This window comes from Chiloscyllium plagiosum, unplaced genomic scaffold, assembly GCF_037043375.1.
Source record: "Chiloscyllium plagiosum isolate Xiang-an unplaced genomic scaffold, Cpla_swu_hap1 HiC_scaffold_15, whole genome shotgun sequence".
NCBI classification, from domain to species: Eukaryota; Metazoa; Chordata; class Chondrichthyes; order Orectolobiformes; family Hemiscylliidae; genus Chiloscyllium; species Chiloscyllium plagiosum.
The window spans coordinates 66,495,210-66,746,782 of NW_028270153.1; the positions used below are offsets into that span (position 1 = coordinate 66,495,210).

Sequence of the window (251,573 nt, forward strand, 5' to 3'; positions counted from 1 at the left end):
GTGGGAGGAAACCGGAGCACCCGGAGGAAACCCACGCAGACACGGGGAGAATGTGCAAACTCCACACAGTCAGTCGCCTGAGGCGGGAATTGAACCCGGGTCTCTGACGCTGTGAGGCAGCAGTGCTAACCACTGTGCCACCGTGCCGCCCACAATTGTTATTCCAATTGTTAGGGCAGCACGGTGGCTCAGTGGCTAGCACTGCTGCCTTACAGCACCAGGGTCCCAGGTATGATTCCAGCCTTGGGCGACTGTCTGTGGGAGTTTGTACATTCTGCGTGGGTTTCCTCCGGGTGCTCTGGCTTCCTTCCACAATCCAAAGGTTGTGCATGTCAGGTGAATTGGCCATTCTAAATTGCCCATAATGTTAGGTGCACTAGTCAGAGGGAAATGGGTCTGGGTGGGTTACTCTTCGTAGGGTCGGTGTGGACTGGTTGGGCTGAAGGGCTTGTCTCCACACTGTAGGGAATTCAAATCTTGTTACATCTGATTCCAGCTTCTACCTCTCAAACTGCAGGGTGAATTCTATCATTGTATGGTCATTGCCCCCTAGGGATTCCTCAAGTTAAGGTCCCTGATCAAGTCTGCCTAATTATAGATCACCAAATCGAGAATTGCCTATTCTCTAGTGGGCTCTACTGCAAGCTGCTCCAAAAAAAAACTCATAGACATTCTGTGAATTCTATTTCTTGGGATTCTCTACCAACTTGAATTTCACAGTCCACGTGTGTACATTGAAGTAGCCCACGTTTCAGTGTCTAAGTCCCTTCCTGACATGTCTTTTCTACTTCCTGATTTGTTTTCTTTTCCGCAAACAAGTACGGCTGGGAGGCCTGGACAGAATTCCCACTAGGGTCCCCCACAAGGCAACCCCACCCCCTCTGCCAAGTGCCAATCCTTTCAAAAGGACACTTGTCTTTGATCCACATGCAGCCACATCTGTGATACGTACAGCATCATACCGGGCTATTTTAATCTGTGCTGCAAGCTCATTTACCTATATACCGCGTGCATTTAAATACAACACCCTCAGTTCTGTGTTGACTGCCCCATTTCTCCTCGTGGTCCCCCTATCTGCTGCGCGTGAAGTTCGATTCCTGACCTTTTCCATACACTTTGTCCTATTATTTGTTCTGGAAACTTTCGACATCCCCATCCTCCGCTCAGTATAAGGATCTATCCACAGCCTGAGTCACATGATTCACCAGGATTCTGGTCCCAGCATCATTCAATTGGAGCGCATCCCATTGGAACAGTTCCCTCCCTCCCCAGTACTGACGCCAATGTCCCATGAATTTGAATTCAAGTCCAGTTTCTCCCATACCAGTGTTTGAGCCACGCGTTTACTTCTTTAGTCTTGTTGACCGTATGTCAATTATCTCTTGGCTCAGGTAATGACCCAGGGGTTACCTTTTTGGTTTTGCTATGTAATTTAGCCCCCAGCTGCTCATATTCCTGCAGCAGAACCTCCTTCCTCTTTCTATCGATATCATTGGTACCTGCATGGACCACAACAACTGGATCTTTCCCCTTCCGCCCCAAGTTCTTCTGCAGCCCCAATGAGATATCTTGAACCCAGGCAGGCAGCACAGTCTCTCAATCCTGGTCACAGAGAGCTGTGTCTATTCCCCTGACTATACTATCCCCGAATACAACTACATTTCTCTTTTCTCCTCCATCTTGAATGGCTCCCTGTGCCACATTGCTGTAGTCATCCTCCCGACAGCCCCTACTCTCATCTACACAGGGAGCAAGAACCTTTTAGACAAGCTCAAGGGCTGAAGCTCCTTCAGTACAATGATAGCATTCAGGGAACTGCAGTGAACCAAAACCCACAGCAGCACTGCTGGTGCCTCAGCTGCACAGACAGTGGAGAAAATGGAACTTAGGACTATAATGATAGGAGAGCAAATCATTGGGGACACAGTGAGGCACTTCTGCAGTTGGTTCCAACCACATAGGTAAGAAGAAGGTCTAGGTCCTGAAGACTGAATTTAGGAAGGTAGGATCCATATTGGAAGCCACCACATTAAAGATCGATTACCATCTGTGCCTAATGCTAGTGAGGCTAGGATTTGGCAGATTAGACAGTTTCTGATGTGGAGAGGACTGTGGCATAGGAGGTAGGGCTTTAGAATAACTGGGACGGTCTCTTGGCGAAGGTGAGACCTGTTCATGAGGGATGGTCTCCACCCAAGCAGTGAGGGGACTAATATTCTTGTGGGTGGTTTTGCTTGCACTGTTGGGTGGACTTTAAACTAGTTTGGTTGGGTGGTAGGAACCTAAGGGGAGGCTCTGAGTTAGCTCGAGTGGGTGACAGCTTAAGGTGGAGGTGTTAGGATTCAAAAAGAAGGAATAAAAACTAGCATTTTACCTGACTGCTCGCAGCATTCGAAACAAGGTAAATGAGTTGATGGTACAAATCAATGCAAATAGGTCTGATTTAGTGGCCGTTACAGAGACATGGTTGCAGGGTGGTCATGACTGGGAGTTAAATATCCAGCGGTATCAAACTATTCAGAAGGACAAACAGGAAGGAAAGGGATATTTAAGGATAACATCAGTGTGGTGGTGTTAGAAAGGGGAAAAGGTCGAACTCCTCTGATGATTAACCAGGAATACCAGCCCCAATCTGTTATGGCAGGAGTAGAGGTTCCCTTCTAATAATTAAACCCAAAACACCCAGAGAAGCTCTCCTTGCCCCTCTGATAAAAGAATGGTTAAATGAAGGGAATCTCTGATACTCACTTTATAAGCAACAAGTAACAATTTATTTATCTAAATTTAATGGTGAACGAGATCACAGAATTACTAACGAACTGAACAATTCCCCCTCTAGCCACTAACTGTTTCCTAACTGAACTGCTATGCTGTTCCAATAAACACAAGTCCCACTTATATAAACCCAAGTAATAAAAAGACCCTCAAAAGTCCATACAGGATGTGTCTTCCAGAATGTTCTACGTTTTTCACTGTCACTCCAGTCATGATCCTTCTGTAATGGAAGTTCGCTCTGTGAATTCTTTGGTTAGGACTCTTAGCTAGAAATGCTGTGGTACATTTTATGGATAGATAATACTTTCTTAGAGAGCTTAGAGATTTCTGTAAGAGCTAGATGTGTATTCCTCAGGTGGCAGTTTCTTCTCACCACTCTGTCCAATTGCCCCTTCTTCATACCTGTGATGATATAACAATTTTCTTACAATAATGTTGGTTCAAAGTTGTCAAAACCATCAGATTTAAATTCAATTGGCTTTTACATAAGTGCCTGGTTTAAATTAATTGGCTGATACAAGTCAGTTGCCTTAACATCAAAACAAGCCTAAAGTTTCCAATCACAGCCAATTGATACATGTTTCAATTTTAGAACTGGCTGTACGTCTACAACTGCTTGCATACATTTTCTGGTTTAAATCTCCAAACTTAGAAAAGCCCCGAACCTCTTAAAGGAGCCACGCATTCTTCCCCCTATCATTTTTACAAACAAATTCTAGCTTCCTGCCATCCACTTCATGATTACTCTACACAACTCAGTAACAGTCGGGAGGGATGACATAGATTCTGTGGAGAAAACGGTTGAATCAATGTGAGTAGAAATTAGAAACAGTGAGGGGGAAAAGTCATCGATAGGTGCGGTCTATAGGTCACAAAATAACTACATCACAGTGGGTCGGGCAATAAACAAAGAAATAAATGATGCATGTAGAAATGGAACAGCAGTTATCATAGGAGATTTTAAACTACATATTAATTGGTCAAACCAAGTTGGTCAACGCAGCCTAGAGGGGGAGTTCATTGAACGTATCCGTGATAGTTTCTAAACAAAGGAGACTACAATGGGATGAGGGAGGAGTTGTCTAAGGTAGATTGGGAGATAAGACTGCATGGTAGGACAGTGGAGGACATTCAAAGCGATTTTTCACAGTGCTCAGCAAAAGTATATACCAGTGAAAAGGAAGGACTGTTGGAAAAGGGATAATCAGCCATGGATAACTAAGGAAATAAAAGAGGAATCAAATTGAAAGGTAATGCATACAAAGTGGCAAAGAATAGTGGGAAACTCGTGGATTGGGAAAGCTTTAAAGATTGACATAAAGCCATGAGAAAAAGCTAGTAAGGTAAAATAGATTATGACAATAAACTAGCTCAGAATATAAAAACAGACAGCAAAAGTTTCTACAAACATATAAAATGAAAAAGAGTGGCTAAGGTAAATAAAAGCAGGAAGAACTGCAGATACTGTAAGTCAGGAGCATAAACAGAAGGTGCTGGAAAGGCTGAGCAGGTCTGGCAGCATCTGTGAAGAGAAATCAGAGTTAACGTTTTGGGTTCGTTGACCCTTCCTCAGAACCATCCCAAAAAAAGAGAGAAAAGCTGGCCAGGGACAAAAATGCTGTTAGGAAATGTTGATACATTTCTCACCACTAGGCCACATGATACTGGTCTGAGTACTCAACAGGATCCTAGTGCCCGATTGTAAAGTGCTGCTGAAAGCATCTTAAGATTTACAAAATTAGTAATAAAGAATTTACTTGCCCCAGGGTTATGACAATTGAAACCCCATTTGTTAAGCCCTGGACCCACACTGAAGTCTGCAGTTCAAGATGCCCCCAATCCGTTCAAGTGCCCGACATTAATTTTATTTGGCTAGTACAAATCTGCAGTAAGTATTGTTGCTTGCTCCAGGATGTCCAGACTTTAATGAATTTGGCATACGGGACATATGGGGCAACTATTAACTCCATTGTATTTCCCCTGGGTCATGGACTAATGCAGAGGCATGAATAACTTGCCTTGAAAATATTGTTAGAATTGCAAATGGAACGGCTGAGAGGTATTTAAATTTTGCACACTTGTTTAAGCAGCTATGTATCACAGCCATGATTTACGAGGCTAAACTCCCTAACTTTGACTGTCCTGAAATGTGAATGCCTCATTACCCTTGCAAGGTATAAACTAAAAGCTAAAAACTGAAAGAGGAAGAAAGTTGGAAAATATTCAGATGTATATGTGTGTGTGTGTGTTTGTGTGTGAGTGTGAATGAGACAGAGAGAGAGAGAGAGACTGAATCAGCACTGATGCACTGAAGCTTACAGAAAGGTTAACTCTTTGTGGTCTGATTTGAATGCACACTTGCTTGTTGGTGATTGAATGTTTGTGTTTTGTTCCCTGGAGCTCAAGATCCAGGAATGTTGTGAATTTGATTTACATTTTGGGAATTTAAGATGATTTCTTTAAGGGTTAGAGAACCATCAATGATTATGAAATGCAAATTCCAAAAAAAATCATATGAATGTTGGACTAATCAAAGAACTGACTAAAGGCAGTAAAAGCAGTAGCATTGTAAATCCTGGCATCAGTAGGTGTCTGCTCCTTTTTTTAAAATAATCCCAACCCAACATTGAGGAAAATTACCTCAGACTTTAACATCTGCTCATTGAGTTGAGGAATTGCATGAACTTTATAGAATTTAATTAAATATTGTAAAACTGAAAGTATAAAGATAGATCCAACATATCCCAAACCAACAACATTGTTTTCAGAAAATGAAACTAGCAGAATTAATTTGATTTTTTTTGTTTCGGACTTGTTTGTTTGCACTTAATTTTAATTCTGGATTAGAGTGGTGCTGGAAAAGCACAGCAGGTCAAGCAGCATCCGAGGAGCAGGAAAATCGACGTTTCAGGCAAAAGCCCTTCATCAGGAATACAGGCAGAGACCCTGAAGGGTGGAGAGAAAGTAGCATACAGTACAATAGGTGAGTGGGGTAGGGGATGAAGGTAATAGGCCAGGGAGGAGGGTGGAGTGGATAGGTGGATTTAATTAATTAAGAATTAATACAGCCATGCTTCAAATTAACCAGGAGGCAATGAGACAGGTCAATGGTTTTATACCATTATACATTGTCAATAGATCCTGCCAATCAATTTTCATGTTGTGATTCAGGGCGAATACAATTGGTTTTTCCGCCCTCCTCCCCGACCTATCACCTTCATCCCCTCCCCCACTCACCTATTGTACTCTATGCTACTTTCTCCCCACCCCCACCCTCCTCTCACTTATCTCTCCACCCTTCAGGCTCTCTGCCTGTATTCCTGATGAAGGGCTTTTGCCCGAAACGTCGATTTTCCTGCTCCTCGGATGCTGCTTGACCTGCTGTGCTTTTCCAGCACCACTCTAATCCAGAATTAAAATTAAGTGCAAACAAACAAGTCCGAAACAAAAAAAAATCAAATTAATTCTGCTAGTTTCATTTTCTGAAAACAATGTTGTTGGTTTGGGATATGTTGGATCTATCTTTATACTTTCAGTTTTACAATATTTAATTAAATTCTATAAAGTTCATGCAATTCCTCAACTCAATGAGCAGATGTTAAAGTCTGAGGTAATTTTCCTCAATGTTGGGTTGGGATTATTTTAAAAAAAGGAGCAGACACCTACTGATGCCAGGATTTACAATGCTACTGCTTTTACTGCCTTTAGTCAGTTCTTTGATTAGTCCAACATTCATATGATTTTTTTTGGAATTTGCATTTCATAATCATTGATGGTTCTCTAACCCTTAAAGAAATCATCTTAAATTCCCAAAATGTAAATCAAATTCACAACATTCCTGGATCTTGAGCTCCAGGGAACAAAACACAAACATTCAATCACCAACAAGCAAGTGTGCATTCAAATCAGACCACAAAGAGTTAACCTTTCTGTAAGCTTCAGTGCATCAGTGCTGATTCAGTCTCTCTCTCTCTCTCTGTCTCATTCACACTCACACACAAACACACACACACACATATACATCTGAATATTTTCCAACTTTCTTCCTCTTTCAGTTTTTAGCTTTTAGTTTATACCTTGCAAGGGTAATGAGGCATTCACATTTCAGGACAGTCAAAGTTAGGGAGTTTAGCCTCGTAAATCATGGCTGTGATACATAGCTGCTTAAACAAGTGTGCAAAATTTAAATACCTCTCAGCCGTTCCATTTGCAATTCTAACAATATTTTCAAGGCAAGTTATTCATGCCTCTGCATTAGTCCATGACCCAGGGGAAATACAATGGAGTTAATAGTTGCTCCATATGTCCCGTATGCCAAATTCATTAAAGTCTGGACATCCTGGAGCAAGCAACAATACTTACTGCAGATTTGTACTAGCCAAATAAAATTAATGTCGGGCACTTGAACGGATTGGGGGCATCTTGAACTGCAGACTTCAGTGTGGGTCCAGGGCTTAACAAATGGGGTTTCAATTGTCATAACCCTGGGGCAAGTAAATTCTTTATTACTAATTTTGTAAATCTTAAGATGCTTTCAGCAGCACTTTACAATCGGGCACTAGGATCCTGTTGAGTACTCAGACCAGTATCATGTGGCCTAGTGGTGAGAAATGTATCAACATTTCCTAACAGCATTTTTGTCCCTGGCCAGCTTTTCTCTCTTTTTTTGGGATGGTTCTGAGGAAGGGTCAACGAACCCAAAACGTTAACTCTGATTTCTCTTCACAGATGCTGCCAGACCTGCTCAGCCTTTCCAGCACCTTCTGTTTATGCTCCTGACTTACAGTATCTGCAGTTCTTCCTGCTTTTATTTACCTTAGCCACTCTTTTTCATTTTATATGTTTGTAGAAACTTTTGCTGTCTGTTTTTATATTCTGAGCTAGTTTATTGTCATAATCTATTTTACCTTACTAGCTTTTTCTCATGGCTTTATGTTAATCTTTAAAGCTTTCCCAATCCACGAGTTTCCCACTATTCTTTGCCACTTTGTATGCATTACCTTTCAATTTGATTCCTCTTTTATTTCCTTAGTTATCCATGGCTGATTATCCCTTTTCCAACAGTCCTTCCTTTTCACTGGTATATACTTTTGCTGAGCACTGTGAAAAATCGCTTTGAATGTCCTCCACTGTCCTACCATGCAGTCTTATCTCCCAATCTACCTTAGACAACTCCTCTCTCATCCCATTGTAGTCTCCTTTGTTTAGAAACTATCACGGATACATTCAATGAACTCCCCCTCTAGGCTGCGTTGACCAACTTGGTTTGACCAATTAATATGTAGTTTAAAATCTCCTATGATAACTGCCGTTCCATTTCTACATGCATCATTTATTTCTTTGTTTATTGCCCGACCCACTGTGATGTAGTTATTTTGTGACCTATAGACCGCACCTATCGATGACCTTTCCCCCTCACCGTTTCTAATTTCCACTCACATTGATTCAACCGTTTTCTCCACAGAATCTATGTCATCCCTCCCGACTGTTACTGAGTTGTGTAGAGTAATCATGAAGTGGATGGCAGGAAGCTAGAATTTGTTTGTAAAAATAATAGGGGGAAGAATGCGTGGCTCCTTTAAGAGGTTCGGGGCTTTTCTAAGTTTGGAGATTTAAACCAGAAAATGTATGCAAGCAGTTGTAGACGTACAGCCAGTTCTAAAATTGAAACATGTATCAATTGGCTGTGATTGGAAACTTTAGGCTTGTTTTGATGTTAAGGCAACTGACTTGTATCAGCCAATTAATTTAAACCAGGCACTTATGTAAAAGCCAATTGAATTTAAATCTGATGGTTTTGACAACTTTGAACCAACATTATTGTAAGAAAATTGTTATATCATCACAGGTATGAAGAAGGGGCAATTGGACAGAGTGGTGAGAAGAAACTGCCACCTGAGGAATACACATCTAGCTCTTACAGAAATCTCTAAGCTCTCTAAGAAAGTATTATCTATCCATAAAATGTACCACAGCATTTCTAGCTAAGAGTCCTAACCAAAGAATTCACAGAGCGAACTTCCATTACAGAAGGATCATTACTGGTGTGACAGTGAAAAACGTAGAACATTCTGGAAGACACATCCTGTATGGACTTTTGAGGGTCTTTTTATTACTTGGGTTTATATAAGTGGGACTTGTGTTTATTGGAACAGCATAGCAGTTCAGTTAGGAAACAGTTAGTGGCTAGAGGGGGAATTGTTCAGTTCGTTAGTAATTCTGTGATCTCGTTCACCATTAAATTTAGATAAATAAATTGTTACTTGTTGCTTATAAAGTGAGTATCAGAGATTCCCTTCATTTAACCATTCTTTTATCAGAGGGGCAAGGAGAGCTTCTCTGGGTGTTTTGGGTTTAATTATTAGAAGGGAACTTCTACTCCTGCCATAACAGATTGGGGCTGGTATTCCTGGTTAATCATCAGAGGAGTTCGACCTTTTCCCCTTTCTAACACCACCACACTGATGTTATCCTTAAATATCCCTTTCCTTCCTGTTTGTCCTTCTGAATAGTTTGATACCGCTGGATATTTAACTCCCAGTCATGACCACCCTGCAACCATGTCTCTGTAACGGCCACTAAATCAGACCCATTTGCATTGATTTGTACCATCAACTCATTTACCTTGTTTCGAATGCTGCGAGCAGTCAGGTAAAATGCTAGTTTTTATTCCTTCTTTTTGAATCCTAACACCTCCACCTTAAGCTGTCACCCACTCGAGCTAACTCAGAGCCTCCCCTTAGGTTCCTACCACCCAACCAAACTAGTTTAAAGTCCACCCAACAGTGCAAGCAAAACCACCCGCAAGAATATTAGTCCCCTCACTGCTTGGGTGGAGACCATCCCTCATGAACAGGTCTCACCTTCGCCAAGAGACCGTCCCAGTTATTCTAAAGCCCTACCTCCTATGCCACAGTCCTCTCCACATCAGAAACTGTCTAATCTGCCAATTCCTAGCCTCACTAGCATTAGGCACAGATGGTAATCGATCTTTAATGTGGTGGCTTCCAATATGGATCCTACCTTCCTAAATTCAGTCTTCAGGACCTAGTCCTTCTTCTTACCTATGTCGTTGGAACCAACTGCAGAAGTGCCTCACTGTGTCCCCAATGATTTGCTCTCCTATCATTATAGTCCTAAGTTCCATTTTCTCCACTGTCTGTGCAGCTGAGTCTTCAGGACCTAGTCCTTCTTCTTACCTATGCCTGAACTGCTGTGCTTTTCCAGCACCTCTAATCCAGAATCTGGTTTCCAGCATCTGCAGTCATTGTTTTTACCCTGCGCTTAATTTTAAGACTGCTGCATGTTACTGGTGATGATGGAGTGCCAGTCAGAGCTTTATTTTATATCAATTTCCCTTCCTCGCTGAAAATTAAAGTTTCAGTTCAACATTATGTTGTGAAAAATCAGTAACAAAATTAACATTCTATTGTTAACATCTGCGTCTTTGGATTCGGCCATTACTTGTGCATTAGAAGAATTTGTTACCATGTGAGTGGACAAGAGCTTTTAAGGCAGCTGCAGTCATTTCACAGGCAATAGCATTGTAAATGAGCAATGACTGGTCAGGACCGCTTAAGGAACCTAATCTGGGATTTAAATTAAGGGACTAGACCAGGTAATTATAATGGATTTCAGAGTTGGAAACTGTATACATTTTACATTGTAAAATTGGATTTTGAAGAAATGAATTTCCAGTTTATATTGACGACTTTTAAATTGCCTTAGTCACTTGTTCAGTTTCCACTTCTCAGTTATAGATAATGATTATATTAGTACTTTTTTAAAAAAAACCAATTGTATTAGCCCTGAATCACAACACCAGAATTGATTGGCAGGATCGATTTGGTTTTATACCATTATACATTGTCAGTGACCTGTCTCATTGCCTCCTGGTTAATTTGAAGCATGATTGTATTAATTCTTTATTAATTAAAGAATGGAAGGATAAAGCCGATAGTAAATGGACAGATACCTTACTGGCCACTTGGAGGAATTCTGCATGTGATTGGGGGATAGAGGTATGTACAGCAGATGTAACTCCCAAAAACTGGGAGAAGTTAAAAGCTGATTGTGAATGAGTAGATGGAAAACAAAGGGAACAGGAGAAACAGTGTTAGGTCACTCAGGCTGAGGAATATATTTGAAAAGCTTAAAGCAACAACACTAAAATAAAAATAACTTACATTCTACTGGGAATCCCGAGCCTATGTCTGGCATACGGACCTTTTTGAGGGAGGGAATGGGGATTTTCCCCTAACATCTCCTGATAGTCCCCAACACACCCCCTGATTATAAACCTTCCTTTGCTCTGAAGATGAAGGGTCCAGTATCGATATCCAGCTTCAGAGCTGACATCACTGGGGTGAGAGGCCTGAGCCATCCTAAACCAGGGGCCATCTCAGGAATCCGAGTATTGTTAATGACCCAAGCCCTGACCGCAAGGAGAAACCAGCCCAATCTGCTCAATATGTCCACAGGACACTACAGATGTTAAGGCAGCAAACTCCTGGGAGGGGCCTGAATACGAATGGCTTGTGTTATGAGACTGAAATATGTGACTAGCTCAAGATTAGAGTGGTGCTGGAAAAGGACGGCAGGTCAGGCAGCATCCAGAATCGATGTTTCGGGCAAAAGCCCTTATCAGGAACAAAACGTCGATTTTCCTGCTCCTCAGATGCTGCCTGACCTGCTGTGCCTTTCCAGCACCACTCTAATCTAGAATCTGATTTCCAGCATCTGCAGTCCTCACTTCTGCCATAAGTGGCCAGCTGTCTGACGAAATGGTTTCCAGCTCACAAATGAAAAATGATCACAGGACTCACTTTTGTTTAACCTGATGCTTTCGCCATGTATTCCATCTGGTGTTGCCGACATGATCCAGACAAACAATATGAACTAGTCCAAGAATTCCCAGTTGCTAATGAGGTGAGTGATGGTTTTCGACTGGGATGGCCAGAATAAGACTGAGCCACGACGCAAGCTATAGGTAAAGACTGAATATGTCCAGTGACCTCGCAATCCCTATAACCCATGTGGCCAACCCTGAAGAGGTTGATTGAGACTAGCATACCCACTTGGGGCAGAATCCATCTCAGATGCCCACCCAGCAACGGTTGCTGAACAACCCTTTCCTGAGGGGACCCTTGAAGTGGGGACAGGTAGGCCCCAGTGCTACACCTTTGGGACTGGGAACAAGACAGTGAAATCCCCCAGGGTAAAATGGCAGGTCCTTGCTTTAACTGTGGAAATATGGCCACTGGGGAGCGATGTGTCCATAACGTTACCTTGGAGCTAACGCGGGGGTCGGCATGCTTGCATCTGAGCAAGAGGAAAACCTGCAGCTATAACACTAACTCTTCTTTGTGCTTTTTGACATGGCCTGATTGAGTACGGAACCTTGTGGAAACATAGAGGATTTTTAACCCCCGCGGGGCGGCGTTATAGTAATGCTATTTTGTCCAATCAATCTGGCAGTTATCAAGATGTTCGGTTCACATTGAGACAACTGATACAGTTTCCACAGTAATGGGCAGCTGCCAAGCGGGCAGCCTTACACCCCAAACTTCTGGTCCCATTGGGCCCCCAGCCAAACCTGGTTAGAGACACTATAGGGCTGGGTATGCCAGGAATCACAGGGGAGGCCCTCTGCTAAAGAGCACAAACTATGGCCTCAAATGGGGTGCTCCCTCGATGCTCAAACCAAAATGTGGGTGACCCCTGCTGGACAAGTTCATGTTCCTTCTCTGCTGCTGCCTATTTCAGTTGATTATTTGCATAATTGTACACACTCGGGCAAGGAGAGAATGGTTAATACTCTTTTACAAACTTGGTGGCTCCCAGATTTTCATAAAACAGCTAAGAAAAAAAATTAAAGATTAATGCTGCGAAAGGGATGTTAACTCCTTCCTTGCCTGGTGTGCCCTTTTTTCCCTTGTCTACAGCTTTCTTTTATAGAATTGCCTTGTGTACATTGTTAAGAATATTGTCTAATAATAGTAAATGTATTTAGTAGGTGAATCAAAACCATCCCAATGACTGATACTGCTGTCACAAAAGTGGTGGACAAGTGGGAAATATTTTAACCAAACAGTTAACTAAAACTCTTCAAGGTTGACATTCACAGACAGCCAAGCCTCAGAATTAGGAACGGGGCAAATGAAAGGCCCGTTCTTAGTCCCGCTGGTCACCCGCACAACAGTCGAGGTCAAGGGCAGGTCGCATGGACGTGCACAACACAATGCAAAACACAATGCAAAACAACACCACCTCCTCCTGGAGGAACACCAGAATACCCTGTCTGAGAAACCTGTTCAGCCTCCAATGGGAATAGCTGAGCTTGATTGTTCTGCCTTTCGTTACACTCCTTCTTATCTTTCTGTCACTAACTATGTTTGACTGGGGCACAATGGATAACCTGATAACTCTAAACGGGAATTACAGTTCAATACTTTTCTTTATGCACAGAAGGTTAACCACTCCAGTTGCTGGGTATTTACCCATATCCCCAACCATCCCAAACTCGCACCAAGCAAGCCCTTATGGAATTTGAGTGACTTGCAGCTTTCTTTTCCTCTGCCTTTGGAGCTGCTGTACCAGAAATCAAAGTACCCCTGCAGACAATCCTGTGCTTGGTTCAGTTCACTGTTATGGCTCTCCTCCCCAGCAATCTCACAGATGCTGAAGGTTCCCTTCCTGATGAAATCCCCCCCCCCCCCCGATGCTGATTCCCAGTTCCTGGAGCCTTGTTCCCCTTTCCTTACTGAACCCAAGGGCTATCTGTCTGATTTCCAGCCACCATCAACTGACAACCTGCCTGGCTCTGGGTATATTCCCCCTTTAACCAACACCACAATCTGTTCTTTATTTTAAAAAGAGGAAAACTGTGATGAAGCCGTTTTGTCACAAAGCAATTTTTGCAGTAAGATTTCTAGCCTGTTAGCCCCAGTACTGTCTGAGACCTGGCTAAGGAATTCTGTTCTGACCTTGCAGCTGCAGGCTGTCTCTGCTCCTCAGTGCCATTAGTTCTGCTCCAGAGAATGATAGATTGTTTCTCTCTGTTCCTTATTGGTTATTCTAGCCAAGCTGAAACCTGCAATATAAGATAACATTCAGTTTTGTAGACATTAAGAAGTGTAGGTGTGGACAATGTATGGGAACCTTACAACTTGCATAATTATTGGGCAATGGGCTTGAATGTATTTCATTGGAATTGCGTCGGAGTTTGTTCTGAACGAAGGTGAATTCCCCATGGCCATGGAATAAAAGCTAGTTAATTGCTCAAGGGTTTCTCGCCTATTTTGTTTTAAACACTTCGGCACAAGATTTTATTTCCTTAATAATTCTATACTGCGCCCTCTTCAGGTGCTGTTTAGCTAACTCACCTGCCTGGTTTAATCTCTCCCTCACCTCCAATACATAGTCTAAGTGTGAGATCTCCAACTTTGGTCCTGTCAATTTTTCTTTAATTAATTTCAAAGGGCCTCTCACTTCATGCCAAATATTAGCTCAAAGGGAGTGAATGGAGTAGATTCATTTGGGGCATCTCTAATGGAAAACAATACAAATAAGATACCTTTATCCCAATCATTCGGGTAATCCTGACAGTATGCTCTCAACACGGACTTCAAGGTCAGATGTCACCTTTCTAAAGCTCCCTGGGATTCAGGATGATACGCACTGGATTTAAAGTGCTGTACACCTAAGCTATCCATAACTCCCTTCAACAGCCTCGCAGTAAGATTTGACCCTTGGTCCGACTGAATCTCTCTGGGTAGCCCATACCGTGTGAAGAAAGCTACTAACTCCTCTACCACCCTTTTTGCCTTGATACACCATAATGGAATTGCCTCCAGAAATCTGGTAGACACATCCGTTATGGTTAACAAGTGCTGGTTCCCACTTTTAGTTCTCGGGAGGGAACCTACACAATCAATTATAACTCGTGTGGAATGCGGGAATTGACAACAAAGGTGCTGGTTTTATTACCACCTGGGGTTTACCCACCATTTGGCATGTATGACACGTACAGCAAATATTAACCACATCCTGTGCATTCCAGGCCAATAAAAATGTTTTTGTATCTTAGCCTGAGTCTTTTTGTACTCCTAGGTGACCTCCTACAGGTAGTCCATGTGATACCCATAACACCTCCTGTCTTTATGCTACTGGCAACACAATCTGGTGCACTTCTGCCCATTTCTCCTCTGCACTAACCTGCCGTGGTCTCCATTTCCGTCTTAGGATTCCATCTTTCAGATAATAACCCTCCAGAATATTCCCTGCCTCCTTTTCGGAATACGCATCCACATATATATCTTCTATCATTTTGTCTTGCTGTTGCAAATCCTTTTACCTTTCAGGAGTAAACCCTTCTGTCTGACCCTCTGCTTGTTCAGGTTTTTCCTGCACCATTACGTCAAACAGGGTATCTGCTAACTGAACCTTAACTCCTTCATCTTTCTCTTTACTTTTCACTTTGTGCTGTGACTTATGATAGTGGGATCTGGTTACCACATAGTCTAGGAAAATATCAGGATAGTTCTGTTTTAACTCTTCCGTTTCTTGGTCTTCCTTGGGTTTCTCCACAACAAGGTGTCAGTCCCCCCTTGGATCCTGCCAAATCATTCCCAAAAACAAACTGAATTCCTGGAACTGACACTCTGTCAATCACTCCCACTGTTCCTTCCCCAGTCTTGAGTTGGCACTCCAACTTAATCTTACATAAGGGAACGTTAAATTTTTGCCCATCTATCCCACAAATTACCACACTCTCGGGCAACAGATCAGAAAGAGTGCATACTCGCTCAGCCCTCACTATCAGCAATTGGTTAGATCCTGTTTCTCTCAAAATTATAACTTCTTGCCCTTCTCCCCCTGTTCTTTCTGAGTAAACTTTACCCACAGAGGTCAATTCTTTGTAGACATCAGGTACTAACTCCATACCCAGCCCCTGCCAAGGCTGTGCACTCTCCTGCAGCTCCTTGGCTCTTCTTGGAGTTTCCTTTACCACCTTCACTCATGCCACTGGCTTAGCTTCGTTTACCACATCTTTTCCCTCAGTGCCTTTCTTTAACGACCGGCACTGTGACTTTACGTGTCCCACTTTACCACAGTGGAAACACCTGGGGCCTTTCACGTCCTGTCCACCCTCTTGGGCTTCTTTTTTAACCTGTGGTAAACTCTTACCAGTGCGCTCTACGCTTGGTTTCAGAGTGTAGGATCTCCCCTTCTCCCAACTTCTATCCCTCACAGAATGAAATTCTGGCCGGAAGCTTGTCTTATGCACCAATATGTATTCATCTGCTAATTCTGCTGCCCTTCTTACTTCCTCAACATTCTGTTCCTCCATATAAATTCTTAACCTCTCAGGGAGTGAGTTTTTAAACTCCTCCAACAGAGTCATCTCTCGTAGAGCCTCAAATGTCTTATCTATTTTTAAAACATGCACCCATCTATCAAAATGACAATGCTTACTTCTTTCGAACTCAACATAAGTCTGACCTGGTTCCTTCTTTGTGTTTCTGAACTGCTATACACGTCTGGTACCAATCATAAGCACTTCAAATAGTCTGTTTAACCTCTTCATAATCTCTTGACCCCTCATTTGATAGCACGGCAAATACCTCACTAACTCTGCCTACCAGTTTTGTCTGAACTCGCATTACTGATAAATCTTCGGACCACTCCATCTGCCTAGCCAATTTTTCAAATGAAAAAAAGACTTCAACATCTTTCTCACCAAAATGTGGCAGAGTTTTGACATATTTGAATATATTTCTTTTTTAATCTCCATCCTGTTAACTTCACTTTGCTGACAAAGTTGTAACTTCTCAAGTTCAAATTCTTTCTCTTTTTGTCTCTCCCTTTCTTCCCTCTCTCTTTCTCTCTCCCTTTCTTCCTCTCTCTCCTCCTTTCTTCTTTCTTTCTTTCCTCAGCTAAGAACCTTGTTTCTCTTTCCTCTCTCTTTGTTTATCTTCTAACTCCATTTTCCTCAGTTACAATTTAAATTTTTCTACCTCTACTGCACTTGTCTGTTTCTCTGACACACCAAAGTGTTTCAGTAACTCCTTTACAATTTCAGCTTCACTTTTGTCCTTGGTTAAACCCAAATTTAACTTATTTGCTAATTCTAAAAGTATGGCCTTTCTCTTTCCTTCTAAACTTTCTTGGCAAATTTGAGAATCATTTTCAAATCCTAGAACCTCTTTAGCAAATTTAAGAGCCATTTCTCTCACTTTTAATCAACCACAAGTCACCAAAATTAAACAAATTGTCTCACCTACATTTTATATAAAGATTTAGGACACTAACCTGCAAATGTTTAAATCTGCTGGGGGTTTTCGTAGCCCCAAATCTGTTCAAATCTGTCCAAACCAGTCCAAATCCCAACAACGAGCCCCCAAACAGTTACGACACTGGGTAAACTTCCCCTGCTAATTTAATCCAGCAACACAGAAAAGATTGACCTGTGTGGTAACCTGTGAAAATTCAAGAGGCTAAGAACTATCCCCAAAGTCACTAGTTAAAGTAAAAATAATTAACTAGCAACTATTTACAACTCCTTTCTCTAAATTTTACTTTCCCTTCCTCAATACTGGTCCGATAAAACCCCCGATTTAAGATTTACCAAAAAATTTAAATCTCAAACCCAGCCAGCTGACGAATCTTCTCTTTGTATCTTCCTCTGTCTTCTTTTCTTATTCTTAGGTTTTTGTTTCACAGAAAAATAAATAAGGGTATCTTTAAGAGAGCTATTCTGCAGGTAATCTGCATATGTTGGTGGCTTGGCAGTTCTCCTCCAACTGTTCAATTTTTCTTTTCAGTTTTATACCCCAAAGCATCAGATCATTTCAGGATGTTTCATTGTATTGTCAAAACACCACATTTAAACTTGATTGGAGTTTATGTATCTTGGGACATAATTTAAATTGATTGGCCGGATTTGAATTTGTTTTGTCTCATAGCAAACCCCAGGTACTGCTAGCTGCTGGACCAAATGTTACATTGTAAATTTTCCAGTATTCTGTGTGCTTGCCAAGTCTTTTAATTCTCCTAAAGGTACAGTACCCCTTACATCTTCATAACATTGTTTACAATTTACATTGGTGATTTAGAGTTGAGAACCAAGTGTCTGTCAGTGTTCGCAGAGGTGCATAGGACACTGAAAGTCTGCAGAGGGATTATAGATAGGTTGAGTGGGCAATGGTCTGGCAGATGGAGTACAATGTTACTTCGTGTGAGGTCATCCATTTTTGCAGGAATAACAGCAAAATTGGCTATTATTTAAGTGGTGAAAAATTGCAGCAGTCTGCTGTGTGGAGGCACCTAGGTGTCCTTGTGCATGGATCACAAAAAGGTTTGCAGGTGCAGTAGGTAATTATGAAGACAATTGGAATATTATCCTTCATTGCTAGAGGGGTGGAGTTTAAAAGCAGGGAAGTTCTGCTGCAGCTGTATAGGGTGCTGGTGAGGCCACACCTGGAGCACTGTGTACAGTTTTCATCTCCTTCCTTGAGAAAGGATTTACTGGCACTGGAGGGAGTGCAGAGGAGGTTCACTGGATTGAATCTGGAGAGGGTTGACTTATGGCGAAAGATTGAATGCACTGGCACCATACCCACTGGGATTTAGAAGAATGAGGGGGGATCTTAAAGAAACACATAAAATGATGAAGGGAATAGTTAAATACAAACAGGAAGGTTATTTCTGCTGGTGGGTGGAACTAGGACTATGGGGCATAGCCTCAAAAGAAGGGGGAGGAGATTTAGGACTGAGCTCATGAGGAACGTCTTCACCCAGAGGGTTGTGGATCTGTGGAATTCCCTGCCCAGTGAAGTAGTTGAGGTTTCCTCGTTGAATCTTAAGCAAAGGCAGATAAGGTTTTTGAACAGTGAATGAATTAAGAGTAATTGAGAGTGAGCAGGTAAGTGGGAGTCCACGAAAAGATCAGCCATGATCTTATTGAATGGCGGAGCAGGCTCCTGGGGTCAGATGGCCTACTCCTGCTCCTATTTCTTGTAAATGTTCACGACTTTCTGGAACCCTCTACCTGCCTCGGTCATATTCACACCCTGCTGTCCCTGACCACTGAACAAATTCAAGCTAGTCAGTCTAAGGGGTGTGACTGTCTCCTGAAATAACTTTCCCCCTCCCTGATGTGTCAGAGTGTTCAAAGGTCAGATTCCAGCTCATCAACTCAGCCACAATTCTTCAAGTTACCAACACTTACTACAGATGTGGTCATTATGAACCACAATGCAGTCCACCAGCTCCCACATCATGCAGGTATAACTCATTGTCTGACCCTAAATCTCTATTTATTTAGTTCTTAACTTTTAAAAGAAAATCTCCTACTGGTCATTTAGTTTGTGATCTGTAAATATTTCTCCCTATTTACTTTCAATCTGAAAGTAACTGAAAGGGATGACTCAGTGGTTAGCACTGCTGTCTCACAGCTCCAGGGACCCGAGTTCGATTCCCACCCCAGACGACTGTCTGTGTGGAGTTTGCACATTGTATGCGTGGGTTTCCTCTGGGTGCTCCAGTTTCCTCCCACAGTCCAAAGATGTGGCAGCTCAGGGTGAATTGGCCATGCTAAATCGCCCATAGTGTTAGGTGCATTAGTCAGAGGGATATATAGGTTAGGGGAATGGGTCTGGGTGGGTTACTCTTCCGAGGGCCAGTGTGGACTTGTTGGACTGAATGGCCTGTTTCCACACTCTAGGGATTCTAATCTTCTAATTTAACCTGTAATAGTCAAATTAGCCGCTATTATAACCAATAAACTTAGTTTTCCTGCGATGTCACTCTGCTGGGCCTTTGATATTGGGCTTTAAGTTATCTCATTCAAAAAGACCTTAAGAACTATGAACCCAAAAGACCAAGCAAAAAGCATCTCTTCCCATCTGTACCGAATTCTCACATTGCCAGAAAAGTCCCCTTACTCTATACTCACTCAGGTTTTTCCTTACTCTGGATGTGATCTCTCCTTCCTGTCCTCATTGTTCTCTGCTGCTGCACTCTTCATTGAACCAGAGTTCATCTCCTGGTTTGTTGGTAATGGTTGAGTGGAGGATATGTCAGGCCATGATATTGCAGATTGTGTTGACGTGCGATTCTGCTGCTGCTGATGGCCCACAGCGCCTCATGGATGCCTTGTCTCAAGATGGTGGATCATTTCAAAATCAATCCTATTTAGCACTATGGTAGTGCCACACAACGCGATGGAGGATACTCTCAATGTGAAGGCAGGACTTCATCTCCACCAAGGACTGTGTTCTTACCAGTATTGCCACGAACAGACACATCTGCACCTGGCAGATTGGTAAGGATGAGGTCAAGTATATTGTTTTCTCTTGTTGGTTCCCTCATCACCTGCCACAGACTCAGTCTATAGGGTATGTCCTTTCGGAACTACTCTTGGAGATAAAGATTGAATTTGCCACCCTCAGTGCTTCCTCCAAGTGGTGTTCAACATGGAGTACTGATTCATCAGCTGCGGGTAGTACGTAGCAATTAGGAGATTTCCTTGACTGTGTTTGACTTATGCCATGAGACTTAATGGTCAATGCTGAGGACTCCCAGGGAAACTTCCTCCCAACTATATACCACAGTGTCCCACCTCCATTGGGTCTGCCCTGCCAGTGGACAGGACATTTCCAAGGATGGTGACCATGGGGTCTAGGACATTGTAAGTTGTGATTCTGTGTATCCAGTTCAGACTGCTGTGCACCTTATGAGACAGCTGGCTCAATCTTTTCACGAATCCCCAGAAGTTACAGAATTAATCTTTGCAGGGTCAACAAAGAGGGGTGTACTGTTCTCACATTTGGTGCCTTGATTCATGTCAAGTTGTCCTTTCGATTTTATTTCTATTTGACTATTCTCCAGTAGTTTTATACAACTGGATGGTTCACAAGGCCATTTCAGAGGACAACTAGGATTCAACCACACTCCTGTTGGTCTGGAGTTACGTGTAGGCCACATTGGTGAGGACACAGGTTTGTTTCTCTAAAAGACATTAATCAACCCAAATTTGTTGCAACAATCTAGTTATTCCATGATCATAATTACAGGGACGAGCAGTTTTTATTCCTGAGTTAGTGATTAATTGAATTTAAATTGCACCGACTGCAATGTGAATTCACAGTATTAGTCAAGTCACATTATCCTTATCTCTGGGCCAAGAGGTCTGGGTTCAAGATCCAACTGCTCCAGAGTTAAAAACAATGACTGCAGATGCTGGAAACCAGATTCTAGATCAGTGGTGCTGGAAGAGCACAGCAATTCAGGCAGCATCCGAGGACAGGCAAAAATTGACGTTTCAGGCAAAAGCCCTTCATCAGGATAATCCAGAGTTGTGTAATAGCATCTTTGAACAAGTTGCTTACAAAAGGTCAAGTCCAGTAACATTACCTACATGCAGCTTTCCTATTTTATTCTGAATGAATTCTTGAACGCTGTGAATTGCCTGTACTAGTATCTCAATTTTGAAATTGAACATGAGAAGTTTTCAATGGCTTGAGAGTGAAATTAGAAGTGCAAATACTTTGTGCATCTGATAAGTCACACCCTCTGTCCCCAAATGAGAAATTTACTTTGTGCCATTCTCTTACAGTCATTTTCAGATAGGAGTATATTTATCTTTTGAACATCCCAATCAAACCATTCTCCACCACACTCTCAGGCAGTGCATTCCACCTGCTACCTTTGTTACCTCATGTTACCTTTGCTTCTTTTACCAAACATTTTAAATCTGTACCCTCATGTTTTTAATCTTACAGCCTATCTACACTGTCCAGACACCTCATGATTTTAAACAGCTCTTGCAATACTTCTCTCAACCTCTTTTCTCCAAATGAAACAGTCCTAACCACTTCAATCTTTTAGGTAACTGAAGTTCCACATCCCTAGAACCATTCTCAGGAATCTTTTCTATGCTTTCTTCAATGCCTTCACATCCTTCCTAAAGTCCAGCTGCCAGAACTGGGCACAGTACTCCAACTGATCTCTAACACGTCTCTTATTAAATTTATTGTATTCTATTCCCTTCCTCATAAAGCTTTGGATACTGCAGCCTTTATTAACCCCTCTCTCTCTATCCATCCTGCCACCTTTAATGATTTAGGTATATATACACCCAAGTCCATGTGATCCAACACTTCCGAGAAGTCTCCTTTATTCAATACAGAATCCTTGTGTTCATCAAACCAATATGTATCACCTCACACTATTCCACATTCAACTCCATCTGCCATTTGTCCAGCCATCCCTCAAACTTGTTGATGTCCTTTCAAGATTCAACACTGCTGTCACAGTTCAGAATACTTCCAAGTTTTGCATAATCTGCAAAGTTCTAAACTGTGCAATAACTGTGATAGGTGGGTCACTTCCGAGTAACTCTGTCCTTGGGCAGGAGCGTAAGACAAGGGGGCAGAAGCTTAGAGCCAGGACCTTCAGTGGTGATGTCAGAAAGGTGTCATCAAAGAGTGGTGGGAATCCAGAAAACACTCCACAAAAAAGCCGCTAAGTCTGGGAGTCAAGTGACATTCTAATAACGAAGATTGATAGATTTTTGTTAGTCAAAGGCTGAAGGATTAAGGAACCAAGGTGAATAAATGGTACAGAGTAGCCATGTTCTCACGGACCAGCATAATGGCTTTAGTGGCTGAGAGACCATCTCCTGTTCCTGTGCAGCTATTAATGCAGTAATTTATGTGCTTTCTCTGTGCTCTAATGAATTCCATAAGTAGTGTCACACAAGGGTCAGGGATTCATCATCTGTGACTGTGACCATAGAAGATCCTGTGGGCTCTGAAATTAGCTGAGGGTTTCCATTGAAATCATGGGATATCAGTTTTGACTAATTCTCACTGTAACGGAGTTTGGATTGTCTTTTGGGGAATCTTAATCCCCAGCACCTCTTGATGGTGAGGATTTTGTACAATGGCCTTAGTTAGAGTTCTGTCATTAACATCTGGTAGATATTTTCTAATCAACCTGTTTAGAAATGCTATTACACACCCATGGAGCAGGTGGGACTTATTTTTAATCCATTCACAGGATGAAGGTGTTGTTGGCTAGAGTATGGTGTTGGAAAAGCACAGCAGGTCAGGCAGCATCCGAGGAGCAGAATCGATGTTTTGGGCATAAGGCATTCATCAGGAATGGGGGAGGAGAGCTTCTTCAAGGTAGGCATCCTTGGTAGAGGCTTTGCAGTAAGGTTGAAATCAACTAGGGGAAACTGAGGACTGCAGATGCTGGAGATCAGAGTCGAGAGTGTGGTGCTGGAAAAGCACAGCAGGTCAGGCAGCATCTGAGGAGCAGCAGAATGAGAATGAGAATCCTGATGAAGGGTTTATGCCCAAAACATCGATTTTCCTGCTCCTTAGGCCAGCATTTATTGCCCATCCCTAATTGCCCAGAGAGTAGTTTAAGAGATACATTGCTGTGGGTTTGGAGTCACATGTAGGCCAGACCAGGTAAGAAAGGCAGTTTCCTTCCCTAAAGGACATTAGTGAATTTAAGCCTCCTGGCCTGGAGGAAGGGGCACCACCACTATGCCATAATGCTGTATAATGATTCCAAGGTGGAAGCTAAACTCAATATTTCAAGGTTTCTCCCCAGGTACTTCCGTGTTTGAATGAATCTTCCTCTCCAAAAGTGTCTGCAGAGCCTCACTGTGAAAACTATTTAGATGGGGATTCTATACAACTCCAAAAGCTTCCCATAGAGGATCAGATTGATTGTACAAATCTAACATCATTGGAGTTTTCGTCACTTACCATGGACCTACTGTTGCTAGCCACAGGCTGCGGGCATAGGAAACTGGTAAAATGTGAACTGTCAATCAGAGGCAAAATAATGCGAGACAACTGATCTTCAACACACAGTGACCCTGAGAACGGAACTCCAGTACAGAGTGGTTCTGGAAACTGGAGTAATTCTCAAAGATGAAACCCAGCACAGAGTGATTTCCAGAGTTGAACTCCAGCAGTTGAACTCCTGCAAACCGAATCTCAGCCTGAAGCAGGATTGCAACACAGAGTGGTCCTGGAGCTGGATTGCAACACAGAGTGGCCCTGGAGCTGGTTCAGCTCACAGCTGAACTGTCCATATTATCAGTGTTTCTCATACATTGGCAAACTATTTGGTTCCAGTGAGATGCGTTAATGGCCCTGAATTATTTTTGTCATTCTCTATTTCAAAGAAATAAGACAATTCTAATCTCAGTACATTTTTAATTCCGGTCTTGAAATTTTCCTTCCATAAGTAAAGAGCTTGAAACCAACATGGGAATCTGATCTGTATGTGTTACTTAGAAAAACTGGATCATTGGACATGACTTTACAAAGTAGATCAATTAGATGTGGGTTCACATGACATTCACTAGTGTTAATAGAAAACAAGAGGCCTGGTGTACTGCCAGGATTGCACTGTGTGACAATATTTCAGTATGATCCCAAATCTGACCACAAAGCACCATCAATCTATTTACCAGTTAGGCAGCACATATACTTAAATCTGTACTTCTTAAAATACAATTTAAAAAGAGTAACAAAATAAATACAAAAATAAACACTACAGGTAAAACAGGTGAGGAGAGGCCATGGTTGAACTGAGTCTTTCACTATCTGACCACTACAATCCCACACAGTCTGACCACATGCAATTAAGTTGGGATTCAGAAGCATAGAGTTAGTGTTGGGTATTACTGCTGTGATACTACCTCACTCCAGGACTGGGAGATCCTGAACACTCTGTAGACACTGCCTCACTCCTAGAGTGGATTTTCCTGGTCATTATCGAACTCCAGGGCTAGGGGATTCCCATCACTGCCTCACTCCAGGATTGGGACATTCCCAATCACTGTCTCACTCCAGGACTGGGAGATTCCCGTCACTGCTTCACTCCAGGACTGGGAGATTCCCAATCACTCCGTCACTCCAGGATTGGGAGATTCCCATCACTGCGTCACTCCAGGACTGGGAGACTCCCAATCACTGCCTAACTCCAGGACTGGGAGATTCCCATCACTGCGTCACTCCAGGACTGGGAGACTCCCAATCACTGTCTCACTCCAGGACTGGGAGATTCCCGTCACTGCTTCACTCCAGGAATGGGAGATTCCCAATCACTGTCTCACTCCAGGATTGGGAGATTCCCAATCACTGCCTCACTCCAGGAATGGGAGATTCCCAATCACTGTCTCACTCCAGGATTGGGAGATTCCCAATCACTGCCTGACTCCAGGATTGGGAGATCCCAATCACTGCTTCACTCCAGGACTGGGAGATCCCAATCACTGAGTCACTCCAGGATTGGGAGATCCCAATCACTGCGTCACTCCAGGATTGGGATTTCCCAATCACTGCCTCATTCCAGGATTGGGAGATCCCAATCATTGCCTCACTCCAGGACTGGGAGATCCCAATCACTGTCTCACTCCAGGACTGGGAGATTCCCATCACTGTCTCACTCCAGGATTGGGAGATTCCTAATCACTGTCTCACTCCAGGATTGGGAGATCCCAATCACTGTCTCACTCCAGGACTGGGAGATTCCAATCACTGTCTCACTCCAGGATTGGGAGATTCCCAATCACTGCCTGACTCCAGGATTGGGAGATCCCAATCACTGCTTCACTCCAGGACTGGGAGATCCCAATCACTGAGTCACTCCAGGATTGGGAGATTCCAATCACTGTCTCACTCCAGGATTGAGAGATTCCAATCACTGTCTCACTCCAGGACTGGGAGATTCCGATCACTGTCTCACTCCAGGATTGGGAGATTCCTAATCACTGTCTCACTCCAGGATTGGGAGATCCCAATCACTGTCTCACTCCAGGACTGGGAGATTCCAATCACTGTCTCACTCCAGGATTGGGAGATTCCAATCACTGTCTCACTCCAGGATTGGGAGATTCCAATCACTGTCTCACTCCAGGATTGGGAGATTCCAATCACTGTCTCACTCCAGGATTGGGAGATCCCAATCACTGCCTCACTCCAGGAATGGGAGATTCCCGTCACTGCTTCACTCCAGGACTGGGAGATCCCAATCACTGTCTCACTCCAGGATTGGGAGATCCCAATCACTGCCTCACTCCAGGAATGGGAGATTCCCGTCACTGCTTCACTCCAGGACTGGGAGATCCCAATCTCTGCTTCACTCCAGGACTGGGAGATCCCAATCACTGCCTCACTCCAGAATTTGGAGATCCTGATTATTCTGTACACACTACCACAGTGCAGGACTGCGCAATCCCAATCACCACGTCCAACCTCAGAGTTAGGCAAAACATGACTGCACAGGCTCAGTTCAGCCTCAGGTCTGCACTATCTCTATTTCGATGCGTGCTCAGTAATAAGTGTGATTCCGAGATATACAAAAACATTGAGATATATGCCGTCAGTGCAAGGTTGTAGCCATTACAACTTCAGAAATACTCTGGAGGCTGTATCCCTTTTGGAACTTCACATAAAACTTGAAAGAATTTGAAGACAAAACCCAACAGCATCTGCACACAGTGAAGATCTTGGTAAGCAGACAATGTCACTCATCAACAATCCAAGAAAGAATCTACAATTATCCAAACACCCTCACATCCTGAGCCAAACCAGTCAGGGGCAGAAGATAGAGAGAGTCAGGGATTGCTGACAAGATAAAGTTAGGTGGAAAAGTAAGCTGCAATGAGATAGACAGGTTGGATGATTGGATAAAAGCATGGCAGATGGAGTATAATGTGACATTGTCAAGTTTGGAAAGACAATTGAAAAATGCAGTCTTCACTGAATGATGAGATGCTGATAAAGTCTTGCATTCAGGTGAAGAAATGGACTTGTAGAGGTATCACAGAAAGTTAACAGTGAGCATAAAAAAGACCAGAAAAGACCAAAAACAGAGTCAGGAAACCAAAGAGAACACAGCAAGGCTGGGAGAGACTCTAAAACTGAGTAGTTGCAGAGGAAACTTCAGAACACAGTGACATTTCAGAACACAATGAAAGGAGACTGTGAGGAGCATTGAGAACTGAGAATGCAGTGACAGCATTAAGAACAGACTGACTCCAGTGAGAATTAGAACACAGTGAAAAGAGTGAAGCTTGAAGTTCAGGGACACTCTAGAAGCCAGTGAGAACAATGGAGACCCAAGAACAGTGAGAACAATAGAGACTCAGGAACAGTAAGAGTGTGAAGACTTAGTGACAGTGAGAGAGTGGAAACTCAGGACCACATTGGGAGCAGCAGAGACTCTCAAAAACAATAAGAATATTGGAGAGCTGAGAATAGTGAGAGCAGAAGAGACTCGAACATCATAGTGTGGAAGAAGACTTGAGAACAAGAGTAATAGTGAAAACACAGGATAAAAAGTGGAAACTCAAGGATACAGTGCGAGTTGTACTAAGAACACTTGAGAACATAGTAAGAGCAGTGGTAATTCAATAATACAGTGAGGGCAGCGGAGACTTGAAGCACAGTGAGAGCAGTTGTAAGAAAGCAGCAAGAAGAAGGCAGCCCTGAGAGCACAACAGAAATAGAAGACATAAAAACAGAATGAAAGCAGTGGAAACTAGCAAATACGAGAACAATGGAAACTCAAGACCACTGACAGCAGTGGAGACATGCGAACTCAGTGAGAACAGTAAAGACTCAAGAATACATTGATAGCAGTGGACTCAAGAACACAGGGGAAAGAGCAAAGACCTGAACTCAGTGAGAGAAGCAGGAACCTGAAAACATATGACGGATAAGTTACAAAGTGATATCACTGAACATAGACTGAGACGGGGCACATAACGATTACCTTTTCACTTAGTTTGGATAGAGAGGACCAGGACATGTTGGTATTTAGATGGACATATACATGAATTACTGAACATCAATAGGTAAACACAGCAAGAAATTTGGATTGTAAATGGTATGTTATCCCTTAATACAAATGAATTGGACTGTTAATGCGAAGAAGACTTACTGCAATTACACGAGACCACTGTGTACTTGGGGGTCTCCTTGGAGACAATGTAATCGTTACGATACTGATTCTGGAGTTGAGGTTTCCTATGAGGAAAGATTTATTGATAGGGACTTAATTCTGAGGAGTTTATCAGAAAAGATGATCACATTGAAACATAATTCTTAAAGAGCTTGAGAGGATAATTGCTGAAAGAAGGTTGCTCCTGTTTGGGGAGTCAAAAACGAGGGGCCACTGTTAGAGAATTAGTTGAGATGGAATTTATGGATGGATTTGGAATTTAAAATTATTGGAATTTCTGACGATGAAGTGGGTATCCTGGTGCAAGTTCAATAATGGAAACTCACATTTGAGGACACAGTGAGACCTAAGACATCAACCTATTGAGATATCAAAGGTAAGAGTTGGAATCTGTTAGAGACATGAGGAAGCAAACAAAGTGATTCAGCTGCTGTGATGTGTCAGTAACCAGAAGTGATCTGCAGGAAGACAATAATGGAGTGACTGCACACAAATCAGCAGGAAACTAGATAAAGACAAGATAGGTTTGAATGGTGAGTACAAGAAGCCCTTTGAACAGAACTCAATGCACTGGTTGTAGCATAAGTCACTGACATCACTGAAAGAGATAACTCTTAGAAAAAGATAAACAAACTTATGAGACAATAGATTGGAAAGAAAACTTTTAAAACATTAGAAAGAAAGCAAACAATGTGGTTCGAGAAGGTTTTCTGGGTTATAATGTGTGTGTTTAGATACATATATATATATATATATATATATATACACATACAGGTTGGGTTTTAAGGAAAGCTATGATTGCTGTAATGTTCTCAAACATTGGGACACATGTTAATTGGCTAATGGTGGAATAACCAGTGTGAGGGTGAGAATAGGGCCCTTATGCAGCTATTGGACACAATCAAACATCTCAACGGGCCCAAGGATTGGTGGAGACCCTGCATAAAGATTTCAGACAGGGGGGTGAGTGAGTGGGTAATTGGTGGGAAGGTACCTGCTGGGTTTAAGGAGGCCCTCCTCCTTTAGAGCTACTGTAGGGGAGTGTAAACTCCAGTCCATAGAGTCAGAAAGAGAACTATCTCTATCTTTGGGAATTTTCATCTTTACACTGAACAGGAAACATGAAACCATAGCCACTCCAGGCAGGGCACCAGCAGAATGAATGAAGATTGGGTCTCTGTTTAGACCGAGTGTAACTGTAGGGTACAAATGATTTTAAGGGTGTCCCACACTTCAGACCCTGACTGATGGAGTTTGTTATCAAAACCCTAAACTACGTTCTGAGGAATACATGGTTGTTATCTCATAAATACAAATTACAATAGAATACAAATTAACCAAAGTGTTTCTTTGTATGGTTATAGGACAGTGAATGAACTAATGGTTGATGGAACAAGAGCGATAGGGTGACAAGATAATCTCACGCAAAACAATGGCAATTCTACAATAAAGTTATAGTGAACCACAATTTACACTAACAGATTGGATGCGTGTTGGCATTGAAAATTATATTCCATAACTTAGTCATGAATGATACTATAAAGCCAACACAAAATACTGTGAATGCTGGATATGTGAAAAAAAAATGGCAAATAAGCAGCATCTATGGGGAAAGGAACAGAGTTAATATTTCAGGTATATGACCCTTCATTGGTTCATACATTTTCCAGTTCTGTCAAAGGGCTACAGACCTGAAACATTAACTCTACTTCTCTCTCAACAAATGCTGCCCGAACTGCTGAGCATTTCCAGCATTTTGTGTATATAGTATTCTTTTAAAGAATTTCATTGCAGCACAGTCAACTCCTCATCATCAAGTCTGACAATCCCTTTTGGCAGATACATTAACAAACATTAACTACAAGCACACTCAGATCTTCACTTTGCACAGTTGCTGTTTGAAAGCTTTGTAATAAGAAGCTGCTTATCAAACCTATGAGGTTCTGTGGACTCTGTAAGTTAGAAATAATCTCAACGTGATGTTGTGAATTGATAAAACGGTCAAGAAGTTGCTTGGATGACAGCCTTGCCCAGATAAGCCAGATCTCCATGTCTGACAGCAAGAGCTCGGTGCTCAGTCTGCAGCACAACACTGAACCATTACTCACAATTCTGAGCCCAGCTGACCCCATCAAGAGGTGCCTCCTGAACTGAGCACTGTGAGCAATCAGTGCTGCACGATCATTTTGACAACAGTTTCTCTTCGCAGTCTGTCGGCGTGGCAAAAATCAAAAACCCAAACTCCTGGAAATCAATCCTTGCAGGTGTAAGTACGCTCTCATTTCCTTTATCACAGGGCAACTTATTGAGCTATACTTCCCAAGTGAATCAACCATATATTTAACACTTTTCCGGCTGGCCTGGCTGAGAACAGTACTGAATCCTAGTTATTCTGTAATGATCACTGAAAGTTCATTGCTGGCAGAGGGATTTCATTTAGCCCACGCAAATGCTGCACAGTTTGCTGCACAGTTAACAGACCTTATTATTGAAATCATCAATGAAGCTAACCACATAGACAAGAATCTGGGTGCTGAACAAATCCCAAACCTGACTGAAGACAGCTCAGAAGGAGCCCATGCCCCCTATTCTCCACAGAGAGCTCATCTCTGTTATTCCATCTCCCTGTTCTTTTCCTGTAACATGCAATATTTCCTTTCAGGAGGTCATCTAACACCCTTGTGCCAGAGAAGGGTTAAATGCAAGGGCTGCACTGGATGCTGTACATTCAAATGTTCAGTGAGTGAAGCTCCTTTGAACAATTCGGAGATACAGTCTACACAGGTCAATAAGAAGCAACACTTCTTACACCAATCAATTCCTATCCATCAGTTTGTACACTTACACTTAATTCTTTGCATTGAAAAGAAATTCCTGTGTTAAAATGGAAAATGTCTGCAGCCACTATTCGCAAAGTTTAAAAAAATATTAGGCAGAATTGCATAATCTCAAAAAAATAAGAAAGCTGATAAAACTGACATGGTATTCTGTTACGAAATGTTTCCATAGAATATATTACAGACATATTCTGCTTCTCTCCCCTAAACACTTCAGTAAAAGAAAAACAACAAACAGAAACATTAAGAACCCAGAACTCTGAGTCTGTTTTGAAAGACACTGTACATTATATACATTTTCTTGCTGGTGACAACAATGGTTTGCAGCTTGTATCGAGTCCACCTGTTTAAAATCACACACAGTACTAACTGCTCTGTGCGACCTCTAACTTGCAAACACATTTAGTCTCAGTTCAGTGACGCACAGTGTTGCTGCTTTGGTCCCGACCCTGTTCCTGGTCTTTCTCACCAGTTGACAATGAGGATGACGAGGATGAGGAGGAGGATGAAGACGACTTTCCTGTCAATTTGAAGGCTGCCATCAGTTGCTGGACCCGATCAGGCATGGGCTCCCATTTTGTAAAGCCAGCATCATTCTGCAGGAAGATGAGAGCTGTAGAATGCACAGCTTTATAGTAGATATCCTCCCTACAAATGAACAAAATATGGTTTGAGCTCTCACCTCAAATCAGCTTCTTCATAATAAACAGCTTCCCATCTATAATTACCCCCTACCCATGACTTTCCCCCTCCCTGTCAGATGACACACCCTCCCAACCGGTGATACACGCTCCCACCCAGTGACTTCCCCAATCTGTGAAACACACCCTGTCACTATGACGCCACCCCCTCTGTAACTCCCCACCCTCAGCCCACAGAAGATTGATGCAGCTTATCAATCAGATATACATACATCAGTTAAGCCATGACCTGGTGATGCGGTAAGTCTTACTTTTTGCAGATGTGCTGTGACCCACTCCTGTACTCATGCTCATAGGCTGGCACTATGATTTGATGCCGTTTAAATTTGCTCCCCTCCATTCGGACCAGAGCTGGTGTTGGAGGATTCCTCCATTCAGGGATGAACACTATGAATGAAAGTGGCTCGCTTGAATTTCCCAATAGTTCCTGTGTGAAAACAAATCCATAAATCTAGGTTAACAGAGATCACTCAAAATCAGACAAGTTTAATAGTTTCTCAATGACTTCAACCTGTCAAACCCACCCTCACACCAGACCCATCTATCTCTCTTAACTACCTTCACAATAGATCCCACTACTTCTGGGTGAAATATTTTTCCTCATCACCCCGCCAATCTTTCTACCAACCTCTTTAAATTTATGCAGGCTAGTACTGAGCACACTGCTGACGTAAAATGCTCCTCCCACCACTTTATCCAAGCTCCTCAAAATTTTGTGCACTTCAATCAAATTACGTCTCAGTGTCCTCTGTTCCAAGGGGAACAATCCCAGTCAATGCAACTGTTCCTCGTAGCTGCATTTCTCCTGTCCTGGAAACCTGCTTGTAAATTTCCTCTGGACCCTGGAAATAGTAACAATTTACACAATTCCTACATTACCTCGCTATGTATTTATATTCTATACCTTGGCTAAGAAAGCAAAGAATTCTATGTGAATAAGCACAAAGCATCACAGATGCTGGAAATCTGAACCAAACTTACAAAGTGCTGGAGAAACTCAACAGGTCTGGCAGCAGAGAGAAAACAGAGTTAATCTTTCAATCCTGTGACCCTTTCTCAGACTGAGTTCTGACAAAGGACTACTGAACTTGAAACACTCACTGTTTTCTCTCTACAGATGCTGCCAGGCCTGCTATGTTTCTCTAGAACACTGTTTTTGTACAAGAATTCCATATACCTTCTTAACTGCTGTATCAACCTGACCAGCTACTTTCTATGACCTGTGAACACACACTCCAAGATCTCTCGGTATTCTCCCATTAATCAAGGATTAATTTGCCTTGTTGATGTCCACAAAGTCATCACCTCCAACTTCGTGGATCAAATTCCATTTCTAGCCACCAGACCAGTTTCACTGACATCTTCCTGCAGTCTACAACTATTCCTCTCAATATCAATAATACAGCTAATGTTTTGTGTAAACTGCAAGCTTCTTGATCATGCTCCATTGTTTAATCTATACCATTAATGAATACCACACAAAGCAGGAGACCAAGTATTGAGCCCTGCGGAATGCCACTAGAAGCAGTCTTCCAGTTGCAAGAACACTTGGCAACCATTACCCTGCCCTGCCACTGGGCCAATTTAATACATAGATACCTGCGGATCCCATGGGTATACTTTTTAAAATCCAGTCTGCCATTTGGGACCTTGGTACCCCATCTTCTCCCCGTTACCGTGCATATCAACCTTTTTCAGATAATAATCCAATTCCCTCTTGAATGCATCGATAGAACCTTGCCTCCACCATAATCTCAGGCAGTGAGTTCCAGATCTCAATCACTCAATACATGTACACGTTTCTCCTTGTGACTCCATTGCTACTTTTGCCAATTGGCTTAAATCAATGTCCTCTGATTCTTGATCCCTCCATCAATAGGAAGCTATTTCCTGAAAATTCTGCCTAGACCCCTCAGGATATATCAAATCTCCAGTCAACCTTCTATTCTCCAGGGATGACAGTCCCAACTTCTCCAATCTACCCATGTGGCTAAAGTTCCTCATCCCTGGAACAATTCTTGTCAACCTCTCCTGCATGCTCTCTCTTGCCTTCACATATTTCCTAAAGTGTTTTGGGGAACTGGGCACAGTATTTCAGATTAGACTGAGCTACTGTTTAAACATGGTTTTCATAATCTCTTTGTCCTTTACTCTTAACATCTATTAATAAAGGATACTATATGCTTTCTCTCTATTCATATTCTCCATCTATTCACATTCTCATCATATCCTCAACATCAGCTACTAATCTTCATCATCTATATGATCAGAAATCCCTCAAAATTAAGTCCATCACTCTACAGCCCACACAGTATAATGCAAAGCTAACAGCTACCATTTTATGAATGTTTTGTCACAGTAAACAATCGGAAATCTTCTAATATTTTTCCACCAAGTTACTTATTTCCCAAAGAAACAAGTTCAACCTTCAAAACCTCACTCCAATTCCTCATCTGAGAAAATATGCCTTTTCTTCAAACTGTGTCACGTATATTGTGCATGTGAGAGTGGTTTGGGGGTAATATCACTGGACAAGAAAACCAAGCCATAAGTGGCACTGGAATCCATGAAGTCTGCTAGCATTAACTCAAACATGGGCAAGGAAATTGATTAGCAACCACCCACAACTACTCCCCTGCCCACCCCTCTATTGATGATGCAGTACTCCTCCATTATGAACACCGTATAGGAGAAGCATGAGGGTTAAGCATTGTGGAAAGTGTATCTTCAACAAGAGGGAATCTTTACCCATGACATCTATGGGCATTACGATCACTGAATCCCCACTACATACATCCTTGGGGTTACCATTGACTAGAAACTGAACTAACAGCACTGCGCGTTTAACAACTTTTTTATTCATTCATGGGATGTTTGCATCACTGGCTGGATCTGCAATTACTGCTCATCCCTAATTGTTCAGAGAGCAGTCAACCATTGCTGTGGGTCTAGAGTCACATGTAGGCCAGACCAAGTAAGGATGACAGATACCTTCCCTAAAGGGCATATTTGAACCAGATGTTTTTTTTCCAACAATTGGCAACAGTTTCATAATCATCATTAGACTCTTGGGTTCAAATATCACCATCTGCCATGGCAGGGTTTGAACCCAGATTCCCAGAACATTACCTTGGTCTCTGGTTTAATAGTTTAGGCCATTGTCTCCCCTACAGCACATGAACTGAAGTGGTTCAAGGAAACAGCTTAGCACATTTCCTTCTCAAAAGGGAATTAAGAACAGGCAATAAGTGCTGGTCTAGCCAATGACACCTACATCCCGTGAATGAATAAATAAAAATTACCTACACTACAGTTGATCAACTTTCATTCTCTATTTATACCAAACCTATCCACATTGCAGATTTATTGACTGATTTTCCTGCAAGGTGTTTCAGCCAAATTATCTCTCAATTCAACTCAACATGAGGTTAAATCTGGAAAACACACAAGTTTCTATTGAATAATGAATGGATCAAAGAGAGCCTAATGGGTAATCTCACACGTTGGACGATGTGGTTATTTTGATTTCAGCTCATCCTGGACAAAGAGAGCCAGTGAAGGGGTCAGGAAATTGGACTTTAGCTCCCTGTTCAGTTAAGAAGGAAAACCATCTCGAACTTCTAGTAATCCGGAAATAGATGTCTGCTACAGTAAAGAGAGCTCTCTCTCTCTCTCTCTCTCCAAGTTTGGAATCAACTAATTTCAGCAGTAAACGGGGATCAAGTGGTATGTTTTATTATTTTAGATGTTCTGAGGAATTTTCAAAAATATACTGAAATTCAGTGTAAATATTATCCTATTTGTTCATGTTACATGTGAAATCAAACATCTTATTGGAATGAAGTCAGCATCCCAGAGGTTTTTAACAAACTTGAGTCCAAGATATTTCTTAGCTTTACCTCAAAACCGGTCTGCTTACCGCCCTTATCTCTGGTACAAGTCAGGATGTAATCAGAGGATGCTCGATTTCAAAGTGGACCAAGGTCAGCTGACATTAGCTGTGTTGCAAGCAAGAAAGGATCTTTGCGATGCATGGAAAAGAGGCCTTTCACCATCCAAAGAGACAAAGCAGGGATACAGATTGTAATCTTTCCTCCATTTGCATGAGTATGACACCCTGGTTGCTAGGTGACAGGGAAGAGATAGCAATTGCCAAATGAAGACAGTCACTCGTCATCTGCTCTATCTTCCGAATTATATATTCATGATGTATAAAGGTTGGTGAAAATCGCCAACATGGACTTCAGGATAAGTAGTAACAGGTAATGTTCAAAATAGATTAATCATAAAAATCTATAAATCAGTTCATAATCTAAGAGTGCAGTGTTTGATATGGGGCTTCCTCAGTAGGTGGGGTTGTACACTGGAGGTAGTATGTTCAATGGTAATATTGAATGGCACATAAGATTTTCCAATACACTTGTCTGAGACTAACTTCAGTCTTCTTCAGATTGATGACGGTACCTTAGGTAGCACATACACATTGATGATTTTTATGTCTCCAACTTTCACAGTGGCTACACAGATTTTGTTTGATGATCAGTGTGGTGACTGCATGTGCACAACTTTTCGTGTTCCATATCCATTACGGAAAAGGGCTGTTGCACTATAAATATGAACCATTCTAAGCATCTTCAAAAAGGTCTCCTTTAAATATACCCAAATTACACACCATCTCATTTCCTGTCGAAAACCTTCGGCTAGTGAGCCACATCTTGCTTCAGGCTGTCTAGCACAATCAGTGATTTTCTGCTGCCGGTTCCAAGTCACAAGCATGATGGCTGCTCACACCAGTTGAGATGGCACATTACTTCAGATTTGTCTTTCAGAAATCCTTTTATCTTTTGAATGGATTTTCACAAAAGCATTTACAGCCTTCACCGCCTTTGGTATTTCACATCATTTATTTGGACTCAGTGACCAGCCCATCATGGCTGTCAATTTACTATCACTGTCTCTGCTTGGCATTTATAATCTTACTCAATGTAATTCTGGACTGTGGTCTAATTTTCACTGCCTTTCTGGGGTGAAGATGACAGACTTTCTAAGTTTGGTGATTGCTTGTGCTCTAACTATCGCAAATATGTAGTAAGATACCAAATGATTGCCTCTAGACCTCAACTTCTTCTAACATTTTAATAGTCTTTTAATTGTGCTACCACACACGGAACCTTCCAATGACACTACCAGGTGTAATAAAAATCTATGCATCACTTCATAATCTAAGAATGCAGTGTGTGATATGGTGTTTCATCAGCAAATAGCCCTGTCAATTGCAGGTAGTATGTTCAATGGCAATATTGAAAGGCACATAAGGTTTCCAGCAACTTGCCTCAGATCTAACTTCTGTCTTCTTCAGATTCATGATGGTACCAAATTTCCTATGAACATCTAGAAAATACTTGAAGGTCCTCTTTTGTGTGTGTGCCCACTGCACAATCAATAGGTAAGAAGAACTCCTCAGCAATTCTTTTCAGAAGAAAGAGTTTTTGATCATAGATGGTGGAAATTGTACATATGCCATTCAATCTGAAACAATCACTCCTCTATTCAGTTTGCTCCTGGAATAAGCAAGCATGGAAACAAACCAAGTAGGATGGGAGCTCAAATGCAACTCTATTTAACTCCATTGCAGACAGGAAAGATTCTGGACATCAGGGAACTGTTGGGTCATCAGATTAACCCGTTCAAGTCAGCCAACACTGACCAGAAGTTTGCAGAGGCCCTCTCTGCTGACTGTGTCAAATATCTTTGTAAGATCAGCAAAGATATGGCAAAGGTCCAGTGATTTATTTGCAACCTTTCCTTGAAGTTGTCTCGCGGTGAAGACCTTATCAGTATTTTCTTTGCTTTTCCACAATCCACACTTGCTTGTCAGGCAATAATTTCTCAGCTAAATGCTTGATGTTTAAAAAGATCCTAGCAAAACTGTTCCCTGTGATGACAAGAAAGGAAATTTCTCTATGTTTTTTACAAAGATACCTATTGCTCCTGTGTATGAATAAATGATTTTTTAAAACTGCAAATGATCAAAGATTGAGTTGGTTGGTGACCTCCTGCTTGATATGTCTCCGCAATCACAGCATTTGAACCAGGTACTACTGATGAGTTTTATTGCTTTAATGATCTCAAGCAAAAAGAGCTTTTACAGCAACAGATATGACCAACAGACTAGATTTATGATTTATTTTCTTTGCAAGATGTCTGGTTAAGTAGGCTCTTAAAATGTCCAGCTACCCAAAATGTAGCTATGTCAGTTAATATGGTATGACCAACAACACTAATGAGAGACTGGTATCTTCAGTCAGGAGGCTACAGGTGGTTCGCAACATCTCATAGAGGCATTTCATATCATGTGTCAACAATCATCTGGATATCCTCTGCTTTCTTCAAGGTCATTATGTTTATTGTTCTACGCAGCTTTCTTTGCCTTTGATGACATATCTTCCAACTATGTTTGATGAAGGCTCTATGTTCCACAGAATAATTCATGGTCTCCTTGTTGCTCTGATCAAGTCAATCATGTTGTTTTCTGTGTTTTGGTTCTGACGCCTTAACTAGCTCCAAAGGTATCCCTGAAGTTTTTTCCAGTCCATTTCAAAATCATTAGAAGTTGTGTTGATAATGCTGACATGATTTTTCAGAGATCCATGGAAATGATCTCACCCTCCGGTATTTAATCTGGTAGTCAGTCGATTGTTTTCATCCTATAGTCTTCAAACAGCGCCATCTAGAGTGCAAGTACGAGCAAATAAGTCTGTAGATCATTTAAATCTTGACTCCCTTTATGAATCAAGCCATAATCTTAGACTACGTATTTGTCTACCAGAGAGATGAAATCAGGCATCAATATTAGAGTATTGAATTATTTTAATTTGATATATGATATGATTGCACTATGGCATTGGGAGATAACTTTACATTATCACAGAAAACCACATTATTAGTGAGAATGATTAATAACCTCTACCTTTTCACAGTGCAAATTAAAAAGTGCAAAGAACATCTTAACTATGTACAGCAACTCGAATGTTGTTATTCCGTCCAGTTTCTAATCCATAAATTAACACTATAACATTTTACAGTATTGGTGTATCATTTTGCAGTTATGTTACTGGCCTATGATTTAGAAATTATTGTGTTGGGACATCAAACAATTGTTCTATTTGCAATATCATTTCATGGTTTCTCCATCAGCATTTAGTTATATACCTTGAAATGTAACTTTGGTTATTGTTTCAATTTATGGATCTGGGATTGAGCTATAATGGGGTTCACGCAGTGATGTTGTGGGAGGTTTGGGGTGCTGTCTCAGGTGGCAACGTAGAAGTTCAGGTTGAGTGCTTTTTTTTATTCATTCATGGGATGAGGGGTCACTGGCTAGGCCAGCATTTATTGCCCATCCCTAATTACCCAGGGGCAGTTAAGAGTCAACCACATTGCTGTGGATCTTAAGTCACACGTAGGTCAGACCAGGTAAGGACGAAACATGATGCAGAGAAAACTGAGGACTTGAAAGAGGATTATTAGTTATATGGACTGTACTATTTAAAGATTTCAGACTTTCTGTACTTTGCTCCAAATTGTGTGTCTAAATCAGATCCTCACTTCTTGTTTCTTCCTATTAGATAGATGAATAAACAATGTAAATACCCAATGGGAGTGCATGTAGCTATTCCTCAAAGAGTTGAACAAGTTTGAAAATTGATTGAGTTACTAAAAATGAAACAGACATAGAAGAGACATTGAAAGTGTAAGTGCTTCTATGATCATAATGGTGCGAAGTAGGTTTGAATGTAAAACTAATGGCTTAAATAAATATTATATATTTGTTTTCTACGCTGAAATATGACAAGTGGAGTCAAATGTTAAGGAACACTATTTGGTCTTAGAGACAGTAAACTTCCCACACTCTGAACAAAGCAATAAGTGGAAAGCATCCAATGTCGCAATACACTGGAAAAAAAGCATCTGCCCTAATGGATGACATTAGTCATTATTTTCATTTTGGTTAAACAATTGTCAAACAATTTATTCAAAACTAAATTTCCAATGTTGATTTGGTAAGAGTGGATTTTTGTTTTAATCAGCCTGTTCATTGCTGTTATTATATGCCTCTAAAGCAGGTGGGACCTGTACCTTTTGGCTCAGAGATAGGGACACTATTACCACACCATGACAGCCCTTTTAAGCGTGTGTAGAAGGATGCACTCAAATGCATCTGAAAAATCTGAGTATGAAAACTACCCCTTACATGAAAAAGAGGCTATTCTGCTTAACTAAGAGTCTGCTAATTCTTGCGATGATCTAATTAATAAAAATGTCACCCTTGTGTTTTTCACAGGAAGTGAATATTGGGATCACACCTGTGTTGACACAGATTGGACTGTTTGCTAATAATGGCAGACAGGCAGCTAAGCTACAACACTGGACGCAGTAGGAGCTTTGACTTTTACATGCTTTGTGTGAGGAAGAAACTCTTAATTAGACAGCCTTGCACATTCCTGCCCCCTCCAACTAGATTGATGAACAATCCTGTCCATCACTTTTCACAGTAAAATGGGTAAACAAATCCGAGGTTTATTTTTTGTATCCATTCAGAGGACAATGGCATCGACGGCTAGATCAGCATTTATTGCCCACCCCTAACTGAGGTCAAGAGTCACCTATATTGGTTTGGAGTCACATGTAGGCCAGACCAAGTATTTCCTTCCCTAAAGGATATTAGTGAACCAGATGGGTTTTTCCAGACAATTGGCAATGGTTTCATGGTTATCATAAGACGAATAACAATGATCATTATCACTAGATTCTTAATTCCAGACTTTTATTGAATTCAAATTCCACCATCTGCTGTGACAGGATTCAACCATTAATTAGGTCTCTGGATTAACCAGAGGTCCACTGATATTTCCACAAGGCCCATCACCTTCCCTTTAAATTGAAGAATGTGCCATCATGGGAAATTGAAGTGAGCAATGATTAGATTAACTACATATATAGGTTAAAGTGCAAGGAGGAGACTGATATAAAACAGAAGGTGTTGGAGAAATTCAGTATGCCTGGAAATATCTGTGGAGGGAGACATAGCGTTACATTTGCAAGTCCAGTATGACTATTCTTTGGGAGGGAGCTGATCATGCAGTGATATGCAGCATCTTTGTGAACAAATCCCTGGTGGTCTAGCCCTTTCCTATCCCCATGATCTCCTCCAGTCCAACAACCCTCTAAGATTTCTGGATTTTTCTAATTGTGGCCTCTCACACATCTGTTTTCCCTCTGCGTCACTATCTATCTTGAAGCTGTTCCTCTGCTTTTGGCCATTTGTCTTAACGTGGTTTGCTGTTCAATGCTACTTAATAATGCTCCTACAAAGTACCTTTGGCTGTTTTACTTCCTTTACAGCGCTATCTAAATACTAAGAATGTTAATTTGAATACGATCTGAGGAAATTAACAGCAATCCTCATGCACCACCTCACTTTCCATTAAACGAAAGGGCAAGATTACAAAGCATTTTTCATGACCTCAGGACATCGCAAGGGATTCACTGCCAGCAAAATATTGTGAAATACAGTCACCGGTACTGTAGGAAATTATTTTCCAAAAGCAGAATACTGGGCAGGCTGAAGTATTACATTCTTTGCACAATGGTCAGCACTGGCAGCATTTGCTTCCACCATAGTAGCTGTGAAATAGCTAATCCACATCAAGGGGCATAACCTTCAAATTAAAGCTGGGTCATTCAAGCATGACATCAACAAGCACTTCTACACACAAAGGATAGTGGACATTTACAACACTCTTCCCGAAAACGCCATTGAGACGGAGATCAATTGAATGTTTTAAACTGATGGATTTTTGTTTGGATAAAGTATTAAGGATTGTGGAGCCAAATGGGTAGATAGAGATTAGACACAACTCAACTTCAAGGCAGAAACAGGCTAAAGGAGCTGAATGTTTTCAGCATTCGAAGAATTAAAAGGAATAGGTTGTTGTTAAAATTTGCCACTAAAATATAATTGCTAGGACAATAATAATAAAAATTAAACAGAGTTCTCTTTTTAATGACTTTAAATGAAGACAAGGTGATTTAATCTTTGATAGTTGCATGGACAATGATTTGGGTTCAGTTCCTCTGCCACTACCACCTTCCTAAATTACTTAACACTGTTGGTAGATTTCTTATTTAATATCCAGTCTCTGTCTGAAATAAGTAATTTTTTTGGACAGCAGAAATAATAATCTGCAACACCTGATACCTATGAGCCAGATTTCACTGTCCTGAAATGGGACCAAAAAGACACAGAGTAGCAAAGAACAGGCTGCCAGGAGGACACTGGAAATTCTGCTTCCATTTCCCCCTAATGCCATATTGCATGGCAGGAGAAAGAGCATGGGTTGAAACCACACCGACTCCTGATAATGACCTCCTTAACATCCTTGTGGGCTCCCTACCAGCCAAACCAGGCTAAGATCTTTCATTTTCACAAGGTGGCCAGAATATAGCAGCTGTGTGGTTTTATATCAATTGGAGGCAAGAAGAGTTTAAGATAAATGAAACTGTTTGCATGCTACTGCTAAATGCTGTAGCATGAGTTGTACCTATGTACACCATAGTGAGTTCTGACAGTGCAGCAGTTGGACAATGCAGCTTTCCATAAAACAACATTTTTGTCAGATTGTTACCAATAAGACCATTAGACAAAAGAGCAAAAATTAGGCCATTCAGCCCACTGAGTCTGTATTGCCATTCAATAATGGCGACTGATGAGTAGAAAAGTAAAAGACCAACATTATAAATGTGGAAAAGATTTCCAGTCAATTAAAAATGTTCATCAAATGGATGAAAAGGTAGGTTGTTTCACACTAATACGGAACAATGTATAAATGTTTTTATTTCCCTATAACTTTGACTCTTTTGCCTCAAGGATTTGCTCAGGATAGCAGTTCTGAGGTCAATTTATTTAATAGCGATATTTATGGACTCTTGGCTACAATCCAATTGTCTAAGTGTTGTAGAAGTGTTGTAGAAGTGGTTGACTCTATTTACACAGTTGACTGAAGAGTCTGTTTGCTTACTGAGGAGTTTTATGAACTCCAGGCTACAAGCCAACTTCCTCATCATTTTATAGATGCTGGAATCTTTTTCACAGTTTATTTATTTGGAAAGTTTTATGCACTAATTAACTCTTCAACCATTATGATAGTGCTTGCAAGCTCTGTTCACAAAACTGATGATGGTTGACAGATGAGGGTAGGGGAATGGACTCAGAGGTGTGAAGTAGTGAAGGTAAGTGAGGTGAGCATATGAGAGAGGCATTTCAATGTGACTTATTCTGACTTTCAGCAGAGTTCGGTGAATTGGGTAAACAAGGCAAGTCTTAATTTCTTCTTAAGAATCTAACTTTGTGTTTCACATTTAACTGTAATTTATTAGTTAATGCTAAATCTCATCCAATTTAAGTTGGGATATACATACTATCTGAGGGCACTTGAGAGTTATGTAATTAAGGAATCTAATTAAACTGCTTTTATGTACTGGGATGTAAGTAGAGGCATCTCAGTACGACTTACCACTATGACTTTGAGAAGAGTGCAGTGGGTTGGGAAAGTAAGTGCTCTTGGTTATTTTCTAACTTTTTCACCTGATGAGAATTGGTTCTCATCTTGCTATAAGGAAAGAAAGTGGCAGTTTGAGGAGTACCTTGCAATTGATTGAGGACGGTTCTGTTCCTAAGATTGAAAATAGGGTGAGGATTGATGGTAGGGTTAACAAAACACATAAAAAGGAAAGCACATTCTTAAATAAAATAATTAGGTAATTAATGAAAACGTATTAAATGTGGCAAGAGAAGTGATGTGACACAACTGCAGCATGAGGGAACTCCATTAGGCCAGTGGGATTCAGAGCAAATGTGTGTATAGTAAATGTCTGAGACTTGAGGAGCTTCAACTCAGAGTCACTGAGCTGGAGATCAAGCTACAGACATTTTGGCACATCAGGGAGGGTGCAAGTTACCCAGATATTTAGCACGAGGAGATGGTCACATCCCTTACAATAGGGTTTTCTGGTCTGATCAATTATTAGGTACAGACTTGTGTGACTGCAGCTGAGGCAGGAAAAAGAATCCAGAGGCAGAATTGCAGGAGCGTCAGCCTTTGGAACTGTCAAACATTTTAACATCCTTTCAGCCTATCTGGATGATAGAGCTGCAGGATTGAGCTGACTAACAATGGCACCATAGTACAGGAAGCCATTTAAGTAGGCAAACAAAAAGGGATATAGTCATCATAAGGTATAGTGGGTGGATTGACATAGTTCTCTGCATAGTCCAGTCAGCTGTGTTGCCTGTCCAGTGCAAAGGTTCAGGACATTTTCTAAAGGCTGGAATTAGCTAGCAAGTTCTGCACTGGCAATTTGAAGACTTAGGGATGAAATCAGAAAGTAGAATCTCAAAGGTAAAAATCTTGGAATTATTACTGAGCCATGTATAAACTGGCATGCAACAAATAAGATTACAGAAATGACTAGTGTTGTAGAAAGTGGGTTCAGGTTCACAGAGCACTGGCGCCAATTCTAGTGTACCATTGGGATGGTCTACATCTGAACTCACTTGGGCTGAGGCTCCACCAAGCTGCGTATCTAGTGAAGTAGAGAAAGTTTTAAACTAAATAGTAGGGCAAAGTATCAAGTTTTGGAAGATGTGATTCATCAAAACCTAGAGACAAAGCAGTAACAAAAGTATTAATATTGGAAATTATAAGCAGTCTGTGACAGAGATAGAAAATACAAAACTAAGAGTAAATCAACAAAACAGTTCAGTGGTTTCAGAAATTGTAAAAGGTTAAAATGAAAGGCTCTGTATCTGAATGCATGTGGCATTCAAATCAAAATAGATGAAATGATAGTGTAAATACAAATAAATAAGTATGTTCTGGTAACCATTACAGAGAGACAATTGCAGAGGAAATAGACCAGAGCTTTAATATAGAATGGTCCATGATTTTAAGAAGGATAAAGAGCTTTGAGCAGGTAGTGTGATGGCTCCATTACTTCATTATTAATGTATTAATCCAACAGAAAGTGATAACCTCAGTTCAGGAAACTGTGACGTAGCAGCGTTTTGAGTAGAGATGACAAACGATATAGACCAGAAGGCACAAATGGAATGGAGTACAGATCTCCTGACAGGTAGGATGTATATAAAAACAGAAAACAAAATAACCAGAGCTTGGCAGAAAGATATGATGATAATCCTGGGGGATTTACTATATATATATATATATATATATAACCTAGAAAAATCAGGTAGCAATGGTAGCCTACATGAGGAGTTCACAAAAAGTTTTTGGGATAGATAGTTTCTTAGAAGAATAAGTTTTGGGGACAACCAAAGAGCAGAATATACTAGACTTGATATTGTACAATTAGTTATGGAGCATACCGGTGCAGCTGTCATAATGTGACTGAATTCTACATTTAGTTTGAGGGAAAGAAGTGTGGGTCCAAGACAGGTATTTTAAGTTGAAATAAGAACAATTCAGCAGGCATGAAAGCGCAGCTGACTCAAGTGAGCCAGTAACTTAGGTTAAGGAATATATCAACAGAGATATAGTGGCAAACATTCAAGTGGATATTTTAGAAGACAACAGAATAGATAAATTCCAACAAAAAAATTAAAATTCCAAGAATGAACCCACCATCTGTGTCTGAAGAAGTTAAAGATAGTATCAAATCTCAAGAAAAAGTATATGATTATGCAAAGATGAGTGGCACATTATTGGACAGAATATTTTTTAAATGACTGAAAGATTAATAAGAAGTGAAAAAAATAGAAAAACGGAGAAATGGAGAAATATAAAAACAAATTGTAAGAACTTCTACAGATACTTTAAAAGAGTTAACAAAGTAAGCATTGATCCTGCAGTCAGAGAGTCTGTGGGATTAATAATGGAAAATAAGGAGGTGGCAGGCAGGTAAATTGAATAAGTATTTTGCATCAGTCTTACTATAGTGGATTCAAGTAATATCCTAGATATAGTTGTAAACTGAGAACAGGAAGGGAGTGAGGACCCAAGAAAAATACAAAAACCGAGGAAGTAATACTGAGTAAATCGTTGGAGCCGGATGCAAGTTCCTGGGTCCTGATAGGTTTCATCTTAGAGCAAATAAATATTTAGTGAGATAGCTGATGCCTTAGATTTTATTTTTAAAAATTCCTGGATTCAAAAAAAAATTGATTACATTGGAAAATAGTAAATGCAACTCTTTTATTCAAAAAGGGCAGGACACAGAAAAGAGGAAATCTCAGGCTAGTAGAAGCCATTACTAAAGATGTGATAGCAGGACACATGGAATAATTCAAGGCAATCATAGTTTTGTGAAAGGGAAATCATGCATAACCTACTTACTTGAGTTATTTGAGGAGGTAACATGTGGTGGATGTACTGCATCTAGATTACAAGGTATTTGATTAGTTACCATACGAAAGGTTATTGCAGAAAATAAAAACTCAAGCTGTACGGGGCTAACATATTGGCATGGATAGAAGATTGGCTGGCTAACTGGTGCAGGCAAAAATGGGACATTTTCTGGTTTGCAAGATGTAACGAGTGGTGTGTCACAGAGATCAATGCAGGATCCTCACCTTTTCACAATTTACATATATGAATATCGATAAAGGTATCAATAAGATTACTAATTTTATTGATGACATGAATGTTGACAGGAAAGTAAGTTTCTGAAGAGGACATAAGGAGCTATAAAGGGACATAGATAGGGTTGAAGATGAGCAACATGTGGAATAATGAGAAAAAAATCCATTTAGGCAGGAGGAATAAAGAATAAACATATTACCCAAATGGTGGGAGCACTGAGACGTAGAGGCATCTGGATGTCCTAGCACATTAATTGCAATTAGCTAACTTGTAGATACAGCAAGTAATTTCAAAAGCTGATAGATTATTATTCATTGTGAGAGGAACAGAACACAAAAGTAGGGAGGTTATGCTTCAGTTATATAACTAGAGTGAGATAACTAGAGTGCTGTGTAGATTATTGGGCTCTCCTTGTATATTGTATATGTATTGGAAGCAGTTCAGAGAAAGTTTACTAGACTCGGAATGCAAAGTTGTCTTATGAGAAAAGATTGGACAACCAGTGGAGTTTAGAAGATTAAGAGCGGGTTAAACAGGATAGACATGGAAAGGAAGCTTACTTTTGGGGGAGAGTTAAGATTAGGTCTCACAGAGACGAGGTGAAATCTTTTTCTCACAGGAGATCGTAGACGCTTCCTCAAAATGCAGTAGAAGCTAAATCCTTGAATATTTTTAAGGCAGAGGTGGATAGATTCTTGATAAGCAGAGGAGGTGAAAGGTTATTGGGAGTAAGCAGGAATGTGAAGTAAACACAGCAGTTATGATCTTATTGAATGACAGAGCAGGCTTGAGAGGTTAAGGAGTTCCTAATTTGTGTGCTCCTTTGTTTGCGTGAGGGATTGGGGATGAGATTGCAAATGAGTGGGGTAAGGCCGGTAGAGGTTGGGATTTATAGGTTCACTGAGTGAGGGTGAGGAAAGGAATGATGAGGACAGCTGTTTAAAATTGATCAGAAGACCTTCCGAGCATAGATCAAGCTTTGCCTCTGACTCCATTGGAAGTAATGGGTCCATGTTTTTTGGGAATGGAGCCAGGCCTTTTAAGCTGCTATTCTGGCCAGTCCGTGCTTGCTGCCTCCAGTGGTAATCCTATCTTCATACCTTTCAGGCTATGGCAGGTGGAAAGCCCTGTTTCCAGCCAGCCTGGTGACAGACGCATTCACTTCCTGATTTCCACTTCCGAGATGAAAATCGGGCCTGCATGCCCAGCATATCCAACTCCTCACAAGCTACTATCTCTAGTTTCTCCAGCCCTTGTGTGGACCTCTGAGATCCATGAAAGACAGCAGCTGGAGAAAGCGGATGTGTTGGGATGGCATCAGCATGCCAATTGGCAAGCGCAGACTCTCAGACCAGCTACTCAACCATGCTGCATACAGAGAACGATGCTCACAAGTCATATCAGTCATATCAAGCAATTCCAGGAGAGTGTGTGGCATGATAACCAATTATAGTCAGTGCAAACCCATGGTAATCCGATAGTTCATGATTTATACAGAAAAATTGATTGCATTTTCAAAATACTAAAAGCTGTAATTTTTAAAATGTTCTCACCTGAGAATGCTGAGTTGTCTCTTTCCAGAAAGTGCTCCAGTGTAGGTAAGTGTACAGTCATGTACACAAATTCAAAGATTTCATGTAGAATGGGTGGCTTAAGCTTAACATGGCAAGCAAGGGAGAAACACTTGGAATGGTCACTGAAAATGCACTGTTGAGTTGAGTCATAATGCCTATCCCCATCCCACTTCAACAGAACATCCTGACTCTTCACATGGCACAGAGACATGCAACAAAGAGGATCTTGGCCTAAGTACACCGAGTATACAATAGGCTTTATCCCTTGGGTTTCAGTTCACATTGAATCCTTCCGATTCAGTCTTCAATTATTTACAACATAGTCAGTTGGGTTGTTAGGACTGGGCAGAGCTTGGGACTATGCACTTAAGTTGAGGATAAAGGAGTTAAGTTAAATTTGAGAGCTTTATCTTTCTGCCTTTGTGGACTTCCTGGAATAGCATCCGAGAGGTGCTAATGAGGGCTTTTTCCTTTCAATGCGGCATTCAGCATATTACTGGCCAACAAGGTCAAAGCAGAGAATTCTGAGCTAAGAGTTTGGAACATCCTATAAGTTACCTAATTGCTTTACAGTGGATGGATAGGGATTTTCAACAGATTTTCTCAGTCCATCACCAACGAATTCCGTAATTGGGCCAACCATGATTGGTCCTGATGACCTCTCCTCATCCAAAATATATGGTTTTATTGTATGATAAAACCTATCTGCAGGCAAGATGTTACACTGAATATAGTAAACATACTCTCATCATGATATGACCTCCAAACAGGAATGATTATTTTTGTCCAGTGATGTCATCAGATATGGGGCTGTATAACTTGCTATTAAAGTTCTAGTTCCTTTTAAACAGAACACTTTCTCTGTGCAATACAGCCTTGTCCTGCATTGGTCTGTTTTGACAGTGCAGGTTAACACCTCAGACCCTCACCTCCATGTGTGTGACCATAGAGTCCATCAGCTCTTCACCAAACGGAGGGTTTGCTTCAAAGGAGCCGCTGACCGGTGAGAAAGTCAAGAATGAGCTGTAAAGGAGAAAACAAGCGGCAGCTTTCACACTGTTCAGCATCAGCTCTACAGCCAGGTGTACACAAAAGGCACAATACACAGAGGACATGGTGTCTCACACTGTGAAAAAAAGCAAAATATATTTACACAGACCACAGACAATCATCTTCAGAAATCAGTGTTATCACATTAGCAGCTCAAATACAGTGATCTGAACCTCACCCACAAATGAACTCAGGGATTTGGCCTCTTCCTATAATGTCTGAAGAGTATTTTACTGTTTATGAACATTTTCTCACAGTACAAAGTTATCCTTTATTCCTCACTTCCTGCAAACCACTGTAAGCAGAACTACATTGGCTCTTGGTCTGCCTGTGCACTAATATTACAATTTTTATCCTTGTACTCAAATCCTTCCAATGGCCTCAATCCACCCTCTGTTTATAATCTCATTCAGTACTACAATCTTCTGAGTATTCTGCAATCCTCCAATTCTGATCACGAGCGCAACCTCAACTTCTTTCACTCTTCCACTGGCAGCCATGTTTATAGGTGCAAGGGCTAAAACTCATTCCCAAAATCTCTGTTCCTTTCCGTCACTCAGAACAATTGCAAAGCAGGCAAATGTACCTGCAAGAATCTGTTCCTTCAATCAGAGGTCAATTCTCTCCAGCATTTGGTGATGATAAGTCACCAATGGGGTTCACCATTGAGCCTATCAGCACCAAACTTCGGAGAGAAAGCGTTTGACTGCAGAAGCAGCAAATGTGAAATGTTTGAACTCTGCCTGAGTCTGCTGGATAGGGAATGGAAGGGTGAAAGGAAGATACCGGCTTGTAGAGGAGGGGAATGAAAATCAGGAAGCCATCATGGGGTTGGGAGGGGGTTCAGATTCAGATGGGCTACAAATCTGGTGAAGTGTCAGCTAAACCATCAGGAAGGGGCAAATGAGAGCTGTTGGGGAGAGGAGACTGTTGGGAGTTATCAGGAGTGGGATGAGTGACTGTTAAACCATTGTCGGTTGGTTGTTGGGATGGGAGCAGGTGGTGGTGATGGGAATCGGGTGGGCCATCAGCAGCTGTGAGCGTAGGGTGGGCTTTTAAAGGGAGGATGAGTGTTAGACAAGCTGTCAGCATGGGACTGGTGAATATCTGAGGTGGGTGGTGGGAAATCGAATGGTGATAGACTGGGGATATGGGTGAGTGAGTGGATGAGTGAGGAATTGGCAGGCTGGGCAGATGAGTGAGTTACTGGCAGCATGGTTGTGTGAGGGAGGTACCGGCAGGATAGGTGAGAGAGGGCCTGGCAGGCTGCGTGGGTGGGTGAGTGAGGACTGGAAGGCTGTGTGGGTGAGGACTGGAGGGTGGGGTGAGTGGGTGGGTGAGGACTGGAAGGCTGTTTGAGTGGTAGGTGGGTGAGGACTGGAAGGCTGTGTGGGTGGGTGGGTGAGAGAGGGCCTGGCAGGCTGCGTGGGTGGGTGAGTGAGGACTGGAAGGCTGTGTGGGTGAGGACTGGAGGGTGGGATGAGTGGGTGGGTGAGGACTGGAAGGCTGTTTGAGTGGTAGGTGGGTGAGGACTGGAAGGCTGTGTGGGTGGGTGGGTGAGTGAGGGACTGGAAAGCTGTGTGGGTGGGTGAGTGAGGGACTGGAAAGCAGTGTGGGTGGGTGGGTGAATGAGGGACTGGAAGGCTCTGTGGGTGGGTGGGTGAATGAGGGACTGGAAAGCTGTGTGGGTGGGTGGGTGAGTGAGGGACTGGAAGGCTGGGTGGGTGAGTGAGGACTGGAAGGCTGTGTGTGTGGGTGAGTGGGTGAGTGAGGGACTGAAAGGCAGGGTAAGTGGATGAGTAAGGGACTGTCAGGCTGGGTGGGTGAGTGAGTGGGTTACAGCCCGAATCCCCAACTCTGCAAGCACAAAATAAACTATCTACAAAACAGGCTGGGATCACAGAAAATCCCGAGCAACCCCCAGCTGACTGAACTTTTCTATAAGTTCTCACGGAGGCCAACTCCGTGTGCACCTCATCACAGTTGAATGTAATATTGGAATTTCTTCAACTCAATCTCATAGTTCCAACCCTGTCACCTCCCCTTCCCTAGGTTTCAGGGCTTTGAGCCTAGTCCAACTCTCTCTCTCTCTCTTTGACCTTGTTTCTTAACAAAAAAGGCAAATAAAAAATGGTTTTATTAGTTAATTTGCTCCCCGGCCTGACACTTTTCAAAGGTCATAAGAAGATCATTTCAACCACTGTGCCCTTGTTGGGCCTCTTGAGTCACATTTTGTCACTCCTCTGTTGTCCCATCACATCCTTGCACATTCCTCCTTCTTTTCAGATTTGTTGAATAATTGGAACATGTAGTAAAACCTATGGTACAGAAGCAGACCACTTGGACCGTCATGCTTACACAAGCCAAGAAGGGAGCCACACAAGTAATCCCATTGCAAGCACTTGGTCCGTTTGGAGCTTAAGGAACCTGAGATGCACCTTCTTATAACATTTCACTGAGTTATGTTTCTGCCTCTAATACTCATTTAGCCAATGAACTCCAAACTCTCTTAAGCACTGGATGAAAATCTTTTGCTCAGTTCCCCTTTAATCCTTCCACCGTTCACATTAAATCTATGCTCCCTTGGTCACTGACTGCTCTGCTAACAGAAAGAACATTTAATCTATCCCAGTCCCTCCTAACCTGTGCGTCTTAATCAAATCTCTCCTCAGCTTTCTCTGTTCCAAGAAGTAAGCCTTCAGCCTATCCAACCTTTCCTCATGGCTGTGATTTTCCAGTCCTGTCAACAATAGTCTTCTCTGTACTCTGCCCAGTGCAATTAGTGACAAGGATAGCACACACACTCAAGTCATGGCCTAACTAGTGTTTCATATAGATTCAACAGAACCTCCCTGCTGTTAGGACCAAACAGACGAGCTTATGGCAGAAAGCTACAGAATTTTTTGAGTGTGCCCAGTCATTTTCCTAACACCAATGAGGAGCAGGCCAAATTGGAACAGTGCTCAAAAAGAATCTGATGCATCACAGAATCCCTACAGTATGGAAGAGGCCATTCAGCCCATCGAGTCCACAGCTGTCCTGCTAAAGGATCTGTGGGCATTCACTCCAAGGCCCCTCACCTCCTCTATACCTCTCAGTGTTATCCCATTAATTGTGTATTCCTTTGCCTTGTTTAACCTCCCCAAATGCAGGTCACATTTCTCTGGGTTGAATTCCATTTGTAGCTTTTTATTCCCCCAGCTGACCACTTCACTGATTTCTTCCTGCAGTCTGCAGTTCCCTGCCTCCCACAGTCAAACTCAAGAGCCAATATCTGTGTTGTCTGTTAACTTCTTCATCGTAACCTCTTACTTTTAAATTGAAACTATTAATACATACCACAAGAAACAGGGGTTCTCGTACTGATCCTCACCGACAGCACTGGAAACAGTCTTCCAGTTGCCAAAAAACGTCAGCCAATCTGTCTGCTGCCATCAAACTAATTCTGTCTCCAGCTTGCTACCTGCCTCTGGATCTACAGGATTTGTTAAAAGCCTTGCTAAAATCCATGTGGGTAGTGGATAAGAGATCATGTGGAAGACTAATAATAAATTAAATCAACAGTTCAAAAGTAACTAAGGAAAAAACAGAGGAAGATAACAGCCAAAAATTATGTTTTAGGCCGTACAAGTAAAGGGGAAACTGAAAGATGTAAAATGATTAAACCATGAGAGAGAGATAAGAAACATGTGAATAAAATATCACAGCTAAAGGAGAGCTTCTTAAGGACTCCTTAAACAAAAGTATGAAGTAATTAAGAAACCAAAAGAACAAGTGAACCACAGTGCCACCTGAAGGGTATGACATGTCATCCATTACTGACCCACAGCTGTAAGACAGTCAGGATTGGGAACTAAATCTAACAGGTCATAAGATATACATAAGATCATAAGGGGAAATGGTAGGGGGAGGAGCAACCTTAATGAGTAAGGATGAAGTCACTTCAATAAGGAGAGCTAACGGAAGGTAAACAGGCTGTGAAGACTTTGAGTAAAATGAAGAAACAGACAGGTATGTAGATTGCAATGAAACTTCAGTACAGGCCTTCAGGACAGTAGCAGCTGTGAAGTATTGGGCAACATGTGGCCAAGACTGAGCAATTTTAACAGGGAATTCTAACTTTCAAACAAGTTAGGACCAAACAGATGAGCTTATGGCAGAAAGCTACAGAATTTTTTGAGTGTGTCCAATCATTTTCCTAAAACCAATGAGGAGCAGGCCAAATTGAAACAGTGCTCAAAAAGAATCTGATGCATCATAGGATTCCTACAGTATGGAAGAGGCCATTCAGCCCACTGAGTCCACATTGATCCTCCAAAGAGCATCCCACCCAGACCCACCCCAACCTTGCCTTTTCCATGGCCAATCCACCTAACCTGCACATCTTTGAACTGTGGGGGGAAACCGGAGCACCCGGAGGAAACCCACACAGACATGAGGGGAATGTGCAAACTCCACACACACAGTCACCCGAGAGTGGAATCAAACCCAGGTCGCAGGCACTGTGAAGCAGCAATGATAACCACTGAGCCCAATGTAGTCAATTAAAATTAAGAAAAGCATTTAGGTTTGCAATAAAATTTCAACACGAGCCTCCTACACAAGCTGAGAAATAGTAGGCAAGCATGTGGCAAAGACAGAGTGATTCTAACAGGAAATTCTTGCTTTCAAACAAGTTAGGATCAGGAAGAGGATCAGATAGTTTATTTCCATCGCAGAGTTTTAAAGGAAGTACAGGAAAACAGTGTGGGTGATCTCACCATAACCCTCTAAAGGTCGTTGATGTGCAAACCATATCTTTAGATTGCAAAATCTGCACATACCACTCTGCTACTTAAGAAAGCCAAGACAGGAAGGTTATGGAATTATTGAACAGTAAGCATAACACCTGTTGTTGGAAAATTACTAGAAACTACAGTTGAGGATGGGGGCTGGTTAACTCAGTGGCTCGGCAGCTAATAAGTAGGTTTGATGTCCACTGCAACTGCCGAAGGCTAACTTTCCCATAACGGCAGAAGGGAACGATAAACCATGACTGACAAAAAACTTCCAAGAAGCACAGGATGAAACAGCAGTGAACAATCAGCCAAGGTCCTATTCTTAGGCAGAGCACTCATGAATGAAATAATTAAGGATGAATTGACTGAACGCCTTAAAAAGCTTTCCATGGATTGAGAGAGCTAACATGTCATTGTAAAGGTTAGGTCATACACGATGAATTGTGACTGAATTTTCTGAAGAGGTTGAAAAAATAGTATGTAGTAGATTGTTTACTTATAAATAAAACAAAGATCTGTAGATGCTGGAGATCTAAAACAAACAAAAATCAATAAATGCTGGAGAAATTCAGCATGTCTGGCAGCATCTGTGGAAAAAAAAGTTAATGTTTTGAGTCAAAACATTAATCGCTGTTTTCTCTCCACACAAGCTGCCAGACCTGTTGAGTTTCTCTACCAATTTCTGCTTTTGAGTGTCTACAGATGTTTGTTATATGAATTTCAAAGGGCATTTGATAAGAAACAGTCAGCTAAAGTAATTGAAGACAAATTACTGATCTAGTTAGGAAAACTAGCTGATTGGCAGGCAACAGAGTAGGATAATGGGTTGAATATGATTAGTAGGGTCTGTTTTAAGGCTTTAACCGTATGCATTAACAAATTAGATGATGGAATCGAATATACTGTCATGACAGAAAGAACAAGTGCACTGTAAGTAGTGTAAATTGAATTGAAAGGTTACAGCAAGGTATTGTTAGATTAAATGAACGAGCAAAACTGTAGCAAAATGATTTCAATGTACACAAACATGAAGTCATCCACGTTGAAGCAAAAACATCAGAGTAGGTATTTTCTTACATTAAAAGCTAGACACACAAAGTCCATAGAATACTGGTGGGGGGTGGGGTCTCTGTCCATTGTGACGACTGAAGTTCGGAGCTGTGGACAGTTTGTTAGCTGAAGATTCAAACATTTGGGGCACAAGACGTTGCAACGCTTGTTACATTTCATCCTGCTTAGTAATAAGGGAAGGACTCTCTTGAAGTGGTTTTATACAGTTACTCAGATCAGTTAAGGGTTACTTAATAACAGTTCAAACAGCATCAAAAGAAGGTGGCTCCATACAGTTAAAGTGCTAATGTTAGTTAGAGAGTCATAGAGTACTACAGCACGGTACAGGTCCTTTGGCCCAAACTGATCCACACTGACCAAAATGTCCATCCACACCAACCCCATTTCCCTGCACTTGGACCATATCCTTCTAATCTTTCCCTATCCATGCATTTGTCCAAATACCTTTTAAATGTTGTTAATGTACCCGTCTAAACCACTTCCACTGGCAGCTTATTCCATATGTGTACCACCCTGTGTATAAAAAAAGTTGCCCCTCAGCTTCCCTTTTATTCTTTCCCCTCTAATCTTAAACTGATGCCCCCTACTCCTTGATACCCTAACACTGGGAACAAGACTTAGTGCATTCATGCCTATCCATACCACTCATGATCTTATACACCTCTATAAGATACCCCCTCAGTCTCCTACTCTCTCATGAAAAATATCCTAGTTTGTCCAACCTCTCCCCATAACTCAGACCCCAAGTCCTGGAAACATCCTTGTAAATTTCTTCTGCACTTTTTCCAGTTTAATAACATCCTTCCTCCCGGTGACCAAAACTGAACACAATACTCCAAGTGTGGCCTCACCAACATCCTGTACAACTGAAACATAACTTCCCAACTTCTATACTCAGTGCACTGACTGATGAAGGCCAGTGTGTCAAAAGCCTTCTTCACTCCCCTGTCTACCTGTGACTCCACTTTCAAAGATCTGTGCACCTGAACTCGAAGGTGTCTATGTTCCACAACACCCCTTAAGGCTGTGCCATTCACCTTGGAACTCATGCTTTCATTTGACTTTCTAAAATGTAAGACCTCACACTTATCTATATTAAACCCCATTTGCCATTTCTCGGCCTACTTCCCCAGCTGATCAAGGTCCTGCTGCAATTTCTGATAACTTTCCTCACTGCCCACGATACCGCCTATTTTAGTGTCATCTGCAAACATACTAATCAGGCCTTGTACATTCTCATTCAAATCATTGATATAGATAACAAACAGCAATGGGCCCAGCACTGACCCCTGAGGCACTCCACTCGTCACAGGCCTCCAGTCCAAGAATCCTTCCACTATTACCCTCCGCTTCCTACCATCATGGCAATTGTGTATCTAATTTGCCAGCTCGTCCTGGATTCCATGCGATCTGACCTTCCAGAGCAGCCTACCATATGGAACTTTATCAAAAGCCTCACTGAAATCCATATACACTACATCTACCGCCCTGCCCTCGTCAACCTTTCTGGTCACTTCATCAAAGAACTCCAACAAATTTGTGAGGCATGATCTCTCACTCACAAAGCCATGCTGACTATTCCTAATCAAACCCTTTCTTTCCAAATGCATGTAAATCTTATCTCTCAGAATCTTCTCAAGTTACCTATCTACCACAGATGTTAGGCTTACTGGTCCAAAGTTTCCAGGCTTTTCTTTGCAGCCCTTCTTGAATAAGGGCACAGCATCCGCTACCCTCCAGTCTTCCAGGATCTCATCCATGGCTAACAATGATGCAGAAATATCAGCCAAAGCCCTCGCAATTTGTTCTCCAGTCTCGTGCAGAGTTCTTGGAAATATCTGATTAGGACCATGAGATTTATCTACTTTCATACATTATAATACATCCAACACCTCCTCTACATGATGTGGATGTCCCCAAGTTATCACCACTAACTTACCCAAGCTCCCAGGTCTTCATGTCTTTCTCTACAGTAAACACAGGAGAAATATTCATTGAGGACCTCACCCCTTGTTGTGGAAAAATCGCTCCATGTTCTATAAAAAATTACTAGGAGACACAGAAAATCCTTCACAAAATTAAAATTTAATCTTGCAAAATCAAAGCTGTGGGAGCCAGCAAAATGGCTTTCCTGGCTCCCCGCAATTTCTTTGTTCTCCTCCAGTTTATACAATTTGTTAGCCCTGCACTTATCGGATAACATTAACATAACCAATCATGCTGGCTTGCTTTATTTTTCTAAACTAATCATCGTCTGCCACACTGGTTCCTTCCATCACACTTAACCTATCTCATTACAACACCACCATCATCAGCATTAGCTCATCTCCCAGTGATTTAACTAACCTATCACAATGCACTACCATTATCTGTTACCGCAGCCCAAGCATACATTGCAACACTAAGTTAACTACATTACTGCCATAATAACTTCCATACTATCTCCTGCGGTTCTACACGTATATGTCTACTTTGGTCCTTGATGGGTCCTTTTGTCTCTCTAGTTGTTCATTTCCCTTTAATATACTTAAAGAACCTCTTTGGATTCACCCTAATCTTCTCAGCCAAGGCTATCTTGTGCCCCCTTTGTGCCCTCCTGATTTCCTTCTTCAGCAAACTCCTGTATCCCCTATATACCTCCAGGGATTCCCTTGATCCAACTTGCCTGTACATGAGACATACCTCCTATTTATTGGTCAATGCCTCAGTCTCTCTTGTCATTCAGAGGGTCCCTATTCCTGCCAACTTTGCCGTTCACCCTCTCAGGAACTTATAGACCTTGAACTCTAGTTATCTCACTTTTAAAGGCCTCCCACTTGCCAGAGGTCCCTTTGCCTGTAAACAAACCACTCCAATCAACCACTGCAAGCTCCTGTCTAATTCCATCAAAATTCGCCTTGCCCCAATTTAGAATCTGAACCTATAGACCAGTTTTGTCCCTCTCCATAATTATTTTTAAATGAATCGAACTATGGTTACTGGTCCCAGAGTACTCCCCCCACTATCACCTCAGTCACCTGTCCTGCCCTATTTCCCAAGAGTATGTCGAGTTTTGCCCTATCCCAAGTAGGACCCTCTATATACTGCTTCAGGAAACGTTCCCAAACGCATTTAACAAATTCCATCCCATCTAACGCATTGGCAGTCCGAGTCTATGTTAGGAAAATTAAAATCTCCTACTGTGACAACCCTATTGCTCCTGCAGGTCTCCCCGGTCTCCCTGCATACTCGTTCCTCTCATTCCCATTGACTATTTGGGAGCCTGTAGTACAATCCCAATAACGTTACTAACCCCTTCTTATTTCTTAGCTCCACCTACAAAGCCTCACTGGATGATTCTTCAGTTTTTTCATTTCTGATTGCTGCTGTGATACTCGCCTTAATCAAAAATGCAACTCCCTCTCCCCCTTTCGATTACTACTGTCTTGCCTAAACCCTGGCACATTGAGCTGCCAGTCCTGTCCCTCCCTTAATCATGTTTCTGTAATGGCTATAATATCCCAGTCCCACAAACCTATCCACACTCTAAGTTCAATGGCCTTACCTATCAGCTCTCTGCAGAGCTCTGCACAGTTAGGGTTAACAGAAGCCCTAGGAGCCACCAATGGTTAACGCAGCTAAAAGTGGAATGAAGGAAGGCCACAAGTCATATTTGTTTGGTGCAGTCGAGGATGACTGAATCTCAGAAAAACACAATAGCAGCAATCTAGCTGTTTGGTATCAGTTGAAATTGTAATGGTAGATGTGTGCACACTGTCTCAGGAATCTTGAGAAACTTCATCTAGGGAAGAGAGATTGAACCACTGGGAGACAAATAGTCATTCGGTCAGACCAGGTTAGAATGACAGTGAAGCATTTCTGAGGCTATGTCTTCAAAAGTGAAGAACTGGAGAATCTTGTGAAACTGGCAAAGTTTTAACAAGATTTGGTGACTCACAATGTCAATTACATCTGGTTAGATTGCTGAGAAATTCATGAGACCTTTCTTGACTGGATTTGCTATTTGATGTGCTCTAAAAGTTTAAATTAGCTTAGATTACTTACAGTGTGGAAACAGGCCCTTTGGCCCAAAATGTCCACACCGACCCGCCAAAGCGCAACCCACCCAGACTCATTCCCCTACATTTACCCCTTCACCTAACACTACGGGCAATTTAGCAGGGGCAATTCACCTGACCTGCACACTTTTGGATTGTGGGAGGAAACCAGAGCACCTAGAGGAAAACCCACGCAGACACGGGGAGAATGTGCAAACTCCAAACAGAGATGGGAATTGAACCTGGGTCTCTGGCGTTGTGAGGCAGCAGTCCTAACCACTGTGCCACCGTGCCGCCCATAAGTTTGTTTGTTAACACATATTTACCTTTTGTTAATTTTAGATATTTGAGTAGTATAAGTTGTACATATACTGCAGATTTTTTCACTATTCTAACTTTGCATATAAAGCTTATTTTGTTTGTTCAAAACTGAGGAATCTGGGCAGTGAAAATCTTAGTAAATAGCTGGGATTTCAAACTACTTTTAACAAAAATGTTACTGGTCCCTAACTAGATTATAACATAAACTTGGCAGTCTAGTCTGTGATTGTAACAACATCAACCATTAAAATATCACAAACAGACGCAGCAAATAATTTGAAAGCCTCATTGAAGACAAAGAGTTGGGGCTAAGTGAAGCCCTGGGATCACTGAGACTTCAATGCAGTTAAAAGTGGAACAAAGGAAGCTCATAAGTCAAACCAGAGTACAATGGGGTAAAAGATAAGCTTCAGATATACAAATCCCATGTTAGACCACATCGAATATTGTGAGCAGTTCAGACTATCAAGAAGGATATATTCGATTTGAAGGGACTACCAAATTGATTTAACAGAATGACTGAACTCAAAACAGTTAAATTACAAGGAGAGGTTACACAAACTGGGATTGAATTTCCTGAAATTTAGAGGTGATTTGATTGAATTTTTCATGATGCTAAGTGGTACCGATAGGGTAAATAAAGATAATCTACTTTTGCTAGTTGAAGAAGCTAGGGCAAGGTGAGGGGAGGGAACTGTTGAAAGGTTAGAGCCAAATATTTCAGGAGTGAAATTAGAAAACACTTGTACACACAACACATGGCAGACGTTTGAAATTTTCTCCAGTAAATAGTGAATGAAGCTCAATCAATTGCACATTTTATATTTGAGACTGAAAATGTTATTTAAAGGCATTAGAAGATATGGATAAAGGCATGGAACTTAGCAGCAAATTAGCCATGACATCACTGCAGAATACTTTATGTACCACTTTCACCAAGCAATTAGCGACCCATCCTAAAATTACCTCATCTTAACTTCATGTCTTTTTTTCTGATTATATGTCCAGCACACACCTTGAAGGTAAGCTGTCTTTGTAAATTCATTCACTAATCAAACCTGTTCAATATACGAATCCTCTTTCTCTCTCTTCCTGCAAAAAAAACTCAAAAATATAATCTGTCCAGATTTCTTGTCCTGAAAAATGCAGCATTCAACCTGAAATGCACTGAAATCCTGGCTTTGGTAGGTCATAAAGGAAAGAAGCTGCAAGTGAACCTCTGTAAGATGAGGCTAACTTTCATCAAATAGAAAGGATCAGCACACTCTCGCTGGGAAATCTAATCTATCCATATCTAATCTTACATCTGATTGGCTCAGCTTCACATAAAATAATAACAAAACTGAGTGGTTATAGAAGAAGGGGTGCAATTCACTCCAAAAATGTTTAATGCAGGTTGTAAGTCAGTTTATTGTTGATGAAGGCAAAACTGATCCAAGCTGCTTAACAATCAAGAGGATATTTGCTTTAGCTTCTGCTTTAAGGCAATGTTGCTATCTGCCCACTGAGACACTGGTCTGGAGAATGTCAGGGCTGTGGGTGGTTAAATGTGCACCATCCGTGAGACCGTTTACTCATTATGTCTCAGTAAGACTCTTTAATCCTGTTTACTCTTTATTTTTAAGTAAGGCTCTTCAATTCCTGATGTACCACAACACTCCTTTATTTACATCTGTACATAGTAGGTTATCAAATACAATTCTTTAGTGTAGCATCTAAGATCTCCCTCTTCACATGCACATTCTAGACCTGTCACTTTCTGACTGACGTCAGAGTCATGCAATCAATTGCATCATCCTAATTTATATGAATTTTATTATATCATATCTCCCCCTAAGATTCCCTCTACCTGGCTGGTATTATTCCAGATGTTTTACATATCTTAATTTTCTTTGTCATCATTAACATCATTATTACTTCTATCACCATTATCATCAACTTCCTGCGCATCCACAAAGCCCAAAGTTCAAGATGATCTGGAACTTTGACTGAAATCCCGATCTAGTTTGCTCTAGTACAATACTAAGGTGCTGGTGTTGTATGGAATAGTTGCACCACTCTGTACACTGTCTGACGTAGTTTGGTATGGCTGTTCCACATAACTTGATAATCATATTTGGTCTCACCTCATCGCTCAAGTAAGATCAATGTCTCCCTGTTCCTCCTAGATGTCCCTTCAGGAGTTCAGACAATATAACATCTCAGTTGATGTATCTGTCTGATGACAATTGCTTGTCCCTTAACCCTGGATTTAAGGCTGACGAGAGTGTCCACCCTGTGTTTAGAGTTGTACCACCTCTTCTGATTTTTGCTGTCTTTTTCTCCAGTTGTTTTACCTTCTCCTGGTCTCGAGAGATTACAGATGGGCTGAGGCTGTACTCTGAAAGTGGTGTAAGCCTGTTTCTAACCTCCTTCCCATTAACAATTCTGCTGACCAGGACCCATTATCCAATGATGTTGGTCTGTAACTGAATGATGAACGGGATTCTTATGCATTAGTGATTTCACTGTCTTGACTGTTCTTTCTATCTCTCCCTGGAGGTTGAGGCATAAACCACTTTCTGTAGTAGAGAATTCTCAAACATCATTTGTAGAGGACTGAAAACTCTCTCCATTCACCAGATTGGGATCCTAGTGAGTTGGATGACATGGAATTCATGCAGATGAAAATGACCACACAGACGCAAGTGACCAGATATCAAATTGGCTGACAAAGCCACAGGCTTGTAATGAGATCAGCTACAGGACATGTGAACTTATTGCATAACACAAAGATATTATAGATGAACCAAGCATCTCAAATATTGTTCCATTAGGATGAGGAATTAAATCGGAAACAACTTCATTCCATTCTTCACAGATGCTGGAATGTCCTGTGTTTCATACTGTAGAACTCCACTGAGCTTTTCTGGGTATGGGGTACAGGGAACCATCCTGGACTAACGAGGAGTGCTTGACAAAGTAGTTCAGAGAGCTTTACTTTCCACCTAACCAGTGCTACACTTCCCCAAGACACCTGATTTTCACAGAAAAGTGCGCAAAGTATGTGATTCTTCACCTTGGTTAAAAAAAATAAGCAAAATATGCAAACTTAAAAGAAGCAGAGTATGAATCAAGCTGGGTAATGCAAAACATCATGGAATATCTGACAGCGAGAAAGAGGTAGGTACAAAGAGACAGCAAAATGGGAGATAGCGAGGATTGAAAGAGAATGAGCAACAAAGAATGTAAGAGGGAGACAATCAGACATGGAGATGAGGGAAAGAGACACATAGAAATGAGAGAAGGGCCCGGGAGAGTTTGGTGAGTGAGCAAAGGAATTTAGAATAAGCACCAAATTTAAACTACAAAAGTGAGCAATATGTAAACAACAAGAAAATAAGAGGTACAAGGGAGGCGGAAATGTGGAATACAGAGTGACATCCATTCAAAGACGTTCACATTTACACCTTTTCTGATTTTACTTACCCATCACTGGAGCTAATGAAGAATAAAATGTAAATCAAAGAGACTGGCCCAAATGTGTTCTATTCCTGCCAGACAGATTTGGTTATAATCACAGCTACAGTGACAGGCAAAAGTGAAAATGAAGTGCACAAGCAAGAAGCACAATAACGATAAGTATGAAGTGTAGAGAAACAATAGAGATTTGGGGCAGAAACTGATATGAAAGAGAAAAGACCTGAGAGAAAAACATGTAGAGAGTCCTCACTTAAAGTTGTGGTTATATAAATGAAAACTGTGACTTCAAGTGAAACAGCTTTACATGAAACAGGTTCCCACATGAAACAACACTTGGATCAGAGTTAGGTTCCTTCAGACATACCTCGACTGGAAAAACAGTTCAAGTTGTAATACTGCACCCTGCATGGGCAGCACTATACATTCCTAACTGAAGTAACTTACAAAATAAATTAAAGCCTAAGCATAAAAGAAATACAATATACAATAAAATGTAGGACAATTCTAAAGTACAGAACAACACACTTCTAGTACATTTAGACTGACGGGGCTCCGTCTACTGATAGAAGTTGGTCAGTGCATGTCGTAGCTCAGTCCCAGTGCTACTTGCACCAACCAGCTTCCAGAACTAGATGGAGCCCAGAGCATCCAGTGGAAGATAACAGAAGAGTTTAAAAGGGTTTATACCAGAAACATCGACTCTCCTGCTCTAGGATGCTGCCTGACCAGTTGTGCTCTTCCAGTGCCACACTTTTCGACCCAGGGACTAAGAGGGCAGTAGGCAAAGCTGGGAGGCAAGTGCTGCTGTGGGTGGGGGAGGAGGGGCTGAGGACAAGGACGGTAGCACTTAAGTCAAGGTCACTTGCACAGAAGCAGTCTGTGCCAAATAATGTTAAAGTGAAGCTGGAAATACTAAGTGGTATTATCCCCATGTTATTAACCATGTTAAAGTGAAACAATGTTAAGTGAGTCACCAAGAAATAGGGCATTACAACAAAAACTTTGCCAAAATAAGGAATATGGTACAAATCATCACAGTGAAGATACAAAACTTTGAAAGTTATCCAAACAACAGAGAAAATATCTCAAGGTACTCGTCCTGCTTTAGATGGAAGGTTTACTAACAGACTGACCACAACAATACTATGAGATATAGACAATACATTCACTACAAATTAGTGATTAAGTTGGACTCACCCCCTGGATCCAAAGTAACCATCAGTGTCAGGAAATGCAGAGCAGTACTGTCTGAAATAACAGTTCAGTGGTGAGGCAAAACACTCAAACGTTACGCCAAATTGTTTGTTCAGAGCTTCGAACACAGCTACTGGTAGAGCCCCCTGAAAGCCAGTGCCTTCATGCGTCCCAACACCAAACATTGACTGAAACAAAACAAATGTGGCACTGTAAAATCCTTACGCTATCAACTGTTAGCATCGTCTATATCATTTCCTAATGATAAGCTGTAGTCAATCACAGCTTGGTAATTTACAGCTGGATAGTTACAGGAGAAAACCAAAGCAAGGTACCAACTTTCTCAGAATAGCACGGGTAACTCCTGCAAGGTTGCTTGAACAATACTCTGCACATATCAGCATTACAAAACTGCGTGATTGTTAAAGTAGCACATGTTTCTTATAATTGCACTATTTTAAAGATATTTTTCTTCATAATACAGAGACTCAGATTCCACAAATCAGCTGAAACTGAACAAGACTAGCGCAGTTTCCAATTACAATCAATATCATGTTCACTGCAAGGGGCTGTCAAGGGCTATTACAGTGTAAGGGGCCACTTCACTGCCAGGTCTACTGCAAGGGGTATCTGCACAATAATGTGCACTGCAATTGTACAGTAATATTATTGCATTGTATTAAACAGCTCTACTGTATTGCAATATATCATTGCATTTTACTGGGCTACTTTACTGCTTGGCACTTTGTTGACACTCAATTGAATGCAACAACAACGCATCAATGCTCACCGACCCCTCCTCTGGCTTCTGGTCCTCATCAATGTCACACTCCACTCAGATCCCTCAACCAATGTAAACCCAAAAGCTGATTGAAACCATCCATCTCATTTATCTAGTCCATGATGACTTACTGCTACTTTCCTTCTCAATTCCCCTTATTAAGCAGCCTTCCATAGCTAACATCCTTTGGACCAAGGTCTGAAAATAAGGGAAGTCACTAACAAGTTCATTGTACAAAATCTCATCTATCAAATGGCAAGCTTTGAAATGGCACAGTGAGAATGGTCACTGTTAAAGGTTCAGGCCAGGCTAGGCCCCTGTGCAGCCAACATCCACCATTGGGTCCTCAGTACAAACCCCTTACACACTTGTGGATAGGCACAAGCAATGCTGCACATCACTGAAGAGTGTCTCCTCTTGACTAACTGGTGGACTAATCACTTTGAATTCAACAAATGGGTAGGCTAGTTCTTAGCTCTGGAATTTGCATTTTCTAAATAAATAAATAAAACCGCATAGCAATGACTACTGCATGACCATGAACTGTTGACCTGTAAGGACGGTTGCATTGTACGGTACTATCCCATTGCAGCAGGAGATCTTCAGGCATAGCAAGATCAGGTCCCACTCCAGGACTTGATGGCCAAAGAAGGTGCATTCATAACAGAGACCTACATCCCACGAAAGAACAAACAAATGAGCTTGTGGCCATTTTAGCAATGGTGGTGAATCCTGTGACTGACATAAATCAGCAAACTTTTGTGAGATAAATGGCAGCCCACTGTCTTAAAGTTAATGGGACTAAAGGCTGACATGTCCTCGGGTCTAATGGCTTGCGTCCTGGGATCATAAAAGTAGTGGATACATTGGCTGTAGTCTTGCAAAATGTTCCATACTGTGGAAAGATCCAAGCAGACCTAAAAATTGCAAATGTAACACCTCTTTTCAAGAAAGGAGGAAGAAAGCATAGGAACAGGAATAGGCCATTCAGCCCTTCAAGCCTGTTCCACCATTCAATGAGATCATGGCTGATCTGTGATCATATGCCAGTCTTTGGCTCACATCCCTTAATACCTTTAAAACAGGAGAATACAAGCTTGTAAATGTAGAATCTATAATTAAGAAAGTGTTGGGAGACTATAACGAAAGAGGCAAGAGCAGATTATTTAGAAAAGCATAATATAATCAGGCAGAATCAACATAGTTTTGTGAAAGGGAAATTGTGTTTAAGAAATATATTAGACTTCTTTGAGGATGTTAACAGGCAAAGATGGATGAATGAAACCAGTAGGTATATGGAGTATCTGGATTTCCAAAATGCATTCAATAAAGTGCCTCATTAATGCAACTGCAGAGGAATGGAAGGGATTTATTTTATTGGATAGAAGACTATAACTAAAAAGAAACAGAGTCAGAATAAATGAGTCATTTTCAGGTTGGAGTACTGTAATTAGTAGAAGTGTCACAGGGATCAGCACTGGGGCCTCACTATTTGTATTGTATGTCAATGACATTGATGAAAGGACTAACCATATTGTAGCCAAATTTATTGACAATATAAGGATGAATAGAAAAGCAAGTCATGAGGGGGAGACAATGTCTGCAAAGGTATACTGACAGACATCTGCTTGATAGTAGAGAACTTGAATATTGCTGCAAAGACAGACATATTGCCAAAGCTATTTGTCATACACTCATCAATGACAAATGAAAGAATGACAAATTTCAAACAACAAAGCATTCCCTTTTCTTTTAACACAAGCGAAAATACATTTTGCAGTTATACTGTACATTGTCCTTCAAATAGTGTTGAGAATATGTGTCTTTATTTATCTTATTTATTTGTTTTAGAAAATTAACTTGAAGATTTGGACATTCTTGGATTTAGATGTTGGTTTGCTCGCTGAGCTGGAAGATTCATTTTCAAAAGTTTTGTCACCATACTAGGTAACATCTACAGTGAGTCTCCGGACAAAGCATGCTGACGATTCCTGATTTCTATTTCTATCTATCATTTTATATAAATAAATAGAAGGCAGGAATCATCAGCAGTGCTTTGGCCAGAAACTTACTGAAGATGTTACTTAGTATGGTGACGAAACTTTTGAAAATGAACCTTCCAGCTCAGCGAGCAAACCTACATCCATAACCTGAGCTACAAATCTTCTCAAAACTCGCCACTTCTTGGATTTAAGATTATTTTATCATGTAATTATTTGGACATTAAGCTAACAGCTCAATATAGTTTAAAAACACTTGTTGTTTTACTGAAAATCACTGACATTGAAGAAACCGCTAAGCGAAGTTTTCAAGGAGATAAGAGTAGGGTTTATTACCTTACCTATGAGAAAACCTAGTTTTTAAAGGCCTACAGCCCCCATGTTAATGGTTGTCTTATGACCCTCTCTGGATTTATCTGTTCTACAGATCCAGAAGCTAAAAGTCTGACTCCTGAAATCCTGTTCTCTGTCGTACTTTCTGAGAACCTGATAGATTTTTGCAAATAACAGTATTTCTGTCAGCTGGTAAAACTGGAAAGATTAGACTGTGACTAATTTTCAGGCTCTCAAATCCAAGTTGGAAAGAATCTTAAGTAGATATCTATCATCAGTCTGTGAACCATTTAGCTTCATCGACTGGAAAAAGTGGATGTGAGAAGTGTTTGCATACTATTCTTTGTTACCAGACTCATGTCCCAAAGGGTTTTTTTTCCCCAATCTGCCTTTTTAAAAAAGAAAACTAACACCTCTTATGAGAATGTATCTGTATGTAGTATTAATAGTTTATAGTTCTATTTCTGGATCATAGCTTAGATGTTAATCAGTAGTTGTCAAGTACTTTAAGAAGATGTTTTGTTTATAATAAACAGATTATTTTGAATTAACTAAACAGCCTGATGATGTTTCTTTTATTTTAGACACAACAGAGAAGTAAATGACCAATGTGGTAACTGAATCAAATTAATGATGCAACTGATGTAGCAGAAGGGGGAGTTACTATTAGCATATTCCTTCGGTCAGTCATAAGTTGGATATTCAATTATCCAGGAATACATCCAAGGTAATTCTTAGCTCCTTACTTCTGAACATTTCCTTTTTCAGCTGGAAACCTTTAGTCCCAGAAATATCTTTCACAGTCAGGCATTTTCCCTGAAGGTTCTACCACCAGCACAAGCTCGGTGGATCTTCCAGCCTCCTTTTAACCCTCATGAATTTGATATTTCATATCCAAGTGGGAATGCCAACCTGTTTTTTCTTATTAGTTCATGGGATGTGGACCTCACTTACTAGACTACTAGATAGTGTCAGAGGTGGGTTACTGTTCGGAGGGTCGATGTGGACTGGTTGGGCTGAAGGGCCTGTTTCCACACTGTAGGGAATCTAATCAGAGAATAGAATCCCTACAGTGTGGAAACAGGCCATTTAGCACAAGTCCCCACTGATCCTGTGAAGAGCAAACCACCCAGACCCATTCTCCTACCCTATTATTCTACATTTAATCCTGACTAATGCATCTAATCAAATATCCCTGAACACTATGGGCAATTTAGCATGGTCAATTCACCTAAACTGCACATCTTTTGGACTGTGGGAGGAAACATGGAGCACCTGGAGGAAACTCACGTGGCACGTGGAGAACGTGCAAACTCCACACAGACAGTCCCCCAAGGCTGGAGTAGAACCCGGGTCCCTGGTGCTGTGAGGCAGCACTGCTAACCACTGAGCCACCGTACCACACATATAGGCCAGCCCCCGTAAGGATAACAGATTTCTTTCCCAAAAGGACATCAGTAAACTAGATAGGGTTTTTACAATAACCAAACACTGTGTACCATTAGATTAGTTTTTTACCATTTGAGTAGATTTTTATTGAATTCAAATTTCACCATCTGCCATAGTGGCATTCAAACCCATAGCGCCAGAACATTAGCCCAAAGTCCAGATTGCTAGTCTATTGACATATCCACTACACCATTACTACCTGGCTGGTGAACCATAACGTCTTGCTCTCTATAGCTGCTCTTCCATATCATGGCAGACCAACCTACCTCTGTGAGTTTTCAGCTACATCTTAGATCCTTCCCTCTCAAAACCCATCTCTATGGCAAAGTGAATCATATTAGTATTGTGTCCAAAATGAAATGCTGATTAGCCATTCTTGACACACCAACTCTCTAATGTTGCAAGTACGTAGATAGCTTAAAGTATAAATGTTAACAATCCAACATTTCCAACACTTTTCTGGGACTTTGGAAAATCTCAGTCTATCCCCAATTAGCACATAGGTTACTGCCACTGTCTCCAAGTGCAAACAGCTTTAACCAAAAACACGTTTGCTGTCCAACAGACTTCAGAGCAAGTCCGATAACTCTCTTCTTTTATCTTAAATTAAGAAACAGTTCTCCCTCTAGTTTACTAGACTCTGTGTTCAACAGCATTTTATGGGAAATTACTTGTGTCTTCAGTGAAGACAGAACCAAAATATGTGTTTAATTGGTCAGCCATCTCTTTGTTTCCCATTATAACTCACCCTGTTTTGGAATATAAAGATGCTACATTTATTTTCACTAATCTTTTTCTCTTCATATACCTGTATAAATATTTAGTCAGTTTTTATGTTTCCTGTAAGCTTACTCTCATATATATTTTAACTTTCTTAATCATTCCCTTAGTCCCCCGTTGCTGAATTCTAAACCACTCCTCAGGTCTGTTATTTTTTCAGAACAATTTGGATGCCTCTTCCTTGGATCTGATATAATCTCTAATTTCCCATGTAAACCATGTTTTGGCCACCTTCCCCACTTTACTTTTGCACTAGACAGGAATGACCAATTGATGCAGTTCACCCAGTGTTCACCATTGCCTTTCCACCATCATCCCTTTAAGTAACATCCCCAATGTATCATGCCCAACTCACGCCTCATACCATCACAATTGCCTCTATTTATATTCAGGACCCTAGTCTCAGAATCAACTACATCACTCTCCATCTCGAGGAGATATTCTATCATATTGTGGTCAGCCATCCCTAAGGGGTCTCACACAACTAGACTGTCAATTATTCCTTTCGTAATACACAAGTCCAGCGTAGTCTGTTCCCTATTTGGTTCTTCAACACACTGGTCCAGAAAACCATCCCGTGTTCACTCAAGGAATCTTTCCTCTGCGGAATTATTACAGATCTGCTTTGCCTAATTTATATACAGATTAACATCACCCATATTTACAGATGGTCCTTTACTGCATGAGTCTCTAATTTCCTGTTTAATGTCATTCTCAACATCATTCCTAGATTTGGGAGAGGGTCTATGTACAGCACACTAATGTTTTTTGCCCCTTGGTGTTTCCCATCTTTACCCATACAGACTCCCTATCATTGGGGGTAGTGTCCTTCCACACTATAGTTTCCTCTTTAATCAGCATTGCTACTCCACTACCTTTTGCTTTGTGTTTCTAAACACTGACTATATCTGGATATTCAGTTCCCATCACTGTTCCACCTTCAGCCATGGCTCCTGAATATATTAGACTTGTTTTCATTTATTTACACAATTAACTCATCCGTTTATTGTGAATGCTGTACCATTAAGGCACAATGCTTTAAGGCATGTCTTTTAATATTACATGCTACATTCACGTTGTCTTTCATGCTGGTCTTGCTTGATCCTGGCCCTTGATTTCTCTCTCACTTTTCTTACCCCTTTCTGTATCTTGTTCTTGTGCTTGATTCTCCTTCCTCTAACTCCTTGTATAGAGGAACCTCGATAATCCAGCATTCGATTAACTGAATTTTGGATTATCCGAAAAAGATCGCAAGGTCCTGATGCATGGCTAACTATGTTATCCAGCATTGATTATCTGGCATTCGATTAACCAAGCGAAATACTCCCTGCCCGTGTCCTTAATTGAGGTTCCTCTGTATAAGTTTCCAACTCACTGCCACTTAGTTTAAACCGTCCCCAACCACTCTAGCAAATACTCCCCCTTGGAAATCATGCCCGGATGTACGGCATCCAGTTTTACTGACTCTACTTCCCCCAGAACTGGTCCCAATGCCTCAGGAATCTGAAACCCACCCCTCTGCACCGTCATGCCATCCTCACATTCATCCGTTATATCCTGCTATTTCTACTCTGCCTGGCACATGGCATTGGTCATAATCCTGAGGTCACTACCTTTGCAGTCCTATTTCTCCATTTACTTCCTAAATCCCCATACAGTTAGTCTGGTATAATGTGCGTTTCAGCAGCACAAATTGGCTATAACCAATTGGCTGAAGAATTAGGGAATGGTATTTACTTCCATTGGCAATTTCAGTGCAGATTGGTTCGCCCACTTCATTCTGCACATGCGTGGATGTGCAGGCTGAAAGCTCCACATCATTCTGCTCCTGCACCAATGTTCTTGCTATTCTTCGCATGCTCCAGCTTCCGCACATGCATGATGTTGGTACCGATCTTCGTACTGTTCTGCACTAGCAACATGTCAGCGCTGAAGTCTCTGTGCTGTTCTGCACACTATGGGAACTCTGATCTTCACGCCATTCTGCAAATACACCAATGTCAGCTGCTGATAGAGCAGCTTTCTGACAGGTACTGTATAGAGAGCAGCTTTCTTACATTTCTTTTAAATGTATTGTTTTAAGTCTACGTTTGTTTTGTTAATAAATATCATTTCAACCTTAATTCAGGCTGTGCTACACTTTGTATTAGGCTTTTGGGTGATTTTTGAGCGATCATGAGTGATATGTTTTGCTGGTCTGCCCCTAACCCCATTTTTCACACAGGCCCCATTATTTCTACTAAAGATTTTCTATTAAGCAAGGTTTCGCTGTATGGCAACTACAGCATTATAGGAGAACTATCTCTAATCTGCTTCTCAGATCCCATCCCTCTTTTTACACCAATGTGTCCAACTGGCTGTTCACCCTCTCGCTCCAGAATGTCCTGTCAGCACTCTGAGATCTTTCTTGCACAAGGAGACAATAAACCATCCTGGAGTTTCATTTGCGGCTACAGAAACACCTGACTATAAACAGTTTGGTAGCTCAAATTACCTTCCAATAGTGTTTTGCTATATTGAGCTCTCATGCTGAGGAGGTGGGCTTTACATTTTGTAAAGACAAGCAATGCAACAGGCAGCCACAACAACCATCTTCAGCATCTTTACACTAATGTTAAAATTGGGAGCTTGCAATAGAATTAATTCAATCAGGGTAAATCATTACTCAATAACTATATTAACAATAAAAAAAATCCCAACGACACAATCACACAACCTTGACTGAAATTCCATTAAGATAGCTCCCCACAAATTCTAGAGCGGCAGAGAAAATGTGAACTCAAGTTAACACTCCATTAGCATTAATTCAAACTTCGTGCAAGGAGCCGGAAACCGGAAGTTAAGGAAATGTTCCTGAAGGTGGGTTAAATTTGTGCAAGGACTACCTGGAGTATAATGGTAACAACATACTTTTCTATAAATCTTAAAACATTGACGGAGTAAATGTTCCTCACTGTACTGAATTGGGTTTGCAGCTTACCTGGTACCGCCTGAGTAAGCACCAGACTCTTGTCAAGAACTTATCAAATCGCACATCATCAATACAACTGTACTTATAGAGCTGTTCCTGAAAAAAAATGACAGGACAAAATAGTTTTAATAACCAACTTTTCAATTAATTTTATCTAACTCATCAATTCAGCAAGGTGGTACAAGCAAACTACTGGAATGGGAAGTTGCACAAAACAGCCACATCTTCACTAGATTAGATGGGAGCATGCCTTGGAGATCAAAATCAAAGATAACATCACTGGTTTCTTGCTCCACAGTGCAATTCTGATAATTTTGTCCAAAACTGTCTAACCACTTATTCTCTCAACATGTTTTTTCAGGCTCTGATGAAGAGTCACCTACACTCAAAATGTTAGCTTGCTCTCCCTCCATGGATGCTGTCTGATCCGTTGTGATCTCCAGCAGTTGTTTTCAGTACAGATTCAAGCATCTGCAGTAATTTGCTCTTGCACTGTGTTTTTCAGTTAATCTTGTTCTGTGCTGTAGTCTCATCCTCAACAGAAATTAGGTCATCGTTGCTTGCACATATCACTTGGAACTAATTCACTTTCTTAGCTGGGTCTAGAAATAAACCCAAGCCTCCAAAGTGAATTAACAGTTTACAAGCCAGGGGTGAAAGTGATTAATTCAATGGACTTATTATTCTAGCATTAAAAAGATGAGCATTCCACATTATTTGTCTGGTTTCAGTTTGCATGCAGGTCTGAAGTGCTTTGTAAGAAATATATTTTAACTAGGCAGTTCCCTGATGGGTAAGGAGATGTTTATTTTGTGTTTTGGATCATGTCAAACTTGTGGCAGGTAGGACACTTAGATAATTTGACACCAAATGGAAATAATATTTTATGAATATTGTGCATTATTATTTGGGGACCTTATGAGGGATAGCAAACATAAAAACACACAAAGAAAGAGTGCTGATATCCAGCAGTAAACAAACTCATAGGAAAAACATAAATGCAAAAATTAATTCCTCTGAAGGAGATTTCTCTTTTTCATCTGCCCACTGTTGTTTTGAATAAAGGACTAGCTTGTGCGAAGATTTGTAGCTCGGGTGCTCGTTGTTGTGGTTCTGTTCGCCAAGCTGGAAGTTTTTGTTGGGGAGAAAGTGAGGTCTGCAGATGCTGGAGATCAGAGATGGAAATGTGTTGCTGGAAAAGCGCAGCAGGTCAGGCAGCATTTAGGGAACAGGAGAATCGACGTTTCGGGAATTAGCCCTTCTTCAGGAAGTTTTTGTTGCAAACGTTTCGTCCCCTGGCTAGGCGACATCATCAGTGCTTGGGATAACACTACTATCATAGGGCAAGCCAGACAGAGAACAGCCAGGGAATTCCTAAAGGCATGGCATTCATCCACTAACTCCATCAACAAACACATCGACCTGGACCCAATATACCAACCACTACAGCGGACAGCTGAAACTGACAACCGGAAGCGGCAGGGACAGACCACTGTAAACACCGGAGGAAACATCAAAGAAGCGCTTCGCAGGAGGCTCCCAAGCACTGATGATGTCGCCTAGCCAGGGGACGAAACGTTTGCAACAAAAACTTCCAGCTCGGCGAACAGAACCATAACAAAGGACTATCATAATGCACTGTTGGTGTTTTATATTATTAAAATCTGCAAATACTGGCTTAGTTTCTATAATCTGCCATTAGTTCAACTGGATGACGCTAGTTATTGGATTCTGGGAGATTCAGGAAGAATCACTTTAGGTTTCTCACTCTCAAGTTTCTCAATACTGGCGTTTCACTCTCATCTCTCAGTGTTGGGGCTGGATTTTATGTGGCCCTACTGGGTGTGTTTTCAGCTGGGGGAACATTAAAAGTATTGCAGAAGCCCAGCCCACCACCATACCACCCACCTGAGCAGGACCCAAAACGTTATCTCTTACTTCTCTCCACAAATGCTGCCAAACCTGCTGACCTTTTCCAGCAATTTCTGTTCTTGTTTCTGATTTATAGCATCCGCAGATCTTTTGATTTTTACTTAGTTCTAAGTGATATGGGCAAACACCCATGACCTAATTTCTGTTGAGGATGAGATTACAGCACTGAACAATATTGACTGAAAAATATGTTTGGAGAATGAGTAATTAGACACTTCTGGACGTAATTAGCAGAGCTGCACTGTGGAGCAGGAAACCGATGACGTCTGCATACTGAGCTCCGAAAATGCCGTAGTTGCGTTTCCAGCGAAACCTCGTTTAATAGGTCTGGCAGCATTTGTGGAGAGAAATAAGAGTTAACATTTTGGGTCGAGTGACTCTTCTTCAGTTCTGCCAGACTAGCTGAGCTTTTCCAGCAATTTCTGTTTTTGTTTCACTTAGAAGCAATTCACTTTATTAGCTGAGTCTAGAAATAAACTGAAGCCTCCAAAGAAATAAGTAGCCAAGGATCGATTGAGCTTCTTGACCTCAATATTGCCCTAACATGCCATAATACAACTGGCATGGCAGATATTAGCAGTCCAATTCTTGAGAAGTTTTTAAAAATGCAGAAAGAAAGTGATGGATGGTGTACTATCTTTGTGTTGTGTATTGGGGTATCCTCCAGAAGACAGTATGCCCTTTCCATGGACATTAAAACGCACCCTTTACCAAACTCTCTCTGTGAACATTCCTGGGTTCAGGATTTAGTTCAGCCTTCTTTTGGGACTAGTCCCAGCAGCATCCACTAACGAGCTCTGCCAAGTCAGGGCTGCTGGAGCTGCTGGTTACTCAAAATGGCTGACAATCCATTCTCAGCTAGTACGGTGTCTCAATGGTTCAATTCCAGCCTTGGGTGACTATTTGGTGGAGTTTGCACATTCTCCTCACATTTCCATGGATTTACTCTGGGTGCATCGGTTTCCTCCCACAGTGGAAAGATGTGCAGATTAGGTGGATCAGCTATGCTAAATTGCTCTGTAGTGTCCAGGAATGTGCAGGCTAGTTCGTTAGCTATGGTAAATGTGGGGTTAGGATGGTCTTCGAAGAGTTGATGCAGACTTGATGGGCCGAATGGCATCTATCTGCATCGTAGGGATTCTTAATTAAGTCCAGTTGGTGGAACGTCCTCCCGCTAGGGAATAGTCATGACTTTCTAGTCTCCTAGTTGTGGCTTTGGACTCTATTCTGTGGTGAAATTCATTTCTTGTGAGTGCAGTTGTGCCAGAGAAGGCCGAATTCTTGGTGAAACACAACAATAATGCAATAGGAGCTAATTGCAAGAGTCTCAATTGGTCATTCAGAACAGTTCGGGGTCACTGATAAACTGTCGTAGTTCACAGTTAACTAAAGAAAGAGACAGAGATGGGAACTCCATGTTAGGGGTGCTGATGTTTAGTTGTTCTTCAGGGAAAGAGTCAACAGCAATTTGATGGTCTGTGCAGTTAGAACAAAGGCAGGAAGAAATTCAATGAATTAGTGAGCTGTTAAGTTTTAGAGTCTGGACTCAGAAGAAATCCTGGGGAGCTAGAGGAAGTTCACTAGCCCTATTCTGGAGGGAAACAGAGAAAGATTCAGAAGCCTGTGAGTATTATTACTGAACAAGATTACAGCTCCGGAAATACCCAGAGGGAAGTACTCGCTTGGTGAAGTTGGGTGTCAACAGAAAGCAGGAGTTCTACCTGTGAGTGAGTACTGGAGCACAGTATTCGGAATCTGGGGGAGTAAGGATCCAGAAAAGGAGTATGATCAGAATAGGAACAGTTATTGAGGCAGCCCATGACAGAATAACCCTTGAGAGAATTTCAAGGCCAGATCAGCAGAAGTAAAGAATTGCATTCCCTTGTGAAGTTCAATGAGATTTGATGACCACATTGTGTCATAACATCTAAAGAAGGAATTGCTGAGAAACCCATAGGATTGATCATACTTGTATATGATGTGTGCTGTAGGAGGTTGAATCACTATTGCCCATTTTTTACCAGTTAATTCTGAGTATTTGAAAGATGATGAATATGTACTGTGGATTATATTACTGTTCTAATTTATAAAGTATTGTTGTGTTCAAACCATGGCCTCTTGTGGCTTTATTCTCTTTGAAAATCCCTTGAATCTCACCTTTTGTCCACATTAAAAATGAAAGGTTACTGAAGTTGCAACTAAAGTTGCTATGACTTTTCTGGAAAGGGATCATTTGTCTCTGATTTATCTGCAAACATTGATGAAGGTTGGGTCAATAGCATTTGAAGAAAAGTTGGACTTAGAATCAAAAACAAGGGCTAAGAAAGAAGATATTGTTTAAGGTATTAATCAGCACCTAGGATTACAAGAAAACCCAAGCCAAATGATAAACGGCTTCAATTGGTTAGAATTCACTTACAGAAGAATAACTGTGTTACGAAGTTGTCATGGAAACCAACAGAGTAACGGCAGCTTCAAGAAGAGGTGGTAGCAACTTAACAGCAACAGAAAGACCTGTAGAATTTCGCCACCCTCAACTTAAATGAGTTTTTCATTGGCTTAATTTCTCACTGATGTCCATTTTCAGGTGGGATGCTGGGTAAAAATCTTGCCCTTACATAAATAGTACTGACCATGAAAAAGCAAAACATCTGATATCATAAATTACTCAAGAAAATAACCAAATCTTTGAATGTCCTCTGAGTTTTCTCAGGTGTTTTAGAACTAAGACTAAACAGAGCAATACTGAGTTAATAAGCATCTAAAAGAGGTGCAAAAAGCAAAGAAATCAAGGGATATAGATAGAGCATTCATTAAAAGAAGCAATGTGGATTATTGTGGATATTAAAAACAAAAATAAACACAGGAATTATTTTAGATGAATAGAACTGAAAAGCCAAGAAGTCCTGTTGGATAATAGTTTGAAAATAGGCTGCAGTCCGTTTTGATATTCCAATAAAGATAGCATACTGGAAAAAATTAAAGGAAGGCTCACCAGACCAGAACAGTAGCAGCATAGAGACACAGTGGTTTTAACTGTTGCCTCACAGCACCAGAGATCTGGGTTCAATTCTACAACCAGTCTATGTGGAGTTTGCACATTCTCCCCGTGCCTGCGTGTGTTTCCCCCAGGCGCTCCGGTTTCCTCCCACAGTCTAAAGATATGCAGGTTAGATGGATTGTCCTGCTAAATTGCCCCACAGTCTCCAGGGATGAGTAGACTAGATGGATAGCCATGGCAAATGCAGGGTTACAAGGATAGGGTAGGTGGATGGGTCTGGATGGGATGGTCTTCAGCTTGGAGTTGATGAGCTGAATGACCTGCTTCCACACTGTAGGGTTCTATGTGCTGTTTTGTTATAATGATCAGGAAAGACTGCACCATTCTCATTGAAGAACGAGAGGTGATGGAGGAATTTAAAATTATTCAAAGGCTTGGTATAGAAGGTGCTTCTATTTGTAAGGGATATCAAAATTAGGACTCATAAATATGATCAGGATAAGCACTAGAGTGGGAAATAAGTAGAAGGATATACTGATAGGGTTATCTGCATGTGGAGCATGAAGAGTGGCACAAACCAGTTGGGTTAATGGTCTCTTTCTGCCCTGTAAATACAGAAAAACAATAATCTAGCTGGTCGTGGTGCAAAGCAGAAGACATTTCACACCCTCTCATCTTGCATGATCAGATAAAAGAACAAGTAAATGACCCACCAGTTTACTCAAGTAGTTCCGGCTGATTTTTCTAACTTCTCCTTTATATCGTATACAGGCAACTTCATTCTCAAAGTGCAAATCAGCACGTGGGAGTGGGATTGCAGGGAATGCCAGTCTCAAAGGGTAGCAGTACACCAGTCTGTCCATTACCTCCGGCCTCTCTACCTCTTCTATGGGAAAACAAATAGCAGGACAGGTTTACAGCTAACATGAGAAACCAAAGAAATGTTTCTGAAAGAAAATGCAAACAGAAATTATAGATGCAATGCAGAATATAATGGTAGAATTTTACAGATCAGGAAACCAGTTGGCACATTATGTCTGAGCTAGCTGAAAACAAGCTGTCCAGCCCATTCCATTTTCCAACACTTCATTAGTCCATAGCCCTACAGGTTACAGCCAATGTTCGTCACTTTATTTTCTCTTGTGCAGAGCCTTCTAAATATTTCTTGTGGTCACACATATGTAGTAACTTAGAAGGTACAACTTGTACTCAAATTGCTGCCACTTCAAGCACTTCAGGTACAAATCTAAGTATTTTTAAACACAGAGTTTTTCTCACTCTATCACCTATTCAGACAATGGGTTCTCAACTCCTACGCTAAGAAATAACCTGACTGCAGTTTTCAAGATATTACAGGGAACAGATATGGTAGATATAGAGATTAACTACCATTGGCTGGACATTATAAGACTGGGGGCGCAGTATAAAATTACTGCCAAATCTTTCGAGGGTGGAATTAGAAAATAATTTTGCATGCAAGCTTGGATCTCTCTCTCAAATATACAACCCAATTGTTAAATTTAAAACCAAGACAAATAACTTTTGCTCGCCAAAGATATGATGGGAATGGGAGAGCTAGGTCACGGTCCAATCACGCTCTCAGTGAATGTTGGAGTAGATGTAAAGGGGTAAATTACCGATTGCTGTTCCTATGAAATGAACCAATTACAAGAGACCGACACAGAAAGAGGTCAATCAACAGAGTAGATCAATGTTACAGATTCTGGATCAGTGGTGCTGGAAGAGCACAGCAATTCAGGCAGCATCCGAGGACAGGCACTTGTCCTCGGATGCTGCCTGAATTGCTGTGCTCTTCCAGCACCACTGATCCAGAATCTGGTTTCCAGCATCTGCAGTCATTGTTTTTACCTACAATGTTACAGATGAACAGTGCTATATAATTAAGGGAATATCAGACACTGTGTTTCTCAGATCATAGTGGATTACTGGACAGATTGTGAGTTTAAATGTCACCGCAGCAATTTGAGAATTCAAATTCAGTTTTTAAAATCTGGTATCAGAGAAACTGTCAATGTGGTTTGCTCACCTGATATATTGCACTCTTTGAGTAATTGTAAATGCTTCTCACGGACCCGCTTCACGTATTCACCAGATATGTAATAGATCTTCCCACAGATTGCTTCCACAGAATCTTTTGCCACTGCTGCTACATGGGGCCCACACTGTTTCCGCAAGTGCTCAAGTCTCTCCTGCAAACAAGCAAAAGTCCAATAGATCAGATCACTGCAGACAGAGAGAAACTAACTCTTGGAAAGTCAGGTTATTCCTTAGCGTGGGAGTTGACAACCCATTGTCTGAATAGTGGTACAGAGAGAAAAACACTGTGTTTAAAAATACTTGGATTTGTATCTGAAGTGCTTTAAATGGCAACAACTTGGAGATGTCTGTGTAATTTGAGTACAAATTGTACCTTCTAAGTTACTACATATGTGAGAGGACACAAGAAATATTTAAAAGGCTCTGCACAAAACAAAAACTGAGTCAGCATTCTCCATGTTGTTACGCTGTTTCAGCAATGAAGTTCATTCTAGGTACAAAACATCAACTCCACTCACATCCACTCAAGGATACGAATATGTGTAAAGGAGATTCCACACTGATTTGTGCAAGGCATTGAAATCTGCAGGAAGTTAAAGGTAATTCTGAGTTTGCATGGATACACTGACGTCAGTGCATTGAGCACAACGTGAGAGAAATCTTTGTTTTCATGTGTTTAGAATGGGAAGCTAGCAGCATTTATGAAGGCTTTGGAAATTATTCAAACTGTTCTGAGAGGCCTGACAGGAAGAATCGCAGAAATCTAAGTATGTGACTGTGTCTGCATAGGTGTGAGTGAGGTGACTCAGTCTGTATAGCAGAGGAATGGTGGTTACATCCATCAAGGAATGAAAATGACTCTGATTACACAGTTTGGAGCAGTAATTGTGTCTTTACTGCAGTGGAGAGGTGACTGTGCAGAAGTGGAGTCAAGACTGTGTCATTACAGGAGTGGAGATGTGACTGCAACTGTGCAGGTATATGGTAGGGGTGGGGGGAGCAAAGATAGAGTGGTACTGTGCAGTGAAGAAGTGACTGTTTCTGTACAGGAGTTGAGAGGTGACTGAGTCAGCACATGGGGAAATGGCTGTATCTATACAGAAGTGGAGGGATGACTAAGTCGCTACATGAGCAGAGAGGTGACTCAGTTTGTACAATAGTGCAAAGGTGTCAATACAGTAAATGGAGAAGTGCCTGTGTTAGTCCACAAGTGACTGTGTCTCTAAAGGTAGAGAAACAGATATATCTGGATAGAAGTGGAGAGGGGACGACGTCTGTACAGGAGTGGAGAGACGGGTGAACCTATATAAGAATAAACAAGTGAGTGTATCTATACAGGAGCAAGAGGAGACTGTGGCTCTATAAGAAGTGTCTGTGTCTATATAGGAGTGGAGAGACAATTTTGTAAGTACAGCAGTGGAGAAGTGACAGGAATCAAGAGGTGACTCTCCAAGCAGAATTGGGGAGATGGCTGGATATGATCAGAGTGGCAAATTAACTGTCTCTGTAGAGATGGACAGGAACTGCCACTACAGAAAAAGTGCAATGGCCGTATCTGTACTAGATGGGAGATGTGATTGCATCTGTACAGGAATGAAAAGATGGCTGTATGTGTACAAGTGACGTGATTGTGTCAGTACCAAGTGAAGATGTGACTCTGTCTTTAAAGGAGATGGGAAAGGCTCTACTTGTACACGAGTGGAGAAGTGACAGCACGCGGACTGAGTAGAGATCTGGCTATTCAGTCATGTACTAAACATATTACTTTGACTGTATAGGATTGTTTATGTAACACTAACTGTATAGGAATGGGAAGGTTTTCCTTTATATGGGAGGAGTGAAGTTGTGATTTTATCCGTACATGAGTGGAAAGGTGATTTTCTCTGTACAGGATTAGAGAGATGAGCATGTCTGTACTGATGTGGAGAGGTGACTGTGCCTCTACAAGAGTGGAGAGGTGATTGTGTTTGTACACGAGTGGGGAAAGGAACGTGTGAACATAGGAGCGAAGAAAGAACTGTATCTATGCAGGAGTGAAGAGGTGATTGTCGTTGAACACATTGAGAAAGGATTGTATCTGTGCTGGAATGGAGAAGGGACTGTATCTGTAGGGGAACAGAGAGGTGGCTGTATATGTTCAGGGGTGGAGAGTTGTCTGTGCCTATATTTCTGATGAGGAGTACCTGTGAGAAACCAAGTAACGAATTAAGTGTAAGAATACTATATGTTCCAACAAAATTTAACCTAGCACCCAACTCATTAATTTACAGCTATAATTCTCTTATCAAATCCCATCTTCCAGGACTAAGCCTACAATCAAAGCCCAATCCACCAGTGTACTAACACAATGAATGTCTTTTAGAGTCCTCACTTAGCTACTGTATTCAGTGCAAAACACATTTACATGAGAACTTTATATCATCACAGTAGGACAAACTCCAAATGTATTGTAATGAATGTATTAAACCACAGCCTTGCAGGAGCCTTTAGTTCAGAGTTTTGCTATAATTGATGGGAATGGGCGTTTTTTGCGGGAGTCAGCATACTAGAATTTCCACCTTTAATTTATTTTTATGGTGATAAAGACATACATGCTCTCCTATACTCTGTTACTTCAAAGAACTATAATATAATTGTCGAAAAAAAGACATATTTTGGCAAAATTTCTCATTTTACACTCACCATTACATTCACAAAAATAATAACAAATGGGGATAACACTTTATAGTATATGAGAAGAAAGTGCCTGTTGGCTGGCACATGGACTCTGATTGGTAGAGTGTCATCACGGTAAATGCACCAGTTAGATGATGACTAACAAGCTTTGTTTAAATTTAAACCACACAGATTCACTTTAATTGGTCAGGGCATTGCTCTGAGCAATGAACCAGAAAATGATTGTCAACTATTTTGTTTAATTGGAAAAGTGTAGCGTGTGCTCATGTACTTTCTGTCTGCAAAGAACAAAGCCTTACGTTTAAATGTTAAGCTTCTTTTAGGTACAAGTGGACCTCACTGCAAGCCCAAAAGACAATCTCAATCTTAAAACTGGTTGCCATCAATCTGGCAGCATCTGTGGACCAAAGTGCAGTCTGAATTTGTCCAAGTTCAAGTCATTCTGAAGAAGAGTTTTAGCGGATTCCAAACATTAACTCTGCTTTTCTGTTCACAGATGATGCCAGGCCTGTTGAGTTTTCCGAGCATTGTCTGTTTTCATTGCAGACCCCAAACCACTCTTGTGTAAAGAAGTTTTTTCTCACAGCACATTTTCTTCATTTGCAAATCACTTTAAATCTGTGCTACCCTGTTCTCAATATTTTTACAAACAGGAAAATTAGCCCCATCCTATTCAGCCTCTCCCTATAGCTCAAAAAATCCTCCAACTGTGGCAACATCTTTGTAAATCTTTTCTGAACCCTTTTAAGTTTCACAACATCTTTCCTATAGCAGGGAGACCAAAACTGAACACAGTACTCCAAAAGTGGCCGAACCAAAGTCCTCAATAGTCACAACATGACATACCAAATCCTGTACTCAAAGCACTGACCAATAAAGGCAAGCATACCAAAAACCTTCTTCACTATCCTATCTATCTGTGACTCCACTTTCAAGGAACTATGAACTTGCACTCCAAAGTCTCTTTGTACAGTAACAATCCCCAGGTGAGTACAAGCTCTATTGTCAATAATCCTGTCCAGAAGCCTCCCCACCACTGAAGTTAAGTGTGGTGAAATCCACATTTATCCCATGTGGTTGAAGTGTCCTAAGACGGAAGATGAGGCATTCTTCCTCCAGGCATCAGGTGGTTAGGGTTTGGCGATAGAGGAGGCCCAGGACCTGCATGTCCTTGGTGAAGTGGGAGGGGGAGTTAAAGTATTCAGCTCCAGGGCAATGGGGTCGGTTGGTGCGGGTGTCCCAGAGATGTTCTCTGAAACGATCTGCAAGTTGGCATCCTATCTCCCTAAAGTACAGGAGACCACATCAGGTGCGACGGATGCAGTAGATGAGGTGTTTGGAAGTACAAGTAAATTTCTGTCGGACATGGAAGGATGCTTTGGGGTTTTGGAGGGAAGTATGTGTGTGTGTGCGTGTGTGTGTGGGGGGGGGGGGGGGGGGGGGGGAGATGTGGGCACAGGTTTTGCACTTCCTGCGATGGCAGGGGACTGTGCTGGAGGGAAGGGTGGGTTGGTGTGGGGCGTGGACCTGACAAGGGAGTTGCAGAGGGAATGGTCTCTCCAAAATGCAGATAGGGTGGGGAGGGAAATATATCTCTGGTGGTGGGGTCTGTTTGTAGGTGGCTGAAATGGTGGTAGATGTTGCATTGTACCTGGAGGTTGGTGGGGTAATGGTGAGGACCAGGGGGTTTCTGTCCTTGTTGCGGTTGGAGGGGTGGGGTTCAAGGGTGGAGGTGTGGGAAATGGAGGAGATGTGCTGGAGGGCATAATTGACCACGTGGGAGGGGAAATTGCGGTCTTTAAAGAAGGAGGCTATCAGAGATGTTCTATGGTGGAACTGGTCCTCCTGGGTGCAGATGTGGCAGAGGAATTGGGAATAGGGATAGCATTTTTACAGAAAGAAGGGTGGTAGGAGGTGTAGTCCAGGTAGCTGTGGGTGTCGGTGGGTTTGTAGTGGATGGCTGTGTTCATGGTCGCCGGAAATTGAGATGGAGAAGACCAGGAAGGGGAGGAAGGTGTCTTCAGATGACCTTCAGGTGAACTTGAGGTCAGGGTAGAATGTGTTGGTGAAGCTGATGAACTTTTCAACCTCCTTGTGGGAGCACGAGGTGGCGCCGATACAGTCATCGATATAGCGGAGGAAAAGGTGGGGGATGGTGCCAGTGTAACTGCGGAAAATGGACTGTTCCACGTACCCGACAAACAGGCAGGCATAGCTGAGGCCCATGTGGGTGCCCATGGCTACCCCTTTGGTCTGGATGTAGGAGACATGGGGATTTCCCAAAACAAGCTGAAAAACACTTGTGGACTTGTGTAAGAGCAACATGCTGCTGGTGATAGATATCCTCACCCTTCATTATAGTCACATATGTATGGGCTGCCAAAGACAGACAAAGTGATGTCTTATCTATGACTTGTACTCCACAACATGAATTTTTTAAAAAAATGTCCTTATGTGTACAAGACAAAAAGCTCTGAAAAATGTGTCTTTTTCCGAAATACTCACTTTCTGTACTATCAAAACCATATTTATTTTATAATTTGCCTTGTCCCTTTACAAATTTCATTGTCCTTTAACCATTCCCTACCCTGTCCATTGCTATTTGGTTCCAAGATCTGATCAGGATTCCCTTGTCCCCTCCATCATATCCATCATTCCGGGCATCATTCCCCAGATTCCCTGGCCTGGCCATCTTACCTCTGATCTGGTTATCACATCCTGGTCCAGCCATTAATATCTTAATCCAGGCACTGCTCCTCAGACCTAGCCATCATATCACAGGACCAGTCACCTTTTCCCTGGCTCAACTACTGTTTCCTTATCATGGTCATCATATCCTAACCAGGTCACTGATGCCCTAAGAGAAAGTGAGGACTGCAGATGCTGGAGACCAGAGTTGAAAAATGTGGTGCTGGAAAAACACAGCAGGCCAGGTAGCATCCGAGGAGCAGGAGAATCGACGTTTCGGGCATAAGCCCTTCTTCAGGAACTGATGCCCTAACCTGACCATCATTCACTTGACACCACCACATTCCCATTGGACCACAATCTTTCCCATACCATATAGTCTTCCTTTGTGGCAGATGGTTCTTTTCGTAGCCAGTTGAAAGTATCTTCAACATTCCACTTCACAGTTTTCCTGACATCTGGGGTAGCATTTCTGAGGAAGAACAAGAGTTAGTCAGGATAGAGAGGCATAAACTTATTATTGAGACAAGGATTTGCTAATTACACAACTGGATCAGACAAGATTGCTCTGACGGCAACAGACTCCTTCGCTCACTATTGCTCATGATCTATCTATTCAATGTACCATCTTCAACAGATTTTGGGAAAATTCCAATACAAATACATTTACATTTGTGTTTGCTTGATCAGCCTGTTGTCTGACATGTGTAGAAACTTATCACTACATTTTACAGGTTTCTGAACCAAAGTAAGAGAAATCCATTACCCGATTGGGATGATGTGGAACAAGAACAAAGAACAAGAAAAATTACAGCACAGGAACGGGCCATTCGGCCCTTCAAGCCTGTGCCAATCCAGATCCTCTATCTAATTTGTCACCTATTTTCTAAGGGTCTGCATTCCTATGCTCCCTGCCCATTCATGTATCTGTCTAGATACATCTTACATGCCACTACCGTGCCCACCTCTACCACCTCCGCTGGCAATGCGTTCCAGGCACATGCAGGCATCCATTTCCTTCCAATTACTTAGACCTAAAATCAAACAATAGCAAGAAATACAGTTTAGAGCATCCTCCCCACCACCCTTACCCAAGTGAATACACAGCCTTCCTTTTAATGGAATCACTCTATGCTTTGCAACACCAGTTCTAATCTGCAGCCAATTATCCAGCTCTTGGTGGCATACGTACTACAGATCTTGTTAAGGACATAAGTTAGCTGCTGGAGGACTTCAATGTCCACCTCTAGGAGTGGCTCAGTAGCATCACTACTGACCAAGTCCAAAAGAACACAGCATTGAGTCTGGGCCTGGAGCAGGTGGTAAAAGAAAAATGAAGAATCTACTTGACCTTGTTCTCAGCAATCTATCTGCACCAGATGCATCCATCAATGACAGCACTGGTAAGAGTGACTCTGGTACGTTCCTTCTGAACACTAAGTTCCGTGTTCATGTTAAGGATTCCCTCAATCAAGTTGTGTGGTATGACCACTGTGCTATCAAACAGACTTTGAACGGATCCAGCATCCTTGAGGCACTGTGGGACATCAGCAGCACCAGAACTGTATTCAACTACAGTGTGTAACCATGTAGTATTTTATATTCCTCACTCTACCATTACCATTAAACAGGAGATCAATGGTGGTTCAGTGAGAACTGCAAGATGAAATGCCAGGAATAACTGCAGGCAAATACAAAACTAAGGTATCAAACTAGACAGGATAACTTGTATGCCAAACAACAGAAGCAACAAACATACAGCTAAACAAATTCTAAACAAATGAATCAGATATAGGCTCTGCAATCCTGCCATATCCAGCCATGAATTCTGGTAACCAATTAAACAACTAATAGGAGGTGGAGGCTCCATAAATATCCACATCTTCAGCAATAGGGAAGCCCAGCACATCAATGCAAAAGAGAAAGCTGAAGCACTTGTAACAATCTTCAGCTAGAAGTACCGAGTGATCCATCTCAGCCTCGCTCTCCTGCTGTCCCTAGCAATAGATGCCAGTCTTCAAACAATTCAACTCAGTCTATGTGACATCAAGAAACACTGAAGGCACTGGATACTGCAAAGACTATGAGCCCTGACCAAATACCAGCAATAGTACACTGAAGATGTGCTCCAGGAGGGAGGTGAATGTCCTATCACCAAGTTTGCAGGTAACACCAATATAGGCAAATGATATGGATGACATAAAGAGTCCACAAAGAGAGAAAGACATTTGAAATAAATGGGTAAAAACTTGGAAGATGGAATATAATACAGGAAAATGTCAGGTAGCAGGAAGTTCAGAGGAGCTGAATATTTTTAAATGGAGAGAGACTATGGAAAACTACTGTATCAAGGGATTTGGGTGTCCCTCATGCGTAAATCACAAAAAAAACTAGAGTATAAGTTTAGCAGGTAATAAGGAAAGCAAATGGAATATTGGTCTTTATTTCACCTTTCCATGTTGTATATCACCTGGAAGCTTTTCACTTTTCAAGAGGTTTAACTGTACTGGAGTTCATTGGAGAAGTAAGTACTCTTTGGGAGAGGTACAGGAATCCCATGGGAAAGGGGCAGAGGTCAAGTTTCCCTTTGGATTGTAAAAGCAGACAAAGATGGACAAAAAGTGGAGATAAATTCTCAAACTGCCGCTAGTACTCAGATTTCAGAAGCCCTGCCTCCCAAACCTGGCTGGTCTTCAAACTAAAGATAAGCTCTCAAGCCATTAAATACCCTTGGAACTGTCAAGGCATTTAAATGTGCTGGTCTTCAAACAGAAGAAAAAATTCTACAGTTTAAAAACATTCAGTACATGCTATTTTAACCGAGCTGTTGATATCAGTCTGCATGCTATTATTGTAGGGTTTATGCATGCTGGATGATTTCACAATCAGATCCCAGCTAAAGATAATGAACAAGTAAAACCCAAGAATGAAATCTGGTTTGATTGACCATATGTTAAAGTTTTTTTGTAGTTGCTTAATGTAGTGTTTGGTCACTGAAACATATTCAGATGAGGCTGCAGATGCTCGTTACCAACAGTTCATTACACAAAATAAAGAACAAATTCATACAGTTTATCAGAATACCCAAACTGAGAATTAACAGGCTGTCTGAATATCCGACAGTAAGAAGTCCTGATGTATGTCTGAATATCTGACACTGAGACTTAACAGAGTCTTTATACAACAATGAGAATTCTCAAAATCTCTGAATATCTGTAACTCAGAATTCTGAGAGATTGAAGGCATCACAGAGAATACCTGTCAGACTATGTGCCAGAGTTTGTCAAAATATAACTGACACCTTGAAACCTCCGAGAGTTTTTCTGAAAAGCTGGCCCTGAGATAGGAGATCATTGCATAACTCAACTAGCTATCCAGAGGGCTGGGCTTATGCTCCAGACACACAAGGTCAAACTAATGTTCAAAATAACAACACCAAAGAGAATTTAAAATTAATTAATTATGCTGCAAGAAAATTATAGTGGCATTAATAATGAACAGGAAATGACCAGCCTGTAAAAGCTCACTTGGTTCTCTAATGTACCTCAGTGAAGAAACCTACTATCTTATCTGGTCTACCCTTCATATGACTTCAAATCCACAGCAATACGGCTGACTCTTCACTGAAGAGATCCAACAGCCTACTCAGTTGTATGAAGTTACTACAGAACAAGTAATTTTGTTTAGTAACAAGTAACACTGTGGATAGACAGCAGAGATTCAAGAAGGTAGCTCATTCTGGAGAATAGTTAGAGATGGGCAATAAATATTGCCCTTGCCAGTGATCCCAAAAGCAGATTTAAAATAATACCTGGATTCAATCATCCGTTTTGCAGACTCAGCATATTTGAAAAGCAGTCTCCGGGCTTCCTCCCTGTACTTAATGCGAGACAACCTTTAAATGAAAGTACAAAGCTACATTTTAATTTCAGCATTCCATCTTCAATGCAGAAACTAATGTCACATTTAAAAAATTGAAACCAAAATAGTCAAGTAAAATCTTTAATAATTATGGCATGATCCTTCCAATACACAATTATTACAAGAGATGCTGTTTTGATACGGGTCTCAGTGTGCAGAGTGTTTACTTTCATTGCACTCAAAGAGACCTTGCATGAAAATCCTCTTCTGATATGTATACCTACCAATGTCTTGCATCACTGTTGTAAATCTCTCTCTATACTCTCTCCAGTGCCTCTATATTATTTTTCTAATATGGTGATCAGAAATTCACACAGCAAAAGGTTGCCATAATCTCATCAAACCATGGGGTTGCTCTCTCATTAACAAGAGAAATGACTGGTGGTGGTTTAATTTGTGGGTCACCAGACTCCAGGTGAGAGGAGAGAATGAGAAGAAGAGTCCTTCATAGCAACCTCAGCCAGTGTGGCAATTGAACCCCACATGGTTGGCATCACTCTGCATGACAAATCTGCCATCTAAATGACAGAGCTAACTTGCCCGCTCCACAATTCAGTATGATTATTGCTGATCATCCAACTCAGTAACATGTTCCTGCTATCGCCCCCATGCCCTATGCTCCCTTCAGCCAGAAGAACTATCTCTAACTCCTTCTCTCCGTGGCAGAGAATTCTGGGTAAAGACATTCTCATCTCAGTTATAAATGGCCTACCCCATTAAGATAGCATTAAATTACAAAGGGATATTGATAGACTAAGTGAATGGGCAAAACTGTGACAGATGAAATTAAATGCAAACAAGTATGAGGTTACCTATTTTGGACCAAAAAAAGGAATACAATACTTTCTAGATGGTATGAAGTTAAATACAGTGGATGTCTAATGAGATTTGGTGCATAAATCTTGAAAATGTCATCAACAGGTGCAGAAAATAATCAAGCAAGTTAATGAGCTAAGTTTTTCTCTGCCAAGTAAAGGCGTTAGATATAATTCCTGGGGCTAAAAGGATCAAAGGGTACAGGAAAATAGCAGGAACATGGTACTGAGTTGGACAATCAGCCTTAATGATCCACTTAGAATTTTCAACAATTTCGATTCTTGTTTAAGTTATGAGGAGAGATTACAAAAATTAGGCATGTTTTCTCTAGAATTAGATGGTTAAGGGGTAACCTGATCAACATCTTCAAGATATTAACAGGAAGAAAACATAGTCAATAAGATAAACTATATCCAGTGGTTAGGAATTCTAGAACTAGCAGGCAGAGTCCGAAATTAGGGCCAGACCGTTCAGGAAGCACTTCTACACACAAAGGAACACATATATTTGGAATACTCTTCCACAAACATCAGTGGATGCTGCATCAGTTGTTTATTTTAAATCTGAGATAGATGATTTTTTTATTATGCAAAGGTGTGAAGGGAGCTATGGACCAAAGGCAGGTATATGCAGTTCCTCGCAGATCAGTCATGATCTTATTGAATGGTGGAACAGGCTTGAGAGACTGAATGGCCCTACTCCTGTTCTTATGTTGCCATATCCTCAGAGTGTGATCACTGATTGTGGACTCCATTGTCATCAGGAATATGCTTTCTGCATTGACCCGGTCTAATCCTGTTACCAAGGCCACATGCAGCTGTCCAGCCAACTGAGCTAACCAACCCCCTTTTAAATACACAGTATTCAACATGTGGTCCAAATAAGTATCACTATCACCTGCATATGTGGTTCTGTAAACAGGCATAGGCTTCATCTTTTTCACTGGTTTAGGTAGGGGATAAGGCACATGTATAATGTTACTCTCCCAAAGATGGGAAGCAAAGCTTGTCATAAGCAGCATACACTTTTTGGGCAGGTGGCAGCAGCAGGTGGGAAGGGGTGAAATTGGTATGTGCTTTACTACAGTTGAAGGTATATTTAATATAGCCCATATCACAAAAGGACATTTCTGTTACCTGATAGGAATGTCATTCATCACTTCACGAAACATGGAGGGAGAGACAACAGGATCACAGTCACTGGGCAGCAGCGGGTCCTTGCCTTTATCGATGGCCTTGCGCTCCAGAAGCCAGCGATTAAAAGAGTCACGAGGTGGCTCAATCCCTACCAGAGCAATCAAACGGATGTTAAACAGGAATCAAAGACCCTTCTCATATGGAGCAGCTGGAAACTTAGTCTAAAGATAGAATGTTTCCTGGGTTGCTATGGGATGGAGGATGAAAATTCCATTTATTCCTAATTCACGTAACACCTGCTTGGCATAATATAACAAACCCTTAGCACGAGTGGCCCATTAGCTTATGCCTGAGTAAATCAAGCAATGTAATCACAGATCTTTAATTGAAAATAGAAGCTACATTAGCAATATGTCAGGACTCAATGTGGAGAGTGAACCACACCAAGCTCCACTCTTGTCAAAGTTGCCACAAATATGAAAATTTTATTAAACTACCAAAATTGCCAAATTACCTAACTGTTTCATTCAGGTTAAAAGAGATACACACCAGCTTTTTATGTCATTAAGAAGAAAATACAGGTACACAATCCTTTATCCAAAATCCCAAAATCTGAAAAGCCCCAAAATCCGAAGTTCTTTTTGTGAAGTTTTTTTTTCATAACAAGGTTGTTTGGAGTGCAAACAGTTAACCCAACTCCATACCCACTCGACCCACGTCACTCAGATGTGACATGGCGGCCTGGCCCAGCACAGGCAGGCGTCAATTCTGTCTCAGCACTTGTATTACTCACAGGTGCATCTGCTGTTTGGTAAATTTTTTTTATTTCACTGTTAAACTGTCACTTATGCCAAAATCCGAAAAATTCGGAATTCCGAGAAACAGCCGGCACCAAGGGTTTTGGAAAAAGGACTGTGTACCTGTAACTATTTATTGTAAGCAAATTGATTTTCTTAATAAATGACAAAAACAAGGAAAATTAACTGCTAACTTATGACTATACAATTTAAACCTTTGCCCTTTTAAATTTTAACATGCACGCACAAACTAAAAGTCGCACAAAGAGAAATACACAAGTCACAAACATGGATGGAGCGAAAGAAAGGTAGTCAAGGAAATGCAATTCTGTATTGCCAATCCATTTCACAAAAACTGGATGGTCTCATTGAGGTCTAAAGCAGAAGAAAATGCCCTTTGACCCATTGAGTCTGCAAACCAGTCAAAAACAAGCACCTAACTATTCTAATCCCATTCCCAGCACTTGACTGATAGCCTTGTATGCTTTGGCATACAAAACTTATTTTAAATGTTATGAGAGTGTCTGTCTCTACCACTTTTACAAGCTGTGAGTTTCAAATTCCCATCACCCTCTGGGCAAATTTTTGTTTTCCTCCATCCCCTCTCAACCTCCTGCTGCTTACTTTAAATCTCCACCCCTGGCCATGGATCCCTCTGCCAAGGCAAAGTCCCTTCCTGTCTATCCTATCTATGGCCCTCATAATTTTATACATCTGAATCCTACCCTTCCCTAGTCTCATTCTCTCCATGGCAAACAATAATCTAACCAATCTCACTTCATAACTAAAATTCTTCTGTCAAAACAACATTTTCTGCACTGAGATTCTTCTCACAATCCCATATTCTTTGATGGTGGCAAAACGCTATCAGCACAGCACTGGTCAATCTTTAGTCCACTGATTGACTGGTTGGACCTGGGGGTCTCCTTTTCCCTTGGACTTTATAATTATTTCTTTCAGGTCTCTAAATGCAGCTTTCCTGTCCCTTTGGACAGAAAATTCGAGAGCATAAATTTACAACAGAAGCGATCAAAGAAATGTCAATGCAGCCAATTTCTGGAGGTTTCTCCTTGCTTCTGTTTGCATTTTCCTCACAGGATCTATGATAAGATGCAGCTGGACAAATCAGAGGGCTGTTATTATGGTGAGCTTTCCTAAACCCACAACAGATGGTGCCAGTTTGTCTGGACTCTATGTCCCCAAACACTCATATTGTCTCATATACATCACTTGCTTCACTTGTTTTCCAATAATGCAAAAACCTCCTTGCATATTCTCCCTTTTCTTTAAAAGCAATGTCCATTTTCTTCACTTTCAACCCAAAGTCCAAAAATAAAAAGATACGGTCTCTTGCAAACGCAAGAAGTGAAAACCAGAAAAGCATGTTGCCCTTAAATTGTTGGTACAGACAATAGATTATCCCAAAATGAACAATACTCAAAATAAAAATGTGAACTTTAGTCACATGTGGTTTTCTCTGGGTGATTCCACAAGACTAACTAAGTGCCTGGGCTGGGGTTAGCTATCATCGGCTTCACATGTCCATGTCCACTCTATTCCCCACTCGTGTTTGCCATTGGTCTGTTCTGACTTGGTTGTCTTAAGTCCAGCTGGCAGTTAAGATACAGCAACCAGACCCAACGGAAGCCTGTCCAGCGATCAGTAATGGAAATTTCACACTGGAGTTTGGACGAGGTCAGGATCATTTACGCTGTGTGCCCTCTAGAGTTAACACGTCCATAATATTCAATTATACCACAGGGCAGAGGTGGATACTGCAGATGCTGGAGATTAGAATCAAGATTAGAGAGGTGCTGGAAAAGCACTGCAGGTCAGGCAGGAGCAGGAAAATTGATGTTTCGGGCAAAAGCCCTTCCTGTTGAAGGGCTTCTGCCCGAAACATCAATTTTTCTGCTCCTCCGGATGCTGCCTGACCTGCTGTGCTTTTCCAGCACCACTCTAATCTTGGCATTATACCACATAGTGACTGGTGCTCAGCAAAGGTTAGAATCTACCAGAGATGAAAATAATCTGTGAATTAAAAGACTTGTAAACACCCAAATGCTTTACATCCAACAAGTCACTCTGGAAGTATAATTTTTGTTTCAATTCAGAGAAATGTAGCTATCAATTTGAGTGCAGTGATCCCCCAACACAAGCAATGAGATAGATGACTTGTGGGGGCAATAAATGAATATTAATGGGTTAGGTCATTAGAAGAGTTCTTTGCTCATTCATATAGTATAACTGAATCTCTCAGTTCACCTGAGAGAACAGATGGGGCCTCAGTTTGATGTCACACCCAAATAAAGATGTCATCAAAAGTACACCACTGCCTCAGTTATGCTCTGTCATGTTAAATTATGTGCTCAAATCTGAACTGACAACTTTCTGTTTCAAAAGCACTTCTACTGAGCTACATCTAACCGTGCCCTCAAATGGTGCCTCCTTTTCAAAATATAGGTTCTAAATTATTTTGGCCAATACAGAGGATAGGAAAACCAAGCTTTCTTAGTAGATAAAAGTCTGAATTATGAAGCATGGTTTTCTTTACTTAGTAATTTTTTCCAGGCTCATCAGGACGAGCAACATCACTATGTGGAACAAAATATATCTACATCCCTGTGGAAGTTACCTTCTCTTTGCTGGCACAGCTCCTGGTAGTGTTGCCTCAGTTTCACTGTCAGCTGTGCACGTAATATCTCCACATCTGGGTGTGGCGGAAGCATCTCAATTGGAGGACGCTCCTTTATCACTGCATTAGTTGGAATATCAAGATCCCAGTACACACTGCAACACAAGGATTGTAAATTCACAATCATAGAATCCAAACTGACAGAATCAATATGCATCCCCATGGTTTTTAAACATGACTGAACTCTCCAAAGAGTCCCATATCACTATTCATACCTAACTCTCTCACTTCGTGCCTGTTGATATTACTTGTTAGCTGAACCTTTTATATTAATTAATATGTAGACAAAGAATTTCAAAGGAATAAGTTATTGCACCATCTATTCTGATTCTGCAACTTCCTCTTTACATTTGTGAATTGTTTACTTCCCCACCATGCTAGATTATCAACTTTAATTACAGATCCCTCATCCTCTGAATAGAATTCAACTTTAGTAGAATTGCAGATTCAGGTGGACATAGTCCTGGACATTTCACCACACGACTTCCCACCTCCAACAGCCTCAACCAGTCATCAGTGACTTTCCAATACAATTATCATCATCACTGAGCTTTGGAAACATTCCCAAACAAGACAGGAAGGTGCTCTGGTATGTGACCTGCAACACAACATGGAGGTGCTCTGAAATGTGACAGGGAGGAGCTCTGGAACTTTTGAATTAAGATCAGGAGGAAGTTGTTTAGTTCCTCAAACTTCCTCTACCATTCAATAAGATCAGGCTGATCTGACTGCAACCTTAAACCTGCATTGCCACCTTATCCTTGCTAACCTTTAAACCTCTTGTATACCATAAAGGCATTCAAGGACTCTGCTTCTATCACTTCTTCAGGAAGAATTCCAAAGACTCATAACCCACTCAGATAAAACATCTTGCCTAAATTGTTTGAAGTTGGTGACCCAGATTTTAAAACTTTCTCATCTTTCTAGATTCTCCCCCAAAAGGAAATATCCTTTCCATATCCACTCTGTTAAGACCATCTTACATGTTTCAAGCAAATCAGCTCTTATTCTTTAAACTCCAATGGATACAAGCCTAACTTATATGTCCTTTCCTCAGAAAACAACCTTCCTGTCCCAGTTCTTAATCGGGTAAACCCTTCTCTGAACTGCATCCAACACATTTACACCCTTCCTTCAATAAGATGAGCAATACTATGCACAGAATTCTATATGTGGTCTCACCAATGCCCTGTATAACTGAAGCCTAACCTCTTTACTTTTCTATTCAATTCCCCTAGTGATAAATCATAACATTTTATTAAGCTACCTAATTGTTTCATACAATTGGATCTCGAGGGACTCTCCAGAAAACAGTGATCATAATATAGTAGAATTTTGTATTCAGTCTGTAAGGGAAAATGTGAGGCAGAAAAACTGAGCTAAACTTTAATAAAGATAAACAAACAAAGGAATGAGGGCAGAGCTATCTGGAGTGGACTGAGAAAGGAGTTTAGCAGCAAAGAAAGTTAAGGAACAATTGCAGGAAGACTCGAGGAAAGGGATAAATCAACCATGATCAACCAGGGAAATTAAAGATAGTGTCTAATTGAAAACAAAAAAACATTCAATTTGGCAAAGGTTAGAATTATGCCAGAGGATTTGGTTTTAAAAATCAACAGAAAATGACAAGAAAAGTAATAAAGAGGGAAAAAATAAACTTTGAGAGTAAGCTTGCAACTTCCAAGGCAGACAGGAAAAGCTTGTTTAAGATAATAAAAAGGAACAAAGAGATCAAAGTGAACACAGCCCTTTTGAAATTAACGCTGAGAATATGATAATGGGGAACTAAGAAATGGCAAAAGAGTTGAATAAATAATTTGCATCAGACTTCACAGTCGAAGACCAAACGTCACTCCAAAAATTACAAATAATCAAGGGGCAAAAAGGGGTGGAAGGAAATTAAAACAATAACTATCACTAAAGAAAAAGTACCAGGAAAACTAATGGGGCTAAAAGCCGATAGGTCTCCTTGATGTGATGGGATGCATCCTAGGATATGAGAAGAAGTAACCGTAGATACTGGATACATTGATAGTAATCTTCCAGGAAGCCTTAGATTCTCAAAAAGTGCTGGAAGAATGGAAAACTGCCAATGGAACACTTATTCAAAAAGGGAAGACGACAAAATCAGGTAACTATAGGCCAGTTAGCTTAACATCTGTCATAAGGAAAATATTAGACTCTGTAATAAAGGATGTAATAGTAAAGCATGTAGAAATATGTAATATAATCAGACAGAGTCAGCACGGCTTCATGAGGGGGAAATTATACCTAACAAATTCTTTAGAATTCTCTGATAACAAGCAAAATAGATTAAGAGGGACCGATGGACATAATATAACTGGATTGCCAGAAGGTGTTTGATAACATTCTACACATTAGGATATATAAAACAACAATAGCCTATGATGCTGAGGTAGCACATTAGCATGGATAGAGAATTGGCTAAAAGATGGAAAATTGGGGTGGGGACATTTTCAGGATGGCAACGTATAACTGGAAGAGTGCCATTGAGATCAGTGTACCAGAAGTGAAATAACTCCAAAGAGCCCGGTATCCCGTCACCAAGTCACCTTTATTTACATGTGCATACTATTTGACACTGATGTAGCTTCCTCAGACCCAGCTCTCAGAGTGAACAGAACCTCTGACATTCCTGTTTATATCTGTTACCCAGAACTCCCTGATTGAACCAAATTAAAAGCCTTAATCAGGGAATTCATATTCTATGAGGTCTACCTGGCTGAGCTTGTTACAATCAATACAAGAGACACATTCAAAGAAGATTCACTGGGCTGATTCTCGGTGCAGAGGAATACCAAGGCTGTCCTATCGGCCAAACAGGAACAGTAAAATCTCAGGAAATTCAGTAAGTTCTAATTGGACCGATCACCAGTCCTATCCTGGTTTGATTGTGAGTAACTTTGGTTTGATTGAGTATTTGTTGCTGGCCAGTCGATTTTCACAAATACCACAATGACAAATTCCAAATATATCATGTAACAAACTTAAAGACTAAAAGTCCCCGCAGTCTGAATTTGTGGTTATGCACTTACGCTGTAGGACGGATGGGTGCAGGTGCAGGTGCAGGTGCAGGTGCAGGTGCGGGTGCAGGTGCAGGTGCAGGAGTAGGCATAGGTGGTGAAGTCAATGAGCAGGATGCTGCTGTTGCCGATGCTTGTGCTGATGTTGGTGCTAGCTGTTGTTTCTCATCAGCTGAATTAATTCGGCTTGTTCGGGAGGCAGGTGTGCTGGGAGTGGCGGTGGCGGTGGCGATAGGAGAAATGGGAACTATCAGAGTTGTGGGGGTCAATGGTGTGTCTATCTGTAGAAAGAAAGGGAAAAAAGTTCAACAATTTCATTTGCAACATTTTTCAATAGTTAGACAAAGGTAAATTATACTCTGAACTCAGAAACTATTGTCAACATAACCTTTAGCTATTGCTGAAAAACATTGCTGACACATTTTGTCAAGGCTTGCACACATCAGGAGAAGAATTTCAATGAAATGGAAAACAACATACGGTACATGAATTTCACTGAAGCTGTCATTCTATGAGCATAGGCCACATATGTCAAAGAGTTAACACAGTGGCTCAGTGGTTAGCATTGCTGCCTCACAGCACCAGGGATTCGAGTTCAATTCCCACCTCGGGTGACTGTCTGTGCGGAGTTTGCACATCCTCTCTGCATCTGTGTGGATTTCCTCCAGGTGGTCCGGTTTCCTCCCACAGGTGGTTAGGTGAATTGGCCATGCTAAAATTGCCCATTGTGTTCTGGGATGTGTAGGTTGCGTGCATTAGACAGGGGTTTAAAAAAAGGGTAGAGGAATAGGTCTGGGTGGGTTACTCTGCAGAGGATCACTGTGGACTTGTTGCGTCGAAGGGCCTATTTCCACACTGTAGGGATTCTACTCTATTCTAGACGCACGGGTAATATCAAATAGCATGCTCCTTTCAGCTGTTCACAATAAGCAAGGTATGATCATTCCCAGAATGGGTGGAGAGATACTCCCGAGGCTTCCAGCCTCATTCCTGTTTAAGGGCTTTTCCCAAAAACGTTGATTTTCCTGCTCCTCAGATGCTGCCTGACCTGCCGTGCTTTTCCAGCACCACTCTAATCTTGACTCAATTAGTATCTAAATAACTCTAAATAATTCCCAGTGTATTCAGAACCAATTCAAGATGATCAATCTGGCTCCCAGTGTGGTGTACTTTAATGTACTGGCAATTACATATATGTACACATGACTCTGTTCTTTGCACACAGAAAGAACATGTACACAGACTGGGAGACAGTAAGGACTGTGGATGCTGGAATCCAGAGTAAATAAATGTGGAGCGAGAAAAGCACAGCAGGTCAGACAGCATTCGAGGGGCAGGAAAGTCAACATTTCAAGCCAAAACCCTTCATCAAGATTCAGACTGCACCTGTTCCAACTCAACAAAATAAGTGTAGTCTTCTCTAGTTCACTTCTAAGAGCAATGACTTGATCAAGTGAAGTCAAGCTGCTGGGCTATAAATGTAAACAAAGCTTAACTTTTAACTGTCAGTTACAAGTCTTTTTCAGGCACATTATCTGTCACTTCCAGATCACTATGAGTTTGCTCACTCATGCAGATTATTAAGAACATTGGTTGTTGTGAAATGAACTTAGAATCCCCACAGTGCTGAACAGGCCATTTGGCCCAACAAGTCCACAACTGACTGTCCAAAAAGTAACCCAGCCAGACCCATTCCCCTATCCTGTTACTCTACATTTATCCCTGTTACTCTACACAGGGAGAATGTCAGTTATCATTGAAATAGTGCATTCACGTGGTAATACCTCTAACAATCGGAGTCTAACAATCAACATTCTCTTCTCGTACAACATAAGATGCTCTTCTCCCCTACTTTAGCATTCTTATGAATGTTCAGATGATTACAAGACAAAAACTTCAATGAAATGTTTTTTTTTCAGCAATGCTCAAATTGGACATTACCAAATGACAATTTATCTAAACATTGTTAGATACAAGGAGTGAAATAGCTTTGCAATAGTAGTGCCAAACTGGCGAGTGAATAAATAAGCTATTTTATATCAAAGTCTGTTTCTTTTCTACTGGTTTCAATCATTTGACAGCACAGTGGCTCAGTGGTTAGCACTGCTGCCTCACAGCACCAGGGTCCCAGGTTCGATTACAGTCTCGGGCGACTATCTGTGTGGAGTTTGCACATTCTCCACGTATGGGTTTCTCCGGGTGCTCTGGTTTCCTCCCACAGTCCAAAGATGTGCAGGGCAGGTGAATTGACCATGCTAAATTGCCCATAGTGTTAGGTGCATTAGTCAGAGGGAAATGGGTTTGGGTGGGGTACTCTTCGGAGGGTCGGTGTGGACTGGTTGGGCCAAAGGGCCTGTTTCCACACTGGAGGGAATCTAATCTAATCTAATCTCTTTAAGTGCCAATTGTACCATTCACAACTCCCATCTACACTGCAGATTTGCCAATTGCCTGCTGGAAAATCCAGGCCATTGTGTGGTTTCAGATGCTATATAGATAACTAAGAATGTGCCAAGTATAGATCAAAGGACAAACAGGGTGTTAAAATAATTTATTAGAATGATACAAGAAATGAGGGCATTCAGCTATGTGACGAAGCTGAGATGGTGATTAAAAAGAGAAAAAGGTATTAGAGCTGACAAAAAATGCCTTTAAAACAGATAGTTGTTATGATCTGTAATTAACTTTCTTATAGGGTGGTAGAAACAGAATTGAATTAATTGCAAACTATACAGAGCTTTGGTGTAAAACAAGGGATGGGACTAAATGATTCGCTCTATCAAAGACCAGATACAATGGAATAAATCATTTCTCCTGACAGCTCCATGATTCTATATGCCAACATCATTACTATACATTACAGCGAAAGCTCATTTATATCACAGTTCTGAAGCTGAAGCCTGCTTGTCAAAGTAAAAAATAAATAAAGAGAGCATAAAGTGGTCATTAATATATACACTGTTGTGAAAGAATCTAAACTTTTTCTGCAGATGACATTCAAATACCAGGTGAAACCTACTCGTGGTTTTTTAAAGCTGTTTGCTGACTGCTGCTGAGTATCATCAGAATGCCGTCGCTTCCTTTGTCCACTGTCAGTTGCTGAATCTCCTTCACCTGACTCCAAAGTTGCATTTAAGCCAAGAGGATCAGACTACAAGAAAACAAAGTATTAATTATATTACATCAATGTACTTGGCAGATTCTTCCATCAATTTTAGTACAGCCACATTGTGTGAAATACTAAACATTCGAAAAACTTTGAACACTACTGTATCTTTGATGTCAGCAGATTCCAAACTGTAGGTCCCACTCACATTATAATGCTCCCTTCTATTAAAACATCCTACTAAACTGATCATCAGGCTTTTAATTATAACACATTGTTATACCTTATCTTTTTTAGTGTACAAACATGCTCCATTTCAGATAACTAAGAGGAATTTCATGCTCATTTGCTCGAACTTATCTGGTTACTAATACTGCATTGTGGTTATTCAAGACAAGTAATCATATTTATAAACATACAAACATATGAACAAGAAAGAAGCCTAGGGCCACTCAGACCTGCAAGCCTGTCCCACCATTCAATACAATCATGGCTGATTTTAACTTCAACTTTACATTCCATCATCTCTCCAAAAACTTTTCATCCCTTGTTACAAAAACAGACATTGCTGGCAAAACTCAGCAGGTCTGACACCATCTGTGGAAAGAAAGCAGAAATAACATCCTGGGTCCAGTGACCCTTCCTTAGCCATTTCCCATGGCTAATTCATCTCGCTTGCATATCTTTGAACGATGGGAGAAAATCAGGGTAGCAGGAGGATACCCACACAGACACAGGGAGAATGTGCAAACTCTACACACAGTTGCTCAAGGCTGGAATCAAACCTGGGTCCCTGGCATTGTGAGGCAGCAGTGCTAAATACTGAGCCACCATGCCACCCCATTGTTAATCTAGATCGACTTTTATCAGGGTCTCCAAGATAGGATTTGCATTGAGGATCCTGTAGCCATAACTGTGGCTGTGATTCAAAGCCAGAAGCCAAAGATCAAACGATGGTATTTAACCCATCTGCATCAGCCTGTTCTCCTTTGTTAACTGCTCTTTATCATTCATACATCAATTGACCTGCTATCCAATTCCAATATTTTCTGCATTTCCTTCAGATTTACAACATTCATGTTTCTTTTTATCCTTACTGCATTCCCTGTACTGACAGGATGATCTTCTCCCACATTCGAGTAGCTTCAGCATACATACAGGGAGATGAGACAGTGTTAGGTAATCAATAATTGCAGTGATGCAGCCTGCTTCTGTGCAGTTTGATGTGAGATACTGCCTGTGTGTTTGCCTATCGTGGCAGTATAACACTGACAAGGCCTGTAAAAATGCTTCCATTTGATTCACAGCTGGGCTGCTTCATCACTTTTATAGCAGGTAAGCCTCCTTCTGTCATTTATACCGTGCATGTAATTGGTGACCAGCAGATTTTGTAACATCTCAGGGACTAGAATGCAGATTGTTGTGAAGCTTCCCACCAGTAATGGAATTGCTTACTATTTTAATTTCTATTGGACCCTCAGTTCCTCAGTAGGGCTGACTCTTGAACACATCTCAAGTTTGTGCAATTTCTCACAGTCTCTCACTATTTAATCTGAACTAAATGAGCTTGGCAGTTTTATTTTTGATGTCACTGGAGTTATAAGAGTTACTTGGCATTCAATCAGAAGTTTTTTTTGCTGAGGTTCAGACATAGAATCCATCTTGGAACAAGAAATTCTAGACATAAAGAAACAGAAGCTGTTTCCTGATGACCAAATTTCAATTTGTTAGTATTAAATCATATTCTTCTATCACAAACTATAAACAGATTGCCATCTCAATTTGTCAGACAAGCCTACTAAAAGCTTCAGACTTTCCTGTCTCTGCTTTCCCAATCCTCTAATTTCATGGTTTGACGCTTTTTTTTGTGATTTATTTAAACAAGTTCAACATCTCTCTGCTGTGAAAGCAAGAGTGAACCTTCAGTAAACTCAGAACACCACAACTAATGCAGAAAATGTAGGGAGAGTCAACAGTTTCCATATTAATGGTCCCCTCTTACTACCAAGGCTGACAGGAGGAGTGGAGAGGAGAGGAATAGGAGGAACACAAGAATTTTAAAATAGGGAACCTGTACACAACCACTTTGTTTTATCAGCAGAGAATATTGGAGCATGCATGTCTTGAGTTTAGGAGAGTTCATAAGCTTCAGTGACATACTTAAATCAGACTCACATGATGCTGAGCGTTTGCTTTAAAATTTCTTGTGGTTACATAGGTTTCCCAAGAAACTGGACACTGAAAGGGAGACACAAAGTGCAATCTCTGAAAGCTATGTGTCTTTTCAGCATTCACTGTAGGCTTGGATATGCAGGTGCTTTCATTGTTATGGGTCGTCCCTGTACTGAAAAAGGGTCACTGGACCCGAAATGGTAACTCTGCTTTCTCTTCACATGTGCTACCAGACCTGCTGCGTTTTTCCAGCAATTTCTGTTTTGCTTCTGGTTTCCAGCACCAGCAATTTATTGTCCATTGTCTCATCCTTATTGAATTGTGGTCACTCGATCCTTCTGTACTGATAGCGCCCTCTCTTCCTCCAGCCCCAATAACTCCATCTCCCACTCCAGCCCTGACCTCCAACCCCCAAAAAGGCACTCTTTTCTCTCTCATAATCCTTTCCAATAGATCCCTTTCTCTCACTCCCCTCCAACCTAAATAGGTCTCCCCTTTCTCCACAAAATCCATAGCATCTTTTCTCTCTTCAACCACGATAGCTCCCTCTCCTCCTCTAGCCCCAAAACTGTCACCTTTCTCTCCAACTCTAATAGTGCTTTCACTTTCTCTCGCCTGAAAAACTTCCTTTTCCCTTCTAACCTCAATGGTCATTCTCCCTCTCTAGCGCAACAGCCAACCTCCCTCCATCAAGTCAAACCCATTGACTTTTGCCTCTGGTTTCCTTCCTATCTTTAAACCAGTATGCCACTTTGGCCACAGAACAAAAAAATGATCATGAGCTCCTGCTCTTAACTTTGACACCACTGCTACATTCCCAGCTTTGCCAAGTTCTTCAGCTGGTTGTGAGGCATCGGGACAGAAATCTCCTTGTTAAATGTCACATGACTCATTGATCAAATATCCATAACATTTTAATGATAAAGAGGAAAGAAACCTCTATAGAGTATTACAAAGCTTTTAGCAAGATAAGAGTTAGAATTCAAGATTCATGTTGTTTCAACAATAGTTTGAGCCATTCACTTTAAACAATTCAGGTCAAGCAGTAAAATGTCAATTGGAAATCCAGGCTACAATTAAAAAATTAAATAATTTTCTGTTATATGATTCCCATGATTCAATCTCAAAGCGGTCACGACCTCAGCACATCTCAACTTTACAAAAAGTTAAGTACTGTATTTTTATGAATATAAAATAAACACAAGAGAAACAAAGTAGTCAATTCTTCCGCTGGTGACAATAGGTTTCAGAAAAAGAAATAAATTACAATATAATCACAGAACTACATTAGTGTTAAGAGTGCCGAAGAAGGAGGTCGGTCAGCCCATCAAATCTGCACTAGCTCTTCAAATGAGCATCATTATTACCTAGTGAGAGAAAGTGAGGGCTGCAGATGCTGGAGGTCAGAGCTGAAAATGTGTTTCCGGAAAAAGCGCAGCAGGTCAGGCAGCATCCAAGGAGCAGGAGAATCGACGTTTCGGGCATAAGCCCTTTTTCAGGAAGCCCTTCTGAAGAAGGGCTTATGCCCGAAACGTCGATTCTCCTGTTCCTTGGATGCTGCCTGACCTGCTGTGCTTTTCCAGCAACACATTTTCAGCATCATTATTACCTAGTGTCAATCTCCTAGTTCCTCTCTATGTCCTTGCATGTTATTTCTAACAAAATAATTCTAAAATCGTAAATGTCTGCAAATCTGTTTCAGTGATGTCAGTTGGGGGATAAATATTGTTCAGGTGACTGGGAGAAGTGCATTGCACTTGGCTTACTATCTGGACTGGAAATAAGCATTCCTTTTGCACTGCAACTGTTGATCATTTCAAAGGTTCAACCACATAATAGAATGTCAGTTGAGAATGATATCACCCCATTAGCAACATCAGTTTAGAGTTGTATCATCATATGAGGGAACATTATTCTGACAAGTGTCTCTAGAGTAGAACCACAAAAGGAATGTCAGCCTATGGCAGTATTACTCACAAAAGGAACATCAGTCTCGAGCAGTATCAACATAATGATGAATGCCTCTAGAAGAGTATCAGACAAGCTAAGGAACTTAAGTTTAGAACAGGATTACTCACACAAAGGAATCTCAGATCAGGATAGTATCACCCACATAGAGGGGTGTCAGTCTAGAATGGAATCATTCACACTAAGGAAAGTCAGTTTCGGAACACAATCACCCATATTTATGAACATCAATATGGAATAACAGAAATCAATAAGGAGCAAAATCAATACGTACCTTAAGGAACTTGGGCCTAGAACAATGCCATGTTGAAATATGTGGCTCTATAACTCGGAAAAATAGTTTTACCCATGAAAGAAGCAATGACAGTGCCTCACAATAAATTAAATTAATGTTACCACTTTCCTGTTTAATGGTCAGCAGGGATTTATGGAATTAATCTTCATGCAAAAGTAAAATACATACTACAAAAGATTACAATAATTCAGGAATATTTTTCTCTTGAGCAGTCAAAGATTCACTGAGATGTACAGCACAGAAAAAGACCCATCGGTCCAACTCATCCATGCCGACCAGATATCCTAAATTAATCTAGTCCCGTTTGCCAGCACTTGGCCCATATTCCTCTAAACCCTTCCTATTCATATACCCATCCAAATGCCTTTTAAATGTTGTAATCGTACCAGCCTCCACAACTTCCTCTGGCAGCTCATTCCATACACGCACCACCCTTTGCGCGAAAAAGTTGCCCCTTAGCCCCCTTTTAAATCTTTCCCCTCTCAGCCTAAACCTATGCCCTCTAGTTCTGTACTCGCCCATTCCAGAGAAAAGGCCCTGTCTATTTAGCCTATCTATGCTCCTCATGATTTTATAAATCTTTATAAGCTCACCCCTCAGCCTCCGACACTCCAGGGAAAACAGCCCTAGCCTATTCAGCCTCTCCATACAGCTCAAACCCTCCAACTCTGGCAATATCCTAGTCAATCTTTTCTCAACCCTTTCAATTCCTTGAGAATCAAAGATAATTTGATTCCACACTTGTTCGCGAGGTTCTGAAATCAGTGATAGGTCTAATGTGTGATATGCAGACTCTGCCATTTTCAGGGCATATGAAGCTTAAGGGTTGGACAAATGAGTTGTTTGAAGGTTTGTGCATTTTTGTCAAAGTCCATGGTGCAATTTCAGATGAGCTTTCTCCATTTTGGTTAGTCACAAGTCAGGGTTTCCTATTAGTTTACAGGGATGTTTAATTTCTTCAAGGATGTCTTAAGGATTTCTCTAAAGTGTTTCCTCTGTTCCCTTGGTAGTTTCCCACTGCAACCCAGTCTAGGTAGACCATCTATAACAGCTATATGTTCCACCCAGCATCATATGAGTTGTACCTTAATGCTGGCAAGTTTGTTTGAGAAATGAAAGGGGTTTGGAGGATCTTCTTGTGAAGACAGCATTGGTATTAATTTTAACAACAATAAAAACAGAAATTCCTGGAGAAAATCAGTAGGTCTGGCAGCATCTTTAGACAGAAATCAGCATTGACGTTTCAGATCCAGTGACCCTTCTTCGGAATTGATGGTCGCTAGGAAAAATTGTTAATTTTAAATCAGAGATAAATCAATTTTTGTAAGCAAAAGTATTAAAGGATACAGGCCAAAGGGAATGGTGAGGAGGTGAATGGCAGCTGTTACACCACCTATGACTTCATGGCAAGGTCTCAAGGGCAATTAAAAATGGGTATTAAATTTTGACCCAGCCAGCAAGGTATAAAATAAAGGTTTATTTTCCATCTCAGAACAGCAATGGTTGCAAATTATCTTCAATCTTGAGGCTCTGCCTGAGAAGGGTATGAATCTGATCTTCTTCAAATATCCTGCAAGAGTCTGATGACTGAAGATAATTTAAGGTGTAAGGATGTATGTAGGCAGAATCTGTGCTGCAAATATTCACCCATACATAGTTGTCCTGCAGAAACAAGCTTTGTACGGTTAACACAATGAAATCCCAGTCAACTGCAAAAGTGAAAATTATCAACTTTCAAATTTCCATGGCAAAATGGATTATGTTAATGCAGAGCACACCAATCAACATCTATAAAGAGTAAAAGCAAATATGTTTTTGATATTTGATGCCTCAACAGAGTTGATATGCAGTTTTAAACAAAAGTTGCATTTCCAAATGCAAAACTTATCTTGATTGTGTTTTAAATGACTTGCTGTAATTTCTAGTATTTTCTGTTTTTGTACAGCTTTTGTCTTTTTACCTATACACTATATGAACCATGGATAATAACAGATCTTCTTGAGGACAGAACTCAAACAGCACAGATTTACAATGTCATCTGTCTATTACAGGTTCAACAGGAAACCTCACAAATGCAAATTACACTGCCAATATTACTTGCCTGGAACCAAAAAGCACATTATTTAGATCACACACTCAACTATGGTACAATGAGAGAATGCTTATTTTTGATGTTGGTGCTGGAATGTTGTCCTCACCGAATTGTAAACAGTGAATCCTGAGAATATTTAGAACCAGGAATAAGAATCAACTAGAAAAGTGACCACCAGTGAACAGTGGATCTGAATTTAAGAGCATAAGCTAGAATTACCCTTGCATCTTTTAGCTCTAAACATTTTTGCCAACAAACGTGGTTAAAGATCAGGCTAGTAACAGGGCAACGAGACATCAGAGACCTGAACAAAGTAAACCTCAAATTCCTCTAAATTATCTTAAGGACTGGGAAGAAGGACTAAAGAGGATGAATTAAAGGGTGTGAATACAATGTCAAATCATGTATAGAAAGGTGAAGAGATAGAAAAACAGATTAGATTAAGGGAGGAAGAAAGGAAAAGGGAAAAATATTGAAATCTATTTATTTTTAAATTTCCCTGAAAAATTCAGAATAACTGAAATCCCACATTTGTATAATTAACATTCAGTACTATGCTGGTTGGCAGTAATTTAAAATTACCATATCATTAAAATAATGAATCCCAGGTTTGTAATATGACCTACATTGTGGTGAGTTTAACAAGAAAAACTAGCAAGTTCCTAAAAATAGCACAGAGCCCAAGAGTGAGAAACTATTTTTACAAAAATAAGATTGGAAGAATGATTCAGACAGCAATTTTTCAACATTCAAAGTCAACTCCCCATGAATTAGTTATATCTTCTGCCCATAAATAATTAACCTTGTCACTTGACAGAAAATTCTGGCCCAGTTTAAGCCTCCAAATGCCTATCTTGCACCTCATCACATCCCCCTCAGTTGTTCCTCTAGGTTCCTGTAGGTGGCAATGGTGGTGATATAGGTGTTTTGGCTTTTATTTACAGGGGGATCGAATTTCAGAGCCGCAAGGTTTTGCTGCAGCTCTACAAAACCCTGGTGAGACCACATTTGGAATATTGTGTCCAGTTCTGGTCACCCTATTAGAGGAAAGATACAGAGACTTTGGAGAGGGTGCAAAGAAGGTTTACCAGGATGCTGCTTGGACTGGAAGGCTTGTCTTCCGAAGAGAGATTGACTAAGTTTGGACTTTTCTCTCTGGAGAGAAGGAGGAAGAGAGGTGACCTGATTGAGGTATACAAGGTAATGAGAGGCATGGATAGAGTCCGATAGCTAGAGACATTTCCCCAGGGCAGGACTGACTGGCATGAAGGATCATAGCTTTAAGGTGTTAGGAGGAAGGCATAGAGGAGACGTCAGAGGTAGGTTCTTTACACAGAGAGTTGTGAATGCATGGAATGCGTTGCCAGCGGTGGTGGTGAAAGCAGAGTCGTTAGGGACATTTAAGTGACTGCTGGACATGCACATGGACAGCAATGAATTGAGGGGTGCGTAGGTTAGATTATTTTATTTTATATTAGGAATAATCCTCGGCACAACATCGTGGACCGAAGGGCCTGTTCTGTGCTGTACTTTTCTATGTTCTATGTTCTATTATTAATACTAGCATACAGAGGCGGAGTAGCAGAAGGAACTCAATGGAACAGCAGCCCCTAAAAGTTCTTTTGCACCGAAATTTCCAATAAACACTCCAGCTGATCAGGAAAATTATTCCATTGTACATCATATATAATGCAAGCATTATTTCAGAGAAAATAAAATCCAAATAGGAACCTCCTATAGCTGTGTGCAGTATGCAAACAAAACATCATCCATCTGAGAACACAGTACAGTGGAATCTTTTACAGAAATAAACTAAGATTCATGACCATAAGATGTCCCAAAGCACTTTTCACCTCATAACATTATTAAAGAATAGGCAGTGGTATAGGGACATGCTAGGCAATTTGCAAACAACAAGCTCCCACAAATAGCAATGTAATGACCAGATATTAGTTTTATGATGAGTGATTGAAAAAAATGAGCTGGAAGATGAGGTCTCCCGCTCCTGATCTCATTCAGAGTAGCGCAGTGGAAATTTATTCACTTCAGAGGGCAGGTGAGGCACCAAACATTTAACAGCTCATCTGAAAGACAGAACCCTAGGCAATGCAGCAATTCCTCAGGACCACACTAAAGCATCAGCCTCTACTTTGTTTAAAAATTAAGTGGGGCATGAAATCACTACCTTCTGTCTCTAAGACAAGAGTGCTATTAACTGAACCGAAGCCAAATGCCATATTTAAACAGCAACCATTTGCACAGAATATTACAGTTAAGATGAAACCACTTTCTAGAGGATACCTCAGGTTAGGTGCAATCATTGATTTAGTGTGCTGGATGTTACAAATAAGGCAGAATGATTTATAAAAGATGTTACAGTTAAGGTGATACATTTACAGGGCTTCTAGGCATAAGGATTGGAAAAGAAACAAATAGTGAAGTTGGTCCAAGAGACAAGTTCAGCAGAGCTCACAGTACAACACTGTATAGCTATTGCAGATATCTGAGTTAGAAGAGGAACCAGGCCTGAGAGCTAGATGGCATTTGCCACAAGTCTGGGGTAACTGAAGAGCCCTACCTATTTCTTTGTTGCCATTTATTTCCCATTCTTAGTTCCCAAAATGGTGGTGCTCGGCTGCTCTTTGAACTGTTGCAGTCAATGTGAAGGTACAGTCACAATGCAGTTACATAGGACAATTCAGCAACAACAAAGGAACGTTGACATATAGCCAAGTCATAGATGATGTGTGACTAGGTATCCTCATAACAGTGCAGCTCTCATCTTCCACAGTGGTATAGGTTGCAGGGGAGAGTTAATGCTTGCCTTAATCTGGTAAATGTTATGTGCTCTGTAGATTAGACATAATACAGCCAGTCTACTGGAAATAGAGGAAATGTATATATATACAGAACAAAGACACTAAATGAGCAAAATATTGCATGTTAAGTGACTTCCTTTATGTGAATATAGGATTTATAAGATTTGATCCATTCTATGTTATAGCGCCTGGTCATGCAGCATAGTAGTGTAAACATGCACGAAAGGAGCACAAGCAAGAGTGACTCCAGGATGGGTATATATCTGCCAATATTATCCAGCAGTCAGTAATCATTCAGTCAGCTAGAACATATATCTCTCAACATGATTGTACTGTGGTTTTCTTGCATCTGTCACTGTAATTTGTGCTTTCCTGGTGAACAGATATTCATGAGAATCAATGACGAAATTCCAAGAGTGTGATTACTTGCCTTGGGCATAAATATGGAATATTCAGGGCAACAAATGGTAGACTGTTCAAACCAGTGATTTGAAAAACTTAATAAAACCTCTAGCTTTGTGCCTTACAGTTAGCACTATGTATCTCAATATTCTATTAGCTGCTGAGAAATGGATCAATCCGTAAGCCTTCTCCATCTCAATCAGTCACAACTGCAATGTAAGGTTTATATAATTTTAATATCATTTTTTGAATTTTGAATTTGAACTAGTGGCATGTGGGTCTTCTATGTCTGTTGGGGTTTTAATAATTAACTTGCAAGTATTTCTGAAACTGGTAATTTCTTTTGTGCAGAGAGGTTGGGAGAGCTTATGAGCGAACAAAGTAAATAATATAGTGCATTAAGCTTTCAGATGGAAGATTCTAGACTTTTTTTGGGATGCATGAAACACCTATAGCTTGAAAAGTAAAGAATTTTTAAAATTTCAGTTAGATTGGTTCATAGCTGGAGATGAAAATGTAAAAGAAGCTCCTAAGAAGATGGTTTGAAATGGTTAAAAATAGGCTACCTCCATGTGATGAGGTTTATTTAAAAGCTGGAAGAGTAATGTAATGCTGCGAAAATCAAAGCTCAGGTATATGACAAATCAAGGAAGAGACAAACAGATTCTCACAACCAGGAACTAAGGCTACAGCCAAGTCAAACCCTACCTAGAATAGAGAAGGACACACTCTCTGGTGCTTGAGTACTGCAATAGGAGATAGTTGGAAGTAACGGGATTGTATTTTTATCATATTTCAAAATCTTTCAACATGTTATTTTCAAATTGTTTGTTCTATTTTATCTGCATTTATTTTACCCGATAAATTTCTATTTTATTGCTTAATCCCAAATCTGCAGCACTGTGGACTTGGTTAGTGAGATACCACATCAGTAAATCCAAAACACAAAATATCTATTATTCTATTCATCAACTTCCAGTTTGGGATCAGATCTATCCGGTGATAACTGAGGCTAGGATCATAACAACTGGGGGGTCTTGGCAGAATTTTGCAATTCACGAGCTTTAAGAAGGATCTGTATCTTTGTTTTTAACAGAAAACAGCTACATAGTAGGTCTGGACTGTATTGTGTTGAGATTAAATGGACGAGATTTTGAAGGTCATACAAACATAGAATCTCTACGATGCTGATAGAAGCCGTTCAGCTCACCAGATCTGCACCAACTGTCCAAAGAGCAACCCACACTATTCCTGTAACCCCACATTAACCCACCTAGCCTGCACCCTACGGGGCAATTTAGCATGGCCGATCCACCTAACTCACGTCTTTGGGGTCCAGGAGGAAACCCATGAAGTAATGGGGTGAACATGCAAACTCTACACTGGCAGTCACCCAAGGCTGAACTCAAACCCAGGTCCCTGTTGCTATCAGGCAGCAGCACTATACACTGAGTCATATGCTGCACAAGATAGCTATGAAAGTTACATAGAATTTCCTGGAAGTGGAAGATGTAACAACAGATTATTTGAAGTTCTTTACTAAAGCTAAACAAAGAGCACATAACTTGAACATAGAAGTAAAAGTAGGGACTTAAGGATTAGATGTTTCAAGTGATTGCTGTTTAGAATTGGAAGAAAGGAAACTGAAATTGTGGCGTCACAGCTGGAATTAGCTAGAATACAGTTAGAAATGGGGGAAAAAAATGAACTAGAGAGAGAAAGAAAAGACGAATTTGAGGATAACAGAGGGGCATAGAGTTAGAAAAATGGAAAGGGAGAAAAAAGGAATAAGCAAAGACAAATGCAAAGAAATTTTTTTAAAAACTTGAACACAAAAGAGATAGGAAATTGGAGAAAATGAACTGAAACAAGAAAATAAAGAAGGAAGGAGGACGTGGTAATCATTAATGTGATTATTCTGATTCCACAGACAGATCTGACAACTGAACTGTCAGTGAAGGAGGACTCAAAAGGCATTTTACCTCATTTGAGAAGATAGCTGGACAAATGAAGTGTTCAAGAGAGGTTTGGACCTTAACAAGTGTTTTAATGCTATAGTATAATGATTGTATGGTCTTTAAAGTTAGGGCTTTCATTGCATATGCCAGTTTGTCAGAAGAATAATCTGCAATGTACAAAACTGTCAAACAGCTAATATTAAAGATTTATGAGTTTGTGCCTGAAGTTCATCAATTAATGTTTGGGGTTCCAAGAAATAGATTGGGTTGGGATATCTGGTCAGCGTGGACGGGTTGGACCGAAGGATCGGTTTCCGTGCTTTACGTCTCCATGACTCTAAATAAGCTCAATCATACAGTTGCTGAATTGGTCAGGGAAAAAGAAATGAAATGGGACCAGTGGTTTGAATAATTCAAGTTAGAGACAAGTTTTCAGAATGTTGGGGAAATAATGGGTTTGAAAGACTTCAGATATAATTCCTGTAAACCTTTTTCCAGAAACATTAAACAGTCAAGGTCAGAGATTCAGCAAATCGAACAAATACTCATGATCCCACAACCTGAAAGTATGAGGGAAGTGGTCATTTGGAAATTGGAGCAATAATGATCTGCTTTAGAGAATAGACTAAAGAATGTCAAAATAATAAACAAGAAAGGTGAGAAACAAGTGATACAAAGAAGTTAAATACGCTCGCATTTTAAAGAGTCTGGACGTACCAAAGCCAATTGATGGAAGTTAAATGAGAGACTGAATACAATAACAGGAATGTCTAAGGAAATTTTCTGGTGTCTGAGTACTGCAACAAGATGCTATGAGGGCTCACAGGATTGTATTGTTACTGTATGCTTTGAAATCTTTAAGTGTGAATCAAGTGAAAATAGTTTGTTTCATTTAATTTTACCTTCATTTCTTTTGTGTAATAAACTTTGACTTTATTGCTAAAATCAAATTAGTAGCATTGCGTGCTTATGTTTCAGTGAGAGACTAGCTCAACCAAAAAAAAACAAAATATGATCTGTCAAGCCAAATTTCAGCCTGGCATCTGACATGTCCTGTAATTACACTGGCTAGGTCTGGAATTCCCATGGCATTTGCAAGTATGTTTGATTGCTTCAGAGATTCTTTGAGGACATCCATTAAGCCTTTCTGCAGGTCTTCCAGGAGTCTCCCACCATGACTGAATTCCACACAGCAATTGCTTCAGTAGTTTAGTGTTAATATGCTGGCTTTAAATGATTGGTGCCTGGATATTGGCTTGGAAGAGGTTATTACTCTTTATTTTAAATTCATTGACAGGATACAATTGTTACTGGTAAAGTTAGTATTTATTACCCATCCCCAGTTGCCCACATGAATTATGATGAACTATTTCTTGAGATGTAACCACAAAATTCTAACAAGTGGTCCAGTTCAGTTCTGGTTACCCTCAGGATGCTGATAATGGGTGGAAGCTATTGAATGCTTGGGGAAGTGGGGAGAAAAAGAGATTCTCTCATTACCTGCTCTTTGCAGCTGCAAAGATTACCTTCTACCTATTAGCCCAAGCTGGAATGCTATCTGGAATATTTACATAACTTGAGGAATGGCAAAGGCTGCTGAATGTTGTTCACTGACAATCATACATCGCCTTTTCTGATTTTATGCTGGAGATTCCCAAGAGCTGAAGATGGTTGGATAAAAGGACACCACTTGGAATAAGGAGAGATGCTACAGGAGGGCCAGTTTCAAGGCTGATGTGCTCCAGAAATGTACAATAACATCTCTGAAGATGTTAATTAGAAAATGTCTAGCCCCAGTTAACACATGCAGTGCTGTTTTGGGATTAAGATGACAGACCCCGAACAACCACAATTACCTTCCTTGTGTTGGATATGACTCCAATCAGTGCCATGTTTACACGCTGAGTAATGACAACATCAATTATAAAAGATGATAAAATCAGTCACATGGTAAGTGGTCTTGATGTCACCCTTAACTCACCTAGAGAGTTCAATTCTTTTGTCCAGGTTTCAACCAAAGCTTGAATGCTCAGTTTAATACCAAATGACAGCATTACAAATGATATCATCACTTTGCTGATAATCATGAGTAGTTGCACAAAACAGCAATTGGCTAAATAGCATTCACAGGACCATAAAATGCTTCTGAGACAAATTATTTGACAATTTTACATGTTGCCAGGTATATGCCTGGCATTATAGTAGCTGTACTGGAACAGCTTGACTAGTGGCACAGCTGGTTCTAGAGTACAAGTTTTCAGCAATCTAAATGCTGCTCAGACCTACAGCCTTTGCTATATCAAGTGGAATTAGCAATTTCTTGAAATCACAAAGTGAATTAAATTGGCTAAAGTTTGCCATATGTGATGCTGGGGGTAGCAAGGACACAGATTGGAATCAAAGTCAAGGAGCTTCAACAATCACCAAAAGTGGTTCAGTAGCATCACCTCTCACTGAGCAAAGAAGATCCACTAGGCACATCTGATTCAGGATGCCCATGTGTTTCAGCCTTTTCTTATACACTCCAGATGAACTTCCTCCATTGTTGAGATTTGTAGAACATTCTCCTGCTATGACAACTGAATATAAATAGGACAGCAGAGATTTAATCTGATCCACTGGCTGCAGGACTATTTTGCATTATCGTGTGCTACTTATGCATTCTGGCAGGTCCTGTAACTTCCTGAGATTGACAACTAATTGTTAGGCATATTTAGTGCAGCTTTTACACTTGGCACCAAAACATTGAAATACCAGCTTAATTGTAATGGTTGTGCAAGGGATCTGCAATGTTGAGGGGTTAGAAGATTTGAAAGTCACTGGCAAGGCTAGCATACATCACCTAACCCTTGTTACCTTTGAACAAATGGCCCTCTGAAATGGCCTAGACAGCTGGTTAAGAATCAATCACATTGCTGTCATCTGGAGTCACATGCAGGCCAGACCAGGTAATGCTGGCAGATTTCCTTCCCTAAATGACATTAGTGAACCAGATAAATTTTTATGAAAATCAACAATGGCTACATAGTCGCCATTAGGCTAGCTTTCAATTATTAATCTTTTATTGAATTCAAATTTCACCCAGAACATTAGCCTGGGATTCTGGCTTACGAATCCAACGACATTACCACTACACCACTGCCTCCCAAGGTTGTGGCTGAATACAATTCTTTTGCTGCTGATGGCCCAGTGTCTTACAAATGGACAGTCTGGAGCTGTTCTGTTATGAATTTTAAATACAATACTGTGCAAGCTGGAAATCTGAAACAAACATCAAAATGCTGGAAATACTCGACTGGTCTGGCAGCATCTGTGAAGAGAGAAACAGAATTAATGTTTTATCAGTCTAAATGCATCCAATTTAGCACAGTGGCAATGTCACCAAAACAATAATGGTCAGTACCCTTAATGTGAAGGCAGGGCTTTATCTCTATAAAGACTATGCAGTAGTCACTTTAGCTTTAGGAACAAATGCATCTGCAACAGATAATTGATTCCCGTACTGCTATCACAGGTCCTGTATAGCATTAAGTCTTTTGGGACTTAATGAACTTGGTCAGTAATGATGCTGCAGAGCTATGTTTGTGGATAGATAGTGTAGCTTCCCCACCCAGAGTATTTTCTGTTTCCTTATTATCCTCAATATTGCATTCAAATAACATTCATCATGGAGGACTACTGATATTTGTGTCTGCCAGTAGATGGTAATCAGCAAGAGGCTTACTTGCCTAGGTCTGACCTGATGCCATGAAACTACATAGGGTACAGAACCCTGACTGTATGACTGCTGTGCCACCACCTATAGTAGGATGTAATATTTCCAGAGATGATGAAGAAGGCGTACAGCATTTTAAGATCAGATTCTTTAAGCATGACTACATCACACTATTCCTCAATTCGGCGACGGGGAATCCTTCAAACTTAGTAACAGATCCCCAGATGTTAGTGAAGACTTTGCAGGGCAGACTGGGCAATTATTTGTCCATGTTTAATTTGATACAACATGGTCTATCTGGTTTATTGCTTTTCAAATTTTCAGCAGCAGTTTGGTACAACTAAGTCTCATTAAGCCATTTCAGAGGCCAATCATATTGCTGCTGGTCTGGACAAGGTAAGGACAGCTGATTTTATTAAATTATTAATGTTATGAACAAAATAAGATTTTGCCATAGTTTGTTAAATCTCACTGGGGTAGCAAGCTAGAAATAAAGCCCCACTATTCTTGAAGTCATGGTGGTTAATGGAATGTTGGCCCTTATTTCAAGGGGTTTGGAGTAGAAGATCTTACTGCAATTGGACAAGGTTCTGGTGACCACATCAGGGATATGTGAGCAGTTTTGGTTCCCTTATTTAAGGATATATATTATTTCATCAAACATAGTTCAGAAAACATCCGCCAAAATGATTCCCAGTATGGAGGCTAAACAGTTTGGGACTCTATTCATAGTCCCACCTGTCTGCTTCTGGCTCATATCCCTCCAAACCTTTTCTAATCATGTATGTATCTGAATGTCTCTGAAAGGTTGCAATTGCACCCACATCCACCACTTCCTTCATTCCACACATGAACCACCGTGTAAAATTGTCCCTCATGTCTTTAAATCTCTCATCTCACCTTAAAAATGTGCCACCAAGTTTTGAAATCCTTATCCTAGGGAAAAGGTAACTGCCATTAACTCTGTCGATGCCCTCATTTTTTTAATATAAATTTACACAAGGCCCTTGGAAAAGAGGTTTGTCAACTGGACCAAGTATCAGTGAGGGAACATTTAGGAGACAGTGATCATTTGTTCGATAAAAGGTTCAGGACAATGGTGGAGAATGCCAATTGATTTTTCTTGATCAGTGCCAGAGAGCTGACTTCAATGGGTCAAGATAGGAGTTAGGATAGAACAAAATGTGGGACAAAGTTCGTTCGCAATGGCTACTTTTGAGAGAAGATAGCTAGGATACAGTAAGGGTAAAGTAAGATGTGCGATATCAGAGCTCTCTGGATGACCAGGGATATAGAAATTAAAGATAAAGAAAATGAGAACTCATGACAGGTGTCAGGCAGAAATAAAGTTTGGACCCAAGAAGAATACAGAAGGTACCACAGGGAAGGTGAAAAAGCACACGCAGCACAGAAGAATTATTTTGAAAAACATGGCAGTTAACAAAATACTTTGGGAGTCCTCTTTATGGGATTCAAGTAAATAAGTAGCAAAAAGTGTAGGGCCATTTAGAGACCAATATAGGATCTCGGCTGAGATATTAATGAATACTTTGCATCGGTCTTTTCAAAGGAGGAACTGCCACTAGAGGAATTCAAATCTATAAGAAATGTCAGATAAACTGTTGGTACATGAAGTTGACAAAACACACTGGACTGGATAAAATGAAGAATTCAAGGATATTGAAGGGAATGACAGTGGAAACTGTTAGCCATAATCTTTTGATCTTCCCTAGGCTCAGGGAGGTGCCAGAATACTGGAAAAATGCAAACTTTGCTCAAAGCATGTCTTGTTTTGCCAAAAAAAAAAGGACAGTTTAACTTTAATGATGGGGAAGCATGTAGAAACAATTATTGGGATAAGATTGGCAGTCGCAATAAGGTAGACTGATTAGAAAAGTTGAAACTTTATTGCTGGAACAGCACAGCAGGTCAGGCAGCATCCAGGGAACAGGAGATTCGACGTTTCGGGCACAGGCCCTTCTTCAGGAATTCTTCAGAAAAAAAAAAAGGAAAGTGTTTAACAAATTTGGAGGTTTTTTTGAAGAGGTAACAGAAGAAGTCATTGAGAATAATACTGTTGATGGGGTTTAGCAGACTTCTGGAAGGTGAGGATATAAAATTAGCTGAATGAACAGGAAACCGAGTACATTCAGTAGATAATTTTCAGGCTGGAGGAAGGTTTGTGGAGCTCAGAATTGATTTTGGGTGCCATACTTTTCATAGTGTATAGTAAATGATCAGATCTTAATGTGCAAGGAGCAATGTCAAGAGTAAGAAGGTTAGCTGAACTTTAAAAAAAAAAAGACCACTGTTCAACCTTTGCTAGAGAGTATTGTTACGTAACAAAATGATTACCACACTCCAGAAAGGAGAATGCACTGGAAAAATTAAAGAAGATTTATTCCAGGAACAAGAAACTTCAGTTACAAGGGTAGATTGGAGTGACTGCTACTGTTTCTCTTGGAGTCAAAAAAGCTAAAAGAAGAAGGTCTGACAGAAGTTTTAAGATGTAACTGCGGGTCCATTTGTCATATACAATTTAAAAAGAGTGCCATTAAAAACTTATTTTTCTTCAATTTTCTTTGTCAAAATGCACTTCAGACTTTATTGTATGAAATTCCATATCCCAATTCTGCTGTTGTTTTGCAATCTATTGGTATTTGAAACTCTATTTTGTTCTCCAATATCCAAATCATTTAAACATATCAAATAAGTCAGCTGTTTTATCACAGATCTTTAAGAACACCATTGCTTACCATCGTCAGGTCTAAAAATAACATTCAACACAATTTGCTGTTTTCTGTCAATCACCTGTTTATTATTGCATAAGAAATTGGAGAGATTTGTTAATTGCCATTATACTTTCATTCTCTTTGGTCTTATTTTCCTCTTCACTGCCCCATTCAACTTATTGCTTGCTTTGCTTAAAAAGAGTTCACTATGCATTTAGTACCATTTCCTGTTTCATCATATTTGCAGTCACCATCATATATGACTCTATAAAGGATTTGGTGTCCCTGCATTTCCTGCTCTTTGGATGTACCTAGGCTGCACCTGAAACATGTCCTTAAAGATCACCCCATTGTTCGATTACAGATATTCCATCAATCTAAAAATCTCTCATATCCCATTAAACAAAGTCCCTTTCTAATCTGGAATTTCTATGTTAGAATGCTCCTTGATCACCTCTAGTGCTGATTTAAACCATTTAATACTGGTGATCCTTCTTGCCTAACTGTTCTTCTACAAAACACTTGGCCCATCCCAATTCACCGCATCACATCCAACAGCTTTCTAGCTGATGATTAAAAAGAAAATTCCAAATACTAATTGTGTTTGGAAAGCTCCTCTGAAAAAGGACAAAATGCAGGGCACCTGTAACAACTGCGAGAACTCACAGCAAATCTGCAATGTTGCCCCTTCACATTACTCAGCCTGAGAGATATTTCTAACTATTTTTAAAATGCAGTTCAAGATAATTACCATAGTAACTACCCTATCTGGTTTGCAAATCCTCTAATTTTCCAGCACTATATTTAAGATGGGCACTTTATTGCCTTTTATATGGCACTTTTATTTTGAAAGACTCAGCCTCTAGGCAAGTTTTCAAAATTAATAATATTGATCATGACTGTGTCTGTGTCAGCCAAACACAGATTAACAGAACCTTTGTGGAACCAAAGATATCAGGCATAGGATGTGTGTGCATCCTTATGATGCCCTCATGCTACATTGCTGATGCTGCACTTAACGAAGACAGAGCCATACATGCATGCTGCTGAGAGGAGACACCTAACAACAGCTTGGCTTACTACCAATGAAAGAACAAGGGGCACACTCACTACATGTGCAGTCATAATGTCTATGACATCACTGCTAGCAATGACACAAGTCTTGTGTAATGGGTAGATAATTTTCCAATGCATGTATTAATAATTCTTTTGATACAAAGGACTACCAATGCTACACCGATTTGTATCCCAAGTTTAATGATGCAGCAACTTGGTGTCTCTGAAATTAACTCAAACCACTGACGTGGAGCAGCTCTACGGGAAAACATTCACTGCTTTACACATCACCTCACTCAATACCCCATTCGCGGAGGGCAGGCAGCATTATGGCAAAGGGATCGGTGGGGATGGAAATGAAGAGATGTTTGCAATAGCCACACAACGATGCCATCTGCACCAATTTCCATCCCAATGCATTAGGAGTTATAAGGAGAACTCTCCATGTCGGCCTGTGTTTTGCTCCTCTTCTCAAAACAATGATACGTCACATCCATCAACTGGATCAGGTTACCAGCCAGTCAACATTTTACATATGGTTCCTGATTAAAAACATCACCAGAATTCTGTTTAAATCTGCTTTAGATCATCCAAGATTCATAAGAGGACATGTACAGGTTCATGTTTATCTCACTTTAAAACACAATGGATAACAAACTTAGTGTCTTATGTACAAAAGGCTCAAATCAAATACAGTACTTTTAATTTATTTCAACAAGGCTCAAGTGCACGTATACATTGTGATCCAACTTTACCAATGGCTCAAAGCCATTTACAAATGGAACACAACTTAAGCTGTTATTTAAATGCAGCAACCCATTTACACACAACTCCCACAAGCAGCAATTGTGATAATGACCAGATAATCTGTTTATTGTGATGCTGACTAAAGGATAAATGTTGGCCAGAAAATAGAACCACTCCCCTGCTTTTGGATCTGTTAACACCCAAGGGGACAGAAAGGAGCTCAGTTTAACATGTCATCCAAACACTGCACTGCTAAATGCAGTACTTCCTCAGTACTGTGGTGAAAGGTCAACCTTGAATTCTATATCACAGGTATATGAGAGATGTTCTCTCCAAAATGGGCTTTGGGGAGGGAATCTGCAATTGGATCAGACTGCTCTACACCAACATTGTCAGTGCAGTCTCAATCAATGGGTGGGAATCAGATAGCTTCCCAGTCAGATCTGGAGTCAGGCAGGGCTGTCCTCTCTCTCCTGTCTTGTTTGTGTGCTGCATAGATCCATTTGCCGAGTCCATCAGGAAGGATGCGATCCTGAGAGGGGTGACTATTCCTAGCAGCGGGGGCCTGCAGGTTAAGGCCTCCCTGTACATGGATGACGTCGCCGTTTTCTGCTCAGATCCACTGTCCATGCGCAGACTCATGTGCATCTGTGACCAGTTCGAACAGGCCTCGGGGGCCAAGGTAAACCGAGGCAAGAGTGAGGCCATGCTCTTCGGGAACTGGGCCGACCAATCCTCGATACCCTTCACCGTCAGGACCGACCACCTGAAGGTGCTGGGTATTTGGTTTGGGGGGCCTGGGGCGTGCGCCAAGTCTTGGGAGGAGCGTATCAGCAAAGTGAGGCAGAAACTGGGCAGATGGAAGCTACGGTCGCTCTCCATCACGGGAAAAAACTTGGTCATCAGGTGTGAGGCATTGTCATTGCTATTATACGTGGCACAGGTCTGGCCTATTCCCAGAACCTGTGCCGCTGCAGTCACCCGGGCCATCTTCCAGTTTATATGGAGGTCAAAGATGGACCTGGTCCAAAGGAACTCGCTGTACAAAGATCTGGGCAACGGGGGAAAAAAAAAATACACCCAATGCCACCCTCACCCTGATGGCCACCTTTGTGTGTGGCTGCCTCAAGCTGTGCGTGAATCCCTGGTACGCAAACACCAAGTGTCACTACGTACTGAGGTTCTACCTGTCCCCAGTGTTGCGAAGGATGGGCCTGGCCTCGCTGCCGCGGAACGCTCAGAGTTGGACTGTTCCGTATTACCTGTCCTTCGTGGAAAAGTTTATGAAGAAAAACACCTTTGACCACAAGTCCATCAGGAAGTGGTCAGCACGTAGTGTCCTTGAGACCCTTCGGGAAAAGGAGAGGGTAAATCCTATCGAGCGGTTCCCTGAGCAGACTGTCAAAGCCATTTGGCAAAATGCCTCATCGCCAGAACTTTCCAACAAGCACCAAGACATGGCTTGGCTGGTGGCGAGAAGGGCTCTGCCTGTGAGATCCTTTATGCACGCCCAGACTCTCAGCCGCATCGCACGCTGCCCTCGAAGCAGCTGAGGGGGGGACGAGACTGTCACACACCTCCTTCTGGAATGTGCCTACGCACAAGTCTGGAGAGGAATGCAGTGGTGTTTGTCGAGGTTCGTCCCGAGCAGCGCCGTGATGTGGGACTCCGTGCTCTACGGCCTGTTCCACGGGACGCACACCGAGACGAACATCAACTGTGCCTGAAGGATCATCAACTCGGTGAAGGACGCTCTCTGGGCGGTCCGAATCCTGTTGATCTTCCAGCTGAAGGAGTGGACCCCGACTGAGTGTTGCAGACTGACACATTCCAAGGTCCAGGACTACGTGTTGAGGGACGCGCTGAAGCTTGGGGCAGCTGCCAAGGCGCGGTGGGGAAAGACCGTGTAACATCTGCCTGCCTAAAGAAGAACAGGGGCCCCATGCAGTCATTTGGGCTCTGCTGACGCCTCAGCTAAAAATGTAATCGTACCAACCTGTAAATAGGAATGTTTACTGTTTCGGATTGTTTACATATATATGGCAAGTGCAACTGGACAGGCCATTAAAGTATTTTATGAATAAAGTATATTTTTGAAATAAAAAAATTGAGTTCTATATCAAAGTCCTACAGGTGAACACGAAACTTATGACTCAGTGGTAACATTGCTACAAACTGAGCAATGACTAGCGGTACATTGAGGCCCCCTTTTAATAAAGGCATAGATGATTTTATAACTCTTGCAGCTACAGAAGGCATCTGATTGCATGCTCACTGGAGGATACTGAACAGTTTGGACAAAGTTATGGATTAACAAGGGGTTTTAACCAAGGGTTTCTTTGAAATTAGGTGAACAGTTTCATGTGAGCTGCAATCTACCTGCGGGTTACAGGAAGTCAAATGACTTTGGAAAATCAGCCTAGCAAAGCTTTTAAAAAGATAAACTATTGATATTTGATGGAAAACCTCCCTTGGTTAAGTATTTGAAAACTTGATGTATAGTTTTCACATCTCAGTATTTTGACTAGCATGCAAACAATGAGAAGCACTCACTCCAATAGTGTGACTACTATAACAACTTGGTTTCAGCTTAATTTCTGTGTGAATCGAAGCACTGTTTGGAGGTCTTCCATCAATCTATGGCTGTTAGAAATTTGGGATACAGTCAATAAGAAACTTGGTTTAGGGTGTAGGTTTGATTAGATTAGATTACTTACAGTGTGGAAACAGGCCCTTCAGCCCAACAAGTCCACACCACCCCGCCGAAGCGCAACCCACCCATACCCCTGCATTTACCCCTTACCTAACACTACGGGCAATTTAGCATGGCCAATTTACCTGACCTGCACATCTTTGGACTGTGGGAGGAAACCGGAGCACCCGGAGGAAACCCACGCAGACACGGGGAGAACGTGCAAACTCCACACAGTCAGTCGCCTGAGGCGGGAATTGAACCTGGGTCTCTGGCGCTGTGAGGCAGCAATGCTAACCACTGTGCCACCGTGCCACCTGCTGAGCTGTCGGTTTGATATCCAGATGTTTCATTACCTGGCTAGGTAACATCATCAGTGGCGACCTCCAAGTGAAGCAAAGCTGTTGTCTCCTGCTTTCTATTTATATGTTTGTCCTGGATGGGGTTCCTGGGGTTTGTGGTGATGTCATTTCCTGTTCGTTTTCGGAGGGGTTGATAGATGTTATCTAGATCTGTGTTTGTTTATGGCGTTGTGGTTGGAGTGCCAGGCCTCTAGGAATTCTCTGGCATGTCTTTGCTTAGCCTGTCCCAGGATAGATGTGTTGTCCCAGTCGAAATGGTGGGTTTTTTTCATCAGTGTATAGGGCTACGACAGAGAGGAGGTCATGTCTTTTTGTCCACACTTTTAGAAGAGACCATCACACACACCCCAACCACCAATCACATTACCAACGAAAACATCATGAAGCTAGTGGACCTGTGCCTCATCACCCACTTCACCTTCAACAACAATCTCAACAAACCAATGGCACACCCATGGGATCTCCGCTATCAGGATTCATAGCGGAAGCGGTAATGCAAAGACTAGAACAAACACCCCTACCAACCATCAAACCAAAAATCTGGGTCCGCTATGTAGATGACACCTTTGTCATCACAAAACGAAACAAGATAGAAGAGACATTTAACATCATCAACAACACCCTCACAGGCATAAAGTTCACCGAGGAGGAAGAAACCGACAATAAACTCGCATTCCTGGACGTCACGGTCGAAAGAAAGGACAACGGAGAACTACAAACCTGCGTATACAGAAAACCGACAAACACTGACTAAATACTCAACTACACCAGCAACCCAACACACACAAACGAAGCTGTATCAGAACACTATTCCAATGAGCCACCACACACTGCAGCACAGACTAACTTCGGAAAACAGAGGAGAACCACCTATACAACGTATTCAAGAAGAGAAACTCAAAAAATACAGTCCACAGATTCCTCAAGAACAAACCACGACAAGCAGACCAAACACAGCCAGAAACCCTAACCACCTTACCATATATCAAAGAAGTTTCAGAAACGACAGCCAGACTACTAAGACCCCTCGGAATCCTAGTAGCACACAAACCCACCAACACAAACAAAAACTAAAACTTAAAAGACCCAGTACAACCCATGGACAAAACCAATATCATCTACAAAATTCCATGCAAGGACTACCACAAACACTACGTAGGACAAACAGGAAGAAAGTTAGCCACCAGGATATACGAACACCAGCTAGCCACAAAAAGACACAACCCTCTCTCCCTCGTAGCCCTATACACTGATTAAAAAAACCCACCATTTCGACTGGGACAACACATCTATCCTGGGACAGGCTAAGCAAAGACATGCCAGAGAATTCCTAGAGGCCTGGCACTCCAACCACAACGCCATAAACAAACACCTAGATCTAGATACCATCTATCAACCCCTCAGAAAACGAACAGGAAATGACATCACCACAAACCCCAGGAATCCCATTCGGGACAAACATTTAAATAGAAATCAGGAGACAACAGCTTCGCTTCACTTGGAGGTCGCCACGGATGATGTTACCCAGTCAGGTAATGAAACGTCTGGATATCAAACCTACAGCTCAGCGAGCAAACCTACACCCTAAACCTCAACCTGAGCTACAAACCTTGCAAGACACTTGGTTGAGAGTTTTTTTTTGTTTTTCAGACTAATGGTTGAATAGGTGGGTTTTTGTTTTCTTCTTAAAATGTCATCACTTCACAGTCTTTGTTGCCTTTTGCATTGCATGAACTTGCTTGCGTTGGAATTAAAAGAGAACCTAATTCTAATTCCAGATTATATCTTCAATGTTCACCAGCTTTGCCATTTGCTTTAAAGGGATCAGCCTTTTATTTATAACAAATGAACTGTGTTTATTTCATTAAAGAAGCGTGCAGAAAGCCTTGTTTTTTTTCTGCATAGCAGTAATAAAAAGAAATAATTGGCTAGTTCAGCGATTGGATCGAAATATTTACACTAATGTTGTGATGTGTGGAGTAGTGGAGTTTGTGCATCAATGCATTCCTGTCATCACAGGTGTAACAATTAGCAACAGCTGTTACGGATGGTCAGAAGGTAAAAATAGGAAAGTGGATGATTTTGAACAATAGCTGAAAGATCTGAAAGGTACAGAGAGAAAGAAAGTTGGGTTACTCACAATTACATCATGCTGTCCAAATACAGGCATTTCCCAAAGCGACTGGTTGGTGAACTTGTTGAAGTAATATGGCCTGTTTTCTCTTCTACTCCAACACTTTGACCATCCTGCCTGAACCAGCTCATCTGAAAATAATCACAAACAAATTTATTTCTGCCTGATAACAGTCTACTACGAGACTGTTGCAAAGCTCCCTTGCCCAGTGTTTCTCCAACCTTTTAAAGTAGCCTTCAATGAAAAACTGACGAGATCAATATTTTGTCCCTCCCAAGGCATCAATTTTTTTTTCTCTAAAATCACCTGCATCCCATCTTCTCTGGATGATTTTTGGCTGGATTCAGGAGATCATCAAGTGATAATTCACAACTAATGTCACCAGACACAATCGTGGCTTAAGAGTCAAAATTGACACTGTTCTCACCCGACATTCTGCATATGCAACCAAGGATACTAATATCTAATTGCAGCGCTACCAACATCTACCTGGTTGAGATCATCCAATCCAGCATCAACTGGAAAATTTACTGAAACCTTATGATCTGTGTAAGTCAGTTATCACATTAAACGTAATTATCAGGATGACTGATTCTGTATCAGTAATGACCTGGAAAAGGGAAGCAGGTCAGGCAGCATCAAAAGAGCAGGAGAATCGACGTTTCTGGCACAAGCCCTTCTTCAGGCTTATGCCCGAAACGTCGATTCTCCTGCTCCTTTGATGCTGCCTGACCTGCTGCGCTTTTCCAGCAATACATTTTTCAGCTCTGATCTCCAGCATGTGCAGTCCTCACTTTCTCTCAGTAATGACCTATAAACAACTACCGCTCATTACAATGTCCAACATAAATCAGCTGTATAATCTTATTGAAAAGGTGCGATAGGAAGCATAGCTTTAATTTCACAGATAGCACCATGCAGCATCAAGTTGTACAGAATAAAACGTGTGGAGTGACTGCTGTCACAGCAAGTGAGAATGGGGAGCTTACGAAATGGTGAAAATATACAGAACCAAATCTAACCACCTTCTGTGTACCCTTTATGGCATGCAAGTAACCAGTTTTGTACCTTCAAGTCAACACTTTTTGGATTATTTGTTTGTTGGATCAGACAGGACTGGATATTGCATGCTGCTCCACAGTTTGCCACGCAAGCAGTACTGTAGTATAGATACACCATTCTGACACCTAATTTTTAAAAGGTACGCTTAGTGCTGCTGCATATCTTCCTGCACTCAAACAAGATTGGCCGAATTGCCAGTTAATGAAAATATGCATCACGTTTGATTAAAATTCTCTGCTGCCAAAAGACAGCGCCTCATGAATGCTTAATTTGGGCTTCACACAGCCGTTCGAATTCTGCCCCAGTCAGCATGGCATTAGTACCACACAAGCCAATGGAGGGGATCTTCAATGTGAAGGTAGAGCTTTGCCTTCACAACGACCAAGTGATCACTCCTATCAATACTCTTACAGATAAATGATCTGAGGTAGGCAGATTAGGAAGGCTAATGTCAAATAGGTTTTTCCCTTTGTTGGTTCCCTCACCTTCTGCTGCAGGCTAATGGTAAATGTTTGGCCAGCATTTGTCCTTCCCTGGCTGCCCTTGAGAAGATGGTGGTGAGTTACCTTCTTGAACTGCTGCAGTCCACATGCTGTAGGTTGACCCACATTGCCCTGAGGGATGGATTTCCAGGATTTTGACCCAATGACATAAAAGGAAAGAGGATACATTTCCAAGTCAGGATAGTGAGAAGTTTGGGAGGGGAACTTGTAGGTGGTGTTCCCATGTGTCTGCTGCCCTTATCCTAAGTGGAAGTGGCCATGGGTTTGGAAGGTTATGTTGAAGAACCTTTAATGAATTCTGCAGTGCATCTTGGGTTAATAGTATACATTGCTGCTATTGAGCATTGATGGTGGAGGGAGGGGGCATGGTCAGCTTTGTCAAGCTTCTTAAGTGTTGTTGGAGATGCACCCATTCAGGCAAGTGGGGAGCATTCCATCACATTTCAGATTTGTGCCTTGTAGATGATGTACAGGATATGGGGAAATCAGAAGATGAGTTGCTCGCTGCAGTATTCCTAGCCTCGGACCTGCCCTTGTAGCCACTGTATTTATATGCTCAGTTGAATTTCTGGTTAGCGGTAAACCCAAGGATGCTAATAGTGGGGGTTTCATTAATGACAACACCATTGCACTTCAACAAGTAGCAGTTAGATTGTCTCTTATTGGAGATGGTCATTGCCTGGCAATTGTGTGGCACAGAGATGAGAGTGTGGTGCTAGAAAAGCACAGGTCAGGCAGCATCCAAGTGGTACAACTATCACTTGCCACTTGTTAGCCCAAGCCTGGATATTATCCAGGCTTCTGTTGCATTTTAACATGTACTACTTTGGTGCCCAAGGTGTCATGAATGCTGGTGAACATTGTGCAATCGTTGAAAATCATCATGGAGGGAAGGTAATTGATGCAGTAGTTGAAGACGGTTGGGCCTAGGTCCCCGAGAAACTCCTGCAGAAATGTCCGGGAGCTGAGATGATTGACCTTTAGGAATCAGACAGTTCAGTAGTGGCACTATCAATTCATTCTTTATGATGCACATTTAAGTCCCCCATTCTCAATAATTTTAGCATCTGATGAGTTGTGACTGTACAATATTCAGCACCAATCAGCAAACTTCCCAAGTCTGACCTTACGAAGAGAAGGGCATGGTTGAAACAGCTGAAGATGGTTGAGCCACAGTCACTACCCCAAGGAACTCCTGTAGAAGTGAAATGATGGTCCTCAAATAACTACAACCCTCCTCTTTCATGTCAGGTATGACTCCAACCAGCACAGCAGTGTTGATTATGGGTTCCTTCCATCACTTTGCTGATGATCAAAAGTAAACTGATGGGATGGTAAATGCCAAGTTGAATTTGTCCTGTTTCTTGTGTACAGGACAAGAATGTGAGCAATTTTCAACATTGCCAGAGAAATGCCAGTGTTGTAACTATATTACAACAGCTTAGCTAGGGACATGGCAAACTGCAGAGTACAAGTCTTCAGTACTTCTTGATCATATCACCTACATTTATCCAAAGCATTAAGGTAAACTACTGAGTTTGCTCAAGATAAAAATAGATTTCTATTACTAATGACATCAAGGGAAATGGAAATAGCACAGAAAAATAAGGTTGATCATCAACTAATTTCTAGAATGGCAAAGCAGGTTAGAGGGCCAAATGGTCTACTTCTATATTTCTATTTACATGATAAGTTTTGCATCAATTTGTTCATCTACAATAATATGGCTTTATTGAGCGTTTTCTACAGACACCACATGAGAAAAGTCATAAGAAATAATGCCAATGCTCCAAGTGAATCATGCCATGATCACAAATGGTGCCAGGTATGCATTCTTCAGAATGTAACAGTTTTAAAGAAATTGGTAAAGTTAAATTACAAGTCAGAATGCTTCATGATTTTAAATGATAGATTGCGAGACACTGGCATAAACCAAAAGACTTTTTAGCAGAGGCAGAATGGATTCACAAGAAATAGTTCTGAATAAATTATATACAAAAAAAAAGACAGAGGGGGTCACAGTACATGAAGATATTGCTAAAGTCCATTAAATGTGCTTTTATAGGACGACTAAAACAATGAAGATTATGGCCTTAAAAAGGTGGTTGTTCCAGTGTCATATCAATATTTTGTCTTAACCACTTAAAAAAAACTCCAATCATTTGTCTTATTTCAGTTTGCAGGACCTAGATGTGGACAAACTAGCCACATAACAAGCCATACTTCATATTGTAGACATACAGCAAGTGAGAAATCCCACTTAAAGCTGCACTTGGGAACCACCACTTTCATCTTAATGATTATGTCCTAACAGCCTGTAATTAACCAAGCCCCAAACTAATTTAATCAAAAATGAACTTTCTGCAATTGACACTCACTTTTCATACTATTTTCTGACCTGCCCTCAGACCTTTCCAACAAACTAACAAATTGGTTTCAACCACTTGTTTAAAATAAAAGGCACTTGACCGTAAAAAAAAAATTTCAACAGCATCTTTTCACAACTAGTAGGCATCCCAAAACACTTCACAGTCAATATGTGCTGCTGCTGAGGTATGGTTACTTCAAGAGGAATAGTTTGCATAGCATTGTTCATCATCATGCCATTATTTGTGGAAGATGCATTTGATTGATGTTGGTTAACAATACTGGCCAGAATACCAATAGAATGCCTCTGCTAAAGTATTCCATGGCAATCTTCACGTTGAGACGGGACAGCAAACAGATTAAATGTCTGATACCTAGGGTCAAAACTAATCAGCCCAAAACACATGGACGTATTCATCAACACCCCTCATACCAAATAAGATCATCCAAACAACACTGCCCTCAAAAAAAAAACTCAGATCACTTGGTCCTTCCTACAAATTTTCTCAATTAAAGCTAACAAACTGCTCTCCTTTGAGTTGGGACCAAGTCTAACTGTGTTAAATAGGCAAATATCAGAATTACCATACCCTTTTCTTCTTGTACCTCCAGATCCAAATACATAAGCTAGAGTTTCTGTAGCAAATGAGTCTAAACATACAACTGATCACCTATCTGTATCCAAATAACGAGGGCTTTGGAAAGAGGTCAACACTTTAGTCAGCATCAAGCTCACTTCAGGATAATGATCTTTCCATCTAAAACTCTACCTTACATTGCTCTCAAAAGGTGTAGAAATCACTTGTGAATACAATCACTACAAATTGATGTGAATGGTGGGGTACCAGTTTATATATAGAGCGATTAAATATACATCAGAAATAAAAGGTTGAGAATTAATCTCACCTGATAAATCTTGTACCACTGGTTTGACAGACTTTGGTGATGATGGCTGCCCCTTGTTGGCTGTACTCCCCTGGACGATAACTGTGGGGTCCGCTTGCAGACCACTGTGGTTTTCACTTGCCATTTCTTTTGCATCTGTCCTGAAACCTGAAATGGACAAAAACATGAGTTACTCTACATCTCACTTTGTATCCAAACATCCAGGTGGCATTCTATTTGAGCTGAACTTTGAGATGCTTTGTGCTGGTAAAACTTACAACTCGTAAAATTCCAGTAGAATCCCGTTAATCCAACAAATTATTTACTGTTTCTATTTTAAATTTTAAATTGCAACTATAACAATATGTAAGTGACAAGCCCTTTAAAGAAATGGTAACACAGGCCTTGAATCCTACACTCTAGTCTGACAACTAACTAATCAATATTGCTGAAACGAAAACAAAGTTCTGGAGAAACTTAACAGTCAGGCAGCATTTGTGAAAAGAAAACAGAGTTTGGGTCCAGTGACCCTTCTTCAAAACTATTGGTAGCCAGGAAAAGGTGGCATATATACTGAACATAGTGGGGTGGGAGAAAGATAAAGTGAGCGAATAGGTGGACACAGAATCCAGAGAGAATAAAAAAAAGTTGGCAAAGATGAATACTGTAAGCCAGGAACAAAGAAAAGCTGATAACAGGAAGTAGATAGATATTACTGCTTTAAATTATATAGATTACTAGCAGAAGAGCTGTAAAAGTGGCTCCACTCATCCTGCTGATGCGTTCTTTAATGTAGCAACATCTGGTTGTTGGGACAAATTGCAAATCAATGGTTGGAATGTAAACATTTGGAGCTAGATGTATTTTATCTGTAAAAATACCACTATATGATGTAAACTATAGGATTTACATGCATAATTTTAACATGATTTGGCTTGAGTTTAGGTTTTTGAGTTAGTAACCAAACGATTCTGTGGCTGAAGTTAATAAATTACATTAAGAACAATTTACAATAATTTCTTATTTAATAATTAATGGCTAATAATTAGCCATTCCTAATTCTGTTGAAGCCTGGCTGTAGAGTCAATAGTTTGAGAGAACTAAATTAACTTTTGTTAATTTTAAGACCATTTGTGACCCAGTGTGGTAAATAATGGCGCCTCAAGTGTTTGTTAAGTGTTTTTTTTTAAAAAGAAAACTCAGGAGAAATATCTATAGCTGAGAGAGAGGGACTTTTAGCTGTGCATTTTACTTTGAGCAGGGCAGTCCTGTGAAGTCCTTGGTACAGAATGGCAGTATAGAGCAGTGCTCCAGAGAAGACATTGATAGATATAGTGAATTAGATTACCTTGAAGAAAATTGATGTTTGCCCCAGACCTGAAGTGTTGGGATTAAAATCCTGACGTTATTTTTTTTAAACGGAGAGAAGTGGGTTTTGGGTTCTATACAAAAAGGTGCTTTTTGTTTCCCTTTTCAAACTTTAGGTCCTTTGCTTTACCTTTAGTTTTATTGTTGAAACAGAATTTGCAGCATTGCGTGCTTATGTTTCAGTGAGAGATCACCATGGAACTTAAAACAGATTCCTGACTAGGATCTGCCTGGTCCAGTAACAACAGCCAAGGTCATAACACTTAAAAAGCAGAGCCTGAAAAGGAAGCCTCTACAAGCCAAAAAGAGGGCAACTGGAATCAAAGAACAAGAACAGTTTGCCTTTAAATGTAGTAAACCTCACCAGGTGTTTCACAAGTGTATCAGACAAAATTGGAAGTGGCAGTTCCCAAAAAACAGTAAAACAGTGGAAATAAATACAGGAAGCTTGGCACCATTAAAAGAATTATTTTTCTCCTAGAAAAAGATATCGGATTAACACCACCTTACAATAGCACTGTGTTGACTAATCCCCTACCTCAGGTACCATAGTTTAGATAAACCTAATGTGTGTCTATGTACAAAGCTATTTTAATTTGTACAATTCTGTCTTTGTGTAATACTTTCTATTATTTAACAGAGATTGAATCTGTAGGACATAGGAACTTATGGGCAACTTCCCATAATTAAAAGTGGTAGGGAAGAGGATGGCCTAATGGTATTATTGCTAGACTGTTAATCTAGGGACCCGGGTTCAAATCCCACCACTGCAAATAGTGGAATTTGAATTTAATAAGCACCTGGAACCTTGAGTCTAATCGGATCATGAAGCCATTGTCAAAAATCCATCTGGTTCACTAATGCCTTTTAGGGAGGAAAACAATACAGGTTAATTCCCTGTGCTAGCTTTAATAGTTCAGTACAGTACATGTCTATGAACGTATGAGTTTACAAAGAATGGGGAGGAGCTGCTCCTCTAAACACAAGCTGTTATTTTGTCACATTTGCTGCCAACAGGCTGCTTCTCTCCAAGTTGAAAGCCCGCAGCTGAGAAGAAGAGTTATCAGGTAGGAAATTCAGTGAGGGAGGTATTGAGGGAGCAAGCAGCCGATAGCCAGAACCTGGAAGTTCAGGACCAGTTCAAAAGCTGTGGGTAGTTGGGCAGCGGAGTATTTGGGAAATGGGACAGAGACAGACAGACAGACAAAATGGCGACATTTTGCTGTGGTACTAATGGTGGATCCAAGACCTCCCCATGCTGGTCTAGATAGGGGCATCAGCCAAAGATGGGCAAGGGATTAAATGGAGGAATAGTAACAAAAAAAGGTGCAAGATGGGTGGAGCTAAAGAAAAGTGAGGAAGAAGGATCTGTATCGAAGCAGTCTTACAGATGAAACTGCAAAAGAGATGTGGGAGCTGCAAGGAGGTGCAAAGAGTGAGGCGGGAGAAGGAGTTTTAGAGCATGGAAGCAGGGAGTAGGCGGCTACAAAACAAAAGGTTTAAAACCTGCTCAATGCATTCAACTAACTTATTTAAGAAAACTCTGAATCACTGAAGGAATTGATTTCTTACAAATGAATGCAGAACTTCTCATTTGAAGCTGTGCAATTTCAGGAGCCACTATGCTTGGAAGAGGGAAAAACAAATGCTCTTTCCTACCTAAAAACAATTATTAAATTTAACCAGAGTTTGCAACCAGAAATGCAGTAAATAGGTTTGCAACTGGCTGGTTAAAGTGATCCAGATTTCTGCGCATGCAGTAACTGTGTTCACCAGTCCATCCAAGTTGCACGTAGGGTGATAGCTTTTCATGTGTAGAAGTGCTTTGCAGTTATTTTGATTTCAAAAAAGACATATGCCTATTGACATGTACCAAACTAAGTACTATGTTGTGGCTTTAAGTTTAATGGAGAGTGGATGACTGTGGATCTCGACAAATTCTTCTAATGTTGTTCTCACAAAAGTCCAAATATCCCACAGATCAACAGAAAAGCAGAATGTATTGTTACTATGAGACGGCATTACCTAATGAGTTAGTGAGCATAAAAAGATAACCACTAAAAATTAAATAGCACTTGAGAAATTTCAAGGGAAGCCCTTGAGAAAGGAAACTTATGAGCACTTAATGGCTGTTTATTTCCACACCATGAGAGCTTGGAAAGATGTACACAGCATTTTAATCACTACAGAGTATTCACATTATGAGAGAATGGCAGCTAACAGCAATAAACAATGGAATGATTAACTAAGAAGTCTATAATCTGCCCAATGGGGACCCATCTGAATACTCCAGCCTTGAACATTCTAGCTCTTTTGCTTGGTCAGGACTTCCATTTGCCACAGAGATGCATCCTTTACTTCAGATGAACTTGTAGGCTTGGTCATTTAAGTGTAAGAAAGAGGGATCTTACTGAAATGGGGTTGGGGTTTTAACACAACTTAGCATTGTAAAATAACCATGTCACCTCCTAAACTGAATTTTGAAAAAGTATCTTTGCAAACAATTTTTTGCTGACACTATGATCTCTAATTCCAGAGTGTTGTTGCAGGATAAAACACAAAGATCTCAAAGTACACAGTTGTTGGTTGCCACCATGAAATCTTTTTTGGACTTAGGAATGCAATAATTTTTGGAGTAGACTACATCTTCAACAGCAAAATCTGAGGGGCCAAAGACACTTGAAACATTTTGGCGCAATGTTCTCCAATCCCCTTGCTTTGCTATATTTCAGGCTCTTTAATACTTTCTCCACTTATTGGATCAGGACCATCATGTTCTGCATGGTGGCGTTTTCCAATTCATTCCAGATTATGTATTTTCTTTTTCAACATTGTGCTGTCACTACATGGAGTGAATGACAAGAAATCTTATTAGGATCACACAACACGGATTATAGTCCAACAGGTTTATTTGAAATCAAGCTTTTGGAGTGTTGCCCCCTCCATTGAAGAGCTTCTAAGTCAGCAGAGTTTGAAAATTTCTATCCAAGTTGTTAGAACTGAAAAAATTGTGTTTATCAGAACATGAAAAGGTTCATGCCAACAAACTTAAATCAGAAGGGAGGGGCTAGTTAAATAGGAGTGAATTTTCTCCAGTTCTTAACCTACTGTTGGGGAACATGTTAAAACTCTGTCTTACTGCTTACATCTATCTTAGTTTTGCTTATGGCCATCACTGGTTAGGTCAGCATTTATTGCCCATCCCCAATTGCCCAGAGAGCAGTTAAGAGTCAACCACATTGCTGTGGGACTGGAATCACATGTAGACCAGACAGGACAAGAATGGCAGTTTCTTTCCCTAAAAGCCATTCACAAAACCAGATTTTTTTTTAACCTAATAGTAGGCAATGGTTCCATGGTCATACTTAGACTTTTAGTTCAAAATTTTTATTGATTTCAAATTCCATCTGCCACAGTGGAATTCTAACGTGGCCTCAATGTTACCTGGGTCTCTAGATTAATAGTCTAGTGATAATATAATTAGGCCATCACCTCCCCTGACTGCTACAGTACAAGGCTTGGTAAGACTACATCTGGAGTCCAATGCATAACAAGAAAAATGATATAACTGCACTAGAAACCAGTTGAGAAGGTTAACCCAACTCATTCCTGGGATGAAGGACTTATGAAGACAAGCTCACCAGTTTAAGCTTTTGCCCATTGCAATTTAGAATGAGAAATGTTCATATTGAAACACTCCAAAGCTTGAGGGAATTTGAAAGAGAGCATAGAGAAAAATGTATCCTCTTTTATAGGAGAGAATTGGGGAAAGAAGTGGTGCCATTTTTAAGACAGATTACCAAATTTCTCTGAGGGCAAGGAGACTGCAATTTTGCTTCCCAGAAAATAGTGGAGGCGTAATCATTGAAATTTGAGCTATGAGAAACAAACTTTTGATAGAAGACAGATTCAAGAGTTACAGGGTGAGGGACAAAGTGCAGTTGAAACTACAATCAGATCAGCTACCACAAGTTTAAAGAGTCAGATGTCCTACTCCTGCACACAAGTTCCAATCTAATCAAGCATAAAACCATTTAATCAACAAATTTATTTTCCAAATGCATGCTTTATTGATTAAATTTATTCACATAACCAAAGTTGGCACTATAAAAATACAATTAGATTTAATATTTACAATGTTCACTTCTTCCTAACGTGTAACCCAAGAGGTTTTTTCCAGTCCCTGTGCCCTATGGTGGAAAACATTTAGAAAGTGGTGTTTTCTCATGACACTTTTGCTGTGGCTGGCCCATGCTTAAATGTTCCCTCAGCATGTAGTCCTGGACCTCGCAAAGTGGCAATACTCAGGACTTCAGGCAGATAAAAGAATGTCTTTCACGAAGCTGATGGCCCTCCAGCCCATGTTGAAAGGAAACAAAGTGCACATCAAGATTATAGTCTGAAGTTACGGAACAAAGTATGGAGTCAAGGTTGGAAACTGCCTGAGGAGATATTGTTCCTCAAGCTTCAATGGAGTAGAGCAGGAGGCCAAGGGCAGTAATATCAAATTGAACTTGGGAGTTTCATTGTCACCCAAGTTGATGGTTGCCTCTTTGTGTTTTCATTTCTCTCATTTGTGTGCAGTCACCATTGCTTGTGCTATGGGCACATCTTTTGATTACTTTCTTGTCCCATCAACATTCTTTTTGGCCCTGGACACAGTTAAACTTGCAAACTTTTAAACAGCTCAATTTTTCCTGTCTTTCACTCTAGCACACATCTTTTGTCCTTGTCCTCCCTCAGAACATTTTAGGAAATTGACCTGAGATGTGTCAACAAAGAACATAGGCCTATGTTTCTCAGTGCATAATGCTTCCAGACATAATTCTCAAGCATGTTGCTTTAATTTCAGATATTCAGTCAGTTAGTTTTGTCCAATTGAAATTCAAGTCAGTCATGAAATGTTAAGTAGAAGACTTCAAAATCTGGAATGAAGTCAAAGAAGGCAAGGCATTCATTCAATCATAGAACCCCTGGTGTGAATTCAGCCCTCTGAAGAGCATCCCATCCAGATCCAACACCCACCTCTAACTCTGCATTTAATATGGCTAATTCACTTAGCCTGCACACGCCCAGACACTATGAGCAATCTAGCACAGCCAATCCACCTAAACTACACATCTTTGGACTAGGCAAGGACACCCACACAGACAACGGGAAAATGCACAAACTCCATACAGACAGGCATCCAAAAGGTAGAATTGAACCCAGGTCTTTGGCGCTGTAAGGGAGCAGTGCTAACCACTGAGCAACTGTGCTGCCCATACTATTGACAATCTGATAGCTTTATTCACCTGAAAGATCAGCTGTCCTTCAACATTAGTATAAAATACCATCTAGAAGAGAAACTTCATCCTTTGCCACCTCAGTTGAAGAACTAAACTGACTACCATTGATAAACATGACCTACAGTTTACAGATCTGCAGCGCCTTTGCTACTAAATGTTAGGTTTGCAAGCTAGTCTCGCTTCAGTTGTGCATACAAGAGACATGCATTTATCATAAATTCGCAACAATTCTCACCCATTCAACCAAATATTCCATCTCTGGTATATCAAAGGAAACATTGCAATATGCTGAACACTTTCCATACCTTGGTAGCCATCTTTCTTATCAGAAAAACTACAGATGCTGGAATCCAAAGTAGACAAAACAAGAGGCTGGAAGTGCATAGCAACCCAGACATCAGGAGATGGAGAAGTCAATGTTTTGGGTATAATGCTTCTTCAGGATTAGATGTGGGGGTAGGGAAAGCTACAGGTAGAGAGGGGAGGGGTGGGGAGAGTAGCAGAATGGTGAGGTAGTGATAGGTGAACACAGGTAGTGGGTACAATCTGCTTGGTTGATGGGAGGGATGAATCCTGTTGGTAACTGGAAGGAAGGCTCACTAGGTGGATGGAAGGAAGTAGGCAGGGCTGGAAAGGGTGCCAGGGGATGTGTGGGAAGGTTATTTGAAACGCGAAAGTTGAGGTCGTACCCACTACTTGTGTTCACCTATTACTATCTCACCATTCTGCTACTCTCCCATCCAACCCACTTCCCCGCTTTATCTGTAGCTCCCCTCACCCCCACATCTAGTCCTGAAGGATTATACCTGAAACATCTTTCTCAACAAGCCACCAATGATGAGATCCAATACTGATCAGCCTCCTACAAACTTAACTTCCAGAAGTCAACAAACGTCCAAGTTTGGAAAGCAGTTGTCATAGAAATGCATGCAAAAAAAAAAAATTACCAACTGAACTTTCCTGTTTTTTTTTAAATCTCCACCAAAGCTGTCAAAATGCTGGAAGTCTGTAACAGCATTAAGCATGGTGGCCAAATGACTACCATCTCAAGAGCAACTTTGGATGGACTTCTGATGATTAACACTAATCATCTTGTCATTTTAAAGTATATAAAATGACAGCAAATCTGAGAACTATTGAATATTTGGTATAACTGGAATAAGCAAAGGAGCTGATCAGTATTGGATCTCATCATTGGTGGCTTGTTGAGAATGATATTTCAGGTATAATCCTTCAGGACTAGATGTGGGGGTGAGGGGAGCTACAGATAAAGCGGGGAGGTGGGTGGGATGGGAGTGTAGCAGAATGGTGAGATAGTAATAGGTGAACACAGATAGTGGGTACGACCTCAACTTTGGAGTTTCAAGTAACCTTCCCACCCATCCCCTGGCACCTTTCCAGCCCCGCCTACTTCCTTATGGCAGCACGGTCGCACGGTGGTTAGCACTGCTGCCTCACAGCACCAGAGACCCGGGTTCAATTCCCGACTCAGGCGACTGACTGTGTGGAGTTTGCACTTTCTCCCAGTGTCTGCGTGGGTTTCCTCCGGGTGCTCCGGTTTCCTCCCACAGTCCAAAATTGTGCAGGTTAGGTGAATTGGCCATGCTAAATTGCCCATAGGGTTAAGTGAAGGGGTAAATGTAGGGGAATGGGTCTGGGTGGGTTGCGCTTCGGCGGATCGGTGTGGACTTGTTGAGCCGAAGGGCCTGTTTCCACACTAAGTAATCTAAACAAAAAAAGCTCACTTAATTTCTTTAAATTATCTTCCACAAGTCCATTCATCTCCCTTGCAGCAGTAGTCGCACTTGATTTACCATCACTTGCTAAATACCTGTAAGCTGGTTGTTTCTGATTCACATGAAGACTCATCACACTGTACTGAAGAATTCTGGAGTCTCTCTCCATTTAAGTATTATTTAGCTTTTCGAATAGTGCTGTGAAGGTGGACAATTCACATTCCTCCGCCTGGCCCCAAACTAATTTTTGCAGATTCACACAATCTATAACTCAGACTCCACGTTTCTCTCAACTTGTTTTCTTGTTTAAGTTTATACAAACTGCAATTTTAGCCACAAAACAGGTCATTTGTTCATCCAAGTCATCAACACACTTCACAAATAACAGTTTACCAGCCTGAATGATTATCAGCTCCAACTTGCAAAATGGAAGGAATCTTCAACATTATGATTTAAAACTACAATAATTAGAGAACACATTTTAGTTCACACCAACAGTCTTCAGACTCAAAAATCATCCGGCCCAGATAATGTAGTAGCAACAACTTCTAAAAATTATCTGTGGATCCTTGAAATATACCATTAACTGAAAACTCACCAACGGTAAACAAATAAACTGGTAGAGTAACGGTGCTATATTAAGAGTGGTTGCCTCTACCGACATACATAAGAAGCAAATTGACTTTTAATTTAAATGTGTGCACGCACGTGCACTTCAGGAATAGTTATTGGATATGTAGCATTGGTATTTTTAAACTTCTGATCGACTGCCAATTTATACTCAAACTAATATTTCTTTTTATAGCCCTGGAATAATTAGCATGGAGTATTTTTCTTCTTTATACCTCATTAGTTTTGGTCCTTTTAAGTCAAAGCCATATTGGAGTTTGAAGTAAGTAATACTGGCAAATAGGTTTTTGAAAAATCTCTTCCATTTGATCCCCAGTGTAATACGTAGTTCTACTTACATCCAAATATTCTCAAAGCAGCTTCAATTCCTAATACCTTTGCAAACTTACTTTTCCAGCAAAATACATTAAAGAAACCAGTTATTTCTAAGTATTTTTAAAATTTAGAGACCAAATTAATAACACCAGCTGATTGAAAGAAATGATGCAGCTGTAACTCAATGACACCACTTGTCTGGTACAAAACCTGTAAACGATTGTCATAGCATATGACATTTTCAAACTTTGCTGAAGGTTTGTCCTTGGAAAGAAATTAGTGGTTCCCCTATCCATTTCATCCAAATCTTGTTCCCCATTTGGAACTGATCTTTTCATGGAATGGAAAGGAAAATTTGCCCACTTTGTTCAACTTACACAAGTCTCAACTAATTCAAACCCAATGTTGCTCTTTTCACTTGTATTTTTTTTTCCAACTGATTCTGATGTGCTCAATTATTTTAATAATTTTACAAATCAGCGTGCCCTGTTTTGTTGGAACATTCTAAAAATATTTCCAGAACACTACAGCGAGATAAGTTGTCAATACATCATCAGTACATAGATCATGTAACTTTTGAAGAGAACATTTTTTCAAATTGAAGACCACTGCCTGAAAGTAACGAAAATATTGCATTTGAGAAGAACAAACTGCATTCTGGGAGACAGTTTATGCAGCTCTATGGGTTCAAATCTCACTGTAGGAGATTGAATTGAATTCAAATTTCACAAAATCTGCAATTACCTTTGGGCCCTCTTGTGGTGCAGAAATAGTGTCCACACCCCTGAAGCACGACACCAGATTCAAGTCCCACCTGGTCTTGAGGTATAAAACAACATTTTCGAACAGGTTGATTAGAAAAAAAATAGGTTAAATTTAATAAATAAAGCTCTTGGAGAACAGCCACATAACCCAGCTCTTGGAATTAGAAAACAATTACATGGGGTATGTGTAAGACTGCCACAGGACAGATGAGAAAGAACCTCTTATAAAATCATTTCTCAAAGCTGAGCTGATGATTCAGACACCCACCAGAACCCTTCATTGCTGCAACCCAGGAGGAATTTTTCAATCAACTCCAAAACTGTGTTTTTCTACTTTGTAGTAAGGACTGTAATGTTTAACTCTTAACTTTGTTTTCCTTATTTTCCTGCTTTACAACAAAGACTCTGTATGCTGGTACCTTTGTACCCAAGGTGACACAAGTGGCCACTTGTAAACCTTTCATTATACTCACAGGAGTATGTGATAATAATTCTAATTCAATTCAATCTAAGTTGAATTTTCTAATTCATGAAAGTAATTTGATTCTTTGTCACAATTTTGTTGTAAGCCACTTTGAAACATTCTAAATTATTTAAATTAAGTGGCAAACTGGAGGCCAACCACCATGTTCTAAAAAGGCACATTCACAAATCAAAAGAAACTTACCTGAGGTCACTTAGAATTTATATACATCTCAAACTCTACAAAAAACTTAAATCAACTTCACAATGTATCAGTATAAACATTTCCACTGACCAAACATATGATATTGGAGAAACACAATGTCAGATCACTACTAATGCTGATGCAGCTACTAGATTCAGATGGACATGCCTATGACACAGCGTTCCGGGAATTGAAGTCTTTCAAATCTTCATGAAGTGTTCTGAAAGGTCCCCAGCTGCAAACATTTGAGATTCAGGTTCTGGAACTCGAGTAACTGTTGGCATCACGATGATGTATCTGCAAAGCTAAGAACTACGTGGACAGCATGGTTAACAAGATTGTCACGCAGCAGAAGACGACCTGGCAGGCAAAGAGAGATTGGGTGCCATTAGATAATCAAAAAAGACCAGGCAGACAGGCCAGGCATCCCTTCATCTCATTATTCAAATGGAAACCCATTGGTGAATGTGATGGTTCACAAAAGAAATGCAGAAAGAGTCAAGCTTAAATAACCAAAAGTAGTTCAGCTGTACAAGAAACAGACAGAAGGTGGCACATGATAGTAGTAGATGGTTTGAGCGTTTGGGGGACAAATAGGAATTTCTGTAGTTGTTAACATGATTCCAGGATGTTGCATCTGTGCTGTCAGGATTAAGGATGTCACAGAACTGCTGTAGAACATTCTTTTGAGAAGGGTGAAGAGCCAGAAAATTAGAAAGTGGTGTGGAGTCATGAGAGTTGAATTTAGGAAGACAGGCATGATTCTGAAACAGTCATGTCACAATTGCTCTCTGTGCATATTAGACATAGAAATAGGATGACTGTACAAATAAATGTGTGAATAAAAAAATAGCACAACGGGGATGGGTTATACCTCAAGAAGACTGGGACTAATGTTCACAGGGATTTTTGCTAGTGCTGTTGGACAGGATTTAAGCTAGCTCATCAGGGGATGGGAATCTAAGAGGGAATTCACTTAGGACAGAAACAAAGCTAGTTTACAGGAAATAGAAAACAAAAAGCAGCAGAAATGGATCCTTGAATTAACTAGTTTCGAATTACAAAAAAGTATCAAAAAGGTATAAACAAAGGCACTATCTGAATGCATGCATTTGCTAGAGTAAATTGCAGGAGCTAGTAGAATGAAAAGTGGATGACTTCATTGCTATTTAAAAAGATGTGGCTATGGGTAATCAACAATGAAATTGAATGTCAAAGGATATTCAACATTTGAGAGACTGGCAAAATAATGCCAAGTGAGTGGGAAAGGGCCAAGTTAGTATTAACAAGAGGGGTTTCCAATCAGAACAATACGACATAGTACCTTTGACATTAGAAAACGGCAAACAGCAACATTGGCCAGCTTACAGACTGAGCAGAAGTGGCAGTGATTGGTAATTTCTAGTTACCAATAATATCAAGGATAATAGGAATAGTGCAGGAGTTTGGCACTGAGCAATAATCAAAAATAGATTTGAGGGGCTGAATGACTTACTCCTTCTTCACAGCACACGGTCAGCAGTTGATTGGTGTTACAAAGCTGGGTAGAATAAAAGGGAATTGAAAAGCAAAGTGTGGTTGCCTTAAGGGGGAAAAGTGTTACTTAAGTTCAGAGTTCAGCAGAGAAGGGAGCTTACGAGCAGCTATGGAAAACAGACGGTTCTAAAATGATGTGACAGTTGACTTTGTTAATGGATACCTGAGGTTTGCTGCTGTTTTGACAAGTCAAATTTGACCAATTAATTGACACCAAACAGTCAGCCAGAAAAAGTTGTAAGAATTGGGTGCATCGTCAAGGAGAGATAAGACCGGAGTTTTTGAAAATCAAATTGCCCATCTGACATGAAAAGTTGTCAAAGAAATCTCTAAGGCACCACCTATTTAAAAAAACTACCAAGGCATTTGATAGCAAAAAAAAAATACAAGCAATAAAAAGTAAGACAACAACCTAGGAGAAAATAGCAGATCTGGGGAAAAAGGAAGGAAGGATGGCAGGCTGAAGGAAGAGGAGAAGACCATCTCAGTGTAGACTTTAGGATAATTAAGTGCTAATTTACCATTATTATTAATTGTGTCATTGGAACAGCATATTAATAGAATTGTAGTCAGCTAAGAGTGTGGTTAGTTCGGGGAAAGTGTTTGGTTTGTTAATAGTTTTGTTAGTGTTCACGGTTAGGGATAAATAAATAGTTATTTTTATAGTGGAAATCAGGGATTTTCTTTCATTCACACATTTTTAACAGATTACGAGGCGAGAAAATCTTCTCTGGGTACCTTAGTTTAATTACCGAGGAGTTGGGCCTCCTCATCATAACAGTGAGAAGGATAAATGCACTGCTTATTCCAAGGAGAATAGGTTGCATTTAAATACTACTTTACATGAAATGCTTTGATGGGTAGTCATGTAGAAAACAGACAGCTAAAATGCACTTAGCGAATCCCTGTAAACTGCAGTGCCGTAACAACTAATTATTATTCTGATATTGATCAAGGTTAAGTATTAGCCAGGATATTGGGAATAACTACCATGCTGTTCTTCAAAATGGTGCCATAGGTTCTTTGACACTCATCCAAGGAAGTGGATGGGGCCATTGTTTAACATCTTGCCCAAATGACAGCATCTCAAAACAGAGAAGCAGTCCCGAAGTGCCTTGAACCCAGAACCTCAACAGTACTACCAGCTAGTTACAGCTGACAAAGACAAATAGTGAACAAATGATGAGTGCTTGAGGAGAAAATAAAAATCAACTACTCCTGTACAAAGAAAGAACGTATTAGGCTGGCAACCAAAGGTTACTCCAGTGTAATCAAAAAGGTACATGGTTTATAAATTCTTGACAGTTCTAATTCAACTCAGGTGACATTTACTGAGCTTGTTATTGCATGTATTTTTTCCAACCAGTCACAGTGGGCATTGCCAAGCATAGGAAAAGCTGGAATTACATTTTCACTTAATTTAAACCCGTTCCTCTAACACACAGAGCTCTAACCAGGCTGAACCAATAGGTATTGGTTCAGTTATAGGTTAGCCCCTAAAGTCACCAGGTCAAAACATGACCTACTTGGGCTCTCTTCAAAGTCGCTATAGTAATCCACTGAGTTATTAGTGTTAAAACAAAACTATTATTGCATATGACAACAATGTAAAGCAAAAACAAACTCAAAAAAGGTAGACACAGGTAGCTCAGTCTTCCAAAAAAAAAAGAGTTAACTGTACACTAGTCACAGACAGACACATACTCCCACTAGAATCAAATCCAATTTAGAAATGAGACCTGGAGCCCAAAATCTCTTCAGGTTCATCACAGGCCTTATACTAGCACCCCAAATTCAGATTTGGCTCAAACTCAGTCTATTGATTTATGGATTAGCAATAATACATTGAATGTGTGAATTGAATGTATGAAAAAGGAGATGGAACTGCAGACAAAAACTTAAACTGCAGAGATACTGCACATAAACATCAGATCAAATCACTCTGCTAAATGAAGCAGATGTTAATGGAAAAAGACAGAAGTTGGAAATTTCCACTTCATCACATATCAAACTGGTTACAGAAAGAGGCAGCAGGAACAAGGGAGGTACTGGCTATAGCCTTCTAATTCTCCTCAGATACAAGATCCATTCACCCTTGTTTGAAGAAAAAAAGGTGCAAGAACCTTCAAACCTGTTAGTTTACCTCCAGAAGTTTCAAAATTTAATAATTCATCACAATACAGTAACTTCTACAAATGCAGACTAATTAGGGAACCACAGCTTTGTTGAAGGTAGTGAAATAACAGAAGGTTTGGGGGGGGGGGGGGGGGGGAAAGAGAGAGAAAGAATAGGGTTGATATGGTGTATGTGGGCTCCCAAAAGACATTTGATAGAGTACCACAGAACAGCAAAATTGAAACCCATGGAATAGATTGGACGACTCAGATAACACAAGTGGAGTAAGAGCCTGAGGAAGGTAGCGAACAGGGCACAGATAGTGATTCTTCAACATCCCAGAAAGATGTTGAGAAATTTCAGATTGCAACACTTGAACCTCAAACTGTGCACTTACATCCAAGATTTTAAAAAAGGGAGCTGGGCTTTCAAGGATGATACAATCAGCATTTTAAGTCAATATACAAGCAACTGGCCTTGGAGATGAGCCCAGCTGATATTACTGAAAACTCACAAAGTTAGTTTGCCAGGATTCAGGTCAACAGCTATGAAAAGCAGGAACAAAACGTGTGATCTCACACTCACATGGAGTAAGGCAAATGTTGTGACGAGCTAAAATAAGGCTTAAAGTTCCACATATCTTGAGGAAAAATCTGCAAGGGAAAAACCCTCACTGTAAAAAATGTTTTTGAGATCAAATTCCCTGGCTGAAAGAGGAGAAGAACAAAGTAAACCCTCAGGAGCCGAGACGTGCATTGAACTCATCCCGGGACAACAGAAAGTTGATAAAAGAACAAAGTTTACAAAGTACACTAAAAAGGGGGGGGGGGAGAAAGCGCTGTCTTGTGATAAACATTGCAAAAGACATCGTTCAGTCAATAGAACTTTTTAAGTCTTTTGGTACAGGAGAAGTCTTACTGCATGAAAAGCATAATGTCAAATTTTAATTGGTCCCTTGCTTGGGTACGTTTTCATCACCTTCTGCTGTGTTATCTTTCCAAACTAACTGGAAGAGCTAGTCACTCCCCCGAATCCCTCCTCTCTCCCTCCACCCAATCCCTCCCATCTCCTCTCTCCCTACCCTCCCATTCCAACTCCGCTCTCACTCTCTTTCCACCCTTCTCTCTCTCTCTCTCTCTCCGTTCCCACTAGCTCTCTCTCCCTCCCACCTCTCTCTCTCTCTCTCTCTCTCTTACCCCCCTCCCTCACTCGCTGTTGTCAATGGAGCCGCTGTGTTGCTGGCGCCTCACTGCGCATGCTCCTGTCATGCCGCCCGCCCAGATCCTCAGCCAGACTCAGAACGCTGACCGGGGACGGGAAGAGAACGGCGGTGGCGGGAGAGCCACCCGCAGGCTACGAGCCGCTCCCCACGCAGACTTTGGGAGCAGGAAGCCGCCGGCTCGAGTGCGCAGAGCGGGAGGTGAGGCTGTGGGGATAAGAGTACAGGCCGCTCGCGCTCCCCGGCTCCTCCACAACAACAAGCCCCAAGATGGCGGCGCCTCCCAGCTCCAAGCAAAGGCTGCGCCGCCGCCGATTCCTCCGCTTCCACGGGGCTCGGCGGGATGAGGCGGGCCGCTAGTGAGATCCGCGATGCCACGCTCATTGCGCCACGTGTGTTGGCGTTCTGCGCGCCCGGTGTACCTACCGTGTAGTGAGTGAAGAGCGGCAGTGATCTGTCTTTCCCCCCAATCCCGCCTCCGCTTCACCGCTCGACCGCCGCCTCCATCTTGTAAGCGGGAGCGCACCGCAGTCGTACGCATGCGCGCCCTCGCCGCGCCAGGCTTCCGATTGGCTGGCGCTCGATTGGTTCACGCTCGCTGATTGGTCCGCCAGGCAGCGGCAATAACCGAGGTTGTGATTGGACAGATTGAAGCGATGCCGCGCGTTCCAATTGGACAGTGAGCCCGCTGCGGGATCAGGCTCCCTGTGATTGGTACGCGCCGGTGAGCCGCTTAAACTGAGGGCGTCATCAAAACAAACAGGCAGTGACCACTGACAACTGGCGAGAGGGGCCAGGGAGGAGTACTCGTGGACTGACTAACAAAGGCTGATACTGAGAGTACCAGAGGACACACCAGGGGCCGGCTTCCAAGAGGAACTGATACCCGGGACTTATAAAGGAACTGCCCACTGGCAGCTAACACCTGGGTATGGGCTGACCACTGCAGGGAGATATGGTGCTGGCTCACAGATCCAGTGCTGGGACTGGGTATTGAGGACAAGAACTGCGTGCACTTTGAATTGGCAATAGCATTGAGAGAGAGCATGTACTGTGGCTGTGAACCTGGGCACAGAGTTTCTTGAGGCACTGAAGTCTGATAATTTCGTAAATGTGACTGGGGTCTGACTTTGCAAGATAGTGCTGGTGGGTGGCACTGGCACAAAAAGGTGGATGTGATTCAGACTGATAACTGGCGCTGAGGTCAGGGTAATTACACTGAATTGGCACTAAGAGCTGATCACTTACTGGGGACCGATACTAGTAGGAATAGCTGGTAGTGAGGGATGGTGTTGGCAAAGTCTGTTTCACTGAGGGCTGGGGCTTGCATTATGGGCAGGAGGTGAAACAGAGGAGTAGCACTAACTGCAGCTAGTGACTTAGACTCAAAGTTGTTACTACCACTATAGCCGAGCACTAGGGAACAATACTGGCATTAGACACTGGTAATAGGTCAGGTAATGTTACTGGCACTGGGGACTGATACTAAGGTCAAGCACTGATTGTATTGGTAATGATGCAGATCCCTGGAAGGGTTGCCAGCTGTAGTAGAGATCAATGGTGGTGAAGCTGGCATTGGGTCTTGTGCTGAGAAATGTGATGCTCAGCTTTGAAAGTGGCATTGAGAGCTGGTTATGGCATAAAATTTTGACTAGTGATACCACTTGATAGTGGCATCAATCCCCCAATATTGATTAATATAAAAATTTGAAGAGTGTCAAAACCGAAAGACCTGTGAACTGAGAGGTGAATGGAGTAGAACTTCAGAATGACAAACAAATTGGTGGATAGGCACATATGGCAGATCAAGTTCAGTGCTGAGAAATGTGAAATGATTCACTCTAGTCAGAATAATACAAAGTTATGAGTCTAAAGAGAATGCGGGGCATGGAGACCCTGGTCTATGTGTGCATAAATTGCTGAGAGTGTAAGGAACCGATACTAAAGTGTAAAGCACTCTAATCTTTATTCATAGGGGCATAGTGTACAAGAGCAAGAAAGTGAAGCATGTTTGCATAGGAACATAAACCAGCTTGATTTCAGCTTGAGCATCGTATCCACAAAAAATAATTCCAGGAGATCAGGATTTTTGGTTATGAAGATGGATTGGGGAAGTTGAAATGAATTCCCTCAGAAAAGAGGTTTTGGGGGACATTTGATGCAGGTATTCAAAATCGCTAGGTGTCTGAACAGAGTAGATAGAAAGAGGCTGTTCCCACTTGTGAAGGAATTGAGAAAAAGAGGGCACAGATTTTGAAATAATTAGTAAAAGTAGCAATAGTGACATGAGGAAAACCTTCGCATATAGCAAGATGTGCAGTGCCCAGCCTGAGAGTCTGGTAAAGATAGGTTCAATCAAAGCATTTAAAAGGGAATTAGACTGCAGTCTGAAGTGCAGCGTTGCAGAGATGCCAGCGGTGCCATGTTAATTTGGCAAATACTTAAGCAGGTGATTGGGGCTAAATGATCATAATTGACTGGAAAAGTGGTTCTTTGGGCCTTTGTGATGCAGTGATAGTGTCCATTCCTCTGAGCTTGGGAGCTTGGTTTCAAGTCCCACCTGTTCCAGAGGTGTGTAATAACATCTCTCAACAAGTTGATTAAAAACATTTTTAAAATGAGCTCTCGTGTCACAGTGCTAGTGTCCCTATCTTTGAGAAGACCTGGGTTCAACTCCAATCTGCTCCAATGGTGTATAATAACACAACTCAACAGGTTGATTAAAAATATCTGTAAAAGGAGGACTGGCGTGTTGATGGAGCTGTCAGGTTGAGTAATGAATAAACAAAGAAAGGAGTCTTGGTTTTTGTCTCACTGATTGGGCTGAGATCCAGTGTGACAGTGGTAGCAGAAGATGGTGCCTAAAGATGGAGATTGGAAAGTAAGTTTTTTGAGATTGGAATTAGAGTTAATTTGGAAAATAATCAGTGAAACGAAGTGCAAAGTGTTAAAATATGACTTTCCGCCTACATAGTTTGTGAAGAAGCTTACGATCAATGAAATGTAATGAAATTGTGGACAAAGGCTACATCTTAACCAAGAATACAGCAAGCTATGGCCTTGGCACTGTCATTTCCCACTAGAGGCACAATTGGATGTAAAATATTCTCAGAGCTAGAGGCTGAACAGTTGGACAGTAGGAAAGGTGAAAATTCTCATGGACAAAATTTATAATGAAGAAGGTTAGATTAAATGCGTCACATATAGATAGACAGGTTAAAAAAGCCTGTTCAATTCTTTGAGGATAGGAGTTAGAAAGTCATGTTGAGGATGTACAGGAGATTGGTGAGGCCTCTTCTGGAATACAGTGACCAGTTCTGGTCGCCCAGTTATAGGTAGGGTATTATTAAGCTGGAGACGGTTCAGAAGAGATTTACCAGATGATGTCAGGTATGGAAGCTTTGAGTAATAAAGGCTGGATAGGCTGGGATTTCTTTCACTGCAGCATTGGCGGTTGAGAGGTGACCTGTAGAAGTTTGTAAAATAATGTGGGGTATTGATAGAGTTACTGATCATTGTTTTTTCCCTTGAATGGGGGATTTCAAGATTGGGGGGACAATTTTTTAAGGTGTGAGGAGAGATATTTTAAAAAAGACATGAGAAACAAATTTTGTACACTGGATGGTTCACGTTTGGAATGAACTTCAGAAGGAAGTGATGGATGTGGATACAATTACAATGTTTAAAAGATATTTGGATGGATACATGAGTAGGAAAGATTTGAAGGGATAAGGGGCAGGAACAGGCAAGTGGGACTAGTTTAGTTAGGGATTATGTTCGGTCTGGACCGGTTGGACCAAAGGCTCTGTTTCTGTTCTCTATGACTGTATAATGCATATGAGATATGGTCAGACTTCCAAAAAATTTAGAAAGTAAGATTAATATGGAATTAATATGCAAGATTGCAATCATTCAACATTGAGATTCTGATTTCAGTGTTTGACTTTCAGTTGTTGGGTTTTGCTAAGGTGGCGATCAAGGATAGATTTTTTTGAGTTAGATTTTCTGAAAAAAAAACATTTTTTGGCTTCCTGCAAAAGCATTAATTCCTAATGGTCTTAATTGTTTTTAATGCATTCATGGGGGCATCGCTGGCTAGATCAACATTTAGTGCCAATTCCTATTTGCCCTGGACAAGCTGTGGTGAACTGCCTCCTTGAATCACTGCACTCTGGGAGTGTAGGTGCATCTACAGTGCTGTTAAGAAGGGATTTCCTGCAACAGTGATTATATTTCCAGGTCAAGAAGGTGACTGGCTTGGGAGCAGAACTTGCAGCTTGCCTGTTCCCATAAATCTGCTGCTCTTGTCCTTCTTGATGGAAGTGGTCACAGGTCATGAAATTATTGTCAAAGCGTTGCTAACGTGCTGCATTCATATTATAGATGATGTATATTGCGTTGCTGGTGAAGGGGTTGAATGTTGAAGGTTATGGTTCTGGTGTCAGTCAAGCGGGATGCTTTGTCTCAGATGATGTCAAGCTTGTAGTATTGTTGGAGCTGCACGCATCCAGGCAAATGGGGAGTATTGCATTACATTGCTGACTTGTGCCTTGTAGATGGTGGACAGGCTTTGAGAAATCAGGAGATGTTACCAAGGAATTCCCAGTGTATGATGTGCTTTTTTATGTTGCTAGTGGGGGATTTGGTGATGATAATGCTATTGAACAATAAGGGGTGTTGGTTACATTTGCACATGTTTGAGATGGTCATTCAGTGGGACTTATGTGGCACTTTTTTTAACCACTTATTAACGCAGTTCTGGATGTTGTTCAGGTTTTACTGCATATGAGAGGAGATGAGATCCAAGGATTTGCAAAATTGAGATAAAGTTGTAGAAGGCCAGAAAACACAGTTAAGAGTTTAAAAGTGGGCTTAGAACTGAATGTGATTCTATGAAATGATTGCAGACTGGCAAAAAGAATTCTAATCATAGTTGGGGAGATCTTGTAGTGTTAATCCAGAACATAATAGGAGAGCAAGTAGAAGTCCAAGTTTGACAAGAGCAGTGGAGAAGGTTGGGGATATGTGGAAATAGAAACCTTTATGACTGAAAATATTTTAGTGGCTACAAACAAGTTAGAAGACATGTTGACAAAGGTTGCTAAACTAAAGAGTTGGAAATCTGGAAATGATTTGGTGCAGAGTTACTACATAGGGGTTAGTGAACTTTATCTCTCTGATTGGTGTGCTCCCTGTGAAACACAATCTGAAGCTAAACTCGGGGTATCAATGAGAAAGTTCGTGATCAAGATGTTAGAATAGATTTCCTACTGCAAGAAGCTGAAGTAATTTTGACGCCACCTAAAGAAGCAGATGATATGAAAGAAAAGGAATGGATATTAAACAAATATTTAAAGAAAAACATGGACCAGGTTTCTGTACATAACAAGAAATACTATTTATTTCAAATAAATGGACTCAATCTGCAGGGAAACAATTTTGATTTCTCTTGGCATATAACTCTACTAGTTAAAATTGTAATCCCCTTGCACACGCAGACAAGGGAAAAAACACTTGAGTGTTATGAACAGAAAGAAAAACTGGGAAAGCAATGCAGAGGTCCATGTTCACAGGATCTGCTGAGATAATACTTGTGCTGATCAGAATGCTACTTCTCAATCTTCCTGTTCCTGATGCTTCCACTGGTTTGCAAAAGGAACACTTACTAGTTCACATTTATACAGGGTCTCTCACTTATCAATTAGTTGTCACAGTTTACAGCAACTGCTGAAGGGAAAAATAAACTGGTTTTCTTGGGGTTTAAGGTGATTTTTACTTCAGAGAACAGAGACGCCCAGAGCCTGTGGATGTTTGAAGGCTTCTCCACAACTTGTTCAGCAGATCCTGTGAACAGAGACCTCTGAAGGATTTTCCCTTTTTTTCCTCTCCATCCACAGTGCCTTTTTTTTTTGTGTGCATGTGTTTGTAAGTGAGGGGAATTTATAAAGGGATTAGAGTTGTATGCTGACAGTTAGTAATTGTTAACAGTAGCAAGGTTCTAATTACTTGTAATAAACAATCTTTCTTGTTAAGTATAGAGTTATGGTCAGTGCTTTCTGTCATCCTAGCTCAAAAGTCAGGTAAGTTTGGGATTCTTTGTATACTTTTTAAAAACTACAATTTTTGCTACCACTCTGTGTAACAGATCTTGATTGCTAACTTACAAGGATGTTGCCAGGGTTGGAGGATTTGGGCTCTCGTGAAACGTTGAATAGGCTGGGGCTGTTTTCCCTGGAGCATCGGAGGCTGAGGGCTGTAAAAGGTTATAAGATCATGAGTGGTGTGGATAAGGCAAATAGCCAAGGTCTTTTTCCCAGGGTAGGTGAAACCAAAACTAGAGGGCAAAGGTTTAAAACGGGCAACCTTTTCACGCAGAGGGTGGTGCATGTCCAGAATGTGCTGCCAGAGGAAGTGATGAAGACTGGTACAATTACAACATTTGAAAAGCATCTGGCTGAGTATATGAACAGGAAGGGTTTAGAGGGGCATGGGTCAAATGCTGGAAAATGGGACTAAATTAATTTAGGATATCTGGTTGGCATGGACAAGTTGGACCGATGGTCTGTTTCTGTGCTGTACATCTCCACGTCTAGAAATAAAACATTGAAGAAATTTAAATTCTGAAAACTCTGCACACAGCATTCCAGCCTTGGGGATGAGAGAAGCTAGTTCTTTTCAGTGATGTTTCATGGACCGGTCTTCCAGGTAAATATTTTAATACAGCAGGGTTTATTGTATTCTTAGTGAGAATAATAAATGTTGTCCATTAACCTGAGAAGCCAAGAAAAGGTTTAAAAAGGTTAGTTAAAAGTACTTCAGTAGCTAAACATTGATGTTAGCAAAAGCTATAAATACAGGGGTGCATTTATCCAATGTTCTAAGGCAAATTCTATGTAAGGGGTAATCTGAGGAACGTTTGCCCATAGAAAATTATTTGGATAACCATTCTTTTTGGGACTGTGTAAATTTGACAAAGAGAAAAGACCTTGCTAGCATAAGGACATGCTAAGAAAGATCTCCAAAATAGAATGGGTTGATGTAAGTAGTTAGTAGTTAGACTACTGAGCAGCAGAAATGTTGCTGCCCCAAAACATTATTGGAGATTTTTGAAGAGGAACACCAAGTGGTATGAAGAGTTACAAAAGAACATGAAAAAGTTTATTTTGGATCACTTTGTGATTTTTTTTTTGTTTAAAGAAAGGCAAGAGATATGGGATATGAAAAAATGTATATCTATAATTTTGTTGCTGATCACAAGAACAGAATTGCTCAGCAGGTCTGGCAGCACCTGTGGAGAGAAATCAGAGTTAATATTTCTGGTCCAGTGACACTTGTTCAAAACTGTTATGAGGAAGGCTCACTGGACCCGAAACATTAACTTTGATTTCTCTCCTCAAATGCTGCCTGACTTGCTGAGCTTTTCCACAAATTTTTTTTTTGTTTGTGTTCCAGCATTCACAGTTCTCTCTGTTTTTATTTTGTTGCTGATCAGTTGTTTGATAAGCCAAGACACAGAATGTGAAAAAAATCTTGTTTCCTTTTCATTAGATTCAGTTCAAGGATTGTTCATATATCTTCAACATCCTTTTATGTCAAGAGGAGAGAGAGAGAAAGAGGATTCATATATTGAACAGGTTTGATTAGTGAATGAATTTACAAAGACAGCTTATATTTATGCGGTACCTTCAAGGTGTGTGCTGGACATATAATCAGAAAAATAGACATGAAGTTAAGGTGAGGTAATTTTAGGATGGGTCACTAATTAGATGCTACACTAAAGAATTGTATTTGATAACCTGCTATGTATGGGTGGCACAGTGGTTAGCACTGCTGCCTCACAGCGCCTGAGATCCGGGTTCAATTCCCGCCTCAGGCGACTGACTGTGTGGAGTTTGCACGTTCTCCCCATGTCTGCGTGGGTTTCCTCCGGGTGCTCCGGTTTCCTCCCACAATCCAAAGATGTGCAGGTCATGTGCAGGCCATGCTAAATTGCCTGCAGTGTTAGGTAAGGGGTAAATGTAGGGGTATGGGTGGGTTGCGCTTCGGTGGGTCGGTGTGGACTTGTTGGGCTGAAGGGCCTGTTTCCACACTGTAATCTAATCTAATCTAGCTAGAGAGAAGAATTTTAATATAACAAGTTGGTTTAGTAGTAATGTCGCTGGACTAGTCATCCAGAACCCCAAGGTAGTATTCTGCACAAATGACCAATGGAGAAATTTGAATTTGATAAAAATCTTGAATAAAAAGTCATCCTAATGGCGATTATGTAACCATTGTCAATTGTAAAAACCCATCTGGTTCACTGATGCCCTTCAGGGAACAGCATTTTCTGTCCTTGGCTACAAGTGATTCTAGGATCACAGAAATGTTGTTGACTCTTAAACACTTTGAGTCATTAGGGATGGGCAATAAATGCTGGCCACATCAGCACTGCCCATATTACAACAGCGAATTAAGAAAAATATATAAAGGGGAACTGAAAGACAGATGCCTTCAGAGACAGTTCTAAGTTCTCTCAAGCTTCTGAAAAAAAGTCTCAAAACTTGACCTGATGGGATGACCCCTAATTTCTTAAAGTAAAGCCTCCTAATTCTGGCCTCAACCATGATAGCAGTAGCAGTGTGACTACTTCACGAACAGAAAGTTTCATTTTCCAGTCCCACCTGCTTGGAGGTGTACCATAAGTCCTAACAAGTGTATTAAAAATAATAAAAGGGGACTGGTGGCTGAGGAAGGAGCTGTGAGACATTGTAGTAAATAAACTCTATCCACACAGAGAGGTTCTGGCTCACCAACTGATTTGGATCTGAATTGACACTAGGGTAACTTGCTCAGTTAGAAAGCTGGCATAGACATGATAAGCTGCTACTGCAATGTAATAATCATGTGCTTCCGTGGTCTACAGTAGAAATGTACAGCACAGTACAGACCCTTTGGCCCTCGATGGTTCCACAGGTTGGCACAACAATCTGAAGCCTATCAATCCTACACTATTCCATTTTCATCCATATGTAAAACATAAGTACTGACTTTATTTCCCTAGTAACGCTGCTGATGCCTGATACTCTATCCTATCCTCAGTATTGTCTCCCAGTTGCCGATAGTCACTTTGTTCAACCCTCAGTAATCACTCCATTGTGTAGCGGTAACCATTTGGCCCTTCAAGACTACTCCACCATTCAATCAAATTATGGTTAATGTTATGTTCCACTATTCAGTAAGATAATGGTTGATCATTTGTTTTGTATTCCATATTCATATCTACTCCCAATAATTGATTATTTCCTTGCCTATCAAAAAACTATCTGCCTCTATTTTTAAAATAATCAATGATCCTACTAAGACAGATGCCTTCAGAGACAGTTCTAAGTTCTCTCAAGCTTCTGAAAAAAAGTCTCAAAACTTGACCTGATAGGATGACCCCTAATTTCTTAAAGTAAAGCCTCCTAATTCTGGCCTCAACCATGATAGCAAACACCCTCTCCATGTTCCCATTCAAACTCTCATACACTTCAATCAAGTCATCGCTTGCTCTTCAAGATTCTAGTGAAAACAAGTCTATTGTGATCCACGCTTTCCTCAAAAGACAAATTGTTTATTCCATCTGCAAATAATCATGCCTTCGCTCCCTCTGTCTAACTCACTGATGTAATTGTAAAAACTTGAGGCCCCAGCACAGACCCCTACTCTACTCATCACTTCTTGCCAAATAGAAAAGAACCATTTATGCATACTTTCCATTTTCTTCCAGCCAGCCCGTATTCTGTCCATATAAATATGTTACATCCTCCAACATGATCTTCTATTTTTTGTAGTAGCCTTTGATGTGGCAACTTACTAAATGTTTTCTGAAAACACAAGCACGGTATACCTACAAGCTTCCCTGTATCCACAGCACGTTACTCCTTCAAAGAACCCCAACAAATTGGTTGAACATGATTTTGCAAAACCATGCTGACTGTTCATGGATTACTTTGAAATTTGGCGGATGTTCTGATATAATCTATTTAATCATCAATTTTAACACTTTCCCCACGACAGATTTACAGCTGACTGACCTAAACTTTCCTGTTTTCCGTGAACATCCCATTTTGAGTCGAGGAGTTATATTTATTACCTCCAGTCTGACAGACACTTTTCAGAATGTGACAAATTATGGAAAATTAATGCCAGTGCAACTGCTATCTCACTAGTCCCCTCTTTTAAGACACGAGGGTGTAGTCTTTCTGGAGCTGGAGACTTTCAACCCACAGGTTCATCAGTTTGCTCAGTGCCGTGCTTGCCTTCTGACTAAGTTCCGATCTCTTACCTCAGTTGTTACTGGATTGATTTTGCTATCCTTCAAGACAGAAGTAAAATACTGTTCATTTCATCACCATATTCTCTCAACTACCATTAACTCCTCATTGTCATTCCCTAATCCTGTCCTTTGTAAATACCATTGATTTATTATTAAGAAAAAGCCATGTTGATTGAATTGGCAAGTAAAATGAGAGGTGGAATTGACTGTCAGAACTAAGAAGGCAAAGATTGGGGGAAAAAGGCGAGGATAATTGAAGTACCAGCACAATAATTAAGCTTAGTAGAAATAGGGATCAGGTGATCCAAGAAGTGAGGTATTGGACTCAGGTATTGAGTCCAATACCAGTTCAAACATAAAGAGGAAATGAAACAACTTGACATCAAACAAATTAGAGCTTTAAAAAAACTTGTAGTTTAGAAAGAAGCAAAGAAAAGCTAGCTGCGTTAATCTTTCTCCCATTTCTGTGAAGCTGTTCTTTCCAATTTCCTGCTGGAACAGCAGGAAAAATACATTTGAAAACACTGAGAGAAATTGTTCTAAAACCCAAAGATAATCAAAAAGATTGAGTCCAGCCAGGTAATCGATGAACTTAAAACTGATAAATTACGGAGCAAATCGCATCACGGACAAAGGAAAAGGAATGAGCAACCACCTCAGTTTTGTGATTTTGCACTGGTCCTTCACTCGTAATACTTGTGCTTTTATTTTTTGCCTGTATGTGTGGAAGTTTAAGATATATAAATTTCAAATTCTACTGTTTTATTGTTCCTGTTAAAGCTAAATGTGTTTCAATAAATGGCTATTGTTACCATGGAAAAGTCTGTGTGGTTTGCTTTTATCCTGGATAGCATACAGAGGGAAATTGGGATCTTCAGTAGTTTCAATAAATGTTAACTTTTATGGTGACTCTGAGAATAGTTGGGCCTAATTTTCAACGCATTACTGCAGTCAGTTGTAACAATATGTGTAAAACGTCTTGCAATCTGATTTTACATTTCCAGGTAACTTCCTCTCATAGACTAATTTCTTCCTCCTGATTGATCTTTCTTAATTCTCTCCCATTCTCTACACTCTACCCAATTGTACAATCTCTGCATAATTATACAGTTTTTCTTCAAGTTTGATGCTATCCTTCTTCCAATAACTATGGACAATGGGTGCCTACTTTAGAATCTTTATTTACAATAGGAATATTCTTATCCAAGTATTCTTAAATGCTTGCTGCTACTTTTCAATTGCTGTATCCCACTATGCTTTAGTGCTTTATGCTCTGTCCCACTATTTCAATTGCTTCATATCCTACTTCATTTGAGCCAGCTCAACTTTCATGCCCATCTGGTTGCCCTTATCTAAGTTGAAAGTACTACTCTTAAATCCACTCCCACTCAAACTGGATATAAAATTTGATCATGGTTGTTATCTAGGCATCCCTTTCTTCTGAGGTTATTGATTAATCCTGTCACGATAATAAGTCTCAAATAAACTCTTTGGTTATGTCATGAAGTTGAAGGCATGTACTGTACCTTTTAAGAGGGTGAAAGCTGAGAAGCAAGCACTGGTCATGTGACTCACAGTAGGCGCATAGTCTACCGGACAGTTTAAGGATGTAAGATTTGGGCTGTAACTGAGATAACATGATTTGTTTTCACAGCAGTTTTAATTTAACCAATCAGTTTGAATTATGCCCCAAGATATTAAAAGCCAAAAGAATTTGAATTTTACTGTGTTTGGCAACATCAAACCAATGAGACGATTCAATGTTTGGGGTATAAAAAGCCAGCATTTTGGACAGTTAGACAGAGAACGAGCACCTTCAGCCATTGCAAGACTACCATTCAAAAACACTGTCTGTTAAAGGTACCTTTTTCAGATGAAACATCTTTGCAGCAGAAGTATTTGGAAAGGCAAGGACTGATTCGGGATAGTTAACATGGCTTTGTGCGTGGGAAATCATGTCTCACAAACTTGTTTGAGTTTTTTGAAGAAGTAACAAAGAAGATTGATGAGAGCAGAGCAGTAGATGTGATCTATATGGACTTCAGTAAGGCATTCTACAAGGTTCCCCATGGGAGACTGATTAGCAAGGTTAGATCTCATGGAATACAGGGAGAACTAGCCATTTGGAGACAGAACTGGCTCAAAGGTACAAGACAGAGGGTGATGGTGGAGGGTTGTTTTTCAGACTGGAGGCCTGTGACCAGTGGAGTGCCACAAGGATCGGTGCTGGGTCCTCTACTTTTTGTCATTTACGTAAATGATTTGGGTGTGAGCATAAGAGGTACAGTTAGTAAGTTTGCAGATGACATCAAAATTGGAGGTGTAGTGGACAGCGAAGAGGGTTACCTCAGATTACAACAGGATCTTGACCAGATGGGCCAATGGGCTGAGAAGTGGCAGATGGAGTTTAATTCAGATAAATGCGAGGTGCTGCATTTTGGGAAAGCAAATCTTAGCAGAGCTTGTACACTTAATAGTAAGGTCCTAGGGAATGTTGCTGAACAAAGAGACCTTGGAGTGCAGATTCATAGCTCCTTGAAAGTGGAGTCGCAGGTAGATAGGATAGTGAAGAAGGCGTTTGGTATGCTTTCCTTTATTGGTCAGAGTATTGAGTACAGGAGTTGGGAGGTCATGTTGTGGCTGTACAGGACATTGGTTAGGCCACTGTTGGAATATTGTGTGCAGTTCTGGTCTCCTTCCTATCGGAAGGATGTTGTGAAACTTGAAAGGATTCAGAAACGTTTTACAAGGATGTTGCCAGGGTTGGAGGATTTGAGCTATAGGGAGAGGCTGAACAGGCTGGGGCTGTGTTCCCTGGAGTGTCAGAGGCTGAGGGATGACCTTATAGAGGTTTACAAAATTGAGGGGCATGGGTAGGATAAATAGACAAAAGTCTTTTCCCTGGGGTGGGTGAGTCCAGAACTAGAGGGTATAGGTTTAGGGTGAGAGCGGAAAGATATAAAAGAGACCTAAGGGGCAACCTTTTCACGCAAAGGGTGGTACGGGTATGGAATGGGCTGCCAGAGGATGTGGTGGAGGCTGGTACAATTACAACATTTTAAAAGGCATTTGGATGGGTATATAAATAGGAAGGGTTTGGAGGGACATGGGCCGGTTGCTGGGACTAGATTGGGTTGAGATATCTGGTCGGCAGGAATGTGTTGGACCGAAGGGTCTGTTTCCGTGCTGTACATCTCTGACTCTAAGACCGAAGACAAACCAGGGAGATCAACAAACAGAGGGAGATTGACACCAGAGGTGACAGCCCCTGTCTGGTTTAGAAAATTAATTTGCTGTAAATTTAATAGGGGCTTTGTCAGATCAGTATATTGTTGTGGAGTGGAGGTAGATAACAAATCTTTAAGAAAAGGCTTAGAATTGTAAATAGTTGTTGTTAAATGTTGACTTTTGGAGTTAAAAAATAAATTTTTTTTTCTTTAAATAGTGGAATATTGTTAGTTCTCTCATACTTTAACAGATTACGAAGCGAGGTGAGCTTTTCTGTTTGGTTTAATTAGCAGAAAGGTTTACTGCTGTGTCGTAACTGTTAGCTCTGTGATGTGGATCCAGTCTGTGGAAATGACTCCACTCCTGGTAGTGACTCAGTTTCTCCAGTAGTGACTCAATCCCCAGATGTGATAGTGATTGTTCAATACGGCACTAATCCTTGGGAGTGAGTGATCACAGGGACAGCAGGCTGCTGGAGATTGTTTCCCACACTGGATAAACCATTCCTGGGTTCAGGCTGGGTTGAATGATTCAAACAACATCACGTCTTCAGTGAATCCATGATTGATTTGATATAAGGTTTTCTGGCCGATGTGGAGGAGCCCCAAAAAGTATCATCTTGAGATTGGACATCCAGGAGTATTAAAAGGGAGCTTGACAATCTACAAAGGGAGCTGATTGCTCTATTGTCTGTGTCTGAGCCACTTACTTTCAAGATTGTATGTATTTATATTTGCTTGGTGCTTGTGTGAATCGTTTAAAACAATAAGTGGATCCAAATTTACAAATCACTGGAAAATTTATACTTCTCAACAGATTGCAATCAGGAGAGGAGATGGCCACAATTGAAAGGGAGAGGGGAGTAGCTGGAATCGTGTGGAAGGGGGCAAAGTCCCCACTGCCTCATCACCTCTGGTTATATCCTGTCTATATCTTTATACTATAAATCATCTCCCTCAGACAAATATTGAGCATCTCCTGGCAAGATAGGGTCTTCAAATTCTTTACTGATCTGGAAAGGAGGGTGTGACTGCATTAGGCAGCAAAGGGAACCCAAGAGGGCAAGGACTTGGGCCTTCTACAATTGTCCAACAGGTTTGAGGTTCTTTCAGGCTGTTTGAGTGAGAGCGAGGGCTACAGGGTGGTTGGTCTAACAGACCGTGGTACACTTCAAGTGAAGTGAGCCAAAAGAATGACATAAATTATAGGAGATAATATAGTTTGAGAGATTGACAACTTCTGCAGAGAATAGTATGTGAGTTCAGGATTATAAAAATTATGGGAGATAATATAGTTCGGGGGATTGACACTGTTCTCTGCAGAAGTTATGTGAGTTCAGAAGGCTGTCTTACCAGATTAGTGCCAGGGTTCAGGACATCTACTCAAAGAGGAATTTAGAGTCACGGGAGGATCCAGCCATTTTGGTCCATCTAGATACCAACAACATAGTAAGGCAGCGAAAGAGGTTCTGCCTAAAGGGTATGAGGAGCTAGGCACCAAATTAATTAAGACACAAAACCTCTCCAGTTATAACTTATGGATAACTACCTAATCCACGTGCAAATTATCTCAAATTTCAAATTACTTTGTGCATCTTCTCTGCAGCCGTAACATTATATTCCTCTCTCTGATCTATTAGCCTTCTGTGCTTTATGTGGTATGATTTGCCTGTACTGCATGCAAAACAAAACTTTTCACTGTACTTAGGTACATGTGGCAACAATAAGTTAAATCAAATTAGAAAAATGAATGAAGGCTCAAAGACCAGGGTGGTAAAGTGGCTTCCTGTACATGGAGATCTACCACTAGTACTGCGGTAAATGAGGGCTGTGACACCTGAATCATACTGGGATCAGTGTTGTTGTGAACTACAGAACTAGTGAAGGAGAGAAAGCTTCAAATAAAATAATGATGGCAAAGGATCAAATTTGGGGCAATATGCTAAACCAAAGAGAGGAAACAAAACAAAACCAGGGGAAAAATATGGGAAATCATAAATGGACAGACAAAAAGTTAGAGTGTACAGGAGTAAATCAATCAATAAGGCAAGATGTTACAAAAATAAAAGGACAAACTAAATGTTCTCAATTTAATATTCAAAAACAATGAAACATTGCACAATTCGACATAAATAAGTATGATCTGATTGTCATTACATTGTCGTGGCTGCAACATGACATACATTAGGACCTGAATATTGAAGGGAAAATAGGGACTCAGAAAAGGTGGAGGAGTGTTCCTAATGATGGTGCTAACACAATAGAAAAGGGTCTCCTATGTCCAGGAAACCAGGATGTAGAAGTAGTTTGGGAAGACATGAGAAATCATGAATGCCCTTTAACATTACCACATGGTAGGGTGCAGCCTAAGGAAAGTCATAATGGGTGCTTGTCAGAAAGGCATGGTGATAAATCATGTGGTATTTTAATCTACAACATACTGGTAAAATCACGGATCAGTTTTCAGAATGTTTTTGGGATAGTTGCTTGGAACAACATGTTCTAAAGCCAAGCGGAGAACAGGCTTTATCAAACCTTGGTATTCTGCAATGAGGTAGAATAGGGTGGCCTACCTAGGGATAACACTGCCCGCTGTATGATTGAATCTACATTAATTCTGAAGGAAAGAATAGTGGGTCGAAGTCTAGCATTTTAATTTTAATTATGGTCAATCTTGAGGGACAGGAAAGCACAGCAATAATGAGCTGGCAACGTGGGTTGAGGAATTAGTCAGTAGAGATGCAGTGGCAGACATTTAAGGGGATGATTAGATTCCCTACAGTGTGGAAACAGGCCCTTTGGCCTAACAACTCCACACTGACCCTCCAAAGAGCAACCCATCCAGACGCATTCCCCTACATTGACCCCTGACTAATACACCTAACACTACAGGCAATTTAGCATGGCCAATTCACCTAACCTGCAGCAGTGCTAACCACTGAGCCACTGTGCCGTCCTAGATTAGATTTCCTACTGTGTGGAAACAGGCCCTTCAGCCCAACCTTCCGAAGAGTAACTCACCTGGACTCATTTCCCTCTGACTAATTCACCTACCATTATGGGTAATTTAGCATAGCCAATTCACCTGGCCTGCACATCTTTGGAGTGTGGGACGAAACCAGAGCACCTGGAGGAAACCCATGCAGACACGGGGAGAATGTGCAAACTCCACACAGAAAGTCACCCAAGGTTGGAATCGAACCTAGGTGCCTGGCGCTGTGAGGCAGCAGTGCTAACCACTGAGCTACCGTGCCAGTATTTCAGAATACACAAGATGGAGACATTCCAACAAAAAGGAAAAATTCCAAGCTAAAGACCCACTATCAATTGTGAACTCAGAAGGTTACAAATAGTATAAAACTTCTTTTTTAAAAAAAAACAGTTTTTTTCACTAAAAGGGGTGGCAGGTCAGAAAATTCACCAGAATATAAAAGCAATAATAACTAAAACATTTATGAGAAGGGAAAATGAGAGGAAGGTAACTTGAAATATTAAAACATTTTCTTTGTAGTGTTAACATAGTGAGCATTGGTCCTCTAGAAAGTGGGTCTGGGACATTGATCACAGAAAGTAAGGAGACAGCAGATGAATAGGTTTTTTGCATTGGTCTTCACTATCCCAGAAATGGCTGTAAATCAGGAAATGGCAGGGAGGAGGCACCTTGAAGAAAATTACAGCACCAGGGAGTCATACTGACCAAATGTTGAGAGCTACATGTTAACAAGCATCTGGATCTTGCAGTTGTCATTTACAGTCTTAAAGTAAATGGCCAGCGAGTACAGTTGACTAGCTTTTATTTGTCATTTCTACCTTATACAACTGACACAGTAAAATGAGACAGTGTTTCTCCAGTACTGAGGGCGCTACATGTACAGTACAACCGACACAATTGTACATGGCATACAAAGTTAAAAATCACACAACACCAGGTTATAGTCCAACAGGTTTAATTGGAAGCACACTAGCTTTCGGAGCGACGCTCCTTCATCAGGTGATTGTGGAGGGCTCGATCGTAACACAGAATTTATAGCAAAAATTTGCAGTGTGATGTAACTGAAATTATACATTGAAAAATTGATTGTCTGTTAAGCCTTTCATCTGTTAGAATACAGTGATAGTTTCAGTTCTTTCATGTGTAAATCACAAAACCCTTTTTTTTTAAAGTTGCATTCTCAGATTAGCTGTTAACAATGGTGATAGCTAGACAATACGTTGAAGGTGTTAGCCCCCTGTGTTCTCTGTCTATGACCTGATGTTTAGATTGATTCCAATCTAAAAAGTGAAATAACAGAGTTTTACATAAATTCATACATTTTTTGAGCTCAGAGTTCGACATGAATCTATGTGGTTTTTGAGCAAAGTGCAATGTAACTTTGTACCAAAAAAATTCACCACACCCAATATATATGTGTGCATTGTCTGTCTGTGTGTGTGTCTGTCTGGGGTGGGGGTTGTGAGTGTGAGAAAGTGTGTGTGTGTGTGTGTGTAGTGAGTGCAGAGTGTCTTAAGTCTGTGAGGGGGTGTATGTGTGGGAGTCTGTGTCTATAAGGGTGTGTGTGGGTGTCTGTGTGCGCGTCTGTGTGTATCTGTGTCCGTGTGCATGTGAGAGTGTGTGTGTGTGTGTGTAGGAATATCTGTGTGTGTGTGTGTACAGTGCAGTGGTGGTCACCTGTAATGTGACATGAACCCAAGGTCCCGGTTGAGGCCCTCCCTATGGGTACCGAACTTAGCTATCAGCCTCTGCTCAGCCACTTTCCTCTGCTGCCTGTCCCGAAGTCCACCTTGGAGGATGGTCACCCGAAGGTCCGAGGCTGAATGTCCTGGACCACTGAAGTGTTCCCCAACTAGGAGGGAACCCTCCAGTCTGTTGATTGTTGTGCGGTGCCCATTCATCCGTTGTCGTAGCCTTTGCTCAGTTTCCCCAATGTACCATGCCTCCGGGCATCCCTGCCTGCAACGTATAAGGTAGACAACGTTGGCTGAGTCACATGAGTACCTTTCCTGAAGAAGGGCCTGTGCCCGAAACGTCGAATCTCCTATTCCCTGGATGCTGCCTGACCTGCTGTGCTGTTCCAGCAATAAAGTTTCAACTTTGATCTCCAGCATCTGCAGACCTCACTTTCTCCTCACATGAGTACCTGCCATGTACAAGATGGGAAGTGTTCCCACGCGTAATAGTGGTATCTATGTCCACAATCTGACATGTTTTGCAGCGTGGCATAAAGTGCATAAGAAGTGCAAAGCACGCAAGTTATAGTGTAACAGAAGAATGGTGAATAATAGACATTTTTCTCGCAGCAATACAAAAGAATTTCAGATGGGTAAGAGTCTGATTATACTGTGTTAAGGAGCCTGATGGTTTGGGGGAAGAAACTTGCACAGTTTGTGCAGATAGTTGATGCGTTGGTTTAAATTTTACAAAATTATCTAGATTTGTGAAAGATTCCATTAGTTTTTTTAAAAACCGTGAATGTTACTCCTTTATTCAAAATTGGAGGGAGACAGAAGACAGGAAACTACAGGACAGCTCCTTAACATCTGTCATTGGGAACATGTTAGAAGTTATTATTGAAGACTTTATAACAGAACACTTAGAAAAGCTGAATGTAATTTGGCAGAGTCAATGTAGTGTTATGAAAGGGAAATCATGTTTAAACAAATTTATTGGAGTTTTAGAGGAAATAACATGCTGGGGATAAAGGGGAACAAGTTGACGTGAATGGGTCTTTTTCAGGTTTACAAGATATCATACAGTGGTGTGCCATGGGGATCAGTGCTATTGCCTCAACTGTTTACAATTTATATAAGTAAGTTGAATGAAGGTATGGTTGCTAAATTTGCCAATGATACAAGGAAATGTAAGAAATCAAGTTGTAAAGAGGACATGAGAAATTACAAATGGTAAGTGAGTGGGCAAAGATTTAGCAAATGAAGTATAATGTGGGAAAATGTGATATTATCCATTTTGACAGGAAGGCTAAGAATGTATTGTTTAACTGGTGGGAGACTGCAGAGGGATCTGCATATCTTAATGCATGAATTGGGAGTTGGTTGGCTCAGTTGTCTGGCTGGTAGGTTAAAGGTGGAGAGTGGAACCAACAGCAGGGGTTCAACTCCAAGTCTGGCTGAGTTAACCTGACAGTCCTGCCTTCTCAATCTCACTTAAAGAATGGTGTCCTTCAGGTTAAAACCTCCACCACCCATCTTTCACATGGTGATTTTCCTCAGTGCATGAAATGTAAACATTTAAGAATACAGCTTGTCACATATGGGAAATTCACTATCTCAGGGTGATCACAACAGTTCATCAAATTAATAAAAATCCCCAATTCACCCCCCTGACAAACCACAGTCATATAACACAGAAACAGACCCCTCGGTCCAACACACCCACACCAACCAGATATCCCAATCTGACCTAGTCCCATTTGCCAGAATATGACCCATATCCCTCTAAACCCTTCCTATTCATGTATTCATCCAGATGCCTATTAACTGTTGTAATTGTACTAGCCTCCACCACTTCCTCTGGCAGCTTGTTCCATACATGCGCCACCCTCTGCGTGAAAAAAGTACCCCTCAGATTCTTTTTAAATCTTTTCCCTCTCATCCTAAACCTATGTCCTCTAGTTTTGGCCTCCCCCAACCTAGGAAAAAGACTTTGTCTATTTATCCTATTCATGCCCCTCATGATTTTATAAACCTCTATATGGTCACCTCTCAGGTAAAGGGTTGTAAGCAGACTAATTGTTCAGTCCCCCCGTCTGACAGGCAGTAGCTTATAGGAAGATGCTGAGTGAGAATAGCTCAGCAACAAAGAATTCTTACAATTCTTTGTTACTTCACTGTAAGGAGAGAGAAGATAAATAAAAATCTATTTGTTCTGAAAACCAGCCTGACAAATCTTTTAAGCACCATGGCTACAGAAACACTCACAAGTTAGTTATTAACTCCTTCAGACACATAGAAAAGCCCACATGTCACTACCTCAAAATCCAATAAATCTGAAATTACAAAAGAAAGAGTCATAGTCATAGAGATGTACAGCATGGAAGCAGACCCTTCGGTCCAACCCGTCCATGCCGACCACATATCCCAACCCAACCTAGTCCCACCTGCCAGCACCCGATCCATATCCCTCCAAAACGTTCCTATTCATACACCCATCTAAATGCCTCTTAAGTGTTGCAATTGTACCAGCCTCCACTATTTCCTATGGCAGCTCATTCCATACACATACCATCCTCTGTGTGAAAAAGTCTCTTTTATATATTTCCCCTCTCACCCTAAACCTATGCCCTCTAGTTCTGAACTCCCTGACCCCAGGGAAAAGACTTTGCCTATTTACCCTATCCATGCCCCTCATGATTTTGTAAACCTCTGTAAGGTCACCCCTTAGCCTCCGACACTCCAGGGAAAACAGCCCCAGCCTGTTCAGCTTCTCCCTATAGCTCAAATCCTCAAACCCTGGCAACATCCTTGTAAACTTTTTCTGAACCCTTTCAAGTTTCACAACATCTTTCCGATAGGAAGGAGACCAGAATTGCACGCAATATTCCAACAGTGGCCTAACCAGTGTCCTGTACTGCCACGACATGACCTCCCAACTCCTGTACTCAATACTCTCACCTATAAAGGAAAGCATACCAAACACCTTCTTCACTATCCTGTCTACCTGCGACTCCACTTTCAAGGAGCTATGAACCTGCACTCCAAGGTCTCTTTGTTCAGCAACACTCCCTAGGACCTTACCATTAAGTGTATAAGTCCTGCTAAGATTTGCTTTCCCAAAATGCAGCACCTTGCATTTATCTGAATTAAACTCCATCTGCCACTTCTCAGCCCATTGGCCCATCTGGTCCAGATCCTGTTGTAATCTGAGGTAACCTCTTCACTGTCCACTATACCTCCAACTTTGGTGTCATTAGACACATTATCCCTTAGGCCATGTGACCAATTCATTTACGTCCCTTTAAAATATTGAAAATATATAAAAATCACAGACTACATTTCACAATGACATGTAATAATAGATAATCCACTTAGTAAAGTCTTAGTCAAATTCATGAATACAGAGTTATCTTCAAAACAAACAGTGATCCCTTCTTCTACAGGTAAGTATAGAGCTGCTGATCAAACTAGTATCAAAGATGTCAATCTCCAAGATGGTTCAAGCTGGTTGAGAGGGCCAGCTTCACCAATCTGCCTCAGATCTCAAGACAGGACTGGTGTGTGGAACAGCAATATTAAGAGATTTCCTGAGGTTTAGAGATTGCCCACACTAATGAACTTCACTGCAGCATGCAGCAACTGATAGTTGTGCTGTGCACACTGTAAAGGATAGACTTCACTCAGATCTGCTGCTCGATTCTATTCTCATTATTGTTTCGGAGAGTAGCATAAACACTTGCTTTGCAAGGGATTCTGAAGGAGTGAGAACAACTTCAGGGAAACGGCTAGTAAAGAATTCCAGTCCATCATCTAGCGTGATCAATAATCCACATTTTTGTTATACATATGTTTTCATTCACATATTTGCATATTAAAGGAATGTAAATGAATTGGTCACATAGCCTAAGGGATAACGTGTGTGACTTCAATGTTAATTGGAATGCTATCAGAAGATTGACTTCAAGATGGCGCAGTGGCAGGGAGGGAGTGCTCTGGCTTCTGAACCCACCTGCACCCAATCACCAGGCTGGCTGCATCTTTCTTTCTTTTTAAAAATTTCTTCATTTATCTTTCACATCAAACTTCATCCTGTCTTTTTTCTGCGGCTATGGTGGTCGAAGGCGGTTGCAAGAGGCTGTTTCAGCAACAGCGGCATGGTGGATCCATTCTGTTCCTCATGGCTATGGCCGCCGTGGCTTCAGTGGAGGCTACACATGGTGGATCTGGTCCGTTCCTCCTTGCTATGGCGCTCTCACTGGTGGCTTCAGCAACAACATCCCAGAGCCCCTTCAGAAACCCAGAGGTGAAGGGAACAAAAGATGAACTTCGTCTGAATTATTGCTTTTTCGTATTTTCTCTAATTAAAATGGCACTGGAGTATGTTCACTTTCTACTGTACTTTTCCTAAATACAAGTGACAATAAATAAATGATTATTCTATTCTAAAGTAGCAAGTTCAAGTCCTGCTGCAAACACTATTTAAGAGGTGTGCTATAACATCTCTGAACCAGTTGTTTAGGAAAATAGGTTAAATACAGGAAAAAAAACTGACAGAGACATCCTTTTGTGTCCCTACATTTGAATCACGAACTCAGTTTCAAGCCTCACCTGTTCCAGAGGTGTGTAATAAAATCTCTAAACAGGTTGATGAGGAAAATAGATAAACAAAATTAAAGGGATGTCTGGAGAAAGACCTGTGTCTGAATTTTATGCAACCTTAGCACAGGAAATTCAGGACCATTTGGAATGACTCAGTGCTATACTGACAGAGCTACACTTTCTAAATGTTGAGACACTGTGAACAGGGGTGAGCTGAGAGAATTTTAAGTCCAAGCACATAGAAGCTAATAAATAGGTTTTTAAAAACATTGAAACATCTACTAGAACATCAACCTTTATCATGGACAGGAATAGGAGGGGCTGCAATGTTTGTTAGACTTGCATAGTTAGTCACCATCTGGTATAACTGCAGTTCTGAGCACAGTCCCTCAGAATGGATGTATTGATTAACCTTAGAGGGAGTGCAGCACAGATTGATGAGAAAGTGTCTCAGTAGGGGATAGTCTTTATACAGGGCTGTCTCTACAAGAAGGGTCCATCGGGAAGAATTTCAATAGGAGGGAGTCTGACTGGCTGATTATACAACACTAGGTAGGAATGTAAGTTCTGAGGAGGACAGAGAGAGGTGGTGAACTTATGTAGACAGGTAAAATAAATGGATACATGTTGACTTTTATTGCAAGGCAGTTGTGGTACTGAGAAGCCTTGCTCCAAATATGTAGGGTTTTGCTGATCACATCTGAACATGGATGGCACAGTGGCTCACTAGTTAGCACTGCTGCCTCACAGCACCAGGGACCTGAGCTCAATCAACCTGACCTTGGGTGATTGTGTGGAGTTTGCACATTCTCCCTGTGTCTGGTTGCTCTGGTTTCCTCCCACAATCCAAAAATGTACAGATTAGGTGAATTGGCAATGTTAAATTACCAATAATATTCAGGGATGTGTAAGTTAGATGCATTAGTCAGGGGTAAATGTAGAGTGGTAGGAGAATGGGTCTGGGGGAGATATAATATTTGGAGGATTGGTGTGGACTTGTTTGGCCAAATGGCCTGTTTCCATTCTGTTTGAAGTTTTGGTCTGCAGAAAGGGTTGTCCTATGATGAGAGGTTGAGTAAATTGAGTCGATAAAACCTTTTGTTAAGAATGAAACTTCAGCAGAATACAGACAAACTACAAGGCAACCTAATTAATATCCACAATCCAAACCAATCTTTTTTGATCATAAATCCCCACTACCCCACTGACAGATGTACTGATGCAGTTAAGGGATAAACTTAAAAAAAAAATTAAAAGAATTTTAACCTGCCAGTTTGATAACCATTTCAGGTTTTGGTGTATTCCTTTAATGATGAGTTATATTACAGGCATATAGGAATGTATACCTTGCTTGAATTTCTCAGTCACCAGTCAATACAAACAGGCTCTGGAGACTGACTTTTTCTTTCAGAACTTTCAATAATTCAGCTCCAGTTCACTCTTTGTTTTCTGTTTTTCAACATTCTCTGTGATTAGCTGGCCAGCACCAATCCTCCCCTGACTGACCCATTGAACATCCAACCAGCTGCCAGTCCCTGAACATTTCAGTGCCAAAGTATTTACAGTGTCCTTACAGCAGTAATTAACCTGCATTATCTTTCCAGACCAGTTCCCAACAGGAAGGGTCTCTTTTGTTTTTACCTATTATTTAAAACAAACTCTTGTTAAAGTCTAAAATCCAGTTCTCAACATAAATTCACAACTCCAAACCAACACTGAGAAAAACAGTGATGGTCTCAACATTTGGAATAAAGAGATTTTTGGTCTGTGAGGAAGTCAATGGATGTGGGGAATGGACAGGAAAGTAGTATTGAAACCCGTGGCCACATTGAATGATAGCGGGTGGTCAATTCCTGCTCCAGCTTCTTATTATTTAGAGCTAATCTCTAATGTGAGTCTGTACAAGGGAGATCCTCTGCAGAGGGTAGTCGATATCGGGCAACTCTATAATGGCAGAACTCTTTGGGAAGGATCATGATCATAAGTAGAATTATATTGAGTTGAATTGCTGCTAGGTGGCGCTGTTCGATATGGGTGACTTCAACATATTGGGAACTGACAAAAAGAAAGTTGGAACCACGGTGTGGAAAGAATAATTGGTGAATGAGCTCAGCCCCAGTAATGGTAGAAATTCCAGGTGGAAAGAACGTGGGAACAAGCCTTGTGGAGTTCAAGGTCAGGCCTTTAATGATGCAGAGAGATGGAAAAGATACACAGCTGCAGAGGCTGGGTTTTAGGAGGACAGACAGAAACTAAGGGATGTTTCATGGTTAAAGATACTGTAAAACTGTACACTTTGTTCTTGCAGGAGTTTTGGCAAAACAAGGGAAGACGTGTATAGGTTCAGAAGAAAAGGGAATTTCTTGTGGTTTCAGAGGCAGGGACCAGAATGGGGGTTCCAAAAGAAGCCATCAGTATCACTAAAAATGAGATTAAGATGACAGAGAACTTAATGCAAAGACTGTTTGTAAATTACTAGGAACAGAGAAATAGTTGTTAAGGATGGCAGCAGAAGAGAGACAAAGGTGATTCATAAACGAAGGTTCAAAGATCTTCAAATACTGTAAAGAGAACTGCTCTGTGGCATTGAAAGTTTTGTCATTGGCCAGCCAATGTTCCCCTGCCAGTGACAAGTCAGGAAATGTTAACACTGAAGTTCTGCTAACTCAAGCAAAGGAGACAGTGAGGTCTACAGATGCTGGAGATCAGAATCGAGAGTGTGATGCTGGAAAAGCACAGCAGGTCAGGCAGCATCCGAGGAGCAGGAGAGTCGATGTTTCAGGCCAGAGCCCTTCAGGCCACAGTGAGGCCTACATTTCTGGGGACTCTGCTTTTCCGAATAAGAGATGGGCATTTTAAATGACATGAGGGTCAAAGTCTTTTCTCCTCTCCCTCACCTCCCTGTGTTGTGTGTGTCTGACAGGTGGATGAGGATCAGTCTTCAGGCTAGAACCAGCTAGAACTCAGGAGAAATGTGGCTGTATTGCTTACTGAGTAGAGGCTGAGCCTGTACAGCCTGGGGCCAGTGTACAATGATTGATAATTACACAGAGAGGGAGAGGAAGCTTTCATTTAGACATTGCTGTCATTGCACTGGAAAGTCCCAAAGAGTTTTATGGCCAATCTAACCATTTTGAAATGTTTCGTTAAAACTCTGCAGTCCATCTGTTTTAATGATATTGATTGAGGGATAAATGTTGGTCAGCAAACAGGGGAGAACTCCCCTGCTCATCATCCAAATAGGTAAAAACAAGGACAGCAGATGCTGGAAACCAAAGTCTAGATCAGAGTGGTGCTGGAAAAGCACAGCAGGTCAGGCAGCATCCGACGAGCAGGAAAATCAACATTTTGGGCAAAAGCCCTTCATCAGGAATAGAGGCAGGGTGCCTGCAGTGGAGAGATCCAGTGGGATTGTTTACATCCACCTGAGGAGACAGACCAAGGCCTCAGTTTAATTTCTAATGGAGACAACAGAGGAGCATTCATTCAAGGGGTGTCAGCCTAGCTTTGTGCACATGTGGCACTTGAGCCTGTGACCTTCTGACCAGAGACATTGTGATTGCTTGCTGACAGGATTCATATATGGGTAATTCTGCTTCCAAATTCACATTGTTCTCAACGCACTATGGTAGTAGGCTAGACAAGCCCCACTAATCCCAAAGTCATCAGAAATCTAGGAAGGTTTAATTAAACTACCAAAGTATCAGATTGCCTGATTTACAAATTCAGAATAAAAGAAAACATTCATCAGGTTTTCGTACTCCAGGTTTTTGTTTTTAGGTTTGTCCTGAAGTGCTTTATTTCACCTTCCAACTCCAGTTCGATTTAGCCCCTTCCCACTCTACCTTAACGTCCCTTACTTCTAATGGTTTACGTTGCCTGTAAACATCTAATTGCTGGTGGTGGTCATTGGTTGGAAAGATTGTCATGGTGATTTGGCAGTGGGAAAACTATTCAGTTATGTATAATAGTATTTCTGGATATATTAAAAAAATGAAAAATAAAGAATAGCTGGGTTCTCACCCTCAAGCCATAGAATCACAGAATCATTCAGCATGGAAACAGGCCCTTCGGCCTAACCGGTCCATGCAAACCAAGATTTACAAGGATGTCACCGAGACCGGAAAGCCTGAGCCACAGGAAAGGCCTGGGAGGCCCCTCCCCAAAGCACAGGAAACCAAGGAGCAACCATACAGAGGCCCACAAAATCATGAATGGCATAGACAAGATGAATATCCAAGCCCCCCAGCCAGGGTAGGAGAGTCGAAAACCATAGGGCACTAGTTGAAGACTAAAAGGGAAAGATCAAGGAAGCAGTGGGCACCACAGGGGCTGGGGTGCAATATTTCTACCACCAATTCCATTTTGATTTATTCCCGCACTTTCCTTACCATTAATTCTTTTTTTTCTTATTGATGCAGTGCCCCTAGGTGCTTGTAATTTGTTGTTTGTTTTTAATTAGATAGTTGACTGATTTTGAGGTGATGTTTAAAATTACATAAAATAGAGCTTGTTTCTTCAGGGTTCTTGTGGCACAGTGATGGTGTTCCCTATCTATGAACCAGCTGGTCATGGGTTCAAATCCCACTTCCTCCAGAGGTGTGTCATGTCTGAATATTCAAAATATCTAGAAACCAGAATGAGTGGCAGCATCTTCCCCACCCACAAGTTGCCAATGATTGGTCCTTAATATATGCCAGAGCTGGGTACTGTGGATAGGCAGTGTTTTTAATTTAATGGCGAGTCTGTCAAAATGGCTGGAGGGGGAGAAGAACAAGGTATTTTCAGTATGGGACTCCTCCTAGTATCCATCAAGGACCTGGGGTGGCAGATGTTTCTAAGTCCATAAACAACTAAGGTTGTTCATGGACTTCCAGCCCAATGGCTTAATTCTGTGGTGCTGTGGAATCCATGAAGCATCTCGGTGTGGCTTGTGGGAGATTGTACCCCCTGTTTGTAGTTTAAAAAGCCTCTTATTATTCTTTTGGTTGCACTGAAGCCCCATGCTTCAGCCTTTTGTGGTTGGGGAATATGTAGATTGGAAGACTCCTCATGAGCCGACTTCTTGGCCTGACCACAGTGCACATCAACAGATCCACACAGCGGGCCATGGAAAGGGTCATAGTTCCCGGGTGACTGCCCCTCCTCTGCCGCTACATGCATGCTGCGATGTCCTTGGAGAGGGACCACACAGTGTTCCTGCATCCTAGAGCATTTCTAGAGGGAGGTGAGTGCTGTGGGGGCTGGAGGGCACTATCTCCCTCTTCCACACCATTTGGATTTAGCTCCGTCCATGTTTCCCCCACCTTTTTGTTCTTTGTTATTGATGTTGTTTCACTAGGCAGTGAGAGTTATTTGTTTAATTTGGTGATTTGGGTGATAAGGGTTGAGCAAACCCCCCTAACTATCCTGATCCCATTTTCCAACACTTGGCCTGTAACCTTGTCTGTCTTGGGCATCACAAGTGTACATCTAAATACATCTTCAATGTTATGAAGGTTTCTGCCTCTGTCACTATCACAGGCAGTGAGCTCTAGATTCCCACCACCCTCTGGGTGAAAAAATATTTCCTCACGTTCCTTTTAAATCTCTTGCCCCTTCCCTTTCTGGATTGGGATCTCATGGCCACAAAGATAATGAGAGGTTGATTACTCTTCTCAAGAAAAAAACATCTCCTGTGGAATATGTTCCAAACTGAGGATTTGGTTGTATTTCATCCTTTCAGGAAGGGGTTAAGAATCGACTGTAATCCCTGGTGTGTATGTGTTAATGGGCAGATGTTGATGTACTTGTGTGGATTAGTATGCTGTGAACAACATAGTTTGAAGGCAGCTATTTAACACCCCTGCGCTGCAGGTAAAGTGAGTTTGCTTTCTCTCAGTCTGAGTGCTGGAAGCCAGCATTGAAGACACTGTCAAAAAAGAAACAGGCCCACAGCCTGTCAGCTAACATACAGAGCTGAGAATCTCAAAATCGTCTGTTTCACTACCAACATCAACATTTCCAGTATCATCCAACTTAACAGCAGCAAGGTTTAATACTTATTAAGGAAAATAGCTTTATTATGAATAAATTGTCTTTAACCAATGGTAATTAGGAAATATGAAATGCTAATTTATGGCTATAATTTAAACTCTATTCCTTGGAATCAATAGAAATCAGGGTGCAAACTCTCCACTGGTTGGAGTCAGATCTGGCACACAGGAACATGGTTGTGGTTGTTGGAAGTCAGTGATCTCATCTCCAGGACATCTCTGCAGGAGTTCCTCAGGGTAATGTCCTGGGCTCAACCATCTTCAATGACCTTCATAAGGTCAGAAGTGGGGATGTTCACCAATGATTGCACAATGTTCAGCAACAGTTTCAACTCCTCAGATACTGAATCGGTCCATGTTCAAATGGAACAAGATCTGGATGACATCCAAGCTTGGGCTGACAAGTGGTGAGTAACACTTACACCACACAAATGCCAGGCTATGAGAATCTTGAATAAAAGACGATCTAAACACTACCCCTTGACATTCAATGGAAAAGATGGAGGGTGAGGGTGAGTGAGAAAAAGCTGACACCCATGGGAGAGGCAGGAATGCTGGGAGCTGTCTTCAGGACAGAAAGGGTGGTACTGAGATGAAATGTGAGGTAAAGAGGTTTCACTGCTGAAAGGCAGGGTATGTCCAGGCCAACTGCTGTAGGCCTCAGGAGAAACCAGTGAGACCTACCAGGGCACACACAAAGAATGGGAGACAGTCAGAGAGCATAGCAGACCAGGCTATGGCTCTGGCTACAGCTGGGAAAAACACTCTTGAGAATATAGACGAGGTTAAACAAATCCCTGAGAGTTGCCAGAATATTATAGCTAAAGGATGGAGAGTCACATTTCACCAGAGAGCAGTGAGAAAGCCTGTAGTGATAGTGAGGGACCCTGGGGCCAATCAAACCTGACTAAAAGCCCAGTACTGCAGGTGCTAGTGATCTGAAACAAACCCAGAGATTGCTGTCTGCAGAGAGAGAGAAACAGAGTTAATGTTCCGAGTTTGTTTCAGAACACTAACTTCAGGGAAAAGGTTAGTGTTTTCCACCAGAAGATGCAGGAAGTACCAAGGTGGTGGTGAAAGGGATTTGAAGGAGGAAACAGGCCCCTCCCTCTTTACCGGGTCCATCTGCAATATGACCTTGTGTCAGGAGCAGCGACTGTGGGAGGTGTCCCTCTGGAAATGGTGTCAATCTGCTCCGTGGCCATGATCTGCAGGACAGAAGCTAATGAGGTAATGAAACCCTGCGATACAATTTGGAGCTAGGATTCTTGAATTGGCTTTAGGTGAACCATTCAGCAAGGTGTCTGAGGATTGTGTGAGACCCCTGCCCAAAACAAAGAGAGGGCTTCTAGGGATACCTTTACCATCACCGGTGTGGCTACCCGTTTCCCAGAGACAATTCCTGTAAGAACTAACTGTATTTGCCAACATTGTGATGAGGGAATGGGCCCAGTGCTTCACAAGGTATGGTCTGTTCCAAGAGATGCTGTCGGATCTGGACTCAAATTCCATGCTCAAAGTCTTCCAGAAAATCATGGGTCGTGTGGCCGTGATGCAGTGGAAGTCTTCAGTGTAGCCACAGTGGGTGGGGGGGGGGGGCCTAGAAAGTTACCACCAGACATAAAAACAATGATCAGGGCATTCTGCCATGGGTACCCTCATGACTGGGATCGAGGATCAGGTTTTCTTCAAGTGAGGTAAAAACAATAACTGCAGATGCTGGAAACCAGATTCTGGATCAATGGTGCTGGAAGAGCACAGCAATTCAGGCAGCATCCAACGAGCAGCGAAATCGATGTTTCGGGCAAAAGCCCTTCATCAGGAATAAAGGCAGAGAGCCTGAAGCGTGGAGAGATAAGCTAGAGGAGGGTGGGGTTGGGGAGAAAGTAGCATAGAGTACAATGAGTTTTCCTCCTCTCTCTACAAGAATCTCAGGGAGTCTCTCTTCCACTGCAACTCCCAGGTCATTTCCTCTGCCCTGAAGCTCTTCAACCATGTCGTCACCTATCACCTTCATCTCCTCCCCCACTCACCCATTGTACTCTATGCTACTCTCTCCCCACCCCCACCCTCCTCTAGCTTATCTCTCCACGCTTCAGGCTCTCTGCCTTTATTCCTGATGAATTGCTTTTGCCCGAAACGTCGATTTCGCTGCTCATTGGATGCTGCCTGAACTGCTGTCCTCTTTCTTCAAGTGAGCACCAGTGAGTCACCCGATGTCCACCAGGTTTACTCCCCGTAGGTTATTTTACAGGCACCCAGTGTGAATGCCTCCAAAACTAATAAAGGAAAGCTTTTTGGACTGAAAGGAAGAAGTCTCCATGTTAGACCGCACAGCAGAATTCTGGGAATAATGCTCATGAGCTGTGATGTGCCCTGAGAACTTTGGAATACTACCAGGCAGCTTTGAGAAAACACACCATGTGTTAATGGTTCTGCCGGTATCAGAGATACTCCTACCTGAACCCCTAAAGGCACACCTCAGTAATATGTACAGAATAAAGAAGAAGCCGGGGGAAGTCTCTGACTGAGAACCCAGACCAAGGTAAAAAGCAAAGAATATTACATGTTGATATAATAAAGCAATACTTCCACCAAGAAGGTGACAAACAGGTAACAATGTGTGCCAGCGTGCAGGATGAGGGAAGCAGCACAGTAACTTGGTGCTGGATGTGGGGTAGGCCCACATTGAACCCTCTACTCCTCGGTTAACCAATACAGAAATATTAACAAACATAGACTCCTTATTCACCGGCGTGGGTGCAGAACAGTGAGCAGACTGAGGAAGGCATCTCCCTGGATGTAAGGGTTTATGGAGAGATAAGCCAGGCTGCACCACCCTAGCTCAACATAATGAAGATGTGGGAAAGGTTCCTCCCATAATCCCTATTAGCTAGGCCCAGAAAAGCTGGCCCAGGTCCAGGGGGAGATGAGCTACATTCAGGAGTCTATTGACTGATGGAGTTTAGCAGCAGTAGCTGGATCTTCCCAGTTGGACTTATTCCCAATCTGAATGGTACCACAAGGTTCTACAGTAACTACCATAAAGATAATGCAGTGACCTCAATGGGGGAGGTGATGGCCTAGTGGTATTATTGCAAGCCTATTCATCCAGAGACCCAAGTGATGTTCTGGGGACCTGAGTTCAAATCCCACCATATCAGATGGTGGAATTAAAATAAAAAATCTGGACTTTAATGGTGACCATAAGTCAATTGTTGGAAAAACCCATCTGGTTCACTAATGTCCTTTAGGGAAGGAAACTGCCATCCTTACCTGGTCTGGCCTACATGTGACTCCAGACCCACAGCAATGTGGTTGACTCTTAGCTGCTCTCTGGGCAATTAGGGATGGGAAGTAAATGCTGGCTTTCAGTGACACCTTCATACCATGAATGAATAAAAAAAAAGCTGGAAGACTACAATAAACAATAGATAGTGCAGCCTGTGTTACCAAGATACATTCACTCAAGGGCACTGGCATGTTCCCTTACTGCCCATATGAAGGATATCTCTGTCTTTGTGACTCCAGGCAGGTTATACCAGTGTAGAGGCAGGCCATTTGGGCTCCAAATACCCTGTCCACCTTTCAAAGGTTGGTTATCCAGACATTTGTAACTTTAACTCATTGCAGCGTGCAGCCTGAGTGGCATGTGGAAAATGCAATTCGAGCAACTGGAAGTCCTTCCAGAACATATAGTCAGCTGTGGGTTTGTCAAGTGACCCATCCAGGATGCATAGTGGGTCAAGGACAAGGTACAACGAGGGCTGTAAAAATAGACACAGCAACACAGTTTCCCATTCCCACAACAAAATGGAAATGTCTCGATTCTACTATAAGCTTTTCCATACTTCAGCACAGTAGCAATCCTGTTGACATAACCATTACAGAGAAAAAGCAATACAGACTGATAATTTCGACAAGTTCTATTTTAACAAGCGAGTCTCAGCTTGCAGTTCCAAATTTTAACCAGGCCTTTAAAATGGTCACTAATATGATGACATCACAAGAAGGGCTGACCTTCTTCAGGGAGATGAATCTGGGAGAGAGAAACTTCTCCGAGAAAGCACCAGAAATGATCCTTCACAATGTAGTGGGGTATCCTCAGTTTATTGTTTGACCTGATACATTTTAAGGTAAACATTGAATTGAGCACAATCTAAGTTGACCAAAGTCGAAAAGTGTGGCGCTAGGAAAGCGCAGCAGGTCAGGCAGCATCCGAGCAGCAGGAGAATTAACATTTCGGGCATCAGCCCTTCATCAGGAATGTGGAGGGGGTTAGGGTAGGGAGCTGAGAGATAAATAGGAGGGTGGAGGTGGGGGTGAAGTAGCTAGGAAGGCAATAGTAGATGCAGGTGGGGGGGTAATGGTGATAGGTCAGAGAGGAGGGAGGAGCGGATTGGTGGAAAGGAAGATGGACAGTTCAAGAGGGTGGTGCCGAATTAGAGGGTTGGATCTGGGATGAGATGCGGGGAGGGGAGGTGAGGAAACTGGTGAACTCGACATTGATCCCATGTGGTTGGAAAGTCCCAAGGCGGAAGATGAGGCATTCTTCCTCCAGGTGTCGTGTGGCTCGGATTTGGTGTTGGAGGAGGCCCAGGCCTTGCATGCCTTTGATGGAGTGTGAGGGGGAGTTGGAGTGGTCAGCCACAGGCAGTGGGGTTGTTTGACACGTGTGTCCCAGTCATGTTCTCTGAAACATTCCACAAGTTCCTGTCTCCCCCGTGTAGAGGAAACCACACAAAGAGCAACAGGCACATTAAATGAGGAATTTGGATGTGCAGGAAAATCTCTGTCTGATGTGGAAGGATCCTTTGGGGCCTTGGATGGAGGTGAGATGGATGCTGTGGGTGCAGGTTTTACGCCTTTTGCGGCAGCCAAGGGAAGGTGACAGGAGTGAGGGTGGGTTGGCAGGGGATATGGACCTAACAAGGGAGTCGCGGAGGGAATGGTCTCTGTGGAATGCAGTCAGGGGTGGGGAGGGTAATATATCCTTGGTGGTGGGATCAGACTTTAGGGGGCAGAAATGGCTGAGGATGATGCGCTGTATCTGGAGGTTGGTGGGGTGGAAGGTCAGGACCAGGGGGCTTCTATCCTTGTTGTGATTGGAGGGGTGGGGTTCAAGGGTGGAGGTGCAGGAAGTGGAGGAGATGTGCTGGAGGGAATTGTTGACCACGTGCGAGTGGAAATTGCAATCCTTGAAATTGGAGGCCACCTGGGAGTGGAACTGCCCCTCTTGGGAGCACAGGTCAAGTGTGAAACCCAGAATATTGAACTTAATTGCTTCCTGATGAACATCAGTGCAACCCATATCTTTAAGTTGATGGCCACAAATTCCACTATCCTAGAGACTGATTCATATCTCATTCTAATTGTTACCTTTTTACTCAATTCACGTTTTGAATCTGCGTGTAAGTATGTCATGTTTTATTAGCAACTCATAAACTCACCAAGAAAGCCTGGTAAATTTGGTTTCTGTGAAAACATGAAAACACTTGGATTGGGGGGGAAGGATTCCCTCATAAGTTAACTTTGTGAAACCAACCTAGAGAGGGTTTGAATTTTTTAAAAAGGGGAGACAGTTCATCCCTCTTCACCTGGGATATAATCATCTGGGGAGATCCTGTCTGGAATCACAAGAAATTTGGGAGTCTCCGCACGGGAATTCCTAACACTATAACTCACATCTGATTGAAGGAGCTCTGTGCTTACTCACATTTGATTGGATGGGCACTGTGCAGTTACTCATGTTTGATTGATGGGGCTCTGTGCAGTTACTCACATCTGATTGGAGGGTCTTCCAGCTTTTACTCATAAGTGATTGGAGGGCCTCCATGCCAATACTCATGTCTGTTTGGAGAGATTCTGGACAGTTCCTGCAGTCTGATTGGAGGGAGTTTGGCTGCAACTTTGGATCTGATTGGAGGGGACTCTGGGCTGTTACTGGAATCTGATTGGAGAGACTATTACATCTCAGGAAACCAAAGAACCGTGGACATGATTTGGAGATGCCAGGGTGTAAAAAGTTAAAAATCACACAACAGCTGGTTAGTCCAACAGGTTTAATAGGAAGCACTAGCTTTCGGAGCGCCGCTCCTTCATCAGGTGGTTGTGGAGGACACAATTATAAGACACAGAATTTATAGCAAAAGTTTACAGTGCGATGTAACTGAAATTATGCATTGAAAAATACCTTGATTGTTTGTTAAGTCTCTCATCTGTTAGAATCACCATGATGTAAATCACAAAATGTTTTTTAAAAGTTACATTCTCAGGTTAACTGTAACCTGAGTTAGGTCCTGGGTAGTGTTATTGAACAAACAGACTTTGGAGTGTAGGTTCACAGTTTGTCACAAATGGAGTCACAGCATAGGCAGGATAGTGAAGAAGATGTTTGGTACTCTTGCCATTATTGGTTGACGTAAGAGTTGGGAGGTCATGTTGTGGCTGTACAAGACATTGGTTAAGCCACGATTGGAATACTGCATTCAATTCTGGTCTCCCTGCTACAGGAAAGATGTTATTAAACTTAAAAGGGTTCATACAGTCATAGAGTCATAGAGATGTACAGCATGGAAGCAGAATCTTCAGTCCAACCTGTCCATGCCGACCAGATATCCCGACCTGATCTAGTCCCACCTGCCAGCACCTGGCCATATCCTTCCAAACCCTTCCTATTCATATACCCATCCAAATGCCTCTTAAATGTTGCAATTGTACCAGCCTCCACCACTTCCTCTGGCAGCTCATTCCATACACGTACCACCCTCTGTGTGAAAAAGTTGCCCCTTAGGTCTCTCTTATATCTTTCCCCTCTCACCCTAAACCTATGCCCTCTAGTTCTGGACTCCCCGACTTTCTCTATTTATCCTATCCATGTCCCTCATGATTTTATAAACCTCTATAAGGTCACCCCTCAGCCTCCAACACTCCAGGGAAAACAGCCCCAGCCTGTTCAGTCTCTCCCTATAGCTCAAATCCTCCAACCCTGGCAACATCCTTGTAAATCTTTTCTGAACCCTTTCAAGATTCACAACATCTTTCCAATAGGAAGGAGACCAGAATTGCACGCAATATTCCAACAGTGGCCTAACCAATGTCCTGTACAGCTGCAACATGACCTCCCAACTCCTGTACTCAATACTCTGACCAATAAAGGAAAGCATACCAAACGCCTTCTTCACTATCCTATCTACCTGCGACTCCACTTTCAAGGAGCTTTGAACCTGCACTCCAAGGTCTCTTTGTTCAGCAACACTCCCTAGGACCTTACCATTAAGTGTATAAGTCCTGCTAAGATTTGCTTTCCCAAAATGCAGCACCTCACATTTATCTGAATTAAACTCCATCTGCCTTCTCAGCCCATTGGCCCATTTGGTCTAGATCCTGTTGTAATCTGAGGTAACCCTCTTCGTTGTCCACTACACCTCCAATTTTGGTGTCATCTGCAAACTTACTAACTGTACCTCTTATGCTCACATCCAAATCATTTATGTAAATGACAAAAAGTAGAGGACCCAGCACCGATCCTTGTGGCACTCCACTGGTCACAGGCCTCCAGTCTGAATAACAACCCTCCACCACCACCCTCTGTCTTGTACCTTTGAGCCAGTTCTGTATCCAAATGGCTAGTTCTCCCTGTATTCCATGAGATCTAACCTTGCTAATCAGTCTCCCATGGGGTACCTTGTTGAATGCCTTACTGAAGTCCACATAGATCACATCTACCACTCTGCCCTCATCAATCCTCTTTGTTACTTCTTCAAAACACTCAATCAAGTTTGTGAGACATGATTTCCCACGCACAAAGCCCTGTTGACTATCCCTAATCAGTGCTTGCCTTTCCAAATACATGTACATCCTGTCCCTCAGGATTCCCTCCAACAACTTGCCCACCACCGACGTCAGGCTCACTGGTTTATAGTTCCCTGGCTTGTCTTTACCGTCCTTCTTAAACAGTGGCACCATGTTAGCCAACCTCCAGTCTTCCGGCACCTCACCTGTGACTATCGATGATTCAAATATCTCAGCAAGAGGCCCAGCAATCACTTCTCTAGCTTGCCACAGAGTTCTAGGGTGCACCCGGTCAGGTCCTGGGGATTTATCCACCTGTTTCAAGACATCCAGCACTTCCTCCTCTGTAATCTGGACATTTTGCAAGATGTCATCATCTATTTCCCTATATTTCCGTATCCTTTTCCATAGTAAATACTGATGCAAAATACTCATTTAGTATCTCCCCCATTTTCTGCGGCTCCACACAAACGCCAACTTGCTGATCTTTGAGGGGCCCTATTCTCTCCCTCGTTACCCTTTTGTCCTTAATATATTTGTAAAATCCCTTTAGATTCTCCTTAATTCTATTTGCCAAAGCTATCTCAGATCCCCTTTTTGCCCTCCTGATTTCCCTCTTAAGTATACTCCTACTGCCTTTATACTCTTCTAAGGATTCACTCGATCTATCCTGTCTGTACCTGACATATGCTTCCTTCTTTTTCTTAACCAAACCCTCAATTTCTTTAGTCATCCAGCATTCCCTATACCTACCAGCCTTTCCTTTCACCCTGACAGGAATATACTTTCTCTGGATTCTCGTTATCTCATTTCTGAAGGCTTCCCATTTTCCAGCCGTCCCTTTACCTGAGAACATCTGCCTCCAATCAGCTTTTGAAAGTTCTTGCCTAATACCGTCAAAATTGGCCTTTCTCCAATTTAGAACTTCAACTTTTAGATCTGGTCTATCCTTTTCCATCACTATTTTAAAACGAATAGAATTATGGTCGCTGGCCCCAAAGTGCTCCCCCACTGACACCTCAGTCACCTGCCCTGCCTTATTTCCCAAGAATAGGTCAAGTTTTGCACCTTCTCTAGTAGGTACATCCACATACTATATCAGTAAATTTTCTTGTGCACACTTAAGAAATTCCTCTCCATCTAAACCCTTAACACTATGGCAGTCCCAGTAGATGTTTGGAAAGTTAAAATCCCCTACCATAACCACCCTATTATTCTTACAGATAGCTGAGCTCTCCTTACAAGTTTATTTCTCAATTTCCCTCTGACTATTGGGGGGTCTATAATACAGTCCCAATAAGGTGATCATCCCTTTCTTATTTCTCAGTTCCACCCAAATAACTTCCGTGGATGTATTTCCAGGAATATCCTCCCTCAGCACAGCTGTAATGCTATCCCTGATCAAAAATGCCACTCCCCCTCCTCTCTTGCCTCCCTTTCTATCCTTCCTGTAGCATTTATCCCCTGGGCTGCCAGTCCTGCCCATCCCTGAGCCATGTTTCTGTACTTGCTATGATATCCCAGTCCCATGTTCCAACCATGCCCTGAGTTCATCTGCCTTCCCTGTTAGGCCCCTTGCATTGAAATAAATGCAGTTTAATTGATTAGTCCTACCTTGTCCCTGCCTGCCCTCACTGTTTGACTTGGTTCTGTTCTCAGCTGTACCAGTCTCAGGTTGATCTCTTTCCTCACTATCCCCCTGAGTCCCATCCCCCCACCTTACTAGTTTAAATCCTCCCGAGCAGTTCTAGCAATTTTCCCTGCGAGTATATTAGTCCCCTTCCAGTTTAAGTGCAAACCGTCCTTCTTGTACAGATCACTTCTACCCCAAAAGAGATTCTAATGATCCAAAAATGTGAATCCTTCTCCCATACCCCAGCTCCTCAGCCATGCATTCATCTGCTCTATCCTCCTATTTCTGCCCTCACCAGCTCGTAGCACTGGGAGTAATCCAGATATTACTCCTCTCGAGGGCCTCCTTTTTAAATTCCTGCCTAATTCTCTGTAATCTCCCTTGAGAATCTCAACCTTTTCCCTTCCAATGTCGTTGGTTCCAATGTGGACAATGACCTCCTGCTGGCCCCTCTCCCCCGTGAGAACATTCTGCACCCTCTCTGAGACATCCTTGATCCTGGCTCCAGGGAAACAATACACCATTCTGATTTTTCACTGCTGGCCACAGAAACGTCTGTCTGTATCTCGGACTAGAGAGCCCCCTAACACAATTGATTTCGTGGAACCCTACGAAACCCTCATTGCATTAGAGCCAGTCTCAATACCAGAAACTTGGCTGTTTGTGCTACGTTCCCCTGAGAATCCATCACCCCCTACATTTTCCAAAACAGCATACCTGTTTGAAATGGGGATAGCCACAGAAGGCCCCTGCACAAGCTGCCTACCTCTCTTACCTTTCCTGGAGTTAACCCATCTATGTGACTGTATCTGAGACTTTCCCCCCTTCCTATAACTGCCATCCATCGCATACTGTTGTTGTTGCAAATTCCTCATTGTTTCTAACTCCCTCTCCAACCAATCCATTCGATCTGATAAGATTTGCAGCCAGCAGCATTTATGGTAGGTATAATTCACAGTAACCCTTAAACCCTCTTTAAACTCCCACATCTGACAAGAAGTACATATCACTGTCCAAAAGGCTATTTTTGCTCCTTCACAATCTACAGACCCAGAAAATAGCACCGTCTTATACCTCTACTAAACACTGCCCCAGGTTAAATTAATAGTTATGGCTTATATTTTAAGTTTAATCAAGAGGCATATCTCAAAAAACATATAATCAAGAAAGAACCCACTCTATTCACTACTGCAGACTTTCTGTAGGTCCCACTTATAAACAATACACTTATCTGCTTCTATGCTATGAACTTCGCTCAAACAGTTCCTCCAAGATCAGTTGTGAATTTCACTGTTTGTTAATTTTCCCAGACGCACTCCGATGTCCAGCAATACATGAATTCAAATAGCAAAGGCAGTAACTGTGCAGGTTCACTGCTGTGTCAGTTTCTTTCTCTCTCTCTCCTGCACTGTCCCCACCATGTGCTTCCTTTGTCTGTTCTTCTCCCTTTTAAAACTGCTGTTGTTTTGACTTTTTTTTCCAAAGTTCCAAAGCAATGTAAGAGAATCTAAAACAGTAATTGCTGCTCCAGGAGCAGAAAGGAGCAGCTGTTACAGCCAGAAATGTTTCCTGTCCTCCATCTTGGATTACCCAGAATCGATTTGCAAGGGTGTTGCCAGGGTTGGAGGGTTTGAGCGATAGGGACAGGCTGAATAACCTGAGGCTATTTTCCCTGGATCATCGGAGGCTGAGGCGAGACCTTACAGACGTTCATAAAATCATGAGGGGCATGAATAGGGTGAATAGACAATGGTAGGGGAGTCCAAAACTAGAGGGCATAAGGTTAAGGTGAGTGGGGAAAGATTTAAAAAGGACCTAAGGGGCGACTTTTTTCATGCAGAGGGTGGTGCGTGTATGGAATGAGCTGCCAGAGGAAATGGTGGAGGCTGGTACAATTACAACATTTAAAAGACATCTGGATGGGTTAGCACAGCTGCCTCCTAGGGATCTGGGTTCAATTCCAGCTTCGGGTGTACTGTCTGGCACATTCTCCCCATGTCTGCATGGGTTTCTTCTGGGTGCTCCAGTTTCCTCCCACAGTCCATAGATATGTAGGTTAGGTGAATTGGCCATGCTAAATTGCCCACAGTGTTCAGGGATGTGTGGGTTAGGTGCATTAGTCAGGGAGAAATGTTGAGCAACAGGGTAGGGGAAGGGGTCATTCTTCAGAGGGTTGGTGTGGACTTGTTGGGCCTAATGACCTGTTTCCATACTGTAGGGATTCTATGTTCTATGCATGAATAGGAAGGGTTTAGAGGGATATGGGCCAAATGCTGGCAAATGGGACTATATTAATTTCGGATATCTGGTCAGCATGGACGAGTTGGACTGTTTCCATTCTGTACAGCTCTATGATTCTATGGTCTTTAAGAGTCACTGGTCTGGAAATGTTAACTCTGTTTCTCTCCATAGATGCTGCCAGCTCGGCAATAGCCTTGTGGTATTTTTGCTGGTCTGTTAATGCGGAGACCCAGGTAATACTTGGGGGACCTGATTTCAAATCCCAGTAAGACAAGAAGTAGAATTTGCACAGGCAATTTGTCATCCTTACCTGCATGTCTGGCCCACATGTGACTCCAGATCCACAGAAATGTGGTTAACTCTTGACTGTCCTCTGACATCAGCAATGAATACCAGTCTCGCCAGCAACGCCCTCACACCAATGCATAAATGTGGGCAGCACGGTGGCACAGTGGTTAGCACTGCTGCCTCGCAGCGCCAGAGATCCGGGTTCAATTCCCGACTCAGGCGACTCTCTGTGTGGAGTTTGCACGTTCTCCCCGTGTCTGCGTGGGTTTCCTCCGGGTGCCCCGGTTTCCTCCCACAATCCAAAAATGTGCGGGTTAGGTGAATTGACCATGCTAAATTGTCCGTAGTGTTAGGTGAAGAGGTAAATGTAGGAGTATGGGTCTGGGTGGTATACGCTTCGGCGGGTCGGTGTGGACTTGTTGGGCCAAAGGGCCTGTTTCCACACTGTAAGTAATCTAAAAAGCTAATCTAATCTAAAAAAGGAAATCTGCTGAGTTTCTCCAGCAATTTCTGATTGTGTTTCTAATTAGAGGGTTTCTGCGCAGTATCGGATGTGATTGGAAGGATTTGGGTTGTGGCTGGAATCTGATTAGTGCAATCCTGGGCTATTTGGGATCTTTTTGGGGGGGACCCAGTTTGTATGATCTAATTGGAGATATCCTGACCTATGTTGGGATAGGCTCAGAGCCATGTTGCCCCAGGATGTGTCTGAAGGGAAGGAAAACAGGCTGCAATGTGTTAATTTAGGTCTGAGTGAATGTTTGGGTGGGACCTGCCGATGGAGTCAGATTATTTAAGGCCTGGTCATTAAAACAAAACCATAACGCAATCCCTGACAATTTAATAAAGTGGATGATTTAAGCAGCAAGAGCTACCTTCAGGCAGAATAACAGGGCACTGCCAGAAATATCAATGTTAAAGGCAACTTCTGAATTAGCAGCAGAGGTTTGGGAAAGTCAGCGAATCACATTAAGTGAAATATTCTCTCCTGACAGAGCTCAGCAACAACAAGAGTGAGGGCTGAGCGAGTGATTGAAGAGGCTGGTGAGGTCAGTACAAGACAGAGAGGATTCTGTCCTGCAAATCTGGCAGTGAGACAGGGGGAGAAGAATTTATTTTCAAAGAAAAATCAAACTGAGCCAAGATTAAAAACATTGAGAGAAGGTGACACTGGGTCAGATCCCTGAGGATGTATAGGAAGATGACTGTCACAGAGAGGTACAATTATCTCTGACATTTATAGAACTGATGGTGCCAACCAGTATCTAGACCAGTAGAAGCTGGGCTGGGCTCTTTGGCTTTAAATAGCATCAAGAATCAACATTGATGAATGTTCATCATAAATCAGGTTTAATTCAGCCGAGGGCAGCCACTGAGATAAAACAGGAGTGAGAGCAAGCAACATAGCCACACTTCCATTGGCTGTTTAAAACACTAGATCACTTGAAATCTCTTTAAGATCTGATTTCATGGGATTACTCCTCGTGGTGTCTCGGTAAAGCAGAGGAAAGCAGATCCCGATCACGACAAAGGAAAGCAGGCAAAGGTAAGGACAATCTTCTTCACACGCAGAAACGTTAGGAACAGGGAGAGGACACTCAAGCCTGTTCTGTCATTTAAGCAGATTCTCGCCTGCTGTGTATCCACGGTTACCAAAACCTCCAGGAAATAAAAATTAATCCCAGGGCACCGCTGTGAGCAAAGCCAGGAGGAAAATCAAAGAGGCATTCAATCACATTTGCGTCTTCTTTTTTAATTTCTGTGTTTTATTAATGGTCAGAGCCTCACAAAAACAGTTTATGGTGAGATTGTTTTTTAAAGAATTGTTCATGGGATGAGGGTGTCACTAGCTTTATTGCCCAGAGGATTGTTAAGAGTCAACCACATTGCTGTTGGTCTGGAGTCATGTGCTGGCTAAACCAGGGAGGGATGACAGATTTCCATCCCTAAAGAACATTAGAGAACCAAGTGGGGTTTGTGTTGATAACATTTGCAAATATTAGAGTGCCTTCTTATTCCTGTTATTTTTGTGTTGATTTCATTTTTCACTAGCACCTACTGTGGGACTTGAAGCCACATCTCGGGAACATTAGTCTCAGCTTCTGAGATTACTAGTCCAGCGACATTATCATCATCTCCCCCCACTCCCAGCCCCATTTGTCATTACTGTGATTTGTTGGCAGTACTGTGGCTCAGTGGTTAGCACTGCTGCCTCACAGCTCCACAGATCCAGTTTGATTCCAACCTTGGGTATCTGACTGTATAGAATTTGCACATTCTCCATTTGCCTCTGTGAGTTTCTGCAGGCTGTTTTGCTTTGCTCTGTGTCAATTAGGTGGATTGACTATGCTTAAATTTCCCCATAGTGTCTCGGGATGTGCAGGCTAAGTGGCTTAACAATAGAATATCAATTTATTGTGAAGTGTATTTTTATTCAAAAACACAGTGAAAAGTTTCATAAGTCGCCATTCCATTACATCTAAATTAAGGACAAGTCATAAAATAAGAAGAAAAATAAAGGTTCAGCACTGTTCAATTAATGGCTCCTGGGTTCAGGGGTAGGCTGGAAAACCGGGCTGAGACCACCCTGCCAGGCTGAGACTGCCACACAGGGACTTGACCTCTACTCTGGGCCATTGGGAGACCTGGAAGCTGCCTCCAATGCAAGGATGAGACCTTCACCGAGGACTAGACCTTCATGCCTGGCTGCTGGAATACCCAGAAGCTGCCAAAGAAGATGTCCACACCAGGCCAAGACCGCCCCCTCCTGGACAGGACCACCACACCGGGAGACTGCCCCACCAGGCCTATACCACCATTCCAGGCTGTTGGGAGCCATCTTGTCGCTGGACCAAAAGACACTGTCCACCAAAGTCATTAGGAGAAGGCAAGGTACAATAATGAATGGAAACATTTAAAAAAAGCATAGAAAGAGGAAGAAAAAGTAAAGCGAACAGAGTAGACAAACTCCGGCTTCCTGGGCAGAGGAGCCCATTTGTTGCGCTGCTACTCCACCACCATCTTGGAATCAAAATATTGTCAGTGTGGGGTTATGTGAATGAGGTGGGTCTTGGTAGGATGCTCTTTAGAGGGTAGGTGCAGAATTGATGGGCCGAATGATCTGAATCTGCATTGTAGGGATTCTGCAATCTTTATTGCAACTGAAACTTCTTCTGATCCTCATCCCACCTCATCCCAATCCAAAATCCCTTGGCATATCCATTCTCCATTCCACCTCTCACAGTTCCACCCCCTCCATTCCAGAAACCTCCTTGCCTCATACCACTCCCCCACCATGTTCCCTCTCAGTTTCCCTGTCACTGCATGGACCTTCGAGGTGACTGGAAATTATTCAATTCTTTACATTCCATCAACATGAATGAAGAATTCATTGCCAAAAAAAATCCCTCTTTTCTAATCTTTGCACAGTGTGTCTATGTGCTTAAATCTTACGCCAGTGTTACATTTAAATGGTCAGATGTTCAGAATCTGGCCGGGACAATTCTTGCCAAATATTTTAGGCGCTAAGAGCTGAAGAGAGGCCCAAGGTGAGTCTGGAGCAGAAATGTTGCTTTAACCTGTGTTTATTACAATCAGCCAGTAGTGAAGGGGTTGAGGCCTATGTAGGCAGCTGCTAATCAGCTAACTGCAGCTTCCAACACTCATCAGGAGGTGGTCAGACAATTTACTTGCTCATGGCTTGTCTTACAGTCTCTCCTGACAATGGCCAGCTGATTGGCTATAGCCACAGTATTGAGATGGAGTTTAATCTCCAGCTAAAGGGACACCCCGTGTTTCTTGGCTCACTCTCGGAGTTGAGAACAACACAAACCCATCGCCCAAGGTTCTGAGAGACTTTGTCCAAACCTGCTGACACAGGAGCAACCTTAAGTTGGGAAATGTTGTGTTATCATTGGAGAGAGATAGTGTTTGGTCATCAATATCTTACTAGGTGCTTCCCCCTCCTCGGAGGAGAAAGTGAGGACTGCAGATGCTGGAGATCAGAGCTGAAAATGTGTTGCTGGAAAAGCGCAGCAGGTCAGGCAGCATCCAAGGAGCAGGAGAGTCGACGTTTCGGGCATGAGCCCTTCTTCAGGAATGAGGAAAGTGTGTCCAGCTGGTTAAGATAAAAGGTAGGGAGGAGGGACTTGGGGGAGGGGCGTTCTCTCGAACTCAGCACCGCCTTCCTAACCTGCAATCTTCTTACTGACCTCTCCACGCCCACCCCCACTCCGGCCTTACACCCTCACCTTGACCTCCTTTCACCTATCGCATTCCCAACGCCCCTCCCCCAAGTCCCTCCTCCCTACCTTTTATCTTAGCCTGCTGGACACACTTTCCTCATTCCTGGCTTATGCCCGAAACGTCGATTCTCCTGCTCCTTGGAGCTGTGCTTCCCCCTCCTCTCCAGGTTTGGATGGAGGGCAAGAGGAGGAGGATGGGGAGGACTCCTGTGGTACAGGACATTACCCCACTATTAGCACCTCCAGAGTTAGATATGTATATAGTCACAAAGGCAGTTCGGTTCTGTGCAGTAGCATATCAAGGAAACAAACTAACATTGGAGTTCGACTCGATCCAACAAACAAACCAAAGACACCTCTCTTACTTGAACCAGACTATACTCACATGGATTTGGGGCATCAGGAGTGTCCAATAACTTAACTTCAGCAGAAGATCTCAGGAATTGGTTTATTCTCACTGCGCCTTGGCAGTAGCTGCTCCAAGCTTTAGTGGGTCCCTCAGCGTGTAGTCCTGAACCTTGGAATGTGTCAGTCTGCAACACTTAGTTCAGATCAACTCCTTGTTCTAGAAGACGAAGATGTTTCAGGCGGCATCTTTCACCGAGTTGGTTATCCTCCAGGTGCAGTCAATATTTGTCTTGTTGTATGTAATGGGGAGTCGAGAGTGTGATGCTGGAAAAGCACAGCAGGTCAGGCAGCATCCGAGGAGCAAAAGCCCTTCAACAGGAACTTCTGGGGAACAGACCATAAAGCATAGAGTCCTACGTCAGGAGCTGCTTGGGCCGAACCTCAATAAAAACCATCTTCCTCCAGAGCAATGTCTGAGGGACAGTGCAGTCTCTCGTCTGGGGACTTGGGGCACATTGTAAACTGCCAGTGTCAGTGCCATCCCAGAGAATGTGTATACCAGAGCTCACACTCACTGTTCCAACTGTGTCCAATCAGCGGTTGATTTTAGATTAGATTACATTAGATTAGATTACATTACAGTGTGGAAACAGGCCCTTCAGCCCAACAAGTCCACACCGACCCGCCGAAGCGCAACCCACCTATACCCCTACATTTACCCCTTACCCAACACTACGGGCAATTTAGCATGGCCAATTCACCTGACCTGCACATCTTTGGACTGTGGGAGGAAACCGGAGCACCCGGAGGAAACCCACGCAGACACGGGGAAAACGTGCAAACTCCACACAGTCAGTCGCCTGAGTCGGGAATTGAACTCGGGTCTCTGGCGCTGTGAGGCAGCAGTGCTAACCACTGAGTGTAACCGATGGGTGCCTGAAACTAATTCAAATCGTCAAATGAATCAATTACAGCCCAGCCCCAATTCTCAATCAGGCCAGTTTCTCCAAGTCCAGCACAGATTTTGTCAAAACCACAAGCAGGCGGTTCCCGTCACACTGTCTGTCTGAGCTATAAAAAGGGCAGCGATAAGAAAATGAGGACCAAAGCTGGAGATTTGTTTGAAAGAAACAGTTAATTAGAAGGCAAATTGGTTTGAAATTTGTGCAAAACGTTTTTGTTTAGCATTTTAGGAATTCAAAATGAAATTGTGTATACTTATTTTTGAAGTAAAAGGCTGTCCCTCGGGGAGTATGGCCTCTTAAGGAGAGATTATAACCTTCCTGCTGTAAATATGCACTTGGACGCTGCAACTGAACGTGTTTCATTTTGCTAAGGGAGTTTATGCAATAGTTTCAATGTTGAAGTGAGCTCTGAACATGTGATAGTCTCACTTGAAGAGAGAGAGAGAGAGACGCTGTGTAAGGACAGGACCAGGCTAGCTGGCAGGATTTCCGGATCATTACTGCAGCCAGTGTCCTCACATCAGGCCTTGAGTTGTGATATGTACCACTGCTGATCAGGAGCAAGCATTACGCTCACACGTTTTGAGAATGAGGAATGGGAACATACTCTGGTAATGGTACATGTTCCCCAGTAATAGTGGCACTGTATCCCAGGAACAGGAAAGGAGAGGTCACCCTGTTGGGAGTTTTCTACTGGCCTCTGAATAGTTCCAGAGATGTAGAGGAAAGGACAGCAAAATTGATTCTCGATAGGAGAGAGAGAGACAAGGTAGTTGTCATGGGGGACTTCAACTTTCCAAATATTGACTGGGAACACTATAGTATGAGTACTATAGATGGGTCAGTTTTTGTCCAGTGTGTGCAGGCGGGCTTCCTGACACAGTATGTAGACAGGCCAACAAGGGGGCGAAGCCACATTAGATTTGGTACTGGGTAATGAGCCCGACCAGGTGTTAGACTTGGAAGTAGGTGAGCACTTTGGTGATAGCGATCACAATTCTGTTATGTTTACTTTAGTGATAGAAAGGGATAGGTGTATACCACTGAGCAAGAGTTACAGCTGGGGGAAAGACAATTACGATGCGATTAGGCAAGATTTAGGAAGCATAGGATGGGGAAGGAAACTGCAGGGGATGGGCACGTTAGAAACGTGGAGCTTATTCAAGGAAAAGCTCCTGAGTGTCCTAGATAAGTATGTACCTGTCAAGCAGGGAGGAAGCTATAGAGCGCGGGAGCCGTGGTTTACGAAGGGAGTGGAATCTCTGGTCAAGAGGAAGAAGAAGGCTTATGTTAGGATGAGATGTGAAGGCTCAGTTAGGGCACTTGAGGGTTACAAGGTAGCCAGGAAAGACCTAAAGAGAGAGCTCAGAAGAGCCAGGAGGAGACATGAGAAGTTGTTGGCGGATAGGATCAGGGTAAACGCTAAGGCTTTCTATAGGTATTTAAGGAATAAAAGAATGACGAGAGTAAGATTAGGGTCAATCAAGGATAGTAGTGGGAAGTTGTGTGTGGACTCAGAGGAGATAGGGGAAGCACTAAATGAATATTTTTCGACAGTATTCACTCTAGAAAACGACAATGTTGTCGAGGAGAATACTGAGATACGGGCTACTAGACTGGGGGTGGGATTGAGGTTCACAAGGAAGAGGTATTAGAAATCCTGCAGAGTGTGAAAATAGATACGTCCCCTGGGCCGGATGGGATTTATCCTAGGATCCTCTGGGAAGCCAGGGAGGAGATTGCCGAGCCTTTGGCATTGATTTTTAAATCATCATTGTCTACAGGAATAGTGCCAGAAGACTGGAGGATAGCAAATGTGGATCCCTGTTCAAGAAGGGGAGTAGAGACAATCCTGGTAATTATAGACCAGTGAGCCTTACTTCAGTTGTTGGTAAAGTGTTGGAAAAGGTTAAAAGAGATAGGATTTATATTCATCTAGAAAAGAATAATTTGATTAGGGATAGTCAGCACGGTTTTGTGAAGGGTAGGTCGTGCCTCACAAACCTTGTTGAGTTCTTTGAGAAGGTGACCAGACAGGTAGATGAGAGTAAACCGGTTGATGTGGTGTATATGGATTTCAGCAAGGCATTCGATAAGGTTCCCCACAATAGGCTATTGTACAAAATGTGGAGGAATGGGATTGTGGGAGATATAGCAGTTTAGATCAGTAATTGGCTTGCTGAAAGAAGACAGAGAGTGGTGGTTGATGGGAAATGTTCATCCTGGAGTCCAGTTACCAGTGGTGTACCGCAAGGTTTGGAGTTCGGTCCACTGCTGTTCGTCATTTTTATAAACGACCTGGATGAGGGCGTGGAAGGGTGGGTTAGTAAATTTGCAGACGACACTAAGGTCGGTGGAGTTGTGGATAGTGACGAAGGATGTTGTAGGTTACAGAGAGACATAGATAAGCTGCAGAGCTGGGCTGAGAGGTGGCAAATGGAGTTTAATGCGGACAAGTGTGAGGTGATTCACTTTGGTCGGAGTAACCGGAATGCAAAGTACTGGGCTAACGGTAAGATTCTTGGTAGTGTAGATGAGCAGAGAGATCTCAGTGTCCATGTACACAAATCTTTGAAAGTTGCCACCCAGGTTGACAGGGTTGTTAAGAAGGCATACAGTGTTTTAGCTTTTATTAATAGAGGGATCGAGTTCCGAAACCATGAGGTCATGCTGCAGCTGTACAAAACTCTGGTGCGACCGCGCTTGGAGTATTGTGTACAATTCTGGTCACCGCATTATAAGAAGGATGTGGAAGCTTTGGAATGGGTGCAGAGGAGATTTCCTAGGGTGCTGCCTGGTATGGAGGGAAGGTCTTACGAGGAAAGACTGAGGGACTTGAGGCTGCTCCCGTTAGAGAGAAGAAGGTTGAGAGGTGACTTAATAGTGACATATAAGATAATCAGAGGGTTAGATAGGGTGACAGGGAGAGCCTTCTTCCAAGTATGGTGACGGCGAGCATGAGGGGGCATAGCTTTAAATTGAGGGGTGATAGATATAGGACAGATGTCCGAGGGTAGTTTCTTTACTCAGAGAGTAGTAAGGGTATGGAATGCTTTGCCTGCTTCAGTAGTAGATTCGCCAACTTTAAGTACATTTAAGTCGTCATTAGACAAGCATATGGACATACATGGAATAGTGTAGGTTAGGTGGGCTTCAGATTGATATGACAGGTCAGCGCAACATCGAGGGCCGAAGGGCCTGTACTGCGCTGTTATGTTCTATGTAGGAACAACAGACCTGTACCCAATTTACAGTTGAACTGTATCTCATTAATTGTAGAACTATACCCTAATTGCAACCAAACAATTTGAGTGAGTGGACAAATGCATGGCAGATGTGGATGTGGATTAATGTGAGGTTGTCCACATTGGTGGTAGAACAGGAAAGCAGATTATTATCTGAATGGTGATAATTTGGAAAAGGGTGAGGTGCAATGAGACCTGAGTGGGCTTGTACACCAGTTTATTTTGTAATCCTACAGCACAGAGACATGCCCTTTGGCCCAAACTGGTCCGTGCCAACCAAAATATCCATCCGTGCTAACCTCATTTCCCAGCACTTAGCCCATATCTTCTCAACTTTTCCTATCCATGCATTTCTCCAAATGCCTTTGAAGTGTTGTTAATGTACCCGCCTCAACCACACTCCAGCTGGCAGCTCATTCCATATGCATACCACCCTCAGTGTAAAAAGAAAATCCCTTCAGGTTCCTTTTTATTTTTCCCCTCTCACCTTAAACTGACGCCATGTCCATGATTCCTCAACCCTGGGAAAAAGACTGAGTGCATTCACCCTATCCATGCCTCTCATGATCTTATGCACCTCTATAAGGTCCCCACTCAGTCTCCTACACTCTAAAGAAAAGAGTCCTAGTTTGTCCAACCTCTCCTGATAGCTCAGACCATTAAGTCCAAGCAGCATCCTTGTAAATTTCTTCTGCACTCTTTCCAGTTTAATAACATCCTTCCTACAGCAAGGTGACCGAAACTGAACAAAATACTCCAAGTGCGGCCTCACCAACGTCCTGTACAACTGCAACATAACGTCCCAACTTCTATACTCAGTGCCCTGACTGATGAAGGTCAGTGTGTCAAAAGCCTCCTTCACTGCCCTGTCTACTGTGACTCCACTTTCAGAGAACTGTGCACCTGAACTCCAAGGTCCCTCTGTTCCACTACAGTCCTTAACGCACTACCATTCACCATGAAACTCCGACATTGATTTGACTTTCCAAAATGCAATATTAAACTCCATTTTCACCTCCAAGAAGGTGAATGGTATCTTGGTCTTCTTTGTGAGGGGATTTGAGTGCAGGAGCAGGCATGTCTCGCCATGATTGTACAGAGTTTTGGTGAGACCACACTTGGAGTATTGTGTGCAGTTTGGGTCTCCTTATCTGAGGAAGGATGTTCTGGCGAAGGAGAGAGTGCAGCAAAGGTTTACCAGATTGATTCATGTGGTTGCAGGACTGATGTACGGGGAGAGACTAGGTCGATTAGGACTACATTTGCTGGATTTTAGAAGGATGAGATTGCATCTCACAGAATCCTATAAAGCTCTAATGGGATCAGACGGGGTAAATGCAGGAAAAGTGTTCCTATAGACCAGGGAGTCCAGAACTAGGGTCATGGATTAAGGATAAAGTGAGGACTGCAGATGCTGGAGATCAGAGCTGAAAATGTGTTGCTGAAAAAGCGCAGCAGGTCAGGCAGCATCCAAGGAGCAGGAGAATCGACGTTTCGGGCATAAGCCCTTCTTCAAGATTAAGGATACCTGGTAGGTCCTTTAGGACTGAAATGAGGAGAAATCTCTTCACCCAGAGAGTGGTGAGCCTGTGGAATTCTCTGCCACAGAAAGCAGTCAGGGCCAAAACCTTGAATATTTTCATGAAGGACTTAGTTATAGTTCTTAGGGCTAAAGGGATCAAAGGGGATGGGGGCAAAAGCAGGAACAGAAGACTGAGTTGGATGATCACATTGAATGGTGGAGCAGGATTGGCCTGAAATGGCCTACTTCTGCTGCTGTTTTCCATGTTTCTGGGTTTTCTGTAAACTTCCAGTTTTACTCTCTTTTCTTTATACTGAAAAACTAAAACACAAAACTTCTGGAAGAGATGGCTTCCTGCTGAGGGGGCAGTGGGGAGATTGTCAGCCTCCTCATTATTTCTTCCTGTCATGTTTCTCTTTCTGTTTGGAGTTTCCCTAACATTTCTACAGGGGCAATACTCCATGTGTCCTTTTTTCAAATTCATTCATTTGGATGTGGACATCGCTGGCTGCTGTTAGGAAGGGAGTTCCAGGAATTTGACCCAGCGACACTAAAGGAACTGTGATATATTTCTGAATCAGGATGGTGAGTGGCGTGGAGAGGAACTTGCAGGGGGTGGCGTTCCCATGTATCTTCTGCCCTTGCCTTTATAGCTGGAAATGGCTATGTGTTGAAAGGTGATGAGTTTGGATCTTTGGTGAATTTCTGGAGTCCATCTTATAGGTTGTACACACTGCCGCTACTAAGCATAAGTGATAGAGGGGGGGGGAATAGATATTTGTGAATGTGGTGTCAGTAAAAAAGGTTGCTTTGTCCTGGATGGTGTCAAGCTTCTTGAGTGTTGTTGGAGCTGGCACCCATCCAGGCAAGTGGGGAGTATTCCATCACACTCCTGACTTGGGCCTTGTAGATGGTGGACAGGTATAGAGAGTCAGAAAGTGAATTACTCATCACAGTTTTCACAGAATCATAGAATACAACCATAGAATCCCCACAGTGTGCAAACAGGCTATTTGGCCCAACAAGTCCACACCAACGCTCTGAAGAGTATCCCATCCCTGTTACTGTACATTTTCCCTGACTAATGCACATAGCCTACACATCTCTGAACACTATGGACAATTTAGTATGGCCAGTTCACCTAACTTGAACATCTTTGGACTGCGGGAGGAAATCGGAGTATCCAGAGGAAACCCAGGCAGACACAGGGAGAATGTGCAAATTCCACACAGACAGTCGCCTGTGGCTGGAATCGAACCCAGTTCCCTAGCTCTAGGAGGCAGCAGTGCTAACCACTGAGCCACCATGCCAGCTTTTCCTAGCCTGTGACCAGTTCGTGTAGCCACTGGATTTATATGGTGAATCCAGTTGAGTTTCTGGTCAATGGTAACCCCCCCAAGATGTCGATAGTGCGGGATTCTGTGATGGTGATGCCTTTGAATATCAAGGGGCTAAATTGACCATCTCCAATAAAAGCCATTACCTGGCACTTGTGTTGCACGAATGTTACCATTTCTCATCCCAAGCCTGGATATTGTCCATATCTTGTTCCATTTCAATATGAACTGCCTCAGCATCTGAGGATTCGTGAACGGTGCTGAACATTGTGCAATCATCAGCAAACACCCCACTTCTGACCTCATAATGGAGGGAAGGTCATTGATGAAGGAGCTGAAGATAGTTGGGCCTAGGACACTACCCTAAGGAACTCCTGCAGAGGTGTCCTGGAGCTGAGATGACTGACCTCCAACAGCCACGACCATCTTCCTATTTGCCTGTTATGACTCCAGCCAGTGGAAAGTTTGTCCACGATACCCATTGATTGCAGTTTTGCTAGGGTTTCACACGGTCGAATGGGGCCTTGATTTCCAGACCTGTTACCATCACCTGTCCTCTGGAATTCAGCTGTTTTGAAGCATGTCCTTGCAGGGTCTGGACCTATTCCTTTTGTCATTTCTTGGCTTCAGCAGATTTTTAAAATAATATCATGTTTTGGAATTAAATGTTGACAGCATCCATGATACATTGGGTTTCTAACTCATCATCATAAGAAAATCTACCTCAGAGAATGATGGAATTGTCTGACAGTAATGCAATATCTGTACCACAGGAACAGTTGAACAACACACCAGTAATGGTGGAATTGTACCCTCATAACCATGGAAATGTTGTCATGACTCAGTACACCTTCAATCAAACTCCACTGTTCCCATTTGTTTAAACCTCCAGATTTCCCAGTTTTACCTCACTGTTTAATTCAGGTTAAAAGAATATGTGCCACAGGACTTTTTCAATAAGAGGAATAGGGTGGCACGGTGGCACAGTGGTTAGCACTGCTACCTCACAGCGCTAGAGACCCGGGTTCAATTCCCACATCTGGCTACAGTCTGTGTAGAGTTTGCACATTCTTCACATGTCTGCGTGTGTTTCCTCCGGGTGCTCCGGTTTCCTCCCATAGTCCAAAGATGCGCAGGTTAGGTGAATTGGCCATGCTAAATTGTCCGTAGTGTTAGGTGAAGGGGTAAATGTATGGGTGGGTTGCTCTTCGGAGGGTCGGTGTGGACTTGTTGGGCTGAAGGGCCTGTTTCCACACTGTAAGTAATCTAATCTAAACTATTTATTGTAACCAAACTGTGTTTTTCACCAATGGCCAAAAGTGGACCAGATGAATTGCTAATCTATAACTGCATAACTTAAACAAGAATGGTAAAAGGACACAATTTCAAATTTATATAAATTAAACTTTGTTCCCCGATACTTTCCTATTAGAGCTTCCCTACTTCTGACTGTAACAACGGAGCTGTACCCCAGTAATGGTGGCAGTGTGCCCCAGTCAGACTGACAATGTGCCCCAGTGACAGTGGAGCTGTGCCTCAGTAATAATCATGACAAAATAAAAATAGACAGAAACATATAATCATTTCAGAATAGTGAGGTCAGACATGTTGCATAAATCACGTTATTGATGTTCATCTTTCAACATTTTCTATTTCCGCTTCATTGTTTAAGTTCTTATTAATTTTGGTTTCAATTGGAAGGCTATTGAGAATCTCCCACAGGACAATGTTAGACAGCAGCGTCTAAGAATACACTTAGTCCAAGCTGGGTTGGAGCCAGGAATTCCTGGGTGAGAGCCATATCATATAAGGCTGGGAACATTCTGGTTTTTGGGAAACAAGCTCAATTTAATATTCAGAGCTGTTGCAATGCAATGTGATTAACCTAGAGACTGGAACCACCTAAAAGCCAGCATAGGGGTTGGCTCTTCACCAATTAATGAGGATCCTGACTAACATTGTGGGTGACTGGATACTACAGAGTCTTACACTCACTCTAACATACACAGAAATACAAGGAGCAACATAGAAAGCCTGCAAATACTCACTGTGGATGTGAGAGCTGTGTACATCAAAACAAGAGTGGGGTGTGCATAGGCCCAAATGTCTCCAACCAGAGTAGCAGTGCAGTTTGGATCCTACCCTATGCATATGATTCCTTTGTGCACAGAACAAGACCAATTTCGGCTGTACTCATAATTCAAGGACAAGAGCAGCATCTATGGAGAAATCTCAGAGTGTACAAATGTACAAATTAGTATCACACAGGCTCAGTAAAGGCTCAGTGTATACAGGCAGAGTGGTGTACATACAGACATGATGTGGAGGAGCCGTTGTTGGACTGGGGTGGACAAAGTTAGAAATCACACAATACCAGGTTATAGTCCTAGTGCTTCTGAATAAACCTGTTGGACTATAACCTGATGTTATGTGATTTCTAACTTCATATAGACATAGCAGCGTGTACATTCAGAGTACATCGTGTAGAGGCAGTCAGCAGTGTGTACAGGCAGGGCTCCATGTGTACTCAGAGCACAGCGTGTACAGATGGGGTGCACCGTATACAAGCTCCTACAGGTATTGGAGAAAAGGTAAGGAGGCTCTTAACTGAGAGTCCAGCATCGTCCAATTGTTTAGCAAAGTATCAGACTGACGAAGGTTCAGGAATGTGGGGGTGGGTCAGTTCACCAAATAGGGAGATAGTGATGAGTCTGTGCAGGCTCCAGGAATTGGTCCAGCCAGGGATGGCAACAGAATCTGGAGCTCTGATTGCTTTCTGACTCCGTCTTCCAGAAAAATCCAGGGTCTTCCCAGGAAGTTTTGTGAGGAGGCTCCCTCCCACTTGGAGCCTGGTTCTCGGATGCCCGTGCGGTGTGAGAGGGTGACCCCTAGGATGGAGTGGGTGACCCCCCCCCAGGATGGAGTGGGTGACCCTCAGGATAGATGGGTGACCCCCCCCAGAATGGTGTGGGTAACCCCCCCCCCCAGGATGGAGTGGGTGACACCCCCCCCAGTATGGAGTGGGTGACCCCTAGGATGGAGTGGGTGACACCCCCCCCCCAGTATGGAGTGGGTGACACCCCCCCAGGATGGAGTGGGTGACCCCCCCCCAGGATGGAGTGGGTGACCCTCAGGATGGAGTGGGTGACCCCCCCCCAGGATGGAGTGGGTGACCCTCAGGATGGAGTGGGTGACCCCCCCCCCCAGAATGGTGTGGGTGACCCCTCCCCAGAATGGTGTGGGTGACCCCCCCTCCCCCAGGATGGAGTGGGTGACCCCTCCCCAGAATGGTGTGGGTGACCCCCCCCCAGGATGGAGTGGGTGACCCCCCCAGGATGGAGTGGGTGACCCCCCCCCAGGATGGAGTGGGTGACCCCCCCAGGATGGAGTGGGTGACCCCCCCAGGATGGAGTGGGTTAATGCTGTCTGTTCCGTGTCTACAATAAAACCAGATTATCCACAGAACACTGAATCCTGCAGTAATCCCTGGATTATAGCACAGTTCTGAACAGTCTGCCCTCTGAGAGCATTTGACAGGACAAAGCCTGTCTTTCTTCCAGTCGCGAATTCCCAGCCTCTAAACTCCAATGCTGCAGTGTTTGTCATACACAGGACTTTCTATGACCCCGCCACTATTTACCCAACAAGCAGGAAGATGACATGCCATTGGATAGGGAATGCAGCGAGAGGGGTTCACAGGTCACTGGAGAGCTGAGGGTTACTGAGAGTGCAGCCAAGAGTGTGGGGGGTCAGTGAGTGACAGCAACCAGGGATTGAAGCTGAGTTTCAGTTTCTGCTGTGTCCAAGCTGCCTGTGCAAACAGAGCCCTCTCTCTCACAGATAAGTACGGCGTTCACATCTGCTTTTTTATTCTGTGCTGCGTATTGTTTATGGACAGGGTACAGTCGGTCTTTGTGGGGCTTTCTGTGGGGCGAGCTAATCAATACAGTCGCTCCACAGTGTTCACACTGCTTTCAATTAGAGGCCTCTTCCAATCCATCACTTCAGGTTCAGACAGGGAGCCCAGCGCTCAGCTCATGCCCAGTACAGCTTCAGTGCTCAGCGATGGATCTGTCATCAGCTTCTGACACTCACGGTCCCTTTTACTGAGCGCCTTGTCACACATCAGCTTACAGCAGTGACGTACAATCACTGTTCACATTGTGCACACTAATCCAAGTCAGGCAGGACTAGACTCACTCTGACCTGGGACAGACAGGACCAGACGCGCTCTGACCCGGGACGGATAGGGGCAGGCTAACGCTGCTGCTTTGGGCTATTGCCTTGCAGATGATTTTGGAGGAATGCCTGATTCAATGCAGTCTTGTATTCTACATCGGTGAGCAGTGTGCCATCACTATCAAACCCTTAGAGCTGCTCCAACTACTTTGCAGTCAAGCTTGGTTTTGACTGGCTTCCTGGCCTTCAGCAGTCTGACAGAGGGAGTCCTTTACCTGCAGTGCAGGTGTGACTAGGTCTTGGTTCAATGACTCATTTCCAGGCTGTTACCCAGTAGTACCTCCGTATGTTACCTAACGTGGTGACAAAATGTCTGGAAATGAACCTTGCGGCTCAGCAAGCAAACTTACATCCAGTACCTCAGTTCAGTGGCACACATGAGCAGCTTGTTCACTATCACAATTTCTTCAATTTACAGACTTGGGGGTTGAACTGAATTTTAACCCCAGACTTTGCTGTTATGATCTCATCTGATGTTGTTACTGGATTAGTCAAATCGCAGACTGAAATCTAGCTTGATAGATCATTTGCTTTCTGGTTTTAATGAGGTGGTATTTCCCTGAAACAGACGTGTGCAATGATGCAGATTCAGATTTAACCAGAAATCAGAAGTTTATTATGCAAAGGAAATTAAGATAAAATAGAGTAAATCACACAATTTACACATAACACAAAGCTATTTAGAATTATCATACAATCCCTACAGTGTGGAAACAGGCCATTTGGCCCAACAAGTCCACACCGACCCTCTGAAGAGCAAACCACCCAGACCCATTCCCCTACCCTATTTCTTTACAATTTGGAGATGCTGGTGTTGGACTGGGGTGTACAAAGTTAAAAATCACACAACACCAGGTTATAGTCCAACAGTTTATTTGGAACCTGATGAAGGAGCAGCGCTCCAAAAGCTAGTGCTTCCAAATAAACCTGTTGGACTATCCCTGGTGTTGTGTGATTTTTAACTATTTCTTTACATTTACATCTGACTGATGCCCCTAACCCCTACCCATCCCTGAACACTATGGGCAATTTAGCACGGCCAATTCACCTAATCTGCACACTATGGGAGGAAACTTACACAGACACAGGGAGAATGTACAAACTCCACACAGACAGTCGCCTGAGGCAAGAATCAAACCCAGGTCCCTGGCGCTGTGAAGCAGCAGTGCTAACCACTGAGCCACTGTGCCATCCCAAGAAATATCAGTTACCAGTTAAACTGCCATCTTTCTGAGGATCCCTCCCTTTGTACTGTCCTCATATTCTCTCCATCTATTCCTGGCTCCTACACTCATTTCATCTGCCTTATTTATCAGTCTGTAATCTTTCAGAAACCTCATATCTCTGTTTTAGTCTGGTGTCCCCTTTCAGAGGCAGAAATAAAATAGATTTTGTGAACAGGCCCCAGGGAGATTAAAGATTTTGAAATACGTCATAAAATACAATCCCAGTAATCCCAAGAGCACTCCTTTTACAGTACTCTCACCAGAGACCATTCCTTTCTCTTTCACATCTATAGGATTTAATTTAACTGTGGCTTCAATTCCTCACCTTGAGAATCCGACAGCCTCTTCCTTGATTTAGCATATAATTGAGCTTAAATATTCTCAGCCCCACATAAACCCCTTCCGGGTCTTAACCAAATATTTCTGGTATGGGACTTACAAGATCTCTGCAAAATGATTTGAACTGAAACTAAAATGCTTTTTATTCCAAGCTATGATGTTTCTCCTAATCAAAAGAGAAAGCAATTCCAGAATTTTCTATCTAAAGCTTAATGCACTACACTATTTCCTTTGTATACTCATAAATTCGCCCAGTATAAACAAACTCCCATTAGGCTCTAAGACTATTTATCTCAGAGTTTTAAAAAAAATCACCATGGCTACAGAAATCCTATAAGTTAGTCATAAAACTCCTTCAGACACACAAGAAATCCATATGCCACTAATTCTAAATTTAAAAATCCAAAATAAAACATATTAAAATATGTATAAATATGTATAAAATACACATTGTGACAAAGTCAGGATTGCAGATGCTGGAGATCAGAGTCGAAAATTGTGTTGCTGGAAAAGCACAGCAGGTCAGGCAGCATCTGAGGAGCAGGAAAATCAACATTTCAGGCATAAGCCCTTCATCAGGAATGTGGGGATGGGGGAGGGGGGGGTGCAAAGGCGACTGAGAGATAAATAGGAGGAGGCTTGGGATTGGCGGTACGTAGCTTGGAAGGTGATAGTAGATGGAAGTGGGGAGAATGATGGTGATAGGTCGGAGTGGAGGATGGAGGGGGTAGGTGGGAAGGAATATGGACGAGTAGTTCAGTTCAAGAGGTCGGTGCCGAGATGGAGGGTTGGACCTGGGGTGTGATGGGGAAACTGGTGAAATCGACGTTGATGTCTTTGGTTGGAGGGTCCCAAGTCAGAAGATGAGGTGTTCTTCCTCCAGGAGTCAGGTCGCTAGGGTTTGGCAGTGGAGGAGGCACAAGACTTGCATGTCCTTGGCAGAGTTGGCAGGGGGATTGAAGTGGTCGGCCACAGGGCGGTGGGGGTGTTTGGTGTGTGGGACCCAGAGATGTTCTCTGAAATGCTCCGCAAGTTGGCGTCCTGTCTTCCCAGTGTAGAGGAGACCACATCGAGAGCAACAGACATTGTAGATAAGGTGTGTGAATGTTCAGAAAATCTCTGCCAGATGTGGAAGGATCCTTTGGAGCCTTGGGTGGAGATGATGGGGGGAGGTGTGGGCACAGGGTTTACACCTTTTGCAATGGCAAGGTAAGGTGCCCGGGAGTGGAGGGTGGGTTGGTGGAGGACATGGACATTAGGAGGGAGTAAAAACGCTATCCCTTACCCCCAATTCTTCCGCCTCTGACTTAGCTGCTCCCAGGAGGAGCAATTCCATCATAGAACATCCCAGGTGGCCTCCTACTTCAAGGACTGCAATTTCGCTTCCCACGAGGTCAAAAATGCCCTCTAGTGCATCTCCTTCACTTTCCACACCTCCACCCTTGAACCCCATCCTTCCAACCACAACAAGGATAGAAACCCTAGTCCTCACCTTCAACCCACCAATCTCTGGATATGGCACGTTATCCTCTGCTATTTCCATCACCTACAGTCAGACCCCACCACCAGAGATATATTTCCTTCCCCACCCCTATCGGCATTCCGCAGAGACCATTCGCTCTGTGGGCGAGAGAATTTGTGGGCGGCACGGTGGCACAGTGGTTAGCACTGCTGCCTCACAGCGCCAGAGACCCGGGTTCCATTCCCGCCTCAGGCGACTGACTGTGTGGAGTTTGCACGTTCTCCCTGTGTCTGCGTGGGTTTCCTCCGGGTGCTCCGGTTTCCTCCCACAGTCCAAAGATATGCAGGTCAGGTGAATTGGCCATGCTAAATTGCCCATAGTGTTAGGTAAGGGGTAAATATAGGGGTATGGGTGGGTTGCGCTTCGGCGGGTCGTTGTGGACTTGTTGGGCCGAAGGGCCTGTTTCCACACTGTAATGTAATCTAATCCTGTCATACTCATAGTTTGAGATACTCCCAGGAGATTACAAATTAACTTGTGCATTTGTCCCTAACACCTGTATGCATGACATTCCAGAGTTCCTCTCCAGGCAGCCACTGTATTTGCATCAGTAGTCAGTTTGGCTATATCAGCCTTCTTTTAAGAGAAAGTGTATGTTAGAATTTAAAAGTTCAGTATGTCCATAGGTGAGCTGGTGTTATCTGTGGTTATGACAGTGTAAACTGAGGAGACATGAACCAGTTCAGGCTGTGTCTCAGTCTGAGCATCTAACCTATAAGTTTAAGCAAAATGAACTAAATGATACAAATTTAAAGATGATGTAAGAATAAAGAGAACTAAGCCAAACTTTGAATATGACAGGATGAGTTAATAAAGCTGTAGAAAAGTTCTAGGCTCAACATTCAGTTCAATACCTTCAATTTGTGAACCCATTGCTTCCCTTTCTTTTAGCTTTGTTACATTCTCTGTCACCATGTCCTCTCTCCCTTCCCCCCACCCCAGTGGGACTAGCTGTTCTTTCATATCTGGTAGTTAGACCCATTCTCCATTCTGCCATTCTCACATTCTGATCACTTAATCTGAACTCTCGACATCCTGATCCCCCAGCACTTAAAACCACCTCCCTACTATTTCATACATGCTGCCCCCTCCTCATTTCACTTTAGCTCTGTTGACAGGTCATATACCTGTACACTTGAAACCTTGGACTGCTTTCTCTCCATGGATGCTGCCTGATCTGCTGTGATCTCCAGCATTTTGTTTCATGTTGAAAAGCCTATTGGATGCCTAGCTTTATTAACAGAGAGCTAGAATAGAAAAAGAAAAAATTCATGTTAAAGTTTTAATAGATTGCTTGTTGGGATAGTCTGTTCAATATTGGACTCCAAGGAGCGAGTGGAGAGTTAATAGAATGGTATCAGAGGTTTCACTCATGGAGAGGTTGGACAGACTGATGTTACACAGAAGGTTGAAGGGCGTGTTGTTCTAACTGATGAATGCTTTTGATGAAGAAGGAGGGTAGTGTTGCTAAACCACCAAAATTGCCCTGCAGTCTCCAGGAGGTAATATTTCCCTGTTCAACACTACTTGGAAAAGTTCCAGAGTACAAATGGGAGCCATAAACCATTTCCATCAACCCACTTTTATGTATTTGTTCTGAAAATATTGGAGATGAAGATAAAGATAGCTTGACCAGGCAGTGGGGGTGGATGTTAAAGGTGATGTGACGGGAACTTCAGGGAGTTAGCCACTTAGAGTTGGAAGTCCTACAAGGTGGCACAGAGAGAGCCCAGCGTTGATCTCTGGTCTAAGGACTTGGTAAACTGATAGGCAAAATGATCAGAGGGATGGTCACAATCACAGCTACCAACCTGCCATCTCAATGCACAAGGTCAACAGGGCTGGAATAATATCTTCCTTACTAATGCCTGGGGGATAGTCCAAATGTGAGCCATCCCCTGATGTAGCCGTACTCATGGCCTTAGTCAGCACCTTCCCAAACCAACCACCACTTCCATTGAGAAAGACAAGGGCAGCAGATACATGGGAACACCACCATCGACAAGTTCCTCTCCAAGCCACTCACCATTCTCACTTGGAAATATATCGCCATTCCTTCATTGTCCCTGGGTCGAAATCCTGGAATTCTCTCCCTCAGGGCATTGTGGGTCTACCCACAGCACGTGGACTACAGCGGTTCAGGAAGGCAGCTCACCACCATCTTCTCAAGGGCAACTGGGGACAGGAATAAATACATCCCAGAGTGAATAAATACATCCCAGGTGAGTGAATTCAGACAGAGTTCAGTCATGACCTAATTGATGAAGAGACCTGAGAACAGAGAAAGGATGACTCGCATTTATATCATGCCTTTCACAACCTAAAGACATTCCGAAGCTTAACAACCAATGACCTGTAATGTAGGATACCCAGCAGCCAACTTGTGCAGAGCAAGCTCCCACAGTCATTAGTCTGATGATGACCAGACAGTCTGCTTTGTAATGTTGGTCCAGTGAGAAAGGTTAGCTGCTGGTCTCCTGCTCTTCTTCAAAACGGTGTCACATCCACCTGAGAGGGTAGACAATTTGTCTTGTCCAAAAGGATAGGAACATTGCCAGTACAATCCTCCTTCAGACTCTACACGAGTTAACCTAGAACTTGATGCGCAAGCCTCACGATAAGTCTTGAACACAGAACCATTTGATCGGGGGGGGATAGGCATGGCTGAGGAACTGCTGTTTCTGTGTAACACAGTGGAGAAGGGGCTGAATGGTCTTCTGCTGTTCCTGTGTAAAAAGCTGGAGAAGGGGCTGAATAGCCTTCTGCTGTTCCTGAGTAACAGGTTAGAAGGACTGAATGGCCTCTTAATGGTCTTATCTTCAGAACAGCTCATTTCATTAGTAGGTCAAGGTTTTGTTGCTGTGAAATTCCTGGACAGGCAAAGAACGGATTCAGTGTGACGACTGTTGCCGTGGTAACTACGACGAACAGTTCTGAAGTAGTTGTGTTACCCATTGTCATGGTGACTAATCTGGATCACATACTGCCTCCTTGTTCGACAGATAGACTGAGAAACGATGGCTGCCTGGCTACCCAGCTCCATACTGCTCCTGTTTGGACTGCACACTGCCCTGGGCACCAAACCTGCCTGTAGGATCCGGATCACATCGCCGGGACTCCGACTGCGTAAGAAACCTGCACCAGTGGGGCTGCTGCACCTAAATAAATATACTGTGGGGTTAAGAACCGCGCGAATGCAAGTTCTGTCTTTTAACAGGCCCCTTGTTGAAGTGTTGTGGGAGAGATGGTGTCACTGCTAACCTTTCCCCCCAAGACATCCAGACAGGAAAACCCACCCATATTTCCCATTTGTTACAGTGGGGGCACATCACAATACCACACAATTCCTGCAGAAACACACCCAGCCCTGCACCAACACACTCGTGCACACTCAGCCCTTGTAGATACACACACACGCACGCACGACTCCTGCACCTGAACACACAATCCATGCATTTCCCATCCCACAGAGCTTCTCCTTGGCCACATGTGTACACATGCATTTACAGAAACACACCCACTCACACACACATGATCCCCGACACATGATCCCATACACACAATCCCACACACACTAACCCACACTTACACTACTAACCCACACTCTCACACACTCATTCATACTCACACACACTCAGATGCACAAGTGATCCCGCACACTCTCCCTCACACAGACACATCAGATGCATACATGATTTCTCTTTCTCTCTCACACACACACACACATGCTCACTCACACTCAGCTACACACATGATCACTCACATGAACACTCTTTTTCTCATACACTCACACATATACACACTCTTACAATCACGCATGTGAATTCCAAGTAGCTTCATTTTGTTCTGAATTGAAGGTAAATGTTTGAAATGGGAATACAGTGGGTCGGGGCAAACACTGGACTGTAAACTAAGTGCAGCTGAGAAACTCATTGGAAAATTTTTCTGTTCTCGGCAGTTCAATCAGAAGTGCTGACATTTGTTGCCGAAGAGCTGGAAAATATCTCCATAGCAGATTTTGCTGGGAAGGAAGGGCTGATACAATACTCGATCAGTGGGTAAGAGTCTGTCTGAAGCTGGCTGTGTCCCTGATATCTGTTTAAGTGTGTCACTGAGCACTGTGTGTTGATGTCTCACAGAGTGCAAATCACTGACCTGGATCTCTCGACTGCCTCTCTGTCCTTCCGTCCTGGCGAGGGTCTACAATTCGAAGTGAAGAACTCGTCGATCAGTGTCAACTTCCAGAGGGACATGCTGTACTGGCTGGTGTGAGTCTCCCTGTAATTGGGCCCAGTGAAAATGCACACATCTGTCAGGGTTAACACATTGGTCGGTTGAGTTGAGAGGGGGAGGGTGGAGGAGCTGTCTGTGTGGGCCCAGCTGAACACATGAGTTAGGAATGGGACCGGAGGAGGTCAGAAATGGTTTGAAAGACCAGTCAACATTCTGATCATGACTGCTTGGAATGGGCCAAAGGGCTTCTTTCTGTGCTGTAGACCTCTATGTCACTTTGAAATTAAAGTTGCAGCAGGTCTGGGGAGGTTTTATCATTAAGGCACTTTCTAGTTCCCTACCCTCCTGGTGTCACCTAGGGGTGAAAGGACAGAGTCTGGCCAGGAGACCTAGGGGTGCGAGGGTTTCGGAGGGATGGGAGACACTACTTTGAGGATGGGATTGACAGTCCGGGGACAGACCTGGACAACGACCAAGAGTCGGTGTCGGGCAGAGTGTGGAACCCAGCAGCAGGTGCGGGTGTACAGCAGTGCCCCCATCAGTTGCCAGTCTATAGTGTCATGGCAGGAGGCTGCTTGCTGTGGTATCACCCATTGGACAATTCAGATTATTAATGGGGCTCGGCAGACTCGCTCAAGACACAACCAGCAGGGGATGCCCTACTACACCCTCCTGCAAGGCTGGCTGGGGCCCCACCTCCGCAAACACAGCCCTTGGGATGAAACAGTTGAGCGAGGAAGGAGTGGGAGGGTAAGAGAGGAGGAGAGATTGGAGGCAGAGGGTGATGGCCTACAGCATCAGGTCCAGCTCACCATGGAGAAGGGAAGAGGCAGCCCCACTCAGAGATCTCTCCCTCCCTCTGGGCAACCAGCAGCCCAGTGATGGTTGCAATGGGGACTCTAAATGAGTCCCACAATGCCTCTGGCTGGCCCCCTTTCTTGCTTTCACTGACTGTCAATGGGCAGGAGCCCCATCCCCATCTCGCCTGATGATGTCGGCTCTTTAAACGGGCCCACTGGAGGCCTGACAACAAATCCAGCTCCTTCACAGTGAGATATCAGCCCTGAACATGCAGTGTGTGGAAACTTGGATAACCAGTGAAGCTCCCTGGGATCTGAACAAAGATCAGGAAGGGGCGATCAAGGGTCATTGGAGGTGACCAAGATTTGGGAGGATGACCACGACTGGAGGGGAGGGTTATCAGGGTTCAGAGGGGCTAATCAGATGTCCAGGAGGGTAATTATGGGTCAGGGAGGCTATTTAGAGGTCATGTGTGGGGTTTTCAGGAGGTTGGAGAGGGTGTTTTAGGGTCATGTCTGGCGTCACCAGGGATCATGGAAGTATGGATTCAATATTGTGGAGGATGTCTGAGGGTCAGGGATCATGAAGAGTTGGGGTTGGAGTGACCAGGGATGAGGAGTTGTGGGTCATAAAGTTAGGGTTTCGGTGTGGTCACTAGGATTGGAGTGTTGCCAGGTGCCAGGAGGAGGTTACCAGGAACGGGGGGGGGTGGGCATTTACCAAGGGTCAAGGGGGAATGGCCAATCAGGAGTCAGCACTGAACTATTCATCAAGTTATGTTTTCCAGTCAGGACGTTGGTCAGATTAATGCCTCTGCTGAAGGAGCCAATATCTGGACGGTGTTAAATCTGACCAAAAGCAAACACGGGCAGCTGAGGATCAGCAAGCTCTCCTGCACAGCTTCAATTGCGAGAATGCACGCTCAGTTTACTGGAAGTTTCAGGTAACTGTCTCTCTTTCCTGTGTGTTCCTGGGTGGGAATAACAGCAGCAGCTTGTGTTGTGGACCGACTGGTCATCGTTATAGAGAATTTCACCAAATTTGCAGGACGGAGGTGTACTCAGTGTTTGTGACTGCTCCTTCTCTATCTCAGCAAACCCACCCTTCTGTATCTATTTTATTTACTTTACCTTCACCAACCACTTCCTCATGTTCACTGTATACCCATTAAAGTATACAGTCTCACAGTCACCTGTGGTAAATACAAGTTTTTCCTTCTCTCTGGTCACTCCGCCTTGATTTTAATATTACATCCCACTCCCTCATTTTGGATTAATGATAATCTCCATTCTAAATCGACATTGAATAAATCGTTGCATATCCTCTGCTTTAAGATGAAACAACCCAAATGTTATGTTTTTCTTTGTGATTGCATAATGGTTGTGTCACTGGACTGTTAATCCAGCGAGCCGCAGGTTAATGCCTTTGGGACACAGGTTCGAATCCCACCACGGTATTTGGTGAAATTTGAATCCAATAAGACTCTGGAGTGCAGTTCACCTTTAGGGAAGTAAACTGCCGTCCTAACCCAGTCTGGCTGACATATGACTTCAGACCGAAAATATTTGACAATTATAACTGCCCTCGGAAATGCCTCATCCAGTGACACCCACATCCTGTGAAAGGGTAGGTCCTTAAAGAATCAGAAGGAAGAGGAACAACTTCCAACTCAAATTTGTCAAATTCACAGATTTTATTTGTCAAAATAAAAACAGGAAAGTTACATTTTTCGGAGAATTCCCCAGAGAACTGAAAGTAATCAGTTTGACAAAGTGACTGAGATTGGATACAAACGCTTTCTTGTTACAGCCTGACAATGATGTATATTGAACAATGAAAGGTTTGTGCCAGCATCGAGTCCTATCCCTGGTTAATGCTCATGAGTTCCTGGCCACACAGTAGAGTTTTATCTGAATTTAATTTGACGGAGCGATTCACTAAATCTTCTAGATCTCACAACAACTGTCTCTTTTCCTCACAGGGGATTTTATGAATTAATCTCCAGTCTTCTCATGACAGGTTTGCGATTCCTGATAAACAAGCAGGTAATTCTCAGACTCTGCAAAGAACCAGTTACCCAGGGGCCCGACAGCAATAAATGTCAGCATGTTTGGAGTGAACAACTGAGTTGTATTTCTATAGCACCTTTGACATAATGTTGTTTGGTATCTTATAGACAATACATTAAATACGATATATATCATATTTATATCGTGTCTTTAACCTAATCAAACACCATGAGGCACTTCAAAGTCCTGTTGTAGATTAAAATTGACACCAAGCCACAAGAAAATATTATATTGACATCTAAAAGTTCAGACACGGAATCAGGTTTTAATCTTGAAGAAGAAAAGAAGAGGCAAAACATTCAGGTAGGCATTTGCAGAAAGTGGGAGGTAGACAGTTAATGACACAGCCACTGGTTGTGGAGGGACAACCATCAGAGATGCACAGGAAGTCAGAATGAGAGGAATGTAGAGATCTCAGAGGATCTTGGACAGGAGGCGATGACGGAGATTGGGAGTGGACAGGATGTGGAGGGATCTGAGAACAAGGACGAGGATTTCAAAATAGAAGTTTTGCTTGAATGGGATCCAATGTAGGTTAGGGTGAGAGTGAGGTACGGGAGCAGGGAAGATGGGGAACTGATTGATTTTCAGAATACTCAAACTGAAACTAAGAACAGTGTGGATAAGGGTTTCATTGCAGCTGGGCTGAGGCAGGAGCAAAAGCTGGATGATGTTATGGAGTTGGAGACTGGTCGTCTCAGTGATAGAGAGGACATGACATTGGAAACTCATCTCAGGGTTACAGAGGACATCTAAGTTGGGTATATCCAGTCAATAGTAATGGAACTCAAAGCTTTGGTCTTTCCAATATTTATTTAATTAGAAGACATTTAGTTCACCCGATGGGTCAAAGTTAGATGCAGCATGGGAAACAAAGATACTGGACATGTCAAGAAACATAATGGTGAGTTAGAGCTGGATGCCATCCATGTGTGTAGGGAGGAAGGAGGTCCAGCTGAGGAAGTTCGTTGAAAGTGGAGTCACAAGTAGATAGGATAGTGAAGAAAGCGTTTGGTATGCTTTTCTTTATTGGTCAGAGTATTGAGTACAGGAGTTGGGAGGTCATGTTGGGAGGTCATGAGGTCATGTACAGGACACTGGTTAGACCACTTTTGGAATATTGTGTGCAAATCTAGTCTCCCTCTCATCAGAAGGATGTTGTGAAACTTGAAAGGGTTCAGAAAAGATTTACAAAGATGTTGTCAGGGTTGGAGGGTTTGAGCTGTAGGGAGAGGCTGAACAGGCTGGGACTGTTTTCCCTGGAGCGTCGGAGGCTGAGGGGTGACCTTATAGAGGTTTATAAAATCATGAGGGGCATGGAGAGGTTAAATAGACAAGGTCTTTTCCCTGGGGTGGGGGAGTCCAGAACTAGAGGGCATAGGTTTAGGATGAGAGGGGAAAGATATAAAAGGGACTGAAGGTCAACTTTTTTATGCAGAGGGTGGTGTGTGTGTGGAATGAGCTGCCAGAGGAAGTGGTGGAGGCTGGTACAATTACAGCATTTAAAAGGCATTTGGATGGGTATATGAATAGCAAGAGTTTAGAGGGATATTGACCAAGTGCTAGCAACTGGGACTAGATTAGGTTAGGATCTGGTTGGCATGGATGAGTTGGGCAGAAGGGTCTGTTTCTGTGCTGTACATCTCTATGACTCTTTGACTCTATGTCACTGTGAGAGATAGTGCTGAGAGCCAGCAACAGGTTGATGCTATGGGCAGTGAGAATTAGAGTGAGTGAGAGAGTGAGAATGATGCTGCCTTTTTTGTTCCTGTTTAATCTCCTGTCTCTGCTCTTGTAGATTTGCCCGGCCTTAGAACATTCAGCACTGGTGCTGCTAAACTCTCTGCTGGCGACAGTCCCAGGTTTGTGTGCTTTCAGAGACATTTCTGAAGAACCCCCATGTGTACTGATCAATGACTTTCTTGTTAGACTAAGGATTAATGCGAGTTTTATGGCCTCCTTACTAAAGTAGGAACCACAAGGAGGCATTGCTAATGGAGGCTGAGTGTTGTGTTCCAAGTGACAGTGCTTAGCATATTTCTCCATGGTGGGAGATGAACATAAAGATTACAACCACATATCTATGGATGAAAGACATTTTCATTCACTCAATCCCAGGATGTGGGTGTTGCTGGTTGTCCAGCGTTTATCGCCTGTCCCTAATTGCCCCTTGAAGGTGGTTGAACGGCCTTCTTGAACCTTTGCAGTCTACCTGCTGTGGGTTGGCCCATACTGACCTTAGGGAGGGAATTCCAGGATCTTGATCCAACAACAGTGAAGGAAAAGCGATATACAGTACAACCACGATTATCCAAACTAGACAGGCGTGGAGTATTTTGTTCGGATAACTGATCATTTGGATAACTGATCTATCGTAAACAAGCGGTAATTTGAGTGCCGGCTATCCAACATGCCTCGGTTATCCAGCAATACACGCCATAATGCCGTTTAACTGATAATCGAATGCTGAGTTTCCTAATGCCGTTTTTAACGGGACCTCGAGATCTTGTTCGGATAATCCGAATTTGGACAATTGATGTTTGGATAATCAAGGTTGTACTGTATTTCCAAGTCAGGATGGTGAGTGGCTTGGAGGGAACTTGCAGGGGGTGGTGTTCCCTGTATCTGCTGCCCTTGTCCTTCTAGATGGACGTGGTGGTGGGTTGAAGGTGCTGCCTAAGGAATCTTGGTGAATTTCTGCAGTGCACCCAGCTACTGCTAAGTGTCAGTGGTGGAGGTGGCAGATAACCTTCCACCAGTGGAGAAATGATTAATGGATTGATTAGATTAACGTGAGGCTCCATAACTCCTTATTACTAGGTGTACAACTTGCTATGAGAAGGCAGAGACCACATTACCCTACTGTAATGTAACCACAGCAAACTCAATACACTTGGAGTACTGATGATCTCCATATTTCATATCTACTACTATTAAATGATAGCACCTCCAGCACACATTACAGTATCTGATATCTCAACATGGAGCAAGGAGGGACCACTTCATCCATTTCAATCGTCCTGATCCCATGGTTATGTGCTCACATTATGATGATAATCACAGTGACCACAGCAGCGTCTCCTCAGATCCTGAAAACATGGATGAATCAACAACACACATTCCTTCAAACTCCTCTTTGAGTTGCTCCACACGGCATCACTGTTGCCGTTTGAACGTGTTGTGCACCAGGGCTAGCACATGCTGGTGGTGTGGCATTGAACATGTGACATGTTCAGGAACTTTACAACCAGTCTTATCTCCTTGTGTAACTCCACCCCTCTGCAGACGCAATCAACTGTAACCAACTCCTCAAAACACAAAACATTTCCACTCATGAGGGGTATGGATAGGGTGAAAAGCCAAGGGTTTTTTTTCCCAGGCTGGGGGATTCCAAAACTAGTGGGCATAGGTTTAAGGTGAGAGGGGAAAGATATAAAAGGGACCTAAGGAGCAGCTTCTTCACGCAAGGGGTGGTGCATGTATGGAATGAGCTCCCAGAGGAAGTGGTGGAGGCTGGTACAATTGCAACATTTATAAGGCATCTGAATGGGTATATGAATAGACAGGGTTTGGAGGGAAATGGGCCAAATACTGGCAAATGGGGACTAGATCAGTCTTTGATATCTGGGTTGGCATGTACTAATGGGTCAGTTTAGAGTTTATGACTCTAAACCCCAGTGTAGCTAGTCACACAAATCACCATCAACCCTGCAAGTTGTTAATGATCCTTTTAAGCATTCTTATAACATCACAGAATCCCTACAGTGGCTGTTCAGCCCGTTAAGTCTGCACCGACCCTCTGAAGAGCATTCCACAACCCTCACACCCCCACCATAAACTCTGCATTTCCCGTGACTAGCCCACACAATTTAACATGGCCAATTGCCCACCGTTGTGGGCGGCACGGTGGCACAGTGGTTAGCACTGCTGCCTCACAGCGCCAGAGACCCGGGTTCAATTCCCGCCTCAAGCGACTGACTGTGTGGAGTTTGCACGTTCTCCCCGTGTCTGCGTGGGTTTCCTCCGGGTGCTCCGGTTTCCTCCCACAGTCCAAAGATGTGCAGGTCAGGTGAATAAGCCATGCTAAATTGCCTGTAGTGTTAGGTAAGGGGTAAATGTAGGGGTATGGGTGGGTTGCGGTTCGGCGGGTCGGTGTGGACTTGTTGGGCCGAAGGGCCTGTTTCCACACTGTAAGTAATCTAATCTAAACTAATTTACCCTCTATGTCTTTGGACTGTGGGAGGAAACTGGAACAACCAGAGGAAACCCACACAGACACAGGGGGAATGTGCAAACTCCACGCTGACAGTTGCTAGAGGGTTGAATCACTGGTGCTATGAGGCAGCAGTGCTAACCACTGAGCCACTGTGCTGACCCCAAGTGTTGTTATGAATTAGGGGCAAGGTACTGTTGTGTATTGTACTGTGCAAGTTTCAGTTAAGGCGTTAGAAGGAGAACAGAGGCTGAAAATAGCAGCTCTGCAGTCCAGCCAGTGTTTGGCACTAAATCTTGCCAAGTCCCAGGCATTCAGCAAATGAACTCACAGGCTAATGTCCTTACCAATACCAGGTTGTAACTTTGTCCACTCCAGTCCAACACTGGTACCTCAACCAGCATCTCCAAATCAGTCCGAGATTGAGTGTCCTGGATTCATTCATTAACTTTAGTGGCCAGGTCTTACTCTCTGGGAGTCCAGGCTACTGGGACATGCATGTGTAAAAGACTCTTGAGTCAACATTGTCACTCCAGGAATTCATTCCTTCTTTCTTTATATAGTGCGAATGCCAGTGGATTCATACGTAGGGATCGATTATTCATTCCTCAGTGACCCAGATGTGAAAGCTGATTGGATGGACATGGAATTCAAGGTGAGGCCTGGTCACAGTGAGCAACGCCCAGATCCTCCAAAGGGAGCACTCTACTCGCTAGAGCATCGGGTCAGATTCCCAGAGCTTCCCTAGACAGCCGGGTCTGCTCCTCCAGCAGCCGAGAGACCAGAGTGGATAACCAGGAAAACATCTTGACCATTCACGCTCCCCCCTCCTCCCCAGCCAGTTGTGTTTCCTTCATCGGAACCCCCACCTCAGGCTAACTCTGTCACTGGTGGGTCAGGCTGCCTGAGGAAATGTGATGATAATGGTTCCGTCGGAGGGTGATTCAAGGGTGATTCATTGAAGCCAAGCTGCAGCCCACAGTTCATGGTCAATTCACAGAGATTGGCTGATCTTCAACAGGCTTCAAAATGGACAGTCCAGAACCAGGGATTCATACCACGTAGGCTTGATAAATAGAACAGAGGCCTCCAGTCTTCAGTGTCTGTGAGTTCAAATCTCACCACTGAGCATATTGTGGGAACTGTATTCAGTAAGTGTGGTGGATTTGGAATGATTGAAACGCTGTTAGTCTACTCCATGGGATGGTCGTTGCTCTCCCAGTCTGCCTCACCCCTAGCTAGTGTTCTCAAGTAAGAACAGCATAAGTGGATCCCTCAACCTCTCCAAACCCATCCAGTAAGATCATGGCTGACTATCAATCTGAACCCCACTCTCCACCCACTCCCCTTCTCCCTGGATTCCTCTAAGAGTCTGTAAATCGCCTTACCTCAGCTTTAAGTATATTCAATGATGGATTATCCACAAGGCTTCTGGGATGGAGCTTTTGAAAGATTCAAAACTCTTTTGTGTGGAGAAATTTCTCCCCAACTCAGTCTGAAATGGCCACCCTCCTCATCTTGGGACTGCCCCGGCTTCTAGTGGGTGGGAGAGGTGGGGGAAAATAACCTCTTGGTGTTGACCCTGCTTGTATCATTCGTTTTAGATTCTCATCCCAATTCAGTGAATGGGAGAAAGTGAGGACTGCAGATGGTGGAGATCAGAGTCAAAAAGTATGGTGCTGGAAAAGCACAACCAGTCAGGCAGCATCCGAGAAGCAGGAGAGTCAACATTTCAAGCATAACCTCTTCACCCACACCCCTACCTTCATCGACCTATCGCATTCCCAACTACCTTCCCCAAGCCCCACCCCCCTCCCATTTATCTCTCAGCTCCACCCCCCCACCAACATTCCTGATGAAGGGCTTATGCTTGAAACACCAACTCTCCTGCTCCTCGGATGCTGCCTGACTGGCTGTGCTTTTCCAGCACCCACACTTTTTGTCGCCAATTCAGCGAATGTTCACTGCCTGATCTCCAGTACAAGTACATCCTTCCTTAAATATGGGGACAACATCTACACACACCACTCCAGCTATGGCCTCACCAAAACCACCAAAACCCCTGTTCATTTAGTGTCATAGAGTCATAGAGGTGTACAGCACAGTAACAGACCATTCGGTCCAAATTGTCCATGCCAACCAGATATTGTAACTTAATCTCGTCCCATCTGTCAGCATTTGGCCCACTGAACCCTTCCTACACATAAACCCATCCAGATGCCTTTGAAATGTTGTAATTGTACCAGCCTCTGTATAACAAAATGTCTTTACTTTTGTGGGTCAATCGCTTTACAACAAGGTTGACCATGTTATTTGATTTCCTCATCACTTGCTCTATCTTCAGGATGACTCATCATGTTCCTTATCAAAGTAAACCCGGTGTCTCCCGAATATCAACAAGATTCACATCTTTTAAGAGAATATTTTTCTTGTGTTCCTGCCACCACGTTAAGTACAGATATTAAAATGTGGCCTGACCAGCATCAGCCACATTCAGAGGATTAAATGTAGATTTCAAAAGTGCAGACTGGTACAGTGTCAATCCTTAACTTTGTGTGAAATTGTGGTTGGGTCTGGCCTGTGTGTAATAGGGACAGAGCTGACAGCACTGTGCCCTGTTCTCTGGAAAGTCAACTTACATGCATCACTAGCTGCTGACAGATAGCCAGACCCTATATGTGTAACAGTGAGTCAGACACCTGAGAACTATCTCAGTGTACTTGAATACACCTTTTATAACGGGTACAGGCCATTACTTAATCAGTAAGAAATGGCTTTTCAGTTTGTGGGCACACGTATCAATGAAGCTGATTGAAACTCTGGAAGGTGTGACACATTTCCATAACCTTTTGGGTGACTACATCAGTTGAATAATTTCTCAACGAGGGAGGTTTGTTCCTGGTGTTACTGAGTTGCGATCTGTTCTCACTCCTGGTGCTAAATTATAGTTGTAATGTATGAGCTTGCCCTGATGCTATTCTGCTAACTGGTGCCTCTTTGGAATTGTGCTCCTGTTTCAGGGGATGTTCTACCCTCTGGGGAATGAGAATGACACACTGGTGAACAATGCGATAGTGCCTCTGGTGAAGAGGAGTCAGCGGATGGTGTACATCTCTGTATCTGAGTACTTCTTTGATTCTGCCATGTACTCCTATTATAAAGCTGGCGTACTGAAGACTGAGATTCCTGAGAGCAAGGTACCTAGTTCCCAATTGTTACATCCTCCTGTCTCACAAAACAATTCCAATATTAGTGACTGAACTTCCTCATTGCTCGTGTGTTTATAGATGTCCGTGGATCTTGCTTACTTGCTCAGAACCACATTCTTTGGAGCGATCATTCTGCTGGTAAGGGACCTACTGTGACTGTTATTATCTTCTCCTTCTCTCTGCCTCTTTCTCTCTCACACACGCACACGCTTTCTCCTCCCTCTCCCTCTACTGGTGACGAAGTAAGGTTGCTTTTGTTTATGGAGCTCGAAGCTGGGAGAAGTGTGAAATTATAGCTCAGTTAAACAGTACAAAATGAAGCCTGGTGTGAACTGGAGGGTCAGTGGAATAGTCCAGAGCTATTGGTGGAATGAGTAACTGGCACTGGGATGGCAACAGTAGCACTATTACTAACAGTGTGATCCAACCATCCATGTCGAGGACAGGCCATGTAGCGTAAAGGATTAATTGTACCTTTTCTCTTGTTATATCTCCTGAGAATGTCCGTGTTAGGAACAATGTTCTGGTGATGTTACATCACATGGAGCTGGGACCCAAGGCTGCTGGGTTTGAGATTTGTTCTCGCTTCCCATCTCTTGTACACAGTCATCGTTAGTAAAAATTTCTGATGTTCACTGACATGGATGTGGACAGTGTTCTAGCAACAACCCCGACCTGATCGTGCTGTTTGGTGGCAATTACTGATCAGACACACAACTAAAAGCGGTGTCAACTGAGAGCTGAAGAGATGCCAAGTACAGTACGGTGGTGGGGAGGGGGGAACTTTAATGTTGTGGTTCTGTTCGCCGAGCTGGAAATCTTTGTTGCAAACGTTTCGTCCCTGTCTAGGTGACATCCTCAGAGCTTGGGAGCCTCCTGTGAAGCGTTTCTGTGGTGTTTCCTCCGGCATTTATAGTGGCCTGTCCCTGCCGCTTCCGGTTGTCAGTTTCAGCTGTCCGCTGTCGAGGCCGGTATATTGGGTTCAGGTCGATGTGTTTGTTGATGGAGTTTGTGGATGAGTGCCATGCTTCTAGGAATTCCCTGGCTGTTCTTTGTTTTGCTTGCCCTATAATGGTAGTGTTGTCCCAGTCGAATTCATGTTGCTTGTCGTCTGCGTGTGTGGCTACTAAGCATGAGCAAAACCAATGTAGTGTACAAAATCCCATGCAAGGACTGCACAAAACACTATATAGGACAAACAGGAAGACAGCTAACGATCCGCATCCATGAACATCAACTAGCCACGAAACGCCACGACCAGCTATCCTTAGTAGCCACACACGCAGACGACAAGCAACATGAATTCGACTGGCGAACAGAACCACAGCAACGAGCACCCGAGCTACAAATCTTCTCACAAACTTTGGGGGAACTTTAAGTCTAACCCAGTGACTGGACTGTGGAGAGGAAAATCCCATGCAATTCTGGCAAAGTGTGGGAAAACTACACAGCCAGGAATATAGCAGGGAACACAGCAAGCTGAAACTTCAGTGAGACATAGATTATTGTAGACTGGACTGAAAACCAAAATACTGGAAATCACAGTAGGTCAGGCAGCATCCCTGGAGAGAGAGCAAGCTAACGTTTGGAGTCTAGCTGACCCTTCATCAGAGCTGGAGTGAAGAGTGGAGGGGGCAGCATTTATGCTTTTGTTGGGAGCGGGTGGCTGTGTTGGAGTGTTGATAGTTCAGATTAAGTGGTCGGATTGTGAGAGTGGGAGAACAAGTCTCCTGCCAGATTTGAAAGAACAGACAGTTTCACTAGAGTGGGGGGTGAGGATAGAGAAGATGGTGACAGAGAATATAACAAGTAAAGCTGCAAGAAAGGGAAGGAATGGGAGTGAGTTCACCATCTGAAGGTGTTGAACTCAATATTAAGTCCAGAAGTTTGTAAAGTGCCTCGTCTGAAGCTTTTCCTCCAGTTTGCGCCGGGATACATTGGAGCATTGCAGAATGCCGAGGACAGACAAGTGAGAACGTGAGCAGGACCCTGTGTTAAAATGACCAGCCACGGGAAGGTCAGGGTCATGCTTGCACACGGACCAGAGGCGTTCTATAAAGCAGTCACCCAATCTATATTTTGTTCCTGTAATGTAGAGCAAGTTAGTGTAGGTGTAGACTGGAGGTCTTTGCAGAGATGGGTAAGAAAATAACACTCAGAGAGTGCAGGGTGGTACAGGATGCAGTCAATACCATTGGGGGGCCCCAGTGGCAGGAAAATAAAGGGTCATGAGTTCCCAGAAACAGACCAGGTCAGCAGCACATTGGTGAAAACAGGCAGCAGCAGTAAGTGTCTTTAAGTATGTAACCATTCAAGGATGCTGAGGAGCAGGATGAATTCCTCCCAGAGGATATCACAAGCCCAGGAAAGAATTTCAGCTCCCCTGATCATACGGACCCATATTTAAGATTAGACACAGGCAGATGTATTCATTCATTTGGATGATTCATTGCAGTTAGAGTCAGAGACATGTACAGCATGGAAACAGACCCTTCATTCCAACTTTCTATGCCGACCAGATATCTCAAATTAATCTAGTCCCATTTGGCAGCATTTAGCCCATATCCTTCCTTTCCAAATGCTTTTATAAATGTTGTAATTTTATGAGCTTTCACCACTTCCTCTAGCAATTCATTCCATATACACATCATCCTCTGTGTCCCTTTTAAATCTTTTCCCTCTCACCTTAAACCCAAGCCCTTTGGTTTTAGACTCTCCCATCCTAGATGATTGGCTTTTCGCCCTAGCCATGCCCTTCCTGATTTTATAAACCTCTATAAAGTTATCCCTCAGCCTCCAATGCTTCAGGGAAAAAAGCCCCTATTCAGCCTCTCCCGATAGTTCAAATCCTCCTCCCTAGCAACATCCTTGTAAGTCTTTTCTGAATCCCTTCAAGTTTAACAACATATTTCCTATTGCAGGGAGACCACAATTGAATGCAGTATTCCAAAAGTGACCTAACAAGTGTCCTGTACAGTTGCACCATGACATCCCAACTCCTATATTTTTAGACAAACAATTATCTAACTATCTTCCAGTCAATCTCAAAACACAGGAAGCATTAATATCAGAGTGAGAGGATGGAGGCAGATTATACTTCACTGAGAGAGAGAGCGAGAGGGAGAGAGAGAGAGAGAGAGAGATCGATGACACTTTGTACATTATGCCTAATCATCACTCTTCTTTATTGAGCAAGAATGACTGTGCATTTTTGAATCTTTTTAACCTAGCAGTTGTAGGGAAACAGAAGCTGACTCAGTGAATCAGTCTACACTATAGAAACCCCATCCATAGGGCCATTGAAGGATAGGACAGGTTCTTTGTTTGTCTCAGAACAAAGGCAAGATCAGTAGGGAAGAGGCAAGCAGGGACCTAGGTGACCAGTTATGAGAGAGTATTCTAGACCTGAGTTTGCCTTTTGAGTAGAGGATGAAGCTGCCATTCCTGTTGTTGATATAGTTGAAGCAGAGGTCCTGGATTTTCTTGCACTCTTGTACTTAATTGACAATATTTGTGAAGGTTCTGTTGTTACCTTTGAAGAGAATCTCCCTTTTGTTGGAGAAGATAACAAAAGAGGTAAATGTGTCTGCTTATTCCACTGAACCCTCCAATGACGTGCAAGAAAAGCAGCAGGAGAAACAGAAGCACACACGCATTGGGACGGACAGTGATGAAGATCCAGAGACCAGGGGCACCAGGAACAGCCCCAGCTGCCATCAGCTCAACATCTGTTAGAGTGAACCAGACCTTGGCAAAGCGACAGGGAACTCAACAGAAGGCAAAGGATCAGCAAGCTTTGCAAACAGTGAACAGTTATGAAGTGAAAATGCCCTCACTCTTAAAGCAGCAGTCACTGAGGAAGGAGAGTTTGGGATAGTTCAATCAGAAACCACCACCAATGGAGCTACAGAACTAACAAGGAGCAAGGTGGCCACAGTTTCTGAAGTCCTAGATTGTAGAGTTAAATAAAAAAGGATCTTCATTCCTACATGGAGGTGTTCACGGATCAAAAAATATAAGTTTTTTTATATTTACTCACGGGATGCGGGCCTCACTGGCTGGGCCAACATTTATTGCCTGTCCTTGTCCTTGGGAAGGTGATGGTGAGCTCCCTCCTTGAACCGCTGCGTCCATGTGCTGTAGTAGACCCACAATGGCCTTAAGGAGAGAATTCCAGGATCTTGATCCATGGCAGATTGGGCAATACTTTCCTCTGTTATAGTCAGCTCCAACGCAACACACATAGAATGAGCAAAGCACACCATATAATCAGAGGGGGCCTTCGAACCTTGGAAGCAGCACACCAAGAGTTTGTTCAACCACTGTGAACAGCTAGTAATGAGCAATATCGGGAAAAACAGATACTTCTGTCTTAACTGGATCAAGCCAACAAAGAGAGTGCGGATGTTTGTAGAAATTGAACAGAAGCTGTGAACAGTTCATGAGGTGAAGAGTGGCCCTTGATGGAGTGGGGTTGCAGAGGAGATGTGGAGTAAAGAATCCCTTAATAATAGCTCCTGAATTCTGAGAATATGCAGAGGACCTCTATCTGACACAGTCACATCACATGAAACTGGGACCGGATTAAGTTGGTTCTCACTGAATCTTGTTGATAGTTACCGTTAGTAAAGATTAATGATGTTCATTGACAAGGGCATTGACTAACCTGTATCAATAAATCAGACATGATCCTACAACATGCCCTGATCAGAACTAGCTGAAAGAGGTATCTATGATTATATCAGAGCTGGTGCTACTGAGGGAGGGGATTTGAGATCACCCTGACCAGCTTTGTACAGGAGTGGGTTCCACCTTTCATCTCACACTTCCACTTCTCCTTTCGGGTCCTCTGTTTTGACCTGCCCTTTCAATCTCACCCATTCACCCCTGTTTTTTGGTCTCACCCTTTGACCTTGACCTCTCTCAGCTCACTCTTTCATCACTGCTGTTTGGTGCCACGTTGGAAGCAATGAAAAGTTAAGAACTTACAGATGGTATTTTAGGAGCTCCGTTTGAGAACAGCAGGCTACCTTGCATTTGTAAAAGGGTAAAGGAATGGTGCAGTTGGAAGGTTCCTCCTATTCCTCGGACATTGGCGCTGGTACTGGGGTGGTGTTAAACATCAAATGTTAAAGTGCTAGTTCAAGTTCGGTCATATATTTGTTTAGTCAGAGCTTTGATTCTGGTTCACATAACACAAGCTCCCGTATCACCAATTATTAGTCTCCAAATACACCCAGTCAAGGGCTCACTCAATGATCCCGTAATCAAATAATAAGTATTGCATGTTCCCTAGTCTCATTTCATCTCAAGTATCCCCACAAGATCCTACTAAACAATAACAGATGGGAGGGATCTGGACAATAAGGTAGGTTACACCTGAACAGAGCTAGAACCAATGTCCTCAAAGAGATGTGAACCAGTGCTTGGGAAAGGTTTCAAACCAATTTGATAGGGGGAGCTCGGGAAGCCAACATGAAGCATCATGGTGGAAAATAAGGGTGTCCACAGGACTGAGAGAGATAAACAGTGTTGGTGTAAAGGGTAATGTAGAATGAGGAGAAGTCAGCAAGGAAAATGTGAAGCAGCCTGTGGTCCATTCGGAGTGAGTGTGTAAAAGAGTAGGAAGTAAGTTTGATGAATTGAAGGTACTACTTGTAACATGGGACTATGGTTTAGTGAGACCAATGGAGATGGTAGTGATTGAAATGAGGTCAGCTAGGTGGACCTCATAGAATACGAGTTTCCTGATTGAGGCTATTAACCTGGTCCAGTCAGGGAGCCCTGGCTGACGGATATAAACAGGAGTGTCAGAGGTTCTGTTCACTCTGAGAGCTGGCTCTGAGCTAACTGGGTCAGTGTCATGGACTATGTACATGGAAATAAAGAATTACTCAGCGACGGGATACTGGCTTTCATGGAGTCATTTCGGACACATGGCCCAAATAGGTAAGAATGATAACTTAATGTTCCTGGCTACAATGTATTCAGGAAGGAAAGAAACAGAGAGGGGAGTGGTAGTATTGATCAAAGCATTATAAAGTGGATAATGTACCCAAATGGTCAATGACTGAATCTTTTTGGTTTGAGTCAAGGAACAATAGAGAAACTATTACATTGCTGAATGGAGTTAAAAATCACACAACACCAAGCTATAGTCCAACAGGTTGATTTGGAAGCACTAGTGTTCGGACCCCTGTTCCTTCCTCAGATAGCTGTGGAGTAGGATCCTGTATCTTATGATCCTGCTCCACAACCACCTGATGAAGGGGCAGCACTCTGAAAGCTAGTGCTTCCAAATAAACCTGTTAGACTATAACCTGGTGTTGTGTGATTTTTAACCCTGTCTGCCCCAGTCCAATATTGGCTCCTCCACATCATTGCTGAATGAGTAGTAAGTACTAGTTTAGCCAGCGATTCCCACGTCCCGTGAATGAATGAAAACTACCCTCTTGGCCTCCATTTAATAGGAAGGAGATATTAGAGAGAAGCTGCAGAAATGGTTCAATTCAACAGAGTGGTAATGATGGGGCTGGGTTTCAACTGTCCTGATATAGACTAGCATGGTCATGGTGAAGCAGGGCAAAGAGTGGGAGGAATTCCTGATGTATACAAAAGAACTTTCTAGATCAGTTTGTTTCCAGCTCAATGAGAAAAAAAGCAGCACTGAATTCTGGGGGAACAAGGTTCGTGGAATGAATATGTTTCAGCAACAGAGCATTTGGGGATCAGTGATCATAACAACATCAGGTTTTGAAAAGTGCATGATACAATCTGGTGTAAAATACTTCATTTGAGGAGGCCAATTCCAGTAAGGAAGATTGTGACTGTCCCACTGATATAAAAGGAGCATTATGTTGATAATCTGAAATGAAAACAAAATGTACTCATCATCCCAATGTGACAAGAATAACTGGAGGCCTGTGATTCCCTCCCTGTTACTTAGTTTGTGGGGTGTAGCTCAATCTGATACTAGCTGTAGAGACAATTTCAAAATGGAATTATGAAGGGGATAAAGTTGCAGGGATTATGGTGCTGGAGTGGGAGAATGGGATTGATGGGACTAATGTGGAGAAAACAGGCACATACACAGTTGGCTCCTTGTGTATTAACTCCACGTTCTTTTCAAAAACGAGATAAGAATTTTCAAACTAATATCAATCAGTGAGCAGAGGGGTGATATTTAAGTGGGGAGTTTGGATGTGACTGGAAGTATTGGATGAGCTGAAGTTTATAGAGAATGTCTAAAATATGTTGGAATAATCCAATATCAAAGTTATGAAAGAGGCTTTCAGCTGTAGACGTGCTAAGACAGAGGCAATCAAAATTGATAGGAAATCTGACTGAATTTATAACACATGCAATGCCTTTGGATGTTTTAACTGTGTCCTTTTCTCCCATTGCTGCCACCAAGGCCCCAACATCATCAGCTAAGGAAGCTCCTCTCCTGTTGGACTTGGAGGTAACATCAGCTCCTCACTGCACCATCAAACCATCAGGGATCACTGTCAGTGTTAATGCCCTCATGAATGTCATTCTCCTTCCACCAAACTCGAAACCGGTCATGCTCTCCAGCATAATCATGGTAAGCACTTTGATTCTCACCTTATGCATGGAGTCCTAATTGTTGCAGACAGAGCCCCATTCTGTAGTGTGACCTGACAGAGACACTGCATGAAATTTTCATATAACTGTGGATGAAACTCACAGCTGGTGAGGCCTATTAGAGCCATTCACAATTTTCTTCACCAAAATGAAATCTCCCTTCTGCCTCTGCATTTACAAAGAAAACAACGACCCTCCAGGACATCTCTGCAGAAGTTCCTCAGGGTAGCATCCTCGGCCCAATCGTCTTCAGCTGCTTCATCCATTACCTTCCCTCCATCATAAGGGCAGAAGTGAGGATGTTCACCAAAGATTTCACAATGTTCAGCACCATTCAAGCAGCATGTACCCAAATGCTGCATGATCTGGACAATATCCAGGTTTGGGCTGACAAATGGGAAGTAACATTCACACCACATAAATGACTATCTCCAACAAGAGACAATCTAACCATCACCCCTTGATATTCAATGGTGCTACCATCACTGAAACCCCCACTATCAACATCCTGGGGGTGACCATTGACCAGAAACGCCATAGAAACACAGTGGCTACAAGAGCAGGTCAGAGGCTAGGAAGCCCGCATGACTCCCCAAAACCTGTCAATCATCTACAAGGCACAAGTCAGAAGTGTGATGGAATACTTCCCACTTACCTGAATGAGTGCAGCTCCAACAACACACAAGGAATTTCACACAATCCAGGACAAAGCAGCCTACTTGATTGGCACCACATCCATCACTGACACTACACTCAGTAGTAGTTCCCCTCCAAGCCACTCACCACCCTGACTTGGCAATATATTGCTGTTCCTTCACTGTCACTGGGTCAAAATCCAGTGTGAGGTATTGAACTATGGAAGGTGTAACAAGGTAAGTGAATATACAGCACTTTTTAAAAATGTATTCACGGAATGAGGGTGGCGCTGGCTAGGCCAGCATTTATTGTCCATCCCTAATTGCCCAGAGGGCAGTTAACAGCCAATCACATTGCCCTGAGTCTGGAGTCACGTGTAGGCTAGACCAGGTAAAGATGGCAGATTTATTCCCTAAAGGACATCATAAACCAAATTGTCAAAATGATTGATTATCACAGTTGACTTTAGGCTAACTTAATTTTAGATTTTTATTGAATATTGATTTTATTATCTGCTGTGGTGGAAATTGATTCCCATGCCTCCAGAATGTTAACATGGGCTTGTGGATCCCTAAACATTACCACAATGGCAACACCTCCCTTTGGATTACTAGCCATTACCATTATGCCATTACCTCCCTAAAAGCATCTTATAAAGAAATTTTTGACGAAACACTAACACAAACTTCACACTCTCCCAAGAGTTTCTCGACCTCCCAACAGTGGCTCAGCCTCTGTGAGTCACCACAGTCTCCTGTCAGCTCTGTGTGTTCCAACAGACCTCGATCTGCATTTCAGCAAAACAGAGAGTCACACTGCCATTACGAAAATGGCTCCGGAATCTGAATCTGGAAATGTTGCCCATTAATATGACATGTAGCATTTTCACTAGGAGGTGGGACCTGCTGTGTACATCAGTGATTCATAGGTGTAACTGCACATGTTAATGTACAGCTGCCTCAAACTAATCTGATTTCAGCTAGTGAGCTGCTGAAAATATGATCCTTATACTTTCCACCAGCGATGAGAAACTGTGAAGCAGCCTTTGGAAAGGGTAAAGTACATTTTCGAATATTGTCCCAGGACACCTTTGGGGAAGTTCAGTTTCTGTTTAAGAGCAGTCAGGCATCCAATGGGATTCCTAAAATCAGATGTGAATATGCATAAAAAGTGCATCACTGGAACTGTCAAACTCATTCAAACTGTGAAGAGATCTGTCTTCAAAAGGAACTATCAAAGGAAGCCGCCAAGCTGCTGAGGTATTTAAAATTCTTGCCTTTTAAGGATTTGTACAAAGTACCTGCAGTAAAATCAATTTGTTGTTTCACACTGTCTGTTGACATGACAGAGGGCTACCAATATACAATTAGTGCTAGCCAACTGATTTCGTAACCTTCCATTATCTCAGTTGATTGATAGCTCCAAATGGGAGAAAGTGAGGACTGCAGATGCTGGAGATCAGAGTCAAAATATGTGGTGCTGGAAAAGCACAGCAGGTCAGGCAGCATCCGAGGAGCAGGAGAGACAACATTTCAGGCCCCGCAATGTCAACTCTCCTGCTCCTCTGATGATGTCTGACCCTCTGTGCTTTTCCAGAGCCACACTTTTTGACTCTGATAGCTTCAAATGGTTATCGACTCTTTAAACTGGACCAATGAATTGCAATGTGTGGGTTTTATAGGTATTAAAGAAGGTTAGATGCAGTGAATAGCTTTTTACAGAGGCTCCACTTTCTGTGGATGTAACTGCCAGGGATGCATTCACAGCACATACACATCATGCCATTAAAAAGTGGTTGAAAACACATGCTCTGTGATCCAATTTCAATTGGATTTAATGGGCGAAGAGATAACATTATTAATTCATTGACTGAGCCAGCAGTGTACGCACACCCCTCCTCCACCTGATGGGCAAGGCAGGAAGAGCTAAGGCAAATGACACAGTGAGCGTGACAGCAAAGGGAGTGTGGAACAGGTAGCAGTGGGAGAGGAGAATTTGAGGATCACTATAACATCATGCTACGATTTCTGGTCTGTTTTATTACTCTAATACACTTTGTATGGCATGATCTGCCTGTACTGCACGCAAAACGAAACTTTGCACTGTACCTCGATACATGTGACAATAATAAATCAAATCAAACAAAAGTACTTTGAATATTATAGAAACCACACTCGAACTTTCTTCCCTTCACAAAACATTGGAACTTCTCACACCTTGAACGACATACGTTTGGGAGAGTTGCTGATATTTGGATTTTTTTGTTGCAGGAATCAAGACTGAATGCCAAGGTGTCTCTGAAGGGCAAAAAACTTGGAATGAAATTGGACCTCAAAAGGTAGAATCATTGGTCCTTGCAAGTGAGAGTGTGTAGATCCCAGGCTGTGTATCTGCATGTCCAATCGTTCCCTCTGTATGGGGCTGGTTTGAATTTGGGCTCCAGTCTGCAGAGTCTATTGTCCATTCTAAAGGTGGTAATAGCTCTCCAATGTCCAGCTAATTCTGGCAGGTGAACTCCAAAGAGTCAAACAGGAACTGGGTGTAACACTCCCTGGAATGAAACTGCAGGGATTAGGTTAGAGCAGTCACCAGCACAGTGAGTAATGGAGAAAGAGATGCAAACATCCAGTTATTTTGGGCCCTGCCAACAATAATTTGCAACTCACTTCGACTGGGGCATGAATTAACCAGATGCATTCCCATCATTTCCACACTCCCATGTTACAAGGGTCCTGGTGCCTGAAACATACAGTATTTCAGACAGCTGGTGGAAGGTTCCTTTCAAAACAGGGCAGGTTGAAACCCAGGAATGGGACATAATCATAGAATCCTTACAGTGTCGAAGTGGGCCATTTGGCCCATCAAGTCCATACCAACCCTCCAAAGTCCATCTCACCCAGACACCGCCCACACCCTATCCCTGTAACCCCACATTTCCCATGGCTAATCCACCTGACCTACACATCTTTGGACTGTGGGAGGAAACCGGAGCAACTGGAGGAAAACCACACAGAGACGGGGAGAATGCGCAAACTCCACACAGACAGTCGCCCGAGGTTGGAATTGAACCTGGGACCCTGGCGCTGTGAGGCAACATGAACTATGAAGCCAAGTGAGGACAGGATACAGAGTAAAACACTCTTTCCTGGGGTGTCCTGCTGGTGAGAGAGAAGCAGTTTGGAGTTAGCTTTCTGCTGAGAAGCATCAGGTTCCAGGATGAGGACAGGCTGCAGAGAATTCACTGCCATTGTGTGTTCGCGTGTGCACTGCCTATACCTCTTTAGTTATGGATAGTTTATTTATTCATTCAAGAAATGTGGGAATTACAGGCTGGGCCAGCATTTATTGCTTGTCCCTAGTTGCCCTTTGAGAAGGTGGTGGTGAGCTTGAACCACTGCAGTCCACCTGTTGTGGGTTGACCCACATGCCCATAGGGAGGGAATTTCAGGATTTTGACCCAGCAACAGTGAAGGAACGGTGATATATTTCCAAGTCACAATGGTGAGTGGCTTGGAGGGGAACATGCAGGGGGTGGTGTTCCCATGTATCTGCAGACCTGGTCCCTCGAGATGGAAGTGGTGGATGGGTTTGCAAGGTGCTGTCTAAGGCAACTTGGTGAATTTCTGCAGTGCATCTTATAGATAGCATGCAGTGCTCCTAATGAGCGTTATTGGTGGAAGTGTAGAGTTTGAAAGTGGTGGATGGGTTGCGAAGAAAATAGTCCTTAACCAATACCTATTTCTTTGTGTTTAATGAGATTGTAAAACCAAATGTCAAAATGTTGTGTTTCTCATTGAGGTGAATCAACAACAACAGCAATGATATAGTCCCTTTAACAGAGTCATACGTCCGAGCAGCCTCAGGAACATGAAGGGAATTGTGAATATTGATTCAGACACACCGTCGAGAATGTAACCACCTCTCCTATAAAAATATTCAATGATTCTGCCTCTGCCGCTCTCTGAGAAAGAGAGTTCCAAACCTTCCACGACCTGAGAGAAAAATCCCTTCTCATCTAAGCCTATCCAACATTTCACTGCAGGATAATTCCAACCCCACCTTCCCAGTAATCAGTTGAGGAAACCTTCTCTGAACTGTCTCTAATACATTTCTCATTGAGGTGAATCTCACTGTGAAAAAATGGGCGGCATGGTGGCACAGTGGTTAGCACTGCTGCCTCACAGCGCCTGAGACCCGGGTTCAATTCCCGCCTCAGGCGACTGACTGTGTGGAGTTTGCACGTTCTCCCCGTGTCTGCGTGGGTTTCCTCCGGGTGCTCCGGTTTCCTCCCACAGTCCAAAAGATGTGCAGGGTCAGGTGAATTGGCCAAGCTAAATTGCCCGTAGTGTTAGGTAAGGGGTAAATGTAGGGGTATGGGTGGGTTTCGCTTCGGCGGGTCGGTGTGGACTTGTTGGGCCGAAGGGCCTGTTTCCACACTGTAATGTAATCTAATCTAATCTAATTTGTATTCCTCTTTAATTAAGGTGAACAAAACTGCACAATACCTCAGATGTGGTCTCACCAATGCCCTATAGAACTGAAGGAAAATGTCCCTTTATATTCCTAATCCCTCTTGCATTAAACAAAACTATTTCAAAACCTTAGCTGTAGTTGCACTCTAACGTTTTCTGATTTATTTAGCAGGATACCTCAATTTATCCGTATCTCAGAGTTCTGCATTACATCTCCAATTAAGGATTTTGACTAGGTTCCAAATTCTAGGCTGGTCAGAAAAGTGGGATTCCATGGAATCCCAGGGAAAACAACAAGTTAGATCCAAGGTTGTCTCAGTAACAGTAAGTAAAGGGTGTTAGTCAGTGAGTGTTTCTTGTGATTGAAAGGCTGTTTCAAGTGGGGTCATGCAGAATTCAATACTGGGTCCCTCAATGTTCATGGTTTGTAATCAATCATTTAGACTTAACTATAAAGGCCATAATCAAGAGGTTTTATGATGATATGTAATTCGGGTGTACAGTTGACCGCGAATATGAAAGCTAAAGACTGCAGGAAGATGTCAGTCTTCCAGATCTCTGCCTGAATTGGGCTATTGACCCATCCCAACCAGGGCCTAAACTGAGAATTCTTTTTAAATCAAACTTATTTCACTTAGAATCCTCATGGGACACTTTCCTTCGGAGGTGGTGAGAAGATGCTTAAATAGTGGTGGAGAAGCTCAACTGGTCTGGCAACATCTGTGGAGAGAAATCGGAGTTAATGTTTCAGGTTCAGTGGCCCTTCCTCAGAACTGATGGTAGCTAGAAAAAGCTTGGTTTCTTTGCAGAAGATAGTGTGTGGGGGGGTAGGGATTAAGGAGTAAGCGATAGATGGGCATAGAGCCGAAAGAGAAAGCAAAACAGTTGGACAGACAAAGGAGTGGATAATGATCAGCCTAGGAGAATGAATAGCTGCTATTGGAGCTATTAATACCTAACAATGGGTTGTGTGTAATAGCAGACCATGTGATAACAAGGAGAAAGTGAGGACTGCAGATGCTGGAGATCAGAGCTGAAAATGTGTTGCTGGAAAAGCGCTTTTCCAGCAACACATTTTCAGCATGTGATAACAAGGCCTGGAGTGGGGGGTTTGGGTTAAGGACATGGGAGAAGGTGGCTCAAGCTCTAAAATTGTTGAACTCGATATTGAGTCCAGAGGGCTGTAGAGTTCCCAAGCGGAAAATGATGTTCTTCCAGCTTGCATTGAGTTTCACTGGAACACTGCAGCAAGCCTGGGACAGAGATATTGGTTAGGGCACAGGGTGGGGTGTTGAAGTGGCAACTGCTTACTCCTTCACCTCTCCACCCACCCGCTCCCCCCTATCGTCTGCATAAACAATAACCTTTTCCTAGTTACTTTCGGTTCTGAGGAAGGGTCACTGGAGCCAAAACGTTAACTCTGATTTTTCTCCACAAAGGTAACTAGACCTGCTGAGTTTTTTCAGCAATTTCTGTTTTTGTTTAAATATGGGTTGGTTATGTTCATTGGGTGTGTGTAGGGATTACTCTTTATTCATTGATAATCTCAGGGATCAACAGGATTGAAACTCAATTACTTATGAAGCAAAACTCTAAGGAACGGTGAAGTGAGACAGTGGAAGTCAGAACTCTGGGCTGCTCCTTCCTACTGCAGGAAGATTCATTTAAATAAGTGCTTTTTAATTTTTGATTTTCATTCTCTACAGATTCCGAATGTATTCATCAAAGTCCACTCTGGAGTCACTGGCAGTAAGTAAACATGGAAAGAAACCTTTATAGAATCTATAGAACCTCCTCCAGAACAATCAAAATCAATAGAAATCATAATCTGAGAAACCCTCCCATAAAATCACTGTTATCACATTGTAACTAGTGGCGTGTCACAGGGATCAGCACTGCAGCCACATATTTATAATATATCTTAACGATATGGATGAAGAAGGTGAACATATTACATCAGGGAGACCAAATGTAAGCTAAAGGAACGTTTCACCGAGCATCTCAACCGGGCCCGCAAGGGCTGACCGGACCTCCCAGTCACCACCCATTTTAAACCAAAAGAGAAAATGATGGAAAATCTCAGCGGGTCTGGCAGCATCTGTAAGGAGAGAAAAGAGCTGACGTTTCGAGTCTAACTGACCCTTTGTCAAAGCTGACAAAGCTTCTGCCACCACCCATTTTAATTCCCCTACCTACTCCCTTTCCGATATGCCCATCCTTGGCCTCCTCCATTGCCACAAAGAAACAAACCGCAGTTTGGGGGAGCAACACCTCACCTTCTGTCTGGGCAGCCTACAGCCCAGAGGTCTCAATATTGAGTTATCTAATTTCAAATAGCCTCCCTTCCCATCCCCCGACTCCCTTCCCAGCCCTTCCCCTCCCTTTCTCTGCTCCCTGCCACCAACCAGATTCATTCCTCCCATTGACCAACCAGGTTGTACTCTCTACCTGTCTTCACCTTGCACCACTTCACCACCCTGCCCCCACCACCCCCTTTATCTTCAGCTCCACTTACACCAACCCCCAGTCCTGAAAAAGGGTTACACCCAAAACATCAACTTCTCCACCTCCAGATGCTTCCTGGCTTGCTGTGTTCTTCCAGCCTGGTCCTGGTCTATATTACTGTATAGCTAAGTTTCCTGATGAAATAAAAATAGGGGGAATGCAAAAAAACTAGCATTCAAGTTTAGTAGGTAATCAGGAAGGAAAATAGAACGTTGGCCTTTGTTTGAAAGGGAATGGAATTTAAAGTAGGGAGGTTCTGTGAAAACTCTACAGGCACTAGTTAGACCACAGCTGGAATGCTGTGAACAGTTTTGGTCCCCTTATCCAAGACATTGGTAGCAGTCCAGGGAAGGTTCACTAGACTGATTCCAGGTATGGATAAATTATTTTCTGAGGAGAAGTTGAGTCGGTTGGGCCTGTACTTGAAGAATGAGAAGAGACCTGATTGAAACGTGGAAGATTTGTAAAGAGCTTGATAGGGTAGATGTTGAAAAATTGTCTCTCTTTTGTGGGAGAGTCTGGGGCCAGAGGGCACAATTTCAGAATAAGGGATCACATATTTCAAAAGAGATAGGAGGAATTTCTTTAGTCATGGGATAGTGAGTTGTGGAATTCATTACCACAGAGGACAGTTGAGGCTGGGTCAGTAAGTATATCCAAGGCTGAGAGACAGATTTTTAATCATTAATGGAATCAAGGATTATGGAGAAAGGGCAGGAAAGTGGAGTTGAGGTTGCCAGATCAGCCTGATCTGACTGAATGGCAGAAGAGACTCAATGGGCTGAATGGCCTACTTCTGCTCTTTGCTCTTATGGTTTTAATGGTATAGATTCTTTTGCGTTCATTAAAGAAAACCTTAACCATGCAACTGATCAGACACTAGGATACAGCAGGATTAGTGCACTGTTAATCTTAGCAAAGTGCCCATTTCCTCTCAGACTCCCTTCCATTCTCAGCTGTTGTTTGTATCACTCATTGAGGATGATGGGTCTCCCACAACCCTTAAACATCATGTGATAAATTTCCTTCCCTCTAACCTAGCTCCAAGTTGTCAGTAGGGAGCTGACACTTTAGCCTCTACTTGGACATTGAGGCTTTCCAATCTCTGCTGAGGCAGACAAAGCAAGCTGATGTCTAATGCAGAATTGGTTTCTCTGGGAACAGCTCAACAGTCTGTCAGCAGGGACTGTAACTCGGCGAGTGACAAACAGGAGATTAGCACAACCAATCACTGTTTCTCAAAGTCTAGCATTCATATTCAGTCAAATCAAAACCAGGCCATAGACTGGACAGTGACAGACTGGGGTAGACTGGACAGTGACAGGATAGGGTTAAACTGGACAGTGACAGAACTGGGGTAGACTGGACAGTGACAGGAAAGGGTTAAACTGGACAGTGACAGGACAAGAATAGACTGGACAGTGACAGAACTGGGGTAGTGGAGTGCCACAAGGATCGGTGCTGGGCCCTCTACTTTTTGTCATTTACATAAATGATTTGGATGCGAGCATGAGAGGTACAGTTAGTAAGTTTGCAGATGACACCAAAATTGGAGGTGTAGTGGACAGCGAAGAGGGTTACCTCAGATTACAACAGGATCTGGACCAGATGGGCCAATGGGCTGAGAAGTGGCAGATGGAGTTTAATTCAGATAAATGTGAGGTGCTGCATTTTGGGAAAGCAAATCTTAGCAGGACTTATACACTTAATGGTAAGGTCCTAGGGAGTGTTGCTGAACAAAGAGACCTTGGAGTGCAGGTTCATAGCTCCTTGAAAGTGGAGTTGCAGGTAGATAGGATAGTGAAGAAGGCGTTTGGTATACTTTCCTTTATTGGTCAGAGTATTGAGTACAGGAGTTGGGAGGTCATGTTGCAGCTGTACAGGACATCGGTTAGGCCACTGTTGGAATATTGTGTGCAATTCTGGCCTCCTTCCTATCGGAAAGATGTTGTGAAACTTGAAAGGGTTCAGAAAAGATTTACAAGGATATTGCCAGGGTTGGAGGATTTGAGCTATAGGGAGAGGCTGAACAGGCTGGGGCTGTTTTCCCTGGAGCGTCAGAGGCTGAGGGGTGAACTTATAGAGATTTACAAAATTATGAGGGGCATGGATAGGGTAAATAGGCAAAGTCTTTTCCCTGGGGGGGGAGGGGGGGGGGGTAGTCCAGAACTAGAGAGCATAGGTTTAGGATGAGAGGGGAAAGATATAAAAGAGACCTAAGGGGCAACTTTTTCATGCAGAGGGTGGTACGTGTATGGAATGAGCTGCCAGAGGAAGTGGTGGAGACTGGTACAATTGCAACATTTAAGAGGCATCAGGATGGGTATATGAATAGGAAGGGTTTGGAGGGATATGGTTTGGGTACTGGCAGGTGGGACTAGATTGGGTTGGGATATCTAGTCGGCATGGACAGGTTGGACCGAAGGGTCTGTTTCCATTTGTGAGCAGATTTGTAGCTCGGGTGCTCGTTGCTGTGGTTCTGTTCGCCGAGCTGGAAGTTTTTGTTGCAAACGTTTCGTCCCCTGGCTAGGCGACATCATCAGTGCTTGGGAGCCTCCTGCGAAGCGTTTCCGTGCTGTACATCTCTATGACTCTATGACTGGACAGTGACAGGAAAGGATTAAACTGGACAGTGACAGACTGGGGTAGACTGGACAGTGACAGGACAAGAATAGACTGGTTAGTGACAGAACTGGGGTAGACTGGACAGTTTCAGGGCAAGAATTGGATCATGAGTCTGACCAGCATCATGCTGTTTAAAAGTTATAGATAACGTTGTGAACGGAGACCCTCCATAGTACAGGCCAGCAGGTGGTAGCAGTGCATTACTAAGACTATGAATGGTTTGATGTTTTATCACAGTTAGAACATGATCTGACAGATCCTTTTACTCTTTCAGCTGATTCCTCTCCAAACTCCAATCAAGGCTCTGGTGCACTTTAGTGTCATGCCAATTATCAATGGTAAGTGTTGTACTCTTGTGTGACAATGGTTAAATATTCACACACTCAGCACAGTGTCAGTTTTCAGTGGTGTGGCTAACTGCTGGTGAAGTGCCTTCAAACTGAAACAATGTGTTGGTGAGTTATACACTTGCTGGTGGAACAATGATTGCGCTGCGAGGCTAGGTGGTGTTTGTAGACCTGCACAGACAGTGGGTATCTGTTTCAACCTTTTAAAATGCCCCTTGCGCTTGTGCAAAATCCCAAGTATAACCTGGAGCAGCCAGTGAAGGTGTATAAACAAATAGGTTCCCTTCACTGCAGTGTGGCATTGTGAAGCACACTGCTTAACACGTGGCCCATATTCAATGGAGTATCGAACAATGTGATCATAGAATCCGTACAGTCTAGAAAGAGGCCATTCAACTCGTCAAGCTTACACCAGCCTTCTGGAGATCATCCCACCTAGACTCACCCCCTCAACCCTATCCCTACATTCCCCATGGCTAATCCACCTAGCCAGCACATCCCTGAACACTGTGGGCAATTTTAACATGGCCAATCCACCTAACCTACCCATCTTTGGCCTGTGGGAGGAAGCCAGAGCACTCAGAGGAAACTCATGCAGACATGGGGAGAACATGCAAACTCCACACATTCCAGGACATCACAGCAGAGTATTGAGAGCAGAGAACCTCCACTTTTGTTTTCCACTCCACAGAACTTCTCTCCCAGGGGTTGCTGAAGAAGTTTATACTGAGCCCAGAATAGTCTTGCCAGTGGCTAACCCTGAAGGCAAACTGGATACTAAGATTCAATATTGCAGCACCTTTTTGGATTGAATCAAAGGATCATAGGATTTTATAGCAGAGCATTTAGAAAGCAGTAGCAGAATCAGACAGAGTCAGCATGGATTTATGAAGGAGAAATCATATTTGACAAATCTGTTGGATTTCTATGAAGGTGTAACTCGTAGAGTTCACAAGGGGGAGCCAGTCGATGTGATATGTTTAGACTTTCAGAAAGCATTTATAGAGAGAGCTAAGAAGAGCCAGGAGGGGACATGAGAAGTTATTGCCAGATAGGATCAAGGAAAACTCTAAGGCTTTCTATAGCTATACCAGGAGTAAAAGAATAACTAGAGTAAGATCAGAGCCAATCAAGGAAATTAGTGGGAAGTTGTACATGGAGTCAGAGGAGATGGGGAAGTACTAAATGAATATTTTTTGTCAGTATTAACACTGGGAAAAGACAATGTTGTCGAGGAGAAAACTGAGATACAGGCTACTAGACTAGAAGGAATTGAAGTTCACAAGGAGGGGGTGTTAGCAATTCTAGAAAGTGTGAAAATGGGATTTATCCCAGGATTCTCTGGGAGGCCAGGGATGAGATTGCAAAACCTTTATGTCATCATTTTCCACATGAATAGTGCCAGAAGACTGGAGGATAGCAAATGTTGTCCCCTTGTACAAGAAAGGGAGTAGAGACAACCCTGGAAATTATAGACCAGTGAGCCTTACTTCAATTGTGGGTAAAGTGTTGGAAAGGATTATAAGAGAAAGGATTTAATATCATCGAGAAAGGAATAATTTTATTAGGGATAGTCAACACAGTTTTGTGAGTGTTGGTCGTGCCTCACAAACCTTATTGAGTTCTTTGAGAAGGTGACCAAACAGGTGGATGAGAGTAAAGTGGTTGCTATGATGTATATGATTTTCGTAAGGCATTTGATAAGGTTCCCCATGGTAGGCTACTGCACAAAATATAGAGGCATGGGATTGAGGGTGATTTGACGGTTTGGATCATAAATTGGCTAGCTAAAAGAAGACAGAGGGTGGTGGTTGATGGGAAATGTTCACCCTGCAGTTCAGTTACCGCAAGGATTTGCTTTGGGTCCACTGCTGTTTGTCATTTTTATAAATGACCTGGATGAGGGCGTAGAAGGATGGATTAGTGAATTTTCAGATGACACTGAAGTCAGTGGAGTTGTGGACAGTGCAGAAGGATGTTGCAGGTTACAGGGGGACATAGTTAAGCTGCAGAGCTGGGCTGAGAAGTGGCAAATGGAGTTTAATGTATAAACATGTGAGGTGATTCACTTTGGAAGGAGTAACAGGAATACAGAGTACTGGGCTAATGGTAAGATTCTTGGCAGTGTAGATAAGCAGGGAGATCTCTGTGTTCATGTACATAGATCCCTGAAAGTTGCTACCCAGGTTGATAGAGTTGTTAAGAAGGCATATGGTGTGTTAGCTTTTATTGGTAGAGGGACTGAGTTTTGGAGCCTTGAGGTTATGCTGCAGCTGTACAAAACTCTGGTGTGGCTACACTTGGAGTATTACGTGCAGTTCTGGTCACTGTGTTATAGGAAGGATGTGGAAGCTTTGGAAAGGGTTCAGAGGAGATTTACTAGGATGTTGCCTGGAATGGAGGGAAGGTCTTATGAGGAAAGGCTGAGGGACTTGAGGCTGTTTTCATTGGAGAGAAAAAGATTGAGAGGTGACTTAATTGAGACATACAAGATAATCAGAGGATTATATAGGGTTGACACTGAGAGTTTTTTCCTCAGATGGTGATGGCTAGCATGCGGGGACATAGCTTTAAATTGAGGGGTGATAGATATAGGACAGATGTATGAGGAAGTTCCTTTACTCAGAGAGTAATAGGGATATTGAACACACTGTCTGCAACAGTAGTAGATTCGCCAACGTTAAGGGCATTTAAATGGACATTGGATAGACATATGGGTGAAATTGGAATAGTGTTGGATAGATGGGCAGTCTGTACTGCGCTGTAATGTTCTATGTTCTATGTTTGACAGAGTCACGCATAAGAGATTATTGTGCAAAATTAAAGTGCATGGGATTGTGGGAAGTGCATTGAGTGGATAGAAAATGGTTGACAGAGAGGAGACAAAGAGTAGGAATTAATGGGTCTTTTTCAAATTGGCAGGTAGTAACTAGTGGGGTGCCACAGGGATCGGTGTGAGGACCCCACCTATTCACAACATATATCAATGATTTGGATGAGGGAACAAAATGTAACATCTCAAAGTTTGCAGATGATACCAAGTTGGGTGGGAGGGTGAACTGTGACAAGGATGTAGAGATCCTTCAGCGTGATCTAGACAGGTTGGGTGAGTGGGCAAATCAACAGCAGATGCAGAATAATTTGGATAAATGCAAAGTTATTCACTTTGGAAGAAAAAGCAAAAAGGCAGATTACCGCCTGAATGGGTGTAAATTGGGAGACGGGAGTGGGCAGAGGGACCTGGGTGTCCTTGTGTACCAGTCGCTGAAGATAAGCATGCAGGTACAGCAGGCAGTAAAGGAAGGCAAATGGTATGTTGGTCTTCATTGCGGGAGGTTCCGAATACAGGAGCAGGGACGTGTTGTTGCAGTTATACTGGGCCTTGGTGAGGCCACACATAGAATATTGTGTGCAGTTTTGTTCTCCCTTTCTGAAGAAGGATGCTCTTGCTCTCAAGGGAATGCAGTGAAGGGTTACCAGGCTGATTCCAAGGATAGTGAGACTGACATATGAGGAAAGATTTACTGGGTTAGGATTATTTTCGCTGGAGTTCAGACGAGTGAAGGGGGGGATCTCATAGAGACTTATAAAATTCTAACAGGACGAGACAGGGTAGATGCAGGGAGGATGTTCCTGATGGTGGGTGTGTCCAGAACCAGGGGTCACAGTCTGAAGATTCGGGGTAGGCCATTTAAAATGGAGATGAGGAGACATTTCTTCACCCAAAGAGTGGTGAGCCTATGGAATTCATCACCACAGGAAGTAGTTGACGCCAGTACATTGAATGTATTCAAGAAGTGGCTAGAAATAACCCTTGGGGCAAATGGAATCAAAGATTATGGGGCGAAAAAGGATTAGGCTATTGAGTTGGACGATTGGCCATAATCGTGATGAGTAGTGGAGCAGGTTCGAAGGGCCGAATGGGCTCCTTTTGCTCCTATCTTCTATATTTCTATTTCAATACTGCAGCAGGTCATTTGGCCCAGTACACCTTTACCAACTCTCTGGGAGAGCAACTTAGTTACTCCCATTCCCCTGTCATTTCCCCATCTTCCTACAGATCTTCCTCTTCAGATAATTCTCCGTTTCCCCTTTGTTAGCCATCATTCAACCCCAAACCATTAGCACTGATAGTCTCCTGGAAAGTGTAACAACATGTGTCCAGTCCCCAACAGTCAGGGACATGTAAGGAAAGTGAATGGGCAAACTCAGCCTCCAATGCATGAATTGACAGTCACTTGTGTTTTTATTCCACTCTCTGTTTAGAACGGACTCAGGAAGGAGTGCAGATCCCTCTCCCAGAAGGAATTGACCTGATCAATGAGACAATGAGAAACCATATGGTGGGTATTCTGAAACCTCTAGTGTGCTAATTGTTTACCTGAATCTGTCAGTGGGTTTGTGAAGTCTCATTTGGAACAGTTAGAGTCAGAGGGCTGTACAGCAAGGAAACAGACTCTGTAGTCCAACTCGTCCATGCCAACTAGATGTACTAATTAATTTAGTCCTATTTGCCAGCATTTGGCCCATATCCCTCCAAACCCTTTCTATTCATGTACTCATCCAGGTGCTTTTTAAATGTTATAATTGTACCAGCCTCCACCAGTTTGTCTGTCAGTTCATTCCGTACACACACCACCCTCTGTGTGAAAAAGTTGTCCCTCAGGTCCCTTTTATATCCTTCTTCTCTCACCCTAAACTTAACCTCACCCCTACCCTGAGGAAAAGACCTAATTCATCCTATCCATGCCCCTCATGATTTTTTAAACCTCTACAAGGTCACCCCTCAGCCTCTGACACTCCAGGAAAAATAGACCCAGCTTATTCAGCCTCTCCCTGTTGCTCAAATCCTCCAACCCTGGCAAAGTTTCACAACATTTTTCTATATTCTGTTAGCTTAGATCTGGACTATGTGTTGATTATTCTGTATCCAGTACCGTACAATACCCCATCCTGTCTAGTACTTCATACATGTTAGTATAATGTAGCTGCTATATTAAAGGCCGTGCTAAAGGTCACGCCAGTGTGCAAATGGATTGCTGGAGCTTCCATAGAATTCAACATCAATCCCTGATCTGGAAATAAAAACCCTATTTATAAACCAGGTCAGGAGAGGCGAGGGGAGTACAGGGTGGGGGGACAAGGCATTTGGATATGGAGGAGTTGTGGCAGGCCAAGGAATTGGATATGGGATTGGGCTGGGCATTGGGAAGGAGGTTCAGATTGAGGGATGGTTTTTGGGGAAGCCCTGGGAGCTGCCCGGTTAAAATCCACAGGCACAGCTGGAAAGGCATTTCCCTCTTACTCAGCTCCAGTTAGCTCCTCAGTCCCTGACACCCATGAGGCCTGGCCAGTCAGTGTGGCATCGGAACAGCTTGGACAGGTGAGGGGCAGAGCCTTCTGAACAGAGCTACATCACTGGGGCCTGGAGAGTCAGGTAGTCACTCTTTCCAGCTTAGCAACCTTCCGTCATTGCAACTGAAGCTGTAGTTAGGTTCTTGATTTTTAAACATTTTTTCAAACAGATTAAGTTTAATAAAGGGATTAATTGTTCTTTGTAATTCCCAGGGCTTTCTGTCAATTGGAGCAGACTTACATTTTTACAAAGGCCTGAGAGAGGTTATTAATATGAATAAGCAGATACTCTCTTCAAACAACTCAACTGTCAGCAACTAGGATCCACACTGAGAAGAATTGAGACGTCCATGTAGCGTACAAAGACCCTCAGCTGTATTACTACTTAAGCATTATTCCTGTATTTTATTAACCTAGCACTGGCCAGTAGACCTGTTCACTTTGTTTTAACACGTGTTGGGGATGATTATCCGTTGCCTTGGACAAAGTGTAGAGACAAACAGCTCAAGCCTTTATTGCGCACTGGACGAGAGATGGTAATCCAAGTGTAAGCTATTGATTATTTATTATTATTATTATCTGCTGGTGGGGTTTCATCTTTGTAAATCAATAGGCTGCTGTCATTTAACACTGCGCCACACCTTATAATCATAACACCATCTCCAAACCCTGGACTCACCCTCAGGTACAGTACACACAGGGTAAAAGGTCACAATTCATATTTAGGTGACAGTCTAGGGTTCCTACATCAGCATTTCATCACTATGCCAACATAGCTAACGTATTACGATGGGGTCAGCCAAGAACCACGCTACAGCCCTTATCAAGCATAAAATCAACCTTGTAACTCTCAGTGTTAAATACATTACATTAAAATTCACATCAAAAGACTCTAAGAACACTCACTGTGCAAATGATGCAAAAGACGTCTTTTTGTCTCCTAGGTAATGCACATTGTCATTTTCAGATGCATGTTCAATGGTACAATGTCATATTGAATACTGGATGTTACAGACAGCTAAAAGTGAGATGACTTATCAGAACAGTGACCTCCCAAAACAGGTATACATGCAATTAATGGACCTGATTTCTGATATGTGGGCCTGAAGACATTGCTCCATTCACAGTCTATTGTTAATGGAGACATAACCTGGTGAGCAATACTTATTGGAAGCTCTGCCTCATGAAATCCCTGAGCCATCTCTATAGAAGGATATCTTTCTCTGGAAGCTTTCATGTTGGGGAGAAGATGGCATGAACCTTGATAGGCAACTCTGTGTTAAACATCACCGGTGTGGATCTCAATCATGAATAGAGCCCTGAAGTTCCACAGTGAATCCTAGTCTCCTGCCATAGCTCCAGGAATCAGGGAAAATGCTCTCCTGCCTAATTACTGGGGCACACTGAGCAATGTGTCACATGTCAAAGTGCAATTTCCCTTAATCTATGGGAAGAGGCAAGAACCAAGCAGAACTTTGTTTAGATGATATGCTTCCCCTTGTTCATTTTTGGCCTTTTTATTTATTTCAACTTTATTTCTTTCCTGCATTTTTTTTTTACTTTTCAATGTGAAGGATGTCAAGACAATGAAATCATTCCCATTTTGGAGACCCACATCAGCTCCAGCCACTGTGTGTCATTGTTCCAGTTCCCACAACAAGCATCATTTGCCATCTCTCTGAGTGAGATTAAGCCAATTTAAGCACCACAATCAGGGTTAACCCTGCTCAAACTTGTAAAATGTAGGACACACAAACAGCCAGTATATCGAATTGGAGTCACAAAGATCAAAGACCATCTTTAGCCCTTGCTTGACTGGGGAAGTGGTATGCAGAGATGTTAAATTGATGTGTTGTATATTCTATGTAATGGGTACTTATAAGTAGAATATTTCATGTTCTTAATAATTCTTGAAATACCACACTAATAGATAATTCTGTAATATTTCTGGATAAGTTATTCCAAGTACTAGTTGTACGGAAAGCCATTCTAAGTGTATTCAGTGTAGCTGTAAACCATTTAGTATTTCAATGTGTATTAATTGCACATAGTGGTGTAACTTACCCCTATATATTCTCACAACCGTATCACTAGCTGTTTAATAAAGACAGTTACATTGTCAGTGTATCTGAAATCATGCCTTACTTTGTGAGTATCAGAACCAGGGTGAAGGGCTGCAGCCAATCCTCTCTGTCCACCACAATGTGTGTAAGATTTTGTGGGGATATTTATTCAGTAATTTAATACTGCGCTTGTGGAAATGCAACAATCTTTAATGTGGCCACACCACTGCAATCACTATTTTATACAGAGACCCAGCATAAGGCAAAGTTAAGTAGGAACATATCTTCAAACAGACAGTACTTACATCTCACAATGTTGGACTGTAATTGTTCTGCACATGAGACTTTAAACAGTTAATCACTCCAATGAGCTGGCTAGCTCAGTTAGTAAAACATGAGACTCTTACTCATAGGGTCATCAGTTTAAATTCATGCTGGTTGCATTGTTTTGATTTCTTTAGGCTGGGTTACTAAGAGTGGTCAAGGCTGACATGGACAGATTTTGATCAATAAGGGAATCAAAGGTTAGTGGAAAAGGCAGGGAAGTGGAGTCAAGGATGGTCGGAATAGCTACATCCACAATGAATTGCAGAACAAACTCGATGGGCCAAATGGCCTACTTCTGTTCCTGTATCTTAGGGTCATAAAGTTATACAGCACGGAGCCAGATCCTCCACTCCAAGCCATCCATGCCATCCACATACAGGGCAACCCCCATAGCCGCGGAATCGTTTTCTGTGGTTTCAGTTACCCACAGTTTACTGCTGCCTGAACATATTATAGGGAACCTTCCAGAACCAGGGACCGGGGGCTGCCGGGAAGGTAAATTTCCCATTAAAATGAATGGGATCGCTCCTACCCACAGTTTTGGGCTTCCACAATACGTCATGGAACATATGCCCCGCAGGTACGGGGGGAGCTACTGTATCCTAAATGAATCTAGTTCCATTTGCAGCATTTGGCCCATATCCCTCTAAACCTTTTTTATTCATATACCCATCCAGATGCCTTTTAAATGTTGTAATTGTACCAGCCTCCACCATTTCCTCTGGCAGCTCGTTCCATACACGCACCACTCTCTGTGTGAAAAAGTTACTCCTCCCATCCCTTTTAAATCTTTCCCCTCTCACCTTAAACCTATGCCCTCTAGTTTTGGACTCCCTGACCCTGGGAAAAAGACCTTGTCTATTTACCCTATACAGGCCCCTCATGATTTTATAAACTCCTATAAGGTCACCCCTCAGCCTTTGAAGCTCCAGGGAAAATAGCCCCAGGCTATTCAGCCTCTCTCTATAGCTTACACCCTTCAAGCCCGGTAACATCCTTGTAAATCTTTTCTGAACTCATTCACATTTAACACCAGCTTTCTTATGGCATGGAGACCAGAACTGAGCACAGTATTCCAAAAGTGGCCGAACCAATGTCCTGCACAGCTGCAACATTACACTCAATGCAGTGTCCAATACAGGCAAGTGTATCAAACGTCTTCTTTACAACCCTGTCTACCAGCAACTCCACTTTCAATGAACTATGAAACAGCACCTCAAGATCTCTTTGTTCGGCAACACTCCCTAGGGTCCTACCGTTAAGTGTATATTCATATACATTACTTATATTCATATTCATTACTTGCCTTATCTTACGGAGTATTTTCAGTGCAGCCAGTAGTTTGAACCCTAAAGGATAAAATAAAAATAACTTGGATCTTGGAAATCTGAAACAGACACAAAGAATGCAGGGTAAAAACAATGACTGCAGATGCTGGAAACCAGAGTCTAGATTAGAGTGGTGCTGGAAAAGCACAGCAGTTCAGGCAGCATCCGAGGAGCAGGAAAATCAACGCTTCGGGCAAAAGCCGTTCAGGTATTCCTGATGAAGGACTTTTGCCCGAAACGTCGATTTTACTGCTCCTCGGATGCTGCCTGAACTGCTGTGCTTTTCCAGCACCACTCTGATCTAGACAAAGAATGCTGGAGAAACTCAGCAGATCTGGCAAGATGCGTGGAGATACAGGGTTAATGTTTCCACTCCAGTATCACATCTTCAGAACAGGTCAATGTTCGGAAGAAGGGTCATATTGGGTTCAAAACTTTTACCTTATTCCTGTCTCCACAGATGCTGCCAATTCTGCTGAATTTCTCCAACATTCTCTGGGTCTGAGTACTAAAGAAGGTGCTTTGTTAGGATTCTTTTACTGTACTGCACTGTAATTGAGTACTGGCTGTCACTGTCATACTGATACCATCAGCTGATTTGGGCATGAAGGTGTGAATTTCTGCAACTGCTGCTTTTCATGAAATTGAAATGCTTCAGCAACAGGCCTTTGGTCATATGAACCAGGGTATCCCACAAGGCAGTGGGATCCTGCGGGGGGGGTGAGATCCCCTTTTTTGGTGTCATTCTGCCTCCTCATTAAAGTGTTTTATCTCAAAACGTGATGCAGCTAAATGGAGATGTCGTCACCATTTCAAACGATTGGTAGCGAGTTCCTTTTGGTCATTAATGTCGAACCAGTCCAGCTTCAAGGAGACCTCCAAAGTGTTTCTGAAGCATTTTCTTTGCTCTCTCTCTCTCGAATGCTGAACATTCAGGAGTTGAAGGAACAAGAAGCAATAAAGGAGACACCTTTCAGCCAACTGGACACAGTGTCCAGTCAAAGTGGACTGAATTCAGGAGCTTGTCTGAATTCCTGGGAGCAATGTTCAAGGTGAACATTTGCTTCTGTTTGACAGTCCTCAGAGGTGACTGAGTTTTCCATCAAGATAATGTTTTTTACTGACACCAGAAGGTAGTTGAGTTTTGATGAGGTGAATAGTCACTGTCTGGTAGTATGGGGTTTATCACACATCCTTGTTTGACCCTGGTCTGGATTTTGAAGACGCCTATTTCAGATCTCCCACTTGAAACATTTGCAGTCATGACGCAACTGCAGAACTGTGCTGATATTTCTTGGCCATTCAAGTCCTTCAGCACAATCGAGAGTTTAATGATTTACTAAGTCAAGTGTTTTTGGATGATATGGAGAGTTTGTGCTGTTGCTGTCCTTGATGTTCTTCTAGGATTTATCTGGGAATGAAGACTGCTTCAACTCCTCAGGAATATCCAAGCCACACCAAGTCTCAGGGAGGAATTCCTCAGTCACAGGAAGAAAGCAACTCAGGAGAACGTGGGTTATGTTTTCCCTGTGACAAACGAGAAGGAAACTCCTCAAGGAGTTTAGCTCTGATATGATTAGCTCTGATTTTGAAGATGGTTCCAGTCGCATTCCCAGTGCGAATTTGATTTCTTTCCAGGCTGAGTGCGTGAATTCTGGCATGTAGATAAACACAGAGTATTACTGACCCTAGGATAAGGCTCATCAGCCACACAAGGACCCATGACCAATGACAGAGTTTCCAAGGTGGACAATCATATTTGTCAGTGAATGATCGCCAACAATGGGGATATGAGAACAGACAACATTAGTAGGGGAAACAGACTGATTGGACCCATGCACAGGAGGGCCCAAGGTGAGATATTGAGAAAGATGGTGGAGGTCTGAAGAGTGTTGATGGGCAGAGGGTTCTCAACTCCTGACAGCAACAAGGATGGCTAGTCTGGGAAGAGCTGCTTTGGGTAAACTGGTCTCCATCTGGAGACAGAGATAGAGACAGATTCTTAGGTTCCCTGGAGACAATACAGTGAGAGACATCTCTAATATAATGGGAATGTGATCAGTGAAGCACAGTGCTGGCACCAGTCTGGATTACAATGCTGATGAGTTGTTTTCATTCAAATCCCTTCCAATTCATTTTGAAGCTTTGATGAGGATATGAGAATGTGGACACACTGATTCTCAATCTTTCATTCACTAGTTGGAGAGTCACTCATTCACTAGTTAGTAAGTTTGCAGATGACATCAAAATTGGAGGTGTAGTGGACAGCGAAGAGGGTTACCTCAGATTACAACAGGATCTGGACCAGATGGGCCAATGGGCTGAGGAGTGGCAGATGGAGTTATTTTCAGATAAATGCGAGGTGCTGCTTTTTGGGAAAGCAAATCTTAGCAGGACTTATACATTTAATGGTAAGGTCCTAGGGAGTGTTGCTCAACAAAGAGACCTTGGAGTGCAGGTTCATAGCTCCTTGAAAGTGGAGTCGCAGGTAGATAGGATAGTGAAGAAGGCGTTTCGTATGCTTTCCTTTATTGGTCAGAGTATTGAGTACAGGAGTTGGGAGGTCATGACGCGGCTGTACAGGACATTGGTTAGGCCACTGTTGGAATATTGCGTGCAATTCTGGTCTCCTCCCTATTGGAAAGATGTTGTGAAACTTGAAAGGGTTCAATAGACAATAGGTGCAGGAGTAGGCCATTCAGCCCTTCGAGCCAGAAACGATTTACAAGGATGTTGCCAGGGTTGGAGGATTTGAGCTATAAGGAGAGGCTGAACAGGCTGGGGCTGTATTCCCTGGAGCGTCGGAGGCTGAGGGTTGGCCTTATTGTGGTTTACAAAATCATGAGGGGCATGGATAGGATAAATAGACAAAGTCTTTTCCCTGGGATGGGGGAGTCCAGAACTAGAGGGCATAGGTTTAGGGTGAGAGGGGAAAGATATAAAAGAGACTTAAGGGGCAACTTTTTCACGCAGAGGGTGGTACGTGTATGGAATGAGCTGCTAGAAGAAGTGGTGGAGACTGGTACAATTGCAACATTTAAGAGGCATTTGGATGGGTATATGAGTAGGAAGGGTTTGGAGGGATATGGGCTGGGTGTTGGCAGGTGGGACTAGATTGGGTTGGGATATGTGGTCGGCATGGACAGGTTGGACCGAAGGGTCTGTTTCCATGCTGTACATCTCTATGACTCTATGATTCTATGATCTCTCTCTCTCTGAAGGTGGATTTTCACTTTTCCTTTTCAAGGAGGGAATTTGCAGAGACGCAGAGAGATAGGAGCTAGCTGAATCAATGTTTTACTTCTCCACTCACACAAAGGACCAAGAGAAAGATGTTTTCTCAGTCAGAAGCTGGAGGTTTCTGCTGTATTGTCCAAACACAAAGCTGTAGCCACTCATCCAGGAACCAGTCAGGACACTGCCACTCTGCTGAGTACTCCTGAACACACACACAACTGGTCTTGACTGTAACACAAATCAAAAGTCTTGTCACTGGGCAAACTATACCCAGACACCCCCTGCAGAGCTTAAATAAGGCCACCTTCTAAATACAGCTCACAATTAATCTTTTGCAGTCCCTCAGTTTAAATCAGTATCTTTTTTAATTTTTAAGTCTACAGTCCAAAAGTGGTCTTTACACATAATACTGACAGCATTGTGTGAAGGTTCAGTTAGCACTGATTCACATTCCTGACTGCAGCAGTGATCACATCATACCAAATCTTTATAGATTACATGAGATTAAATGATCTCCTGATCTGGTTTCCACTGTCTTAGCAACCTCCACCAGCCACCATCCTCTGAGGTATCTGTGCTCCATCAATTCATACCCTGGATTTCCATCCCAGAGGCCTTCAGCATCTGGGCCTTAATCTCTGCAATTCCCTCATTAACTCTCTTCTTCCCTCTACTTTCTTTTCTTCCTATTCCCTCTACCCTCTTCCTTCCCTTTCCCTCCCACTTTTCTGACACGACGTTCCTTAAAAACTATCCCATCTGTCCTAATCTCCCCTTCTGTGTCTCAGTGTCAAATTCTGTTTGAAAATCTTCATGTGAAACACTCCAGGGCATTTTAGAAGATTAAAGAGACTTTAAGTTGTTGTTAGGAGAAAGTGAGGACTGCAGATGCAGAAGTTGCTGTTGTTGGTCTTCAATTTTTTTTACATAAATCTGCTCCTCCTAAAGAGATAGTTGTAGAGATAACATGGAGTCATAGAGTCATACTGCATGGAAACAGGCTCTTTGGTTCAACTTGTCTGTACTGACCATGTTTCCCCATTTGGCCCATATCCCTCTAAACTTTTCTTATCCCTGCACATGTCCAAATGTCTTTTCAATGTTGTGACTGTACCTGCATCTATCACTTCCTCTGGCAGTTCATTCCACACATGAACCACTCTGTGTGAAAAATCCCTTTAAAATCTTTCTCAGTACACCTTAAAATTATGTCCTCTAGTTTTGATCTCCCTACTCTAGGCAAAAGACCTTTGGTCTTCATCTTATCTATTCCCCTCGTTATTTTGTAAACCTCTATCGCAGAATTTGGCCACACAGTTGTGAGTTATAAGTATAGTAGGGGGGTGAGTTCACAGCCTTGTGGGGCAGGGGTGTTGAGAACTATCGTGGAGGAGGTGTTGTTGTCTATCCTTACTGATTGTGGTCTGTGTGTCAGGAAGTCAAGGATCCAGTTGCAGAGGCGGGAGCAGAATCTCTCCTCATATGACAGTCCTGTCATCCCAGAGGGACAGAAAGGGGAAGAGAGGGAGGG

General features: G+C 42.4%; 2 protein-coding genes and 1 long non-coding RNA gene across 7 annotated transcripts; 2 read left to right on the top strand and 1 right to left on the bottom strand.

The window, feature by feature from the left end:
• Positions 1-23,978: 23,978 nt before the first annotated feature.
• On the bottom strand, positions 23,979-145,773 carry pcif1 (phosphorylated CTD interacting factor 1). 2 transcript variants are annotated; one of them, XM_087995004.1, is made up of 16 exons: positions 145,669-145,773; positions 129,626-129,772; positions 124,794-124,918; positions 99,557-99,688; positions 96,550-96,818; positions 93,434-93,588; positions 90,002-90,149; positions 87,940-88,023; positions 84,501-84,600; positions 78,754-78,916; positions 77,420-77,592; positions 71,783-71,869; positions 63,463-63,647; positions 48,476-48,569; positions 31,564-31,739; positions 23,979-31,259 (listed from the first exon to the last, which is right to left on the bottom strand). In XM_087995004.1, exons 2-16 carry the CDS (start codon positions 129,747-129,749, stop codon positions 31,025-31,027), a joined length of 2,250 nt encoding a protein of 749 aa, XP_087851130.1. In that variant the 5' UTR covers positions 129,750-129,772; positions 145,669-145,773; the 3' UTR covers positions 23,979-31,024. The 2 variants fall into 2 exon arrangements, with proteins under 2 accessions (XP_087851130.1, XP_087851131.1); XM_087995005.1 differs by lacking the exons at positions 23,979-31,259; positions 31,564-31,739 and adding an exon at positions 37,418-38,042.
• LOC148147677 (uncharacterized) lies at positions 145,308-156,357 on the top strand. Its single transcript, XR_015759621.1, has 3 exons — positions 145,308-145,443; positions 152,791-152,876; positions 155,284-156,357. It is a non-coding gene; the product is annotated as an uncharacterized LOC148147677 (long non-coding RNA).
• Positions 156,358-187,255: 30,898 nt separating this feature from the next.
• Positions 187,256-245,212, top strand: pltp (phospholipid transfer protein). 4 transcript variants are annotated; one of them, XM_043710101.2, is made up of 16 exons: positions 187,256-187,576; positions 208,024-208,143; positions 208,976-209,075; positions 209,157-209,285; positions 210,839-210,994; positions 212,033-212,096; positions 213,919-213,982; positions 216,897-216,988; positions 219,354-219,530; positions 219,621-219,680; positions 226,957-227,127; positions 230,054-230,121; positions 233,962-234,004; positions 237,660-237,723; positions 241,999-242,075; positions 243,301-245,212. In XM_043710101.2, exons 2-16 carry the CDS (start codon positions 208,035-208,037, stop codon positions 243,406-243,408), a joined length of 1,482 nt encoding a protein of 493 aa, XP_043566036.1. In that variant the 5' UTR covers positions 187,256-187,576; positions 208,024-208,034; the 3' UTR covers positions 243,409-245,212. The 4 variants fall into 4 exon arrangements, with proteins under 4 accessions (XP_043566036.1, XP_043566034.1, XP_043566033.1 ...); XM_043710099.2 differs by having other exon boundaries at positions 187,257-187,576; positions 208,020-208,143; XM_043710098.2 differs by lacking the exon at positions 187,256-187,576 and adding an exon at positions 201,387-201,535 and having other exon boundaries at positions 208,020-208,143.
• Positions 245,213-251,573: the final 6,361 nt, after the last annotated feature.

Bases quoted from the DNA above. Each gene is read 5' to 3' on its own strand.
- pltp (XM_043710101.2), top strand. From the start codon at position 208,035: ATGGCTGCCTGGCTACCCAGCTCCATACTGCTCCTGTTTGGACTGCAC. The intron at 208,144-208,975 runs GTAAGAAACCTG...TGTTCTCGGCAG, and splicing joins ATCGCCGGGACTCCGACTGC to TTCAATCAGAAGTGCTGACA. The intron at 230,122-233,961 runs GTAGAATCATTG...CATTCTCTACAG, and splicing joins ATGAAATTGGACCTCAAAAG to ATTCCGAATGTATTCATCAA.
- pcif1 (XM_087995004.1), bottom strand. From the start codon at position 129,749: ATGGCAAGTGAAAACCACAGTGGTCTGCAAGCGGACCCCACAGTTATC. The intron at 124,919-129,625 runs GTGAGATTAATT...GATTATTTTCAG, and splicing joins AGTGGTACAAGATTTATCAG to ATGAGCTGGTTCAGGCAGGA. The intron at 99,689-124,793 runs GTGAGTAACCCA...GTTTTCTTGTAG, and splicing joins TTGGACAGCATGATGTAATT to TCTGATCCTCTTGGCTTAAA.